The sequence below is a fragment of the Rissa tridactyla genome, chromosome 2, assembly GCF_028500815.1.
Source record: "Rissa tridactyla isolate bRisTri1 chromosome 2, bRisTri1.patW.cur.20221130, whole genome shotgun sequence".
Lineage (NCBI taxonomy): Eukaryota > Metazoa > Chordata > Aves > Charadriiformes > Laridae > Rissa > Rissa tridactyla.
The window spans coordinates 122422653-122711010 of NC_071467.1; the positions used below are offsets into that span (position 1 = coordinate 122422653).

A 288358-nucleotide genomic window follows, 5' to 3' on the forward strand; every position below is an offset into this window, starting at 1 on the left:
TGTCTTTTTTTTAATAGCACATTCAAAGACAGAAATATCCAGGTTATTTGTATATCTTGATTTGTATATCATTCAGTCTGTCTGTCCAGGTGAACTCTTTGGGTCTATCTTTCTGAATACAAGATAGAAAATGTCTTATTTTTAGGTTACCTATTTCAAAGAGAAATGTAGTGCGAGGTGTGGTCTGATGCGGAATGAATCTCTGAAATGTTCTAACAAAGGGGAGGAGGCCGTGTGAGAGCTGGAGCTCTGTCCTGCCGGAGGAGCAGCCCCGCCAGCGCGATGAAAGATATTCCACCGGGGGATTTCTGACACACGCTGCCCCTACATTTCTGGTATTTATTATAGAGGGAAGGGAAGACAAAAGCTCAAGGGAAAACAAAAATCTAGGTCTGCCTCAGGTTATTATAAACTGAGAATTGATAGGCAGTCTCAATTGCCTGTTGCTAAGCAGCCAAGAGAATTGGTTGACCAAACCCTGGGCCTTTAAAAAAAAAAAAAACAACAAAGCAGAAAGCTCCGTGTGTGTGTGTTGGGGTATATTAAATAACATGCAAATATTGTATTAGCATACAAAGCCTCAACATTTTTTTTTTGTGGAATGTGTTTGTGAGGCACTGCTGCGTGGGGGGTGTGGAACAAGTCAGGCCTTGGGTGGACAGGGTAATCTTTCTTTAAAATAAGAAGAGAAGGAGAAAGAGAAAGAGGGTGATTCTGCCATGTCAGCAAGGCCAAGCAGCACTTTCTTGGGTTTTGAAAGGTTCCTTTAGGGCATGATCTTGTGTCCCCCCAAAAAGCTGCGTGCTGATGGTCACGGGGACCAATTCCGAGGGGTCCAAGTCCCTCCTCTCCCAGCCACTGTCACCAAAGTGGCCTTCAGCGTTTTTTCAAAATGGCAACAGAAAGCACTGGGGATCCCCCATGACTAATTCCCACCAGTCCTGGTCCCAGATTACTTTTGGCCGGAGCCGTGGGAAAGGCAGGATGCAAAGCTCATACTGGGTGAAGTGACACCCCCCCACCAGGTGCCGGCAGCCCCCGCTGCTGCCCCTGGGGAGGGGAGGGAAGGGAGACCCCAGCCCTGCCTGGGGACCCCCCCACGCTGGCCCGTCCTGCTCAGCTCCTGGCTTTCCCCCTTTGCACTCCTGGCAGTCGGGTAGCGGGAGTGGGAGAAAACCAGTGTCTGCCTGGAAAAATAGTCTGCCAGAAGGTTATGGGGGTTTTTTTTGTTATTTTCATATTGCTCAGCTAAGCTAAAATGGTAAAGTAAAATAGACATTATGCTTGGTGAAGGGGGTGTTTTTCTTGGGAGTCAGCTTTCCTATCGCTACCCATGATTATTTCACCTCTTTTTCCTTGTTTCTGCAAGCGTCATTTTGCCTGTCTTAAATGGAAAAACCCAGCGCCTACATCGGTTTGCAATAATCAGTCTCTAAATCGATGATTTCTACGTTCTGCCTCTGCCATGCCCAAGTCCCTCCTCCGCTCCGGTACCTTCCCGGCAGTCCCTCGCTGACCAGCCGCGCACACGGGCTTCTCTCAATGCAGAGCAAACGCCTGGCAGCGCCCGCGCTCCTTCTCACCAAACCTCCTCCTTCCCCTCGTGAATCCCCAGAGCGAATCCCCTGGGAAGCTGCTCACAGCCGAGCACCACTCTCTGTCTGAACCAGGAGATTTGGGACGGTGAAAGCATCCCGGTACCAACACTGGCTCACTCGGGGTGCGCGGGGGTGCATGGGGCCATTGCTGCGGCACGGGCAGGGGAGGGACAGCAGCGGCGCTGGGCTATGGGGCAGGGTCAGGCCACCCCCGCCTCCCTCCTTCCCCAAGCACGGGCCTAAAAATAGAGGTAATCAGGTTTCAAAGAGGAAAAGAAATGAAAAGGTCGAGTGTCACGACCTTAGACATGCTCTGAGGCTGCTTTTCTCCCCACGTGGCTCGCCTTCCCTGGGCCTCCCCCCGGCGTTTCCGGACCAGAAGCGGCCGGGGCGCACGGCCATCAGCCGTGGCGTCTGGTCAGGGGGTTCTTCCTTTTTATCCCTCCCTGTCTGCCTTCCTGCCGCCTGCGACCAGCTCCTTCCTCGCCTGGGGAAAAGCACGGGAGGGTGCCCAGGGCTCCATGCTTGGTTCCTCGTGGGTTTGACCAGCTCTGCAGGGGATCCTGCCGGAGCCACACTGATTTTGGGTGCTTGAGCCCCGTGCCAGGTCGACCGGGGGGGGCACCCAGCCTTTTCCCTTGGCGAGCCCACAAGCATTGAGTTGCCATGGCCGGCCCATATGGCTGCACTGCTCTGTCTGACTTTGTTCAAATCATATTATAATAAAGTGGCACATTTCATGCTGGGAATGCAAGACTAGGGGCAGGGAAGGCAGAGGGTATGATGTCTTTGCAATTACAATCTCATTTTTCCCGGTTGGTGAGAAATCCCTCCATCCTCCTTTGCTTTTCCCCTGCTCAAATAATTTCTAAAAATGTTGGATCATTATTTTTAATACATATGTGTTCTGTGCAGGCATGACTCAGGACTCACAATTTGCCTTGTCTTTCCTTTTGGTGCAGTGAGGAGCACACAGTCCACCTTCCAGGTCCAACCAAAGAGCCAGGTAGACCATCCTCTGCCTCCGCCAGCAGCAGGTCTGCCCCAGCAGTCTGCATTTATGAAAGCGGTAGCAGAAGACACCATATTTCACCATTTATCAGTGTGTACCAGGCTGGCACAATAACAAAAACCCACTCTGTCTTCTCCATTTGCAGATCTCCGTGTTTCCTAATCGGGGATGGCTTGATTTTCTTGCAGCAGGAGAACGTAATAGCGCAGCAAACCCAACATTTGAGTGATTTCAGCTCCATGCATCCTGGGGGCAGATGAAATCTGCACCAAGCCCTGGCTGGTGCCTGCATATGCAGGAGCTGGTGGAGTGCGATCGCCGCAGGCAAAGCTCCCATAACACATTTCTTCTGCAGAGGGGAGAGAGTTGGGTCTGGGTTTCTGGGGATGCCATGCAACATCATCGTGGTAGGAGAGCCCCTCGCAAACCGCCCCTGCTCCCGCCTCTGCAGGGCTGGGGGCAAGAGGGACAAAAAATGACATATCAAATACACCTCAACATTTCTGAGGCACCGATGGTTATCCTAACCACTTGAGGGCTCTGGAGCCCTCAGCACAGGAAGGACATGGACCTGTTGGAGCAGGTCCAGAGGAGGGCCACGAAGATGATCAAAGGGCTGGAGCACCTCTCCTATGAAGACAGGCTGAGAGAGCTGGGGTTGTTCATCCTGGAGAGGAGAAGGCTCCGGGGAGACCTTACAGCAGCCTTGCAGTACCTGAAGGGGGCCTACAAGAAAGCTTTGGGGGGGCTGTTTGCAAGGGCATGTAGCAATAGGATGAGGGGCAATGGTTTTAAACTAGAGCAGGGGAGGGTTAGATTAGGCATTAGGAAGAAGTTCTTTACAATGAGGGTGATGAGACACTGGAACAGGTTGCCCAGAGAGGTGGTGGAGCCCCCATGCCTGGAGACATTCAAGGCCAGACTTGACGAGGCTCTGAGCAACCTGAACTAGTTGAAGATGTGCCTGCTTCCTGCAGGGGGGTTGGACTAGATGACCTTTAAAGGTCCCTTCCAACCCAACACATTCCATGATTCTATGATTCTGTGATTCTGTGATTCTACGAAATATGCAGCACTCTGTCTTTGGCACTTTGCTGTCCACTCGCTTTGTGCTTGGCCCCTGCTTTTATCCTAAAAAGCTCCAGCTGCCGCATTCCCGGCGCTTCCCTCTCGTTTGCCTGCGCCTCCTGCATCCTGCATACCTGCGATCCTTCCTTACAAAGCCAGGCGGAGGATTTCAAAGCCAGTCGTCTCCATACCAGTCCACCCATCCTTGCCCAAAATAACCGTGGCACACAGGGAGGTGGTAGCTGTCGTGCAGAAAATAACTGTTTTCCAGGAGCAGTGAGTAGCCATGAGCACAAGCCATCCTGCCAGCAGGTAGTGTCCCCGATGGACGCATAGGGTCTCACCAAATTTCCCCTTTTGCTTGCTCCTGCCAGGGCTCGGCTCCATTTTTGCATCCGCGGGTGGCCAATGCCATCCTACGCAGCCGCCCCCATCCTCTCCCGCCGTTGTGCTAAAGCTGAGTGAAGTTCTGCATAAGCTGACCATGAAAATATGTAAATAAAACCGTTATCACATATAAGAAGAGGCAGCAGAAAACAAGAATTAAAACCAGCGAAGAAGCTGGTAAGTTAGAACTGAATTTGTGGCTGATGATCACAGGATTGATGTGTTCTGCTTTGCAACTAAACGTTTTTATTTATATTGATACAACAGATCAACAGATCAATATACCAATATACAGATCATATATTATATATCAACAGTATAGGTGATAATTGCTTAAAATCAAAAATGTTAATACTAGAAACTCACTCCGAAAGGATATATTCAGAATAATACCACTTTTTTTTTACACAAGAAGAAATATCTACTAAACAAACATATTCTCTGCTTTAAAATGTTCATTACTTCTGCAATTTTTTTTCTGCTTCCGTACATTTTAAATCTATTCTGGGCACGTGCCTTCCTCCGTAATGATGTGTGGAAAACCTGGTGCATGTCATTTTACTGGTTATTTGCTTCATCTGCAAAACCAGGATCCGCCATCCGAGGCGGGATTTGCCTCGGGATACTTAAAAAACATTAGCTCAGCAAATAAATCAAAGAGCCGCTTTAAAAAAATTAAAACCAAGCCCTCAGAGCAGGAAGTTTCCCTGTCCCAGACGGGATCTGCCATGCAAAATGGTGTTTTCTGTAGGAGGCTGTCTCAGCCCGGCTGGTGGTACCAAGTGGTACCTGGAGACATGGAGTGTTGCATGAGCTTTTGGCAATCCTGATTAAGCACAAGGAAGCTGATGGCCATGGGCATCCTCAGACCTGTAAGGTGTCTCCAGGCTGTGAGTCCCCCTGCTCAGCATCAGGAAGGATGTGTGTGTGCCATCTTCTCCAAAACATGCTAAGTGACCTGGTGGAGGAAAGGCGAGGTCCTGTTATGAGACTGCAGGTTTAATGCACTCGCACCCTCTTGACCTGAGGTTTGTAAAATGTGATCCATTAATTATTATTTTTTTTTATTCTTCATACTGATCCATTCTTGCTAGAGCTATAGATGCCAATGCTCTTTTCCCTCGCTCCCCTAGATCCACCCCTGGGACGTCAGAAATAAAACCACTCGGTGCCAGACCATGTGCAGCTCCAGGGAAGGACGTGGGGACTTAGGGGGAGCCATTCCCACAGGGCTCCCACAGACCGTGCCTCAGCTGACGGAGACATTGTCAGCGAGACCCCTGCGGGCTCCCAGCCCCCTCCTCCGCCCAGGGACAGCAGCACCCAGAAGACTTCGACGACGACTGGCTTTATGGTCTTGAGCACCGCATGTGGTAGCTTAGCACACCCTGGCACAGTGCCCCACACAGCTGGTGAGCAGGGAATGCTATTTTGGGGATCAAAATCTTATTCTTACCGAGCTGGGGGTTGTCACAGGCTCACTTTTCCCACCAGAGTCGGCGGGGGTTGTGTCTGTGTGTCGTCCGCCAAACTGCGTCTTGTCAGCCACATGACTGCCAAAGTGCGTGGAGCTGTGTCAGCGCTGGGAGTCACAGGATTACCTCGTGTCTGGTCCCAAAAAATTCTATGGATTTTTATGAGCAGAGATCGCAACCTCTCCTGAAAGTTGATGAAAACATTTCCCACAAGTTGGCTTGCTCGTGCAAGGAGAGCTTCCCTCTATGCCTGTCTTAGCTGAGCATCTTGAGCAGCTTGAACACGGGCATCAAGGAGGCTGGACCCAAACCTCGTGGTGGGTGGTGGGACCTCTCCAGGCAGATGAAGAGCCGCACTGGTGACCTGAGCTCTGGATGTTTTTCTCAAGGTTTTTTTCCAGTGTTGCCTGACCTTGGCCAGATCCTTGGGCATTTACCCGCAAGCAGAAGCATTGCAGAACACATGGCAGGGGAACAAGAACGCGGCAGCACGCGGTGCAGGGGGTTCTGGTACATGGAGCACGTGCCGTGGCGTAGGACCAGTGTTAATCCAGTGTCAGGCCTTCTGACACATTCTACAGAAGCCCAACATGCTTGTGCCCCATCTGCTTCGAATTTCTGCTCCAACCGGCACAACTACACGCAGACAGGGTCTGTGGCCTGAGCTATGAAGTGACTTGGCGTACCCTGTAGTGCAGCCCAGGGCCTGTGCCATGAGATCGTCCTACCTCCTCTTACTCATCCTATGAAGAAAAATGTGTGCTGGAAATGAAAACTTCCTGAAAGAAGCCTGATTTAGACAAGACTGAACACACTGGGTAAAGGAGAATTGGGCTCACTTCAAAATATTTCTTGTGGAGAGCACCGATTCCTCATGCCATTTCCACATGACCTCCTTAAGCTCCACCAGCTTCCCAAGCTGTGAGTTTTGCATCATCCGTCCTTGAGAAACTTCATCTCCCGGCAGCCGAGTGGTGCTGCACAGAGCACAGCCGTGGCTGCGGCAGATGGAGTTCAATTAGTTGGTGCGTTGCCACCATGATTTGCAGGCTCCTGCTGCCTCGCACCTCGAGCAGGAGGGTCGGAAGCCCAGGTGCAGTTTCCCTACTGAACAGTTTGCACTTGTAGAACGGTAAATTAGAAGCAAACCTCTGGGGCCAGAGGTTTGTCTTCTGAGGTTGTGTCCACACAAAGAGCGGTCGCCAGTTGAATTCCTCCTGGCTTGTGAATCATGCTGCCGATCCCTCTGTGCCTTTTTACCCATAGTAAATATAAGGTATTGTTCTTCCCAGTCCCTGGCTGGATTGGTTTTCTCCCTGGGGGGAAGTTTGAGGCATGTCCCTGGGCAGTTACCAAGTGGTGATACCCAAGCAGGTAGTTTGGCCATCTTTTCATGCCCTCCCGAAGGTGATACAGCTTTCTCATGTATACAGACCCTTGCTCAGCAAATTAAAATGTGACTTGGTGTACATAGTTCCTCATGTTGGACCACCAGGCAGAGGCTGGAAAGGATCTGGTGTTGAACTGTCCTTAAGAGAGGAACCAGGGAGAAATATCCGTTTTGCATGGGTGACTCTTTCCCAAAGCTTGATGGGAGGAGTGTGATACCCCTGAAACATGGAGCTCACATTTCTTTCTGCTGCTTGGCCATTTGGCTTACAACAAGGGGACTTTTTTCCAGTCTGCAGAAGTGGGATTGTCTCTGCTAATGCCAGGCACCCTGAGGACAGCACTGGTTACCCCAGACTGTACAGTCAGTGGAGAGGTCTGCTCTTTCGAGGTATGATGCCTCAGGACCTGGCACCTTTGCTAAAACTGAGAGCCAAATCAGGGTCATCATGTTCTGGCTTTTTGACACAGACATGTTTGTAAGCCACAATGCAGCAAACTGATGCCTCCAAGGTGTGTTCAATCCAGCAAGATGGACCTGTCCTATTTTAACAGAAGCTTTTTAATTACACTTTGGGGAATGCTGATGAATTATCAGAAGGAAAACTTCTCAGCTGGGTGTCCTCAGAAAGTACAGAGCGGTGCCCAAGGAAGGTGACAGACAAGCCTTGCTGAGCTGTTCGAAGTGAACGGGGGTTAAAAAACGAACACTACATAGCAGAAAGTAAAGGAATGGCGACAGTGGGTCAGATCTGGTGTGTCTCCTCACCCCAACCTCCCTCTAGCAACAATAAGTAGCAGATGTTCAAGGAAAGATGAGGAACAGGGTAAATGCAAAGTGATCTTCTCCTTATACATCCTCCCAACTTTTGGCACACAGTGGTTTCAACAAATCCGTAAGTCCCAGGGAAAAATCATATACGAGGTCGTTTTTAATTGTTATTTCTGTGATGCATGACTATGGGACTTTTTTCCTGGGTGCACATGAGCTTGTTCAGCCACTGAACAGGCTTTTCAGAAAGACGGCATTATCGCAATAGCCAGATCTTCTGCGTGGCTTTCCACGTGACTGCTGTGGAAGGGCAGCCTGCCAGGCTATCTAAATCCAGCCAGGAAGTCTACCAAATACCACTCAACAAGTCACATCAACTCCAGTTTCCTAGTGGTTACGTTACTGGTTGCAACTCTGACCACAGGGGGAATGGTGCATACTCCTCTGTGGCATGAAAGCAAGGCCACAACATTGTGGTGCTCAGTCCTCCAGGGCTAAAGGGACAATGACGTCCACCAGGATGGCTGCAGGTTTCTCTGTGGCTTGGTGGAACATCGCAAAGGTTTTGAGGAGAAGGGAAATGCCTAAAAACACAGGGGAGAACATTTTGTCTGCGTGGGGAGCTCTACCCATGTTCTGGTGGACGGGTTTGAATAAGACCTGGGAGCCAGTTAATGTCCACCTCACACATGGAGCAAAATGCTCCGTTTGAGCCCTGGGCTTTGCACAGCAGAGGACGGGGCGGGTTGTGAGTCATAACCCCAAGAAGCTCCTGTCCCCATGCCCTCAGGGTGTCCTGGGATCCACCCCCAGGCATTGGCCACCTTGAGCCTGGAGAAGCTGCGGGTCAAGGAGAGGACATGGTCACCCCGAGAGGCAGTCCCAGGCTGTAACCCACACCGGAGACCGCCCGCTCGCTTCCACGGGCTGAGCGGTGGTAGGAGAGAAAAGGAAAGCTTGCAGCAGCCTAATCCAGCATTAAAGTCCTCACTAATTCTCTCCTTCCTGAGGACACCTGAGCCGTGGGGCTAGCGCATGGGGGCTGGTGGCCGCCAGAGCAGTTGCCTTGAGCAGCTGCCGCCATCTGCAGTACTCGTCTCCAGCAAGGTATGATTCCTGGGGGATGGATGGCCCAGGGTTGGATTTCTGCTCCTCAGGAGCCACTCCAAACCTGGGGAGGGAGGGATGCAGCTTTCTGATATGTCACACCAACATCTCTGGTGCCAGGTGGGAGGTGCTAAACCTCTGTGTCCCTCCCGTAGCATTTCTAGGGAGGAGGGAGAGTGGTTGTGGAGCTTTCCCCTTACCCGGGTAGTTTGACCTGCTGGGCGCTTGGAAAAACACAGATGCTGTATTGAAAACTCTGCAAAGGGCAGGCAGAAAGAAGGCAGGGAAGTCCTGTCCCACGGGGGGAACAGGGCAGGTCGTGTTGTAACCTGTCCATCTAGAGATTTTATCCCCAGTTGCTGTCAACAGCAAGGGGAAGTTTTGAGTCTGTCAAAAGGGTACAATGAGAAAAACTCAAAGTGGTTCTAAAATGTATGCTTATAAGGTAGAAATGATCTGTGAATTGTGGCTTTCCAGCTTTGGATCTTTATAACGTGGTGATGCACACACCCAGAGCCAAACTAACAGTAATATAAACTGACCTGAAAAAAATTCAGACTGATGCAAAACCTAAAAAGGAAAAATGGTATAAGAACAATGTGCTTCGCCTTTCCCTGTCCTTTTGGGTTGTTAGACCCACTGAGGCTGAAGCAACTTTCAAAGGGCATAAACAAATCAAAGACCTAAAAATAACACCAAACGATTAACTCGTCCAGCTGTATATTCACAAGTGACACTTACTTTTAAAATAAAAGGATCAAGATCAGATTTTTTAAATCCTTGCTATGTTAAAGTACACCACAGACTGTGGTGAGTATACATATCTGCATCCTTCATTGTCTTTGCTTCCTACCCTTCACACTGATTTTTTTTTTTTCTCCTTATCTATATTTTCTGCTGCTTGGAGAATGAAATCAGCCTGGCCGGAGAAGCCTCCTGGTTCTTCTACCTTGGCACAAAGTGGCTGGGCCAATCTCCACCAGGCCATGAACATCCATCTAGGGGCTCTCACCAGCCCGAGGGGCAGGGGGTGAGGTCCAGCCCAGAGGAGGCAGGAGAAGGACAAGTAAGGTGACCAGGGCACGGGAGTGACTCCCACGAGTCTCAGTACAGGCTCAACTGCAGGACTGCAGAGTGCCCTCGGGGAGGTCCTGGGCCAAGTCCTGGGCCACAGTCCCACATCTGTAAAATGGGGATAACGTTTTCAACGCTTAAGTGGCTTTCAGGGAGGTCGTGACTCTTAATGGTCATGAGAAGCTCCACCATGGCAGAGATGTGGACCTTAAAAGAGCTGACATTTCTCTCTTGAGAGAAAAGGCTTAATTCAAATCAGCTGTCTCCTCTGGTATTAAAATTGTTATCACTGTTTGTCTTTTGGCTGCCTTGGTGCAATCTTTCTCCTTTCAGAACTAAAACTGCATTTTAAAGCTTTAAATTGCAATTTGACCTCCACAGCTTGGCCAGATTCCTTGAAAATAGGGGTTGGAACTTGCTTTTGATTTTCTTCTCACACTCCTGGCCACGACTGCGCTTGAAAACATAAATACCCGCCATCAGCATTCAAATAAAAATGACTCTGGAGTCCAAGGAAAAATGGTACCATTATTTGGAAGCCGTACTGCAAACTGCCAGCTACCCTCCTTCCGAGCGATAAAACATGGATAGTTTTAGTGAAGAAGTAAAATTAGTTCCTGAGTTTCTGGCCCGAGTTTCCTACCCCTGACTGCTATTCCAGACTGCAGTTTAATTCAGCTGTTTATGTGAAGATGCCCTATTGGGATAAGGCAGTGAATCTAGCCAATGTTGCGGAGATGAATGCCTTTATTCTTCTTGAAATAAAAATGGTGTCATGGGATCTTTCATGCCTCCCCGCAGACAGAAGCTTGATTTAAAATGTCATCCGAGAGATCACATCGCTAGAAGCGCATATTACTTCCTAGCTCGGTGCTAGGGTGTTGACAGAAAGCAATAAAGTGTCCTCAGCCATGACGTGCAGTTAGACGTTGTGCTCCCAGGCGCGGCTCAGCACCCAGGCACCTGCGCCGCGGCGAGGGACAACCGGGCTCTTCGGCCCCTGGACTATGATGGCAGGATTGCACCCCTTCGCTGGAGATGTTTTTCTGTTCGATTGGGTATAAGCGTGGCTTTGTAAAGAGCTAATGAACTTGAAACTTCCCCGCTGCAGCATTTACTCAGCTCGGCTTTTGACAGTGTAATTTACTTCTCCCCATCCACACCGCTATTTTCAGATGTGGTTAGTACTAGCATTTCAAGTGTAAAGTGCTGAGCAGCAGCTTCTCTGTAGTTGATCTATTATTTAAACCACCCCTTGAAATATGTTTGCTTAATGGCGTCAGCGACCTCCAGCTGACACCACTGGACATCATGGACCCCCATCGCGCCCCTGATGCGGGCTGGAGTCCGGGGCACTGGGAAGCAAAGGTGGCTGCTCCTGGCATCAACCGGGAGAGGTGGGGCAGCAGGCACCACCACACCTTCATCCACCCACCGCTGCAGGACCATCTCTCAGTCCAAGCCTCCTGACCCGCCAAAGAGCTACAAAATCTCCAGGGGACATTTGGTTTTGCCGTGGTCCCCACAGAGTTTCTTGATGGGGGAAAGAAGGGAAGAGTTTCATGGTTAAGAAGGTAAAAGAGGGGACTGTGAGAAGGAGTGGGGCTTCACTGGCTGGAGTGGGATTGCCCCGGGCAGAGCAGGTCTGCGACGGGCATCCAGACTGTGCCCAGAGGTGGAGGGCAGCCCAGATGCGGCTGCTTGGAGAAGCACTTTGAGATGCAAAGTGCTGCTGTTGGCACTTTGTGACTCCCCAGGCTGTGGAAAACAGGCAGCCTGGGGGAATGGAGTGCATTGCGTGGCCAGGTACACTTGCAGAAGGAGTGAAATTTTCACTGAAGTTGCTAAAACATGATTTTTGAGCCTGGCTTGACATCCTGGCCCTCCTGTTGCCTGGTGCATTTAGGAAAGGCAGGCAGCAGGCAGCCAGGGCATTGCTTAACAAACACTTGGCCATGAGGAAAAAAAAGACTTTGTCCACAACATGGAAATCTTGACCGCACTGAGGTTACTACCAGGAATGGAGCCACCTCACCACCACCACCCCCCAGCATGCTTGGCTTTCTGCCCTAGGAGCCCATGTCCTCCGGAGCAAACCCATTCCCTGCTGCTGCATCTATCCCCGATCTCCTTGTGGGAATTTGCTGTATTGAACGCCAGCATGGGGCTAATTTTTTGGCATGGGGCCTCAGGGTCAGCTCTGCTCTGTGATGGCTTGTTCAGGTGTCCTCCAGAGATGTTTTCAAGACATTAAGTGAGCTGAATAGGTAAATTCTCCTGGGACAAAAAAAAGTGTTCTTCGGTGATTTTCTGTCTTTACAACAAAGGCAAGAAGTAAATAAAATAAGCAAATAGGCATATTTGTGAGGCCATTAATCTGAGAGGGAAGAAGTTGAGCTGATGGGGGAATGATGACTCCGCAAGCGTTTATCATGTGAGAGGATTTGATGGCAGGGGGCTGTCTCCTCAGCACGCGAAATCTGGTTCAGCTCCTGCACGGCTCAAATCACCGTGTTGGTAGGCACTGGCCTGCATCACTGCTGACCATTTCTGCGAGCGGGGAAAGCTGCTGAGCAACAAACTTGCATGTTTGTCTGCAGCCGGGCTAAGGGACGCATTTCGTGCCTCTGCGCAGCATCGCTTGCTTCGCAGGTGTGAAAGGGCAGCTTTTCCTCTGGGTCTGGTCCCAGGAACAGCTTCTGAGTCCGGTCCCAGAAAGAATTCCGTGCGAAGCGTGCCGGCAGAGGCCGAGGCGGCAGGATCCCCTCTTACACTCCTACCACTGCTGCTGCTGCTGAAACACAACCCTCGTTTTAAATCAGCTGCAGTGAAACGGAAGGCTTTGAGAAAACAAACTCCCTCCAAACATATCCTTAACTTCATTTCCTCTGGTGGCCCTCCTTCTTTCTGGGCTAGGTTTCATGGGTCACTTTATATTTTATTTTTTTTTCCTCCGTCTAATTTTAATTCTTGTCCCACCAGGGGTTGTTCTTTCATAGGATCCCAACCACGAATTCTCAGATGGCAATGAGAGCTGAGACAGGGGCTTCCCTGTGTTCTCCCTGGTTTTCTCTGTTCTCTTTTTTTCTGGGTTTTAAGTTGAGCCCTAACATATCCCATATTTTATTCATTTAGGGGGATTCTTTTACACCGCAAGAAAAGTAGATTGTCTGCCCGGTCTGTAATCATGCTAAAAAGATTAAAACCAATAATAAGTACAGGGTTTTTTCTTAAAATATTTTTCCACCAAACTCCACTTCTATTGAAATGCAGCCATTTGAGCACCATTTATTTATCACTTTCCCAAAACCACAGTTGGATCATCCTTATCAACAGTCTCTTCTTACAAAGCCAGCAATGTTCAATGCCCCAAACAGGGGTAGGGTTGAGATCTGCTCGCCCTAGGAGTTCAGCCGGAGTAAAACCATTTCTCTTGGAGCTGCCTTCTGGATCAGACCCGGAGGAGGAAGATGAGTGACAGGCTGCCTCCTGCTCTCCAGTTTGCTCTGCTGGCTGGGCTTGGTGGCCCGTGGGCTCCCGCAGCTGTATGGCTCTGGCTGCTTTGCCCACCTCCAGCTCTTACCCAGCAGACATCAACTGTGCTTTGCTGTGGGCTTCAGGGCTGCTTCACTCACCAGGAATGATTAATGTAGTCTTTGATATTCTAAGACAATGGATTAAATGATTTTTGCCAAAAATCTGTTCTTAAGTGTACTACTCCCAACCCAGGCACTCTGGCAGACTCGGCAACTCCACCAAAATGCCACTGACTGGGATTTGGGGTGTCTCACAGATTTTCATCTCCTCTTCCATTCCGTTTCTCCTGTTGGCAGAGAAAGTGGAGGTTTGTCCCGTGCAATCCAGCCCCGGAGCACCGCTCTCCCCACGCTGGGAGGACTCCCTCAGGACAAAACTGACGGGTGGAGAAGCCCAGCTCTCTGATACTTGTAATAATAGCAAGATAAAGGTCCCAAAGTGTGTAGCTCCTTTTCTCCCCTCTCAGCACAGCAGCAGCAAGCCCAGACCTTCCCACTGGCTTCCCCAGGCCTTTGCCACTCCCTCGTGTGTGGGTGTTTTATTTAAAAAAAAAAAAAAAAAAAAAAAAAAGCCAGTTTACAAGTCCTTCCCGAGGCTGGGAGCCTTGGGCTGGTGACCCACCTCCAGCCCGGCGGTGTCCCCGGCGGTGTCCCGCTCCCCGCGGAGCCCAGCGCTGGCCGCCGGCCCCTCTCCGCAGCCAGGGGGACCGGTGGCGAGGGGAGCATCCCTGTGATGGAGTCACCAGCCGCTGGGTGCCACTCTTGTCCTGCCAAACCCCGCCGAAACCGCCGCCGAGGCGTCAGACGCCGGCAGCCGGTGCCGGGGCCGCCCGGGCTGCGGGAGCTGGTCCCGCCCGCCGCCGTCTCCGCAAGAAAACCTGCGAAAACGGGCATAAAAGCGGCCCTTCTGTCCCAAAAGGCGGCTTGCGGTGCGGGTAGGGATTCCCGCTCGCCGTCCAGAGACACGGCGAGCACGGGCACACCGGCCAAGAGCATCGCTGGGTTCACACTTGGCGTTTTCTGCGTGCCACAGCATCAGTTTGTGTGTCTGATGTCTGCCTCCTCAGCAAGCCTGCGGCCACTGACCTGCACCGCCTTGGATGCCGTGATCTGGAACAGGTTGCCCAGGGTTATGCAGAATGAAAAGCTGGAGACCCTTAGACCAAGTTTTGTAATAGTATTTAGGTGCTTTACTCCCATTGGATTCAATGAGAGTTTGACATTCAAGTATCTTCGTGGATCTGAGTGTTAGATTACACTATAAAAAGGCAAAAGAGCAAGAGAAGTAGGCTAACATAGGCTTTTAATTTGGCAGCATCATTTCACAACATATTTTCATGATGTGAGTTCATTTTCTCCCTCTGGTAACACTAGCTACTGCATTTTTTCATGGCTTTTATTGAATGGAATTAACTTTTAGATGGAAAACACTGAATTGTGTAGCATCAGGATAATACTCTAAATTATCATCTTTTCGTGTTATTTGTGGATGTTTATTTTTAATCTGGCAAAGAGCAGATGGGCAACTATCAGCAAATACAGGGTAGTGGCAAGAGCAGCTGGACAATGCATTACCTCATCTCTAGTAAAAATATATAATTGGGACTTCAATATCAGAATTCACTCAAAAATAGGAAGCAAGTTCTTACTGCAAACATCAAACAAATTTTCCCGTGTTCATCATTGGTGAAGTTCAACAACCGACTGTACTCATGGACAATTCAGTCTGGTTAGAAAATTTACATCGACAGTTTCCAAAGAAAAGAAGAAACAGGACATGCGAGCGATGACTAAGTATGGATTTCAGATGTAACATCTACTGAAAAATTCATTAAGTACCTACCTATCTGTTTGACTCCATGCCCATTAATCCCAGAGTGAAAGCTCTGACAACTACCTCTTGGTGTGGGCTTTTGGAGACGTCTTTCTTCTTGGTCCACAAGGTCCGCCCACAAAGGAAGCCCCCATCCCACGTGTGCACAGCAGCAATGTCCCCGTGTGACTTTTATATCCACTGGAGATTGACAGACCCAGATCTCCACTGACTTCTGGCCATTAAGCTCTGAGATACCTTTCTGAGTGGCTACCAACTACACTCAGTCAGAGGAATTCCTCCTGGAAATGTGTATATTGAGGGAGCGTGGATGGTATGGGATTTTATATGCTGTAGGATTGACCTTTACTCAGCCCCTATACCGGGGAGGAGGGTTTTAAGTGATGTGCTGGAAAATGTCCCCTGAAGATATTAATCTTATTCCCTTCTTTCTTATTTCACATTAAGCCTTCTTCAGGAAATTGCCTGCAGTTTAAAGGTGAGATCTCTGATCTACCAGCAAATACATCTCCCAGGGGCCCAAATCTGCATTTCACACACAAAACCCACTTTAGCCAGCTCAGGTGTCTGTCAAAGCACTAGCGTTTAATCCAAGGCGAAGAAGGGATGCAGAGAATGGAGAAACGTGGTCCTGGGGCCACGGCAGGGGAAAGAGCCCATCTCCAGAACTCAGCAGGGAGCTCTGAAAACCGGGATACGGCACTAGCGAAACGGTTTGAACGGCCAAAGAAGTGATGATTTACCTGAATGAAAAATTGTTGAAGGTTAGGTATGCTTTTTCTTGAGCAAAACTGTATGTTGTCTTTTGGGTGGTTTGGATTTCTGAAGGCTGGATTTCCCATGTAGTCCAAATACAGCCTGAGTGGGAGTCTGGCCATTTATCACCCTGGGAATGTAAATCAGACCATGGACTGCCCCCAAACTGCCCGTTCTTGTAGGGTAATCATGAACGTGAAACAGGTTTACGTGCTTCAAACCTGAGTAGCCAGTACTTAGCACAGCAGGCCAAAGAGCATTTATTATCCCAAATCCTGCAATGAGCTGTAAAGATTTCAATTGCATCCAAAACATATTATTAAGCCTTCTCTTGATTTTTGGTAATCAGAATCTTCCCAAATATCTCTGAGCATTTTCATTACTTTGTAAATTTTCCCCAAATAGTTTAGACAAATTATTTTCAGCAGATGGCTTGTTATGAATAGCTTGTGAATTTTTCACTTTGGCATCTGCACTGTGTTTACTGGGTGGTTTAATCAGTTCCTGGGCTGAATGACTGAAATGTTTGCAAGGGAGGAAAAATGAACACAGGATACTAAGTAAGAAACAGTGCATTTCAAGGACAAACATATTCACAAACACTTTTGGAGATATCCAGTGATCGCTGACTGCCCTGTGGATGCTGGATGCCACCATGCACCTCTGCCCGCAAATAAAACTCATCTCGCTCAGTCAAAAGTGTAATTGTGAACCTCTTCTCATTTTTAGCAGCCACGTTAGGTAGTCAGAACTCATTAGTAGAATTTTTGCCCCAATGAGTTACATTTTAACCACATGGCCAATGCTGACTATCACAATGCTGATGTGGAGGTATTGTTAAGCAGAGCTGCATGTCCAAATGGGCTACTTTTATCTCCTTGCTTTGTCTTTCTCAAAATAACATTGGAAGATAAGGTACGCTCTTTCTTTGATCACTAATCTCCGACTCTTGAATGGTGACCACAAAGGATAAGTATGCATTGAACAGAAGTCCTAATGATCAGCACATGATTACAGTTTCAAGGAATGGGAAAATTAAAACAGAAAGCGAAAACCCCAAACATGGCGGAGGCTGGAAAGGAGGGAAAAAGGGCCGGTATAGAAAACTTCAAATATCTCCAACAGAGCAAAACCATGAAGGAAACATATGCATTTGCTGATGAGAATTAGCATATTCTTGCTTTAGTGGCATCCTCTCCTACCTAAAGATAGTTTCATTAATAAGAAAATCACATTAATAGGGAGCAAACCACTGGGACAAGGATTTTCTTTGCGGGATGTTCATAGCGCGCATGGTGCAAAGGCATCCTGGCTCCTGGAACTGCCATCACGCAAATCTTAAATAAAAAATAGCGCTGTGGGGGTGGGGGTAGCGGCAGGAGGTTGTGAGACGGCAGCACCAGTGGCAAAGCCATCTGCAGCGGCGCGGGCTGCAGCACGCCGCAGGCTCCAGCCGTGCCTTTTCTCACACCAGATGCTGCTGCGCCCACCACCTCGGCTCAGCCCCCAGTCCCCGGCACGTGTGGCAAGCCACGGCCGGCCTCGGCTTCCTTTGAAGGCTTGTGATTTTCTGTGCTGAGGAGTTGCCATCCAAATGGTAAGTAATAAATGCTTTAATAATTCATAACCAGTCGGTAGCATCTTAAATAATTTAACCAACAATTTGTCATCTTTCCTTGTGATAGAAGATGCTGGCCGAAGAGCGGCTGAGAAAGGTTTTGTGTCCACCTCACCCCGCCCCAGGAGCAGGCTTTGCCCCAGTAGAAGCTGATCCGGGTGGATGCAGCCTTCAGGGGAGCAATGAGAGCCCACCCTAACCTCGGGGGGTGCGAGCACAGACCTGCGGTCAGAGGAACAGGGGGACACACGTTCAGCAATCTTCTCCTGTAAATGTTGGGTGCGCTCAGAGATGTATTTCTGGAGCCCTTCTCCTGCCCACTGGCCTCGGTGACACTGAATTCTGGTCTCCTTTGTCCCTGCTTTCCTCCTGCAGAGCAGCACAGACCCTGGGAGCCACAGCTCCTGCTTCATCAGCCAAGCTGCGACAGGATCGCAGCGGGACTAAGGCAGGCTGGCGAGTCAAACGGCCCTTCGTTCCCATGCGGTTTAAGCAGCAAGTCCCGACAAGGTGGATGTTATCTTCCAAAGGCATGGAGAAGACCTTGGAGCAATGCTTAAGTTCAGAGAACCACCTCAGGAGATAAAAACCCAAGAGAAATAACAGACCAAACACGCTTGAGTCAAAAAGGGTAGTTTTACCTGGTTAGACTGTAGCATATATCTGCAGCATAACCCCGGCACCGCACTAAACACAAACAGGATCCAGTGAAGCCAGCCAAGCTCTCCAGGTGCTTAAAATCATACGAGCGTTTAAGATTGTAATTCAGCAAAGCACGTAAGGAGCACAAGTACTGTCAGCTTAGGCATAAGGAATATGTAATAAGTCATAGAGAAGCGGTCTTCTTAATATGTTTTAAAAGAAGTCTATGCTCTTATTGCCAAGTAGTTCCAACCCTGCTGATGGATTCAATCCCCTGCAAACAGGTTTTTTTAGGAGAAGGTGTTGCATTGGCTCCAGTGAAGTTACGCTGGCAGAAAATGTGGTTCCCTACATCTCAGCTGTTCCCCAAAAGTCCCTTTAGCTAAGGCATTTGCCATATCTAAATATGTATTGTCATTTAAAAGGTGTATTTTCATTTAATAGCGGCCACCCCCCTATTGAAAATGTTTTAAGATGACCCCAACCTTGCTGCGGGCACTGGGCTAGAGCAAACAGCCAGCCAGACCACTGGAGCACTGGGGAAGGCCATGAAGGATGGCAAGGGAAGCAGGACGGAGTATCAAAGAGCTGCACTGCCAAAAAACCCCATCAGAAAAGAAGCGTGGCCCGTTCCTGCCACCCATGCTGTGCTATGAGGGCGAGAGCTCGGGCGTTTTGCAGGGCTTGCTCCCAAGGAAATGTTCTAGCCCAGAAAAGCAGGGGAAGCTCAAGCAGCGTCGTTCTTACCCTGCAAACATGTTCTTACCCTCTGAACACATCTGCGTCTAATTGGCATGGCACAGCATTTTCAACAGCACCAAAGCAAGGCTTAGGAGCTTTACCCGTCCCCAAACAGGTGTAAACTTCTAAGCATTAGATCACTTGGAAAATTCCCTCTGGGCTTAAAAGTCACTTTGGTGACTCATGACAGGAGGCTGCTTTTTCTGGGCCTTTTTAATGGTAACCCCAGGAGAAAGGAGAGCAGATGGAGACAAGCCTTTTCTTGCACGGGAGAGTGCTGGTCCACAACCTGCGGGGAGTCCCCTCACATGGAGATGCTTTTGCCGAGACCCGGCTGGTCCCAGGGACCCCTGGTCTCCTAGGGACAGCCCCAGCCCCATGGGAAACAGCCAGAGGTGGCAGGCAGCTAGGCTGAAGCGGTCCTGGAGATTTCTTTCAATCAAAGGACTTGGACTTTACCCTGTAATGCTTTCTCCGTAACGAGTGACATCTAAATTATGTCTCATAGCAGCTAGTATGGGTGTCAGTGCTGGCTGGGGGCTGCCATTGGCCCATGAAAAGAGCTTCATTGGGAGTTTCTAAATGATCTCATAAATATATGCCCTTGCCCACAGACCTGCTCACCCACAAACAGCAACGCAACACTAATTAACTCCTCAGAAGCGTCCTCCTAGCCCTCAATTCCTGCTGTCTCTCTCCAGCCCTGATGATGTTTCTTTTTTGATAGATTTTATTGTGCTCGGGAGAATCCTAACATTGCAGGCACTGTGTGACGGCAGGGCTATCCCAAGGCTCACTCCCATTTGATGGCTGCAATAGTTTTGTACTTCTTTTTGAAGCGGTCCTTCCTCCGCCTCAGAGGTTTCTTCCCCTCAATAACCCCAGAACCATTTTTAAACAGATACAAGCTGACACAGTTGGTTGATGTCAGGAAAACTGTCAGCTACTATATGGGCAGAAATCAGCCTTCTGGGAGATGCAATACATTATTCATCATCTTCCGAAGATCATCTAAAGGTCAGGCTATTTTGGCCTGAAGGTGGATAAGATACGCATTCAGCCTTATGGGCTGGCTGCGGTTCCTGTACCTGGAAGCCTGAGGTGTTACGCAAGGCGCTTGCATCAGAAACCTGAAAAGCAGAGATGGCTTCATAGCTTTGCAGATCACTGTTGCTGGGATCAGATAGCTATTTACGGGTTTTTGGAGACACCCTCGGTGCTGGGGGAGAATCAGCACTTCAGGCTTTGCAAAAAGGTAGCGCTTTTCTGTTTCACTGCTGAGAAACTACAGTTTTTTCACGTTTTAATCCTACCTCTTGGATCTGTGCAGTCAGAGAATAAAAGCCCAACAATAATTCATCTTAAAAGACAAATATATGAATTCAATTCAGCGCAGCTACCTGCCAGGGCCACCGTGGCAAGGTGCCCAAGGACAGTCAGGGCAGGGCAGATGCTGCCTCAACTCTCAGCTCCTGCTGTTGGCGTTGGGTGTTTTAATTTTCCCAAGATGCCCAGTTTTCCAGGGCTGCTCCGTGCTCTGGGAGCTTTGTTTTGACAGTCATGTAGTGACAGTCATGTAGTCACTCATCCCCCAGCCATGCTTTTGGCCAATATTCAAAGTATCTTTGTATATTGGCCATTGGACATTACAGGGAGTTTAAAACATTTTCGTCTTAAAACCAAAATATAATTCCCCAGTTAGGTGGAAGCTTTTAGGGTGCTGTGTCAAGCAATATCAAAACAAAACACAAAATCAATTAAAAAAAATTTAAGTTTTCCATATCTGGGATTTAAAAAGACAATGACTGAAAGAAGATGGGTTCCAGTATAGCTGTTACCAAGTAGAAATACTGTTTGCATTCAGGAAATACAAAGCATTTCCTGGTACCTCCAGAAATATCACAGTATTCTCCATCTGCCTCTGCATTCACTCTGTCATACACATGCAATTAAAAGGACTAGCAAGTAGAAGCAGAAATAGAAACACATAAGGCTACTAACTGTAGCAGCGATGTAGGATAATGTGTCATTTTTCTTCCACTTGAGGAACACCTGTGAATGAAATACAGTGATTTTCTCAATTGTTTGAGAAACAGAATCTAACACTGTGGATTGGTCATTGGTCAAACTGCAAGAGTTCTGCAATTTTAATTGCAGTCATTAACTGTCATTGTCTTGTGTTGTCCACTATAAGCAATACTTGGGGCTTTGCAGGGTTGCTGTTCTCCAGGCTGCGCAATGCTCACTGTGACACCATGAGCGGTGGCTTCTGCAGTGGTAGCTATCACACTGCACAGGGAGCTCCACTTGCTGCTTTTATCTTACTGGAAGGCTGCTTTGTACATCCCTCAGCTTCAACCAAGAATGTGTTTGATCTGCCAATCGATACCCAATTCGAGGTCTGCCGTTAGCATCAGCCCATGTACTATCCTGTTTGGATTTGGTTGGTGAGACATAAAACATGATATTGTTTCGTCTCTCTGTTTGGGTAAGTGCAAAGCACACCTGGCCACGATGGAAAATGCAATACACGTGCACACACACTGCTGCTGGTGAAGGGCGTTATGTCCCAAATCCAGACTTAGGAACATGCTGAATAGCTTGGAGTTATGCTGGGGACCACTCTGCTGTCTCCCATCGTCAGGTGCAGACAGTAAGAGGGGGCTGGGTGCCAGCGGGAGACACAAGTAATGAATTACCTGGTGCAGAGTTCAGCTGCAAGAACTGTAATGAGCTGCTCTGTATTTTAAATGACATCTAATTTTCCAGCTTGCATATGGGGCAGGCACCAACCCCACCAAGCTGTGATGTGCCCTGGCACACAGCGTCCTACCTAGCTGACACTTGACAATGGAAAAGCCTCATGCAGTGCCTTCTTTGCCTTACTTTTACTGGAAAGGTCTCAGCCCAGTTCCATAGACCTGGGGAGAGAAGCACTCCCCATGCTACAGGAGGGACTACGGAGATAAGCTGCACACATGCAAGTCCATGCAACCAGAGAGGATGCACCTGGGGGTGCCGAGGTGATGGCCAATGTCACTGTGAGGCCATGATCTCTCATCTCTGGAGGGCCATAGGAACCAGGAGTGGTCCTGGATAACTGGAGAAAGATTCTTGCCTTCAAAAAATAAAAGGCAGAAAGGAGAATCTGGGGAAGGACCAGCTGGTCAGACTCAATCCAGTGCCTGGGAAAATTATGAAGGAAGTCCTGAGGGACTCTGTGTCCATGTCATGAAGGACAGGAGAGTGACCGGGAATAGCCAGCATGGGTTTCCAAGCACAAAATGTGCCTGACCGGCCTGCCTGCCCTCCTGGTGGAACAAATGACCTGCTCTGCAGGGGCAAGGAAGGCAGTGGATGTACTTTCCTCAGCTTTAGCAAGGCTTTCATCATGGTCTCCCATAAAATCCTTGTAGCTAAACTGAGGCGGTATGGGCTGCATGGATGGACTAGAAGGTAGGTGACAAACTGCCTGGATGCTTGGTCTCCAGAGGGAGTGGTTATGGATTCAGCATCCATCAGGCAGACAGCTGTAAGCAGTGAGCTTTGGGGTCAATACTGGGGCCAGAACTGATTCACACCAATATCACCAACAACTTGCACAACGAGAGATCCCATCCTCAGCAAGCCCACTGACAATATCCAACCAGGAGGAGGTCATTCCCCTGGAGGGCAGGGCTTCTGTTCAGAGGCACCTGGACAAGCTAGAGAAATGGGGCAACAGGGACCTCATGAAGTTCATCAAGGACAAATGTAAAGTCCTGCGCCTCGTCTGGAATAACTCCCTGCAACTGTGGGGACCTACTACCCGAGCACCAGCTCTGCAGAAATGGACCTGAGGGTCCCAGTGAGCAGCGGGATGAACACAAGCCAGCAGCGTGCTCCCACAGCGATAAAGGCTAACCCCAGACTGGATTGGATTGAACTGGAACGTGCATAACCAGCAGGTCAAGAGAAGTGGAAACTGGTGTTTTCAGCACTAGTGAGACAGGACCTGGGGTATTGTGTCCAGTTCGGGCTTCCTGGTGAAAGAAAGACATGAACATACTGAATCAAGTGCAGCAGAGAGTCGCTAAGAAGGTTAGAGGACTGGAGCGTGATGTGTGAAAAAAAGCTAAGGGAACTGGGTTTATTTAGCCCCAAAAGACTGCAAGGACAAAAGGCAGCAATCACGAGTTGCAGGAAGGGAAATCCTACCTGGATGTAAGGAAAAATCTCTTTGTTGTGAGAGGTGGGTCAGACAGGAGCACAGAGAGGCTGGGGAACCTCCATTCATGAAGATTTTCAAAACCACCCTGGTAGCCTTTTCTCTGCCTGCTGCCAATGCAACAGCCAGTCTTGCAGGGACTACAAGAAATAAACATTTTTACTTGGCTTATTCTTAAATGCCTAGCAGGAGCCAGAGCAACAAAAAGTATCATTTACCTACCGAGTGAAGACCTGAACACTTCTTAGGACCAGAGACACTGTGACTGGCCCAAGGGCATCGTAAGGGCAGGAAGGTGAGTGCCTGGGGCTGCGGCAACACTGGGTTTCATCACCTTGGTATGGGACTTCATGAAATGATTGAGAAAGCTGCTAGCGGCCACGGTTTAGTTGGAATTTGGCCCGGAGTGAAGTCAACAAGAAAGAAAAAAGCCTCTAACATCAAAGCTTCCCTTTCAGGGTCAATTTACACCCTCAAATTGTCTGTTGTCCAAGTCAATCTAACAGCTCGCTGCTGAGCAGGGAGGGTTTGCTTACCTCCAAGGACCCCAGCCCTCTCCTGCTCATCCAGCTCCCTGGTCCCACCACCTCCTCTGCTCGAGTACTCATCAGCCCCTGCTGTCAGCTGCCCGGGGTGTCTGGAGATGAGCAGCAAAGGGCAGGGGGAAGGAGCTAGAGGGAAGGAGCAGGACTTGCCCCTTTCTGAAGTGTTGAGCTGTTAGATTGGCTCAGCCACCTCCTATCACCTCCTGCCAAAGGGCTGGGTGGGAAGGAGGGAGAAGGGACTAACGGAGCTATCTAGCTGTAAAAGAAAATCCTGCCGTTGGAAATGCACAAGACCAAATTTCCCTAACCCTCACTTGAACAGGCTCAGCATGGAAGAGGTATGTGGTGGCCAGAGATGTAGCAGGGGTCCTCCCCGAACGCTCACCCTCTCATGCCACTGGCAGTGCCAAGGCAGGCACTGGCTGCTCTGCTTGGTCCCTGCAGAGCGGATTGCAGGGTGCATTCACCACCTGCAGAGGGGAGATCACTTACTCTGTCCCTTCGAGTGCCCAGAAGGGCAAAACCACAATTTCCAGATGGATGTTTTTCCTCCATCTACCTAGGGCCAAGGAAGTAGGATCTGCAGTTATTTAATCTTGCCCGACATAGAGACTGGAGAGGGGAGTTTATGGACTAACCATTTATTTTTAGGTAAAAGAAGCCAGCAACACGCGCGGGTCAAATTATGTTTCCACTTCATGCATCACAACCTAGGAGGCTGCTTTCCTACCACTGTTGCAAATCAATCCTTCAAAAGTTTCCCGGCTTGGTCTCCAAATCACTTATCTTTGATTATTTCTAGTTCTACTGTGTAGTCCGTCGTGTCTCAAGGCCACAGGACAAAAGCCAGGAGTCCTACAGTGCAACTGCTCACTTAATTCCTTGGGTGTCTTCCCTGCTGATACATAGCAGAGATTGGCAACTAATCTATATATAGTACAGCTCCACAGCCGAAACACAATGGCTGCATTCAGCGTGCATACATGATGATGTCAGCAATGGCTGTTTAATTGCATCATGGGAAGTGAGGGGAGAAAAGAATTGGAAGAGAAAAAAAAAAAAAAAAGAAAGGGGGCCCCTGGCCCCTCCACTTTACATAATTTCCTTCACCGCCAGATGGGAACGCATGGGAATGCCGGCCCTGCATCTCAAGAGCTCCCTCCCCAAAGCCTGGCACGGCCACATCTGTTTCCCTGATTTCCTACCCTTCTGATCTTCTTCACCTGCCCTGCACCCCACCACCTCGGGCGAGCTTCCTGAGATGCTGCTACCGCCATTTGATTTGGCTTCCTGAGGCTCGCTCCCTCCTTCCTTATTTTTACTTCTCCGGCTTGCAGTAGCATCCAAAGGCCGGTAGCCATGAAACACTGAGGAAGGGTAGGGTCTGCACTGCGGAGACCACACAAGCCCCTTGGCTGCTTTTATTTAAACAAATGAGCATCTGTACTGCCAGGCAGTGGTTCACAAAAGGGGCTGTCAGGCTCAACACAACTCCACTGCTCTGCGGCTCGCAAACAGAAGATATACAAACTTCTCTTCCCAGCAGCCATCCATCATCGTAAATGTACATGGGTTTTATTTGAAGGGAGAGACAACACCCTGCTTTAGTAAAGCGAAAAAGGGAAAAGATCCTCAGAGCGATGGTCCCCTCTTTGAGACCTACAGCATCAGCTAAATCAATCCTGGTCTTCTGGCTCAACAGATTTAAAATTTCCCCCAATCCCCGCCTTCTCTTTAAAGTTCCCGCTCCTGCAAACAGGACCTGTGGTGTCCTCCATTTTAAGAAAGCTTCCCTTTGTCTTATCCCCCAGTCTATTTATAGCTCCCGTGGCGGAGGTATACTGGGAAGGATTTACACCAGCAGGCGCACGGAGAGGAGGCACACTGCAAAGGGACATTGAGCAGCCTCCAAGACACACACGGCTCCTTGGGGCACATTTTCTGGGAGGAGGCTCTCACCCAAAGGGTTTCAGCCACGTGTTTTCCCAGCAGCACCTGAGAGGGGCTTTGGACTGTGATGTGAGTGATGGGCTGCTTTCATAAGTCCATTTTTAGGAAGGACAGCAGGGATGCCAGCAGGGTCCCACATAGGAGAAGAGACAGCCACCCACTCCCACTGCCAGGGAATGCTGCCCAAGCAAGAGATTCTTCCTCCTTGGCTCCCTCTTGCAGCAGCGAGGAGGGGAAAGGCCTCTTCATGGGTCACTTAATGTTCCCAGAGACTTTGCAGAGAAGCCAGGACCTGAGACTCCAACCTCTTGCACATCCCACAAGCGCACAACAGCCTGATCCTGTAACCTGAGTCTGGAGGAACCGCATGATGCAAGGTAGCAAAATCTTCCTCTGAGTCCATCTTACAGCTTTCCCTGCAGGAAACGCAATTATAACCACAAAAAATACTCAAATGAACCAGAAACTTTCATTATCACCCTGCACAGCTGCTGGCTTGTTCATTCGCTCTTGTAAAGGAGCGTATTCCCTTTGCATGTACCGACCCTGACCAGTGTTGGTTTCAACATATAGAACCCTAAACATTTCAGGTCCTGATTAGCTCAAAGACCTTCCTGCTAAGGACAGTACCTCCACCTTTCTCTCTCAGCGTTCAATTTATACTTCTGGAACTGACCTGCCTTGGTCAGAGCAGCTGTGGGAGGGAGCAGCACCTGAATGCGGGCCAGGATTAGTGCTACACACATTCACACGTGACACAAAATCATCTGAGGACACAAAATCATTCTGAGGGTCACGGTTTGCTGGCGCTCAGGGAATTACATTGCATGGTCCTGAGGGAGAAGCAGTCTGTCCAGGTCCCCCGGGGAATGACGAGGAGGCAGAAGGGGATGGGCAGCGCTTGGACACAGATAGCCTTAAGATGTAGATGGTGCCTCTTTGCAAACAGGTGAGGAGATGGAAGATACTAGTGTCCCTCTGAACAGGCTACACAAGCGCCTCACCCTTCCCAGCACAAGGTCAGCCATCACGGTGCTGCAGCGCGTTCGGGGATGCTCACACGTCCCAGCTTAGGGGCTGAACTGGGGGGGCTGGTAATGAATAGCTGAGGGTGCCAGGCTTCCCAGCTCCTGCAGCCAGATCTGGAGGGGAACAGCTGCCTGCGCCCAGAGTTTACACAGCTGTGGGGAAGCATTAGCAGCTGACAAGCCATTCTCCCTTCAGCGTAAGCGTATACCACCTCTCGCAGTTAAAAAGCACTCCCCCAGCCGAGTAAGAGGATCTTGGGGATGTGAACAGGAACGAAGGTAGGGTGGACTTTTGAGTTCCAGACAAGTTAACTGTGCGGAGAGGATAAATGCGAAGTGAGGTATCGGAGAAGCAGTAGCGTCAGGAAACGGGAGGGTAAGAACAAAACATTTGCAATTGTTAGCCCATAATGCCGGCACCTGCTTTCTACCTCCAGCTGCTCAGAGCTTGCATTTCTTGACCTGCAGAGCATGGTTACAAGACACGGCTATTCTGCCAAGCTTTTCCTGAAGGGAAAAGTGATCTGGTGGGAAATTTCATTGAAGGTGAGTTTGAAAGACTTTAATACTACTCCAGTATCAGTTTTTGCACTAGCCCAACATCCAGACAGTAAAGTCACTTCCTTGTGGGCCAGAGTCTGGATTTAGACCATTCTTAATGGCAGGCATCATGTTTGAAAGCTGTGACAGGGTACGGGTAGAGCCAGGGGGAGAACAGACATTTGCATCTTCTGGCCTTGAGCCCATCCTGGAGGGCAATAGTCTCACTGTCACCATCAGAGATTAAAGCCAACACAGGTACTTAGTCTAACAAGAAATCTGGTTGAACAGATGGTGAATAGAGAGAGATTTGAGAAGTCTGGAAGAAGAAACTAGTTTTAGAGATGCAGTCATCGGGAGGTAAAGGTGCTAAAAGTCCTTGTGATGCTGAATCCCACTACATGGTTAGAAATGGATGATTTTCAGCCAGAATTTCTGAACAGAAGAAGGAATGAATCAGGATGCACAGAGGAAGGGGAAAAAAAAAAAAGAAAGGTCATTTATTTTCCTCTCGGATGCATACCAAGTAGTAGATGAGCTACAGAGAGGCTTGAGCAGAAAAGATGCTCTGGGAGACTCTATCAATATAAGTGAAAAAAGCCCTTTCTTTAGCATATCCAAAAATGACACCTTTGCATCAGTTGCCTGCAGAGCTCTGTGCTGTAAGACAAGACAGGAGGTGTTTAGTTCTTTCTGGGAAGGGAGGGCAGAGGATCAATTCCTAAACCTGGTCATGTCTCCGGGGTTAAAAGTAATGCCAGCTGTTTGAATGCAAGATCCCTGCTTCCCAAAGCCAGCCCTTGAAGGGTGCAGAGATGCACACCAACAAGATCTATAGATTTGGCTTGCACATGTGTATAGGGGAGGCTATCTTTTCTCCCCTCTGGATCCCATCACATCCTAACAAGCACATCTTTAAACTCAAGGTGACCCTGCTGGAGGGGAGATGGATGGGAGGGGGTGTCAAGAACTTGAAATAATATGCTGAGCAAGCCAGTTCCCAATGATTTATACCATGGGGACAACACTTACTGCTTCTTTGCTCCCCAACCTTCCACCCTGCTCAAGATCCAGCATACCATACAGGAAGCTCAGCAACACATGCAGAAAGTTGAACTTACTACTGTACTTACTAATGGATCCAATGACAGATATACGGTTGAGCCAGAGTCACTACGCAAGAGCAGGCATGGCAAATTTGGAATCTGAGGCAAATTTAGAAGTTTGTGCTCGCAAGAGGAAAAATGAGGAAAGCAGGGCGGGGGGAAGCACAAATCAGCGCTAAAGTGGCTGGACTTAAGTGGCACAGTTGTCTGTGGAGTACAGTTGTAGTGAAAGCCAAAAAAAAGATGGATATTCCTCTGAGTGTAATGAATAAGTTGCTAGTAGCGAGCCAAAAAACAACAGCAAAACCTTCCTCTTTCATTTAACTGGGACTATATGACAAATGTGAAATCCCCAAAGGCTACACCAGCATCAAGGTCTTGCTTGAAGCCCTTCCCTGTGATAGACCTGTTGGAAGTGCTCCCTTTGCACGTTGATTTACTAGTCGAATTCTTGAGTGTGGGAGGCAAAGATTCAAGCAGGATGCAACGCTGTGTCTCTTGCCTCTTTGTAACTGTTGACAAATAAAGGAGGAAGGGGATTCTTGGGTGCACCAGGATAGGGAGAGTTTTAGGTCTTCACAATCTCTACAAAATATTATGCAGAACTTGAAGTGCTGAACCACTGCCTTGGCTTTTAATGTCTCAGGACCTCTTTAGTATAGCAATACTGGAGATGGAAATGTTTTCTGGGTCCTTAGGTGCAAAGCAGTAACAATGATAACATAAGTTCAGCCCTATACAGTTGTTGTTACCTGTGCACGTTTGGGGACTTGCACCATCTACTCTGCTGCTTCGGTTCGCGAGCCCTGCTGAGCTTTGAGCTCGCACGCTGCCTTAGCGCTCAACATAGCAGGGCAAACAGTATCTGGCTGCTGGACCGTTTCACGCAGGTGGTAGAGGGGAGAGCTCCTTCTGTGAATGTTTGCCTCTAAAATTACAGTAAAATATCCCCAAACCCACAATTACTGTACCTGGTTCTATTTAACAAAGCTTTTAACCTCCAGACCCCTGGCTTTTCCAGCTGTATTGCTTTTGGCAGGAACACCGTTCTGTTTGTCCTGTAGTGCTGCTGGCGGAAAGCAGATGCTTTCCTTCAAGCAAACGAAGCTTCCAAGTACGGACAGTGGAAAGCACATCCCAACATTGGAAGCAGATGCTACAGAATGACTCAGGTGCAGTCTTCTGCCCCAATGTCCTATTTTCCGCTGAAATAAATGGGGAAAAGGGAAAAAAAAATATGGATTTTTAACGCATAGTTTAGCTGTGGTGGCCGGGTAAGTTAGTCAAGGACAGACAAATGTTGCCAAATAGAGATTTTCTAACTAGGTGGAAGTTGGCCCATATCTTCAGAGCTATTTTGATGCTCGTTAGGTGTCTCTGAAGATCTGGCCAGTCACGCCCAGATTTTAGCATTGTTAGAATATTTTAACGGTTAATGTTTTAACACAGTTCTGATGTGATCTTGACACAGTTATGATTTCAACATGGTTTAAATGACGGGCTTGCCTTTAGTACAAACTACACCGTTTCAAATTCAGACCAGCAACAGCATATGAATGGAGGACAAAAGAAAGATGAGAGAAATGGGTATGAAAAATACTGGCGAGAAGGGAATAAATGCGAGAAACCTCAGCAGAACGACACAAAGGAGAATGAGCAGAATGCAGAGAAATGCCTGAGACGCTCACGTAAGCAGTGAGATTTCATTTATTTGGCACAGAGGGACAATAGCCCTGCTAACCAGGATAGCTATTGTTCTTTTGTTTTTAAGAAACAAAAAGGGTAAATGCAAAGCACTAGCTTCCCAGGGAAAAATCATAAAAATAAGTTCTCATCCTGCTGTCTACTGAGGAACCAGAAGCCTCTCGTACTTCACCTATCACCCTCACGCTGTTATTCACCCACGTGTTTGTCGGCTTAGAAAACAAATGAAATATATTGAGGCCTTGCTCTACCTGAGGAGAGCTGAGGGGCTTTTTATAGCAGAACAAGTTAATTGGATCGAAAACCATCGAGTCAATGCACTAAGCAGAAAAATGCACGGTGCTATCTGCTGTGTAGTTGAGCGCACGAGTGCTCCAGCAGCTAATGTTTCAGAACGGAGTATAATATTGGCGTATTCCCTTTAGTTTTATTTCAGCATTTTTCATAACGAAGAAGGAAAGCCACCCATAATCAGAGGAAGCCTCAAAATGTCGCATTCCTTCGGTGGTGGTGGAGGGAAAAGAAAAGGAGGACTTTGATTTAGAAGGACAGAGGTGCTCAAATACAAGGATGACAGCTGGGGAAGAAGGACCCCACTGTTCGGGGACAGTGAATTGCTTATAGCCTTTTACAAGCTGAGGGAGGGTATAAGCTGTAAACGAGGTTCGGGAGCTTTGGCACAAATACAGTGGATCCTGTCAGTGAAAAGGACCTTCTGCAGCGTATAGGTAGCCTCATGAACCCGTTAGAGCCATCTGAAGCACAGACGTGCAGAATTGCCCTCTTCAAGCCGGTTAGCTGGCAAGCAAACAGCTGTCACTGAGGAAGGCAGGGGTGTCAGATATGCCTGGAGACATGCATCTGGGAATTTCTGCCCAATTAAAATATTTCTGAATGCAAAAGATGACAGTTTCTACTGAGGGAGTTAGTGGAAAGCGTTATGTGGGAAACCCAAACAGATCAACCGCATATTTATTGTTCAGGGAGTTACCGTTCTTCACAATTAACTGGCTTCATCTGGAAAAGGACAAGCTCCGCAGCATCATAACCCTCTGCGGCAATCACAGGACAAACAAACAGAGCTGAGGCAAGGCTCGATGATTTTTTAACCTCTGCTAGTCAAAGCTGCGGTGGGTTTCACCTGCATGCTCAAATGTGAACATATGGATATGTAACATAAAGAACGCAGCCCCCGAGCCAAATCCTTTAGTGGTACATAAGGCAAGTTCCCAGCTGAATATACTACTGAGGGGCATAATAAATATTCATGCTTGTTTACATCTTAACGCACATTAGCTGCCCCGTGGACTTCATCAGCGATTCCCATTGCTTGGTCTTGCATAAGGGCGTTAGTGCTGATGAGTTTCTCAGTTCTCTGAAGGGCTTTTGGCAGGAGATCCTCACAGGCATGGCTCATCGCTGTGTTCAGTACCTGTCAGCAAAAGACATTTTCATTTTTAAGTAGACAATTTAAGTTGGTGTTATTTGTGTGTCTAAGGCCTAAAGAGAAGAGGAATATCATTCAATATATTTTAATAGCCAGTTTTCCTTTTCTGTGGTGTTTTTGAAAATTTGTTATCATTACTTAACAGTAACTTGTTTTGAGTTTATTTTGCTTATTTACAGATGCTTTCATCCACAAATCTGTCTGTATCTTCTGCTGGTTTTATTCCTTTTGGTATTATTTTTTTGGCTTTCCAATCCCTAAGTCCAGTTTTCGTGTTTTAAAACTTTTCAGCCTTTCCAGTTTCCTTGTTAAGGGCAAAATGCCATGTGTCCTCCCTGGCTAGGACAAGCCCCACTAAAATAGGAGGGTGGCCACTGAGCCGCGCCGCAGATGAAACTCGCCTTTTAGCAGTCGCTGGTCGCCAGGCGCTTTTCGTTAACGCAAAATAATTGTTGCGTTTTGATTTAAGTTCGGTCTCGCCGCAACGCAAATGGCATCGCCGCTAATTTTTGCTTAACTTCATCGCGTCAAGTTTAAAGGAGAAGGAAACGCCTGCCCCTGGCTACCAGCAAACCTCGGGCTCGCCCTCCCGGGGCACGGCAGACCCGGCAGCGACCGCAACGGCGCGGAAAGGAGCCAGAGATCGCCCCGAGACCGGGCGTCGGAAAACAATTAATCGAGCGACTTAACGTTTTAAAGCTGCGTTAATGCTTTCAAAGAACGGCCCCGGAGCCTCCAAACCGAAAATAAAGGGCGAGGAAATCGCCCGAGCCGCGGTCGAAGCGCGTCAAACCAAAGGGGGTTTGGGATGTGGGGGGTGGGTGGGGGGCGCCCCCCGTGCCGAAACCAGCGATATTAACAACGGGCGGGGGTGGGGTGGGGGGTGGCAGGGCTGGATGCTGGCGGATGGGGGGGGGTTGGGGGTGGGAGGGCAGGTCGGGCGGGCGAGCGAGCGGAGGGCGAATGTTTCCTGCCCGCCGCCACCGCCCCCCGGCCGCCCCCCGCAGCCGGGCGGAAGTCAGCCCGCGCCGTCGGAGCTTAAAAGGCTCCCGCACGCCGCGCCGCCCCAGTGCCGGCGGCCGCAGCGGGGCCGGAGCCAGCGCCGCCGCCAGCCCTGCCGGCCACGCCATGCGCTGCCCCGCGACCTGAGCTGTGTTCCCCCCCCCCTTATCCCCTCGCCGCCCGGCTCTGCCCCTCCGCACCCCGCCAAGCAAGGGGGGGGGAAACGGCTCCCGGTGCGATGGCTCTCCCCGGATCCCACGCCGCCCGGGACGGTGCTGCCGCATCAGTGAGTAATTCCTGCTAATTCACCCCCTGGGGTCGGTGGGCTCCGGCTCGGCAGATCGCGGGGGAGGCGGGCATTTTGGGGGTTTTTTTGCTGCTTTTTTTTTTTCCTCCTCCTCCCTCCCCCTCTCTTCGGGTTTTATATTATTTTTGTTTTCTCAATAAAACACCACGCGAAGAGGCGAGATGACAAAGGAAATGTGATCCTAGGCGCTGCAGGGGCTCAGAGCGAGCGAGAACCGGAGAGGAGGAGGAGGAGGGGGCGAGCGTAGCGCTCTCGGATAGCATTGCACAGCGGCTCCAATTTGTGCGAGCGAATATAATACACCCCCCATGAATAATTCAGGGCGGCCGGCGGGGACCTGCCGCTGCTCCTCTGCCCGGCCGCCGCCGCAGTGTGTGCGAGCCCCGCGTCGCTGACCGGGGGAGCCCACCGGAGCTCAGCCCGGCTCCGGGGGCTTGGTGCTGCCCTTTGCGGGGGGGGAGGGGGGAAGCCCTGCTTTAAGGAGGGCGTCCAGCGGGAGCCGGGGCTCTGAGAGGCGAGAGGGGATCGCGGCTCTTCCCAGCCGTCCCCGGAGCCCTTTTCTTCTTGCCTTCCCATCTCCTCCTCCTCCTCTGTGTCCCGCCAGCGTGAGGCTCTGCCGGTGGGGTGGGCACCAACGCCGCCCTCCATCCCCACCCCCCAGTCATGCGGTGGTGGAGCAGGCGTCGGCGGGGGAGGACTGGAGCCGGAGAAGTCTGCTTGGCCACTGTGTTTCAGTGCCTCTCTCTCTCCTAGAGCTGCTCTGGATTGCAAAAGTGGAGGGGGGAACTGAAACGAAATTTCCCCTTCCCCCCCGACAAGCACAGGTTTAAAGGAAAAGAGGAAAAAACCCAACGTCCCAAGAAGAAAGATCGAAACTTGAATTAAACCCCTGCTGCCCCCCTACCCGCGTCCTTCCCGCCCGGCCAAGAGGGACTTGCACTGTCGCCCCGGCGCCCCGACCCCGTCCTGCGGCCGTGGGAACCGGAGCCGAGCCCCGGCGGAGAGAGGTCCGGTCCCCGCTGGCTGCGGAGGGGACCGGGCGGTTGGCGCCCATGCACTTTCTGTTTAGGAAGAAGACGAGTAACCAAACCACGTTGTCAAACTGCTGACCCGAGGGGGAAATGAGAAGACTGTGTGAGGTATTGACCGATCTGGGAATCGATACAATTTGTCTAATGCGACGGGGGATCGGGGGTTAAGTACATGTGAGGGAAGAGAGAGGATCCATTTGCTGAGAGAGAACGGGACAGCTACACCTTGATACCAAAAATACGCCGCCCCCCCACCTCCGCAGCAGCGAGGTAGGAGGCGAGGATCCCGCTCCCTGCAGACCGCCGGATCGATGACACCGTATTTGCAAAACCGGCCAATCGATCCCACTTGGCAAAACGACTGATCGATGCCAGCTTGCCCGTAAGCCGTTTGCAGAACTACCTTCTCCCCACACCGCCCCAAACGCTTCCCGTGGCTTCCCCCCCCCACTCCACCCATACTTTTTTTTGTGAGGGAGGGGAGATACACTTTTACCCCCCCCTCCTCCCCCCGCATCGGGGAGTCAGGCCCCATCGCAAATGGCTTCGTTTCCCGAGTCCGACTTCCAGATCTGCCCGCTGTGCAAGGAGATGTGCGGCTCGCCGGCTCCCCTCTCCTCCAACTCCTCCACCTCCTCCTCCTCCTCGCAGACCTCCAGCTCCTCCGGGGGGGGCGGCGGCGGTGGCGGCGGCTCCTCCTGCGGGGGCCCGCCGCGGCGGCTCCACGTCCTGCCCTGCCTGCACGCCTTCTGCCGCCAGTGCCTGGAGGCGCAGCGGCACCCCGGCGCGGGGGACGCCCTCAAGCTGCGCTGCCCCATCTGCGACCAGAAGGTGGTGATCTCGGAGCCCTCGGGCATGGACGCGCTGCCCTCCTCCAACTTCCTCCTCAGCAACCTGCTGGACGTCGTCGTCGTGGCCGCCGCCGCCGAGGAGCAGAAGAACGGCCGAGCCGCCGGGGCCGGCCCCGCCGCCGGCTCCGCTGCGGGAGGAGGAGGCGGCGGTGGTAACAACCGCCACCACGGCCGCCCGCCGCCGCCTCACCGCGCCGCCGGCTCCTCGCCCGCCGCCGCCGCCTCGGCCGCGCCCTCCTCGACGACGTCGTCCTCCTCCTCCTCGGGCGGCGGCTCGGCGGCGCTCCTGCTGCGGCGGCCCCACAGCCGGCAGGGCGAGCCCCGCTGCAGCTCCTGCGACGAGGGCAACGCCGCCAGCTCCCGCTGCCTCGACTGCCAGGAGCACCTGTGCGACAACTGCGTGCGGGCGCACCAGCGCGTCCGCCTCACCAAGGACCACTTCATCGAGCGCTTCGCCGCCGCCGGACCCGGCCCGGCTGGCGGCCCCGCCGCGCCGCTCGCCCTCAGCCCGCCCTATACCACCGCCTCGCCCTACAACATCCTCTCCGTCTTCCCCGACCGGGCCAGCTACTGCCAGCACCACGACGACGAGGTGAGCGAGTGCGCGACGCGGGGAAAGGGGGTGGGGGACGGCCGCCCCTCACCGGCGCCAGAGGGCCCTCGCACCCTCAGCGGCGGGGCCCTGAGGGGCGGGCGGGGACCGGCCGCCGCGCTTCCTCCGCCCTCCGAGGCGCGGTGGGGTCTTGCCGCCCCCGCGGGGCTCGGGGCTGGGGGCAGAGGCCGCCCCCTCACACAGGGGGGCTGGGAGCCGTTAACGGTCCGGGGGAGGGCGTGAGGCGAGGCGGCGGCCCCCTCACACGGGGGGGCGGAAGCCGTTAACGGGCCGGGGGAGGGTGTAAGGCGAGGCGGCGGCCCCCGGCGCGCCGCTCCCTCTGCGCCGCCCGGGAGGAGGAGGTGAGCACGGGGGGGAGGGGACGGGCGGCCCGCTGCGAGGTGCTGGAGCCGGTGTCCCGGGAAGCGGCCGTCGGTGCTTCGGGAAGCCGCCAAGGCGGCGGGGGGCATCGGCCGGCGGCGGGCGCTGCCGTTCGGAGGGGGCCTGTGGGGCGCCTGCCGAGGGGGTGGCGAGACCCGGGAGAGGCGAGAGGGAGAAAGTCCGGAGTCCCTTCCCCCGAGTGTTTCTAATGCGAAGTTAAATTACTTCGTGGGGTCTGCTTTGTACCGTGCTCGGCGGGTCACCCACCAGAGAAAGAGAAAACGAATAAATAGGGAAGATAACCGTAAAACGAATAAATAGGGAAGGAGGACAACTGTAACGAGGGAAGGACTCCTTTTTCATTTTATTTATTTATTCTTTAATGGAAGGTAGTCAGAAAGCAAAGATGTTCACCACCCTTGCCTATACAATCTCCTGCTCCTGGGTGTCATTTTAGCTATCCCCGTGGTGCAAACGAGAACTTTGTGGAAGTAAAAAAAAAAAAAAATAATAAAAAAAAAGGAACTTGCTTAACGTGGTCTTCATTTAAAACGCTTTGCTGGCAAGTTTTGTTTCTGATGATCCCCGGTATTGTTTCACGGATCTAAAAGAGAGGCTGCGGCTTCTTCAAAATGCACTGAAAAGTGTCTCAAGTTTCATTGGGACATAGCTTCTTGCTGTGATAGTTTGAAACTTGATTTTCATCTGAAACTGGAAAATGGCCGTCTGCTGTCCCCCCCTTCTGCTCTGGGGGTCAACGCGGGGGATTTCGCTGGAATTTTCCAGTAACTTCAGTGTTGGAGGTAGTTTCCTCCCAGTATTAAATCGGACAGCACAACAAGCTGCTCCAGGGCAAAAACCTGCCTGAGGACGGGGTAGTACAAGAGTTTTCTGTGGGATGCTTGCCGAACTGATATATGAGGGCGTTTAGCCTGGTGAAATGTGGTGGGTGATGCCTTTGTCTTCCGTTTGCAAGGAGGCTTTTCCAATCTCTTCTAATGTACCTCTGGGATTTCTAGAAAGCTCTGGAAGAGCTTTTCTTGGTTCTTAAAAGTCGCTGGTGTCAGAGGACAGAAAGTATGAATTTGGTAGAAAAAGGAAAAACCCTAACGTGACATTTGGGGGGAGTGGTGGGGTATGCTTGAGGGCCAAGGAGGCTCTAAAAAAAACCAAACAAACAACAAAACACCTTACTGGCGGTTGGGCTGCTTACAGCTTTTAGTGGTGTCTAAGTATCTTTCTGCTAGTGGGCTTCCTAACGAACGTATGTAGTAACTGAATGGCAGAATTAAATGAAGCATGGTGCTCTTAATATATTAAAAAAAAAGCTATGTTTCTGCCTTCATTTTGGAGTATAACTTTTTTGGACTTGTGGTACGGGCTAAAAAGCGTCTAGTTCTTGTGTTTTCAGTATGAAAAAAACCTTATTGTTGAAGCCTGTAAAACGAAACAATGGAGGGCTGTTGGCTGTAGCATAGACTATCCGGCTTCTAAAGCAGATGTGTTCTCCGCCACTGGGTGAAGAGGAGCTGGGACAGGAGTTCCAAGGTATTTTGTAGACTTAAAAGCTTAAATTGCAAAAGGAAGAAAGATTCTATCTGTGCTTAAACTGTACAGCTTTTCTAGAAGTAAATTCTAAAAAAGCTAGTTAACTTATTTTACATAACAAATATTTTCTCAACAGTGTGCTTTGAAGAGTATGTGTCTCAGGATTGGTTTTGGGTGTCCTTGTGTCCTGTAGACCTAGAAATCGTTTTAAAACAAGTGGGCATTTTCAAGCCTTCAGCTCCTGTTGAGAAAGGCTTTTATTCTGCAAATTAATGATCTACTACTGTTCTTGATTAGTGGGTTTTGGTGGTTCCTTAATGTGGGTGTGCCTGATCAGTATTTGTGAGTATGTATTATTCACTCAAGGGGAAACTTTGCTCTTTCTGTTGGGAACAGTTTATACTGTAAATCTTTCTCACTTTCACTAAAAATGTGGGCGAGGTGTGCAACTTTTTTGAGAAAGGGTGGCTGCAAAACTGTGAGGGTTATTGCTTGTTTAATTCTAAGAATGCTATTTACAGCCTCATAAAAGGAACGATAATAGAAGGGCAGCCTTCCAAGAGAGTGCTTCAGTGATGCACTGAGTACTTTGTTTGGCTGTCTAATAGTGTAAAAACAAACCTAAAATCCAAGGCTGGAATGGTAGCTTGAAACCATAATATTAGTAGTTATAAACTCTGGTTCTGCTTAGTACATAAGTGGGAAAAGCTGGTGACAGAGCAGGATATTTCCTCAGACTAATATCATGCAGGTAAATTTGAGCACAGGCAGATCTCATCTGTAAGCTGCTAGAATAGTAGTTCTTTCGGATGCGGAATTCTCCTTCCCTGGGATGTATCCTCCTCATGCTGTCTGAGATCAGTTGTTACAAGGAGTTCGACTCTGACGCTGTCCCTGAGGCTTTCCTGGGCCAAAGCAGCTGTGTCCCTTACTTTTTACCTCCTCGCCTAAACATGATACTCCTGTCCTTCCAACATCACTAGTTCAACTGTTACCTTTGGTTCTGTTCCTCTCTGGTCTTTCCACCCCTCTTCCTGGGAAGCACTGTCCATTCCCCATAATTTTCCCTCCTCCCACCCCCACTTTGAGGCTCCCTCAAGTGAGGAGGGAAATCGCACTGTGGGTGGTTACTTACTGGGTGTTCCAAGTATCAAAACAAGACCACAGACACACATTTGCCAGACAAGATCGATGTAGTTGCTCGTCCTTTCAGTGCAGAGAAGTGCAGACTTCAGATCTTTACTGTGATGTCTGGAGTGGTCTCTCTTTAGTTGAGTTGGTTCTGCTCTCAGTGGAGGTGTTGACTCATGTAAACTAACAGTAACCTGTTTTGTGCTATGAGTATGCATGCAGTCACTGATAACAGAATATTGGCTGTTATTGTAGTGGCAAACATTGAAGAAAGTGGAACTCTAGTCACTGCTTTCAGGGTGGCTAGTGCCTGCAAATACTACAATGCATGAAAGGAAAGTAAGTAAACTATTCCTGGAAAACAAACAAACAAAAACCAAAACCAACAAAAGCCAATCTTTGTCATAGAGCTGCTGCTAACCCAGTCTGGTTGCTTACTGCTTGGAACTCCACTGTCTGAGGTAAAATGCTCTCAAGGGCAGCAAGGGAAATGCTTAATCTCAGGCAGAGTCTTCAAAGCATTCTACAAATGTAGCCATATTTGTGTTGCAACCCTGAAAACTTTCTTCTGTGTGACCATGTTTATTGTATGGACAGAATTGTCAACGTTACAGTAGTAACTAGATGTGATTGTCAGACTCTAAACTTGAAAAAGGATTTACCCTAGTCTTATCTGTGATTAAATCAAATATGATAACTGATATGTCAACGTGTGCTTGATTGTCTCACTCTCGGATTGAAAGGCACTTCCATTTCTCTTTTCATGGAATTCTCGATGACAGGCTGCAAACCAAACTGGATGCTTGGAAAATGTTGGAACAGCTGTAGGATACTTGTATAAATAAAATACCTGGATTCAAATGACTTTGCTGTCGCAGAAAGTGGAAAAGGCCACAAGTCTCAAGTTAACTAATGTGGGGTTTCCTTTATGCCAACTCTCAGCTGCTACATGCTTTAGTATCACCTGGTGATAACAGTGGCGGATGGTCAAAACACTTCAATAGCAGACTTCTAACACTTTCTAGGGAAAGTGTGGAGTTGCCAAATTCAGTCAACTTAATAGTCTGTGACCCCCTAGTTCTCATGTTGCTTCACAGATTCTGTTTAGAAGTGGATCACAGACTACAAGGGAAAACGCTGCTGCACCATGTCTCTCCCCCACTGCAAGAAAGGATTTTAAAGTTCTTTCTCTCCTTGCACTTAGCCACACTGTTCCTTCCTTTTGCTTGCATCAGTTCTGGCTTTGGTCAGTTTCTTCATGGATCAGATTAATTAACAAACTCTCAAGTTTCTTGCCAGATTGGTAAGATGAAATGGCTCATGGGGATATCAGTACATGTGGACAAGACAGGCTAAAATTAGATTGCTGTATTGAGTTCTGGAGTTGCATGTATTCACCTGTTTATTCTCTTTTTAGACTATAAAAATTACAGTTCTCTTTATTTTGTTGTACATAGTGTAAAAGATGAACTTTCGAAGGCTTGCATATGTATAGGGGAAGATGTTCAAACATGTAACTGTCAGCTGAGCTGAAAGCTACTTATCTGGTACCTTGGCTAAATTTGCTGATTGTAGGGTAAAGCTCTGGTTTCACAGTAGGGAGTGAGCCATCTCATGGCTACTCATAGGAGTTTCACTTCCCTCCTCAGTTCTTACTAGCCTTGGTTGTGTGCGCTTAGGAGATGCTTCTGTGAGCCAATTGAACTTGCTTATCATGCTAGAAAACTGTTTTCCCTTCCTCTTCTTTCTAGCATTGGTCTAAGTTTATTTGAATTGCAGAGGAATCTGGCCCAAACTGAACTGGTATGAGGGAAAACAAGGAGTAGGAAGGAAGGGGTAAGTTAGATATGATCCCTTTTGTGTAATGGCTTGCCACCCCTGCCAAACACTGAGCTTTACTCCATGGTGTTCTTAACACTGTGCACCCCCATATCTCACCAATACAGTTGGTTAACACAAAGGGAAGATACCTGTGTCCCCACTTCTGTGTCTCTTGCTCAAGGGCTATTTACATGAAGCTGCAGCACGTGATACAAATGGGATGTAGGCTCTTGATGTTCCTTTTTCTAGTGGTTAGGGTTTTTTGCTTCCTAACAAAATGATTAAAACGTTTAGGAGTGCATCCTGGAGGCACCGGTCTTAATATGTAATACTTTACTGTGTTGCAGCTGTTGTGGCTGCTATAGCTTCAGCTTTATAGGAGAATGTGCATATGAGCTAGAGAAATATATACTTCCAGTGTATGTAAAGAACTGTGCATATACTTCTTTGTACTGATGCACCCTTCATTTATTGTACTTAGTGTCTTTGCTCTTCTGGTAGCAAATGCACATACAGGTGCCCAATCTGAAGACAATATCTTTAGAATGATGAAGGGTTTTAATAATCCCTAATCTCACACTTTTTTGAATTACAAATAATGTTCTGATAGCTGATGCTAAACAGGTCACCTCTTGAATTACTCCACCTTACTTTACTTTCAGCTGCCTCTTCCCCAGCATACCTTTAGCTCCTGGTTCTCCTCTGTATGTAAAAGTATTTTTATTTATCTGCTTTGCTTTTGTTAGAGAATGAAAAGGTTGGGCTTGAAACAGCTTTAATGCCATACTGGACTGAATCAAAACCTCCCTTCCTTTTCCCTGCTCTGGTGTGACTGATGTTAAAATATTTTCAATGTTTTAGGGTAAATACAGCAAAGTTGTCTGTTTTGTTTTTTTTCCTTGGTGATAATCTGATATCATTACACTACTGGTCTAATTAAACATGACTTCAGATAGTTTCTAGTGAGTAAAAACTGGAACCAACAGAAATGCCTCATCTGTTCAGGCAACTTTCATGGACTGTTTTTACTTGGAGAATGTCTTTGAAAAACCAACAGTATCAATATAGTAGAAACATGCAGGCTGCAGCGTACGTAGACTTCTGAAGTTACAAGAACTTTCTTGAGAAAATAGGACTGGAAATGTGCATACAATAAATAGGCATGAAACTAGTGTATACCGAGAACTTAATTTTCTTTAACATCAGTTTTGCTAAAACTGATGTCTTGAAGTGTATCTCATGATGTGGAGAGAGGGCTTTGATTTTGCTTTGATTTAGAGAAGAAATCTTGCATCACGTGTAGGAGTTTCTCCTTTCAGCTAAATCTTCAGAGCATGTAAACATGCTTGCTAGACCTTGCTTCCTTAGAGGAAAACTACATAGTTCCTCTGTTTTAAAGTTAAGAAGGTATCATTCTTCTTTCAATACTGTCTTGACCCTGTCTCTTCCTAGTTCTCCTCCCATACTCCCTTCCTTCCTGCAAAGTTGTTGGTGTCTTTCCATCAGACAAAGAATCACGATGTGTTGAGAGCACAGATCTTAAGATGTACGAACAATGCACTGAATGCAAGACTAATGTTACCACAGATAAGATTTCACAGAAGGGGTTTATTGTCTTTAGCTGTAATCCACTTTCAGTAGAATGGCTACAAATATAATCTTGGATCATAATTATGTAGTACATAATTTTTAGTAATGCTTTTACCCTATCATTCTGAGTCTTAATTAGAGTGTGGAAATACTGGATGGGAATAGGACTACTGCTTGGCAATGTAAGTATTGGTTAATGTAATGAATGGATGTCCCCGATCCTGAAATATATTAGGCATATGTCTTTGTTTTAGCTGTTCTTGTCATGGGCTCAGCTGCAGCTCCTTCCATGGGACGTTTTCTACTTTCCCTGTCTGTGCTTGTTTAAGGGCTATGTGGGTGGGATGGGTTTGGTCCTCTTATCTAACAAATTAAGCTTGTGCATCCAAATCAATCTTGAAAGTCACAGGAAGAGAACAAAAACATGTTAAAGAATTGGTGCAATACTGTCTGCTAACTGTTTTCTAACTTTAGTTTAAAAGCTTCTTTACTATGCAGTAACACTTTGGACAACTTTATCTCTCCCTCTTCCCCTTCCCATCTTAAAGAAGAGAACTTGTGTGTGGCTAATGAGAGTAGTACTTCTTTCCTGAAGTTCTTTTGACTCTGAGCTACTTTTTTCTTCATCAACACGCAGCAAAATAACACAATTTTCAACTATAGAGTCTACAGCTAATAATCTTATTTAGGATCTAAAAATGCTGACCAGCTGTGAATGCTCTAGCTGTTAAATATGAAAAGCAGTAAAACTCAGTAACCACAGATGAGGCTCACAAATATATATTCTGTGTTGTCCTACTGTGCTGCCTCTTGGATATGTGTGCAATACTGACACTTCCTCACAAGAATTAATTCATAGTTACATGTTCAGCTGTAAGAAATAAGAGCTCCATTCCTGTTATTTCACTTGAGTGTATAACATGCATTTCTAAAACCTCAGATGGTGAGCTTGTTGGATAGAATGATGTCTGGTCAGCAATTTTCCTACATATGTAGGTGAAATATTTTTGAAGTGACTAAGACTTGTACTGGAAACTGTAAATGAGAAGCTTATTGTTTTATGATTCTGCATACTTTGTACTATGCACTGGTGCAGACTTGGAGAAAATGGCTTACCTTCCAGGAGTAGGTAGCTTGAGGCAATCTTAATGTCTCACTAGCAATGGGTGAAAGTAACTTCTTACAGCTGAACGTTTAAAATTTTGGGGCTGGTGAGGTGTCTTCAGTGCTGTAGTGGAAATGGTCTCTACTGAACAAAGAAATGTGAAATACCTTAAACTCGTTTCTGAAACAAATTAGTCCAATCAAAGGCTGCTGTCCTCCTGTTACCTCAGTAGTTATGTCTTACTTCTGTTGGTTATGAGGGTATGATCTTCACTAAGATCACACAAGTAATCACCAAGGCTGCTCTCAGTACCAGTACTTTCCAGGACTGTCAAAATAGTGACTGCCCTTGGATCTCAGTACTTTGGGGGGAGAAGGGTCCTTTAGTGAGCTAAAGGTAATGGCTAAACTTGTGTTGCATCATTTTCCCTTTAATGTTGGTCTCCATGCATAACCAAAATATTTAAGTTTCTTGTCGAGTTTGCTAAACCTTATCTTTTCTAGTTGTTTGCTTGTATTACATGCCCATCACATACATTTTGTGAATAGCCAATGCTGTTATAAAGTACCATCTACTGTAAATATTTCCTTTTTCTAGTTAAGGTATTGTAAATGTACAGAACTACCAAATGCTGTGTTTGGATGGATTAAAAGGCTGGCAGGGACCTGAGATTCAGAAATCAAACTTCAACAGGATTCTTGGATGATAATGTTAGAGCTTGTTGCTCTTCCCCCTTGTCCCACGTTGTCTTCAGTTTTGTGGGTTCTGTTTGCATATTTAGGTACTTGCCTGCCAGAGTGGCAGGCATATGCTAGAACACTAATGTTATACAGCCTTTTGTTCAGCTGCTCTTGGTTAACAAAAGGCAAACTATTATTTAGGGGGAAATGTCAGCTATCAAACTTCAAATCCTCCCCTTTTCCCTCCCCCTTCACTTCTGTGGTTCTTACTACTCACACCATTCACGCTGTCAGACAGTTAAGTGTACAATATAAAAATCCCTAGCCTTAAATCTTTGGTGCAAGCAAGGCTTGAAAGCTGTCTGCATTATGGATGCCTTTAAGCTTTGTAATCCAACTTAGCGCTAGAGAATGCTGCTCTCCTATGTAAGGGTTGGTAGCGTGGTCTGTGAATCCCTGCCAGCGAACTAGTCGGTACTGGTCCCTGTCGCCTGACAAGGCTATACTATTCCTGATCTTCCCTAACTTTGAGCAATGCTATGTCAGGTGATCGAGGGTGTAGGAGATAAAGATCAGGTAGCTTCTAGGGACTTGCTGTTGCTGTCTCTTTCTGTGGTTTGGAAGCCAACTATATGGTTCTGAACTGTGAAGTGCGTGTATATGGGAGGCAGAGCGAGTCTGTTACTCTGAGGATCTAAGGAAAAACTAGTTAGAGAATGGAAAGACTCATCATGCCTCCAAGCTTTCTTTTTCCTTTAAAAGCAACGCCGGTAAAGAGTTAAATTTCACCCCCCTGCAGCACACCCCGCCCCCACTGCTATATATGGTGTGCCCAAAGGCACTGGAGATTTAATACATTGAAGTTGGAGCGTGAAGGGGGTCTGCAGGCTGCTAGACAAAGTCACTCAAATTTCAAGAATACTTGATCCATACAAGGATGTTACTTGAGAAAGGCATGACTTCTCTGTAAGAAACTGTTTGCCAAGTGAGCTGGCTGAGTGTGTCCTAAACATGTTTTTTTGGGGCTAGATGAGCAAATTGGAAACCAGATTTTCTTTAATTGACTGGCTTGCTTACCAGTCATCAAAGTTGTTGTGTGAACCATCTCCCTTCAGAGAACAATGGTTATTTGTAGGGGGAAGTGAAAATTGTGATTCTCCCACTGAAGTGCTTGCAAGTTACAGAAACTATTTTGCAGATAATTTAGTTATCTATTGAATTCATATTGAATTGACTGAACAAATGGCAAGTATAACTTTGCCCCCCTATTTCTGTAATGTTGCAATGTTGTCCCAACACAATGCATTTGGTATCAACTTCTGTTAAAGGCTTTTAAATGGATGGGCAAATATTTTGGGAAGAAATAAAAACAAAAATTAAAAATTTAAATTAACTCAGAACTGGAAATGTCAGGCAGTGGTCAGGAGTGGATTCTACCCTGAAATAAACAACAACCAAACTAACAATAAAAAAACATTAGGGAATTAGAAAGGATGAAGTACAAAAGAATTACTGTAACACTGAGGTCCCAGTCTTCCCAGTGCTGCTCTTGTACTTAATTAAATGGTGATGGGGGAAGATGTAATACTCTTCCTGCTTCTTCCCCCCTTGTACTTAATACAGTTGTATTAAGTATGAGTAATAATCCCCACCCAAAATCATGGAAGCATTGGTAAGATTAGAATTAGGTTAGGGTTATAAATGATTGCTGTTGACAGTGTCCCAAAAGGTAACAGCATGCCCTTTCTTAGAGTGAAGCTATCATCTTTCTCCATTCTAGCCAATATGTATTTTAATTGACAGTACTGTTTCATGGTAGCTCTTGCTTTCTTACAGTGTTTCTTACTTTCTCAAGGACTCTGAGCCTCTTACTAGAGCAGAGATAACAGATGTATAATCCTTGAGCTTTCTGTTGCTGAAGCATGGCTCCCTTACTTGAGTTATGGGTGTTGGTGGGATGGTTAGTGGGCAGTCTAAGCTGGCTGGTGTGAGTGGAAGTAAGCCTGGAGAGTCTCGACTGGACTTCCTCCGCATAGCTGGCATGCTGCTGGAGGGCTGTCTACTCCAAACCTCAGGCCACGCTTCAGAGGTGCTCTTCCCAATGACAGACTGCATACAAATTTGATATACTTGACGGGATAAGTTTTAGACAATTGTGACTTGTCAAAACAAACAGGATTCTATCTTCATGTTACTGCCTTTCTGGCAAAGGTGATGTTATTCCATCTTTGCATCTTGTCAAAAAGTACTTCAGTAAGTATCTCTGGATCTGAACTGTAACTCTCTAAACAATAGCAGTTATGTCAAGCCAGTCTAACTTCTTCGGCTCTGTACCAAAGACAAGTGGAAAACCTCTCAGATAATGTTCATGTGAGCCTGAAGGGATGGGAGGGCTTCCATTCAGAGTGTCTTACTCCTGAAATGATATTTTCAGGAAGCCAAATAGTAGGCTTTGATTGCATGTGATGCTGCTAGTTATAATTAAAATTTCTTTGTGATCCAGGAAGATAGGCCTTCCAGAGAACCATTAGAGAGATGCTACTGGAAGTTCTGAAGCACTGATTGAAATTAATGTAATGTATACATTCATTTCCCTTTGCATGAGCCTTTGGCATTGACTGGGTATAGGTAAGGTCAGCATGCCTCTGCAAAGACTGGAGTAGTTTGGGTGGCTGGCCACTTGTAGTGGCATACTGTACGCTTGGACTTGGATTAGATCCAAAGGCTCTTCTTTCACCTGGATGCTTCCTTGTCAGTTCTTTCATTACTCATCTATGCCTCTGAGTCAGTGAAGTGAGTTCAAGTAGTATGTGCTTACTGACAGTATTTACTAGTGTTCCTGTCTTGGTCTCTTGGCAACAATGCCAAAAAAACTTTCTACATTGACAGTATAAAGGGGAGAACCTTAATTTAAAAGTATAAATGTTAAAATGAAGCTTACTCTTACAAACTGGAACAAAAAAATCACCTTGAACCATTCTTTCAGTTAATAGCTTCATTTTCATATCTCAGTCCTTAGATGCTGCAGCAATTAAACTGTATTTATCTACTGAAAAGACCATAATTTGTATAGTTATTGTAGAAGTAATTTAGGGTGTTGAACCCACTCAGCGTTATTTTCACTAAGTTTCCAATTGGCTTATGTAGCTACAAAAACTTTGCGTGGAAGACTTACTCAGCTGTCTCACTTGGCAACCAGTTTCTTACACAGAAGTCATGCCTTTCTCAAGTAACATCCTTGTAAATACAATTTAAGATTAGTATTTTCATTCTGTATATGATGTCACTTCTGAAACCTATTCTTAATGCAAGCCCATGCCATTTAGCAAAGAACAAGGCTGCTAAAGAGCTCAAGCTGATGAAACCTCTCAATGGTGTGGACTCATGCAGGGTCCAGGTGTGAAAAAGCTCCGTTCATTGTGGAGGGAGGGAAGTGATATAATGTTTGATATGCAGGCAAAGCAAGGTGGCTTAAGCAAAACCCAGCTAGTTGCCTTACTAGCCTTGGTACAAGTATCCCTTCTCATCTAAATCTGCGTTTCCTTTCAGCTTCAGCCTCCTTCAGACAGTCTGTGTTCTGTATCTGATCTCCTCACACATTGATTAGCAACAAGTAGCAGGTAAACTGGCTCAAATCTAAGAGGAAGGAAGCCAATGCTAGGCTGGCTGAAATCATCAGACAATGAAGGTAGCAAAACCCTGCAGCTGAAGATGCTGTAGGGAAGAAGGAGAAAAAGTACTGAAGTTCCCTTATTCTTGTCCAAACCTGTACATCTCTTCTCCTTCCCCAGCTGTGCCTTAAATCTAACAACCCAAACTATGAAAGGGAATTAATGCTTTGAATGAATTTTTGGTTAAAGCCATAGTTCTGCTTTTCATTGTAAAGCATTCTTGTGACTAAACATCTCACTCTTAAGTTGTCGTCTTTTTTTTTTTTTTGCTGCTGCAAGTCACTGTCTAAACATGGAACACGTGTTCATTCAGCTGTTTAGTAATATGCTTGTTCTGTTCCTGTTCATTTGTCTTCATTATGTGTTGTCATATACCTATATAAACATTTTTATATAGTATTTATGAGGGTTTGGCTAGCATAGAGGACCGACTTATTTTTTCCTAAATGAAAGATAAATCTTGACAGTTAATCAATCTAGGAATAATGTATTGAACCAGTATTCTGTCAGAACTGCTGTTTTGTCTTCACCAATGTTCAATACAGCTGTTTCAGAAAAAAATTTGGAACGCTATATAGTCTACAGTTCTAGAGTAACTGGTCCACACAGTGTCCTTCCATTTTAGTTTATACCTAAAATTATCATGGGGAAGCCTTGAAGATGTCCTGTCTTAAACTCTTTAACATTAGTTTTTTAATATGAGCAACAGAAGAAGTCTCAACTGAAAATATAATGCATGAAACTTGATATCATCATCAGTGTTTTTATTGTTTGAAGCTTAAACTAATTTTAGTGCCATCTGAGGAGGAAACATAAAAGGAAACACTTCCCATAAGCTAGGGGATAGATTAAAAAATGAAGTGTTGCATGTTAAAACAAACACCAAAACAAGAAATGAGAACAGTGATACTTTCCATCTGAGATTATGGTGTGCTATCCAAATACACTATCAGCAGGTGAGAGACTCATTGAAATGGTATGCTGTCTTGAAATCTTGTTTATTCTTCCAGGGTATTCCTCAGCATACAAGAGAACAGTGTTACCTTCTCGCAGAATTGAAGTGCTTTTGTATATAGCTTAACTTGGGATGGAGTTCTGAGAAACTACTCATGATGATGAGTATATTCTCATAACTATTGTAGTTGTCTCTTCTTGGGGAACTGTCAGAATTTGGTTTATTCCTTGCTTTGAGAACAATTATGTCATTCTATGTTGTGGCTTACAATTTTACTACAGAGCTTGCTGGGATGAATTTTCCTAAGGTGTCTGTAAAGAAATAGTTGCCACCTGTATTAGTGGATTCTCATTTTGGAAATAGATAGGCAATTTTCTGTTTGGCTCCTGTGGCACTGAGATACTTTGACAGACAGATATATAGTTCCTTGCCCTGAGGAGGGAAGTAGGGGGATATAATAATCCAAGGTGACTTCCACAGCTGTAAATCTAGTAACTTCGTTTGGATCCACATATTCTAATGAAGTAGGACATGTTTTTGAGCAATATGATGTGAAAAGATATAAAATACTATACTTCTGATCTAAGAAAGGAAACTCCTCTTCAGAGACCCCTGACTGACCCAGGCAAACTGCTGTCAGCAGTTAGCTAGGAGCAAATAGCTGTTGTTGAAAGTTACTCTCCTAGATCAGTGAGAGTCAGAATATCGTGGTGTGGGGGTTGTTTTCCCCCATTTCATGTATCTGTTTTTCTCCAAGCAGGGGAGACATTCCTGCCAAATATGTATACCATGGCTCTTTTTCCACTACAACTAGGTAGAAATGCTTTCAGAATGATAGATCTTTATAAATCCAAGTTTAAACAAACAAAAAAGAAACAAAACCAGCCAAACAAATTCTCAAAACACCCAGCTCTCATGTGGTCAAAGAAGCCACTTCTTGGAGTAAGCTGACTTGTTTCATGTTTGATCCCATATGGAGTTACAGAGGGAAACCATTCCTTGAGTGCTTTTGTTAAATAAAGCTGTTGCCATGAATTAAGCAACACTGCCCTGGAATGTTTCTGATCATGGTCTTGCAGAGCTTATGACCTTTGCACTGAACATGTGAACTGAAACTTCATCTTCCAGTGTTCAATAACCATGTTAAAAATTCAGAGGTGAGGCAGTCTTGGGATTTCCTTAGGCTAGCTTAAATGCCAAGTGTAATTTAAGTACTGATTTATACAGTTACTCATCCTTTTTTGTAAATCTAAGTCAAATTTAAAAACGCTAAAATCTGTAAGTATTCTAAGGCTTAGAATTCTTTGTCAAGTTAAACTGCGTATACAGTCTCTTAGAATGCTTTAATTTACTGGAGCTTACTAAACCACTAAATATTGCCACCTTCTTGTCTAGAAGCATCCAATTACTATTAATCTGGATGTTTGTAGTTGTATACTACTACTGCTACTTACAGCAATTGCTTTCATCATGAACTGGATGTAGCACACCTGAAGAGGCTCTTCAGTTTAACTGGGCTGCAGCTGAAAGGGAGAGAGTAGTTTAAAAATTGCCTCTTGCAATGTATCACTGTTTGATGCTACTGGACTTCTTACCCTACTAGAATGCTATAAAACAACTAGTATTTTTCTTGTTTACCAGATAGAAACACTGCCATCTCTTGGCTATTCATTGTCCTGACCTTTTTAAAAATACTTTTTCTGGGTTCTTGTGATGTCTTCTGATGCTGTGTTTCTGAATAATCAGGTGGTTGGGTAGTGATAATAAGTCTTAATATCACATACTGGAAACTTGAGATTTTATATGGAAATATTAATAATCTAGTGATCCTACCCTGGAAGAAACGTAAGAAGGGGTACTACTTGGTTGTAGTGACTCTCAACTCTTTCTGATCTGCCTTTGTGTATACCTCCCTTAAAAATATATTTGACTAAGATGAGCTTCTGTCCCTGGTAGATTAGCTGACCAGGCAATTTGGCAACAGTGCTGGCATCTGAAAGTAATGTCTGGCAGAATGGGATTTAGCCTTTATGCCCTAAAAAGGATTGACAAAACATTTCCCACTGATGTTAGTTTTGACCAAATTCAAATAAACGATGTTGATGAAATACTGAGTTCTGAATTCTGCAGAGTTGGGGAAGAAGGTAATGTTGAGTTCTGACCATGTTTCTGATAGCAGTTTTAGTGAAGCTGGCTTGAGGACTTGTTTAAAATATTGCAGCTTCGGTATTGCCTATACTGTGTGGGGTTATAATAACTATCCATTAATTCCAGAAGACTTCCCAATTGAGAGGGAAGTTATGCTTCTACCCAAATTCTTTTTCTTGCTGTAAGCAGCTTTGTCTCTTCCTGTAAACATCCAGTGTTGTGCTAACCCAAGTGTTTGTCTGGTTGCACAGTGAACCTTATTGAGAATGTTTAAAGAAGGGTGACTTCTTCAGCCCAGTCAACCTGCCAAATATGACACCAGTCTTGAGGAACACCCCTGATGCTGATTCTTACTCTAATAAGCCAATCCAATGGGCTGGAAAGACTTCCAGCTTTAAAACCTGCCCAAGTGCGAGAGAAGTCTGATTTGCCACTACTTGGAGGACTCTTCTCATAGAATAACTCCGGTGCAAAGCAGTGACACCCATGTTACTGGGCTGTAACACCAGTTAGTGCAATCCCTGCCCCAAGCAGCAAGTTTTAGTGGAATGCAGAAACTTGAGACAGAGACAAGGTGCTTATAGAACATGAGAGGACTTCAGTGGTTGAGTGGGATTGTCAGGATGCTAACAACATCCTGACTTCTATATTAGCAACTGGAATTAATTTCTTCATGTGTAACTTAATCTCCATGATGGGGATAGAGGATCTGGGTTTCCAGCATCTGTTCAGAAGTGGCAGCTCAAAACCCTTTCCCCAAAGGTAGTCTCCTTCTTACATGCCGTACCTCAGCCCCTTCAAGTGTGGAGGTAGGAGGTCATGGTGGAAAAGTGACTTTGCTGTGTTGTATGCACATCTCAAAGATGAGGCAGGTGTAAATCCAATTTCCTGTGAATGAACTTCTGGGATGGTGGTTTGGAGTCTCTTGTGGGAGCTGTTCAACTTTATAGAGCAGAAACTGAGTGACTGGCCCAAGAGAGAGCAAGGATGAGCCTGGCTTCCTCATCAGTAGGCTGGGATGTCTGTGGTGCCAGTCTGTGCTCCAGTGGCTCTTACTTCATATCACTAAATTCTTCATCCTGAGTTTAAAAAAAAAAAGACTCACTCTTGTATTACTGCAGTACAAACTTGAAAATAAGCTGGAGTTGCTTAAAGACATACTGTAGCTGTAGCAAGTAAGGTTTTACTGTGCAAGCTTATATGCTTCCTTTTTGCGGATTTTTAGAGTGAGGGAATAAAAAAGGATGAAAGATACTATACAAGCTTTACTAAGCCGTCTTTCACATCTTGACTTGTTGTAAGCACTATTAGTTGTCTAGCTTTGTGAATCATAAGGTTTAGAAGCACTCTGAAACTTCATTCTTGAATTTAAATGACAAGTAATATGACAGTTCCAGAGGTTCCTAAAATATTTTTGTTTAGCGGCAAAAAAAACCCTATGTTGTGTTTAGTTTTGATGATTAAAGGTATATTGTGTGTAGTGCTGATGCTGTGTCATTAATAAAACTGCTATTTAGTGTCTGTTTTCCAGCATCCTTATTATTGCGGAGTCAGTCATACTGTATAAGCAGTAGGGACCAATTTTTAAAATTTATATTATCTGACAGGAGGAAGGATTCACAAATAAGGTGCATCCAAAAATTACTGGAAAATAGTAATTTTCAGAAATGTTTTTGTAGTGGCGGATTCATTAGGATAAAATATTAACTGAATAGTTCTGGTTCACTTGTGATTAAAGTAAACAGATAATGGAAATTTCAGAATTGCTTGCAGCTATTATGACGGTGATGTATTTTGAAAGGAAGAACAAAAACCTACCTTAAGATTTTTTTCAGTCTTTCTGACAAAGCTTAAGAGTTTTTAACATCTCAAAACATGTTTGACCTCCCCACCCTTAAGCCATTTTGACACTCTTTACCATTGCATTTCAGCAGGAAAGAAAGATCCTTTTTATAGCCAAATGGCTTCCTCTTCTCTTCTCCCTCTTTTCCCTTCCATCCCCCACCCCAGAGAGCCTTTCTAACGCTCAGGCTTCAGCTGCTGCCTGGATACTGGCTACATCTGTCTTGTTTAGATGGTCCTAAGGAAAAACAGCACAGAATGTGACCGGAGGGGCCAACAAGATATGTTTCTTTTCAAATTTGAAAGGAAGCCCCGCACTTGCTTCTGCCTGTTTGCCTAAACTGTTTTTAAATCAATCATGACTAGGGCTGGTAAATGCCTTCTCTTCCCTCCCTCCCTGAAATGGTCAAACTCCAAAACATTTGAAAAGTCTAACGAGTTAAATATGGTGGTGTTCACAGGACTGTTTCCCCTTGTACAGCTTCCAGTTTGATGAAATAAACTCTTTTTATGGGCTCTTGCTTTGAGACAGCCATTGGGAAAAGTTTCAAAGAGAATAGTGTTGCTCTGGGTGGAATTTGGAGGTTTGCAACTCCATAAAATGCTTGCATTGACAGCAGACTGGGCTTTTGTACTTGCATTAAAAAGGACAGCATTAAAAGCTGATTTTGGGTCTGAGCAGTGCTTGATGTTTTGTGGGGATTGTGGTGTAAAAGATGGTGACTGTCAAGGAAAGTAATTATGCAGGGCAGATAGAGGACAGTGTAGTTCCTATTTTGGGGGAATTTTCTGATATTTTTGTAAGTGCAGGATGAAGGCTGGGACAATGATGATGACAGTCAAGAATGGTGTTAAAGTTTTGTGGGGGTGGTGGTTCTTGTTTTTAAAGGTTCATCAGCTGGGGGTGTGGGGGGAAGAGAAATGCGACTTGATCCTGTTCATAAAATTCAGCTATAGTTGAAATGGATTTGCCCTTGTGACAGTATCTTGTTACACACAAAATAGGAGGACTGTCTTAAAACATGAGCATGTTCTCATGCATTTCCATCACAACCTGTGTGTGTCTGGCTGTTCTGAGGGTGCTAGCTTTTGGCTAGCAGTCCCTTTACTACCCCCCACCCTGGATAATGTGTATTATAATAAACTGCAGGGAACAGAGGAGAAACAAATAGCAGCAGATCAAATAGCTCTTGTAAGAACTCTTACCCTGTGTTTTAATAATGGGTTACTACTACTTTTATCTGTTCATATAAGCACGTATTCGTCGTTTCATTTTTTAATAGGCTTATACCGCAGCAAATATCTATAGCTGTATGAGCTGTTCTTTATTTTCATTGTTATATTTTACAGTCATGGAATACGGACAAAATAAGCATGTAGGCTTAGGGGATGCAGCCTAAATAGTTTGCATGTTATTAGTGTGACAGAGGTGCTCAAGAACTTGGTCCTTTACATTTTGTGGAAATCTTGCTATTTCTCAGGGTTTAATTTCAGGATTTCCTCGGTAGTAACAGTGCTTGAACTTTGGAATCCACTTTCCTGGCTTTTGTGTGGGGAGGCAGAGCAAAATGGATGTTTGCACTAAACTCAGCACGTGCACTGAGCTTCAGATAACAATTATTTGGCTTTTTAACATCCTTGTATTTGGCATGTTGAACCAGCCACACAAGGTTCTCCCATGTATTGGTATGCAGAGTGCAGAAAGTAACCTGGCCAGCTCATGGGAGCTTTAGCTTTCATTAACCATGTGTTGCTGAAAACTGGCCTGTGATTCTGTGCAGAGTACATAACCTAACTTGCTTCAGCTTGTGTTGGGGAGCAAAGATGCTGAAGCCTGAAGTGTGTGTCTAGGATGTGCGTTATAAGGACAGTCTCTACCTCAGGGCAGTCTCTCTTAATATGTGTTGCAGAACTTGTAGAATGGGTAGCTTAGGCCTAAAACTAAAGGAATGCTTTTAAAATATGTTCCCTGTGAAAATGTGGATTAAATAGGGAAATGGATTTGCAAAAAGTGCGTTTAAGAACTCTGACTTGGTTTCCTCCAGACCTGAAGGGGTAAATTTCAAAAATCCACTAAAATCCACTGACTTAATAAAAATTAGTGGCCTAGCATCTGTTGATTTTTCAGGAGACCTGAAAAGTCACAAAATGGAATAAGCTGTGCCTGTTTAACTGTACCTATACTGGTGGGATTTAAGTGCTGGCACATACACTAGCTGGAATTTTGTCTTAACCAGAAGAGCTGTGGAGCCCACTGAGTCCAAACACCCTTGTAAATAAACTGTAGCTTTGTCTTCAGACTGCTCTTGAGAGGTGTGGATTTCCCTGGCTGAAATGACCTGCTAATGCCAAAGATCTCCTTATTTTGAAACCTGTGTACTGTGTTACAGGCTGTGCCTTTTCCCTGCAGAAAACTGGGTAATGGGAGAGAGGGATGCGGATTAATATATTAAAATGACTAGCCTTTGCTTTCATTTTCAGTTTAGTAAAAGCTGAGAGATTCCAAGTTTGTGACTTCCCAAGGCCATGCTGTGAGGACTGGTCTCGCTGTCAAAATCTCGCACTTGGCCCCTAGCTCTGTGTGGAGCCCTCTTCCTCTGGTGTGGGGTGGGAGAGGGGGCTCAATGCCCAGGTTACTGGGGAGGTGGACCTGAAGGATAAATAAATGTTCACTATACACAGAAGCAGCATATGACTGGGGGGAATGCTGCAGGCATTAAGGACAGCCTGTGTTGGAAAGCGCTAATAGGAATCTGCCATTTGTATTCCTAGTCATGGGAAGCTGATGTTTGGCCTCTCCAGAGTGCCCTGAAAGCTCCTCAAAATGGAGGCTGTTTGCCGATACAAAGGCGATCGGCAATGCTGCCGGAGGGCGTTCCCTCTCCACCACATCCCTTCTCCAGGCTGTGGTTCTGCTCTGGCCCCCGCCAGCGAAGCGCAGGCTGCTGTGGGGAGGAGGGGCAGGCTGGACGGCCCTGCTTACTCGTCCACTGCCTCTGCCCACCACTAGCCCTTACACCTGTAGTAGTATTGCTGTGACTCCCCGGCATCTGTACGCCAAGCTGTATTAGGCATCTGAGCTGACTTGTCTATAAAGAGTCAAGTTCAGGCTAGTCTTCAGCCAGATCAGTTCTCTGATGCACTACAAGGTGCTAACGTTCGCATGAGGGAGTTGTCTAAACTGGGGGGATGCTGGTGGGGTGGTTGTCCTTTAATAGGAGGGATTTCTTGGGTCAGTTGTGAAACCCCCACTTCATATTTGACCACACAAATCTGTGAGGTTGTGCTGCATCATGGAGTAGATAAATGCTTTATAAAAATTTGTAATCTCTGTAGAAGTAGAGCTGACTTCCCCTGACAGCTTCCACAGCGCAGCCCTGGGGACTTTCAATGCTGACTAAACTAGAGGGGAGAAAAGGTGTGGGACTGTGATAATTACCTGAAGCTGACAGTCTCTCAGGATTGCATCGCTTCTGTTTGATACCATGAAACCATAGTAGTAAACAGTTACCTCTTACAGTAAACCTTGAACCACATGCGCCTTCAAGTCCAAAGTATTGCCTGCAGTGCATTTGCCTGCTCCTTTTTCTTCAGCACATTAAACTACGCTGCTAACAGAAGAGCAGTCTTTATCAAGAAGAGGCATTGGTCCACTGCATGAGCTGAACACAGTGTTACAACTGAAATCTGTAATAGTGGGTTCTTCCCTCATTCCTCAATTTACTGAAGCCTTTTGCAAATACAGTCATGGAATGGAGCTCTTAACACTTTCAGAGTTGTTAAATTGTAATCCTTTGTCTTTCAGATTTGCTGCTTGTGTCTGGCACTACAACTTTTCACCTGTCTTCCAATTCAACACTTGTTTTTTGAATCTGGCTTTAATGAACAAATGTAACTTTGGGTTAAGGGAAGAATATTAATGTACAGTGTAACTGGGGCTTCTGTTCACTGTAAGGGTCTTTTGACCTGCTTATTAGTGGGGGCATTGTTCTGGTAAGCCATTCCAGGACCCATCCTGCCAGTCTTCTGCACAGGATTAATCATTTCCTCTTGACCTCCTGCTCTCTTTTCCTAACATGTTGCATTGATCAGAATCCTTAACTCACAAGTTTGCTCCTGTTTTTTAAAAATGGGAGGAAAAGGGGGGGAGGAGGAATGCAAAGAAATTAGATATAATGTCTGCTGTTAACATTCTTAGTAAGCATTTTTCCTTTTTTCCTTCTTGACTCCTCCTTTCTCCCAAGAAAAGAAATCCCTTCCTGGTATGTATTAGCTCCAGATCTCAAGCATCTTGAGTGCCTCTGTTTCACTGGAATTACTTTTTTTTGAGCATGCAACTTCCTGCAAGATCAGCTTTGCTTATAAAGGTCACATTTAAAGCTTTACCTAGTTGAGGCTTTCAGCTACTGATCTACCAGATTGGAGCACTCTAATCTTCTTGATCTGTAGTATTTTGATAATAGGTAAGGCAGTGTCAAGAATAATACATGTGGCTCTTAATTTTGCTCTATTTTTTTTATGCCAGCAGAGGAAGGTATTTATGAGATTATACAGGGTGTAATACTCCTAATAGAGAAAAAGAAAACTGTGTTTATCATTACTGACAACATCTTTGTTATGCCTTTAAGGGAGCTGTTGACTTTAAGGTACAAGGGTCTGCTGCCAGCCAGTCCCAGATTATATCAGTAAAAGAAAGGAATACTTGCTCTGTTCAAATCACCCACAGGTCCCTGTATTCCACTACTGCCTGTGGCTGGTAGCTGAACCAAACTTTGTGGGAGCTGGTCTCTAGACTTCAAATTTCACTTCTGCCTTGGAGCTGGTTGTTCTGACCCACTGTGTCCAGGCATGATCTGACTTTTGAGAAGGCTGCTGTAACTTGCGTGTCATTTTCTGAAGTGTTAATGGTAGCTCCAAGGGGGAGATATGAGCTGAAGAAAGCCAATGGCATAAACGCAAAGGTCTGTTTCCTCTTCTCATAGAACCTCTTCCAGTGAGGCTGCATGTCAGTGGTAGTCTTCCACTCTTGGTTTTCTCCAAGCAGGGAAGACACCAGCAGTAGGACTTACCTCCTGGAAATAAGTCATTTAGCCTGCCTTGTTATGTCTGAACAGAGTGATGCTAGCTCTTAAGCTGTTCTAGGTTCATGGTCTTGCTCAGATCAGATGAGTGCTAGATGCCTATGACTGTTCCCAGGAGTACTTCGTGCTACTCTGGGTTACCTGGGGATTCATCTTTGCACCCCAGTTTAGGCTTGGAATGGTTCCATAGCTCCATGACTGACAAAGTGCAGACCTTAACACACATTTCTGAATAGCAGAAACAAAAAAGCTGAAGTAGACCATGAGCTAGAAAGTAAAACTGGATATGGTTCTCCTAGGAAAAAGCAAACAGATTGGAAGCTCTGTCTCTAGTGAAACTCATTGTCCCATGGAGTGAGAGAGCTGACTAGAAAGCCCATCTGCTAAGCCCATGGAGTCTGAGATTGAGACACAATAGCCCTTTGTTCTTGAAGCTGTGGGGGTTATTAGCTTTTGTTAACTAATCGTTTTGGAAGAATCTCCAAATTCCATTTTGTTTCCTGCCCCGAGGTAGGGTTATGGGACCATCCTCCGTGTAAGAAAACTACGGTGGCTATTGATGTCTGCTCACTTCCCAGAGCAGCATGTTAGGACCAAGCAAAAAGACCACATCACAAAAAACACCTTTTTGTACCTTTGTATGCATCACAAAGGATTTAGAGGCAAGAGGGCCTTTCACAAGAACACCTCTGTGGAGATAGAAGTGGGCCTGTTGTCTGCTTGGTAATAGACAAAGTAAAACAAACCACCTGCGTTGAAGGAGGGTTCAGTCTGGTAGTTCTGGCACTATGCATAGGAGGTCTGGGGCTAGGTGAAGGGAGCCATATATCTTTTCTGCTTCTCTCAGAAGGTACTGTGAAGTGTGTGTGTGGGGTGGAGGTGCTTTCAGCCATGCCCAAGATTCTGCATTAAGTCGTTTTTAGCTGCTGTTGGCCACCACACCCGAACATCCAGTCTGTTGTCCCTGGCTTCTGCTGCTGGCTGTTGGGCTCTCCACCAGCTCCCCTAGCATCTGGCTCTACTGATAAGAGGCACAGTAGCAAAGATGAGGAGGAACATGCATGCAGTCACAGAACTGCCTCTTGGTTGCCTCTGGTCTAACCCCCAAAAGTTTGTCTTCCTTCTCCCCAACCTTCTTTCTAGAAGGCTACAAGGTTCCTTACTGTCATTAGGTGGTATCAAATGGGCCCCTTCAGTTGAGGTGTGGACGGGGATAGTTGTGTAGCACTCTACCCTTTTCATGTGTTACCTTGATGGACTGTATTGGCAGTTATTACCCTATTCAATAAAAAAAAAGGCCTGTTGGCTTATTTCTAAAACTTCAGCTGTGTGGGCATACATAGGATTGTTGTCATCATTGAGACTGGATGCCTGCAAAAATCATTACATTAGTGATTCTCTAGTCCATTTACAGAGATGAGAATGGAGGTCTCATATGAGCAGTTCCAAGCTTATACTCAGTTCCATGTGGCAGTAAGAATAGGGCTGAAGCAAGATCAGGGCTAGTCAGTCACCTGGATGGTTCGCATCTTGTTTCGCTCCCATTCCGTATTCTGCTTTAAGAGCAAATGACTACCTGTAATGTTGGTCCAGCATTTGGAACTATCTTTTTGGGAGAAAAGAGGGTATCCGAGTAGCTGTATTTCATAAGTTTTTGTGGTAGAAGCCACATCACAGCGTAGTAACCAATTCCGGAATACCAATTACAGAAATAGCCTTATCATCCACTCCTAAACCAACATTTGGTGATGGGCCTGCTTATGAGAATGAGCTTTTAAACAGAAATGTGGTGAATAGCTATTTGGTTTTTTTTTTTCAATAAGGCCTCTTTCTAGCTTTGCACATCTTGCACCTCTCTCAGGACCATGGAAGGTAGTGCAGCAACAACTGCAACTGTTAACTGAGTTAACTCAAGTTGTAGCTTGAAGACCTGATGCAAGCTTTAGTCTTTTCTCTCTTAGAGGGAAATTTGCAGTGGTAGAACCTATCCTCTACCTAGGAAAACAACAGTGGGCATGTGCAAGCTGTATGAAGTGGGGGTAACGCTTCCATGGTGTCTCAGTGAATGTGAGCTTGTGCTAATGTGATTAAGCCAGAATGCTAACCAAGCAAAAACTAGGTGTTGTGGTTTTTTTTTTTTTTTCTCTGAAAGGTCTTGATGAGGAACTATGTGTCTTCAGAGTCTCTGTAATAGAAGGTTTCTGGTGTCTTGTTTTGTTCCTTCAATGGTACCAGCAGAAAGGATTAAGACCAACTGCTCATCTCTTTATCTTAATTTGCTAACTGGGTGAACACTGAAGTTACTTCCTCTAAGAAATTACCAGTATGGTCTTTTAATGTTCTGTTTTGGTAGCATTTGTTACTAAAGCAGACTTAAATACTCTTCCACTGGTTTGAGCATTATAACACTAGGCTCTTTGGAGAGAGAAGTCTTGCTTCCTGTGGTTAGCTCTGTGATCTGTATATAACAGTCTGTACGTTCAGAATGTGTTATGTTTATATTGGCTATGTGATCTTGAACCTTTCCTAGAAAGAAAGGGTGTGGGAGGAGATGTTGTTCTGCCCATCCTTATTCACTTAGATATTTGCTAAGGGTGGTGTGCTTTTCACCTTGCCAGTGAAAATACTGATTGTATTTAAAGAAAAAACGCAACACACCTGGGTGGCTAGCAGCACAGGGATGTATTTTGACTCAAGCTGTTAATGCCTAACTGCAATTTTCTGAGAATGCTACTTCTCTCCCTTCTGCCATTAGGGGTTGTGGATATATGACTTGGTCTGTGCCTGAAGTTGCTGCTGTGACTCTTAGTTTCTCACTAAGGAACTGAGGAAGCTGGTAGTGACTAATCCTTGAACACTGGGGCATAAGATGGGGAGGGGGCTCTCTTATGTTCTGTTTGGACAACTTGCTGCTCCCTAAATCACAAAGGAAAGCAACAACTTTTAATTTTTTATAGCCCTTACAACAAAGTGTGGGCTGGGTGACCCTTTTAGACTAGCGAAATTGATTGAAATTGCTCAAAAAATACACATAGAAATTTCTTAGCAGCTGATTATATACCAACTGGTTTTGCATGTGTGTGCATGTGCTCACCTGCTAATGGAGGATCAAACGTCCTCTTCAAATGAACCTTGGCTGTGTCAGAAACCCCTTTGATACCTGTGCTGCTCTCTGCCAAGCTGCAGTAAAACCAATCCCTTTCTAGGAACTTGGAAGCAGCCAGACAAGAACTCTGCATGTACAATGCAGACATTCAGCGCGGGCAGTTTATAAGGACCAGTCAGGAGAAGTACTACCAGAGGGCAGTAGCAGATAAATTTAAGATCATGGAGGCTAGAGACAGGCAAAAGAAACTGGCCTTTGCTTTCTGTCTTTGCTACCTCAGCTATGTTAAAAACAAATAAACAAAACATTAATGGGGATACAAATAGATTAAATGCAGTGTTCTAGTTCCTCAGTCTGAAGAAGCATGATCTCTATCTCGGATGTATTGTTTTAAAAATAAGTAACTATGTAAATGGATTTCAACTGTAACTTCTGAAAACTTTAAATCATTCCAGGAAAGAAAGACAATATTCTAGTATTCTCTGAGGTGCATTCATTATGTTCTTAAAATCTACTTGTTCTCCCTGCTATAGATGACTAAAAGCTACTTGAATGATTCAAATGCTTGAGTCTTTGCTTTAAAGTTAGATAATTTTATATTTTTATTTGCACTTGCAGCTTCACAGTGCAAATTTGGTCTGGAGAGATTAAAGAGTTAGTTTAATCTTTGCCTGTAAGATCTTAAACTCCTCCTTCCCTCCCACCAACCCTTTTCAAGGATAATATTCCACTGTGCCAGATTGCCCATATTGCCACCAGAAAATTGCTTGGACCACTTCTTACAAAATCAAAGGTCAACTCCATGCCTTGGTGGCAGCTGGGAAACTAATGATTTAATGCTGCTTTGACCTTTGGCTTCCTAGTCCGTTTGAGTCTGACCCAATGTTTTAATTTTCCAATACTGCTGGGCAGTTGGCTTTTGTCTGTTTCCAGATGTAACTTGCATATTGAGGCCTGTTACTGAAGTGAGAACAAAACAACAAAACATCTCAGCCTACAAGGGGAAGGAAAAATAACAGCATCTACCTTTTTTTTATGCTGCAAAATACAGCTGTCCAGTGAGACTGACTCTTCTACAGCTAACAAGGTCAGGTTTAGAATAGCAAAATGTGAATATTTGTCTAGCATTTACATCTAGACTTTTTAAATGTATTTTAATGGCAGCCTTGCTGAAATGCTGTTCCTTTACAGACTTGTAAAAAGTAACAGAGTAAAAACAGTAGCTCTTTCTCCGTCTGCCCTCAACTTCTCCAAATCAGTATTTTTTTTTTATTGGAAGAAAAGTCACTGTTTGATCCGATGCTGGGAAACATAAATAACCAGTTGGCTCTTGAAAAATGAGTGTGCTTGCTGTTGTGGGGAAATAGAAGTGTAAAGTGAGATGGAAAGGTGTGGTGACTTAGCTTTTAGTGTGATTAGGAAGTTCCTTTTTTTTAGCACTGCAACTTTTAATCAGGAGTACTTTGTCATGTGTGTTTGATGTATATACAAGGTGAATACTGCATTAGACTTTTGCCATACTGGTAACTTTTGCAGTCATTGCCGGTACAGTTTGAATTTGCTATTAATGATGTGATAATGGTGGGGAAAGCACCCTAAAGTGGGTAGCCTTTTCTTAATGGAAAGACTGACGATTGTTTGGAAAGATTCCCCTTGAGTACTGATGCATATGGAAACTCCTCTTCGCCTGAAAGTGTAACTCTCTTGTTTTATCTGGTCTGTCTGCCCATCACAAGTACCAATCTTGATTCCTGCCTGAACTACCCTGCTGCTCTCAAAGGTCAGCTCATACCCGGGCTTGTGTGCGAGAGGTTAGTTTTTGCAGAACAGATGGGCTCCTAAAACTTTTATGGTCTTCAGTCAAATCACCTCAAGCTGTAATCTCATTAAATCTTAAGTGAATCAGTGGGTCTGGTTATTACTTAAAAGCAGAGTTACAGGAAGCGATGTTCCTGATGCAGTAGGTCTCTCTTGGTAGTAAGCTACCAGAGGTTCTTGCCTGTGTGTGGCTCTTAAAGCTGCTCCATTACTTTGATAGCAAAGGTGGTATGTGGGGTGCAGCGAGTTAACCTTTTGGTAGAGGACAAAGGTAAAGATGGCAGCTTTTCCTGAAATCCTTATTCTGTTAACCTACAGAGTTTTAAATCTTCCCTGCACTTTTGATCGCATGCATATTATGCTGTCCTGGTAAGCCATTTGTGTCTTAGAATAAATTAACCTACTGACTTAGTTGGAATGACAGCAGAGTGCTCAGCACTGAGCACACAGTTGCTGAAAGAATGGTGTAACAGCACTGTTCAAAAGCCTGGCCTTCCTCTTATTTAATTCAGCATATTGTCTTCAGGAGTTCCTGTGCTAGAAAACACCACATAGAAGAATATTCTGTAAGCCGGCTGGTAAAACACTTTCCTTGAAAGTTTAACCAAGCAGACTTGGCTCAATAGTTTAATTGTCTTGGGCTTGGAAATCTGGTTAAACATGTTTTGTTCTTTGCCTGGATTGCAGAAAGTCTTTTTCTTTTTTAGAGAGAATGAATCTAATCTATGACCTCTTCAGACTTTCTTCGTAGCAGGTAGGGGACATGTAGGACTAGTTTGGCAATACATAAAAAAATGATGATCATGGCTTAACATGTAAGACTTGTGTGTACACAAGAGTGTTCATAAAAACTTCCTGCTGATTGTGCAGAGATAATAAAATTTCTTCTGCCTTGCCTGCCAGCTTCCTCCCTTGGGGGCAGGGAGGGACGAATGGAGAGACCGTACTTTGTGTAAGCCCAGCCTTTTGGTGAATTGGTGTACCTAAACTGTAGTCAAACTCCTGTGAGTGCTTGTGAGAAATAGCATATTTCTAATATAGATGTTTGTGGTGCACTTGTCGTACGCTTTCACTGTAAGAGAATGGTCTCTTTCTTGGAATTGTATTGTATGTAACAAGACAGTATAGATTACATAGTAAAATAGCATTTTTTGCAGTAAGACTAGTGTCTGTTTTTCTCTGCAAGAATTGGGCAAGGATTTAACCTTCTTAGCCATCCCTTCTTCCTTTGAAGTGAGTCAGATCTGACTCTTTCCCCTCTAGTTCAGCCTGGATAGCTTTTCTTCCCTTCACTGATGATTGAGCAAGCCTTCTATATTTACATTTATCCTGATTTAAAGCTCAAACAAGGCTACCGTTAAATTTTAGGGTAAGACTAACTTTGCCTGCACGGTAGGGAAGCAATCCAAAAGCTAGTGTTACGTGGAATGGTTGATGCAGATACTGAAAAAAGGCTGGTGCTTTCAAGGAAGGATTCAGAGTATTTAAGCATTTTAAAAGTTCAAAATGCTTTCAAATTCTTAAAAGGTCCTTGAAATATATCACGGAACCATGACAAGGTGGCACCACCCCACTGTAGTTTGGTTAGACCAAAACTATAGTTGCCCTACAACAGAATTTATTTGGTGGCGGTATGAATACATACATTATATACTTGACCCATGGGACGCCCCTGGAATGGGTTAAACATAGAATGTGTGTATCAAACAGAACTTAAACCTTGACTGGGATGGAAGGTTGTCCTCACTCTCGCAAAACTGAACCTACTACTCAATAGTGGTGTCTAGGGCAAAATGACAAAGTGCAACACAAAGTATTTCTTATTCATTGTCAAAGCGCCTCAAATCTATCCTGCAGTTTGAAGCAGCAGTAATCTGCAATCTTAAATCCTCTCCATGAGCAAAAGGTCTGTTATAGTAGGACACTGTGCAGCACTTAAATCTGTGTCAGAAACACAGAAAGGTGTGTGTTTTCTTTTTTTGGGGGGTGTGTGTGGTTAAAAAGAAAAAAACAACCCACCACTTTGTCAGGGTGGGAGAGCATAGCCTTTAAACTTGCTTGTACCTGCATTTCACCAATTTGGAATTAAGTGTGGGGCAGGTAAGCAATTAATTTAGAGTTCAGATACTTCTGAAGTCTTGCCTTCTGCTCTGCCAGAGAGGCAGACAGCTAGAGATGTATGAAGATGTACTTAAATTGTCCATCAGAACTTGTCTTAAGTCTTTAGATAGAAATAAAAATGTCTCTAATTTTGTGTTAATGGCTTGTAGACAGGTTTATCTGTTGTTCTTGCTGTTCTGTAGTGATGGAGAAAAAATGATTCTGAGTAAACACTTTTGAATTCCCCAAACAGATCTGTTTCTTAGATATTTTTCTTTTATGATTTACAGCACCTTTTTGGCACTAACTGCAGAGCTGTGTCATTATATGATAGATGGACAAGAATTTACTCATTTACTCGCAAGAGATTAAAGAGTAACCTGCAGTAATGTTTGTTATATGATTATTGAAATGCCCTGAGGCTGTTAAGACAGCTAGGTCTTCCAAAACAAACATTAAATACTAGAGTTCAGTTGGAAGTAATAGTGCACTAGCACCCATAGGATAACACTTTCATGAGGAGTCTTTCATAAAACATGGTTGTGTAATCCTCCTTAAAATTAAGAGGAATTGTAAGAAGCGTATTAATCTGACAAATTTAGTCTGGCATTCTACTACAAGCAGCAAAGCTTTGATCCTCAAGAACAACATTGTTTCTTTGCATGAGATAGTCTGGTGTATGTGCTGAGTCCTATGCTGGGAGCAGATAATGATTATTTTTGACGTAATTGGTACAATTTGATAGTATTGGCTGAGGAACCCTGATACAGTGTATGTATAATACTCTTCTAGAAACTACTGCCTGGATCTGGAGCAAACAATTTTTTTTTCTTTCAATGCAATCCAAATTTGTTTTTGCTTAATTAAGATTCCTCATTTATGAGGGATCCTAACCGAAACCTCAACATGCTGTAATTTTTCTTCCTGCTCTGAAACATGTGTACTTAAGCTAGTAAAAATTTTACACTTGCATATTTTTAGTGGGTGAGCGTTTGAGAGGATGATGGTATATAGGGAGAGCTTGAATGGTTTTTGAGAAGATACCTTCCAAATGTTCATTTTGGTCATTTTTGGGTTTCAGTGAAGTTCCTTCTAAGACCTTATTCTATAAGACTTGGTATGTGGGTATATATTTGTTTTTAAAATAGTGTTTGGGATGGAGTATGTAAGGCAAGAGGAACAGGGAAGGCAACAGAGTGGGCCAATTCAGTGCTGCCTTTGTGCTTTTTACAAAACCTGTTCCACATAAGCAGTAACTAAAAACATTGCAGTATAAAACACTTGGAATGGATTTATATGTCAGTTTTCCCAGACAACCGTCTTGCCTGTATTTCCTAATAAAAGGCTATAGTTGGTCATATTCACTTTGTCCTGAGTTTGATGTGCATATGGCACTGGTGGTAACTGGACTTGTTTAATAGGCATGGATTGTTTCACAATTAAAGGAGGAAAAAGAATTAACAGCTCCTGCTGGGGGGCGGGTGTGTGTGTGTTCAGTACCATGGCTGTTCTTGTTACAGCTTTCCTCTGAAGAGAGGTGAAAGGCAGAAGTGGGAGGAACAGCAGAACTGCTGTTGCCATCAGATGTCCAGGCTACAGTAGCAGCCAGTGCCTAATGCTGGGGTGGTGGTGGGAGAAGGATGATGCTTTCTTTCTGCTCCCCTGTCTGCCTCACACACTTGGCTGACTGGGCAGTTTCCCACTGAGAAAATGTGTGAGGAAGGAGGAATTCTTTCCTGTAATATCCCAGGTGATCAGCATATGCCCTAATGCATAAATTTATATTACTGTTCTTTGTTTTTACTCCATGTAGTTTAAACTGCCATAGGATCACTATGGTTCTGTTTCTAAATTTAAACTGATAGTGGTATTTAATTTTTTCGCATATGCAAGAGTAAGTCTTACCACAAGGAGTCATTTCAAGTAGCTTAATCCCTTCAGTAATTGCTGTCTCTGTAGTGATACTAGCTTGCATAATACTAGGTAAATCTCTGTTGAGGTGCTGATATTGGAAATGGGGGAGGGGGTGTGATGGGGACAGTGTCTTGTACAAGTATGTGTACTGATTTGCCTACCAGGCTATTACACAAACTGGAGTTAGTCTAGTAGTGGTGGTTAGAAATCTGAATTGCTTCATGTATGTATGCTAAATGTATGTTAACAACCCTCTTTGTTAAAAGGGCTTTGAGATTTGCTAGTCTAAAAGTTGATATTTTTTCTTTCATCCTAACACAAATTTTCCGTTTTAAAAAGTATAGAGAGAGTTTTTTAATTCAGTAGAGATTATGTAATAATACTAAAATTATTTTAAACGAATAATCAGTACAGAGACAAACTTTGCACAAATAGAGTACGCGCTTGAAGATAGAAATTAAAAATGTTGAGCTACATCATACTTCTGACTTTATATCCATGGTACTTCCATATAAAAATGGCTTTATCTGAAACATTTCTTTTAAGCGCTGTTCTCCTTGTTGTTTTGACTCTGGGTTCTTGTGCTTTTCCCGTATTACTGGCAGGAAGGCCACACAAGCAAGGGGGAACAACCAGATAATAAAGCTGCAAAGTGGACTCCGAATTCACAATTGCTTAGTTTGCTAGTATTCTCTAGCTAACTGCTGTTTGACTTACGGGTTAAATTCACATGGTGGTTAAACTGTGGGAGTCTAAATGTGTGCTTTCAATCTTTTATTTTGCAACAAGTACGTACTAGATGACGTAATTGAAGCATTACTCTATGTGAAAGAATAAGCACAAACTCATGTTCCAAAGAATATTTTTTTTAACCAAGATTTCTAGTATTGCTTAAAACGAAGAAAAAGAAACCTACAAAAGCCCACTAACCCAAAAACTGCACACGAAACAAAAAACCGAGGTAGAACCTATCACAGAGTTAAATAGGTAAAGCCACAGTTTCTCTGGATAAATGTGTTCTTTCTCCTCCTACTCTGTTTTTCCCTAACAATTGGGTGCTATGAATGTAGGATGTCTAGCCTGATAGGCTTTCTGACCCCCCCAGAGGAGCCCTCTAAAAACATTAATGGGAATCTGTTGCACCAAAGTAAACTTTCTTAGGTAGTGGTGATTTGACTACAGACTGTCTCTATAAGAAAATGAATCCTACAAGAGACCTGTTTGTGCTGGGATCAGGATGTTGTTTCACAATTGGCTTGTCTTCGGCATGAGGGCTAGCTGGCCCTTGAGTGAAATCCGGGAACTTTAGCATTAGTTTCTCTTCCCATTCCCTTACCCCTATCAAATCAAACAGCATAAGGTTTGTTTCTGGTATACTAAGAGACAAAACCATTTTCTAGCTATTTGTTTGCAAGGCATATAATAGCATCCTTGCCATGAGCCTTCCACATGAAGGTCAACAGTTGCTAAGGACCTGAATGGAGGTAGTGTTCTCTGCAGTGCTGTAGGAACAGCACGGCGTTGAGGAATATAGATTTTGAGAGGCGAGGTCTATGCTGATGTTAGTCACAGAGCAGGAGCCTTGGGTGTACCCAGACTCCTATCCTAACCCTTCCTGTGCATAGAAAGAAAAAATTTCAAAAGCTTTAATGCTGAGCTGTGCAGGAAAAAGGAAAATGCATTATGTGAGGAGTTTGTAAAGATGTTGAAGTTTATTGGTTCTCTATGCCATGTGCAATAGAAAAGCAGTTGTCAACCCATTATGATTTACAGCATCAATGAAATCATGGCTAAGCTTTGGCTGAGAACTATAAGACACTTGAACTTTTCAGAGCTGAAGAGTTTGGGAGGCTTGGTGAAAGATTTTTAGGGACTTACAGCAGTGACTCGGACAGATGGGTTTGAAAGTGGAACTGGGTCCTGACCCAGTCTAACGTCTGCTTACACAGCAGGCTATTAGCTTGCTTACTTGAGCTGTTGAATATTTAGATCCTCCCACTGTCCCCTGTGCCAAGACCACCCTGCTGCTACTCGTGTCATGTAGATTTGGCACAGAAGCTGCATTTAAACAGCTAATGAGTTGCATGTTGAAGCACAGGCTGGTCTCCCCTATTGAAATCTGTAAAAGAGCTGACTTACCACTGGCTAAGTAATCTACTAGCTACTGATACTATTACATCTTTCTATATAGGCTGGCTATTTTACCTGCTTTAGTGCTGAAAGCAAATGCTGTGATTCTTAAAACAAAAGAAATGCAGATTTTCTTAAAACAAGCAATTTCTTTAAAAGAAAACGGCATAATGTAGATGTACTGTTATGCACTAATTAAATGATAGCCCACTGTGAGATAATTATACCTGTGCCACCGCAGTATTAACATTAGAAGACTATTAAGCCTGGCTTATCCCTATTTAGGAAGAATTGGAGTGGTGGGGTGGATGTGAGCTGTTCTTTCCAGCCCCTCAATAAGGGAAATCTCTGAGGTAGTACATTAGATCAGCTGGCCAAGTTATCTTGCACCCAAGAGCTTTTAGAAAGCTAGCTGCTGAGATGTTAATCTCCAAATGCTGGGCAAGTTCCAGGTGAGTGGTGTAGTGCTCCCTCCGTATTTAGAATGGATGAACAGGAGGGTGCTGCGGCTGCCAGAAGTGCTGCTGTGAGAAATGCTTGGGATTGCTGCAGTTCCGGGGCTTCAGGTGAGTGGCTGTAACCAGGAGCTGCAGTCATCAAATGTAGCTTTACTTTAAGATTTTTAACTCAAAACACGGAGGATGCAATTTTATAGTATGCTGGAGCCAACAGATCCTTAAACCAGCTTTGTCAAAGGTGTGACTTCCTGTCTCCTGGCCCCAGTTTGCAGTCTCTAGTGGCACCATTACAGTGGTGATGTGTCCTTCAGAGCGAAGTGGATCTTGATTGTCACTTCTAACCCAAGTCCTTTTAAATTTGCAAATGTTGTTTGTATTGACAAGGACAACTTAAAATGGTCTCTGCACCATTCCCAGTTGACTGTTAATACTCACTGGGTGTTCTAAACTTGGTTGTTAGAACTATGTGTCTTCCAAAAAACCTTTGTTTTTAACCTAGATGATTTTACTGACTCAATGTTTTCATGTCACTGCTCTAAAATACGTAGCTGTTCTTACTGGCTTCATGACATCACAGGAGAATTGAAGAAGATAAACATCAAGAATTTTAAGAGTATGGTATTCCGTTTGGTTTAACAGCCTGTTTAGCTTCTCAGACCCAACTCCAGTTAGATACTGTTCTTCCAGTTAGAACTTGAGTTGAATGCTACCGAGGAGATTTATACTGATTTCCAGCTGTGAGGTTGGCTAAGCACCAGAACTGAACCATGTGGCTTAGCACTGTAGCTCAGCTGATATTTAATAGATAGTTGTCATCAGATGTCTCCATGTCCTTAGTTGTGGGTTCTTCCCTGCTTGTGCTGGCCATGCTGCTATTCTGATCTCAGGGTCAGCTGATTGAATAAATTGTTTTCTAAAATTAATTTTTCTGTTTGTAAAGATCCCCAAATCTCTTCACTGAGACTGGAGGAGCAGTGAAGGGAGGAGGAAGGCAGGAGGTATAGGGCTTCCTCTTAGAGTGGCTGTCAGTTTAATTGTGGAGCGAAATGACAGCCTTGCACTGCATGTGGCTCACATTAGGAGCAGTGCTGGTTAAATTGGGGTTTTTATAAGTGAGCTTCCTTCCCCCTCATGTGCTGGGCCAAGAGATACCCGTGTGGCTGAGAAACTGGAGCAAGGAACAGAACCCACTGGAGCGTCTAGGGGAAGGAAGCGTATTAACATGAGTGCTAGGCAAAATGCATGTGGAATTACAGCTTTGTTTCCTACAAACAGACTTACATGTGTCTTAGTCATCTGTTAGCTGAGCTTTTATTATTCCATGTGGGGTAAGGAAATCAAGCTGAACTTAACAGAAGGGCTGAACAATCCTCTCGCACTTCGTGAACTTATAAATGGACCAAAACCCATCTCTGTTCATCCAAGTGGCAAAGGAAGGTAATAAATAGCAAACTGGTTTCATTAATCCCACTTGGTACAACTCTCTGTGCATACTGCATGCCCCGTGTAGTATGGGCTGTAGTGCTTCAAGGTGCCAATATTCTTGTAGAAATTTTATTATTAGAATATTGACTTGAATTTGAGAGTTAACTCTTGAACTTATGGAGACCTTCTGGAATTGGTGTACCATTTCCCATTACCACTGGATGCAGCGAGGAAAATTGGTGTTAACTCAGTCTCTTCTACACATTAAGTCAAAAATAGAGATTCTAAGAGTAATTTGATCATTAATTGGTACACAGAAACAAGAAGTTTTTAAGTATCTCTGAAAGTGAAATGTTTGAGGTATACCAGGAAATATCCCGTAGTTCTGATGTGTATCACATGGCTTGCTCATATCTTTAGTCTTTATATTTTGTATTTACATTTCAAGAGTTATATCAGTGCAGAAGTTAACTTCCTAAAACTCTGATTATGGTGTGAAGCAAGTTAATTGTTACAAATTGCTATTAAAATGGAAACCATGGACCAGCTTCCTACAGAGTAAAAATATTACATTTTTCCACTTAAACTTGCAACAATTATCTGCACCAAACTCTGAACCAGTCATCTTGGGTGGTTTGTTTATATGCTGTTTAAAAAAAAAATAAAAAAAAAATAATTGCTGCATGTGTGATGCAGGGAAGCAGCTGCTTCTCCAGTTCAGGGGGGAGGGAGGGGACCAAGCCAAAACACAGTGCTGAGGGAGGAGGACAAAATTCACTGGAAAATTAGTTTATACTAAAGTCATAGTCATCTAAGCTTTACACACTACCTAACAAAGCCACTGGTGTTTGGGTTATTGTCAAGGGAACTAGATAATAAAACAGCTTTAGTAATGGAAAACTTTAGACTGACTATGGTAAGTATGATTTTTTTGGTCATAAACTAAGTTAACTTAGAAATGCCATACTGAAACTTTTCCAAAAGCAGAAACCAAGAGCCTACTGTTTTGTCTGTAGATTATTTTTTTTTTTGTGTTGGTTAAGATTACAGGGTAGCTTTCAGAGCATCAGGCTTATATTTTAAAATAATGTGACCTTATGTGTTGCTGCCTTGTCCAAATTCTTAACACTATAGGCTTAAGTAAAATCATTGCAAGCCACTGAAATGTCACAACAGAAAACATGCTTAAACATGGTTAGATCCCACGTGCTTTGTTGACAACTGCATGCATATATGCTCTTAAATGTGCTCTGAAATGAGAAAAAATCAAGTGTTTGCAAGCTTGGGAGGAGAAGGGCACTGTGAGTATTGCTGAAGGAACGTTTATTTAAACACAGGTTAAGTGTAAGCCGCCTCAACTGCTGTTTCTGCTGAGTTTTCCCCTGTCGTGGTGCCTACTACATTCCATTGCTTTTGTCTGGGCTTGGTATTTGGGAAATTTTGGTGAGGGCTGGAAGGTGGGGGGGCATGCTGGAAGCTGGTCAGCAGTAAGGAGAGGAGTGCTGGTGTGGGAATTGTGGAGTGGGGTCAGGGTTTAACTTTAGTGGCCATTCATCAGATGATGATTGATTGCTGTGCAGTCCCAGGGGACGTTTAACAACATCTCCGCCCATCCCCCTGCCCCCTTTGAAAGCAGATGGACCAAAAAATGGGGAGAGCGACACCCAGGAATTCCTGCTGTTGTAAAATGTTTTTACGGTGCACTGTACAGCCTTTCCTGAAGCAATCACATTTATGGCCTTGCTGTTGTATTTCTTGGGCTGCTGTGGCTGTAAAAGATGAATAGCCCTGTAATATGGTTCACTGATTCTGTTTAAATTGAAGTAGGCTCCCTTTATTGTTTTGTGTCTAAAATTGTATGCCACCAATTCAGGAAATATTTCCTGTTTGGGAAATAATCAACCCATAGCTGATTTATTCTAAAATAAATCACTTCTAACTATCTCTAAAACTATTCCGCTCTTGCTTCTGACTTCTTCTTTCATTTAATTTTGGTGGAAATGCTAAAATACTAATTAAACTAATTAACGTAGTGAAGCAGTTCTTCGTTTTGAAAAAAACAATCTACTAAAAAAAGTATCTACTAAACTTGCTTATGAATCTTTTTTCCCTTACTAATTAGTTACCAAAATGGGTGTTGGAAGTGCACCAGTTTTTGTCTTCCAACACAAACAATTGTATTTTTAAATTACTTAACAATTATTACAGAAAGGAGCAATTCATTAAATGCAATTTACAGAATTCTGAATTTCTTTTAAAGGAGAAATCTGTCTCTGTTTTTCTCATTTCTCTCTTTCCTTGTTGCCAATCAGAACAGTGGTTTGTGGAAAAAACGGCATGCTTGAGGTTTTTACTTATAAAACAATTTTTCATACATTTGGGAAAATAGTGAAATTAACAGGACAATGATTTACAGCTTGCTGGATCTTTTTGACTGTATCATCTCTACCTCTTCAGATAAGGTGGAGGGGGGCAGTTCTAAGACTTTCCTCTTAAATACTGTGTTTTGGTTTTAGCTTTTTTATTTGTGTGGGTTTTTTTTTTTAAGCTGAGTATCATAAGGTGACCTCTTATGGAAGACATAATATTACTATTGCCTGCCTTCCTACTACCCCTGCCCATCGACATTTCAAGACCAGCCTTATTTGCTATATAATCATAGAAGGAGCAGTATGTTGCTATATTAACAGTGCAACTGAAATGTGAGGTGGCCTCTTCACACTGCTGAAATTGGAAGAAGGGAGGCTCTGCCAACCTTTTAGGTACGCAAGTACATCAAATCTGAATTGAGGACACACTTGTGTATTGTGCTACTCAGGTTGTTGGTATGAATTTTTTGCATTGGTGGATTTGGCTTATTTTTCCCCCCTTCTATTTAGAAACAGGCATAGAAACTTAATCCAGCAGTACGTGACCTTTGTGGCCGTGACCTTAGGGACTGGGATGTGAGCAGGCTTGAGTTTAACAATAAATGCCTGGTTGTGGTTGCAGGCAAGCTGGATTCAGTGCTCCAAGCTCCATTAGCCTGGCTGGCTCAACCCCTCACTGTTGCACCCTGTATGGCTGGGTACTTCCCAGTTTAACACTCTGGAAATGTGTCCCCACTGCTGGGTAGAGCTGATGGGCGCTCCTGTCAGTGAGTATGTGAGGTTGACCACACGATGAGAATGGCCATTCTTGTACCTCTTGCCAAGTTTGGGGTTTCTGTTACAGTCTTTTTGTCCAGAAAGGAGTTTATGGTGGGGGGTTCCTAGTTCATCTTGAAGCTGGCTGACTCTTCCAGTTCTCTTGTGGTGGCTAGCTGCCTTCCCCACTGAGAGCAGTAGGGTTATGCATTTGTGCTTTCTCCTCTGTGTATTTAAGGTAACTGTTTTAAATAAGTGTAATGGAGATCAGTCCATCACTGTGTGCTTCTTTTCTCCCAAGCCTGTTAAGTGTTTTGTCTCAGATTTAAATCAAGGTGGTTTTCACCATTTTGTTGACTAAGAAACAAATATGAGGCTTTATCAAGGGCTCTGTAGTATTTACCCAAGACTTTCCCCTGCCATGTCCTGCATATTTCTGAAATGAGATTATGGCTCTTGTCTCTCTTAATTCTAAGTTCAGGAGTGATGTTTTCCACCACGTTTTGGTGGGTGCCAAGAGGCAACCAAACAGCTTAAATTTTGCTTCTCTCTGCTTTGAATGGCTGGGTTACTCTTTACCACTAGGTGCTGTTACCTTGCAGCAGGGAGCACCTGTGGTGTTTTACTGAGCATTTGCTTCTGGTGTTGACTATCTTGGAGGACTAATAACAGATTTAACTTGCTTCTGGACTTCTGTTCATATGGTCACCATTTTCCTTTCAGCTGCTCTGCTTGATTGAGGCTCCAAATCCCTGCTGTATGTTTTTAAAGTATATCAGATTCATATGACTTAACTTGATACCCTGTCTTGGTTTTCATTCTCTCTCAACTTCTCAGTTGCTCAAGTGGAGTCATTCAGCAACATGTAATAAACATTCTCTGTAATTTCAACAGCAAAATTACAGAACTGCATGAGCAAGTGAACATTGTATACAGATTTAGACAACCGCAGTGTAAAGACAAGGAGAAGCCTCTAGTTGAGGAAGATGATGCATTTTGAGTAGTGCATTTTGGAGCCAAGGCAGCTTTTTACTTACAAAAGACAGAGGATTTGAGACACTACTTGAGGATTTAGTGTTTGAACAGAAGCAAAACAGTTTCCCTACAGCAAAACTTATTTTTTTAAAAAAGTGTTTTAGTAAAATCTGACATGTGTGCACACACATACCCCTTTGAGAAATTAATCCATATACCACTTCAGCTGTTGCGCTTCTAGGAGCTTAAAATGTCACTTTATGCAGCACAGGCAATCTGAGGGAATCACCTGTCCTGTCCTCCCCCTTCCTTTTGAGGAAGAAGGGAAAGGGGGATGTTATGCACCATATCACGAACTGTTAGCTGGAATCGGGAGTGGCTGGATGACAGCTGTGAGAAGACAGGCATATCAAACACTTGTCCAGTCTTTGTTTTGCTCTTGCTCCTTTCTGTGAAGTAGATTTCAAATAGCTGGTGATGAAAGAATTGTTTGTAGCATGAAACCCTGTTTGCCGTTGTATAGTGGATTTTTGACTCTTCCATGGTAATCTAGATTTTCTAACATTACACTCTAGCAAAAATCGTGTATGCAGTTAAGAGCAAGACTTAAAATGCAGAACTTTCATGTGTTGAAGTGTTGTACTTTTTCACTTGCATCTTTGAAAACAAAACAGCTGATTTCTGCTTGTGACTTAGAAAACACACTTCCATGAAAGATGCTATTTGTGTGCTGCTTCCCTCTACTGGATGGAATGGGAACAGTTATGGCTGATGAATAGGCCCACTTCCTAGGCTAACATCTTGGTGTAAGACTTTCATTGTGATTGGAATATAGAGCTTTTAAGTGCTTTGTGAATAGAATGGGGTTTTAGGAGTTACCCACAGTTCACCGTAGCATTCAAATGCTCTGATGGGCATGTTAATGTTCCAGTCTTGTTCTTGGACAACTCGAGCATCTCTCACTAGCTGTTAGGAGTGGCAGAAGGGAGTCTTGCCTAATGTTGTCACTACCCTGAACATAAGGGATTTGCATATTTTGAAAAACATAGAGGGTGGTTCTCTGGCATGCATACTTAATTTTCACCTTCTGGGAGGTGGGTGTGCTGGTGCTGCAGTTCTCTGGTGCAGTGATTATTAAATGACCCACTTAAGAGAATGTGGTGTTTGTGTATGCAGGAAAAGTCTTCACCTGAAACTTGCCATAGATGACATCTCCAATCTGCAAGTGTTGGCAGATGGCTTCCGCTCTTAAGAGGAGCTGATGTGGACACTCTTCCTAGTATTGTATTGCAAAGAAAACAATGACACTTCCATCTAACTGTTAGGAGTATGATTTGGAGCTTACTGGGAGAGATAGCTCTTCCTCTGTGGAGAAGCGATTGTGAAGTCTTTGCCTATTTCTGCTGCCTCTAACCATCTTCGTAGTTGAGCTGTTGTATTTTTTTTTATCCTGGCCCTGTTTTCTCTTTGATACTTCATTAGATAGTGATACAGATTTATTTTTTTTCTTCTAGGTACTGCATTTCTACTGTGATACCTGTTCTGTCCCCATATGTCGGGAATGTACCATGGGACGACATGTGGGTCACAGCTTTATCTACCTCCAAGATGCCCTCCAAGATTCCAGGACTCTCACCATTCAGCTCCTGGCAGATGCTCAGCAAGGACGACAGGCTATTCAAGTAAGATACTTCCAACTTGAGTACTTTATTTCCCCCTACTTTTCCCCCACAGCTTGTCTGTTACAGGGCAAGGTGTCAAGGCAAAAAGCTCTCTGCCTCTGCTGTCAGTCTTCTCACCCCTTCTGTTCTCTCAGATCCCTGACAGAAGTGACTGTGGAGCTGAAAACAAAGTGTTGTTATATGAATTTTGCATTCTTGAAGCATAATCCTGTCATGTAAATCACAATATATATATGAAGCTCTGTACAAACACACTTGAGCACGAAGCATTTTGCAAAAAGTTCTGATCTTGTATAGCAGTGCTAAGCCTGGTTTTTGTTTTTACAACTGAGACTTATTTTCAACTATCTTTTCTGCCTGTACAGCATCTAGCACTGTAACTACCTATGACTCCGGTTATGTCTTCAGTGTTGCTACCAAATATAAAATACTAATCAGCTGTTGGATTAGTGTGAAACTTGTAGCCTGCCTGTGTGAAGGATCTGGAGCTATCTCCGCACAAGGATTACTCTTGCTTACACACATGCCTACTATAACTGTCTGCTGTTGCTTTCTACCTCAGCTATGTTTTATATCAGGCAAGGACTGGAAGGAAGGTAGTACAGTGCTTCAAACTACAGAAGAAACTTGCATAGGAAATTAACCTAACCTAGTGTGTAGATAATTAGTTTTGCTGAACAATGTCTAGTAGTAAGTGTTACATGATACTAGTGGTAGTTTTGCCTGTATAAAGCAACTTTGGATGGGGAATGCATTTTGGGAAGCTACAGTACTATTGTCTTGTTTTGCTAGCCTCAAATGCTCTGGGTTTGAGCTGGATGTTCTGGAACTCAACACTTCTGTGTGATTTAACTAATAAAATTTTTTGAGTAAACATTGGTAGAATGCCATTTATAGGAAGTAAACTTACTTTCTGAATTGGGTGTGCTTTCTTGGCACACGTGGGACAACAATAATTAAAAAAACCAAACAAATTTGTTGTCTGCCCATCATCACTTGTTTCTAGTAGATGAGGATTTGAGTGGGTCTCTTAAACTTTCTTACTAACTAAAATCTGTTAAATCTCTTCTTCCGTTCCTTTTGGCAGTGACAACTCCTTCAGTATCTCCTAGCTCACTTTCCTGCAGCACCACAAAATTCCTGTGTACACTGGGCAGGTTACTAGATGTAGGGCTTGTGTGTCTTGGGGACTGGCTGTTTTGAAAATTGGATACCTTTCTGTGATGTGACAATTTTTCTGCCTTACTGGTTAGTGAGAATAAGCCATAGTTTTTAGCCTGTCAGATAGCTATAACTCTTTAGTAAGCTTCTTCAGTGGGACAGGAACAGCTAACTTTTCTCTCCTTAAGTCTTCACACCTGTGGAATGAAGTGATAAGTATTAGATAGTATAGATGTTAAACTGTTGTTGATGTCTCCCTTTAGCTTGCAATGTTAACCTGTTAAAACAGAACAGCAAACACCAAGATTTTGGAGGTGGATGGCTAGCTTAAAACTCCATCTTAAGACAGAATCCTGCAAACTGTAGCTTCTTCCAAGATTTGTTTTAAACTGGACCATAAGGCTCTTCATCAGTGTCCATACTGAAACATTTAACATGTCCCCAAAATGAGCAAGAAGAAAGAGATTATACTAGTTTTAAAGAACCTCACGGGTGCAGTGTCCTGAACTTCTCCAGGATGTCTTAGACAAGGGCTTGTTTGTTAGTAATTAAATTACTGCTCTGACCTCCAGGGCTCTTAATCATCTAACTGGTGTAGACAAATCATCTAAGAGAAGGGACTGACTCTTAGAGTAAAAACTAGTAGAACATCATTCAGTACCACTCTACTACTGAATTCTACAAAAAAAATTCTGCATGAATGCTTTTGTGCCTGCTTACTTCCTACTGGGTTTATTTTGCATATTCCTCCCCATTTTCTTCTGGCTTTTATGTTGGAGGTGCCTGCCATTGTGGTGAGATGACTATTTTATGACGGTACAGGTGAAGGGTGGGTTGTACTAGCTATGCTTGTGTAACTTGAACAAGCAGCTCAACTGAACTTAGTTTGTGCAGTTGTGCCCTGGTCTAGCTACAGCCCATCCAGGTTAAGAGCCTGTCTTGGAAGTGTTAACTGGGCAGCTTGTATAAAGATTCTGTAAAATAAACCATGCTTTTCAAGAACTGGGTTGTCTTATTAGTTTAGTGGGCTTTTTAATCTGGACTGCTCTACAGAAGGAGTGTAGTGAGCAAGCAGATCGGTGATAAAGCTGATGTGGTAATCTGTGAGTGCATATGCAGGAATGGGAAGATGGTACAATTCGAGACAGCTGCTTCCTAAGCAGCATCAGCAACAACTAGAAGAGCATGTGATGTGGTTAAAAGCAGAGGTGCCTGACTCAAAGGTTGGTACAGTGAGCCTGCTGCATAAGAAAGTTTCCATGGAGCAGAGCTTTCCTTGTTCTTGGGACGATAGGGCTGTGAAGCTATAAATCTGTCCTAGGGAGGCGACAGCATGTCAGCATGAATTTAAAACAAACTCTAAAGTAAAAGAAACTGGCTTGAGTGCTTTAAAGTTTGAAAACAGTCAACAGAGAATTAAATGCCAGTACAAGCTGCAATATGAGGAACATAGACTGGATCTCTATGGGGCTTGTAAAGTAATATGGTGTAGTAACACTTTTTAGTGAGACTGATCCATACTGTTGCACTAGTAACCCTTTCTTATAGGCTCTGAAAGTGATAGCTCTGACATGAGATGTTGAGGATGAATGAGGAAGGGTAGTGGAGAGTAAAGGGGAAAAGGTGGAATTTGAAGGGTGTTGCATGAGAGAGGAAATCAAGCCATGAGTCAACTGGCTGGAGAGTATCTGGTTAACCAAAGTTGAAGGCTTTTAGGAAGAAATGTTTATTTAAATTCTTCCTGCGGCTTTGGAGGAAAGACTGCTTTTCAGACTTAAAAAAAAAAAAAATGCTCTGGGTTGAGATACATTTCAGCCTCTTGATCCACTGAAGTGTGATCTAGTCTGTCACTCCTGAAAAGTCCCAACCTCACTTTTCAAAGGAGTTTAAGTCCTCTGTAAGAAATAGTAACCCTGGCAGCAAAGAGGCTTGTGTGTTTGTTTTTTTTTTTTTTTTTTTTTTTTTTCCTCAGTGAGGTCCTGCAGGAGTGGAAGGCTTCCCCTGCTTCCCTGTGCTGGTCCTGGCCTGGATCATGTGTTTCGAAGCTGGTCCCTAATGTGAACGCTTGTGTGCCTGAGCAGTGAGCTGATACAGCTGAAAGGGGAACCTTTCTGTGATACTACTTTTTGGCTGGGTCACTGCAGTGCTACAAGGACTGTCAACAGTGCCAGGGAACAGAGCAGAAAGACCCAATTCTCTTGCTTGTAGGACCTCTTTCTTCATGGAATCATGGAATCTAGAGATCATCTAGTTCAACTCCCCTGCTAAAGCAGGATTGCCTAGAGCACATTACTCAGGACTGCTTTCAGGTGGGTCTTGAAAGTCGCCAGAGAAGGGGACTCCACAGCCTCCCTGGGCAGCCTGTTCAGTGCTCTGTCACCCTCACCGTAAATAAGTTGGTTTTTTTTTTCCTCATATTTGATCAGAACTTCCTATGTTCCAGCTTGTGCCCATTACCCCTTGTCCTGTCACTGGGAACCACTGAGAAGAGTCTGGCTCCATCCTCCTTCAGCCCACCCTTTAGATACTTGTAAATGTTAGTAAGGTCTCCCCTCAGCCTTCTCTTCTCCAGGCTAAAGAGTCCCAGCTCTCTCAGCCTTTCCTCATAAGGGAGATGCTCCAATCCCTTAATCACCTTTGTTGCCCTGTGCTGGACTCTCTCCAGTAGTTACCTGTCTCTTGAACTGGGGAGCCCAGAACCAGACACAGTATTGCAGCTGTGGCCTCACCAGTGCAGAGTAGAGGGGGAGAATGACCTCCCTTGATGTGCTTGGCCACACTCTTCCCTATGCAGCCCAGAATTCCATTGGCCTTCTTGGCAACAAGGGCACATTGCTTGCTCATGGATAATTTACTGTCTACCAAGACCCCCAGATCCTTTTCTTCAGAACTGCTTTCCAGCAGGTCTACCCCTAACCTTCTTGTCTCAGTGGAAAGCTATTCTCCTTGCTGGGATACTTTTTTCTAGTTTTCAGAGGTTTGAATTGATTCACAGGATGATATGAAAGCCAAAGTTGGTGTTGGATTATTGGGGTGGGGGGAAGCAGGATGTGCTGCCTTTCTATATGGGGAGCTTGTCCTGCTGCCTTGTTTTACCTCACGAAAGTGCACACTTAGCTGTCTTCTTTCAGAATTTTTTCCAAGGACTGGGTCACAAACTGAACGTAAATCTGTTATGATGAAAGATAGATGGCTTTTTCAAAATGTCATGTTCTTAAAATACATCTATACATGTGTAATTGTATATATGTATGTATGTGTGTGTAATCTAATGCACTTGCGTAACAGTAAAGCACCGAGTGCTCATTCCCATTTAAGGTCAATTTCCAGGTGAACATGTTAAAATACAATTTGATCTGTTCATGTCAGTTGTTTTAAGTGGTTTTATTGGAAAATGAACAATTCTTTCCTAGCTGAGCCTATAGCTGTTTTTGCTGGCACGTTTGTCAGTGCATTCATTTAAATGTGGAAGCGTGCAGTGGGACCAGTCATGTGCAGAATATGGAGGGAGTGACTCTTATCTACCAGCATGAAAGGCTTAAAGAGTTGGTGGTAAGGCTGGTCAGACATTAAGGCAATGCCTCTTCTCTCCCAAATTGCGGGGGAGGTGGTATGAAGTAGATTAACACCTTTATTCTAGGCAAGGGTGGGGGGAGGGAGGTACTGTAAGAAACTTGGCCAGCCGGAGGAGGCTAATCCATTGCCTTGAGCCTCTGCCCTTGAGTGGAAGCTTCCCTGTGGGTTGCCATATGGATCTGTGCTGCCGGGAGGTCGATACCTGAGAAGGATGGCACCGCTGTGCTGCAAGGGATCGTTCTGGGGTTGTCACATCAAGTTAGCTCAGGCACCCTTCTGTGTGGCTTTGAAGTCAGGCTTGCCAGGTTTGAGATCTAAAATGAAGCTTTGTAAACAAAATGGAGTCAATTGTGCTTTTCTAAATCTAGGGTTTATATCAATGGAGGCTGAATTTCTTTGTACTTCTAGTTATTGTTTTGTGTTGTAGTGAGCTCCTTAGTGTAACATACGAGCAGATGGTTATTGGGAAAGATGGATTTGACATGTGTCACTGTTCAAACTACTGTTCTGCTTAAAACTCTAGGCAAAAAGTCTGTTCTTGCAGTACAAACCAAAGTGATGGTTTGGCTTCTGACATGAGTTAACCTGGCCTCTAGCCCTCCCTCCATCAAAGCTTTTTTAAAAATTCTTTATATGAGCGTTTTTCTTTTAAGTAGGAATTTTCTAGTGTTTTACAGTTTTTAGACTGAAACCTTTAAATTGATCCAACTACAGGGATTTGTGCTATAGCTGCACCAATATCACCGCAAAACCACTGCTCAGCCTGTTAATCCTAGTATCTTTACTGCAACTATACTTCTGTATAGCATCTTCCAATTATTTTTTCTAGTATAAGAACATTAGGAAGTTTATATCCAGTTCTTGATGCTGGAGAAAGCTGATTGTTTTATCCTGCTCTGAAACAGTAATAAGTAATTGGAAAAGTTCTTTGAAACAAGCTCTCCATATCCTTTTGTTACCATAAGGAGCTGAAAGCAAACTATGGATGGAACACCTTTAGTGCCTGGTGGAAAAGGGATAACATGAGATATACAGAAAGATTTCCTTAAGTGTTTTTTTTGTATTTAGTGTGTTTTTAAAATCTTAGAGAGTGTTTGCCAGAGAACATGCATCTCAAATCTTTTTCTTCTAAGTAGGATTAACTTCCTCTTAAATTCTTTAGTGTTTAAAATGTAAATCTTCCATATTGATGTAGGAAAGTTTGTATTTAAGGTTCTTTTAGCCATTACCTGTGGTCCATTCACCCCTGAAATACTGAAGGATTCCTCTGAAGAAAACAAAAGTTTTGCTTTCAAGTTTGAATTTTCTCTCAAGAGGTTTGCACCTTCATTGAAAAACTTAGACTAGGAAACTTAAATATTGGAATGAATACCTGAAAAAATATACCTCCCTCCCATCTTTGGATGGATGGAATTAAAACTCTAAGGACCTTTTAAAAAATACACATGCAAGCTAACTGTTACTGTACAGTTACAATAAGCAGCCTTTATATATTTCACGGTGTTCCCACTGTGGTGTGTTGTGCCACAGTTTGTTCAAATGGATATTTTTCTGAACTGATATAATCTAACACCATGGCTCAGCATCTGGACTAACAGGCTCTGCTGTTTGAGACCTAAGTTAGCCTCTTTAAATAACTCTGCTGTGTGGTCATAACTGCGGCCATACCGATTTAATTTGTGTATCGGGCTGTGGAAACCCTGCAGTGAGGGCATCAGCACCTTTACAGTAGTCCTGCAGTTCTTGTTTGTAGTCCATCAGAACACGTGCTTTGTAATGTTGGTGTTTTTTTTTTTTATTTCCTGGAGTGTTGTATGCTTCTGATCATTTTTTATTCTAAAAAAAGCAGCTCTAGTAAAAACTAGAAGTAGTGATATTTCTGGAACATTACATTTAAATATGCTGTGGGAATATTTAAGTTAAGATTAAATTGTAGAAAGCTTTTTGTTAACTTGAGCCTCCAGTACCTAATGTCCAATAGAAGACAGGAAATGTGAAAAATTGCCTGAAACTGCCATTCTACAAAATGGCAAATCCTGATTTGGGGCCCCTCTGTAGCCAGCTCAGATATCCAGAAGTGCAGCAAAGTTGTATGATACTACTATACTACTTCTGGCTCTTGCAGTCAGTTTCTTCATAGCTACGTGTTGTAGCATCAGTTGCCATGTCAGAGCTGCTGTAGCAAGCTCATTACCAGTTTTTTCCCCCAGGTAGTTAAATGTAGCTAAAGCCAAGCACACAGAGGTGCCCACCTAAAGGGGGCTTGTAAATGACACCTGGGGTCCAATACAACTTTTACTCTTCACCTTTTACTCAATACTGTCTGGATCTTATAAGAATTGCCATGTGTGCCTGGATCTGTTGTCCTCTCCTGGAAAGGAGTGTTTGGTTTTGCACCCTGCGTGCCAGTGGCACTTTACATAGGGGTGCGTTTATGCAGAGCTAGATCTAATAAGATGTAAGATGCTGTATGAATTATAGGAATAGCTTCCTTGAAGCGTTAACAAAGTAGGCTTTTCTGTTTGGTACAAAATGTCCAGAGAATAAAAACTAAGACCTGCACATTTAATAATCTTCATTAAATGCTTTGAAATCTGAAAGTACATGTAATACTGCATGCCATAGTTCTCTTCTGCTAAAGTATGTGTTTTGAATGTTGTTTGTTGCTATTTTTATAGAGTTTTATAGAGAAGAGCAAGAAATCCTGAAATGTGCTGGTAGCAATAGCAGTGACAGCCTCTGTATTGCTTTCCTTCATGAAAACATGCTTGTCTGAGCCACTCGAAGGTTTCCTTTGGCTGTAGCCCTCTGAGGTGGGCCATCATAGCAGGAGAGTATTAATTGCCTGTGGATGCTGTGATCTCTCATCTGTAGGAACCAGTTATGGTAGGGCAAGTAACTATACTCAGTAGCAAAGGTTGTCTACCAACAACTCCTGTCGTCATCTGGATTTATTTGCCTGAGTCTGAACAGATCAGCAAAGAATGCCTAAAACACTAAGGCTCTAACGCTGTCAAGGATATTGGTGAAGTTTTGGTAAAATTCATGTGATCCTGCACTCTGCCAAAACAGGTTAGAGCAGCGTAGGAAGGCTGACCAGCATGAAACACAGCAGCAGGCAGTGGTATGGTGGTGAGGGAACAGCAATAGGCAAGTTATCTATCTGAAGCAAAAGCCAAGAGTTTTAAGAACAACTTTTGGGAGCCTTCTTTACATGAAAATCCCTTGTTCTCTTAGATTACTTTATGATATCACAGCTCTGCCGTGATAACTCTATCCTGCTGTTCTACAGGCATTTCCTGTGCAGAACTTGTCTCAAAGAGGTCAACATTTTAGGAAACATGTTAAGCAGCAGCATTTCTTGTTCTGGTCAGACACCACACACTCTTTTTAACAACAAATCCTTTTAAAGAAAAGCAGCTTTTGTGATGCACTCTCCTCATGGTATGTCATAATTATTCCAGTGCTAGCGAATGAGATGATCAGCCAGTTCACGTGCTTGGGAAACAGAAGACAAGACCTGTATTTAGCAAAGAACCATGCTGGGTTACTGAATTTGAGATGAAGAACTGTTTTGTTTCCTCCTGTTGGCTTATACAGTACATAGCCTATCTGCAGCTGTACCTAGTCACTTGTGACTTCTGAGGGGTCCAAAGATGGCCAATATCACTCTCCATCCTATCAAGAGATGTCACCAGTGCCTTGTGCAATGTATCTTGGTAAACTTCAGGGTTGAACCTGGTACTTCCAATTCCTCAGGGTAAAACTTAAGTAACAACAGTGTTTGTGCAGGTGTCACTGAGCACCAAAGAAAATAGCCAGGCTCTGTCCTCTTTGCACACTCCCTTCAGGTATTTACATTGATAAAATCTCCTCTGAGTCTTCTGTTTTCTAGGCTAAATACCTCAATGTAACATAATTTAGTTCTATAATTTTCTAACTAATAAACTAGTATCTCCTTAACCTCTTAGAGGCTCACAACCTCATCTGCACATTCATGCTGGTTCACTGTACGATAAAGGTGTTGAAAAGATTCAGTTAACTGATTCTATTGAACCTTTTCCATTGGGAACTGTGATCCTTCAGTTTTTCCTGCTCTTGATCTTGTTTGCTTTTATACCCTTTTTTTGTAATATTTGTGAAACTGCGAGCAGTTTGAGAAGGATTTTTCAAGGAAGCAGTTTTTTCTTTGAGGGTAGAAGAGAGACATGTTCCTTCCAGATGCATTCTGCATATTTGGGGAATACTACTACAGTGCATTTTTAAAATATTAGTATTACAAAGTCCTATGTGAAAGGATTTGGTCTCTATGCAAGGTGTGAATAACTATGAATACTTTTTAATGATAAGCATCTAACCTTTGGTTTTTCTTTTAAAATTGATTAACTTCACATTCTGTTTGGGGTATTTCTGTGCAACTCAGATGCATAGATAGAACAGTCTGTTCCCTACAGTGTCATTTCTTACTAGAAGCAGAACCATCACAAGAGTCTGAAGCATTGTGATGGACAAGACAAACTGGGTTCTCTATATGTGGGAAAACATGAGTATGAATTTCTGTGTGAGTCTCTTGCTTGAGTTCATACTAGCTGATTGCTGGAATTGCACAGGGAATCTGGCCCTGCGGTGTTGGTGCATGGTACAATGAAGGCATAAACTCCATGTCACGGATGTATTAAAAAAAAATGTCAGCTTTTAGGCTCTGATGTATGAAATGGGTGAAGGCTTGGTAAAAAAACAGAGTTGTCGCTTTATGCCTTCACGTGTGAAGGTGTAGTTAAATGTAAGCAGCAGTCCTCTGATGCATTTCTAATTGGATTGATTGAGCCCTAAGTGTGTTTCTTTTTTTCTCTCCAGCTGAGTATTGAACAGGCCCAGGCTGTGGCAGAGCAGGTTGAGATGAAGGCGAAGGTGGTACAGTCTGAAGTTAAAGCAGTGACTACTAGACATAAGAAAGCCTTGGAGGAGCGGGAGTGTGAGCTGCTCTGGAAGGTATGTACCTTACATTGTGATTTGAGCTGCTTGACAAGTGCTTTTTCAAACTGAAAACATGTTTTTTAACTAGCACATGGTTAGATTCTGATATCTTCCCAAGGAACACTGAATCGAAACACAACGGTTTACTGTGAACTCATTTTTCTATAGAAAGCAGGATGCTGTATTATTCTGGCCCTGGTTGGTTTTGTGCTGAATGTCTCTCTTAGTCTGCAAAACTGGTTGGGTTTTTGTAGGGACTTAAGGTATCCTCATACAAGCTCAGCCCCACAAATAGGGTGGGTGCTCCCCCTGCTGGTTCAGCAGGTGTGCCTCACATCTCAGCACTGACCAGAGAAAAGATCGCCTTTAAATACATTGTTTAAAGAATGTCTTTAAAACCTCTTAAATATGTTGCTGTAGTAGGTATGTAGTATGTGGGTTTTCTTACATGATCCACTTTTCATAAACAACAGAAAGGAGCAAAGCTGTATATGCTGTGTCCTGAGAGGTTCTGTGTACTTCTTGGTCAAGGTAGTGTCCCATGGATTTTTTTTTTTAATTACTAGTAGAAGAAAAGAATACCCTCTAGCAAGAGTATCTGCACAATCCCAAATTCCAGCACTCACTGCAGCCACAATGTGTGTGTGGTATTTTGTGAAGAGGAAAGGAAGCAACAGCAAAGTTTCTTATTCCAGAAGGGTAACTTAGTGGTCGTGGCTCTTCTCTGCATGTTTAGGCACAGATTAATTTGGATTGGCCCTTTGGGTCCCATTTGTAGAACCAAATAGAAACCCACTCTCTGCTGTTGGATCAGGCCTTTTAGATCAGCGAATCAAACTGACCAGTCCTACGACCACGTTATTTCTAATACTGGTATAGGGGAGCAAAAATGTGTGGTCAAGGTGGGAAAAGTTTAGAAGCAAATTGGGAGTGCTCCTATAGTATGCAGTTTCACAAAAAAAAGTATGGCAGGAAACTGTGTGGCTGCTGCCATGACAGTATACTAGCAGAGCCAGGCAGGATGGCGTGTACCATGTGGTTGGTGAGGCGCATGCTGCCAAGAAGCAGTGTCATCCTGCTAAAGTACTTCTCTCCCGCCTCTCCTTCATCAACACTGGTTGGAACAGTAGTTTTCTGGCTTAATACCTGCTGCCAGCAAAGTGACCAGCTCTGGTAAGATTTTATTGTACAGAACTACTCTAGCTACAGTGAGATTAATCCCCTAAAAGAGAAGTTTGTATTTCTGTAGTTCTTTTATAAGTGTCAATGGAAAGATTAAAAACGTACTTTATCTAGTTACTGTATTTCTAATGCTGCTTTTTCTGAGGCATTTGGATTGAGGGGAGGCTAACACTTTCCACCCTTAGCCTTCCCCAAGAGGCTTGGCAGCTTTCTCTTTTGAGGTATTCCTAGTACAAGTGAAGTAAGAGCTGCTCCTAAGCTGTTTGTATCCCAAGAGGCTGTATAAATGCACTTTATTGGAGTGTCTGTGCTGAGAGCAAATTCTCTGCAGGTTATAAAACATTATTTTAAGAAGGAAACTTGGTGGTGGTGGTAAATCGTTCTAGAAAAAAAAAGCTGAGTGTAATAACCCCTCATGTGAAGTATGTTAGTGAATAATTCTGCGTACCAAAGTTGAGGCCAAGGATTAAGCTGAGACCTAAGATTAGCAATCTCTTCGAAATCTGCTGGAAGAAGCATCTCTGATTCTTTAACAGCCAGGTAAAACCTACATGCCTTAACTTTTAAATGAAATAGCATGCTTGTACATCTGTTATCTAGTCTGTGTATAACCAAGGAGTCCTCATACAGTGAGTTGTCCCTCATTAAAATACATTGCCGGTATTGTTCTGCAGCCAAGCAGGTATTTAGACATAAGGAAATGTATTTTTACAACAATAAAGCAATTACATGTTTCATTTGTTTTACAAGGCGGGTGTCTTTGCCAGATGGTATAAAGTGATTTTTCACATGTAAAGATAAACATAGGCTTAGATAAAATAGTCACAAACAAACCATTTTTGTTCGAGCTTCAGTCCCCTAAGCAGGGACTGGCAGCAACCTTCTGTGTCATTTGAAGTGACATTATAAAGCATCCTGTTGTAAAGCACTAGCTCAGCATAACTGCCAGTATTTGCAAGAAAATATTAAAATAATTGGACCCTAAAAGTCCCTGGAGATAGAGGCCTGGTATTATCCAGTCACATGAAAACAGTTCTGACAGGCAGGGGAATGACAAGAGCCCATGTGCGTTAGCAGATGCTGACTCCTAGCCTCAGCTTTGTGTGATAACAGCCTGCCTTCTGAAATTGGTCTCAATTCTGGTCAGAGAAGCCTCAGCCTCTGCTCTTTCTTGAGAGCCTGCAGTAACCTCTGTCCTCTCTGGAATCTAAATAACACATACCTACAGATTATTTGTCAAGTACCTTGCAACTAGAAAATAGAATAGCATTTGAGGAAGCAAATCACTATTAGTAAGCAAGTGTCTGTTCCTTTCAAATGTCACTCAGATGGAGCAGATCTGCAGAGTAAGAATGTATGATTTTGGCTGGAGGATGAGAGAATACTAATCCTGAATTTGGACAAATAATTGCTTTTCCTAATTCCTGCTTCTCTATAATCACGGCTCTTTGGAGGCTTGTTCTGCAGTTCAGTGTCAAAATGCTGCAACAACTGCACAACCAGTTTTTGTGTAAAAGAGCGACATTAGGAGATGTTTCTGTTTTACGGCTTGTCTTTCCTGATGTAAGTGTGCTTTTCTCTTTCCCCGCGGTGCCCCCCTCAAGGTGGAAAAGATTCGTCAAGTCAAGGCTAAGTCACTCTACTTGCAAGTTGAAAAGTTACGTCAGAACCTAAATAAGCTGGACAACACCATTAGTGCTGTTCAGCAGGTCCTGGAGGAGGGTCGTACCATGGATATTCTTCTGGCTCGGGACCGCATGCTGGCTCAGGTGCAGGAGCTGAAGAATGTGAGAGGCCTTCTCCAGCCACAGGAAGATGACAGGATCATGTTCACTCCCCCTGACCAGGCATTGTATATGGCCATTAAATCAATGGGCTTTGTCAGCAGTGGGGCTTTTGCTCCTCTGACCAAAGCCACTGGGGAAGGCCTCAAGCGTGCGCTGCAGGGCAAAGTGGCCTCTTTCACAGTCATAGGTTATGACCATGATGGTGAGCCTCGCCTTTCAGGTGGTGACATGATCTCTGCAGTGGTGATGGGCCCAGATGGAAACCTTTTTGGGGCAGACGTCAGTGATCAGCAGAATGGGACCTACCTGGTCAGCTACCGTCCACAACTAGAGGGAGAGCACCTGGTATCTGTGATGATGTGCAACCAACACATTGAGAACAGCCCCTTCAAAGTTGTGGTGAAATCTGGGCGCAGCTACATAGGCATTGGGCTGCCAGGACTCTCTTTTGGCAGCGAGGGAGACAGCGATGGCAAGCTCTGCCGCCCCTGGGGGGTTAGTGTAGACAAAGAAGGCTACATCATTGTTGCTGATCGCAGTAATAACCGCATCCAGGTGTTCAAACCGTGCGGGACCTTCCATCACAAGTTTGGCACACTGGGGTCCCGGCCTGGCCAGTTCGATCGCCCTGCTGGTGTGGCCTGTGACGTCTCGCGTAGGATCGTGGTGGCTGACAAGGACAATCATCGCATCCAGATCTTCACGTTTGAGGGGCAGTTCATCCTGAAGTTTGGGGAGAAAGGAACAAAGAACGGGCAATTCAATTACCCATGGGATGTGGCCGTCAATGCAGAGGGCAAGATCCTGGTCTCTGACACAAGGAACCATCGCGTTCAGCTGTTTGGGCCTGATGGTGTGTTTCTTAACAAGTATGGCTTTGAAGGGGCACTCTGGAAGCACTTTGATTCCCCCAGAGGTGTGACTTTCAATCATGAGGGCCACTTGGTCGTGACTGACTTCAACAACCATCGCCTTCTGGTCATCCATCCAGATTGCCAGTCAGCACGCTTTCTGGGCTCGGAAGGCACCGGGAATGGCCAGTTCCTGCGCCCGCAGGGAGTGGCGGTGGATCAAGAGGGGCGCATCATCGTGGCCGATTCCAGGAACCACCGGGTGCAGATATTTGAGTCAAATGGTAGCTTTTTATGCAAGTTCGGCACTCAGGGAAGCGGCTTTGGTCAGATGGACCGTCCTTCAGGTATAGCCGTCACCCCTGATGGCATGATTGTTGTGGTCGACTTTGGAAACAATCGAATTCTCGTCTTCTAATCTGTGTTTGAATTAGGAAGAAACTGTCTCAGGGAAATTCTTCTAAGAGAAAATGAAAAAAATACAACGTTAATTCAAACCTACCTCATCTTTAATTTTTTTACAGATGAATGTACTTATCTTTTCTGCAGGGAGTGAGCCTGTAAAGTTAAATTCTATCTACCTCATTGTCCTCCCTTCCCTCCCTGGTTTCTTGCCCCCTCCCCATCCCCACACACTCACAGTTCAGAACGTTTTACCTCTCCCCCCAATGGGGTTTCATGCACAAACAAGTGTTGCTGTGCACATTAGGTGGTTTGTGTGGTGAGTTCTGTAGACGAAGCCAAAAAAAGGCTCTATGTAACTTTTTTAATGGAGATAATGGTAGTAGTGTTTGTAGAGAATTTGTGTTCCTGACCATACTGCAGTTCTGTGGGTGGGGACATGGGAGGGGGGACTTTTGTGTTGCGTTTTTTTTTTTTTTGAATTGCTGCTGCAGCAGAGAACTTTTTCCTGTTCTCCTTTTTATACCTCAGTGCGTTTGATTTACTGGTGAGCACAGCGTCTTGTTCCCAGATGACTTTGAGCGTTCTGTGAAAGTGAGTGGGATTCACTTGCCGGGAAGAGCAAGTTTGCATCTTTTTGGCATTTCTGTGTATTTTTTTTCCTGAAACACAGTAATCCAACAGCACAAAGTGAAGCTGATGAAAATGCACAAAAATTCTTTTAAGTTTAAACCAAATTGTTCATTCTAGTGGCTTAGTGCAGTTGTTGTAAAGTTTAGATAAAAAGCCAGGCTTCCTTTAATGTACCTGTCCTTGAGTATTTCTTTTTACCTTTTCACCTGAAAACTAAATTAGTTTTAAGAAAGTTATTGTTTCTTTTATCAGTACACCTAATCTGAATAACAGAAGAGGTTACAAGGAGCATTGAAACAGGGAAAATCAAACCCTTTTGATTTACTTTCTTGTAAGATGACTAGCTTTTTTTGCCCCTCCCTATAGAGAGACTTTAAGGGAATAACGTTTGATGGATTTATTGGAACAGAAGTGGTACCTTTTTCCAAAAGCGAGGAATAAGCACAGCTTTGGAGATTCAGGGTGCGTTTTGGAGAAGTCAACAGCCTTTTTGTGTTTAAAAGGATCGCAATAATTCTATCAGTGGCAAAAATATTTTTTTTCTGGCTTCCCCAAAGAGCTGGATGGAAAAATTCAGGAATACCTGCTGTAGGTTTTAGGATGGGATGAGCCTGTAGCTCCATGTATCTCTTGCTACAGATCCAAGTGAAAAGTTACCAGTACCAGCATAAGGCAAACTGCATCAAAATATAACTTTGCTGCTTTTTTCAAGGGCAGTACCAAAGAATTCTGTGTAAAATAAATGTATATGATCCTTAAAAGCTTGGAGGCAGGGGGAAATTAGCCCTTTCAGGGACAAAAAAAAAAAGCTTTTTCTGAGAAGCAGAAACTTTTTAGGAGAACAGAGATCTCTTTAGCAAAATGTGACTTTGAGTCCGTGGAAGTATTTGATTTTATTCTTCAATTTCTTGCATACCAGTTTAGCTGTTACATGCAGATATGATCTCTGCAGAGCTGTTGCTTCACCCTCTGGATAAGGCCTTTGGTGGCAAACAAGAATGGTTAAAGCAGGGACCAGAGGGCTTTTCTGTCTCTCCACAATGGAAAAATTAACGTATCAGTACTCTGTCTTGGAAATGTCATGGGATTTACCTTACTGTTTGCAAGAGAAGATCTCTGAAACATAGACATGATCGTTATCAAAAAGCCTGAAGAGCCTTAGCCATCCTCCAAGGAAAGGGTTTATCTCTTTGCCAGCCACCATGCACAAAAGTGACCTGAGACTGAAAGGCTCTTCACAAGTTTGTGAGAAATCACAAGGTGCACTTTCCTTCTTGCTGCTTTTCCCCTCCAAGGAGTGTTAACTGTCTGGGTTTTGTAGAAATCCTGATGATGTGTGCAGACAGATAGCTGCCACTTAGAGGAGGCTTAAACTAAAGGACCAGAAAGAGACAGACGGATTCATGAGATAGCAAAACCTCTTTTGAAAGAAGGGTGAGGAAAAACACCTGAATTAAATAAGATAAAATAACTGTGCTGCCTTTTGGCCAAAGCCTCAAGGAAGCAAACTCTTCAAAGCAGTATGTTTCAGTTAGGCTTAATCTTAGGATAGCATGGTTTAAAAATAGTCTTTAAAGAATAATCTTTTATACAGATGTCTGTCATTAAATTTCTGTGGCCACTCAAAATATGGGTATGAGAGAAAGCTAGTTTACCTTCAACTCTTTCAAGTTCTGCTTGTGTACGTGCCTCCCTTCTTGGGGGTGGGCTACAGTTGTGACAGATGTCCATGTTTGTCTTGTATTACTCAGTCCAAGAATTATTTGCAACTTGGGCTGTGAAAACTAATAGCCTGCAAGATCTAGATACCAAAGAAAACTGGTTTAAAAAGCTTTAATGTTTAGTTTGCAGTGTCCTTGCATTTATCCTATCATGTCTTAATAAAAACGCCAGGTCTCTTAATACCTTGACCGGGGTGGCTGACAGTGTTGGAGTATGCTAGAAATGCTCCGGTGCTTTAATGCTTGTTGGGTTCCTCCCTTCTCTGGGACTAGAAGGGAGCTGTTTCCCAGGCATTAAAAAAAAATAAGTTAAGTGTGCATTCAGGATTGTGTTGAACTGCAGAAACCTTTTTGCCCCTCTCCAGCCTGCACCATGTAGAAGGTGACAGACACTGACGTGTCCCTTTGCTGTTCTGTATGGAGCCATTGCACAAACCCCCCAGTCCAGCTCTGTCAGGAAGAGGAATGACTTTAACTCTCTAAGTTGCTATTTAATTCAGTGGGATTTGCTTACAAACTAAACTTCAAGTGTTCGACCTCATGTGTTGGGGAGCTTTTTTGTTTTAAAAACACTACTATTTAGCTACCCCAAATAATTCCTTATCTTTGTCATAGATAGTGCTAAGCACATTTGGTCTCATTGAAGAGTGGTAGTGTAGCTTATAAAATGGAGTGTTTTATATGCAATGAAAATAAGTAGCGCTAATATACAATGCCAACATCAGATGCCCCATAGGGGCTTTTAGAAAGTAATACTTAAATGAGATTCAAACCTTGCTCTGTTTTTTTCCATGCATGTTCTCAGGCTATGCGTGCTTTCAGGTTAATGCCCCAGTGTCATAATATACATGGTGCAGAAAGAAAAAGCAAGGCTTTGGTGCTGGATTGCACTTGAACAAGTATTCAGAGTAATCTTCTGAACTAGTGGAAATGGCCTGGAGAAGGCTGAGGTGAGCTTGTACCTCTTTCTCTTAGCTCTGACGCTGGGGAACAACAGATGCGGGTGACAGACCTGTCTACGAGAACTCCCAAAGGAATTTCACTATGCCAGGTTAAAGCAGTGGCTCTCAGTAGACGTTTTGCGTGACAAAATGTTATCAGTGGCCAGTAGGGCTGTTTTGGGTTCAGCCTATAAAGCAATCTCGTCCTTTCTTAGAACTATTCAAGCAGGAACTTCAGTAGCAAACTGAAGCAGACTCAGTACTTGATAATGCAGGTCCTTCGAGATAATTCGCTCCTTTTTCTTTAGTACCTTTTAAATAGAACTTATCTAAGGAAGCCCGTAAACCTTTAAATTTGTAAAGAAAGCGAGGGAAGGATAACACCACCTGAAAATGAATGCATATTGTGGCCAGAGGTAACCAAGTGGGGGAGAAAAAAGAACAAGGCGCTTGGATCTAGCATTCCCTTGGAACTGCAGGAAAAATGGGCCCAGTCTGTTAAGTTGCAGTTAAACGAAAAGTAATTTCTGAAGAGAGCAGGTTTATAGGCTTATCTTGCCATAACTTTGACCATAAGATTTCTTTGTTCAGTTCTGGTTTAAAAAAAAAAGATATTGTGCCAAAGTGTTGTTTTTTGGTTTGTGTTGTTTTTTTGTAAGGAGTGTAAGCCAAATGGTGCCAAAAGGTAATAGGGTATTTAAAGATAGAGATATTTAGACAAACAGTTTGGAGCTGTATAAAAGATGAACACTGGTACTTGCGTTAGACAAATATTGTACCTTTGGTCTTTGAGTCCTTGGGAGTTTGAAGCCCAGTTTGCTGTGGTACAAAATGCACAACTAGAGATGCCACTATCTTTTTCTTGAAGTTCTACCTCACTTTGCAGAAGTAAATCATCTACCTCAATTTAGCATCAGACAGGTTTGAGAAATAATTGAGAATCTGCCTGGGGGAAGGATTCATCCTGCCTGTTGGACAAGCATTTTAATTGAAACAGAGATACTAAGTGTGTACAATGTGATGACTTCTTGCTTTTGTTTTTGCTACCTGCCCATGGAAATATTAAGCTGCCCTTGCTAGAGAATCTGTAAATAAAACCAAATGTTCAGGCAAACTGGACCGAGATACCTGAAACACTTTTGAGTTTGTTCTGTTTTCACTACGAAGTGTGGGAAATGTAAACTTTTTTCAGTATTACGACACTACTAGCTGACATGACATACTTCATGTTCATTTGCAGTGTTCTTATGTCCATAAGACCTTTAGGTCTTCTCTCTACAAGAGAAAAACTTTTATGCATGCCTACCAATATGCCCTGTTTGGAAAGACTAATGTTACGATTGCTGTAAACACAATGCTATACCAAATGCTTGAAGGGAATAAGATCCTGATTTTTTTTCTGACTTGGTGATTGTATTAGTAGCTTTCTTGACTCAATGGGATTTTTTCCACCATGACAAAGCAACCAAGTTCCTATTCCTGGAGGGCAGTTTAGGTTTCAGACATTCTCAGGAGAGGCAGTTTAAAACCAGTATGTTGGGGTTTTATGCAGCTTTCATAGTGACATGCAACGTGCCCCTTGTTTTACCTGTGGAGTAAAGTTGCAGAAGCACATTTTCAGATTACTATGTTGAAAAAAAAAACACCAACCTTTTTTCCTCCCTTGCTCATACAAGGGGGTGACAGAAGTGGGTACAGGAGACCCCTAATAGCGATAGGCTGTGTTGGGTTTGGTAAATGTTATGGTGGAAAATGTACATTGATGTCTCTAAGTGATCTTACGGGTTAACGAGCCAGACTGGCATCTTTTTCCATCATTGTTTAACCAATAATGGTTCTAAAAATGCTTTGTGTACCTGCATGGTCTTAGACCTTCTATTAATGATTGTATCAACTTACAAACTCAGGTAGATAATTTTTAAAGCTCTTTTCATAGAGCCTTACTGACTGAATGTTAAGTGTCTGTGTAGTGACGTAGTTAAGTAACTTCCTTTTGAACTACCAGACTAGTTTAAAAAAAAAAGTCCTTTTATAGGTTTGTAGAGTACTTTTCAGACAACGTAGTGTTTCCTTCAGAGGCAGAGATGTCTTTCTGAGTTTTTGTTTTTAGTTTCTTTTCTAAAATGACTAAAAAAGTTTTTTAACTAGTTTGTAAGGTGTGCTTAGTCACCTGAGTTGGTGGGGGTTTCTTACTGTATGTGACTCTTGTTTGTGCTGTGCATTACCTGTCATGCGCCCCTTGGTTCGTGCACAATTCCCTGGAGTAGCGAGGGTGCTGGACACATGCCTGCAACTGAAGTCCAATAGAAATTGGAAGCCTTGGACAAAGTGGAGGTCGTCCACATGAAACCAGTGTCACAAACACGCATTTTTCTCCCCTCGTTTAATTGACTGTAGATGTATAACCCCATCTTGTAAAACTTCATGACCGGTGTATAAGGAGCGTTGCCTCGGTGCAGGTTTGCATCGGGATCCAGAGTGATTTTGTCAGTCCTTGGATGTTGGGCATCTTGAGTTGATTGGGTTTGTAGTTTCCTCTTCTGTTGCAGTTGTTTCTTTTCTACTTTAGTGATTAATCATGCTGCTTTCCTAATAATAATAAAAATGTCTCAGCAGGACAGACAGTGCTCTGCTTCTAATGAGCTGCTCAGAGCTTTTATATCTAATTGATAATGACACAGGCTGTGACAAGAACTTCTATGCTCCAAAAAGGGTGTCACATTTCTACTTGGACAAAAAGTGACATAATTTTTAGATGTCGGATGTTGAGTACCATAGAGAAGAAAGCATGACAGGTTATGTGCAAACTTTTACATAGAATAAGTGAGCAAAATGTTAGAACCCTTGTATTAATGGAGGCTTCTGAATGTATCTTTGTGGTCCATAGGGAAGGCTGAAGGATGTAGCAAGGAGATGATGTATCAGCTACTGGCAGCCTTAAAACAAAGTCAGTGTCTCTCTGGACTTTAAAATGTTCCTATGCAGTTTATTTTATTTTTGTTTAATCAAATAAACGTGAGGAGGTTTTTTCATGGCAAATCTGTGTGTGTGTCTTTCTGTATTAGCCAGCCAAAGTTTTATCTTCTGTTGGGATGCAAAAAAGAAAAAGCTCTTGCCTGAATTTGGAAACTTGAACCTGGCTGCCTCCAGGGGATGACTGCGGAAAACTTTAACCAGAGGCACTGCCTTTGAAAAAAGAGAGGAGGAGAAATGTTGGGGTGCTGTGGAGAGAAGTATGTTTTTTAAAAAGAGTTTTGATGTAGCATCAAACTCTCAGTTGTCTGGTCTATTAAAAAAAACAGCCTTGCTGTAATGCCTAGAGGAAACGGCTTTGACACTGAACTCATCAGCTGTACTCCATGCGCTTTTTGCAGTATTTTGCCAGAAAGTTCCTGGTTTCATCTTTTTAGGTCCAGCTCTAGGTTTCCATTTCTTCACCTTTGCAACTGTAAAAGTAATGTTTTTTTTCTGAGTGGTAGTGCAAAGCAAAGCCACCAGAACATTTAACGGTGTATCTGGCACCTTGCCGAGCAGACTGCCACCATCAGTTGGGTAAGCAGAAAAGGTGCTCTTTTTCCTTACTGCTACTTTGGAAAAGGTTTGTAAAGAAAGGGTGAGTGTAGGAAGATGCTCTTTAAGTAAAGTTTGAGAATTAAGACCTCCCACTGAATTCCCAGCATGGGTCACAGTGGAGGTGGATTCCAGTTTCTGAAAGTGCTGACTGCATGAGCTCTTCAAAGCTGAGAAGCTTTCTAGCCCCAGCTGTGTGCAACTGTGGGGCTGCTCGGCACCATGCTGTGCTCTATCCATCAAAAGCCTTGACCAAACCATTGCTCTTTCCTCCTGCTGGAGCAGCTGCCAACATGTCAGCAGTACAGAGATCACTTGAAGTTGAGAGGAGGGACAAGACCCTGTGAAGGAGGGGGGAAAGGCTGCTCAGGTGAGTTTCAAGACTACCACCTTGTCCAGCTTTGTGTGGGACTCTTATTCTTTTGGCTTCTCTGTATTCTCTCCCTGAAGACAACCACAACCTGAAAGCTCACTGAGTACCATCAGATGGCGTGGGACACTGCTGAACAAGTTCCCGCACTGTGGCCATGGTCGCTCTTGTCCACTTTCTTGCCAAAACCTTTAGCTCTGAGCCCATGCCAGCATGTGGGCAGGGAGGCTGAGAGCAATGGGGGAAGGGGAGTGCAACCCCTCTCTCCTGCTGTGGGAGTAGGAGCCAGTGTGTGACTGCAGGGATGAGATCCTGGAGGCGAGGGGAGGGCAGGAAGTGCATTTCCTGCAGGAAGTGACCCAAGCCAAAATAATCATTTATTGACTTCTTTACTATCAGAGCCTAAAAGCAAGGGAGGAAAGAGGCAAAAGTTGACTGTGACTCTCTGCCAATGCCAAAGAGGAGACGGGTCCTTAATTGCTCCTTTCCTAGATGTGTTTTGGTATTTTTGTTTCCCACTCTGTTAATGATAAAACTATGAAACCCAACAGCTGAAAATCACCACCACTCACTCCTGCTGTGCCACAGGTAGTGGGGGGGGGAACGGCAGAGCTGCTCTGGTCAGGGCAGTCATTTGTGGGGGAGGGTGGGGGCTGCTGCAGTGCAAATGCGGCTGACATAAGATGCGGTGTCTGGGGAACAACCACTGCATCCTCCTCCCTCCTCCCCGGGAGGTGGGTGGCTGCGGGGGGAGCTGGGCGCTGCTGGAGGCGCCTTTTGCATGTGAATGTCCTGCATTCCTGGGGGGGCGGGGAAGGGCAGAGGAGAATCTCCTCTTTTCAGGGCCCGGGACCACACAGCGAGCATCTTTTAACCTTTTCTTGTGTTTAATCAGTCAATCTACTTTGACTTGAGGGATGTATCAGCTCCCTTTCTCCCTTCTTTCAGAAAGGTGATCCGTACCTACTTTTTCCTGATTATTTTTTTTTTTTAATTCCTTATATTTCTATCTAAACTGCTTGTCCCTACCTGAGGACAGGGTGCCACCTCCTACAGCAACAGAAAAGCTATTAAAGAAGTCAGCTATGTGGTCATTGCTCTGAAAGCCTTGGAAAGTAGCGAAGCCAGTTATCGAACAGAAGAGGGATAGTAGCAGGTCTCCAGCTTCCTGCTGCACTGCTTCATGGTGGTTACCTTCCTGCTGAAGGGACACACGCTTGTACTCATTCTACACCTTGCACATTGCTTAATAAAGTTACTTATCATCTTCTGTCAGCTGTGGCTTGTTTGTTTGAGATCTTGGGGGCAAACCCAGGCCTGTCCTGCAATACTGAATGCTCCAGTTACTGAGCGGAGAATGTGCAGGCCCTGCATCCCAGGCCACCACTTGGAAAAGTGACCTTCATGGTGGTGGCTGGAGGCAAAGTACAACAGCGGGAGATAAGGTGTTGTCGCAGCTCTGCCCTGGAGAGTATCTGGGCAACATCTTGGAATAGCTGAAATAGCACAAACCAGCCCTGGAGGGGAGCTGAGGAGAGATGCTGTGCTCCATGCTGGGCTCCATTATCTTATGCCTGGAGTAAGTGCCAAGGCAGAGTGGCTCATCTCATCTTGCTCACAATAAGTAACCAGAGGGTCCTTGCTTAGGCTGCTATCTTGCAGCCTCTTGGTTTGAGCAAAAGGCAGAAAAGTTTTTTGAAAGAGAGAGAGGGGTACTCCGCTAAAGTGGAAATTGCATTTCAAAAAACAAACAAACCAACCAAAAAAAAAAAAAAAAAAAAAAACCCCAAAAAAACCAAAACCAACAACCAAACAACACACCACACAAAACCCAAAAAACTTTTTTAGTCAGGCGTTCTTACACTGTTCCTGCATCATTACACCATCTTTTAGGCCAAAGGAAATCCAGGGAGAAGGAAAAAACAAAACAAAACAAAAAACACACCACAAAAAAAAAACCCCACACAAACAACGCGAACAATGCCATCCAGCTAAAGCAAGTGTGTTCCCCAGCACTGGTCCTGTCAGAGCACGCACCGCCTGCTGCAGCCACTGCCCTAACCGCCACCCGCCCTGGCTGCACTGACCCAGCTTCAGCAGCTCTAGCAGCTTTGTCCCTGCTGACTGCTCAGCTCCTGCACCTTCCCCCTTTTTGGCAACCTGCCTTTTGGCTCTTGCTCCCCATTGAGCCCATGAGGCAGACGCAGGCAGAGCCCCTCGAGCCTGTGGTGGCGCAGCGCTGCAGCCTGCAACCAGCAGCAGAAGGGGCCACTTATGGCCCCGCTCGGTCCCACCCACCGGTGCAGCATCTTACAAGTCAACAGCTGCACCTTGGCCACAAGACTCTGCCCCAGCCCCTGCTCCCTCGTGCTAAGACTCTGCCATCGTTCCTGCAGCAACAGGAAAGGGCCACAGACTGGGGTTTTTGTGTTGTTTTTTTTTTCCCCTCCTCTTCTCAAGGTTGGCTTGCACTAATTATATACAGACTAATAACAAGTCACCGCTGCTTGGCAGTGTACTGCAGTGCAATGTTGGGGGCTGGTAAGGGCCGTGGCTTGTCCTTACACCACAACCTCTTCGATCTGGTGGCCTGCTCACTCTTTGAGGCCAGCAGCGCTGCTGCCAGTTTTAAGGAGGACAGAAAGATTATTTGAAAGTGCTAAACGCTGCGCACTTGAGCAGTGCTAATGCTGGAGCTGTGCTATTTGCTCTTAAAATAAGCTTAATAAGGTAACCACAGGAGGCACACAGGGGCATCAGAAGGGGCATCAACCTCTGCCACCATCGGTCTACGACCTGCAGGAAAAAAAAGGCTCCTTTCCTTGCAGCTAAGACCACCCCCCACACACCCTGTCCCCACGCCCAAAGGAGTAGCTTCAACTACAGCAGTGACCACAAGCGCAGCTGCTGGAGGGCAGTGGACTGTAGCTACATCAACACTGTGAAGTTGGGCAAAAGCCTCTTCTTTGAGGAATACAAACCCACAGCTCATGTCAGAACACAGCAGCCAACGCAACAGCTCAATTGCTATTTCAGCCATTCTCCTCCCAGTCCCTTCCCTCCCCTCTATGCTCTTCAAAAAAGAGCTGAATTACCAAAAATAAGTGATTGACCAAGTGTGTAAATAAACTGCCACTCACGTTCAAAACAGATACCAGCCTCCTTTCCTTCATGAAATAACCTTTGTAAACACCTTCAAGCATGCCCTTTTGTTTACATGTTTTATTAAAAATTTACATAAATGAACACACTCCAGCAATTTGGGGTATGCAGGTGTCCTAGGTTAAAAAAATATACAAAATGCCAAGCTCTCCTGGGCCAGGCAGCAGCAGGTTGAAGCACCAGCTCACTTCCTTTGAACGGTGGTGAAAGCTGGCATCTGAATGGGCTGGATTGAGTGGACTGGTTGGAAAACGGGCTTCTTCCGCGTGTCGGAGAGTGTTTTCACTGAAGGGAGAAGCTGGTTTCTCTTGATGATCTGCAGTGCCAGCTGCGTGTTACCTACAAGACAACTTTCGATTAAAAATACCCCAAACTTGCGAATCACTGTTCTCAGAACAGAGCTGACAAGCCAGCCCTGAGCCCAGGCCACTTCGCCTAGCCGTCTTCCTACTCCATGCAATGCTGACATGGACATGAAAAGCATTAGATAAAACTAAATTTGAAAACACAGTAGTGCTTGATTCTACCTATTCTTAGCTGAAGACATCAAGCTTTTACCTCAGAGCTGGAAGACGTTACAGCGCCTTCTAAATTGCTGAAGGGCAGCTCTTCTCTCTCCCATCCGCGTAGTGAGACACTAGATCTCGCACAAAACACCCTCACAATGTGACATTGAGGACAGTAATGCAGATGTCAAGAGTGTATATAAAACATGTTTTTAAAAGAAGAAAGCTGATTTTCAAGTGTATGCACGGCCCATCAAATAGAAACCAATATAAACGGAAAATTTATTCTTGGTTAAAAATTAAACCTATAAAGTTGTAGGAGAAAAAACAAGTTCTGAAAAGAACATTTGTCCCTCTTCTCAAATACTTTTCTTTCACTAAAGTTTTAGTTTCAGAAGAGACGGACCGTTTTGTTGCCAGAACAAAAAAATGTCTTTAGCTCCTTTTGGTTATACACTTAGAAGGGGGTGAGAGATGTCAATCCCACTTTCTGCTCTCTTCTGCTCTGCACTACTTTCTTGCAGAAAGAAGGGTTTCCAAAATTCCAACTTAGAAACATCTTCATAAGAAAAGCTTTACAGAAGTCTCAATTCTGAATACAAATGCTCACGTCCTCTGCCTGCCTGCAGTGCAAGGCAACCAAAGGGGAAGAAGTGTGCTCAACATGTCACAGCACCAGGATATTAAGCCCCAAGGGGCACAGGTCCGCAACCATGACAGCTGCAATGGTGCAGCTGTACCAGTCTGCTCACACTGCAGAATTCAGGTGCAGTCCTTCCAGTTTCCAGTTATGTAGGGTTTTTCCCCATGTAAACACAGTGAGCCTTCAAAAGGAAAGATTTTGTAAGAAAGAGTTATCAATGATAGAATGGTTTGGGTTGGTTAGGAGGGACCTTAAAGATCATCTCGTTCCCACCCCCCTGCCCTGGGCAGGGACACCTCCCACTAGACCAGGCTGCTCAAAGCCCCATCCAGCCTGGCCTTGGACACTTCCAGGGATGGGGCATCCACAGCTTCTCTGGGCAACCTGTTCCAGTGCCTCACCACCCTCACAGGAAAGAATTTCTTCCTGATAACTAATCTAAATCTAACTTTTTTCCAGTTTAAAACTGTTACCTCTCATCCTATCACTACACTCCCTGATGAAGAATCCCTCCCCATCTCTCCTGTAGGCCCCCTTTAGGTACTGGAAGGCCACTATAAGGTCTCCCTGGAGCCTTCTCTTCTCCAGGCTGAAGAGCCCCAACTATTCAATATTACAAGCTTTGCTACAGTATTTGCTACGTAGCCCTTGACGTGGCTTCTTTGGGAAACCTGGATTGCAGTTGTCCTAATGAAAAGCCTTTCAAGCCTTCATCAGAGCAAACACCTCATCAAGGGTTTTACTGAGCCTATCCAAAACAGCCGATTTCTGCATAAAGTATAGAAAATTTCAGCTCAGAAGATGAATGTTTAAGAAATCGGGAATGTGCAAGAACAGGATGGCAACAAACTATGGAAACAAAGGTGTGGCTACACGGATCCACAGCAGTGTAAAATGGAGACAGGGCCTGACGGGTGTCATTCAAAATACTGGCACAACTCTGTAAAGACAAGAAGTAATGACTACCGCCCTCCTCCCCTTGTATCCCAAATCTAGGCTGACAGAACATCTCAAAACTTACCATTCTGTAATTCAAGATATACAGCCAGCAGAATAGCCTCTGGAGGGATCTCTTTGGGGTGGATCAGCGAAGCAGCCTTATTAGAAAAGAAGAGAGTGTGGGGAAAAAGTGCTTAAGAGAAACATCCAGTTCAACGGAAGTGACCCTTGACGAGGCTGTTACCGTCATCTTGGCTAACAAAACCAAATAATTCATAAACTAAGATAAGATTTCTTTCAAACTAATACACTCCATCAGGTTTATGCATGCAAGGAGAGACCGAAAGATTATCTGCATTGCAAGACGGTTTCACACTAATTAGCAGCACCATCTGCTGTATGCTTATGTTAATATGAGTCTGTAATTCTTGGTCCAACCTACTGTGGTTTCCTGGTGAGATGACAAGTGAAGAAGGAAAGCTCTGCTGCTCCAAAGTTCAGAATACAAAGTTAACAAGAATCGTTCATTAGCTTTCCATTTACAAATATTTTTCATAAATCACTGAATTTATTGTAGATGCAGAGACATACTATACTTTACATCCACAGATGGCCTTACACTCCTTTGGGCTTTACACATGTGCTACAGAGCCCAAGCACAGACACCTGCCCAATCCTAAGAGGCTTCACGAGGGGGGGAAAAAAAAAAAAAAAAGCAATACAAGGGCCTTAAGCACTTGAGAACTTCACAGAATTTGAACCTGTTCGCCTATACAACTACTCTGAAGTAATTCGGAAGACCGCTGTTCCAGTTTGCGGCTCAGCAATGCATTAGAGTAGTCTTCCTGACAGAAAGGAATGGCTGCAAAGAGACAAATTTATTGTCATTGAAAGGTGGGTCACAGCCTTAAGAAAGGCCGAATGACACAGGGTAAGCGAAGACAGAGAATTTCAAAAGCAGTACTTGAGAATTCTCGGAAAAAGAGGCAGGCAAGAAGCATACCTCCAGCAGAACTGCACTTTCTTCTCACAGCCCTAAAATTAATCGCTTAAATGGTGTTATTAACTGATTAGAGAGAAGTAAACTCAAGAACTTTCTCCTCTGAAGTTACTATATTACAATAACTATTGGACAATTAAAAAAACCCCTCAAACCTTAGAAAAAGTCAAATGGCTTCCTAGTTATATTCCACTGTTTTGATATGAGCTAAAAAAAAAAAAAGCTTCCCATAGTGATACAGAACTATCTACACAAGTAAGAAGTCTGGAATTCCTTTATTTTATGTTACTAATAAAGATTGGTTCATAAAGACAGAAGAGAGCCACCGTCTCAGCAAACTCAGTAAATAAACCTGAGCTATGAAATCACCAGGACTTGCTGTGATCTAAATGACACTTTAAAGGAAGTACATTTGTCCCTAAAAGCTGTCTTGAGGTTAGTTTTCCATACCTGATGAAGACACTTTCGAGCTTTGTCATATTCACTCCTCAAGCAGTAAGCGCTTCCAAGGTTAAACAACATCATTGTTCGCGCAGATGTGACCGAACTGGGGTAGCACTGCGGGGTCTGCTTGCCAGCTGCAATTAAAAAAAAAAAAAAAAAATATTCTTTTTTTCCCCCCCCCCTTACACTTTTCTTTTGAACTGGCCAAGTAAGTTCCTGTGCTCTGCTGATTACAGTGGCTGGTACTTACAAGATTCCATCGCCTCATTCTCTCCTTTGTCAGACCCTGCAAAGAAAAAAACCCCACAAAAACCATCATGTTCTGTATGCTTTTTAAAAGCTTATTACAGAAATAATACAAAGAGACAAATTTGCTTCTTTCTTCATGGTCTGACATTAAAGAGGGGAAAACATACCAGCTTGCTCAAGAGTTTATGCCACTTAAGACTTCCTATCTTTAAAATTTTGCTTCTCTAAGAGCTTTTAGATTTGCAGATGAGTACAGTGAAGTTTAAACTGCAGACATGTCACTGAAATCGGAGCTGCTGTAAACTTCACTATACAGATGGGCTCTGAAGCATTTTTCTGTTACAGAATACACACTCCCAGCTGGAAGCACTACAAGAAGATTAAGATACAGATTAACTAAGTTCTCCCTACTCCTGTCTCTCACTAAATGCAGTAAGTAGACCTCACTGATATTCCAAAGCCTGGTTTAGAGGCTAAAGAGCTGAAAGAGAGGGTATGAAGCCCAAACTTAACCATAATTGCATATTTAACAAAAGCAGCTTTCAAAAGTTACATTCAAACAAGGCAGAATGCTACAATACACAGTTCTATTTATGTTTCAGAATTACCCCCTTCAAAGGAAAGACAAACATGCAAAAGAAAAACCAAACACAAAGCAAGAACTACAGCCAGGAAAACAAGAACGCAACAACAAAAGCACAAGCACCCCCCCAGCAACCTATGGTCTTAAAACAAGATGTCTTAATCATCATTATATGCGTATACAGAAATGTACAGCAGGAAGGCAGCTGAAAGCATAGTCGGTTCTAATGAAGTGTGAATTCATTAACCTTGATCCTGCTCATTTGAAGAGATCCCGAGGGAAACATCAGTGACGTTCTCGGGGTTCAAGTGAGTGATGGCATCAGATATTCTGTCTAGAGAGATGAGAGCTTCTGCCGCATACAAATGCCCAAGAAACCTATAACAGCAAAAGGTTTGGTACAAATGTCAGCGTAACAACCCCCACGATTTGTTACACAAGACAAACTGAATGCAGTTTTTAATGCAAGCACATGAAAACTGTTACTTGGAGAACTTGCATGGAAGTTAGCTGGCTTGTAAAGTATTGTCATAACACCCCGTTCTGCTATTTACTGCTTTTAGGCATTAATGTGGTGGAAAAATCTGCACCTGAGTGTTGACAATTCATTCATGGACAGGAATTATCATTCCAGGAAGACAATAGCTTGGGTATGGCTTTATCTCAGAGGGAAAAAAAAACAGAACCCTCATAAAAACACCCCAGGATATGGATACATCTATAATTTGAGGTGGTAAGTGACTTTACATTCAATAGAAATCAAACTAATTGTGTAAGATAGCTGCATTTCTAAGGACAGCAACTATATAGGCCTGTCCATGGGGCACAAACATCTTTCCAACTGCAAGCTTTGCAAAAGAATTAAGCAAGTCTGGTGTTTGACACCTGTAGTTCAGCTCAGCTAATCAGCAGCTTTCCTTTTCAACTTTGGAACAGAAGGAATCCTGTCAATCAAGAGTGTAGTTAGTTTGCAATTATTTAAGCTGAAACAAAAGTTGAGCAAAACAGTCCATGCTTGTTCTATGTGGCTGTATACAGTACACTTCAAACTGGCCGTATAGCTGGTTGTAATGAATTACAAAACGTCAGGTAAAATATCAATCATCCAAAAATAATTTCTGCAATTTAGATCTGATACAGCAGATGTAGCTTTCTACATGCAATTTATTTCACTTAAGAAAATGGGAACAGTTCAATATTCCCAATCATCTGCACAAAAGCCTAGTTTCCTGGGATCAAGATATACGGTGCTCTGCCTTTGCAAAAAACCTGCCATCTGCATTACATAATGGTAACACCGCCTTCACAAAACTATGTGTTACCTTGCAAACTCCTCTAAAATCTTGCTTATACAATGACTGTGCAAAAAAGATGAGCTTCTGCAGCAGTCTGGGAGCACAGGAGCCAAAGTATTTAATTGGCATAGACGATTTTAGAGTATGCTGCCAGCATATAAAAATAAGCACGTTAGCTTGCTTTCCACAAGTACTTTACCAGTTTTGAAAAACACCATTACTACCATAAAAACCCTTGCTATATTTTATCCTGTGTATGACGTAGGAATTAAACACACAAACAAGGTCAGAAGGATGGGGCTAAAGCTGCCTTTTTTGAATTTGCACAGATGTACGAGAACTGGTAGGTAGAACCAGAATGAGCTTTGAACATCTTTCCAAAAAACTACAGTGCCAAATACGAACTGAAAAAGAGAAATGGAAGAATGGAACCGTTCTTCCGTTCGGAAGCAACGGCAGCAGGTAAAGTGACGGTCCTGCACACCCGAGACCTGGTACCCTCCTGACTGAGCAAACATTCCCCTCCAAGGCTGGGGTTTCATAAGTGAGCTTTCAGCAGGGCAATGGCTTGGGCCAATGTTGTCTACCCCCAGCTGCTCATTCCTGCCCCTTGTGCTGTGCCAACACCAGCATGTGCAGCCCCACAGTGAATCAGGACAGAGACCGGACGGTCCTGCCACTGCGTGGGACCCACGGCTGGAACTCAGCGAAGAGCAACAAAAGCAGCAATAGATTCCAAATTACATGGAACTCTCACACAAACAAGGGGGACTCACGTTCCTGCGTGTCAATGAACATTTAGTCAGGGCTTCAACACGAACAGGAGCAGGCCAAGCAATTCTTTGCATCAGATACAGAATGGGCAAGCAGCTACAGACATTGGAAGCTTCAACTCAGAACTCTCCAGCAAAAAGCAGGGCTGAGAAAGAAGAAATGACCACATCAGACTTACTTAAGAGACCCTGACAGCTTTGGTTGCTGAAGAAGTTTATCTGCGTGATTCAATGCCATAAGGTTATCACCCAAAGCCAGAGCCACGTAAGCACTACACGCAAGTATTGAGCACCTGGAGGGGAAAAAAAAAAGAAAAAAAAAAAGGAAAAAAAAAAGAAAAAAGGGGGGAGGGGGGGAAGCCAATATGTTAAATGGAGAATTTTGTGATTCCAAATGCAGCTGTAAGATGTATTTCTTGTTAAGTGCTGAAGAAATAAATCATAAACTTTCAATAACATCTTTAAGTCAAACTATGAAGTAAAGGAGATAGTGTTTTATTATCTACAGCCTCTACAGATACATTGCATTCTACCAGCATAAACCAAGGACCACCACTTTATGCTCAGTAAGATTTTGAAATTTTGACCATAAATAACGGATTACAAAAAGATGGACATCATTACACCTGTCATCTTTCCTACTGTGCAGCTTTTCCACCCTCTTTTCCCACGCTCTTTTTATTTGTTTTGCCTTGCACTGACTCGTGCTTCCCCGTCCTCCCCTTCTGCTGCAGCAAAGGGTAGCAGATTTGTAGGTTTTCTGTAGCATACAATCTACAAACGCATAGTAGCAATGAATGAAGATGTAACATATTTCACTCTTACACTGTACAATGTTTGCACACAGGGAGACAATAAGCGCTGGAGAATTTGGCGTTTCCAGTTTTGTGTTCCATTGAGAGCTGTAATCCGCTGCCAGGACTCTGATTGATATGTGGCATTTTGTTGCTGTCACAGGCTTTCTTATCTTTCCAAAACCACAAAATCTCCGACAGTTCCTATAATGAAATCTGAACTACTCACACTTTCCATCTTCAAACAATAACCCCATGTCAGGATGCCATCATTAGGCCAAGCTTCACACGTTGTAATAACTCCCCCCACCGTCCCCCAAACACAGCACTCGGGGCTATTTTCCACTCCGTAAGACATCATTCAGTGCAGGCTGCCTTGTCCACGGGGCACAAGCCTCGGCCTGCCGTGGGCCGCGACGCCTTGCTGTGAGCACGGACTTTGTCCTGCTCCAGGGAAGGAAGAGTGGATCCTCTTAGCGGGGTCTCGTGTCGGGAGCCTTGGAGATGGGAGAAGAGCCTTCGACTCTCCCGCCGGTAGATGGGCTATTACCGTGCAACCTTCTGGCAACTGTCAAGCCCACTTTTGGTCCAGCAGTAAGTCATGTAATTCATGGCAGGACCTGGGGTGCCTTTATTCCCCTTTCCCAGGAGGCATGCTCCTTAATTATGCACAAGCAGGATAAGAAACTTCTCCAGTGTTTCTCCCTACCCCCCACTTCCTCTCCACCGTGCCCAGATGTCACATCAAATCTGAACACATACAAAAGCTTGAGAGAGGGAGAGGAAAGCTTCCCCAGCTCAAGTCCCAAACCTAAAATATTTCTGAAAGGTGGTGACTGGGGAGGGGGGGGGAACAGGGGGAAAAAAAAAAAAAAAAAAAGAACAGGCTCTGTAATCGCAGCCTGCTTCTAACTAGCCTCTTTTTGTCTCTGCCTCAAGGAAGCACAGCTTTTAAACCAGCAGAGATGCGAAGTGTCATCAGCTAAATACCCTTAGACACAAGCCAAGGCCTGTAGAGTTGGTTACTACTACGCTTTACACCAATATCTGTCTTCTATTCCCCACAACTTTTTTTTTTAAAGCCTATATTTATTTCTGAAAGTGTAAATTCAAACACAAGACACACTCCAATCACACAATAGGTAAGTCCAGCAAAACTGAAATCTAATCCTCTGCTGTAAGGACTTGTCACTGTTTAAGCCATGTAAGAGTTGGCAAGATTCTTCAGGAACAGCCATCTAAAGAGGAGGACTATTCAGGTTTTCTTCCCTGCAGTACTGTTCTTGTGCACTTGGATCCATTGTTGAGCCAGCTAAACCAAACGCTCAGGAGACCTGACAGCTAACCGGAGCAGAAGAATTGCACCACAAGGGAAAAGACAAACTAGTTTTTCACCTCGGTCAGGATTCTGACAAAACTCCACAGGTCGCCTTTGAGCACGGCAGACTTCCAGCATCCCTGAGCCTCCGCATGCCCTAAATAAAACTGCCTTTGCACTAGGAAAAAGAAAAATGTTTTTTTAAACTGCCAGATTATGTCAAACAGCCTCTTGTGTGGGTTTAGGCAACACGATTTGTCAGCCCATACTGACTGCAAGTTTACAGAATCCGAATGCCACATCTGACTTGGCTCATTTCTCAGGCAAAGGGCGAGCCAGAGCAAATCCAATTCTTCAAAATTTACTATGAAGGCACCAAAATGACACTTCTGAATGCTTTAGAGAACATCACTGATCTGAAATAATTTCAAATAACTAACTAAGCACAACAGTGGATACAAACTATCTAGTTCGTACGTTTCAATGCAGGCAAAACAATCCAAAATATTAAGAAATACAGAATGCAGATGGTGCTTACTCAATGGGGAAATTCTGCACCAGCAAAAGGAGATGGGGGAGAACTAATGCAGTGTCTGAGAGTGAGGAAAAAGAGAGTGAAACAGGTACGAGTGATAATCATTGTAAGATTCCAGTATTGTGACAGGGACAAACAGACCACTGCAACCTTTAAGTGGGTAAGTGAGACAAAACTTGGCTGGTGTAGAGAAAAAACAAGGTATATTGGTAGGAAACAGTGGTCCTCACAGTATTACCTCTGAAATTATTACCAAAGTCGGGGATGTTCCTGGAATACCATACTAGGGTATGCGCACTTCAAAAATACGTAAGTAAATAAAATAAAGCATAATGATGGACTGGAGATAGCCAGTGGAAGAGTCAAAAGAAAGGAAAAAAGGGTAAAATTGGATCACATGTCTTAGAGCAAGGGCTTGCAGTCCAAATCTATTCAGAACAAAGCGGGTGATCAAACTATTCCTTTATGCCTAGCTACTTTGAAGGGGAAAATTAAGAGTCTCACACAAAGTTGGTCAATTGAGGAAGAAAAAGGCTGCAACAAGGTCTGTTGCTATCCATCTCAACTTCTACAATAAAATCCACAAAATTTTCCAAATGTAGCACTGTGGTCTACCAAAACTCCTTTACTCTTGGTGTATCCTAACAATGCTGGGTCATTCTGGTGTACTGAAACATGCCCCAGGCTGACAGCAGAGCAGGGGAATTGGCTTCTCGGAGGATGAGAAGAAGCGAAGAGCAGAATTGTTTAGAAGAAACTCAAAGAAAAAGCCAAAGTTTCCACTTCCTACACATAAATTCATAGCAACTTTTGGTATCCTCAGACTTCTGCTTGTTGCTTTTAAAATCTTGCAATTGAATTACTACTTATGATGAGAATCGTCTGCTCAGCTAATTCGTGCACAAGTACCAAACAACACATATGACACATCCCCTTCAAAGTAGCTAGACATAAAGGCATAAAGCATAAAGGCCATAGGCATAAGCCTTTTCTAGATGGTATTTTTAATTTTTAAGAATTACTTAGGGGCAAACTCAGTTGGTCATTTTAAACTCTTATTAGGATGTGCAACTATACAAAATCATGCAAAAAAAGCATTCAAGTTGCCCATCTCAGTTTTGAAGCAACAGAGGCTTTCAAATCCAGTGACTTAACAGTGGAAAAATTGAATTGAACAGACACCTATTCCTCAGGATAATCCTTGATAACATTCAGAATTTTTTTTCTTCATTTTCCCTGACTAGACAAGAATTTTAATTTTCTCACTTAGCTCCTTAGTGAGCAAGACTACAAGAATATAGTAACATCTGAGTGCAACATATTTTGTTTTTCCACGGCTATCTGCAGAAACTTAGAAATAGTTTTAGCAGAATCATTCTCTAGGGATACCTAGTCCTCTGGATTTAACCACCAAAGCAAGTATTGTAAAAAAAAAAAAATATAAATCAATGCTTTTCCTTTCCTTACATGATGTTCTTTACCAGAAGCAGTGTAATTCTTGCTAAACTGATAAGTTCTTCCTGACATGTTGTCAGGTTTCATCTGTAGACAACAACAGCTGATTGTGAAATAAAAGACTATGTGTTTTGTTTTTGGTTTTTTTTTTTCAAAAAAATCACAACGTGACATCATGTAATTTTGACATGTGGCAACCACATTTTTAACAGTCAGAAGGAGGAAAAAAAAAAAAAGAAACCACAACCAACCCACATCACTGTTTCTAATCCAGTGCTTTCTATTTCAAGTAGCAAACTCTTGTACCACTTCAGAATAAATAATCAAGGTCTCAGTAACGTCTCCTCGCAGATTCCTGCTAAATTGCTTTTAAACAAATACAAGTAGATTTGCTACTCATAGTGGAGCAAAGTAAAGGTTAAGCTGGTCGTTATAAAACACAGGTTACCTGGGTTAGGTTGGAACAGAGTGTTTACCCAAGAGTTTAAGTGGGAAATTACTGCATGTTTTGTCCATAATGGAAACTTAAAACAGATTTATTTTTTCTAAACAGGTGCAAGCTTTACAGTAAGACAGACTTTCAATGGGGTGGCAGCCATCTGAAATAATTAACATTGCCAGCAAATGATAATCTTGTTGGGGAAAAGTAAAGAGGTTCCAGATAACATGATACTTATTTAGACACATAGGAGTTATTCTGTTTGGAGACCACTCTGCTGAACAAGTAGTTTAAGGATCTTTGAGAACATGAAAAAGTCTACAGTCAAATTTTACCTATGTTCTCCCATGGTGAGGAAGTCAAATGCCTAGATAGAGGCAATTTTTCTTTCTATTACATGCAAAGTAAGGATTTACTCCTGCTGCAAGGAACACCGTTCTCATTTGAAAGCAGCATAGCTGCTTTTACCACTTTTGTGGGGTTTTTTTGTCACATCCAACAAGTACATAATGTTGTGGGGGCGGAACTCCAACCTTATCAAGGCTATAAAGGGAAAAGGTACTATACAGTAATTTCCACCCTTTCCACCAATCACAATAGCCATTGTCAGGTTTTTAGCTTTGTCATTTATGGGACTTGATTTTTTTTTTTTTAGTTTTGCCCAATATATAATGCCAAGCCAATAACAGTGGGATCAAACAAACTGATCTGCCTTCTGAATTGAAATCCTGGATGGCTTCTATTTGTTCAGACTCAAAGCCCAGAAGAAAGGAAGCACATGCATTTGAAAAAAGGCATCCTTAGATTAATTTACAATTCAACGTTGCAAGTACATAAAAAAAAAAAGCTAGCAACGACTCTAGAACCACAGCACAGCTTCATTTAGAGATGAATATTTCATATTATTTACTTGCCTTAAATTTTCTAATTCTTGTTTCTTCAAAGGAGAAGAAGGTGGAGCTGCAATGAACTTATCCCCTTCATGACTTTTATTGCTAGAATAAAAACAGTGTATTAATTACAGGGCGTGACTATAAATAATTAATTAAAAATTTCTCAGTGTGATAAGCACTGATATTTATTCACTCCATTTAAAAGGACAGCAAAAATTCTATGGCCTAAAAAGGAGGGATAGGAAGCTATGCAAAAATTGAGGCACATGCTCTTATCCTAACTGTTCTGTTTGAAAGGGAAGAAGGGGAACATTTGCTGGGAAGGATTTGACTTGACAGACCAAACAACCCACGCCATTCTCCACAGTCTCAAGCTATTTTTGAAGTTTGGTGTAGGACAAGAACTTTAAACTGGAGCGATGCAGAACTCACTGCATTTGTAGCCTCACTTCCTTTAGCCTCTAACAAAAGCAGTAAACTAGTTCTCTCCCTAGACATCTTAAAAACTAATTACATCAATATTCTCGAAAGATAATCCATGAAGTGCTACAGCTTCCTTTAGACTTCTAGCTGCCTTTATTTTTATTTCAAAATGTCTTTTAAAAAAATAAAATAATACAATTCTGCTTTCTTAAAGTTACGCTTGGCTTTTTTTGGGGAGCAAGTATTTGCTCTATTTAAAAAGTCTGCAACTTTGTTCTCCAATAAGCTGACAGACAACCTCCTCCTGGAATGAGAATTGCAGAGAAGGTTAACAGCTGCACCTTGGCAGAGACACACTCTGAGGGTCACAAACAACAGATCAACAAAATCCGTATTGAAACTGAGTCTGTCCACCTAACTAGAACTTTTTCATCGACGTAGTTTCATACCCGTTTGTTACAAACGGGTAAAATAACTCTAACTTAGACCTTCAAAACAGAGAGCAATAGACTCCAAGGAAACCTGTACTCAACACTGCTGTAGTGTATATAGCTCATGCCTTTGCCAAAAATTAGATTAAAAAAATACCCGTAACCACTGAAAGTATTCCCTGTTTTCTTGTGAATAACAGAATAATCTGTCTCAGAGTCAGCCTGCTCAATTAGTGGGATTTGCTTTAAAACCATCCTGTTCAATTAGTGTGATTTTCTTCAAATGCCGTATATCTTTTACTGTTCTCTTGCAGAGAGTCCTGCATCAGAAGGAACAAAACCTTATTGAACCTTTCAGAACGTGACACACAAATTCAAGAACAGCCTGCTTTGCTGCTGGACATTTTGAAATTGGCAGTGACCACAGAGATATAAGGGAGTCTTTTTTTAATATTTTTTTTTTAAGCAGAAAAAGAATCTGATTTCGAAAGCAGAAGGTAAAAAAGGATCTTCCTGTACAGGGTACATTTTCCTTTTCTCACTCCTACAAAAACAAACAAAAAACAAACCCCAAAACAAAACAAGAAAAGGAGGTCTTGTCTACGTAAGGGCCACCATTTTGTTTTAATCACTGCCACTCAGTGGGCTCTGTAAGCTTAAAATTGAAGTCTCTCTAAACCAGAAGAGTTTCACCTCAATGGGCTGCATACAGCTTGCCAGGGGAGCTTAGTTCACAACCTCCGACCTCAATAAGCAAAAAAGAAACACCCCTTCCCATCCCAAAGTTTATAAGTTATTTGGTCACTTGACAGGGAAGATCGTGATTGGGAAACAAGGGTTACAGAGAACAGCCTTCAAATATTGTTGTAGCAGTAGCAGCCACCAACACCCAGCCCGAGTCTCTCTGCAGGCAACCTCAGGATACACGGGGATGCACCTTGCACCTACGCAACATGGCATGTGTGCAGTAAATCTTGCCGTGTGACAAACGGATCTTATCTTCTTAAAAATTTATCTGTACTCGGGTCTGACAAAGACATTGTGTTTTTTCACTACTCTTAAGTAGTTCAAGTTCTAGCATAGGCACTTTTTCCAGGTTAGTTATTGTAACTCTTCCCTTCTCAAAATGGTCATTAATAAAAGCACAGGCTACAGCCAACAAAGTTACTCTTCAAAAGGAAGCTCAGAAGACATCAGGATCAACACAAAAAATTGAAACACCTTCCTGCTATTTAACATTTGACATACATTGTCTACAGGTTTTTCTGAAGCTTTAAGAAGAGAGATTTTTCTTAAACTCTTTTTTGTAACATGTAACTTATTAAGCAATAGCTCCGTGCTGCTTTCCTACTTATCTTCTAAATCTAATTTCCCATTTCTAGTCTAAAACAAACACAACAAAGCATGCTAGGGCTGAGGAACATCAAATCCGATCATGGGGAAATGTTTACAACTGAGTTGCTAGACATTTATATATTGAATCAAGTACCTGGTGCACGTGCACACCCACACAGAATCATTGTAACATGTGAAACTTCACTTACAATTAGAGAAATACCGATATGCACTGCAGGAGGGTGTGGGAAAACATAACGTTTGCAGGACAGAAAATAAGATGGCCAATGAAAAAGAGTTCCACTGTCTAATTTATTAAAGTTGTTAGGACTGGTAGGAATCAAGTCGGTGTTTTATTCTTAAATTAGCATACCAGCAATTAAAACAACGCGGAGCTAAACAATTTCCTTGGCTATCACAACGATGCTGAGAATTTACAAATAGGTTATTTTTTCTGCTGGCCAACGAGCACAGGTAGCAGACACAGACTGTCAGCAAAGAGTTACTTTGGACATAAAGAAAGGTTTTCGTGCAATTCTGTTTACCTGCATGCTTCACTGCTTTCACTGTTTTCTGTATTTCCCCCCAGCTGACTACTAGTTTTAGATCCATTTTCCTGCTTTGGCTCCTGCTGATCTTCTGGCAGCAGCAGCAAGGCATTTCTTAGACAAATTGCTGCAAATTCCATACTGGCTACAGGTATTGCTGAGGACTGCCCATCGCTGAAAGAGACACAGAAATTAACCAGTGAGTAGCAATCCTACTGAATTTAAAAAAATAAAAACAGAGCTCCAGAAAGATCTGATTGCAGAGAAAACTTTATCCTAAAAGAAGTTAAATCATGTTTTAATATAACGCATTTAATTTATGAAGACATATGTATCTTGATATTCTTATTTATGGAAAGTAGAACATGATGCCCAAATACAGTGCGCAGATTCAGCTATATAATTACGAGAAGTTTTTCTTTAGTTTGCTTCCTAAAGTTTTATGACAGATCAACTGTATTTTTCAGCATTTTTCTAGAGTGGATTACTGAAAATACGTATTTTTAAGAGAAAAAGAGGACAGATTTAGCTAACTGGAAATATAAATATCAGATAAATCAATTTAAAGCTTTAATGGCCTTCTTAGTCACAACGAATACACAGTTAAGCCCTCTGCTGGCCATCATAGAGGAGGCATCCAAATAACGTTCAAGGAAGACTCATTTTAGCATGTCTCTCTCTTCACCCCATTAATAATTCCAAAGTAAACAGTTATTCCATAATAGTTTTAAGAACTCCTGATAAACAGATACGTATCCTTAACAAAGCTATGATAACAAAATAAAGAGCCCATGGAAAACATACTTACTTATAAACGACATTCTGTATTGACTGGGATGCTAGGACTATCTTACGGTGGTAGCCTTGACCTACTATAGATTGCACAATTCCCTTTTTGCTGGGAAGACCTTTAGTCTCTTGTTCTGACGTCTAAAAGTAGGAAAAAAAAAAAAAAAAGGACTAAAATACCAAGGCTGTTGAACAAGAGTTTGATAAAATAAGTGAAAGCTGGAAGAACACTTTGAACCCTGCTAAAAATATAAGATTTAATCATTTTTATGGGTACGGTTTTAAATCTTAAGTACCATGAAGGATCAGGCACCTTCTATTGTCTTTATATTGCAGAGGGATTTTACTGCACACAGTGTAACCACAGATTAGTCCTGACAGCTTGTCTGATAGCCTACTGACCTAGTTTCTCCTCTGTTTTGAAAGCAAAAGAACAATGAACCAAGTCATATTAAAAGAACTGCTAAGATATCTAAAAAGAAATCATATGATCAGCCAAATAATATTAGGAATTGGCACTGCAACGCTTGCCGTCTTCTCTCCCTGCTTACACAGCATTCAAAATGCTCTCTGAAAAAGCTGCTCTCAAACCCTTCCACGGGGAGCATGACGCTGAACCACAACATATGCAAAGTTAATTTAATTTAACTTGTTTAACAGATTTCTGAGCATGCAGACATTCTGAGGGTCAAATGAACTTGAAGCACCCTAACTGTCAGTCCCAAGAACTATCTCTACACCATATTTCCTGGGGTTGGTTGGTTTGTTTTACCATGAGCCATCTTAACAATTTTGTTGGTAAGTAAAGTCAGTGATGAAGAGTTGCGCTTGGAAGGAAAAAACTTATCCTAAATCTGTATTTTAAATAGCTAACACTTTTCAGAGAAATTATCGGAATATATTGTGAAGGATATTGACATTATAATGTCATTTACCATCAAATTAAAAAATACATACCCATACAATGTGTTTGGATATGAAGCACATATTTCAGAAAAGGTGTTAAAAGAACTGCAGAAAGGGAATCATCTTCCATCTGTATTTTACAATGCATAACACTAAAGCGGGTGAAAATTAGGTTCGGTGAAATGACTTTTATGTATGGCGTTCAGAGCATAAATATGAATCCATACTTAGATATCAAGGAATATTATTGCAAATGGAGTTATAAGGTCAAATCAAACACGCTATTGATTTTAGGGCCTCACTTGTCATGTTGAAAATCTATCTTACAATTTAAAGGCACTTCCCCTTTGCCTTTAATATTGACAGTATCCAAAGTTTATTTTTTTCTTGTAAGTTTACAAATTTAGGAAACCACAAGTTGTTTTTATGACACGAATTCAAGCCCTCTGGTACACCACACAGCATCACAACGGTAGCAGGAAGAAAGCCAGGCTTAAGGAGACTAGCATAATCTACTACTTCGGCTAGGCTGCAGTAAATAAAGAAGTGCCCCATAAGGGTCTGTATTTCCCTTTTCCAGATTGCTAGACCCTGTACTTGTAAACAGAACCCAAACTTTGTTTTTTACTACAAAACCTACGCTAATCCAGGCCCTCATACCCAGCTTTCCACTAGAGATGATCAGCTGCGTCTTCTTTATCTATGTGTGACTTGTCCAGTAGGATCGACACAGAAAATTGCAAAATGAGTATGAAGAAAGCTGTTCTTCCTGCATTTGCTGTGCTTTGTAAAACTGAGTACTCAGAACTATCTGACAACAGCGAGCACATACACAATCAAAGTCAGTCCCTTTTTGACCCAACACTCTTGAAACTTCAATGCTCTGCCTGTGAAACGTGGATATAAGCAAACCTCTCCTATAAAGCTATGAATATCTTAAATTCTCTGAAATAGAGATACCAAAATAATGAGCACCATTGAAATTCCCAAGGGAAGAGTTGCAAATTTAGGATTTGGAAGGATTTGGATAGTGTGCAGTAAATAAAGGTGCAGAGGCCACTCAGAGAAGGAAAACAGAGAACTCGGGGATCACGTGTATTTCATAACTACAATCAAAATAAGGAATTTGCAAATCTACTTACCCCTTTATTGGCAGCAATGCAGCATTCTGCTATTCTCAGCCAAAGACGAGGGTTTGAATGGTAAACCTGGACTGCCTCAATCAGGCATTCAAAGGCAGCTAAGGGCCTCCCAATATGCAAGAGCTGAATTCCACAATTGTAGAGCAACTCATACCGTTTGTTAGTCAGTAGCGTACACATGGGTCTCCCTGAAAATTTTCTACCTGCAGAAAAGGATTACATCATATCAGATATACAGCTCAGAAGAGCCAAAAACATAACTCTGGGAGGAGGAAGGAAGCTGTGGGAAACTACTAATAACTACCAAAAAAACCTTTCATCACAGAAATGCACTAGCCTCCCTCTGTAAATAAATTCCTTCCACATCTAAGCTGATACCAAAGACAAATTAATTGTACTCTTAATAAAGGTTGAAGTACATTAAACGCTAACCACTTCTGTTCCTTGTCACACAGGCTAAATGATATAACATCTTTGTTATTCATACAGTAACAGAAGAAAACCGATTTGCTGCTAACAAGTATAAAACATTTTCTGTCTTCACACTGGTACCTAAGACTGCACTTAGGTACAGGGTCGGGGGGCAATAGGAAAAACAATAAAATGCATGATAGTAATTAGATTTTAAAGAAAACAAGAACTGAGAAAAATATTACTTCATCATGAAATCATTTACTTGGAAGAGACAGAAACCTTAAATATTACTAATCAAAGCAAGAAAACTTACTCTAATGTTTATTTTCTTATCTTTTAGATACATACAACAAAAGTAGATGGATAAAACTAACCATAAAACTAAACAATAGATGAACATTTCTCATACAAATATGGGAACTGTTCAGTAAGGAAGTTTAAAAAACAGTATCGCACTCCACATTTTCTGTATATTCCAAGTTAAAAGAAAAAAAAAAAAAACAGCAACCAACAAAAAAAAACCCACAAACAACAAGCCACATCCATCAAGTCCTGATGATTCTACTACTGTCGGCAGGACTATAAATAACATCTTTAATGATGCGTAATACTTCACAGAAAATATATTGTGTCATATCTCCCTGACTGATGGACAAAGACTACAAACAAGAGAGAAGTAATTGCCCTAGCCCCATGGCATGTCAAAGAAAACAGAAAAAAAAAAAAAGAATATATTTCTACGTGATCTGTCTGTGGCAACAGCAATCCTACTCTGAAATCAAGTTACAATCAAAATTCTCACCCTCCGTATCCTGTCCCCTACAAAGAGATGGAACAGGAATTTTGCTTATATAATTACCAAAAGCTTCTATCCTCTATTTTCTTGATTACCCCACCCCTCTTCCACCACCTGTTTTCATCTCTTGAAAGTCTTACCTGGATCTGAGCTGCCCGTTCCTAGCTGTGCACACGCATTATCGTTTTCTTGCAAGGCCTTTTTAAAGTAAAAAATTCCTAAATTGTGCTTTCCCATTGCAAAGTGGATGCAGCCAAGATTGTTCCAGAACATACACCTTAAGCATTCACCTGAGAGAACAGCAAAAGACCAAGAAAATTAAAAATGTCATTGACCCCATAAAATGCTCCCACCGCTCTCTCATGGGTCAGCATATTATGTCAGTCTATTAACCGTTCTTCAGTGAGACGTTCATGGATTATGCAGTTACGTCCCTGCCTCACAAGCATTTTAATAACCTACATTTCTGTACACCGTTCTAGTTCTCTCGGACAGTTGACCTGAAATGACCGATATATGTAAGCAGCCACAGATTTCCAGATCTTGTGCACCGTATTCTAGCACATATAAAGCCAATTTGACAGATTGCAAGGTGAAGTAAGTTCACCTGGAGGTTTTCATAGAAGTTAGCACGCAAGCAATTCAAGTTCTCTCTTGTAAAAAGGAAATTCTCAAATGATGTTACCTGCCTAAGTTTTATAAAACAAATATGTCAACCTAACCATACAAGCAGAAAATGCACTCTCCTTCCTAAATAAATCATGTTCAGGTAACAATATAAGTTCCTTCGAAATAGGAAAGAACAGAACATTAAACTTTTGATTTATCCACTGGCAACTGAAGTTTTACAGGGTTACCATTGATAAAAAAGAAAAAACAACACACCCTAAAAATCCAAACAACCAAGAAACAGGCCATTAACAAATTAACCAGACATTATTTTAATCATAACCTAGGAAGACTAGTAAGTGAACGTTCTACTTTGCAAAAAAGTTATATGAAAATAAAGCTTTCCAGAAAAGGGGCCAACTCTGCAACTTCTATCACCTAATTGCAATCTATGCAGCAATATCTACTAGATAAAAGATCTTACAGCATAAGAAATTCAGAAAAATCACAAAACCAACATTGAACAAAGTAGTAAAGAAATTCGGTAGTTTTACAGTACAAGTATTTTTTGAAATTCTAACTCTCTACTGACACAGCTTTCTCTCTGTATTTTTCAATTGATGTTTTAAACAGTCAACTAAAATCTCAAATACATTTAAATACCGTATACAGTGAGTGTATATATACACACAGCATATATATTTACAGTATATAAATAACTTTTCTATCTAAAAAGTTACACACATTTATGTGCTGTTATATTTCTGAGCATGTCTACACGTATATACTTTCTAGATATAAAAGTAACTTTAAATGGCATACAATAGAAGTCAAACCTTAACAATTCATGAAACATTTGCGTTTCCCCCACAATCATTATTACAACTGCTATGGTATCCTCTCTGAGTACAATCTGAAATCTCATTTCTAGATCTAGTACATTGCCTTTTGTTTCATGTCTTGATTTAGAGACCCAAATGCGAGCCTTGCAAATATTACATTTACACCTTCACAAACCCATTTTCATAGACAATGGCTTCATTGCCAAGAAGAACAGTCAAGGAAAAACAAAACAGTGTTACATGAAGGAGGACAACAACAAAGATGAAAACATATCCAGCATTATAAACCCATGACATTCAGGGCATACTCCTTTAAGTAATCATTAATATGCTTAAAATTAATATCAATGAGTAGTCTTGTTATACTACACATTTAAGTACTTGCAAAATGATGCTTATCTATTTTACCTGTTTTCATGAAGCCTGGATGTTCAGCAATGTTTGCACTGTTTAAAAGTTTGACCGCTTTACGATAATTGCCCCTCAAATATTCAAAATTGCTCTTAAGAAAGAGAGAAGGAGCTGACTGTGAAAGAGAAAACAATAGTTAATTATCTCTTGTTTTAGGATTTCTACTTCTAGTGTTAAATCACTCCACAAACAGCTTGCCTCTGCTGCCATTTTAAAAATACATAGGCTTAGGACCTAATACTTTCAAGAAGCAGCATTTCTTTGCTGAGCACATGATTAACATTCACCTCCTCTGAACTACAAACTCTGCATATTCTTTGTTACTGCTCTAAAACCCAACATTATTCTTGAGAACTCTGTCACAGCAATGGCTAAGTGCAGAGGATCTGCTGGCTAAGTGCTTTTTGTTTAAGAGGATCTTTCTCCAACCTGTCTTCTAGTACACTCCTCCCCACGCTTCCCTCCCTGCAGAGTTCAACAACTTCCTCCTGGGCTGTGATCTTCCTGGTCTGCCAACAGAGACCTCATGGTCCAGGAGGATTTCTGTCAAACTAACAGCTGTTGAGACTGGCAAGAAAGGGGAAGCGCTCTCCTCCCATTCCCTGCTCCTCAGTTAATGTAGAATTTATCCAGGATGGTGGATGTAATTCTGAGTTGAGAACTCCTATATAAAAAAAAAGAAACTGCTTTCTAGCAAGAGGTAAGCCTCCAAAAAATTTCAACAAAAAGAAAAAACCCAAAAAAACTGCATATCCCAGAATTAATCTTTCATGAACTGGTTTAAACCACCAATGACATCAGAAGTTTGTAATACCCATCACATGTCTAGTAAACTAAAACATGTTTTGTGCTTCTTAAACTATAAAGCAAACTGAACATGTTTATTATATAGTGATTCACTGTTATTTTGATCTCGTTAACAATGCAGCTTTCAGAGCAACTGGAAACAGAGCAAATAAGAAAACTCAACATTAATGACACTTGCAGAATCACAGATCACAAACCCAACTGACTACATAAAGCGTTATTTCACACTTCCATCCTCAATAAGACCCTTCTTTGTAAAGAAAGATAGCAAATTCAGTTTAAAAACAGAGAACAGAAGTAGATTAGAAAGACAACAGCCTTAAGAATACTTACATTCCCAGCTGTATTCATAACAGACTTGATCTCTCTTTTGCATGCTTTTAGTGACTTCATCTGGATATAGGCTCTCACCTTATACTGTTAAAAATTAAATTTGTTAAATAAAAAACAGTAACTTGTGCAGGTTTTGCAAGATGAACCATATCTAGAGATTCAATACAGAATATTTTGTATACATCTTAAAAATAGGTAGTAAAAAGCTGTTCAGAAAGCCTTCCTAAAAAAGAAATTCTATTCAGACTTTCAACAAGTTTATAGGCTTCATATTTACAGTAAGCAGATGCACATTTTGTTTGATGGTCAACAGCTACTCTATATTCAAACACAGATACTTGCACTTAAAATTACTAACTAATTAGATAATCTAACCTCTTAATTCCAGACATTTACCTACTAAAATGAAAATACCAATAAATGAATGCTGATAAAGAAGCATTTTGTTTCTTCACATATTTTTCCACGGAACAGTACAGTGAAATAAAACCTCAGCTGATTTAGACTGTTGGAGGTCTAACAGATACAAAGTCAGTGCAGCTAACTGCCATTTAAAAGAATTACGATAAACTGCAGGGACTGAAATTGATGGGGTTTTGCGTTAGGTCAGTTTTTCCTATACGTGGATCTTACAAAAAGGAAGAGTTAGATAAATTCACTCTTTTGTTTTCAAGGAGAGATGGAGTATCGTAATTCATGCTGAACTAGATTGGAGCAGATGGCACTCAGTTTTAAGAAAAAACTTGAACTGATGTTCTTGTATAAATAAGATGCAGACACTTACCTGATGTATCTTAGATTTAGCAACTTCTATTAAAGCTCCACTTTCAGCTTTTTGATTCGAGGAATCTTTATTTGTATTATTACCTGACTGAGTGTCAAACAAAAAAAGGAAGTGTTACTATTCATCACCTTTAAAATTCACTTTACAGAGTCTCCCATAAGCTATTTTTATCAATCTCACATGAAGAAGAAAAATATTTAATAGTCAAAAAATAAACATCCCACTAAATACTGTAACTTGAGCTTAAAAGTCAAAATCCACGAACAATCACACCAGCCTGGGAAGAGCAGAATTCTATATTAACATTAGTGTTACACTGTGCTCCTCTGCAGTTGAGGTATTTTAACAATTCGCTTACCCAGAAGGATGACATGCACATACTGGAGTCTGCCTTTAATATTTTCTTCAGTAGAATTACTATATACTCAAAGATAAAATGTTTTATCTTAAATGTGACATTCCGTCAATAGGAAAAGACTGAAGTGTCCTCTTTTCACTTCCAAGCCACCACTCATTCTACTGACTTTTCCAAAAGACACATAAAAAAGATTTCATTTGAAAGTACATCTCATACTTTTTTAGATACTATGTGAAAAAAAAGATGCTTGATTTGAATGTTTGAATATGGTACGCAATTGCAGTTCCTCTCTGACACTGACTTCCCTTTCAATGGTCATATGGTCACAATGGTCGTATGATCATAATCCAAGACAAGCAAGGAAAACTATGAATATATGACCCTGAAGACAGCTGTCTTTCCAATGCATGTCTCTGACTTCAGAAACACTTCTTAGCTGCCTGGGAGTAGGAGAAAAGGGTGAAAGAGAGGGAATAAACAGCTGCTGTATGCAATTAACTCAGTTACTAACATGTGTAAGTTGCTGTCTTAAGTTATGAGTGATCTAACGTAGTTTTATAATTCAAATGTATTTTAAAAGAGTAATTTTGGATTGAGCTAAAGCATACTTCTGGTAAAGACTCAGTAGCATTCATATGATTTTAAGCTTACCTCGTTTTTTCCATTCTTGCTGTTATTGTTGCCCTGTGAAATCATTTTTTCCAGAACAGCAAGCAGATGCAAGGCTTTCTCAGCTTGGTAAGTTAGCAGGTATAAGTCTACAAGCAAGAAGCACACAGCCTGGGCAAACTTCTCTTCTGTATAAAGCAAAGAAGTTAAAATTATTTTACAGCTCTAATACCAATCATTCCAAACATGACTGAAGAAAAAAAGTTACTATAAAGTACATCTATGCAACATTATGACAAAAATCAATATATTACATGAGAAAAAAAAATGCATACGCCTACACAATGTAGTATATATTCTGAAAAAAAGGTAATTCATTCAAACAGCATCAGTATTAAAGCATATACTAAAGACAGTTTAACAGGTATTTCACATTTATAGATTCTGAGCCTTAGTCTAAGCAGACCAGCGCAAAAGATCCAGTATCTAAATAGACAGATGGAGCCATATGCATATGTAGAATCCTGTAAAACTTGAAAGGATTCCATACAAATAGATCTCTACTTGGCTGGCTTCACAGCGCAAGTCCCAAATAGGCATACTGAAAACTGTGAGGAACTGAAGGAGAAACACATCAGCATTTTATTGAGACATACAGCAATTTATTGAGACACCTGCACATGCACCCTTCAAGTCTTGTCACTTCTAAAATTCAATGAGTATTATGAAGTTATTTCATACAAGTATGGCAATTCTACTACGCAGGGTGCCATAGCTCATAAAAGCAGGAGACACTATATTCAGATATGAGCACATATAATTATGTATGACCTAATGCAGCTATTTAAAAATGTGAGTGCCATGACAAATACACACCCACCCATGAAGTTGTATGATGACTCAAAATACTAGATTTTAAATCATTTAATTAGCCTGTACATATTATTTACATAAATACCTTTTAAAGCTGTCAAAAATTAATTTCAATTTCATTATACTCATCTGCTAAATGTCTCTGAAGTACCTTGCCCCTAAATTCAATTGTGTCCTTGATATAAATAAAACATATTCTCCATTTCAAAGCCTACCTTCTTTTTTAGAACCATATTAGGCAAATTACAGGTCACTTGTCTGATAGTGAGAAAGACGGAATGATCTTCCTGTAGTTATTGCATGAACAAAACTCTTCTTTCTGTCTACCTACCAAAAGGCTCTATAAACTGGTACAGCTTTTCCCCAACTGATATAGCTTCAGTATACTGGCGCAGATGATACAAAATAACAGCCTGATTGTAGTACAGCATACTATTTTCAACATCATCTAAACCATCCATTTCTTCAACAACAGAGTGAACCTGAAAAAACAACCAACCCATTCCGTTAAACTTTGAATACCTATGATTTTATAAAGTGTCAAATATTAAAAAAAAAAATAATAATCCAAATGTACTAATAATTAGTCTAAAGATAGGTCAGTAGGAGTTATAAGCTAATAAACGTTATTGTTGTTCCATATAAATCCAGCAAAAATTTACAATAAAATAGAAAGTTGTCAACTGAGTAGTAAAGTAACATTTTCACTTTTTTATTATTTCACAAACTATTTCAGGTTGAGGAACTTCCTATTGAAAGAACATAGCAGGTCTTGCTACAGTTATAATCTCTGAAATGTTCCAGCTTCAGATCAATTTCAACAATTACTAAAAGCAGAACTATAAAAACAGTGTCCCAAATGATTAAACTGACTCAGAGGTTTAAAAGTAACGTTACTTTCTTATTCCTTTATTAAATCCAGGGGACAAGGGGCAGAAGCTTTATTCCTATTTCACTGGAAGCTCTCACCACCATTAATACTACTCAAAATTAAGTACCATCTCAAAACGTTCACATTACCTGGTTCTTCAGCTGGTTAAGGGTTTGTCTCAAGTTGTCTGTTGTTGTCTGGTTACTTTTGCAGAACTCTGCAACAGCAGTATTCAAAGTTATTTTGTAGTCATCTTTGTTTATGTCTTGAAGGGTATTTAGGTGTTGTAAACAAGCATCATAGTTTCCAGCCTAGAAATTGCACAAATGCCAGAAACATGCATTAGAAGATACAAAGTTTAAACTAGCAGGCTACTAAGTTTTAATGAAAGTATCCTCTATAAGTTTAGAGAGCAAAATAGTGTTTTCCTTTAGCAACAGCAAGTGAAGAGAACTAAAGGTCTACGCAAATACTTCATTATTTATGGAGATTAACATGTATGAGAAGTAAGTCAAAAGTTGAGGTGATATCCAAACTTCAAAAAGAATTTTGTGGAGGAAGGACAAATGGAGTAATTAATTATTATAAACAGATGTTTCCACTAAAAGTGTTATTCTGATTTCTCTTCATTGTGTTATTTTGAGTTTGAAGATTCTTTATTTCCTCAGTTTTCATAATCTTTCTCCAATCACATGTACGCTGAGCAGCTGCAGTTGCTTACGGAAGTCCCAGCCCATCACTTTATGTTCATTCTTCACTTCACCTGGAGAGACTGTGAGTTACAATTCAGTCTGTGGAAATCAGCTTAAGACAGGCTGGAAAAAGAGTGTCACTTTCCCAGTACAGGTTTAAATAATATTTTTACAAGTTCTAGCTGTTGAATGAAGTATTCAATCATCTAGGCATGCCTAAATAGAAACAAGGACCCAAGCACAACGCTCCTCTGATGGGTGATTTAATCAAGACCTCAGGAATAAGCAAGGACTTCAGAATGGCTCACCTCTTTCTGCTTTTAGTTTTAGGCTTTTCTGTGTTTGTGTAGGAGGAATTTAGCAGCATTGAGGAATGAAAGAGAACTCCAGACTCTTTCAACTATGTTAAGCCTAAATGATCTTCCACTCTCTACTGTTCAATTCCCATACAGGAATAGTCACCTTCACCTCTTCTGTATCAGGGCTACTTCCAATCTGGTCACTCAGGTAAGCAGATTCGTTTCCATCTCTGTCAACGCTTCACAACCAAAAGCTATGCTCTTGAGTACTATGACCACTCTCCACTTCCTCCTCCTTTTTAAATGCTGTTCCATGGAGCTTCTCCTGGGTTCCTGCCTAACTTCCTCTATTAAGGGAAGAGTGACAATACAGAAAGGCTCTGTGGTCCTTCTGCTCTTCCCGAGGAAGTTGCCATTCTGCAGCTACTCTCAACAGAACCATCCCAGTTCCTCCAGTCTCCTGTAAAAGCACAGTTACACATTTTACAGAGAGATATTGCAGGACATTGACAGGCAGTATTTCCACAACTCTAATTATCAACAGTGACACTGTTGATGTTGCCTACTGATCATGTGCATAAACACAGGGACTGGCAACTCAACTGCTAGCATGCTCTTTAATTGACACAGTTCATCTCCCCGTGACTTTCTTCACGTGTTCACACTCAGAGCTTCTCTTCAACAGGAGCAGCTTTCAGATCACAGCAACAAGATTTCCAACCATGGCTGGACTAAAAATCTTGAACTCTTAAATGCTCAGTTTATTTTGTGATGTTTTTCCCCTCAGCTAACAGTTCTTTACTCCATTCTACTAGACAGGATTTAGAAGATAATACACAATTTTATAGTAATTCTATCAAGACTGAAATTGGAAGTGCAATATGATAAAGCAGCATGCAAAGCAGTTCACAAAGCTATTTACAGCGACTCAATAGCAAGCAAAATTGGCAAACAAGGCATGAGATTATTTCTGCTCACATCTGTCACCACCTCACAACTCCATGAACTTAGGGAGTTCTTAAAACAAGAAAAAATAATAATCATGAGATAAACAAGATACACTGGACTAATATAAAACTAAAGACGAAGTCAATCAGCATATGAAAAGCATCTTAGGCGTGTAGATCTGTGGACAAGGTGGAAAATGGACAACCCTTTCATGTGCCTTCATGTGTCAGGATCAAATGCCAACGAGCAAAAAGTTAATTAAAAACAGTAATTGAGCTAGAAAGCACTCAAGAGGACATTGGTGAACAACATCAGCCGTAGTCAGTTTAAGGACCAACTACATGCACTTCATGTAACAACATTCCAGACAAAATAAAAGTAATGAGTGAAACATACAAGCAGGAATCTCAAAAGACTGTACTTAAATTCTTCTCCCTGATCTATTTAACACATCCAAAACTGATTTATGCAGAGACAGACTGCAGAGATGGAGATACAGCAACTGAAAGGAAAATCAATTATACATTCCGTCACTTGCTACATGAGGTAAAATTAGGAGACAATGCAAAGAAAGAAGCAAACTGAAAGACCTGGTACCTGACTTTTAACACACACAGAAAAATCTTCCAAGAAACACAAAACAGGAAATACTGCCTGTAGGTGTTATGTGTTGAAGAATATGTTTTAATATAAAGTGACAGAACAGTATACAATGCTTTTTGTGAACGAATATAGCAATTTTGTTTACAGCAGGTTTGTTTGGTTGCTGTTTTTTTTAAATACATGTCATTCCTTTAAACCCTTTAGCACAACATTTTTAGCTTGAAGCAATTAATTCTTCAGAGAGATCATGCTGATACAGAATAGCAGCCTGCTTCTTCTAATTAACTCATCACTTGGCTTTTAAGACTACTGATTTTTGAGAATCAAGATTAAATGTGCTCTTGTGCACTTCATTCAAATATCCCTTTCAGTCTTCTCACATCACAGCAGACAGAAAATGCACATGCTGATTTGCAACACAACTAGTACTACTTCTGATATAATGTCCAGCTAATAAATTTGCAACTGTGCAAGAAATCAGGAAAAATAATTATGTAAGCCCATTTTAGTTACATGGTAAATTAAAAGCCTCAGAGTTTGGCTTTGTCTTACCAGAAAAGCTTGTAATGCACTGCTTGACAATTCCTTTTCCTGATCAGTAATCCCAGAAGTACCTGCTCCTTCATGTTTCTCAGTACCTTGATCTGTAAAGCGGACAGAAGATTACAAGAAAGTTTGCAAACACGATGACAGTTATTCAGCTTAAAAATTTTGTTTATTCCAGTTCTCAAGATCCTCCTGCCAGTACAAGTTACTTTCCAGATAACTGCAGCACTGTCTCCCTGCTACACTAAAAGATCTCAAGTTACCCTATACTCCTAGGGAATTCCTCTCCATAAAATGTAAATGTAATAATCCCAGACAAATTACTGCACTTAATAACTAAAGTCCTGCAAGTTAACTGTCAATGCATACATTTTAGATTTCTCTTTAAAGCTGCAATCATATACTAGGATTGTCTTTATTTGCGCAAAAATCACAAGTGAAGGCTACACATCATAAAATAAGTACCACACTGGATTAGATGAAAAACTCATGCATCCTGTACGCTGCTTCCTAAACAGCAAAGTATGCTTTAGGGAACAACATAAAAAACAGAGCAAACACTGGAACTTCCACCCAGGTCTCTGCTTTGGAAGATGGAAGAATAAGTCTCCCTAAACATAAGGCTGCAATTGAACCATCATTGTTAATCATCACTGACAGACCTGATATATTTTTTAAAAACCCTCTATACTTTTGTACTCTTCAATATATTCCATCAAATGCCATCTAGTGATTATACAGGGAGACATGAACGAATGCTGCATATTCACTTTTTCAGCCCCACTCTCAATCTTACAGATCTTTCTTTGAACCATCTCTCTTCCAAGGTGAGCAGGCACAGTTAATTCTGTATCACATGTTTTTCCCCATAATCTTCTCCAGTTCTACTATATCCTTTTCCAGATTAAGACAAGAATAACAACATGTAGCAATTATGATGGTGGACCCTTTGAGCATTTATATAGCAATATAATAACGTTTTAATTGTCTTCAATTTCTTTGACGTTGAATTCCTAATGTTTTTACCCTTCGGTCACTATTGAGCATATTTTTCAGAAAGGAGTCTACTGAACCATTTTGTCATTATTTAATTAATAATTCAGTGAAATTGCATTATAAACCACAGTACAGACATTCCATGTCAAAGCTGAAAAAACCCCCACCAAACCCTTCCCTGTACTGAACACATACTGGAGGAAAAAATCCCAACCCAAACACCACACAACCACCCCACCACACAGCTCATTTCTAGAAGCATTTACTCTTGTGCTAGAACACACAAAAATCATTTAATGTGTTTCAGACAAAGACTTTATAAACCAGCAATGGTTTCCACTTTTGCAGAAAATTATTTCTTGAATTTAACAGTGGAAGCTTTAATCTAACCTACCCTTTGCTATCTTAATAGGCTGGGTAGGCTTTGTAAATTCAATGTCTTCTTTCCTTCCCCTGGAATTCACAGGTGGAATGCAAACTCTGCTAATTTTGTTTTCACTTTGAACAAATGAAAACACTTATCTGTGAGCTCCACTGCAAAATCCATTCCCTGTCATTGTCAATATATCTGGATCATCTACTACTATGAAAATTCACAAATGTAAGACAAACAACAACAGTAAGGGGCAAGCAAATCCCAGAAGATTCATCAATTAATATCCACAGTAGGAATAAAACAGTAATCTGTTCATAGTTTGTGCTTGTGCACTGGAAGTTAGCAAGATCCCTTCCATTGCCCTATGCAATAACACATTTGAGCAAGAACTGTAAATATTTGGCTGTGACTTTCATCCTGCATCAAGATGCCAACCAAGTTGAGATTTTAAAACTCAACAATATTACACCCGCAAGTTACAAAGTAACCCACTGTGATTTAGATTAAATTCAGGATTTGGCAATTTCAATACCCTGGAGGGATGGATCCTCAGTGGGCTACAGAACCGCGTGCACCTGCGGTGCATAAGGCATTGATCAACAGCACTTGCACTGCCTTTCCTTGAAAGGGAAAGGCAGGAGAGAAAATTAAAACACAAAAAAAGCTCACAAAATTTTTGATGTGCCAAGGTTTTCCACAGCAAAGGAGGAGAGGAACAAGAAGCACCTCTCCTTCAAGCTAAATATAGAATAGATCCAATTCCTGCTCTAAATCTTGTGGTTGTACCGCTGAAGAGAAAGCTACCACCCTTCAAGGGCCTCTAGAAAAGCAGCAAATAAGTAAACACATCTTCCCTCAAACTTTCAAGCTAAAAGGTACGTTATCTGCTTTACTTGCTCAGCATGCCTTCCAGAGTATGCTAGTAACAGTAATCATAGTTTAGAGGCTGGGGACTCAAACGTTTCAAGCTGATTTTGCTCGGTCTGGTCTAGAGGTTCCTCACATACAGGTTTACCCAGCAGAGTGCCATCAATTACCGAGTGTATTACTGATTACTGCCATTGTATGCAAGCATAAAACAAGCATCTCAAATAAAGGTGGGCTTATGGAAGTCTGAATCCTGAAGGAAAATCAGTTAAGTGAAACATAAACCAAAGAGACTGTTGTCTAAGTTGTATAATAAAAGCACCACTTATATAGCTGTTTGGTGTACTTCCTAGGGAAAAATCAGGACAGGTCTACAGATTTCACTATATCTCTAAATCTGCTGGTACTTTAAGCAAAAACAGAGATGTCCCTTCTCCTGTAAAATCAGTTTTATGGCTGTAATCTGATCAGCTACACCTACTATGACTCAGTAAACAAAGGAGGTTTGCGAAACCTGAACTGGAAGCTTATCAAGAAAGAACAAAACTGAAGTCCAGCTGGTGTAGTTCACAGTATAGCTCTTTCCTTCCAAAAACCAAACTACAACACTTTGGCTACTCTCTACCCCTTTTGCCCAAACACACTTGAAACCTGTTCAAGAGCTACTGTAATCCTGCCACTTGCTTAGACCATTGCTTCAGTTGATCTTTATTATCGACAGATCTCACAGACGGGAGTCACCTAAAAGCCGGTTGGCGCATGAAAGTGAAAACAACCCTCTGATTCCACTTAAACGGGGGGAGAAAAAAGTAATCTCGCCCTCTTGGTTGCAAACAGCTATAAAGTGCTTGCAAATAAAACTATTACTTCCATACTTCTTGAGGCATTTGAAAACAACACAGGTAGGTGCACTGTTCCCTGGCAAAACATACAGCATGTCACTCTCTCTCTCAGATCTGGTCATCTTCGGCATTCTTGCAGAAGCATGTGGTGTGGGTAACACACGGCCCGCCAGTCACTACTGATGTGCTCCAATCCATACAGTAGCTACAATCAGCAGCTGAAATATCTGAAATGGTGCAGATTCTCTGCTTTACAAATTACAGGACTCAATTTACCTATGTACACTGTATTTCCACATGGACCTGTTTGTTTAACTTTTCATTTTGTCCAACTTTCACAAGTACAGAGCAGCTCTAAACCTAATACTTGTTAGGCTAGTGATGAGGAGCAAAAGGGGCAACCTGAAAAAGGATGTGAAGGAGGAAGCTGCTGCACTGAATCTGAAGTCAGGAGATTATCTTCCTAGTTATTAGTCCTGGGGCTGAGCAGCAGAAATACTATGTCATGGAGGCTTGTTTGCTTTGCACAAGCAGTCAGTTGTTTCTACTGGAGAATTTTATATTGTGGCAGACAGCAGAACTTTGGGAAAACTGGGTCTATGAGAGGAGAACAAGGAAAAGCATGAGGCTGCTACCTGAAAAGGGAGATTGCTCTCCTCAGCAGCTTGCTGCCACGACATCATATAAGCAAGAAGCAGCCACATCTCCCACCTACACGTACGCAAAGACATCTGGAGAGTAAGTGCAATCATCATCCTTCTCATACCTGTTCTCCCTGCGCTGTTGAATACCAGAGCATCTGTGGAATTATTGTTTTTATTTCCAAACTCTACAGGCAGGGGGATAATCTCTTCCTTGGAAAGGGAGGAATCTATCACATGGCTCTTGCTGCAAAAGCATTCTGAAGGGTATGAATTGCAGCCAGAGTGTTCAGCCTTTATAAGACAATGACAGTTTGTGGCACCAAGACTACCTTTTTCTAAGCAGCACTGCACTGCTAGTATAAATATAAAAGACTTCTTCAATGCTTTACAATAAAAAGCAAGCGCTTCCCAATAGAAAGTTATTTGTAACTCACTGCTATGAACAAGTACAGCGTGTAGAACATCTTGCCATAGCTCACGTCTTTGATTCATTTGGGCATGTATTTTTCTTTTAAGAAAGTATAACTGAAAAGTTCCTTCAATACTTCCAAGAACAACAACAAAAAATATGAAAAAGTTAATGAGAATTTTTTTTCTTGCAGTTTAGGAGATGCTTACAATGCTTATAAATAAACACAGGATAGTTTAGTACACATTACTCAGTACAGTACACTAATTTTTCCCAGAATCTTTTTCAGACACTAAGGAGCTTCTTATTTAGCATAGAGAAAAAAAAATGCTTGAGGCAATCTTAAATAATGCTCCCACTACGTAAAACCAACTGAAAGAAACGAACATAAGTAGATCACTTTGGCTTTCCTCCACATCGCCCTCTTCTCCATCCCCACTGAGCTGCCATTGAGGGAAGGAGCGTTCCTGCAAAGAGGACTTCTTGCACGAAGGGTATTCTTAGGGGAGATGGACGAGCAGTAGCGTATCAATGCTAATGAGCTACACAGCAACTGTACTCGAGATTTGTTTCGGGTGTTTACCAGGAGATGATTTTTTTTTTTTTTTTTAAATTTCGGCGATTTCTGTCTACAGTGTCATTTTAGGCCCGAGTTTAGGAAAGACCCACTCATCCCCGGCAACCAACGCGGCAACTCGGAGGGAACCTGACTGAACTCCAGAGAGTCGGTGGCAACACGAAGCTTTCAATTCTCCCCAGCACCTTCCGAACGCCTCAGTTTAACAAATTAACCCAGGAGCTCAACTTCTGTCGCGGTTACGAAGCTCCGGGAGACACTCAGCCCCGACAACAGGCCCCTAACCCCCTCCCCACCGAGCCCTTCCAGGCCAGGCGGCTACGACGGCTCAGTCCCCCTCGCCGACGGCACGGAAGGCCCTGGCTCCACACAGCCCAGCCGCTGACCCGCCCGGACGCAGGCCCACAGGCGGCGGGCCTCGCCGGCACCTGACACCGGCCACCCCGGCGGCCCGCAGCCCCGCGGACACTACTTCCTCGGCGGAAGGAAACAGCACAGAGCAGGACAGGCCGCTCTTTCTCCTTCCGCCCGGGATGTACCGGCACTCACCACCCCCCGCGCGGGAGCGTATCCCTCCGCACCCGGCGGCCCAGGCCCCGGGTGGACAGGGCGGCCCGAGGCGGCTCCCCCCGCACTCACCCGCAGCCTTGTCCGCCGCCATCTCTCCGGCTGCTCGGAGCGGCCGCGCAGTCCCGGCGCGCTGAACAGGCCCGAGGCTCCCCCCGCACTGCGCCGAGCGCTGACCGCACCACCGCCAACCGGCCGCTGGACCCCCCCCGCCGGACTACTTTGCCACCGCCCTCCGCGCGCCGAGCCCGCCCGCCAGCTGCGCCACTCCCTCCTATTCGCCCGCCGCTTCCGGGTTCCCGGCGGCCTCGGCGACGTCCGGCCGTTGCCGAGGGGACCGCGCACCTGACGTCAGGACGCCGCGGCGCCTCGCTGTGGGCGGGGGGGGTGGGAGCGGAGAGAAGGGGAAGGGAGGGGAGGGTGGTGAGGCGCATGCGCGGCACCGACGGGGGCCCGTCGGGGAGGGGCCGCCATGTTGCCGCGTGGGAGCGGCCAGGGCTATGGCTGGGCCGGCGCTCTCCGGTTCCTCCGCGGCACGGAATCGACCGGCGACTGTCGGCCGCTGCCCGTGACGTATTTTGTCTTTTCTGGCCGGTTCAGACGTGCCGGGACCCCCCGCCTCCGGAACAGCCAGTGCCCTGGGGGCTTCCTTCAGGTGTCACCAGCTGGTGGCGAGTAAAACCTTGAAAATACCCACGAGTTTATGTCCTTCTGTGTGGATTATTACCCTTTAAGCGTTGTTCAGGTGCTCACAGACATAGGAATGAGGGCCGATGGGGCAGCCTGGTGTGTGCATGCGGGATTCCTTCCTAAAGGGGTGTTGGAGCACCAGCGTTCCCCTTGGAGACCCGGGGGAGCCCCCACAAGTGCGGATTCGTTGCGTGAGGGGCAAAGTGACCCTCATTGGGCTGAAGGCTCCAATTAGCGCGGCTTATTGTTGTCATTGTCTTTGTCATAAAAGTACCAGACACAGGATAAGTTACACTGGCTGCATCATAAATATTAAAGATTCTTAAAAGTTTAGAATTGTAGAGTCATAGAATGAATGGTTTGCATTGGAAGGGACCTTAAAGATCATCCAGTTCCACCCCCCTGCCATGGGCAGGGACACCTCCCACTAGACCAGGCTGCTCAAAGCCCCATCCAGCCTGGCCTTGAACACTTCCAGGGATGGGGCAGCCACAGCTTCCCTGGGCAACCTGTTCCAGTGCATCACCACCCTCACAGGAAAGAATTTCCTCCTGATATCCAATCTAAATCTCCCCTCTTTCAGTTTAAAACTGTTACCCCTCGTCCTATCACTACACTCCCTGATAAAGAGTCCCTTCCCATCTACCCTGTAGGCCCCCTTCAGGTACTGGAAGGCCGCTATAAGGTCTCCCTGGAGCCTTCCCTTCTCCAGGCTGAACAACCCCAGCTCTCTCAGCCTGTCTCCATAGGAGAGGTTCTCCAGCCCCCTGGTCATCTTCGTGGCCCTCCTCTGGACCCGTTCAACAGGTCCATGTCATTCTTGTGCTGAGGACTCCAAAGCTGGATGCAGTACTCCGGGTGGGACCTCACCAGAGCGGAGTAGAGGGGCAGAATCACCTCCCCCACCTGCTGGCCACGCTCCCCTTGTCCTTGGGGAAGTCGATGGCAAAAGCCATTTAGTAGAAGTAGGATTTCTTCTTGGAGTAGGTCTCCAGCTACGATGTTTTCCCTGACTCTACTGTCAGGCACCTCAGAGAGGAAAGGTTTGTAAGGAAAGGTGATACTTTGTTTAACAGAGGGGTACAGTTGGAAAGAAACAGACATTTAGGCACATCAGCACTGAACACCTTTAAACCATTGCAGCTTTTAATGAGCCAGGCCCTGTAAAATGAAAGATTCTGAAAACATGATTTCAGGAATTTCAAGAGCAAGATGATTCTTTTTATTTTGTAATTGAAATTCTGAATACTCCAAATTATGTTTAATGACTTCTATTAATCAACACTTCTCCAATTCCTCTTCACTAAACACTCATCGTCAGACTTTCTTTTAGACAGATAGATATATGAGAGAATCCTGCAATCCTTATTCGTAAGTATCTTATTCCAAGTCTCTGAATTTGTTATATCTTTTGTGAGAAAGAGCTGCTGGCCCAGACCATTGGGCCATGTATGTATCTGAGAATATCTGCCAATAAAGTTGTAATAGCAAGCCCTCCTAATGTGTATATATTTACTGGTGTAATTATTTATTTATGCTGGCATTTTATTTATTTATTTATTTTTATGTGTATTTATATACCCATAGATACATAAATATATGTAAAAATCATGCTGTTTTGGTAAGCAATAGGACCTATAAAGGCAAAAGCACTGTACTACTGGTGTAACTTCATATTCTCTATGACTTTTATCAAAATAAGAAAGTCACCAGAAATCCACCCTGAGCGACAGAGCACGGATGTCTAATGTGGACCTGATGTGAATGTACGTCTGCCTCTCTCTCAGGCTTGGTACAGAGTTTATTGCCAGTATCTAAGCAGTAGTCTGCTTGTTCCGGAGTATTCCGCATCAACGTGGGCACCACAATGAATTTACTATTCCCTCCTGTCATTTTTCTTTAACAATTTTGTCAAAGCTCATTCAGCTTTAAGTACGGCAGCCCTGGTATCCAGCTCCTCATCTCTTCTACATCATGACATGTAGAGGACAGTCATAAGAGTTTGCTTTATCCGTCACACTACGATTTTACCGCAGGGCTTGTTTACCTGAGGGGTACTTACAGCACTCTTTGGTGTATCTTCCAGCGTTATTTTGCCATGTTTGTGGCTTGTAGTTCCAAGATGAATGATTTTTTTTTCCATTTCTAAGGGACAGACAAAGCAATTTTTGTTAGCTGGCCTTTTTTTTTTTTCAGTATGAATTATTTTAAAAAGGAACTTAAGACAAATAAAATCAGGTTTTCCCCTCCTTCTTATTAATAATCAAATCTTAATTGCCTGTGTGTGGAGGGTACTGAAGGAAGGGAAGAGAGATATGCCCTTCATTAGCATTACAGTTCAAGCATACAGTCATGCAATCAAAAATGTTATTGACATTTTTCCTTGAAAAATACCGTGATAGAATCACTACCTTCCTCTAAGGACAGGGGAGAGAGTTTCTTGACTACATGTATCTATAATTTGCATTCTGCCTGAGGTGGAACAGACCTTGCCAAGTGAGCAGATCACAGAAAGAATCTCTGGTCTCAGTGAGGCGGGTACGCCATCTGCTGTGGAAGATACAGAAAAAAATCAAATACCATTTGAAAGAATAAAAAAAGTGTGTGAAAAAAATCCTTCTAAAATACTACCTCTTCTGGAGTTTTGTTTTTTCAGGAAAGAACTGACCACAATTCAGGCTTTTAAACCAAAAGTCAGTTTGAAAAAAAAACAAACATGGTTCAGAGACGCACAGGTTTTTCTAGGTTTCTTTTGCCCATTTCTAAGCTAAATCAAAAGAAGCCAAAAGGAGCCAACTGGAATTTGTAATGTGCAAGGGAGAAGGGGGGAAGTTTCAGGAGGAATAAAGCATACCTGCTCACAGACAGAGAATAGTCACAGCATCTCATTCCTCCCTTGTATAGTACCTTCCTGTACTAGGCTAGATTAAGTAGAAGTAGGCCAGGGTTTCCTCTCTGCCTCACAAAGCAAACTTTTCAAGGCTCTATTTTAAGTTCTTGCAGACTCAAACCCAACAACACAGCAATCTCCTACCCGGCCTTGCAGCAGCAGATAACCTCTCCACTGATCATACCAGCAAGACCTGGCTAGTAGAGGAGAAAATCAGGATTTGCAACATCCCCAATCACTGCCAGACTATGAAAGAGAGAAAAGCGTGGCCAGCTCCAAAGGGAACTGTGGAAGTTACAATTCTTTTGCCATATACAACAGTATGGAAATCTCAGCAGCACTTTGTTTGCCCAGCAAATTTCAAAATACAAATGATTTAATGTAAGAAATACTTTCTCTGCTATTAAATAGGGCTTCCTAACCTTTGCCACTCTGAAGTTTAAAAGCTTTTAACCCCTAGGTGGCACTATACAATAAAGTAATGTGTGTTTAAGTGCTATTTTCCCCCGACAGATGGAGTTCTTACTTAAAATGTAAACTAGTGTAAATTTGAGTATGTTGAATGCAGCTATTAGTCTCAGCCTGGCAACCCTCTTTTTCTGAATCTGTCTCTCAAAGTCAATAAAACATACTGCTGTGAATCTCATTTAAATACAGTATTTTTGCTTTCAGAGTGCTATGGAATATATTTTCCTGGAAAATTATGGTGCATCACAAACTATTACAGTTTTTGTTCTGTCTGCAAGCAGTGAATAAACCAGCACAAGCTGTGTTTACTTTAGCAATTCACTTGGAGCAGCATGAGTAGACTGACAGCTGTAAACAGCTGGTGCTGGAGTTCCTCACATCTCCAGTATATTCTCACACGGACCTTATTTTGCATCAGATGTACCACATACCCAGGGCCACACATCTCCATTACACATTTTGAAACTCCCTGAAGTCAAGCTATCTCACAAAACTTCCTCAACCATGGGACTTCTAGGAAGCAGCAAGTTCCCCTTTCCACCTGGCTCACACAGATGTTTCACGCCAGCCTCCACTGTCTACATAAAAACTACACAAGTGGAAGGAAGCCCTCTAATTTTTCTCCTACAATTTTTGAGTGACGGTCTTATACTTTTTTTCTGATCCTGCTTTTCACTCTGATGCTGGAACATGCATTTCTTGGTGGTGCAGGGGAGGAACATTAGCCTTCACCCTGCAGCCTTCACAGTAGCAGCGTCAGGAAAATACCTTGAGTAAGTTCTTACACCTTGTTTTCCCAGACAAAAAAAAAGAGAGGCAGAATATTTTTCTTGCAATGCTTGCCACTGTGACAGCTTTGCTCATGGTCAAATAGAGATGCTGAGCCTGGGAGACAAGCTTAGACAGGCGGGACTTCATCATCATTGGGATGTGGAAAGAAAACAAGTAGGTGCAGGGGGGTACCACTGAGAAACATAGAGGACAATGGAGCATAAGGGATTTAGAGGAATGATGCCACAATATCCTCAATAAATTTCTGATTCCTCTTTTGAAAAGAAGTGCTCATCTCTTCTTTACATTAGAGTACCCGATATATAACTCCTTCATGGCATCGTGTACCTCTGCCTTCCCTCATTCTAGATCCACTCTGATTTTGCTTGTATATGGTATTCTTAGGTATTTTCTCTCAATTTGGCTCTCATGATAGGTCCTGATAGCTCCGTTATCTTTTTCTGTTCATGGGTTTAAGTCCAGGGATCATCCAAATTGTGCTATGTTTTAAGACTTTCCTAGGGTAAGAAACAAAAAAACTTGGTTTATATCATCTTTGTCATTTTTCCCTTCTGGTGTCATCTAGAAGAAATCTGCGCACCCCGCTACAGTTACACTGGAAATCAAGGTAGTTGTGGAAGGAAAACTATACACATATCACCATACATTTTGTGTTATTTACTTTTCTGTAGAGAAGGCTCGCCTACAGCTTATGGAACTTTGGTTTTCACTTAAACACTCAAATTGACAGAAGAGCCTTTATTTCAACAGAAGTCTACCAAGGCTCAAACCCTAATCTGCAGAGGAGCAAAATTCCCAGTGTTACACAGTTAAGAGCAAAAGGATCAGGTCTCTAAAACATTTTGTGATTACATCAGTGCCTTTTAGCACAAGTAGGAACTGATTTATTCCTAACAGTAGGATGTCTGCATGACATATGTGTTTATGTCCAATGTGTCAAGCACTACTTCATGTCCTTTTACATTGCAGAGCACTTTGACCCTTTCTGAGACGCAGAAATAGAAAGTGAATGTACCTGTGTCAAATCAGAGGCCTTGAGTAAACACTGGTTCTTTCAGCCCAGTCTTAAGAATTCTTCTTGTGCCGGCCTAAGTTGATACATACACTTTGTAAGGAAGTCTATCACTTGATGTCCTTGGTATTGCAACAGTCAGGAAGCTGGAGGTTACTGAGAAATTATTTTATGTCTCCAGGCAGGAATAATCTGTAAATGAGAAAAGGAAAGACACGTAACTTCTTTCTAATTACTTGTTGATGGTAGTTATTATTCTCAGCATTTCTCCAGACATTCAGGAAAAGATGGTTTCCCTCTTGACACACTTAAAGCAATTCTTTTTTCTCTAAAGATACAAACGAAGTATCTTGCTGATACAGAAGTTTGCTATATGAGATGTTGCAAAAGCAAAAGAATGTGTTCAGTTTTTCTACTTTCACACAGAGCAGTAAAATTTTTTTTAAAGTTCTTTTTTTAAAGTTCTTACAGGCATTTAAGCCAACATAAAGTATTTTTTCCTCTAAAGCTTTTAGGAACCTAAGAACATAAGATTGAGTGTATTTTGTGTCACACGGTTTGCTGAAAGAAGTTAAAACTATTCTGATGGAGATATTTTTTTAAGAGATAGAAGGTTTGTTTATCTATTATTTGCCTAAAATAGTAGGCCTCTGTAAAACTTGCATCTAAATGCTTTCATACCGCACATCTGAAGATCATATGAAGATATTAATTTTTGTTGTTGTTGTTGTTGTGAAAAACAAAAGGAAGTACCATGTTGGCAGCTACCATTGTTCACTGTGTGAGACCATAAGGTTCTGACTCAGGCAGTCTCCAGTTCAAGTCAAAACCTCAGAATTTAAAGATACATGATTAATTACAAGGTTTTATCTTTTTTTGGATTAAATTTTAACTTGCTGTGTTACATACCAGGAATGAAATATTGTATATGATCCAGAATGAATCCATGACAAAAATCCCAATCCATATTTCTTTATTTATAAAGATCAAGGTAGATTTTATTTTGTTTCAATAGTTCATATTGGCACTTCAAGTTCCAAATATATTTGGCTGTAGTAGTAATGTCTGAAAGCTGTTTTAGCTTCTTTCTACCAGTCCTTTCTGCCTAATCAAAGTCAGTTGTAAATCAATGTGGCTTCAAAGGAAGAAGAAAAAAAGCATAATGAAAATAGTCACGTGTTCCAAAATGTTAAAAAGATGGAAAGCTATTTAAAGAGCGAAACATGCCTCAGGAGCTAGAGAACCTCTATGAACTGACATATGGTAATCATATGTCAGCATATGCCTGTGCTGCATGTACGGCATAGATCCATTTCCTAAATTCTATTTGTGTCCAAAGCTGTATCAAGAAGATCAAGTTTCAATGCAGTTAGAAAAACGTAAAAGCATGAGGATATGTTCCATTTTAATTCTCTGCAGAAGCGATCTTGCACATTATTTATTCTTTCCTTGCTCCTTTCCTTGACCTCTGAGACCATCCTGACAGTTAAAATAAATTTACCCATCTGACTCCATGTTAAATTCTCAGTGGCAGGAAAGATGGGACCAACACTAAGATTAACTACAAAAGAGGCACTACAGACTTTCTGAAGTTTTTTTGACCTCTATGTGAGAATAAAATTCCAATCTCTTCAAGTTGCAGGGGGAAAAAGATTCAAAACATGCAGTGCATATAAACATGTGGAATTAGGAGAGGGGAAACAGTTTCAGATCTAATCATTTAATAACCTAACCACTGAAGTCATTGCATGTAGTTGTTTCTGGTTTTTAAACCAGAAATCCCATTCTAAACCTGAGAGATCTCCCTTTGGGAAATTTTGCTGAAGTTAATACAATTTTAGTTTCAATCAAATAGAAGCAGAAGAAAAGCGCTGGGAAATTTCCAACGGTCAGCTCCAAACTAGCTGTGAGACAGGAGCTAACCCCAAGTCTCATGTTTCCCAAAGAAATATTCCTTCCTCCATCCCAAGGTTGAGGATAGCTATTTGTTCCAGTTTTAGGGCCTGTATTGGAGCTGATAAACTGTATGTTTGACTACTCTGGCAACTAGAAAAGTACATCAACATCTAACAGTAATAACAGTAAATGTTGTGTAATACTTGATGGGTCTAAAATTTCTGCCATTATTCAAGTGGAAATGGAAAGTGAGTATTTTACTTGAGGGTACTGCATGATTGTGAAATAGGTCTGAGTGAGAAGAGAGACAAAGCTGTAGAACTTCCAAGTGCAACACAGTGCTGTTTGAGTTACACAGATAAAGTAAATGGAGTATGTCTTTCCTTTCCATGCGGAAACATTCAGTGAAGAATTTAGATTTCTAGTCAGAAGGTCAGGGAATGGATTCTCCTCTCAAAGACAAATCCAAAATAATTTTGTCAAAGGAGCGTCACTAGATTGACACTGCTATACTCAAGATAAGAAATTCACCCACATTTTTGAGTTTCAAGCTTGAATGAATGCAGCAGACTAGTGAAGCAATCATTTAATCATTTGGTTTCATTAAATGGGACACAGGATAACTACATGTATCAAGAGCTAGAAGAAGGAAAGCTACTTTTAACATGCATAGGTCCTGTGATTAGACAATCACCAGAATTTCTGCCTGAGGACTGTTGCACTGAAATCAATTGAATGTTATTATCATAACCAATCATGGTGGTGGTAGTTGAGGAGAGGCTGTGTGATGTTAACTGCAGTTTCTGCTTCACTGCATTACTTTGTAATGACATTAGCACATATTTTACATTCAGTGAGGGGAATGCTTCCCTCCTCCTCTCTGCTGCTTAGAAATGGTGAAGAGATGAGTTCTGACACCTGAAAATGCTATAGTGCTGTGACCTCGTCAGGGTATAAGATGGTCTTAGTGGATGCAGAAAATTCAGCTGCCCTGAGTATTTTTGCTTTGCCCAGCTGGTGTCCTACCATCTCCAATACGATCTAAAATACAAAGCTGCTTCCAGACAACATTGCTTTGTTATTCACTTGACTTTACTGGCCTTGTCAGAGTTAATTGGATTTGTGACATGGTCAGATGTTTATTTGTCGATTCTGTTGTCCCTTGCCTTTCAGGACACATATGCCAGGGAAAACTACAGTACATCTAGCAAATACTAAAAATATGAAGAGATACATGGACATGCTGTCAAAATCTTTAGGAACTAAAACTTAAGGAAATGTGTGGTTAAATTTTTTTTTTTAATTCTAGTCTATGCCAATATTGTCACTTAGCTCTTGATTTATCAGGATAATTAGAGCACTTAAAAATCTTTTTTATTTAAATATATCCAAAGTTCTCTAGACAGTCTAATATCACACTCCTTAGTTTGGCCAAGCATAAATGCCCAACTAAATCTTATTGTAGATGAATGCTATTTTGGGGAAGAATGCACATAAATCACAGAAATATGAGGTTACAGTTCTGGTAAAATCTCTTAGTTTATTGAGTATTAGAAAAACCTATATTGTTTATTAAAGCCACTGCCTACAGCCATAATTTTATTATACTTTCCTTTGTGTAATAACTTTTATGTTTTGTATATGAGATGACGGTCTCAGGCTATAAATCGGCCCTTGTACAACTCACTTTCTAAATCTTTGCTACTATTACTAATGTAATATTTGGCTGTAAACATTTTTAAATACAATGAAAAACAGGTGTCAATAACTGTGATAAACATTAAGTGATTTAGATCAAAAGCCACAAAGGAAGAGGACTTCATTTACATCTACCACAAAAAGCATGAGTTTGGGAGCAGATTCACTAGAAAGGTTGCGTTTCAGAATAAATTCTATTTGATTACAGAAGGTTTTATTAGATGAGAGGCCCATACATCGCCTTTGAGATTAGATACACACGCAGAGTGCTCACACACACCCCCCTCACGGAACATGCCACTATGGAAATCACAGTGGATACAGTCTTTTCTTTGGGCTTGGAACAAGAGTAAGTCAACCGTGGTTTTGGGTACAAAGACCATCTAGAAATAGCTGAACACTTATTCGTATGTTGGCATGAGCTAAATTTCATAGATTTTAAATGATATTAAGAGCAACGAGAGAGGGAGACAGAAACAGAATGACAAAGCAGTTAAGCATGGGCTTAACTTTAAGTTTGTATCTAAATCCTCATGAACTCAATAGCTATGCCATTGGAGCTATGCCAGTATGTAGCTGAAGATATGACCATCATAGTCTATTTTATACAAGCATGTTGTTATTAAGTTTGTAAGCAGAAATGGAGCTAGGCAACTACTTTTAATCTGTAAATGTTGTGAAAAACATGTTAGCAATTTTTTTATATTTACCAGTGCAAAAGAATAATAAAATCAGAGAGAAACTAATTATCATAATTTTGGCAAGAAACAGTGCATACGATTTATCTCTATTTCATTTTATTTTTTTTATTAGCATGGCTCCAATGCTTTCAATACACATAGAGCTGCAGTAGCACAGTGGCAAATCAGTTGAGCTTGCTTTCATTTTGGACAGCTCATTGGAAGCATCTGCTAAATGCACAAGGCCAACATTCTTCACCCCAACATATTGCATTAGCTGAGAAATAGGAGAATTTTTTTCAAAAAAAATTATAGTATTTCCATCCTTTGTACTGATTTTCATGAACCATTGGTCCAATCAAAGAGGCAATGTTTGGTTCTTCAGTTCTTGCACTAGTAGATAACACTGTATAAGCAAAAAGATTATCCACCTTGATTCTGAAACCAGTATTCTACCTGACTAGGAACTTCAGGAATGGATTTACTAACTTCAGTGGGACAAGGTATGAAGGAAAGTTACTACATAAAGTTGTTGAAAAAAGTTACTAAGATGGAGAAAATCTATCAGAATGTAATCTTTTATAGTATCATTGTTTCTATTTGACAAATTTATGATAAGAAGCATTAATTATCTTATGCTCTAGAGTACTATGTTAATTAAAACTTCTACTTTAAATTTCCTTCAGGGTAATTATAAAAAAATATATCATCTCCAGGCAACAGTCTATAAAATATTTGGTGTATCACAGTTGCTTCATTACATTAATATGTCTCTTTCAATATCACTATTTAACTTCAATAAAATAGAGATTTATTTATTTATATGGCATCTATTAGCAACTTACAAGCAATATCTGGAGCAGGAAAAAGAGTTCTTCTCCAACCATGCCTACTATAGTAGAAGTGATTTATTTTTGGTGTAGAGCTCTGTTAGGAAAGATAAGTTTTCTAACAAGCTATTTAAAATGCAGTGAACTATTAAAGAATAATCAGGGGAAAAAAGGAAAAATTGCTTTGTGTGATTTTATTATTTAGTAGCCTATTTGAGTAATGGCTAGTGCTTACTTTTACACAAACATGAAGAGTTACAATCGCCAAAATTTCACTAGCATTGCTTTGTGCTATTAAATTATACTGTTCTCAGCATTAAAAAGATAGGAGAAAAACTGTTAAGGTCAACAACCATGTGCACATCAAGATAAAGCTTAACAGCTTTTATTTATTATTACAGTCCTTCCACAATACATTATTAATACCAAGGGTGAATTAACTACCATGAATACCTAATTCATTAAAAAAACTGCATGTTAGTCCACAAGATATTGCTGAGGTCTGGTCAAATCTGAAATAAGATTAGATATTTGTAGGAGAAACAAGAACGTCTGTTAAGATAAAAGGAAATGCCAACAAAACCTAATACTCTGCCAGAAGCCAAATGCCACCTTAAAAAGCAACATTTCTCTAGACATGCTGTTGCATTTTGTGTCATTTCTATGTGAACCTTGGAAGTAGGACTGCTACAAAGAAACACATTAAATGCCTACATCCCTCTTTTCAGATACAAGGTCTTCCTTAGTGTCAGGAACAGGATGTCCACTTATAAAACAATTTCTTAGAAAAGTACTAAAAGCTGTCACAAGATAAGACATCTCCAGACCTGAAAGTTCCTTAATGTCCCACCGTGCCGGGAGGCTGTCTGCACAGCACATGACTCCACAACGATGGGGACCCTTTGGGTGGTACTTGAGAAGAGGTCCATCTGGCCACCCACTCTGGAGCCTGCGGCCCTGGAAGTGCTGCCATACTTGACACAGAGGCAGCTGTAGCTTTTGGAAGGGCTGGGCAACCTGCCAAGGTGATGGGTAGATGGGCTGGCAGGGAACCAACAAATTCCTGGCAAAAATCTGACAAGTTTGGGTTCCACAAGATTTCTTATTTAAAACATAAGAATACTAGTTTCTATTCATGCCAAAGTACTAAATAGTTTATATTAGGAAGTGCATTTTGTAAAAGTCCATTTTCTCCCTCCAAAATACATGTTGAGTAAAATTTAACTTGACAGTTTTTCATGAAGTTCAGATAAAAAACACACATTAAGCAATATATGCCTAATTAGACAAAATAGCATTGAAATAAGTAGAACCATATACTCTGCCTGGTAGATCTTGTCATCTATTACCTGCATATTGCAATACAGTGTGCAATAGTAGAAGTTCTGCAACTAGTTGAAAGACGCATTGCTGAAATATCACAAGCAATGTATCTGCTTAACCGTGGCACTTCCTCAGGTAAGCTAGGGCCATGCAAGGGCAGACGTTGACCATAAAAATGGTTTAAAATGTTATCACTCAGCCAAGTTTTTGTTGACTTCCCTTAGCTAGAACCAGTAAAAAGGATAATGTGATCTCCTGATTTAGCTCAGTATGTAGTTGTCTCAGCACAAACTTTAATCAGTCTCCAAACGTATTTTAGACATAAAGTGGCACATATTAATGTTAATGGAGTTATATTTGCTTATTGTATCCAAGCTAGATCCTTCAGCTTGGATTGCACAGAGTTTGCAATGTATATAATATTGCACATATTTAGAAGAGCACGAAAATCTATAGCCCTTCCATTGCCAAACAGCATAATAATTAAGTAATTAAGTAACAACTTAAGCTCTTGGGGTAGCTAAACTCTAAAGTTTACCAGCCTTTCTGTGTAAAACATTATTTTGGGACTGAAGGTTGAATCCACACTGATGAATCCAATTTTCCTTCTGCACTTGTGTCAATGCTTTACACCTGACCAGGTGGCTGGCAAGCCATAACCCCAGTACGTACTGCTTTACAGTCAGGAGTTCATTATAAGGAATGCTAACAAGGTCGCCCCTGTGAGTACCTGTATCTCGCTGCGTTTGGTTTTCAATATTCCTCCATCATCACCTCAGAACACGTACCCACCTAAGTATTACTTAGCCTGAGGTCTACCACATGGGAGCAAAGTAGTTTTATGCCACGTTATGTTCCTTCAGCTCTTAAAACTGATAGAACCAGATTCAGCTGTTATATACCCTCTAACTTCTGCTTTTTTTGCAGGAACCTAAAGAATCTGTTAAGGAAGGTAGGAATCACTGTAGCAGAAGGATCCACATCAGGTATTTCATCCTTTGCCAACAAGAAAATCCCAGCATGTATGATACCTTTTTGCAGCCTGGAATTTCTGTTGTACCAGTACAAGACATCAGAGATAAAATATCTGGCAAAAGATAATTGAAAGTAAAAAGCCTTGTCTCAAAGCTTCCACTTTATATATTCCAGAATTTAACTTCTTTCACCAAGGAAGAAGGTGAAGAGCAACTCTTCTTCCCTGATAGCCAGCAGAAATAATAGAACACAGAGGCAGTCAGTACACATTTTAACGTACTGCTGTGTCATGCACTCTCAAGCACCAAGAGAAACTGTGCATTCCTTGTAAAGCTTCCATGATAGTGAACTACATCTCTTTGGCTCCCTTCCTAGTAATATCCAGCAGCATCCAGCATACATGCTCATACTGTATCAGAATATAATAAATCTCTAAATGTGGAAAAGATCCACATTTTCTGAAGTCAATGACTGCAGCTAACAAAAGACATATGATACATAAAGTTCTGCACTGCAGGAACTGGTTAGACCACCTTGTGCAAGTCATGGCCTTTTCTACAGAGGATACCTTTATTTCATGCATTGGTTTAAGCTGAATTTCCTTTTCCACCTTCTATGTGCTTGGTCACTGGCATTTTTCATGAGGCAAGGCAAATGCTGATTCTCTATGGGCTGTAAGGGAAAAGAGCTGCTAGTTATAACGGGGGTTTCGAGAGCACTTGGTCAAGCTGAATCTTCATGGAAGGTTTAAGTACCTCCAGACTATATTACATCTGTCAAAGCAGCAGTATATACAACATAAAATGTAGAGTAAGTCCAATTTTTAGTGTGTCAGTAGAATCAGCCTGCAGTTATTTTTAACTGCCTTGGAAAGCTTAGCAGGCAGATACAGTTAATCCTTTAAAGGATTTGCAGGTATTCATAGCTTAATAAGTAAGCATAGTGGATTAAGCCAATAGAAGATTGTAGACAGCCAAAGACAACCTTTACATACTAACATTCAAAAAATAAAAAGAACAGTTCCTTTTACATGCTTTTCGTGACAATCACTCTCAGTTGTCAGTATGTGCCAGAATCCATGAAATAATAATCCAATGAAATAAAAGTGTTAACTAGAGCCATTAAACTCAACACGTGTGATAATTAAACCATCAAATAGCAGTGAATTTCTGTTGTCTTGTTTTCCCATTATCCTATGAATCTTTTGAAAAGCAGAACTACATCTTGAAAATGAATTAAAAATGCATCTACTTATGCAATAAATAAACAATGAAACTAAAATGGTAAAAATTCATTTTAGGAAGAAGAAAAAAAAGATGAGTGATTTTTATAGGTCAGATTTTATAGTCCTTGTATTCTTTTCTTCATAATGAAATATTCACATTAAGAAAGTATCATAATTCACTGACATAGGCTAACTGAGAGATCTGGGTCCTTAAATAAATTAATAAGTTATGTGAAAAAGTACATACATAATAAGACAAAGAAAAAAAGCAGATGACACAAAACTATTAGGCTGAGGAAATCTAAAGCTGGCTGTGAAAAGCTTCAGAGGATGGTTCAATACTGAATGGGTGATAAAATGCCAGAGGCTTTTCAGTGTCAGTAAGTGTAATACACATCAAGAGAGGAAAGGAAAATACATATATATGTATATACCTGGGGCGATAGTCAGTATCACCAGGAAAGAAATCTGAAAACAGATTGTGCTTAAAGAAACAAACAGAAACTTAGGAATTATTTAAAAATTATCAGAACAAATGCAAAAAGTCTGACCTGTATAGATTCAGGCCACAGACACATTATGAATACCATATGCAGTTTAAGTCATTCCATTATTAAAGAGGTTATGGTAGAATTAGAAAAATATCTGAAGAAGGATATGATAGAGATGTACTAAGGAATTAATTTTATAGAAAAGGTGAGCTGGGAACAGTTATTCACAGTTTTCCTAATACAGATATCGGAAGGCATGTACATTTTTTTTTGTAATAATAAACTAAACTCATTTTCATTAGATATTGCGAGGCCCAAACTGTACATGGATCAAAAAAATCATGACTTCATGAATTCAGCTGTTCTATTCAGTAGGTCAGAAGCAACTATTAACCAAAAGAGTCTCCTATCCACTGAAGGCTAGAAGAGCACAATGGGAAAAAAAAAAAAATCACTGTAAGCATGACTGCCTCTGTAGAGTTTTTCCCATAAGTATCTACTTACTAAGACAGAATACTGGGTTAGCTGGACTTTTCATCTGCCTGAATTCAACAGTTCTCAAGTCCTTGCAACTAGAATGACTGAAATCATGATATATATTGTCTGGCATATTTTTTACAAGAAACTTGACCAGGACCTCCCTGGTTCTCTCACTGTTATTTAAAAAGAATCAAGATTAAGCAAAATTGTTTCATTAACCGTACAACTGAAGAAGCCTAATTCACTACACATTTTCAAGGTTATATACTCCGTCTACCAGTGAACCCACTCCTTTCACCCCTCAACTCTGGTAACTGAAATATATACATATACATAATAGTTGAAATATAAGTACAAAGATAAGAGCAGATTATTACTCCACGAGGTTATAATTAGGACTCTGCTCTTCCCAGCTTATTCAATAGTGGAATTCATTGTTGACTCTGACACTTGAACAGAGTTGTGAGACATAGGAATATAGGACTAGAAGGGAACTCCTGAATCACTGCAAATTATGCACTCTCACACTTGCAGTCATATCACTTAATCCCTTCCAGAAACTGACCAAATCCCCTTTTATAACTACTTGATCAGATGGCAGTCCCAAAGCATCTTTGCGCTGGTTCTTTTTTATTTTTAGGCTCAATGTATTCCTAGTCAGTCAATGACTTATGCTCTTCTACTAACACGGTCCCTTAAACAGAGCTTTACCTCTCTGGTGGTACATTCAGAGAATGAAATCATATCTTCTGTTAATACTCATTTTGCCTGGCTAACCAAGTCAAACTCTTTTACAGCACATCTATCTTACAACACAGTATGCGATGTGAAGAGGTTCAAGCTGATTGGGACACCATGCCAGTCAGTGCAGCACACAGAGAAACCCACATGCCCCTGGTTCTAAGAGCTGTATAGATATGTTAGCACATTCCTTTCAAGCTGATGTGCCCTGTCACCAAAACAGCCAGTACTCAACATGTATTCAATGCCAAACTAATGTGGCTGGACTGATTAACTTCTGGAAACATTTTAGTGATGGTTAGATCAATCATTTCTATACCATACTTCACTGTGTAGTGTAATTACGCTCCTAATCTCACACTGTACACTTCTAATCCCATGCATCACCATACTCTCTTTCTCCTCACTGACTCTGTACTGATTTGCCTTTCTGGAATGAAGAATTTCCATGGAACAGACTGCAATTTTTTCATACATATCAAAGTCTATGATAATCTTTGACATGCAAACTGACAAGATTTTTGTGAGTTTGCACTGACAGCTTTGCTGGAGTGCTTCACCCTACAAGTCACCACAATGACTCTGAAGCTTAGTGACAACTCTATTATGAGAATGACATCACTTCTTATCATTTTGGAAGAAATGTCTCCTTAGTAGTGGTAGACAATTGGTATCATCAGTTCCTAAGAGATGCCTGAGAAGTAAAGCAATGCAGTTAAAACAGTAGGAAATGAAGACTGACAGAACACTTGAAAATGGTTCTGGTTTGTAGGGTTTTTTTGTTTTGTTTTTTAAGAAGAGTCTATTTTAATTCCTCACATATTCCTGTCTTCCCCCCATACAATCCAGTTTGCTTAGGTAGCCTGGACATCTCATTCTTCATGGCTTCTCTGGCTCTGTTCCACACTGCAGATTTGTCACTTCGAGTCATTCTTACTAACAGACACTACACAGAGAACACTTTCAGGAAATCTACCACTTATCTGACTGAATGCTTCACTGTCGTGTTAATTAGCACTTCTTTTGAATCGAGGAAGGGCAGCGAATGAAAGCAATTGCTTGGACAGTGGACTCTATCCTGACACAAGTATGAAGGGAAGACCAGCACAAAGATGAACATAAATCTTAAAAAAAGGATTTGATGGCAGAAAAGGGCTCCAAAACACAGGGATGTAGGAAGAGCAAAGCAAAAACATGAGAAGCTCCAGGATCCTAATGGCGCAGAGTGACTTAGTGGACGAGCAGATGAGGATCATTCATGTTTTATAGATGACTTAGAAATGGTGAGAGGAAAAGGGCTGTGAAAGACATAGTGGATTACGAGAAAGGACATACTGAAAAACATTTCAAATACGCATTTTTTTTTTTAAAGATGTGTGGCCTTCTGCACAAATTTAAATTTTGTTATTGAATATAACCACATAATAGCTGTATATGCATATTAATTCTCATGAAAGCAAGGCAAAATATTACTGAAGTCAAATATGCAGACTATATGTATTTACCACAATATGAAACCACAAAATGTTTAAGTAATTTACAATGGTTACAACTTGCACCCTTTAAGATCTATTTTGGAAATCTATAATACCTATCTGAAATCAGACTATGCAATTAGAGAGATATTTGTATTTGCTTAGCAGAGGATGCAGGGCAGTGGTACTCCCATGTTCTCTTTCTGCCATCATGACAGGTGTCCTATTGGCACTGTACCTGACTGCTGTGTTTCTCACGTGTTGAAGCAATGAATCAATAAGAGGAAATAGCCTGCAGAAAGTCTCTGTGCTTGACTGTCCTTTCACACTCATTTTGCGTTGCTGCAATACCTCTGGCTTAAGCGAGGTCTCACTTCATTTAGTTCAAGTCAAGAGAAAAATCAGCCCTGCAATGTGCCCCACCACCACCGAATCCCTATACCTACGCAACATGCCCTTAACGTTCCTGACTAGCATTTTGAATGTCTGTCCAAAGGCAAAACAAAGCAATCAGAGATTCCAGATACGATCTGGATGTAATGTGCTGTGAACCAGACAAATTCTTCAACTGAAGTGCCACTGTTAATATCTTTCCAAAACACAGAACATCACATTAACAAATATCAATACTCATTTCCAAACCTTCAGAGTACCTAGCTAAAGTACTTTTACTGTATGCCTACAGTCAAGGGTCAGCAAGTTTCCACCATAAATCATCTTCTTAAAGACAGATGCTACATTGGCAGTTTGCAAAGGATTTGGAGAAAAAAATTCCACCAAACCCAGCAACCCCCCAATGAGAAACAGAAGTCTGGACAGCTATCAATAAACACTTTTTTTTTTTTGACAAAGAAATCTGAATATCTTATAAAATATGTCACGTTGAATAAAACAAGAATTTTCCCTTGATTTTCTTTGATGCTTCTACTCACTCAAGTATTCTTGCTGTGAATCAGTTTCATAGCACAGTACTTCCCTGAAGTAAGATTTGATCCTTTTTCTTTATACTATCAAGATTATTAGCAAATCAATGAGAAATGTTTTTTACTAGCCATGAGGTGCAAGATTTATTCTTTTATTGTGAGTAAATAAATCTATAAAAATATTCTTGTTCGGGTTTTTTTAATTATTTTATTTTTATATAAAAGCCTGAATCACATACTTTTAAATGCAGATAAAATTAACATTATTTTAAAAGACTAGTTAATCCTCAACTACATCCATAGACCTGCTCCCTTCATATCGGGATTAAGAATTAAACAAAGGCTTTTCACTTGAGTGTAGCTTCACTGAGAGAAGGGCAGAGATAAGAATCTGGGAGGGTGCTGTGAAAGGGACAAGAGCGGAGCATCTGTTCCTGTGCGCATTTTTCTGTCCTCCCACACATTAAAGGAACAGATGCATACGAAGTGTGTACAGTGTTTATTTTTAGACAGTCAGGCAAAGGGCCATCACATGGACTTGTCCCATTACTCTGTTTATCTCAAGGACAGCTACAAACACGTGGTGCTGAGATCTGATTTTCTCCACTTATGACTTGAATTTTTTTCCTCCCTTACTTTTAAAATGTTGCCTTATATGTTAAAAGTGTGTCTGGACAATATATCTTCTTGGCACTCTGGGTGCAGTTCTGCTAATTGTTTCTGGGCATAACATCTGTTAATACAACATAAGGATAGATTTCTTCAGGACTTAAAAGCCAAAAAAAACCCCAAACAGCCAGGCCTCCTTTCACTCTAAATAATATTTATAATTCTGTTTACTGAATATATTATTTCTTTAAGGTTTGCTTTCAAGCGAGAACTCTTAGTGCCAGTATTTCCCCTCTCATAACCTTAATAATTTAAAAAAAAAAAAAAATCATCCTAAAACACTGTGAGGCTATTCTAAGGCAATTCTCTATTTTGACAATTTTTATTTATTTTCTATTTGAGGTACATTTTTCTGTCAATTCAGAGAGCAGAATACAGGTCAGTCTTACATTCATAACTTGATCATACCAAGCAAAGTCATTCATTTACGCAGTTCTAAGGATGAGGATGACTTTAACAGGCAGTTTTATTGAAAAAGACATCATCCTTACCAGAGATATTATTCTCGATTCACAGAGAGAGAAACATGGAAAAGAATTTCTTCCTTCAACATATGAAACAACATATCACTTAGTCAAAATAGCAATTTCTAACCCAGTAGTTTAAGGAAGAATGAGAGAGAGAGTGTGTGTGTTTGTTTCTGAACTCCGTAGACCTTCAATGACTAGACTTTTAAAGGGAAAAAGGGAGGGAACCACATTGGTTTATGTAAATAAACAAAACATATTCCAAAGTTTTTGCTTTTTAATGGATAGGAAACTGAAAATCAAGATGCCTTTTGGCAAGTAACAAAGCCTGTAACAAAACAAGTTAATCTCTCCAGAGGCAGGATAAAATTGGAGTAGGTCTCAAGATCATTAAACCACTGAGATGATGAAAACCTAAACTAAACATATTTAATACAATACTCACATCACTAGAATATTTCTTACTTTGCTTACTTAGGTGGCAGCTGAAAATGCTCAGTGTTTTCAAAGGAGGACTCCAAATTTTGAAACATTACCCCCTTTTAAGGTTTTTATAAATAGTTTTGGAAATACCACCCAAGGACTGGGCCAGAGGGAAACGACCTAGAAATCAAGTCCTGTAGATGAGAGATTCTTAGACCACACAACCAAGCAGTTAGGTGACAGTTTGGCAACCCCTGCTTAGAAGAATATGTTTACATAAATTATTGCAAGGTAGCCCAAGTACAGGTTGACACTTTTTCAGCTAGTCTGCAGCAATTGTCTCTATGAACTCTCTTATTTTGCAGTAAATGGAAGGTATCTTGCTTTATTCCTACTGAAGATGGAGCAAATACAAATTTCTTTACAGATACCTTGAGACAAGATGCATGAAGTAGTTACCACACCACAAACACACATCCTTCCTTGTTTTATGGTAACCTATACAAGTAGCCATGCCATCTTACAACCAAAAAGCCAGTATAAAGCAAACCAGCTACTTGAGAAGCAGTCACTTAGCTCCCCAAGGTGAAGAACTAACTAAAGGAGCAGAATTCTAAATAACGCACAAGGAAGTGCCTGCTGACAACTGTCTCGACAGTAAACAGAGAAATTATTCATTTGTATGTATTTTTTTCCTGAATAAACAGTATTGCATTAAAAAAATAAAATTAACTAAGATATTTCTCTCTTTGAAGAGATAAACCTGCTCAGACCAAATGAGCAATCATACTCACACCATGTGGCCCTGAAAGAGCTGAATGTGCATTGAGAGGGAATATACCTGGTCTCCCAATGGAAAGTAAGGGCATTCAGCTCTTAGCTTACCAGATCCTGCATAATTACCTTCTATAAATGCATAGTAAGTACATTTTTTCAATCAGCAGCCAGACATGTAAAGCGCATTTTAAATACTATTGATTCCAAGCAAATTTAAATGTGTACTTAAGCATATGTTTAAGGTGCTCTGCTGCATCTGTTGCAGAATGGCAACAAATTTAGGCTAAAGAAATAAAACATTGTGTCTGTGAAACAAAACGGTCCATCTCCTTTGCACCAGGCCATAATATTCTGCTTCATAAAATTAGTTAGCCCTGCACATTCTTAAAAATTTACAGTTCAGTATGTAGAAAATAAATTTAGAAATAAGTGCTACATTGCTGCATGGTCTGCAGAGCTTGTATTACCAACCAGCAAAAAACATTATTGGATGAACAGTAAGACTTATACTTGGTCAAATGAAAAACAGAAATGTGATACACAAAACTGCTCATAGTCTAATATTTCTTATAGATTCATCTCATTAAGTCTCCTGAGACATGTTTGTTATTCCTAAGTATTATCCATACAGTTTATATTAACAAATTTCAGCATACAGATTGAAATATTAATTCTGTGTTGAAGTTATCCATTTGCAATTTGTGCTGTTGTTAAGTATTCAGCTAAGCCATACAATATTTTTTCATTTCCTGACGGAATAACTTGAGCATGGTAAACAAGAAAATAATCAGTAATTCACTTTCAAGATTAAGTTTCAGATGACTAGCTGTTAATACTACAAAAAGGCACTTTCAAAAATCATTACCATCTTCATGAATGCTTTCTGAATAGTAATTGCAATAAATTCAGATCAACAAATAATGACAAATCACACTTGTCTTTCTCTTTTTAAGGTTTAGTTTTGTACTTTTTTATAAACTACAGCAAGAGGCAACAAAACATCCTGTTGGAAATTCTATGTATTCTGCTTCTTCATTGCTGCCTTTTCAAAGAGATGCTTTCTGCACAGTGAACTCCTAGTATGTATTGAGCACTGTGACCTTTATGATTTTGGTTTCAACAACCAGGTCAACATTGCTAAAGGCAAAATCTCTCTAACAACCCAAAATGTACCTTTTAAATGTAATTGAACTATAACAATTCATTTCCATAGGCTTATGAAAAAATGCCTTCTGAATTCGCAACCAATTTTATAGTATTTGGACACTGACAATACATGCAGACAGAGAAGCCTTCTACAGTTTTGGATTTCATACAATGCTAACTGCTAACAGACAAAAGTTTTTATGTTAAGAGAGGCAGCCAACAAGGAGCCCTATGTTAAGGACAAGCAGAGGGGTACAGAATAATCAAAGCACATCAGAAACCAAAAAGGCACAGAATATGGTAGAAACCAAAACTCCATTTCTGGGATCACTAACCAGCTCTGCACAGGAGGTGTCTTTCCCTGTTGGTCCCTCCTTGGTCAGCACACCATAGCCAGCTCACAGCTACACAACTGACTCCCTCCTCTCAGGGTCCGCACTTTGGCATCACCCGAAGGCAGCTCACAGATGCATGTAAATCACGCCTGCATTAGGAAATGATGTTATTTTGCCAACAAGATGTTGTCATAATTTGCCCTTGTGTATGCATGTAGTTAAGCCATTGGCAATGCTTTTTAAAGTTAAAACTGTTCCTAACAATCAATAGCTGAAACAATGCTATTTCTCATCATAGTTGATGGAACTAATCCTTCATTATCGTCTTTTGTCTTGCATAGTCATACCTACCTCTGCAAGTGTAACAGTGACTGGGTATAAGATACTATCAAATCAGAACGGTACTTTTAAGTAAGAAAACATACTTTAAACTTGTAACTTCAGAACTTACAATTTGATAGTTGGGGAAGACCTTATATTTAATGTGCCTGGGGGCTTTTCTGTTTGCTGGGCATTATTAACACCAGTTCCTGTTCACAGTTACCTTTCAGAAAAGGCTGCATGGAGCAGTTGTTCCTATATTTTTCACAAGATGATTTTACCAGACAGAAACTTATTTTACAGGGGAGGAAAGGAAATAAAGTCTTATTGATTTTTTTCCCCTTTTCTATGGTTGCTTCATTTTCATTACAGGTTTTTCCTAAATTTCCTCTTCCTATCATGCTGCACAGCTAACTATGAACAACTTCATTGAAATTCTGTATCAGTATACTGCACAGTTGACAAAGACTTCTCTCGACATTTTTGTTTCCATCTTGATTTTTTTTTTAACCTAACCTGAGAGTACGATGACCAAGCATCTCCATTTTCACCACGTTCTCCTCTGCAGCCCCTGAGAGAGAAATAAAATGGAGAGGAGGCAGAAGAGGAAGGAGGGATTGCTTCTGGTAAAGGTAGAAAATATACCACACAACCATCATCAGAACTGTCAGGTGTAACAACCTGGTAAGTGAATCCTCAGTGAATCTTGATTGTACACATCTCTTTCAAAGGCACACAGCAAAATCCAAAAAAATTTACAAGATGATGAGACAGTGAAAGCCACCTTAAAAAGACTCCAGAGTGAATGGATGTCAGGGGAAGGAGGAGGGGAGAAAGAAAAGAGGTGGTCTCTCTTTCACTGTGAATAATCTTTGGTAGATTTACAACCACCAGATATATTTTTTTCCAGCTAGGAACATTAGCCTCTGTAAAAGCAGAAGAGCAGGAAAATTACACCATCTTCTCTCAATATCAATGTCCCCTACACAGCACAAAGCAACATGCTCTTATTATCATTTTTCCATGCAGCCTTTTATTTTCTACTACTTTCAAATATTTAAATATTACTTGCTGTCATACACGTTTTGGTTTCAAAAAAGTCCTAGAGGAATATCATTCTTTCACTATTCTAGTAATCAGTTTTCTGCTGTTTTAGTGATTTAAATCAGTTGATCCAACAATGATGAAAAACAGAGATAAAAGAAGAAGGGAATTCATAGCAGGCCACATGGAGGGAGGTGAACAGATGGAAGCAGAAACTCCCTCTTTCAACTGTGGGAAGTTAATTCTGTTGTGCTGGGAAAACTTAGGGTCATGCAGCAAGTTTTTTTTTAGTGGCTTTTCAGCAGCATTCCTCTATTTAGCAGTCATATCTCTACCAAGACTTTGCCAGTTTGATGCATCTGCATTCTGTCCACAACAAAATACTTGTGACCAATAATTGTGTATCTGTTATGACAAGTACCTGTAAGTCAGTATATGGCTACCGCTGTTTCAGCTATTTTATACCTAAAGGACCTTACTGAAATTTACTTTCATGAATGGTGACCTACAAGGTCCAACAAGATTTTGCCTGATCTCTACTAAAAGAACACATGAAAGGAATGTCCACAGTTTGGGTTACAAAGCAATAGAAAGCCATTGAGAGAAACACATGGATAAAAAAATGGATCATTTTTTCCTGTTTTATAATGCTACTTAAAAAGCAGTCTTTACTGGGAAAAATAAAAATTAAACACAGCAGCCAGAAAAAACATAAGTACAAACTGCTGGCATACGTAAGTTGCTAATACTGCTGCTACCTTTCTCTATATCTAGAGGCTCCGGGAACATGCATGGTTTGTTTGAAAGAGAGGTACACAAGGAAACATCCCCTGTGTTAAATTTTCCCTGAATAGAAGGGACAAAACTCACCCATCAAGTTTTTATGAAATTTACAGCCATTCATGTGTTACCCTAGCAAACATGTTACCTCTGTAAATTGAGGGAAAAGAGCTGACATGCTTGATTGCTTCTTCTGTGACTTTTTGCAAGAGTTGAGCTGCGAAAAAGACGTGACTTGAGCCATCTTTTTCCAACTCTACAGCGATACTTGTGAGAGAAGAACAAGTAACGGGTGGGCGTCTTGGAGAAGATAAGACCACCCTGTCCCCCCCAAAAGGCACATCATACCCCTAAGCCGCACTTACTTTTCTTGGATGCAAGGTGTTTCCTTCGGGGCTGGGGCTACCCAGGGAGCAAATGGCAGTTCCTGGCGACAAGAACCGGCACGATAGCAGACGGCGGCCGCTTCCCCTCACCTCACCGGGGTGGCCCTGCCTGCGGGGCTGGTACCTCCACAGTCCGAAGGAAACGCTCTTGCTTCCCCGCTCACGGCCTCCCTTCTCCTCTCCCAGGGCGGGTGATAAAGACCCCAGGAGGGCAGCGGGAGCCTCGGTACCCCCCCATCCCTCCGCTGTGGGGAGAAGGCAGACCGCGACGCCCTCACCTCAGAAGGAGCGGCTGAGGGAGGGGGGAGAAGCGCGCGACCCTCAACGGCTGCCCCCGCCCCGGGCCCCGCCCCGCGACCTCCCCACATCCGGGTTCCTGTCAGCCGCCGCGGCGCCGCCGCCCGCTCCGCGTCTCGGGGAGGCGGTGGGGCAGGGAGGAGGCAGCAGCGAAGATGGCGGCGGCGGTGGGGAGAGCCGGTTCCTTCGGCTCCTCTTCGCCCGGGCTCGGCTCAGCTGCCGGTTTTTCTTCTTCTCCTCCGTCGTCCGCCGCTGCGGCCACGACCAACAACAACAACGCGGAGCTGCGGGCAGGCGGCGATGAGGACGATGGGCAGAACCTCTGGTAACCGCCCGCCCCGCCCCGCGGCCGGGGACCGGGGCGCGCGTTGGCCGTTAACGCCCTCGCAGCGACTCCTTGCCGTCAGGGGGAGGCCGGGGCGGGGGGGCTAAGGGTGGCTAATCCCCCCTCCTAGCCTTCGGCCCCTTTCAGTCAGCGACGGGGGGGGGGCTCCTTCCCTTGGCGGTGGCAACTCGTGCCCTGCCCCCGTTCCCCCATCTCTGCCCTCCCCGGAGGTGGTGAGGGTTGGGGGGCCGGGTGGGAAGCGGGACCCCTTCCCTTCCCCACTAAGCCTTGCCGTCTCTCCCCGCCAGGTCCTGCATCCTCAGCGAAGTGTCCACGCGGTCCCGCTCTAAGCTGCCATCGGGGAAGAACGTCCTCCTGCTGGGTGAGGAAAGCATCCTGATCCCTTCCTTAACCCTCTCTTGGACCTCTGGGGCTTCTCGTGTTTAGTGCCCGAAGGGAGCAGGGGGCTGGAGGGTTTCATGGTGGCAAGGTGCTGGCTTAACCCTCTCGCTTCTTCCTCTCGCATGTTTTTCCTTCATTTTGGATATCCAATATTCAGAGATGCTTTAGATGTCCCCCCTCATCGTAGGTACCTCGCCATAATACCCTTAACTGTCCTTCCTCCACCCTGATTCTTTAGGTGGAGGTGGCTGGGAAGGGTGGTTCTTATTGTCTTTCTCCCCCGATGAGTGTTGATTTCGGGGTGCGTGCGGACCCCTCAACCTTTTCTGAAACCTCCCTCCTTCGTGCAACCGGTGCCGGTCCTTATGGTGTGTCACACAAGCACGAAAATTGCTTCCGTGGCCCGTACGGTATCAATGACGGCTGCTCCCTGTTGGCCGGAGGGCGGGGAAGGCTGTATGGGCGTGTTGGCTGTGTCCTGCCCACATGCACCGAGCTTGTCAGCAGCAATACCATCAGCAGCAAGTTGTGCAGCAGCAGCATCGTTTACTGCTGCTGGTTTTCATTGTGTTCTGTTATCTCCACCCAGTGCATTAGTCCAACCTTGCGTTGGGCAAGGATTAGGAGTTACAGAATGGGACTTTGATTGGGCGATAATGAGAGACCCAGCTATTATTCAGTGTTGAGGGAAAGAAGAAAAATGATACGTCAAGCAAAATTAAAAGCTTCATGGGGGAAGGGGAGAAATGGATGCTCTCAAATGTGTGTGTGTGCATGTATACATATTATTGCTATTACTATAAGTGGAGTTTTTTTGGCTGAAAGACTATGAAGTGCTATTACCAGTAGACAACTTAATGAATCCGAGTGAATGTATTTGTTAATCAGTTGCTTCTTCCCTCCTTTGCCAACCTCCCTGTCCCCGGAAAGAACTGTGTGTTAGTATTTGGAAACATGGTTAAAACATAATGTAGATATTGATGTGGACTCTATGTGCACTATGATTCTTTGGAGTCTTGTAGTTTGTACTCTCTTGAGATTTTTCAAGTTACTTGTTTTCCAGTAATCCTAAAGCAATCACCGTGACACTTTTCTTCCTGTTTTGATAAGCTGAATGGTGGTTTAAAACTGATTATGAAGGAGAAAATTGTGCAAGGATGGTGGGATGGTCTAGTGAACCTGTTACAATACTTACTACCCTTTAATTTGTTGCTTTTTATGTTAAGTAATTAAGTAGGATATTGAGATTGGAAGTTCTATTGATATTAAAGAAAGGAAATATAATGATTGACAGCTTTTTATGTGATATTTTAAAACTAAATTGGATGATTGTTTGTCCTTGTTGAAGTTAGAAGATTATTCTTCAAGCTGTGATCCTTGTCAAGAAGATAACACTCCTGTTTTTCCTTTCTGTAGTGAGGCAATCCTTAGTACTCAATAACTGGAGACTGTGCTTCCTTCAGAACTAGAGAGGGCACTGTAGAATGTTTCCAAATGCTCATCATTAGTTTATGGTGTTTAATCTGTTCTGTAAAATTTTTCTTTTTACCTGCTTACATAGAGCTTATAGAATGACTTAATGTAACACTTTTTTTTTTTTTTCTTTTTTGACTGATGCATATTTTAAAAGATGTGCAGATTTGTAGCAGAAATTCTAGTTCTTTCTTAGGAATTGTGTTTTCCAGAAAGCCATGGTCCAAGGAGAAAAAAAAAGTTTGGCATGTATTTAGGAAAAAGAGCATCAAATCTGAGGACTGGCCAATGAGGATTGTGGCCATGTTCTTTATGAGAATACCTAATTCATGTATTACACTTTGCTGTTCACTTGCAAGTCATGATGCTGCTCCTGAAGCACACTGGCACAGGAAAAGGAGAGGTCTTATGTATTCTGTATTGGGCAGATTCAGTATGTGAAGTTCTGTCCCTTCTGATTCTTGAGCTGTGTGTTTGCAATTTCTCTGTTATCTCACGTTTCTTCTGTTTTTAAGCTTTGTTCCTTTAAATTGTGTTATACTAGCTTTTGTCGTTAATACAGATCACTTCTTGCCATGACTATTTTCAGTTTCATCATTCTTGTAATACTTTGAAGCAGGAGATGTAAAGCTGACCCAGGTCTTGATAGTTTTCACTCATTTTGTGGTAGACAAATATTTGCAGTATAAACAGTTGTATTGGTCAGAACTTCCCAGCTGATACATGATATATAGTGGCAAATGAATGCTTATTTTCAATACAAACTGCATTAAAAAAAAAAAAATCCCCTAAGCCTGCAACCCATTCCCTGCCTCCCCCAAAAAGAAAAACCACAGAAAAAAAAACCATCCAGAAAAACCCACCATTTAATATTCTTTTGTTTGCTAGGGCAAGTTTTCTAATTTGCCTACAGCATTTATATTTTTTTTTAAACACTGCATATACTTGTATGCCTAGTTTTTCTGGGAACCTGGCTATGTCTGGCATGCTAATTCTGCTATTTCAGTATTTAATTTTAGCTATGTTAACATCTCATTTTTAAGAACCTGGAAAGCCATTCAAGACATCACAGAAATAACTAAAAGGAAACTGGAATGCCAAATGTTAATCTCTAGATATGGCACATAGCTTTGTGAAAAGTGAAGGTTAACATATAATACTGGTAATTCTCTGCTCAAAATCATCCAAAAAAATTTATTTAACTTAGGTTTACTTCTCCAAAATTGTTTTATTTAACAGACATTTTCTCAATAACTATTTTTCTGTGGCAACTTTAAACTTTGATTTGCACTCCATGTAGCATAAAAGCATTTTTCTGTTCTTATATGAACAAATAATAAAAATGCAAGCTTTCCTAAACTTTTATGTAAGGGAAGTATGCTCTGATTCCTAGGCAGTTCTGTCATAGTGACTTTAGCTACCTCATTTAGCAAACGATATCAGCAGAAAATGTAACATGTCCATGCTTTCTTAAGGAAATTGGGTGCTCTCAGTGACATTTCTAGCTACTTTTTGCGGATAGCCAAAGGAATGTGAGGTTTTTTGTTGTTGCTGGGGTTTTCTTCTTTTTTCTTTTTTTTTTTTCTCCTGAACTGTCTCTTCTGATCAGCTACCTTTACTACAAAAGTGAGCAGGAGATGCTTTTTGTTGAGCGTGTTGAGAAAACTGATGCTCATAACTGGAAGCTCTCTTGTTCATTCCCTTCCTGATATATCTGAACCAGCAAGTGGAATAGAGAGAGCAGCTAAGAAGTCACCATTGCAGGCTACAGATGGAATCCATAGTGCTATAGAGTGTGTGAAGGGTTGGATTCAGAGACCTGAACTAATCATTTATCCAATAAACTGCAGCATGCATTCAAGCAGTAATGTTCAAAGTCATTCCAGGATGCACAAGAAAACAGGCTCCCAGCTTGCAAGTGAACTGAATATTGCTTTCTATCTGGCTTTATATTTCATACATTTCTCTGTCTCTGAAGCATCGTAGGTTCTTTGCCTGCAGTTTTAATGATGTCAAACCATCCAGTGACACATACACCTGACTCCAAGTGTCTTGTATTGCACACACATGCTGCTACTGAATCACTAGCGTTTCGGTTTTCTTTGTGCGTTTTACCCCACTTGGTGATAAAGGCTTTAAATTTAGTGGGCAATCAGTGTTCAACTGCCTTGTTGTCCACATTTTCTCTTTACCCCAGACATCTGACTTTGCAGGGCCAGGCCTGTTTGTTTGAATCTTTGAGCTCTGCTCCTGTCCAGTGGCTGTCAGGATGCTTGAGAAGTTTCCACAGTCTACAGCTAATTCACAGGTACACTTTTCTGTGTGTACACGTATTGGGAATGGCTGTTATTGCTGAAAATGGTACATCTTGAAGAGCAGTTTTAGCTTGCTACTTTCTTTTAGTGGACCCATGGAATGCAGTGAACTTCAAAATTAAGTTCTGATACAGCAAATTATGTCATAAGAGTATATAAAATCAATATAAAATCTGCTTACATCTAAGTAAGCATTTAGAGTTACATTTAAATAACATTGTATAGTGTTGTACTCGACACTATAAAAATTACTTTTCCACTTTATTTTTTCCTGTTCAACTAGTTAAAAGTTTTGCTGTGATCATTTTGTCTTTACAGCCAAGTTTTGCTTCAGTCAGCAGAGTTATACTTCTAAAGTGTCAATTGTTGTGATGGGGCATTGACCTAGATAAAATTCTAATTGCTTGTTTTGCAGCTACATTTTTTGAGAACTAAGTAGTACTCCTTTGTAGTGTCCTTCCTGCTATAGTACCTTTCCAAAAAGCCTGAATTACATGGACATTGTGTAGTAAAACTTACTTAGGACAGCACAGAAAGTTCTGAAATTCTTGAATTGTATTTATTTTAATTTGTCTCTGCTTTGCCAGAGGTGCTGCTAATTACTGGATCTATCTCTGAAATAGCTCCAAAGGTGAGGAATGGTGAAAAGAATTGTGCCTCTGTGTTCTCCAGGCAGGTTAGTGGCAGGAGTACTGATAAAGATGTCCCTTTGATAGTAACACGAGATTCTTCTATTTTGGTGGTGAACCTGGGTGAGATACACCAGATGACTTACTGCTGTGTTAAAGGAGAAGACTTGCATTAGAGAAGTATGGTCTTCATATTCACTACAGAATTTTCTGCAGTATTTGGCTTTCTTTGGCTGTGGGCTTCTCCAAGCATAAGTAACGCTGTTAGTGCCATATCTGTTTCCACAGTCAGTCTGTATATTCTTGTGGTGCAGGACTTGACAAAAGGCTTGCTGGAACAGTAGTCTACAGTCTACTTTTTGTCATGTTGTAAAGCAGAAGTGCAATTAAGGTGCTCCTTGGAGAAGTTATTTAATTTTTCAGTGCCACAAAGATGCCAAATTAATCATATGTGAGGGGAAAGACTTATCTGGTGGAGTAAAACAAACTTAGAGGAGGATAAGTTTGGTTGGGTTTTTTTGTCCAATGAGTAAGTCATAATTTAGTGGCAAGTTATTTGAAGACTTGATATGACCTACTTATTGTGAACTTCCATGTTGTTTAGAGGAATTCCAGGGAAGGATCTCGTCAGCGTAATTAATTTTGTTCTTAATTTCTCTGAAAGCAAACTAAATTTGGCCTACTCTGATTATTTTGGTCTTGTTCTGCAAAAGGCATAGTATAGTATGTGTGAACTAGTCTCTTTCAGTCATATGTGGCTGTGGAAAAGGCAGTTATTAGCTTGCGAGAAGTATTTTACTGTGAAAATAGCTATAGTACATATGCACTTGATTCTAGTAGGAAGACAACTCTTATGTCTCTGCTCCACTGTATTAGCATTGATAAATTCCATATGGTGTGGAATAGAGATCACTCTCTGATTCTGGGAAGGCCTCTTTGCCCTGTTTGATAACTCAAGATTTGACTTTGATGACTTTGTTCTATCGTATGTAAGTGAGGTGGATTTTTTCTATTAATAAAAACATTCAATGTTTCATGTTAGAAATATCAGATGTTGTGAATTGTTCTACCCAGAAGCTGGCTTTTGTTTTGTAAAAAGTATAAAGCTAACTCACAAAAATATGCCTTTTGGGGTGGGGCGGAGCAGAATGGGTTAATTGGGACCATTATCTCTAGTTTTGCTTGGCCTTGCTTGAACATATTTTTTTAGAGATGAGTTGTATAATTCCCATATCAAGCTGAATTTTAATAGATGGTTTTAAAAAGCAAACAAAGAAACTCCCTCAAGGAACCAGTAGGATTATAGATTACACGCAATTAAGTGCATCCAGGGCTTTTCAAAGAGCTGCTGAAAAAAAAAATAATCAGAGCCCTGGATAGAAGGGGGGCAGACCAACAATACTGATGACACAAAAGAAACCTTCTTTGCCTTGCCATATTTTAAACATGCTTTACAGTGGAGAAACAATTTAAATAAAAAGTCAAAACTTGTGTCTGTCCTGGAGATAACACATTGATTGCTCTTCCATTTACAGACATCTGCGAGAAGTAAGAAATGTCTTGTTTTGAGACAAATGAAAACCTACTTCTGTTTTCATCTTCTAAATTGAAAGAAATGTGGAAATAGCATGAGTAGTAAATATTCTTAATTTTAAAATGTTTCATTGAAAGTTTAGAGAAGGTCTGTAAGAGAACCTAAGTTCTCTCTAATGCAATAGTTTATGGTTGAATAGTTTAAGTAGCAGGTCATAGATAAGTGCCTGCTTGCCGGCATCCACCAAAGGCGATTCATTCACCTCATTGCCCAATCCTTCCCATCTATGGGTGACCGTTCTGCTAAATTCTGTATTGTAGCAAAACATTTAGTGATACTCCATTTCCTGCTCAGTAAAGGTACTTTTTTTTTGCCTGGAGTAGTGATAAGGGAGGAGGCTGGGCAGGGTTTTGTATTATGGCTTCCTGTATCTTTTGAGGGAAACAAGAAGGGTGTCAGCAAAGTGTGGTTTGTAGCCAGAGCAGCACCTTGGACAGAGAAGCTTTGATGAGCACAACCCCAAACTTGAGGAGCTGCTCATTAGAGCAGTGAAGTGACAGCAGTGTAGGGAGAAAAATGAAACAGCTTTTACATAGCGGAGTATAAGACTTTCCATTTTGTTAACAAGATGGTGAAACGCTGTGTATAAGCAGATTGGTTTGGCTTTGTTTCAACTGCTTCCTAGCCTGACTTTTCTGCAACATTAAATCTGTCCCTCTTTCATTGGCGTCAGCTTTGATGTATAGCACTGCTTGCTAGAAGCATCACTTCTGTTTCCTCACAGTAGTATTAAGTGTAAGTGCAGTTTGATATAATGGAGAATTTTAGTTCTTTAGGATTTACTCTGGAAAAGGAGGGCCTTTTGTATTACTTGCAAAAGAAGGATGCAAAATCTTAAACTTGCAATGATCTACTTGATCATATAGAATCATCTACAATGATTCTACTGTGCAATTCTGTATCAAGGATTGTGTGTCAGAAATGTTTTGCTCTGTGAGCTTATATATCAAAGTAAATTGTTAATTTGATTATCACACAGTTAGAAATGAAGCAAAAGGATTGTGGATCTGAAAATTTTGGAGGGAAGGCACACCTTTTTGAAGGTGCACGAGGCTCTATTTTATATATTGCTTCAGTAGCACTTTAAAAAAAGAATTCTGTTTCATAATATGCCATGATGTTTATGTCTGAGGAATATGAAATTTCCCTTTTGTCTGAAATTAAGCAGCATTAGTTTTTCACGTACTTTAGGGATATACAGAGACAACAAAGATAAATACGCTTAAATGTCTTGGGGTTTGTAATTTCAAATGCCATAGTGTATATATGTATTCTTATTGAGAATTATCCATTAAACCTCACATTGCTAATAGACTTTAATTTCCTCACAAATATTTCCCCCCTCCTCTGGTGGAAAGAAGCTTCTATACATATTAAAGGGACTACAATAAAGTGTTTGAGTTTTGAGAAGTCTTAAAAGCTAGCATTGCATGCACTTAGAATTAATTTGCTAATGAGATTTGTAATAACTGTTCAGGAGTTTTAGATAAGCACTGATTTAAGATAAATTTGTATTTTGATATTCTTGCTGAAGCAAGAATTATACTGCTGCTCTTTCCCAGCATAACTCAATATATTCAAAGTGTGTTGACTTTTGTGTTTTACGTTGAAGACTTTAGGTAAAAAGAAGTAAATTAATAACAAGGATACAAATACATTTGCAGCTGTCACAATTTTAAAAGGTATGTGCAACATACTAAAAATAGAAAGTAGAGGTAGATGGAATCTCAAGTTTTAGCATATTCTTTTGGCCAAGGCGGTCATCTTTTCCTTCCTTTTTATGATACATTATGTGGGCAAAAAGGAGGAAGTCCTTATGTCATAGATGATGGTCCTGTTTTCAGTTTGGCAACTTTTTCCATAATATTGGCTCTAATTTGTCTCAAGTCTGTTGAGAACTCTGGATGTCCTGTGGAATAGGGCACATTCAGATAGGCATCTATCTTGCACCCTTGCAAGTGAGTCGTCCTAGTTGTAGACTAGTAGGTTTATGCGTTACTAACTTGTTTTGGACCATTTGTCAGTATTGCTTCTCACCCTTTTCTCCAGATCTTTTGGTTTCTCGTATATCATCTGCAAATTGTACTATTCTCTTCATTTACCTGAGTAATTAATGAAAGTAGTACCAATCTCTTCAGACTTCACTGATGCATTATTCTGGCTTTCTAGTGAATGATGAGCACTGCTCTCTGCATGCAGTAACTTGTATGATATAGTTATGTATGTCAGTGATCCACCTACCTGATCTTGGTGTTTTGAAATGGGTGGATATTTGCTAAGGAGAAGGGAGTACAGAATCCTCTTCACAGAAGAGATTAAATTTAAGTAATTTTATGATGGAAGGCTGAAATGACGGCTCTGTGTGCATATGTGTCCAAAGGTACTAATTTTACATCATATCAACTTGTCTTATGCTGTATTGATAAAATTTCTTTCTGTAGATAAGTACTGGAAAGCTTGAGGAGGAAAAATAAAATTCCAGCACTTATTTTGGCATAAGATACTCGCTTCACAGTACTGGACTTCAGTTTACTGCAGGCATTTGGAAATACAGGGGTGCAGAGGAAATCATACAACACACAGCTAGAATAAATAAGGGGTTCGTGGGATGTATATTTCAAGTTTGCCTTTATTGTTTAGCATGAGCAATTTCAAACAATAAAATTGCATAGATGTTATCATTTGTCTAAATATGTTTCAGTTTAGACTGCTTAAGTCTATCTTTTGTCATGTTTAGAACTTTTCATAAGCACAGATGTTTCTTAGACTTTAATGGCAGCCGCTTTTGTTAAAAACTGGCAGATGTACTTTTGCAGAAGATACTAAACTTTCCCAGTGCAAACAAACTGTAATCTTTATTGCCACCTATGTGAAACAAACTAGCATGCAAGAGAACTTAGCTAGGGGTCAGTTGTTCTGAGAAACCAGGAAAGCTGTTAAGTGCAACCCCTCTTAAAAAGGAATAATAAATATTTTTTTTGTCTTACCTTTTGAGCCTTCTGCTGGCACATATTAATTGAAGCTGCCTGTTCAGAAAGGTAAAATAACAGAATGAATCACACAGAAATTGTTGGCAAAAGTAATAGCAACTTCAGCAGCATAACATGTCAGTGCAGCAGCTCTTAATAAAGTCTCCCCAGTTATTTGTAGATGACAAATTTAAGAAACTTGGTTAAGTACTTAGGTGAGGTCAGAGGACAAATTGTAATTTTATCTCAGGCGACAAAGCTTGAGTGCTTCACTTCTTGGGCAGATTTTTTATTTAAAACAATATTCTTACAAGAAAATTAAAAGCTTGGCATGTGAATAGAAAATAGCTGTTTTATCCAATATCTATTTAAAATTAGCTATAATTGTTTTCTTAAGTGCATCTTGATTTAATGTAGTTAAGTAACTAGCAAACAAACTCTTAAATGTTGAAAAAGTTAAGTGAAAAATTAAGTTGTATCAGTTTAACTTCTCTATACTTAACCATATATTAAACTTCAGTTCTGGTCCTATTTTTTTCTCTCTTTTTTGATCCTCACCCCCCACCCCCCAATGTCTTTTCATTCCATTGAGTAGAATCCCCCGGGCTACTTTGATTAAACAGTTTTAGGCTTTCTGGTAATTTCTAGACTATTTGTGAAATCTGAAAATAAAGCTGAACTCTAAATTGAAGACTTCATGTGGTAATCTTAGAAATGGTATGTTGAGTAAATTCAAAATCAGTCCATCAAATTATGATTTTTCTGCTCTTTTCTGTGGTTATATCTGTAGTCTTTTTAATGTAGCTGTAATGTTGTCTATAAAGTCATGGTCAGTTCCCTTCAAAGGGAAAACTTTATTATGTTTAGCAGTGAAAATTACTGTCCTTGAACTCTTCTTTGCTATGTAGTTAAAACAAGTGTTTATACTTTTCCTGTATAGGAGAGACTTGGGCAAAAAAAATCCTCTGTTTGGCATAAAACTGATAAGGTACTTTTTAGTAACCGGGTTTTAATCTTAATTTTATGACCTGTGAGTGAGTTCCAAGAATTTTTTAATGTCTTAACTGTTATGCGCCCATTGTACTGCCAAATTAAGAGTTGCAAAACCCTGCTTCATGCTCAAATTCAGCTTGGTTGCTCTTTCAAACTGGAAAAACTGCATGTGGAGTTTTCCAGCTCTGGGACATGTTTAGAAATAGAAGTTTTTCAAGAAGAGTCTCTGGCAATAGCTGAGGTGTTCACACTGTGCTTATGCTGTCAAGGTTGACTGGTTATCCCAGCTCCCTTTGGAGGGGGGGGAGAGAGAATAGGAAGGAGTGAATGGATCTGGATTGCAGGCCTGTCACTGCATGTGTACCCAAATACACATGTATTGTAAGGCAGCGGGCTTACTGTTTGTCATCCCTTTTTAAGGTTTCTTTAGACCTGTAACAGAGAAAAGATTCAGAGAGACCAACCCATAAAAGCTAAGGAAACAGATTTGCCTTACTGAGCCTGGTGGTGTGTGCTGTTGGATTATGAGGGTTCTAAATCATATTATTCTGATTCTAAGATGAGCTTACTGTGACTTTAGAAAGACTTTGTTACCACTTTGGTTGTAGTTGAAAGACTGAAATTGTTGAGGTGCTTAACTACCCCTTAAAGTATCTTTTTAAAGATATGTATAAGAGCCTATTTCAGATAGGATAGTTAGTGGCATAATTGCCATGTTTATTAATAATTAGAAATAAGATTGAAACTGAGGCATGCACTGTGAACAGATGGATGAGTTGGGCAAAGTCTGCTATATTTCAAAACTTTAATGAGCTCAGTCACCCTGTTAGTATATGGTTTCCTTCTTGCCCCAGGTGGTTTTTAATAGGTAACTGTGATTAAAGATTGAGTGGTATTTAACTTCTGTCTCTCCAGGTGAAGATGGAGCAGGTAAAACTAGCTTAATAGGAAAAATTCAAGGAATAGAGGAATACAAAAAAGGAAGAGGAATGGAGTATTTGTATTTAAATGTGCACGATGAAGATCGAGATGGTAAGTTTGTGTTTCTAATAATATCTTAAACCAGTTGGAAAGTAATGGCTCAGTAGAGTAATATTTGGAATGACAGTGGGATGTTTTGCTTTCTTTATAATTTGCAGGAGTCCTGCTTAGGCTATGAGTGATTTGTATCATGAGGAAGTTTCTCAGTGTAATTCCTTTAGGGGATACCATGAATGACTACTTAAGTGGTAGGGGAGGAGAGGAACTAGTCAAAAGAAAAGTCAGAAAAGACCAGGGAGGCAGTCTTAGCTGCAACATTCAGAATGGATGGTAGGCAAAAGTGTATTCCTCAGGCCTAGAGGAAGAGGTGCCCAGACTCTTGTCTTGCATCTCAATTATTGTAGCAAGTATTTATCTCTTGGAACATACAGAGAAACCTTTGTCTTGGTGGTATCAAAATCTGCAAGATTATCTAGAATCACAGAATGTGTTGGGTTGGAAGGGACCTTTAAAGGTCACCTAGTCCAACCCCCCTGCAGTAAGCAGGGAAGAGGAACATATATCATGTATTGATGGGTAGGAAAATGTGCACAATGCTAAAGGAGATTTTAAAAACAAACAACAACCACCACCAACAAACCAAAAATTTGAAGGAAGGAGAGAGTAAAGTAGACGCACGCTGTGTTTCAGCTGTCTTGAGTGTTGGCTTATGGCTAGAAGATAAAGAAGATGCTTAAGATCCAGACCTGCAGTTATGGAATGGATAATTGATGCTTATATATGGCAGAACAAGGGAAGGAGTTCGACCAGGCACTGTAGAAGTGCAATGAATTATCTAGAGGCAATACTTAGAGGGAGTGGGGTATGAATAAGGACATACTGGGAGCTGTAGGGAAAATGAGGGCTCTTGTCTATAGTACAAGAACAAATATAGAGAGGAGAACCAAAAGAAGTTGGCTCCTTTTTTTTCTGAAATCACCTGCTTCCTGACTTCCATGTCTGGCTATCAGTCTTAAAGATGCCTTGACCAGTGATAAGAGGATTGGGAGTTTGATCTAAATGTCTTCCTCAGAACTTCTGTAACGGGTAGTAAAAACTTATCTGAAGGCAAAATGTATTTATATTAAGCTATTTTACTTTGAATCGCCAGCTCTTCATTTACTACAGAAGTGTCTCTGAATATTGGAGTATGGTGGTTTTTGGGGAAAAAAAGCAGTGGGATGGTCTATTTGTATTGTGATTGTCCTCTTGCAAATCTGAAGAATACCTTTCTTGCCTGCTAAGTCCATCTAAATCATTAAAAACTTGCAGTTCTGCTCCAGTTTTCTGAAGGGCCAAGGTACATTCTGTTCTTTAAGAGTTATATAGGTATATCACATGGGAGTTTTGAAGGGGAGATGGCAGTCCTTGGGAGCTAAGCAGACCAAGGGCTGAGAAGGGATGGCTGAATTCACCCAGTTTTCCCCTTCTAAGTTGCATCTTGAAGAAAATGTTTTCCCTTTCTAAAACAGTGAACATTAATTTTGGAAATGTTGAGTGCTATCTCTGTATTCTCACTTTCAGGTAATGTATTTCAGATCTTCAATTACCAGCCATTAAACATCAGGGTTTGGAAGAGTGGGGGGGGCGGCCTCCATAAGCTGCAGTTTGCTGTGTTGTTACGTATGTTTGATAAAAAATGTCATCTGCTTTCTTCCTGGTATTTTACGTGTCTAAAGAAGACGTAATAGCCATTATGTAGTGGACTGTTTCAAGTAAGTCTCAAAATGTTTTTTCTTTTTTTTGTAGACCAAACAAGATGTAATGTATGGATTTTGGATGGTGACTTGTATCACAAAGGTCTTCTTAAATTTGCAATGGAGGCAAGCTCTCTAAAGGACACTCTAATTATGTTGGTAGTAGACATGTCTAGGCCTTGGACTGCACTGGATTCTTTACAAAAATGGGCAAGTGTTGTAAGAGAACACATTGACAAGTTAAAAATTCCTCCTGAAGAAATGAAAGAAATGGAACAAAAGCGTGAGTATTCTGCAAATACGTAGGAATCCATTTAAATCAAATATGCTTAATGCTTTCTGCACCATTTAATCTCTCCATTGCAGTCTTTCTCATTCTTTAAAAATGTTATTTAAAATTAGGAGTTGTCAAGCTTCATAAAAGTCTCAAGTAGCTATATGAAAAGTGCTAGTATTTCTTTCTAACAGAAGTACCTCAATTGGGGGGGGGTGGGCAGGCAGAGGGAGCTTTCAGAACAAACACAGCTGAGGTCAGTTTACAATCTTGCTTCTTACAGATTTTTCTAGATAAGAGTCTCCCAAGTGAAAAAGCGTATTGGCTTTCAGGTTCTTATTTGCTTTATGTTAAGGCAAGTCACTGCATCAGCATCTTAACAGTTCCTGTAATTAGCCAGTCTAAAGAATTTGGGACCTGTTCTCTGCCTACCAAAAGTGTAAATGTTGAACGGATTCATGATAGTGCGGTAATGTCTGGGCCCTTTCTACTTGAAGAGTTTTATCATTATTGACACTAATGCAGCTATGTGTTTGTTTTGGCATAGTTATGATATAGCTCTATCGGTGTCTTGTCTTTTTAGTTTTAAACGTGCAGAACCCAAAGATTTTGCAGGATTCCTTAAACTATCTGACTGAACTCACTAACATCGTAGCTCCACATTACTTTTGGGTAGCCTCTGTATTTCCCTTGAGGTACTAAAACATTAGTCTCACCTTCGTTTCTCAGTGAATTATTACAAGGAAGACCATCTGAGAGAGCTGTGTATTAAGATCAAATAGCATGATTAAACTTTGTTTGTAAGTCTGAAGTTGCTCTCTGGAACTGCTACGTTCTTAAGCAACTGACTGCCAGATTGCTGAAGAGCTTTTTCAGAAATGCAGGTTTTAGCCCTGCTGTGATAAAGTAGCCCATAAGGGTGACAGTTGTAGATACTCTGGAATGGGGGTGGTGGGTTGAGGAAGGTTGGTTGTTTTGTTTATTCTTTTGAGATTCTTCTAAGGGAAGCATCATCCTTGAGAACCGTATCTTCCACAACAACAACTTTGTTTAGGAGGGAGGAGCTGAGCTCTCTTGTGTGTGTTTTTTGGTTTGGTTTGTGGGGGTGCGTCTTAGTGTATGTGTATTAAACACTCCCCCAAACAGTTTCAGGATAGGATTTTACGGGATGAAAGTAGCAAGGACACAATATCTCCGTTATCAAAAATGTGTAGGCTGATAGTTTTGCTTCTTTACTGAGTGAGTGAACAGAACAGTGAAACTCTGTAAAATCCATAAAATTTAAGTGATGAAGTAAGTCAAGAAAAGCAGCTCCTCATTAAAAGTTTTGTCTGCTCTCTTGTTCTTTTATCATCGGATCTAATTCTTAGAGATATTGATGGTCTGCCTGTTGGGTATAATAGAAGCCCTGGACAGAATCCAGATATGACTGGAAGCTGGTTTTGTTTTGAACCTCCTGTGATGTGACTTCATGCATTGCTAGGCGGGCAGCAGCTTGACACTGCCAAAAGGAGGAGGGAGGAATCTTGCTTGCCTGACTTTTGGCTACGTGGTCCTACTTTATTCTAGTGTCAGGCTCAGTGCTCCTGAGATGCTCCTGTGAGCTGATTTAACTTGCTAACAGGACTGACATCTACTGAGGGTTTGTGTGTGTAGTTTTCTGGAGGTATGCTGCTGTGTTTGCCTTCCAGGTCTAGCAGGTTTACTCAAAGACAGATGCTGTGAGGACTAAAATTGGTATGGGAAGGCATTGGGGGATACATAGCAGCTGTGTGTGAAGGGCTGGAATAGCTGCTCTTGTCACTGAGTTCAGCTGTGTCTAATGAAGCCTCGTGGCCTGGTCACTCTAACTGTGTCTCTAAGGAAGACCCGAGATTGTATTCCACAGTCTTTGAGCTGTGATGTACTATGTCAGTCCTCCTTCTTACTGTTTTCTGTACTTGCATAAATATTAGTATGTCAAGATCCTACAATGGGAATTTTAGGAAACCACTGGAGGACTTCTAGCACTCAAATAGTGTGACTTTTATTTTAGCATGCAATTATCCCAGAATAGCCAGGATGCTGCGTAGAAAAGATTCCCCTGAGTGGCTGGCATATTTTAGTAAGAACTCTGGGTTTAAAACACGGTTAATTTGGGAGGCTCTCAGAAGCCCTCAGACCAGACTGAAGTAGCAACATTCCCTGAATAAGAGCCAAGAGTCTGCTGTTATAGTAGAGATGATAATCTGTGCATGTGCTGCTCTTTGTTACTGTGAACTCCAAGATCTGTAGAAAAGTTGAATAATCTTGGCCTAATACATCTTTTTTCTATAGGATGTTGAAATAAGTCTTGCTCTGTTAATTCAACTAATGCTTTCCTAGGTATAAACTCAGAGAGCTTCAATCAGTTTAGTGGAGGTAGGGGTGGATTAACATCAATCAGGACAAAGCAGTGAGAATGTACTGGAGTAGTTAGCTGCTCCTGTGCATGATTCAGCTAAATTGTCTTGCTGCCTGATTTTTTTTTTTTTTGGCTGAATCAGGATGTGTTACTCATGGAAAAGTAATCGGTGGGTTTTGGTAGAATCCTGTTTCTACTGTGTGAAACAGGACATGTGATGTGAAAGGTACAGACATTTTGTGACTAATATTGCATCCCTAACTGTAGGAATAGTAAATGACTGCGTAGACGCTTGGGTGTATGCATCAGAACCTGACAAGAGAGTTATACGTGTTAACTTAACCTTTTTTCTAATTCTTGATGTATTCTGACTTACCCTTCTTGCTAAATTTTAAAGTACTATCTGATGTATTGTAAAAGCATACCAAATATTTAATATGCTATTAACCATTATAAAGCTAGTTAATAACTAATGTTTGTGTATTCTATTCTTTTTGCTTATTACTACTGTAGATTCACTATACAGAGAGAGGGAAGTGTGGACAAAGGGGTTTTAGGTAAAACCTGGTATACAGTAGTAGCTGAGCAATATGTGTAAGGCTTAATTCTGTTTATTCTAACAAACTGTTCCATTTATTTTGCCAAGAAGAATGCAAGGAAACTTGTATCCTTTAAGAAACCTATCAAGCAATAATAGTTAATAGTAACTGCCTGGTGATTCCACAATGATAAAATAATAATGGTTTAACGTTGTCCTTATGGACAGTTTGATCTGGTCATGTTCTTCTGTCTGCTGTTCAAGCAGATGCCAAACTTACTAGTTTTCTCCTTGTGCTGCACAGAGCAAGCAAATAGTCAGCCCTCGGTGCATGCTCAATTTTTTTCAAAATAAAGCAGCAGAAGTACTATACAGTCAACAGTGCTAGAGATCAATGGCAGTGGAAATCATTGTTGAAATAATAAAGTAGCTGATCTTTTAATATAACTCTTTTTACTTTCAGTGGTAAGAGACTTCCAGGAATATATAGAACCAGGCGAGGATTTTCCAGCTTCTCCACAGAGAAGAAATACTTCATTACAGGAAGACAAAGATGACAGTGTGATATTACCCCTGGGTGCAGATACACTAACATGTAACTTAGGCATTCCAGTAGTAGTAGTTTGTACAAAGGTTTGTTTCATATTTTAGGTTTTTTATGTATTTTATTTAAGCAACTCTGTCAATTGTGGATTCGGGGTGGGGAAGCACATGGTTCTTAAGTCATTCTGAATACCTTGGATAAGAATTCTTTACAAATGTTTAAATGTGGGGTGTTGGTTATTTTCTGGAAGCCCTGTGACTGCATGTAATTTGGGAGTAGTTTTTTCTTTAGTTCTACCAGTTTTCAAGGAATTAAGGAATACCTCAGATCTGGTTTTGTTCATAGAAGTGAGCTAGTCAGTAAGCGACTAAAATTCCCCTTGATCTCCACAGTCATCCTTATTCTGCAAATAGTGTTTTGGTAGGGTTTGGGGTTTTTTTAATATTTCTGATTTTTTTACAAAGATGAATATATATTAAGGTTCTGGTTAGTAAAGTGCTGCTCTATCAACTTTCCTCAGTTCTTAGGGAGTTTCTGTGATCTGTTTTGCTTTCTGTTAGATGTGTAACCATATTATTAGTCTGAAGAAAAAGTGGTATGGTTCTCTTGTGGCTTGTTTGGGGTTTTTTTTGTTTTCTTCCCTCCGCCCTGCTGGCTCTTCAGTTCTCATTGGCATTAAGCATACTGCATTTGCAGCCTCTGCTGGCCCACAGTGAAAGAATAAACCTTTTGATGCATATGCTGTTCCTTCACTGGGAAGCTAATCCTCTCATTTGAAAAGCACCTTTTTTCTCACCTACTGGCTCTCCGTTTTTCCTCTTTCCCCCACTGTGCCACTCCCTCCCCCATTTTTGGTTTTTTTTTCCTGCTTCCACATTTCTTGCTTCTGCCTCCCTTTGCAAAGGACTAGTTAGTAATTGGATAAAAAAAAAACAAACAACAACCCACCACCATTTTGTTCAATTACACTTCTAAACTATCTCAGCAGGCTTTCATTTTTTCTCTGCACCACCCACCCCTTTCCATCCCCCTTGCCCAGTTGTGAACTGGACATGTAGCAGCACTGCTATTTCAACAGATAACTTAATTTTGTGTTTATCTTCACAGTGTGATGCCATCAGTGTTCTGGAAAAAGAGCATGACTACAGAGATGAACACTTTGACTTCATTCAGTCACATATCAGACGGTTTTGCTTACAATGTATCCTTTAACACATCATAAAGATGATAATGACTCAGTTAAATCTTTGCATTAATTATGACCAGTTTAAAAGAATATTTGCATCTGTAACAAAGTAGTATGCAAGTCCTTTAATGTAACTGGCAGTTTGCTTCAGCTACCCCCTCAGACAACGTTGAGTTAAACTTATTTATTTCTTTTTACGGAGCTGCAAGAGTCTAGCATGTCCCCTTACCATGACTTTCTTTACTTGCCTTTGTTTCCATATTTAGGAGTCTGTTTGCAAATCAGCAAATCTTGGCTACAAGATCCCTAAAATAACAACAACAAGATAATTCGTTTAAGTATGATCTTGCTTCAGGTGCACATAAGGCGTGTTATTCTTTTTGATGCAGTCTCTTTAGTCTTCATTAATTCCACAGGATGAGGTGATGAGGGAAGGAAAGAAGCGTGAATTGCTGTAGGGAAGATCCGCTGGCTTCTCTTGTGTTGGTACAGAGACAACACATATAAGATGTCGCTGGGCTATTATTATTTTTAAACTTCATTTTTTTTTAAAAATAAGTGTATAAAATACTCTTTAGTGTTGTTTAGTCAGCTAGACCTGCTGAGATCTGGATTTCAGATGCCAGTAACGCCATATTGTGTCATCATCACTCATGCTGTGGAAAAGGGAAGTTTAAATGCTACTGGAGAGACAGCAGTTAACAGATGGAAAAATTAGTTCAAGAACTTGAGACCTCAGTTGAGTACCAAGATGTCACTTCCTTCAAAAGGCTTCCAAGACCTAATTTTTCAAAATGGAATTGTGGGCAATTGTAATAAGTCTTGTGGATGGCGGAAGACTACGAAAGATTAGTAGGAATTACAATCTGTGATTGTATACGCCATGTACGACTTGGAATTCTATTCTGAACTTCACTGAATGGGAATTGTATCCCATTATAATAACCTTCTTTTAGAATTTGAATTGCATGCATGTAGAAATAAATAAGAGTGTTTGCATTTTTATAATCCCAAAGTAAAACTTACTCAAAACTTCTTCGGCTGTTTTTATTAGTCCTGTGGATAAGGTGTGTTAATTTGATACTGAACCACGCTAGAATACTAAGCATTGTCTTGGTCTTTCAGTAACTGATACACAGCACAATTCATTTGTCTTAATTTCGTTTGAAAGCAGATCGCTGTATAATGTAAGAACTTGCTCCCCTAATTTAAAAACCCAAGTGGGGAAGTGGAAGATCTTTGGCATTTTTGAAGCTACTAGTGTTAATGCTGTAGTGTCTGTGGTGCAGGATGGGATAATGACAAGATATAAGGATATGGCATGAAAACTTTTGTTCACTAAAAGCAGAAGACAGTTTTGAAGGTGTCAGAGTGAAACCATTGGTATTGTGGGTTTTGAAAGTGAGAAGAGCTTGTACTTTACTCTAAAAGCAATAGTTGAGTTGGTCTAAAGCATATGCAGAAAGACAGACTTAAATTACTAAAGAGCTTATTTAAAAAATTAAGTGTTGAAAGTTGTCTGACATATTTGATTTTGTATTCCCTCTCTAAATTCTACAAAGTAGATAACGTTTGAACTAACAAAAAAAGGTCATTTTAGTATCTCTTACTAGCTACTAAACTGAGTTTTCTTTAACAAGTTTATTCAGATGGGGCAGCGCTTATTTACACTTCAGTAAAGGAGAACAAAAACATTGATTTAGTGTATAAATATATAGTCCAGAAGTTGTATGGATTTCCTTTCAATGTTCCAGCTGTTGTTGTGGAAAAAGATGCAGTATTTATGTAAGTAATCTGCATTATTATGTGTATATAGCTACAAAATGTAGTTGTGCAAGACCCTAAACAACATTTAGAGCCTTTTTTTATGCTTTTTAAAGTTCCACTTAACATTCTCATGCGTTGGAGGTTGAGCGCCAGTGGATGAGATTACAAATACTCGTTGCCCCAAAGAGAAATGTTAAACCCAGAGATTTTGCTCTTCTCTGTTATGGTGAACCAATCTGTTAACCAGGTGTACTAATCAATGTACTTGCTTGTGCAGGAGAAAGGGAGCTGTGACAATTTTCCTGGCTTTGGGTTCTGTGCAGTTCAGGGTTGTGTACAAGAATAATCTGAAGTAACAATAGAATTTAAAGCCAAATAATCCTTTATCTAGTCCTGCAGGTTGGGATAATGACAAGAAGATAGGAATATTGCACGAGAACTTTCAGACACTAAAAGCAGAAGACAGTTTTGAAGATATCATAATAAAACCACCAGTCAGAAAGGTAAATTGAGATGTTCTGGCATTCAACTTCTTACCTATTCATTCACCTGTCAGTTTTTTGACTGTTTTTATCTTTGAGACTTTGCTTCCAGTTTATCATAAGAGTGTGGTAAACTGTGTGAGGCTTTCTTTTGTCTTTTTATTTTGCTCTTAAAGTTCATTAGTTATCAAAAAATCTTTTTTTTTTTTTTTTTTTTTTTTGCTCTATAGCTCTTCTTCAGCTTAGAGTGTGTTTTTTTTTTTTTTCTGCTGCTGTTACATTGTTCAGGACTACAAATATACCTGTCTTGCTTTTAATATGTATTTGGTATTGAAAAGCCTGTGTCATTTAACTGTTGGTCAGGTTGAGTTAGTATTTTTCAAGAACACCCCATTTTGCTCCAAGCTGCTCATAACTTTATAGTGCTTTCTGTTTCTGTTGGAGTATTTAAAACAAGAAAGCTTGAGACAGTATAAAATCCAAAATAAACATGTGAAAACGGGTTTTACATATATTCAGTGTATTTTCTCTCTCAGACTATTTAACAAAATACTTTGACAGAACTATCTGAAAACATATGTGAGGTGGTTGGACAAAATACCAGCAGCAGTGGACTGGGATCTGAGATGTCTCTGTCTGGGTCATATACCAGTCTAATGCAAGACAGGTGAAGAGTCACTTTTGCCATAGTGATATATAAAATAATACCAAGGTGGGGCCTTGATAAGTTAAGAGATGTGAGCGTGCTGCAGGGTGTGTGCATCTGCGAATGTTTCTTACTGATCCTGAGACCCCTGAATGTGCCTTGTAACTGTTTACTTCGTTCCTCTCTTACTGAACGCTTTAATAAGCTTTTTAATAGGTCTTTCTACAAGTACATATAGAGACTTATGCCTGCCAGGTCAAAGGAGTTAATGATACTTCTATTTCACTTCTAATTAACTTAGCTTAAATGGAATCATGAAGTGGCAGTCTTAAATATAGAAAATGCGGTCTGCAGTCAACATAGTATTTTACACGTTTACTTCGTTATTGAATGCCTTGGTCATATTCACCAGGAGGTATAAAAGGAAATATATATCTTTCTTCTGCCCAAAATGATGTTAATGTGTTTGTATTGCAGTTTGTTCATGAAAAAGAAATTGTAGCAGAAGATGACCAAGTGTTTCTTATGAAGCAGCAGGTAAATCTCTGTCTGTAAAACAAGCAGCCAGTGTTTCATTTAAGAACATTCTCCATGCAAATTTGGGGTTGTGTTCTTAGTCACTGTAATATCTAACACTACATGGGTTTGTCTGTTTTTTGCAGTCACAGTTGGCGAAACAACCACCTACTGCTGCAGGAAGGCCAGTGGTTAGTAATAAATATTTTAAATATCATCACGTGAAAATTATTAACTTTCACATATTTAAAGAGTTGTTTGTTTTATTGCACTATGAAATATTCTTTGATCTAATTTTCTTAAACTGCTTAGTATATACATCATATACTGCTCTAAAATGATGACTTCTTCGCAGCTAGTCGTGACAACTTTTATTGACAGCAAGGGTTAAATGCCATGGCTTTACTTTTCATATGTTAGAATGTATCTAAGCAGTTAATTGACTCCCTTTCTGTCCCAAGAGTGTGCCAGAGAGCCAACTATGTTGGCTGAATTGCCTTGGTGAGTTTTATATCCTAAATTTGGCACTATCTCTCTAGGAATATTACTCTGGCATAAAATTAAGGTCAAATGAAAACCACGACATCATCTACATTTAAAATACAAATAAAATAACTGAAAAATAACATAAGTTTAATGGGGAGCATGTGATCTTATAAAGGTAGCTTTACCTCTTTTTAAATGAACTGCAGACATGGCTTGTTATCCTTGAAGTAATGAATAATGCTTTTCCTCCTGGGCTGCATTTCGTCCTTTCCACAGTATTGGTGGTATGTGTTGTCTTTCCAAGAAATTTGGAGTAGTTGCTCTGTGATCCAATCAGTGCAGTTTTCGTTATGGTCAGAGGTGCTACAGAATAACAGATGGATTTTCAAGTTTCTCATTGGGATAAAATGAAAAGCTTCACTAGTGCTTTAGTTGCACTAAAGTTGATATTGTTAAGAATGTTATACAAGTGTGAAAAAGCTCGTACATAATCAGCAAAATCTAATCCTGTGTCATTTCAGTTGCATGGGATACTACATTATTTAAAAGAGTACTTGCCACTCTTATACAGCATGATTTTTTAATTATTTTTTTTTTTTGCATAGGATGCCTCTCCAAGAGTTCCTGGTGGATCTCCTAGGACACCAAATAGATCCGTAACATCAAATGTTGCCAGTGTTACACCTATCCCTACTGGGTCAAAAAAAATTGATCCCAATATGAAAGGTACCTTTTCTTATGACGGTACAAATGCAGTTGGGGAAGTAAAATAGCTGCGTTGCCTGCTTTCTTTAATATGCTTATTTAGATTGATTAACACACTAAATCAGTATTTACTTAGAAAATCTGTTTTGTTTCAATTTTGTGTTGTGGGATTTTTTTTCCCTCCCCTTGTAGCTGGAGCTACTAGTGAAGGAGTCCTGGCTAACTTCTTCAATAGTCTCCTGAGCAAGAAAACTGGTTCCCCTGGTGGCCCTGGCGGTGTGGGTGGTAGTCCAGGAGGAGGTGGCACTGGAGGTGCTGGCAGCAACTTACCACCATCAGCAAAAAAGTCAGGTATGATTAATGATAAAAGATCAACTCAATCTAAATTGAGAGTGGTGGATCATTCCTATTAGTATAGTTTATCAGAAGTATGAACACTACTATATTTAACCAAATGTTTTATTGGATATGGGTTTTGCTTTTGTTCTCACAGCAGTTTAGTATTGCCTTTTTATGGCTTTCAGAGGATTAAAGAAAAACTTCTCATGTAGCTGTCTAAGCATGAATTGTGTCCACGAGTTCTTCATTTTTTTCCTTTGCTCCCCACCATCCCAATAAAAAGTCTTATGCTATAAGCCACTTTTCATATTATTCAGATATATTAGGACTTTATTTCAAGTTGATTTTTTTTTTAACAATACCATGAGTGTTAAAATAATTATAAATTTTCTTTTGCTAGTGATCTAGCTCTGATGTGATGAAGGCTTTGTTTGAGTTTGGTCGCAGCTTGTAAAAATACTTATGTATTTTCTGTTGATAGCCTTTTTTGTATGATGTGATTAATAATTAGTATTACTCTAAAAATGTCTAATAGTGACTACTGTAAAGCTAGATGCAGGACTACTCTGGTGCTTCTCGCTATTCCAGATTAAAATGTTTCTGTATTACTTAAGAATGTACTTTACAGACTTCTTCCTGCCCCACTTCCACAGCGGTTAGTAATGCTGTGCTTACGTGAAAGTGCTGGTGTTTCATTGGTACTTGACATTAGTGTTTACTTTTATGTAGTAAGAGAAAGCAAAACACTTCCCACTAACATCTTATGTAGACAGATCCTGAATTATTTTTTTTTTTAACATGTGTGCACTTCCCTTTTTGAAATGCAAAGCTCATTTGGCTGAGCAAAGTTTACGAGTGCTTCCTGATCTGCTGCAGGCAAAGTCAGCAGCGCTGGTCTGAACGGCACATGGCAATTGTTCAAACAAATGCAGCTGACGCAATATGAGGTACAGAGAGCACCCACTGAAAAATCCCGTGGGGAGAGGCCAGCAGCGGGTTTGGGTGATGCCAGGCAGATGGAGGCAGCGCTACAGAAAAGTGTTGTGTCCGGGGCCATGGTGGCAGAAACTTCAAGAATAGAATTAAACTATTAAGGAGCAAAAATGTTCTCAGAAATTTCCTCATATGCAACAAATGAAGGGTTAGGGCGTAGCCAGTTTAACACTGCAAAGGATTAGGTTTTCAAGGAATTACCATAAATAGAAATAAGTTTGGCTTAGATGTGGCCTCTTCAACTTCCTCGGTATTTGCTGTCTAGTGTTATCTGTGATGCTCACTCTTCAAATCTGACAACTGGCTGCTAAGACAGTAGTTTGGGATTTGAGAATTACTTTTCCCCTCAGCAGCTATGGGAAATTCCTTGACTTATTAATTGGAATATTAGCTGCTTTGATTCTGATGCAGTATTAGTTCAATGATCTGAAGAGCAGCAGAGTTCATCTGGCAAAAATTAGCTTTGTTGATAGTTTCTGTTAATTTGCATCTTCAGAAAGGATGCTCGGATACTGCTAAAACTACATGCATGTCAGAATTTTCCTTTACAGCCCAAGATACTGCGCACACTTGTCATGGTGTTAGACTCTAATATTCTGCACTGCCTTTTTCCATTTTTGTCTTCTCCGTTCTTGTGATAGAACATGGCAGGATAGAAACTTCTAGACTGGGGAGTAAGAGTTAAGAGTAAAATGGTGGGGGGAAAAATGGTTTGTTTTAAGCTTGAATCAGGTCTAAGTGTGACTGCACAAATGTTTGCACCGTTCCAAGTTAGGGAGGCAGTAAGTGGGTGAGGAGAGAAGGGGATTTGCCATCTGCAGGTCTGTGTGCAGCCTTGAGCAGCGGCGTCAGGTTTATGCTGACCGAGTACCTAGAACTGACTTCACTGGTCTGCGGTGAAACCCCTGATTTACACTCAGAATTATTTAAAATAGTAGTATTCATAACTGCTAGCCTTGATACTTTTCTGTCTTTTATGCTTTACATTAACTCTTCATATACTGACAATTAAAATATAATTATGGAAGTTTCTTTGAGAAATTGGAAATACAGAAGGATGTGACTTTCTCTCTACCGTTTCCTTTGTGTTTCTTGTGGGGTTTGGCCTTATGCTTTTACTCCGCACCCAAAGTGCGCAGTAACACTTTTTAGGATTTGTCTGATTTGAGAATTAAAAATACTATGGGCTTTCCCAAAACTGTTCCATAAACATGACTGAATGATATGCACTTATTTTGTAGGTCAGAAGCCAGTTTTAACAGATGTTCAGGCAGAATTGGACAGAATTTCACGAAAACCTGAAATGGTCTCTCCTACAACACCTACATCTCCCACAGAAGGTGAAGCATCTTGAAGACACCAAATAAAACCAATTGTTCAGTTTTCTGGGATAATTCATACTTGCCTCTGCCTCTTCCTTCAGTGACTGGAACTAAAGAACTGAAATACCTTTCAGAACACAAACAGTCGATGTCTGTCTTTCTTTCATGTGTGTTGCCCAACTTTGCAAAAGGGAGCTGTACAGATGGAAAAGTTATCACATCTTGTAGGAGTACCGTTCACAGTGCAAGAATAGTAAATTAATTTTTTTCTGGGTTTTGTTGAAAAGTCAGTGTAATTCTGTAAAATTGCAGTATGTCCACTTAAGTGATAGGGGTTGCTTAGAGCAGCAAAACTGATACACACCACAGGCACTTAATTTATATTGATTTCCCAACCTGTTAGGCAAGCTTAATACTATCTTAAATAGATTAACCTCTACAGGAGAGAGTTTTTGGAAGAAGTAATTAATTGCACAAAGCTCTAACAACAACAACAAACTCCAGTTATACTTGAACACTTCATTTGGAGTATGGTTAAAAAAATCTGTTTGATCTCCACTGAGATTTACACTGCATTCAAAAACCCATGCAAAAATTCATTGTGGATATAAGACTAAATTAGTAGCCAGCTTTTTTGGTTTTTCTCTTTGATTAATTTCAGACACTGAATAAAAGATGTATAAAGAAAAAGCAGAGGTTAAATGTACAGATTATCAGTATCCAGATTTGTCTATATATATATGGCTCAGCCTTAATGTCCCCCACTATGTTTCCCACATTAGATATGGTTTAAAATTGGTCATCAAAACTGTAATCAGTTAATAAAGTATTCTCTGCATTCAAATTTAAATTAATTTGCTTTGAAGCCATGGTGTTCTTGTTTGTTTACAGTTAAATCTAAGGATGTGTAAAATGTCTTAAAACATGGTTTTATATTTTACTTCTCAGTGAATATCACTGGTAGATATTTAAACTTCCTTAAAACATTGTTTCTGGAAGGAAGTGATTAAGTTTGCAGTGTTTGTTCCTAGGAGTAAAACTAGTTTATCCGACTTGGGTGGTTTCTGCTGTAATGTGTTTTAAAAGCACTAGTTACATTAAGGATCCTGCTGATGGACTCCAGTATATTGTTTTAAGAAGTAGTTTGCCAAGGTCAGGACCTACTTAAGCTTTCAGTACACAAATGTTGAGCATCATTTTACTGTTCTGTGCGAAGTTTGTGGTCACTTTCTACTGACAGCCACAGAACAGGAAGTGTAAAAAGTGTATCCTGATCAAACAATTGCCAAGAGACTTCTTTAATGAGTTCAGGTTTTCTAATATTTTTAAATCAGGAAGTCTTATGTTAATTTCTCCCATTACTGAGAAAACTTCTGAAATGCTGGAGAGGAGGGGGATAAATCCTCTTTATTTTGAACATGGTCATACTCTTCTCCAATTCCTGCACTCTAGTGCTTCTAGTGAATTACCTCCATATTTTCAAAATACCTAAATTTGCTTAAGAACAACGTACATTTTGTTGCATGTTGAACTCCCTAAAGTTAAGCATACCTGTTAAAATTGACTCAGAATATTGAACGGTGGAGTGACAAGTTTCAGTAGAGATTCTCAACTATGGAGCAGTTGTCTAAACTGGAGTCCTTAAATTTTTGCTTATGGCAGTGAATTCAGTAAAGGTGGCATATCGGGAAATGTGTGACCTGCTGATGAACAACTGTATAGAATAAATGAAGAAAAAAAAAATTAAGCTTTTGGTCACAGATGCATGGCATGCATCAGTATCAGAGCAGTTCTCTAGATGCTGTACGTAAACTTCTTGAAACAGAATTTGAAATGTGCTTGAGACATGTGCTCCTGTCATCACCAATATGCGTCCTCCTCCAGCTGCAGTGGCATGTGTTGGTAGGGGGAAACTTTGGGCTTTAGGGAAGCATCTTTAACTAGTTGGTACTGTCCAAGATTTTGAAAGAAAACTATAGCTCCTGCAGTCTTTAATTTAGTTCATTTGAGCATCTGTCAAAGCACAATACCCTTCCCAAAGCTGGAAAACTAGACATGTAAAACATTGACTTACTGCACTAGGTGCCCTTTTTTTGTGGAGGCTGGGACGGGGGAAAACCTTACTAATGACTCATTATAATTTCACTTCTTAAAACAAAGTTGGCAAAATGTCACTTCTGCATTTTTAAAGCTTCTAAATGTACTTCTTCCCTAAACCCTGACAGCTCTTTGTTTTTTGGGGTTTTTTTAATTGTTACTTACAAATTATTATTTACAAAAAGGCTGTCTCCCTATCATGCCTTTTCATTCTATAAGACTAAAGTAGCCTGCTTCCCTCCTTAAGGTTCAGATTCTCTTAAGGCTCCTGTCACTGTCTATCTGCAGCCTGCTCATCCTGTTTGGGGCGGGGGGGGGGAAGACTTTAAGGTATCCTTATCACAGAAGGAAAATATGTGAGAACGTATTCCTGTGTAAGCTGGTGGCCTTGGCTTCTTGTTCCCCTCTGATGAGAGCAAGACTACTGGGCTGGTTGTTTTGTCCCCTTGAGTTGCGATTCCCTTGACTACTGCTTTGATTAGAGTACACAATTAAGGTGGGATTTACCAGAACTATCCTGCAAAATGAGTCTCTGTGACAGAAGGCCCTTTTCACGAAAGGCGGTTCCTGTGAATCCTTCTCCCTGTTCTCCTTTCTTCACCATCAATTCGGACACCAAAACTAAATCAGAAATAAATTGGATAAAACAATGAAGCTAATTTGGCAGCAATACATTTGCATAATCCTTTATTGTGCTTTCATGCTCTAAGCTGTAGATAGGTTAAGTTTGTGATGACCCCAATTTTAAAGAGAATAACAGCATTGATAACTAATTTTGCTTCTAATCACTCTTCTGTGCCTTTAGTATTTTAGTATCATTTGGTACAAAGTTCCAGTCTGGCACACAAGATGCAGAAAGCAAAGAGGTAATACAAGAACTACAGGGGATAATTTTTTGATAAAGAACAATTAATACTTTTTAAATGCTTTGCAGTATGAATACTGCAAAAACACTACAAAATAAATAAACCAAATAAATTCCTTTAGCTTTTCAGGGCTAGTTCTGTGTAGGCAAGGAGATGATTAGCTTCAAACTAAACTGTTCTGGGGGAATTTTACAAATCTCTTCTTCCTTTTCTCTGCCCCATTCCTGCATCAGTCCTTTGAGTATACTGGTTGTAATAAAGCTGTTCTGCAGATTTTAAGCTTGAAAATTTTGAGTAAGTGGCCACTTTATTTCCAGACAGTTCATATTTTTCAGCTGAAAATGTCAGTCTCTGAAATGTCCGTTACATGGACTAGCTACCATACTACACACTAACCTTAAATTTCTAGAGACGCATATGAAATGCAAGTACCAGGCTGTTGGGCTGCAGGCTCTTCTTAGGGAGCAAACTTGATTTGCAGTAGGATGTCTGCAGCTGCAGAACTGTTGCCTGTGGAATACCTCATGGCTTTATGCTTCTCTGTGCCACACAGACACATGCAGAAAACCACTGACAAGAGCTGGCCTAACCCTGCATTTGAGAAGTGTGGAGAGTTGGAGGTTGGTTTTTTTTTTCTCTTGTGACATAAGGGATACTCAGGAACAGCTGTTAAAAATGCTAATTCTTCATCTTCGGCTGTTTAAAAATCACACATTCTAGCATGTTAGCATGGTAATTGGGGTTTGTGGAGTTCAGTTGCAATACTGAGCCAAAAAATACAGCCTCAAGAGCTGAAGAAGCTTCAGCAGATGCAACGTGGTCAAGTCTTTTCTAAGCTCTTTGTCGCAGCCCTTGGAATATTCCATTTGCCAGCTAGTCATCCCGTATTTACTTCATGTATGAATACACAGGGCTCGAGTCCCAAACCAAAGCTGTTGAGATGCTGTATGGGAACACCAGAACTGAGACCAGGGTGACAGACATGCCGCTGTGACTTCAGTGGAACTCCCCAAATTGTGCAGTAGCAATAAACCTCATCACCCTTCAAACGAAACCAAGCCCAGCTCCTTCAGTGGTTTGGGCTTTTAAGCTGCTTTCCCATTCCTCTGCTTCCTTCTACCTCACCCTCCGAGAAGAAAAGCGAAAAAAAAACCCACCCTGCCCTCCAGAATATTTGTTCATGAGGTCAGTGAAGCCCTGCTGCCAGTTCTGAGTGCGAGGGACATGGGCTTTAGCGTCACGCTGTCACACAGCACAAAGCCAGTGCCAAAGAGCCACCGGGGCGCCACTATGAAACCCGTGATGGAGCCCCGGCCTGTATCCACCTTATTCCAGTGGCTGGCATTTACTCAACTGCTTCAAGAAGCTCCAGCCACACTTTTTTTTGGTAAATTATCTCAACATCGGTGGCAAGGAGTGGTAACTGCCATACAGCTATACTGTCTACACTGTAATCTCCCCTAATGAGGTGGGTTTCTCAACTTAATTGGTATTGCTTTTTGGTCACTATGGTGGGTATCTTTGGAGAAGACGTAATGAGGGAGAAAACTAGGTCGCTCATGACTAATCTGCTTCCACCGATCTCCCACTCTCCGCCTGGCTGACTGGAGATGTTTCCATAGCTCAGGATCTAACTCCCGGGCTGCTTCTCTGCCAGCGTGTCCTGCCTTTAGCTCTGGTCCTGCTATTCCGGCAGAGGCCACAGGGGGCTAAGGAAGACTTCTCTTTTTGGAAAACTCTGTCAGGTGTAGCACATAAACAGAAAGAAATGAATAGACGTACATCTGGAATGGGATTTCCATTACATCGTAGCCAGCTAATTACAGTTATTTGCATTAAACAGGCTTGTTATTTATCGTAACTGTTGTTTCGATTTGCATTCCCTCTTTAAAGGAAAGATACTGTACTTGAAAGACAGTGCTGATGAAAAGGCTGAAGAACACCTGCAGTTTGTGTGAACAGCAGCATTTGTATGTTTTAACATAATGCTCGGAAGTATTTTTAAGCTATCAGGTCCTATGCTGTTGTCCAGTTTCCATTCCTTCTCTGTCACATGATCTCACAGTTCCTGTGGCTTTGCTGTTGTTTTGCTTTTCCTGCACCTCCTTATAAATAAATAAATAAAGTGGCCTAAATAAGTTAGGCTTTAAATGGCAAGCTAGCCTTTATAATTCATGCATAATTGATATGTATTTCCTGGAGAAGCCCTGAACAGGAAAAACAACTCTCAAAGACAGCAGTAACTAGGAAAAGGTTGCCAAATATTTCATCTTCTGTAGGCTTGTTTTGTGTTTTTGTGACTCCTTGAAAAGCAGTCTCTCCTCAAGACAGTTATCTTCGATACCAACATCGGTGTTCATAATCTAGCAATGCTGCATTAAAACATTGGTAAAGAGTCAAAAGGGAACAACTACAAAATAGCCTTAAATGCTACTGAACACCTTAAAAGAACTGATAATTTCTTCTGTCTCCGTTAAGTCCTGTCTCCCTCAGACCACAGCATAGCCTAGTCACACACTTTGTGGCTTTGGAGTTATTCAGCCAGTTTTGAGATATTATCACGGAAGAAAACAAAACAAAGGAGAATTTCCTTCAGAAGAGAGATGCCAGCCTCTGTAATGTAATCTTATTTATAATGTACTAATGTAAAAAAAAAAGGTAATGGAGGCACTGTGGACTCATAAGTGGTAACAGTAGGTGCTACTGATTACACCTACCTGCTCAGTCCTGCAGTCTGGGATGCTGCCAGCAGAGCTACTCATCCCAACCCCAGGCAGAAGCAAGGGCACACCCATGGTGACACCTTACTTATTTTAGCGGAAACTCCCATGCCTTGGGAATTACGGGACTTGCCCTACACATTTGCCTCTCAAGCCAGCTCCTGCAGCCGAACACTGCTTATGGCACAGAGAAGCCTGTATCATCCTGCCTGGGGACCCGGCATGTTCCCCTGGCTTGTGGTGTCTTACCATGAGAGGTTGGCCTGCTGGTACGCATCCATCACGGAGCATGGCCCAACTGCTTTTATCTGTCCGGTACTACTCCGTCTGTCCAGCTAACGGTGGCCCTTGGTGGAGTTAAAAATAGCACCTACCTCACGGGTCACTGCAGCACACACCCTGCCACCTCACTGCAGGGGTCTGAGAGAGCGGCAGCGTCCCAACAGCCTGCTCTGTTCCCTAAGAACGTATAAAGCTAAGGTTAAGAAAGCAAATTGCCACCTTTTCTATCAGTAGACTGTATTCGACTGAATCTCACTAAGTCAAGTATATCTGAACTGGACTATCAAGGACCAGAATAGTTCTGTGGATAATACATTAATAGAATCATAGAATTCTCTAGGTTGGAGGGGACCTTTAAGATCGAGTCCAACCATTAATGTAACACTGACAAAACCCCACCACTAAACCATGTCCCTCAGCACCACGTGTACCCGTCTTTTAAATACCTCCAGGGACGGCGATTCCCTGTGCAGCCTGTTCCGACGCTTGATTAATAATATGAAAGTGAACGTAAAACACCTTTGCTTACATACAATGGGCTCGATCTACTCTTACACAGGTACCAAAAGCTGTAGCTTCTTTTAAAAGTTGATCTGGGTACGGAAGTATGTCAGTAGAGACTTGGCGATACTGGTGTTTTCTCTCATTGGCAACAAGGAATGTAAGCACGGAGAGCTTTGCCTTAAAAAATCCTTCTGCTACCGTCACCTCGTGTGACAACAGAAAAGTAAACGGTCTTGTATAAACTCTTCTTCACAAGCACCCCCTTACAAAACGGGCAACAGCCCCGGGCCTGAGGCGGCCACGGCCCAGCGCTCCCCGGCCCCGCGGCCCACCCGCCCCCTCAGGCCGCCGGGGGGAGCCTGGGCGATGGCTGCAGGAAGCGCCTTTGTCCCGCCGGGGCCGAGGCGGGCCTCCGCCTTCTCCTTCCCCTTCCCCGCCCCTGCCACCGCCCTTTTGCTTTCGCTTTGCCCCCGCTGGCAGCCGGCGGCGCGGCCATGGAGAACGGCGCTGTCTACAACGAGACCACCGAGCCTCAGGCCAAGTCGCCCCGCCGCCCCTTCGGCTGCACCCTGCGGCACCTCTGGGGATGGCGGCTGCCCGCCAAAGCGCTCCAAGCGGTGAGTCCCCTCCCTTCCCCTCCCCTCCTCGCTCCTCAGCCCGGCGGGGAGCGGGGCCGGGGCGGGCGGTTGCCGTATGACTGACTGACTGACGGACGGACGGACGGCCCGCCCGCCTCCGCAGGCAGCGGCCGGGTGGCCCTGTCGCCTTCCGCCCCGTGGCCGGGGACGTGGCGGGCCTGGCGCGGAGCGAGCACCCCCCGGCAGAATGGCTGCCTGGAGCCGGGGAGAGAAGAGGCCGAAAGCCTCACCGAGGCGGCGGCGGCGGTGCGATGGGGGTGAGGAGCCGGCGCCGCGCCGCCGGCCGGGCGCGCTGCCGCCCTGTCAGCCACCGCCGCCCGGTCTGCCGTACGGGTGTCCCCGCTTGCCCAAAGTGCGGGTTTGGCGACCTCTGGATTTAGGGCAGCCTCCCCCCGCGTCGCTTAAAAATAGAACTTTACACCAGCTGGGGGAGATGGCGGTGCAGAGGCTTCAGGGGAGGTACTGCCGTGGGTCAGGGAAGGGCCGGCTCCACCAGAAGGCCCGGCCTCGAAGTGCGGCAGAGTCGAAGCCCACCTTTGGTGGTGGTCACTGAAGGGGCACAGGCTCATACCTCGGCTGGAAAGCTGGCACAGTGTCCTACAACACCATTGCCCCTCCAGGTTCAGATTGTTTTACGGTGGGGGAGTGACCGGCTTGTCCCTTTCCCACCTTCTGGCTCCAGCAGCAGGTGCTGACGTGTGGTGGTCGGCTGCCACCAAGGTTCGGTGCTGTAGCTGGCACAGTTCAGCTGCCTGCTGTCGTTACGGCTTAAAATCAAGGGAAACTTAGTATTTTCTCCTGAGGATAGATGATAACAGGAGGTAGAAGCCGTTGGTGGAAGCTCAGGGTAGGGCAGTAGAACTGGGAAGGGCTTGCTGGTTCATCAGGTCTGGACCTCCCTCTCCTGCTGCACCTGCAGCCCGTTTGTAAGCTAAAATCAGGGCTCTCGTTTCTCCCATGACTCGTGGTAGAACGTTGCACCAGAAACATGCAGTGTTGATGGTGGCGTATTGTACGGGACATCACAGTGCTTCTCTTTGTGTTGGGCAGTCCTGTGCCCACCGGGAAATAAAAGGCTTATATTCTGCTGCTTTTTGCTATGTGTAACATTATTCCTGAACGCGCTCTGCAGCTGGGGGCACAATTCAGACTCCTGTCAGTTCTGCGCTCTTCCAAAATGTGCCATCACAACTGCTGATAAGCTCACGAAGAGAGCATCATTCTTAATTACTGGCAGGGCGGTAGTGAAACTGCCAGTGGGAAAGGGCAGCTGACTGTAAATGTGTGTCAGGGTAGATTTTCCAGCCAGCAAAGTGGCTTTTTAGTCAGATGTCTCGTGCTTACGGGAATTGTAGGTGATTTCCAACCCTTTCTCATTACTTCACCATTGCAGAAAAGAGGACATACGGTTTTTAAACTTTGTCTTACACACAGTCAAAACTCTCAACCAGAAACATAAGATTATTGAGTGCTGGCGATGACAACACTGCCAAAAATAATGTTTTCTAAGAGTGTTTAAAAAAATCACACCCAAGAATGCTTTACATAAATAAATATAATAGGACATAAACTTCTAATTCATCTACAGGAGATTAATAAAGTAAGACCGGCTGGCTGTTGCTCACAGACAAGCAGATCATTTATATAAGTAGTTTCACTGACTAAAATAAACTATTACGTATGCAAATTTACTGGTGTACCAAAGTCTTAAACTGTTTATCTGAAGAGAGGCATTATTTAAAAAGCTTTCTAAGTAGAAAAAAGAAAAGTTCGATTATCCTAAACAGGATGGATAGCTGCTTGATATGCTCCTAAAGAATTAGCGGTTTATGGCCTGTACCTGTCCTTCAACAAGAGGAAAAAGAAAATGGAAATATAGTCATTCACCCTCCTAATTTCCAACAGTTTCCCCCCCCTTTTTCTTTCTCTTTACTAAAATGCACAGATCTTGGAGTTCTTGGTCAAAACACTTTGAGCAAGTCCCAGAAATTACTGCAGGTGGAAGCGTCAGTATCTCCAGTAAGAGAAATATTCCTGTTTTGGGAAAGTGTTGATTTTTGGAAATGCCAATGATGGTGATGGTTGTTAACATCTATTAGCCTTGTATTACAATAGCGATTGTAAATTGCTACTGGGATTATGCAGTGATAATCACTGGTGTGGACTGCTCAACAGGTTATTACACTCAGAAAATCAGCTGTCTTCATTATAGAAGTGATTTTATAAACCACTGTGAAATCACCTGCAGAAAACCAGTTTCTAGACCTTAGAAATGCTTTTCTTCTGATTAATAATGGCATACATTGTAATCTTAGCCTGCCTTATTAAAGCTTTTTGGGCAAATGAAACAAGGAAAATGTAACTGCCCAAAAGATGCGGGGAGGCATGCTTATTGCAGGGCTTTCTAGATTTTTTAAATTATTTTATATATATATATATAGGTGGAATGTTTTTATTAGTCTGTGACTCATTCACATTTTGCACAAAGGTAAATGGCACAGCGCATGTTGTGCCAAGATTGAGGTAGGAACAAATTCTTATCTAAAGCAAAAACGATCGTCATCAACTATTGTTTGACTTTAACAAAAATGCCTTAACTGGCAGGGAAAATTGTGATTCAGTCTTAAACATCTGCTCTTTTTCTGAGCTGTTCGCTTCCTATAGCAGCCCTGATTGCGGAGACTTACAGAATTAATATGTGCATCCATCTCAACTAGAAGATTTTGTACTGGGAAAACCACTGCTGAGCATTTTCACGGGCCTGTTGGAAAGTTTGTTGATCTGCTTTATTTTTGCAGCATTCTTTTGTAGCCTTTCACTTATTAAATCTAGAAACTTGACACTTGTGTGGAAACTTGCAAGAGTAATGTCAGTATCAATGAATAACTTGCTGTTAAGGGACAGATTTCTGGCGTACATATGGACAGATAGGACTAATAATTAACAGGAAAAAAAAAAAAGGAGAAGTTAAAAACTGCATCTCCAACGCTGCTTTTCCCTTTACAGCACATGAGAAGGCAAGCAGTGCATGTGTATGGTGAGGTGTGGAATTTCCTGCAGGAACCAGCGAGCCTGGTGCCAGCCTCTCTGTGTCCCCGTGCGTGCTCTGAACCGTGCCCTGACCTACCTGCCGGGTCACCTCTGCCTGCCCGCCAGCGCTGGCACTGCAGCGGCGCAGGGCTCGGGGCGAGAGGGAAGGAAGGTGGTGGTGGCGGCTGCCTGCTTTTCTCTTCAGGTGTTACCCTGAGCTTCAGGGTGAAAGAAAATCTGCCCACAAGGTTAGCTCCCAAGAAAATGAGGAACTGCTGAGCTGCCCCTCTTCGCTCGTTATTGATGGCTCAAACAAAAGCAGTAGTGATATTCGGGGTATCGGCTGCTAGGGATTCTCCATGGGATTGGTGTGGAGAAGGCAGATATTAAAAAAAACAGAAGGAGCTTTGGCTGCTTCATATAAGGCTGTAGAGGCCTGCGCTCATCTCAGGGCTAACGCTGATGGATGAAGTTGGATCTCCAGCAGAACAGTTCTTGGGAAGCTGAATGAAATGTGGGAATCTCCTGGCTTGTTTAAAGCAGCTCATGTATTTGCACTGTATCTAATAGCGGGATATTACTAAAATGCAGATGAGTAAGAGAGAGGATAATCTTCTGGCTAATACTAGAAAAAACTTCTTGCTATGCTCTATAGCTGTAACTATATATAAACTAAAGTTAAGAACTACTCTTTTAGTGGTATTTAAATTTTTTTTTTTTTTTTGTAGCAGGACAACAGAATAATCCCTTTTGTTTCTCATAGTGATATCAAGAAGTAGGTTAAGAAACCCAAGCAGAACTCTCTGGCAGCTTATAAATGTGCTGTTGATACACTACTTTAATCAAAGTTCTTCAAACCAAAGATTTTTTAATGATGTACTCTATTTTGTTATTCAGTTTATTAATAAAAAATTGAATATTGACTCGGACAAGTCCCATGTAGGACTTTACTTTGTAAATCTAATTTATTTGACCCTGAACCCTTTATAGCTACTCTTTGAGTGGGATTTTTTTTTTCTACTTGTTTGTACACTCAGCAGAGAGGTTTTTTTCAGTTATTCAAATCATGTTATGGTGATCTGGGCTTATAAATTCTCTTAAGGGCAGGTTTATTTTCTTTCTGTTCTTTTTCATCCCAGGTGAATGTGATGGCATTCAGTTTTCAGTGCTGATAAAAAGAGCTAGAACTATACGTGAAAACATATCTCACACTTTAGCTGACCTCGTGAAAAATGTGAAACTGGAAGTCATTGGACACAGCTGTAAGCACATCTTTCGAAATGCAAAACAATACTTAAAAATTGGAAATTCAGAGTTCAAAACACTCCTTGGGCAGCCATTGTAGTCACTGGTTTAGGTGCGAGGGCTGCTGAGAGGTTTGCCTCGCCAGCCGCTGCGGGAGAGAAGGGAAGTATGTGGAGGCCTGATAGTAATATTGCAGTTTCCCAGCTCGGGTTCTTTCCCTTTCTGAGATCCTGTTTACTTTACATGATTGCAGTGTTTTCAAAACATGATACTTTGAAGTGCCCTTCTGAGCTCTGGCTTAGCAGGGGGGAATTTATAGTTCCCACGTGCTAAATTGTTGTTCTTATTTTTACTGTCTGAAAACTAAAACCAAAGTCTGGTGGTTATTTTCCAAGAACAATTCTGAATTTTAGAATTTGATTTTTTAATTATTTTTTTTTAAAAAAGAACTGTCGACCTCATTATTGCCCATATACTCTTATTAAAAATATGGTCATCGTCCTTAAATCAGCCTCAATTTCATGACCAAGTCTGATTCCTACTAATGGTTTTGTTTTAATTTGGTGAACTCCTTACTATAAGGATCTAGAACCCTGTGTCAACTTTATGGGAAGAAGGAAACTAGCAAGGAGTGGCCAAAATGAGAGAATGTTTAAATAAAGCAATATTCTTTCCTGTACAATAAAATAGTAGAAAATCTAGCAGCAGATGTGTGGTGACTGTATAGGAGTTAACTCTTGTTCTTTCCTCAAAATATGCTGTGGTAGGAAGGTGAACATAAGCTTCTGCCTAGATTAAACACTGTCCAATACGGCTTAAACGTAGTTTAAAGTTTTGGTTCCTATAAGTACAGCTGAGCTTCTGTCATTACTGGTTCATAAGCACATCAGCTATTAGCTACATGCGCTTTCTCTGAAGTTTTATCAAGGGAGGTAACGTCAGCTGTTAACTTTCAGGGAGGTTGTTGACTGTGTCAGTGCCATCCAGTTTCCCCCTCTGCCCTGAACCCAAATGCATTTCAAATTAAGTGCAGTTTAAGTAGTTAGCAATAGCGTTTTCGCTTGTTCTGAGTGGGATGTGTGCTCTCCACGCTGCCCGCCTCCTCTGCTTCCAACTGGCAATTGCACAAAACCACAGATCGGGAATCTTGACTGCCTAATCAATAAGCCTGTATTTGGCGGTGTGTGCTCAGCTTACCTGAGTGTAGTTTATCGACCAACTTTAATCGCAAGTGTACACCATGTCACTATATAATTATTTCTGCCTGTAAGAACATAGTGCAGAATTTTACCAGGTTCTTTGTAAATTGAAGGGTTTTTTTACAGCTGTCTTTATTAATGTTCGTATCGCAGACATCTATTTGCTGAAGATATTAGAGACTCGATCCAACTCAAGCATGTTATTGTTTGCAGATTCTCTCTCTTCTGGCTGTTATTTGTGAAGAAATTGTGGAGGATTGTATCAAGTGTGGAGGACTTTACTTCTTTGAATTCACAAGCTGCAGCGCCTTTCTTTTGAGCCTCCTCATCCTGTGTGTGTATTGCACTGATGTATACGAAACGTTTGGCGAAGAAAAAGTACAGAAAGTGGTAAGGAAATATTTAAAAAAAAACCAAAAAAACCCCCACAAACCACAAACCATTTCTTTCAAGTTTAAGACTACCGCAGAGTGAAAAGGTTATACAGAATGAATCTCCTTTTCTGCTCTATTTAAAAGGCAGATTAAGGTAGCTTATAGTTAAAAAATGAGTCAACTTTGAGAATCCCTTTTATATTGACAGCTTTCCTAAAATTGTCGTGCTGGTTACCTGCAGGATTTTAGGACTCGTGTGAAAGTCTTTCACGCAGACTAATGCGACTGCATAGTCATCACATGTACGTACGGAACACAGTTTACTGCAGGCATGATACTTGTAACTTGCCTGTTTACCCTGTCTGTTTTCCTACTGGGTGTAGCCAACCTCCCTTTTGGTAATAATCATACTCATTACAGTTTATGCTTTTATATTTCAGAAGACCCAACAGTGGTACAAAGTTGCTCTGTAAAGTCAGGAAGAATATTATACTGTCTTAAGAGTGTCCCTTCCTATTTTTCTTCAGAGCAAACGGGAGGTTTTTTTACGTGAAGATACAGATAAGGGAGTGTAGTAAGAGATTTGAATGAGCACGTTTACTTACAGGTTTCTGATTTCCCAAATGTTTTACATGGGGAATAATGCTAGCATGGTTGACTTAAGCTTGAATTTGATTGTGAAAAAATGTTAGATGAAATTAATGAAATACTTAAAGAAGACAAAAACAGGGAAGTATGTAACACAGACTCTTCTAAATAGTTGATAATGTTGAATGTTGTTTGGAATGTAGTTGTAAAATATATTTTCTGAAGCTTCCATTAGCATCAAAGTTTCAAAGCGTGAATTCACTGGCAGACTAACTCAGCTGCTACTGTGATGCTTGTTCTTTTTCAAGTAGTGTATCTACAATTCTGTAACATTGATTTTTTTTTTTTATATATTTGCAGAATTTTTGGGCCATGGTAGCCATAGGTGTCTGGTTTCTGTTAGCATCAATAGTGCTTGCTGCGACCAGCTCTGGGTCTGCTGTTGAAAAAGCTGCATGTGTAAGTCTTAAAATAGTGGGATTTACTTTGTATTTGTCTTATGTGTTAATTTCTCTGCCCTCTAAACTTCACTCAATTTGCAGGGAACAGAACTCAGTGCATTGTGATGTTTCAGGAGGAATTGGCTGTTTCAGATCTTCCAGAAATTTACTGTAGGAAATCCAAAGAGCAGGCATTCCTCGGGATTTCTAGAAAGCTCCGTGTGCACTTGCAGCTCCCTAGCATTTGCGGCTTGCCTCTGGGCTCCTCAGACTTCACTGCCTTGGCTTCATATTATTCCCTGTCATCTGTCACTGTTTTGACATTGCCATCTCTCACGCCTTCCCCAGTTCTCTGATATCCTCATCTCTGAAATGCTTATTTTTTTCCTTTCATTGTCCTTTCGTAATGCCACCCCCTCACAAAGTCAGCAAGAAACCATGGCTTTTGCCAGGCATTACATGGCATATGTGGAGAATGCTGACTTGCAAACACTGCAGTAGTTTCCTCAGTGACAGAAAAAGTTAGAAGAGCAATAGGGCACGGATCTCCCAGGGAGCACTGAAGAGGCTCAGGGCAAGGCACTGAAGATGCTTTGGGATGCTGTGAATGTTGTAATTCCTCACTCATTTGGCACTTCTTTAGAATAACCTTAGAATTGTGAATATGTGAGTTTAAAAGATCAAATTCTGATTTTATTATTGAATGAGAAAAAAATGAGTTAGAAAAGAAAGGAAAATAATTCTGTTCCACAGGCAGCATGAGCTGTTAGAGATACACAATTTTGTATTAGTCATCTTCCGTGATGTTGGTCTATTCAGACCTAATGATTTGTTTATAACGTCTTTCAGGTTTTTTTCTGGAGCTGGAAAAACAGAAACTATTGTGATTTAAGACTTACTAGTGTCGAATTGCTTTGGGACAAACCAGTCGTGTAAAATCTAGGTAGAAGTTAGAATAATGCATGTTTCTTTCCTTATTTGAAAGAAGCTGCTAAGAACAACCTTCTTACTGCTATCTTGCAATGACTAATAATGAAATGTCATTAACGAAATGTCATCAACAAAATGTCATTTCATTCCCCCTTGCTGACCAAGTAAGGACTTGCTTAGGGTCTGCAGATTTTATCTCCCTTCACATTCCATGTTTTACTCTCCTTCATTTATTCCCTTTAATCAGCAGCCATCTCTTGGATAAATACTCTGCTATACCACCAAAGCCATGCTTCTGTAATAACTAATTTTTGTAATAAAATTAATATATTTTACTATTAAGGTCTGTTTAGAACATATTGTAAAGTTCACACTTGATTAAGAGAAGGAGAACTGTAAAAATTTTTGCATTAAATATGCTAGAATTTATCTGATCTGTTTCTAATATAAATGGAACTACCGATTTGAGGAGGACTGTAATCTTAATATGTAAGTGTTACTAACTTATGTGAATAGTCCAGCAAATCTCTCCAAACAATGTTAGAATACTGTTAATGTTTGTACATTTTAAAATCATATATTTCTTTCGCTTTCACAGGCATTTGGATTTCTTGCAAGTGGTGCATTTTTAGCTGAAATTATTGTAGAGTATTTTCTCAGTCGGAAACAAAACGTCGACAGACACACTGAAAATCCTGGCAACACTCAGAATGCCACAGAAAATCAGCCACTGAATAAACAAAGCTAACTTTCTGGAATTATTTCTTTTTTTTTTTTTTTTTTTTTGAATGGAGCAAACTAAAACGAACTTTCGGTGCACTGTAGGTAACAACTTCTGTCTCTTCATTTTAATCAATTTTGTACGCACCGCTCATCACAAATTTTTATAGATCCTTAGGTCAAGTAATGGCATCTTAAGCATCATGTTCTAAGGTAACTGGTCCTGCTTAATAACTTGTCCTGCCGTCTGTCCAGGTGACGTACATTAAAAAAACTTGTGTCTAAGTAGAGTAACTTCAGGACAACAGTGTGCTGATTTGCTTTTGACAGAGATGACTAATAAAGGTTTATGCGTGATCCATAAATTCCAAGCTATACCCTAAAGGTATTTTCCATATAAATGGACCAGATGCTTCTCTTATGAGTTATAAATTAGTACAGTGGAATTCATTTTTGTACTTACTGGTCAAACTGTGAATGTGAAAGGGATACCTAATCAGAGCCTTACAGAAATGCTTATCCTTACATAAGGGTTTTTGGTTTTACTGTTCATGCGCCTCAGTTCTGTCTCTGTAGATCAGTTTAATGGAACAGCGAGTGTAGGGGGTTTATGGGGAGGGTAATGTAATGGTATATTAAGGAGACAGTTTTGCACCCCATGATTGTCAAAGTTTGGACTTGTATGCCAGAATCGTCTTTCAGACTGTTTCAAAACCTATAAAAGTTGCAGGAAGAAACTTGAAAAGCCAGCTCAGAGAGGAAAAAGATGAAGAATAAATATTTTCACGAAGTAACCCCAAAAGTGGCAATCTGAACATCAATGGGAAAAATGTTACAGCACGCTGGTACTATCCTGTTGAATAATACTTGCAGGGTTAATACCACGTGCAGCTTGTTTATGCCTAGTAAATGGTGAGTTTTACCAGAATGGTTATGAACCCCACCATTTTCTTTGTTTGTAAATATGGCTTTAGCTTGAGACTTCTTGCTACTGACTAAGTCAGTTGGTAAACAGGTAAATAAGCACTTGTACCCTTGATTTGTCTTAAAAGCGATGGCTGTTGGACTGCAAGAAACACTACTGATGCAACACGTATCAGACAAGTGACAGACGTATCAGGCCCGATGTTGATGGCTGTAAAAGAAATGAAGTGGTGAAAAGGTGTTTTTCAGATGTCTGAGGTAGAAGCATGACTGCTAGACCTCGCTTAAGAGATAAGCCTTCAAAAGTAGGGCAAATTGCTGTACGCCAGGAGATGTTCCAAAATACCAAAGCAAAGGAGAAAAAGCTGATTATGCAAAAACAGTTCTTGTTTGCGCGCTTGTGACATTTGCCGTGTCTTCCAGGCATTAACTCCATTTCATCAATACCCTAGTCTGATAAATGTATAGTCCTGTAACCTGTTGTGGCAGCATTGAGACTAAGCCCTCCAGAAATCAGCTGAGCAAGCTGTATTTGGAAAAGGACGAGGAAGCTGTTGTAAGGCAAAGGACTGTAAAAGAAGGTCAGAGTTTTTTTTCCAGTGCTGCCACTTTCTGATCAATGTGAGTTTGTGATGTTCTCTCTCTAAGCTCTGAGATTTAAGCCTAACACTACACTTTGCTTGCAGGGTGTAAAATCAAAACACCAAGTTTAAGCTGTAGCTTGGTTTCAGAGCCATGTATAAAAGGCATACTTTCCTTCATAGAATTTCCTGCTTTGTGAAGAAATGCTCTTTGGACTGCCTTTTTTTTTTTTTTCTTAACTGTATTTATTAGTGTCTGTTTGCATTAAAACCTGATCTCAGTCTAGGTGAACAGAGCTTGCTGTCTCTGAAAACTGGGTAGTTTAGAGATGTTTTGTTTACAAGCCATGCTACTGGTGATATGAAACTTGCCATAATAAGAAATATTTTTGCCATGATTTGCAGTGTCTTACTTTAGGGATTGTGTCCCTATCTATGATTAACTTTCTAAGGGAGTTTTTTATTGCCCAGGACTCTACTGAAATTGTTTTCACATCACAATATCTGTAGTCTCTAAATCTTGATCTATAATTAAAAGCTGTAAATATAGCGTAAGAGTAACACTGTGCTGCTGATATTTATTAAGCAATGCAGCATCGCAATGGGACTTTTATCTTGAGGTAATTTTTCTTGTAATTTTTCTTAGCTTGAAAATGTAAGAGTCCTGGGTTTTAGTTGCTTTGCTGTAGACTTTTCCCCACCCAAGTGCTTTGTTAGCAGTGTCCATTCCTGAATTGGAGGATAACTGGTACTGAAAAGGATCTGTAAAGTCATCTCTCTGCCTTGGCCTCCCTATCTATGATATCTACTGCTGATACTTCACAGAGAAGCTGAAATACAGAGCAAGTTATTTTTATGAAAAAGTGCCACAAGGAGTTGATGTCAGAAGAAGGTGACTCTGACTGAGATCTCCTGACTCCCATGATTTGACTATTAGGCCTTTTGAAGCAAATGCTGCCAGCCTTTGCAGAATGGTTTGATGGATTCTCCTACGAGATACATACTGGCATCCCTGGCTAGTTTTCCCATATGTCACAGGCATTTACTAATAGGAGAAGTCCTGCTATTCTTTAAACAATACATAGTACTCCATCCCAAATACTGTCTCGCTGATGTTAATCTGTCACATAGTAGTTAAATACTAGGAGCAGATGAGCCACATACTATTTATAGGTTTAAGGCAATTGCTAAATTGTTGCTTCCCAACCAGTTGTTGGCTAACAAAGCAGTTTCTGTACTGGTAATCCTAGGTTTCTAAGTATGAGGTGTTCTTTTTGTTCTGTTTTAAAATAGTTGAGAAGCAGGTTTGCTAGTGTGTGTGCTGTTTTCTGCTTCTGCAAGGTCATTCCTTGGCTGCTTTATCAGCTTCCTGAGATACGGGGGCAGGCGTGTGTCCCTCCTAGCTCTGCTGCCCTCCCAGGCTAGGGTGGGGAGAGACTTCCTTGCAGTCTTGACATGCCTCCTTTGATGCTTCTGGTGTTGGATCCAGGCTTTGAGTGTCTGCCTTTTAATGAGACCGATCCCAGAGAATGGCGCTGGAGGTGGATTAAACAGCTGGTTTTGCAGGAGCTCAGCGTGTGTGGCTGGATGCCTCTTACCCCTCCCGTGCTCCACCAGCAAAGCGGTCTGCTTCTTTCCCGGCCTGCTTCTGATGTAATCAGCTTGCTTTATTTAAACCGGCTATTTAAATTGCTTACATTAAGGTGTCTGATTTTGACTGAAGTGGATTTAGGGATTGTTCAGGAGAGCGGTGGGAGCTCTGGCAGAAGTGCTGTTACAAACAACTGTCTTAAATGTCTTCATCTGTTTGCAAAGTTATCGCTTCTGTACAATCTCAACTGGTAGTAAAACCTGTGGAAAGAAGCAACTGGCCCAGTGCGTCTTCTCCCTTCTTCACCACGGTGCTCGGCAGCGGTGTTGCGAGCCTGCCCAGACGCATTAAAAGCTTTTATCTTTTCCAGTTGAGCCCATCTGAAAATATTTAAAGGCTGTGCGCCCACTTTCAGGCTTTGTTTACAGTGCCTTGAGAATCATTGCAGAGGATTCTCCAGGACGTGTGAGGACTTGTTGTTAAGTGGCTGGACTGCGAGTTTCTGCTCTGAAAATCCGTGTGTGCATTGTGTAGATTGTGATTGTTAATTTTGTGTTTGGCATTTAGCCCACATTAAAATCACAATGGCACCAGTGCCCTTTGGGCTCGAAATATGTGAAGGAATTGTGCCTAACCGCTCGGGCTCTGTGCCTGAAAACAGCAGGGGAGGGTTGTGGTCTGTTACAGTTGAGTTTTACCTTTTTGCACCTTCCGACTCGAAAAAGCAGTGAGTTCTCTCACACAATTCTCACAGCTCTGCACGAGATGTCTTTGCATAATGGGCGTCATGGTGATCCTCGTTCAAATTTGTGCAATAAAAATAGCAAGCTTCTTACACTGAGGGAAATACTTTGTGAAATATTTGAAAGGTTATATAAAATTGTAACGAGTCGAGATGCTGGTAGTGCCTTTAAAATGGAAATTCACCTTTGTTTTAATCTATTGCTGTAAGCATAAGCAGATCTCTCGATCCTAAATTTTATGCTATTCAGATCTATCTATCATTTTTACTATCTTTGAGAATTTAAGTGACTTAATGATTATTAAATCAGGGTGATAATACAGTAGTTTTATATATATAAAATAAAAATTCTATACAGTTTTGTTGCCAATGTTGCCTTGAATTTCCATTGAAATAGTTTTGAAATGCTTAAATATTTTTCCATTCTAAACCTGTGGTCTTTTCTAATGTATTATGCTTTTTTGGTCTTAAGAACTTTCTAAAATATTTTGTAATAATTTTTTAAATAAAATTATTAGTAAATAACTTAAGCGTTTCTCATTTCTGCTGCTACGATTTGGTGTCGCTATGTAGTTCTCCCAGAGCAAACCATAGGAAATAACGTCATTCTTTGTTCCTGGCTTGGAGGAAAGAGCTTGCGTTGTGTTTGCCTGTTACTGGGGAAGAGGGTCCAACTTGCAAAGCTGGATATTCTCACTGCAAGTTTCCAGGAGGAAACGTCCGATAAGGTCAGTATTGCCTCTTACCACAGGGTCCAACCTCTTCTAAATAGCCTTTTACCCCTACCATGGTCTATAGGTTACTGTGACAAGCATAATTCAAGTGCTGCTTTCCCATTGTCTTGATTACTTTGAGCTGAAAAAAATAAAGGAAGGAGGACAAACTAGCTAAAAAGAGCAAGTAATTTCTTCTGGTATAGAAAAATGCAGGTGACCGAGTTACGTGGTTGAAGGGGAGCTGCTGGATCCTTTTTAAAAATGTTTGCCTGATTGTCAGTGGTAGGGGGAGAGGAAAAGGAAATAAACCCGCATGCTTTCTGGCAGAGGAGCTTTTTTATTTCATAATCCTACAGATTGCTTATCACCTGGTGGTCCTCTTGGAAACCAGAGGAGAATGGCACTTTCTTCATTGTCGGCACTGAAACTGGAATGCCATCGTATATTCTTTATATTGTAACATTAAAGGTGAAATTGTCTCTGTGATGAAGTTGCCAGAGACGAGTGCAACCATAAGGATTCATAAGGGAAAAAGGTCTCTAATGCTTTTAATTACATTTGAAAACTAGATGGAAGAAAACAATCGAGGCAAAATGTTGTATTAAAAGGGTATGTCAGTGGTGGATTTATACAGTGTGAGAAAATAACTCGGAAGTCCTAAGAAAGATTAATAAAGGTTTAATAATTCGGAGCATGACCACACAGTTTAAGTCATATTATCGCTAGAATCGTGACAACACCTTTCTCAGGAGCATAATCCAAGTCAGTTTACTGTAAATGATCAGAGTAGCGCGGCAGGGCAGAATATAGGCTGGTAGTCTGCGGCTTGCCTTTGTGAGTGCACAGGCACCACCTGGTCGCCGCTGTCTGTGCATCTGTTGTTGAAGGCACCTACGTGTTTCCTTGCTTTCGGGTGGGCTTTCTCCTTACGGTGAGGAGCACAGCCGACACCCCTCCTCCTTCGTGCTGTCCTGCAGGAACCCAGCAAGGTTAACTGCTTGGCTGGGGTTTGGGTTTGGCTTCTCTTTGCATTCAGGACAGCTATTCTTTGCCTGCTAAAGGAAGCACAAGCAAGGCCAGCAATGGGGGTTTTTTGCATTCTGTTTGTGCGGTCTGCACAGGGATCTGCTGAGGAGCTGCAGGAGAGGAGTTTGCCCACAAGAGGGCAAAGATGAGCCTGTGATTGAAATGATTTAGTCTGGAGGATTTCACCCTCTTCCCGCCTGTATTTTCAGTGGAGTTGAAGCCCCCCGGCCCTCTTTTGTCAATGTGGCTATAAAATTGAACTGTGCATTTTAGTGATACTGTTTCCAATCATGTGCTTATTTCTTAAAATGTAGCCTTGAAGGTTTTTTAATAGTATAATCAGATCAATATTGTCACAAGGAGATACTTTACCTGAGCAGTTTGAAAAGGCTTTACTTTCATGCCTTTTGTTTTGTAACCTGTCAAGAGATGCTTTTAACAATTCAAGTCAAGCCCCAGCTGCATGACTACACCTGCACCTATAACACCGTACTGCAGCTTGGAAGATTTCGGTAGTCAGTACTACGCCGCGGTTTTCAATGAAAGGTCTGTGGATCGTGGGTGGAAGAAGAAAGGAATGGGGAGTATCTGGGCATTTCCTGGACTCTCAGGAAGTTAAATGAGTGAAGCTTATTATCAAAAAAATGCAAATTATGCACGCTGGAAAAATGTCAGGGTCCGCGAACAGAAATGTTGGCGAACATGGCTGTAATGCATGCCAAACAGGGCTGCTTGCAATTCCAGTCCTCTCCAGCCACCCCAGCGAAACTTGCTTTGACCAGCCCGCGTGTCCTAATCACTCAGTCAGTTTGTTTCTTATGACCTATTATCTCTTGGCTGAATATTAGAACAGGACTGGGGAAAATAGCACAGACTTGGCTGTTTTGAAGTTGGCAAGTCCTGAGGTGAGAGTCAGGGCTTCACGAGGTGGCGACAGCATAAGCACATTCCTCTGTAGCGTGACTCATGTGCGGCCAGATGAGGACAGCAAATGCCCAGTCAGGTATCTGACGCTGGATGTGCTGCACGAAAGGATGTAGCATTCTGCAGTGCTAAGTCTGGGGTGTGTTTCAGAACTCTCTTTTTAGTCCTCACTTGGAATTACTGAAAGCATAATATTGTAAGAGAAAAGCATAACAATTTTTCTATTGCTATATGCCCTACTCTTGCTTAAAGAATGGTGGAATGTTGCTCAAAATAATGCAAGTCTGTCTGCACTACAGCCCTCCTTTTAACTACTTCCTTTGCACCAGCTGTCACTCTTCCAAAAATATCAGTGCAGACATGACTCTGAAATTCATGTTGTTCGTGTTGAACTGTAGGTAAGGAAAGAACAGTTACTTAATTGTTCTGTAGTCACTACGCACCACTAACCAAAGACATGAAGCTGCTACGCTGGTGCGAGCGACAAGGCATCCTCAGAAAGGAGGACGGACCCTCACCACCTCTATTTTTATTTTTCACACGACATCCATTTTATCTCTGCAGCCTGTTTCAAAGGCTGCAGGTCACTGGTTGTTAAAGCCCTACTTCCCATTCCTGTCCCTCAAATCTAAATTAAACCTCCCTATCAGCACAATTCACAGCAACAAGAGCTTCGGCTAAAACTCTGCCTGCTGGTTTCTCAAAACAGCTGAGATAAAGTGGCTACAGAGGTCTATCTGAGGGGGTACAATGCAGCTCTAGAAACAACTGTCTCATCAACGTAAGTCTGTCTGTTTTCTGCCTCATAGTCCTCTTGCTCAGAAAGGCTTGTTTTATGAATGAACAAATGTTGTCCTTGACTTGATACAGTTTTTTAATTGTAAACGCTTGTTTCTGGCAATTGTGCCTCTCATTTGAGGGTAACAAGGGCATAATTATTCAGCTCTCATGCATCACAAACTGCTGAGCATGAGGTATTAATGGAGTGCTTTGCTGCCACCATAGCTTAATAGCTACAGCTGCAGCATTGTGCTCTTGTTTGGCTGAGGTTCATGAAAAAGGGGGATGCAGATCATGAAGTTTTATGTTAAGAGTGATTTAGAGATGCAGAAATAACAGTAGACTGTGCTAGACGGACAAAGCACTTCTGATTTAGAAGGAGCTATTACACCAGCAGAGCTGTGATTTGTACTCATGGTAGTACGAAGCCACCAACACCGGTCCACTTCATACAACCCCCAATAATCCCAGTAAAATAAAGTTTTGTTGGTGTAATTGTGTGTGCTGGCAGGGCTGTACTGGGGGAGAGAGGGAAATCATACCCTACCATCACAGCTGGCTAGCAGATGTCATAAAAGGAAGCTGCAAATGGATGCTCTTGGCTAGCTACAGGTGATACACAACTCCCAGCCTGGTCTCTTCCCATCCACCCAGCTATCACATTAGCTCTGTTAAGTGCTGAGATGCAAGTGCTGGAATTAAGAGGTGGGTGTTGCCCCAGCTCCACATGGGAAAGTAAAAGGGGTATCTCCTCAGTCCTGCCCTGAGATGTTCCAGCTGGGAGGTTGAGCTCCCCTGGTAGCTGATGGAGAAAGAGGCACATCGAGAGGGTGAATCAGAGGGAAAGGGTAACTCGTGCACTCTGAGTCACTGCTGCTGTGATTCACTCTTGCCCTTCTCTTTCTTCATTGAATACTCAAGGGAGAATGGCTGGTTATTAAGGCTAGTCCCATGCAAATAGCCTCCAAGGCACACTGTGCTTTTCCCTGGGAGAATGGTATTTACTCTCTTTGGGCTGTAAAAACAGGTGCAGGATGAGTGCTGTCTCTAATTTCCTAGTCTGGTCTTGCATGCCTAAGTGTTAGGTGCCTCTAAGTCTACACCTGTGGGATTTTTTTTCCCCAAGGTTTCTAGATCCTTGCTACAATTCCTTCTATACCAAGAGGGTTGCTTCTGCTGTCGTTCTTCCTGCGCAACTGCAAACACGTAAGAAAAGAACAAGTGGTTCAGACCTACTTAATTTAGCAATGACTCTGCATTAGTGGCTTGGGGATATTCACCCCTGCGGGGAGAAATGCCCCACCACTCTGCTGGGCCTACCACGTCATGGAATCACGGAATCTTCAGAGTTGGAAGGGACCTCTAGAGATCATCTAGTCCAACTCCCCTGCTAGAGCAGGATTACCTAGAGCACATCCCTCAGGGCTGCATCCAGGCGGGTCTTGAAAATCTCCAGAGAAGGGGACTCCACAACCTCCCTGGGCAGCCTGTTCCAGTGCTCTGTCACCCTCACTGTAAAGAAGTTTTTCCGTGTATTTGAACGGAACTTCCTATGTTCTAGCTTGTGCCCATTGCCCCTTGTCCTGTCGCTGGGAACCATTGAAAAGAGCCTGGCTCCGTCCTCCTTAAACCCACCCTTTAGGTACTTGTAAACATTAATCAGGTCCCCCCTCAACCTTCTCTTCTCCAGGCTAAAGAGTCCCAGCTCTTTCAGCTTTTCCTCATAAGGGAGGTGCTCCAGTCCCATAATCATCTTGGTTGCCCTTCGCTGGACTCGCTCCAGTAGTTCCCTGTCCCTCTTGAACTGGGGAGCCCAAAACTGGACACAGTACTCCAGTTGTGGCCTCACCAGTGCAGAGTAGAGGGGGAGAATGACCTCCCTCGACCTACTGGCCACAGTCTTCCCTATGCAGCCCAGGATGCCATTGGCCTTCTTGGCAACAAGGGCACACTGCTGGCTCATGGATAATTTGCTGTCTACCAGGACCCCCAGGTCCTTCTCCTCAGAGCTGCTTCCCAGCATGTCCGCCCCTAACATATACTGGTGTTTGGCATTCTTCCTTCCCAGGTGCAGGACCCTACACTTGCTTTTGTTGAACCTCATTTGGTTCTTCTCTGCCCAGCTCTCCAGCCTGTCCAGGTCACGCTGGATGGCAGCACGGCCCTCTGGAGTGTCGGCCACCCCTCCCAGCTTGGTATCATCAGCAAACTTGCTGAGGATACACTCTGTCCCCTCATCTAGGTCATTAATGAATATATTGAACAAAATTGGACCAAGTATTGACCCCTGAGGGACACCACTGGTTACAGGCCTCCAACTGGACTCTGTCCACACACGTCATCCACACACCCATCAGCTCCGCTTCAAACGCTGGCATATTCTTCTTGTCTTTCTGGTAGCCCCTTCATCAGTCACAGAAACATGCAGGTGTTTCCTTTGCTACCACACATCACTTTATTTTTCTACACATACCCGCACATGCAAAGCACAGAGCGCTCGGTCTGTTCCTTTTCTTCTTGCTACTCCCTCTTTTCCCTAGGTGGTTTGCTGCGCACCTGCCTGTCTACCTTTGCACGGTGCCAGCCCGTGGGCACACCTCTCTGGAGACACAGGTGAGAGGGGCTCTGAAGGTGACGTTTGTGGCAGTACCTCTGGGCACCAGGCAGGGATTATATAATTTTAGGGCTGGTCAGAGTAGCCTGGGGGCTTTGTAGCACCGAGCGCTGGCAGCGGGACACCTGTGCCTTCCTGAGTTAGTTCACGCTGCTGGCTGAACTGCCTGTCACAGTGAGCAGGGCAGGACTGCTGCTCTTTTGCTAACGCTTTAGAGGTTGCAGTTTATTCCTTTCCAATGGTTGCTTTGTGCATTGCTGTTATTCTAGGTCTGTAAACATCTAAAGAGCAATATATGAAATCTACAACATCTTGGGCATTTTGAATTTAACTCAGTTCAAGCCAGAATCCACAGAAATGCATTTTAATGGAAGTAATTTTATCTATGTCCTAATCCTTTTTTCTGCTTCAAAAGCTCTGGCCTTCATGGCTGGCTAGTGCTCTGAAGGACATACTCTGCTTAAACGCAAGTCTCACCTGAGAGCCGGTTAGCACTTGCCCAGTGACAAAACTGCTTTTGAAAAATATTTATCTTATGTGCCTTTCTGTAAAGCTGTAGTTCAGCAATATGCAAAAAACAGGTGCTGCTGGAGGTCATATCATGTTCAGGAAGTGGTATGAAAACATGAACCCAAGGAACAGCACTGTTCTGAGCTGCTCGCTCAGGAAATGTTGGGTAACGTTGCTATTCTGCAGTGGCCCCTTAATTTTAGCTTCTTCATCTGCACTTTCTTTTCTAGCTCTGCTCTCTTTATTCCCCACCACCACCGCCCCAAAAGGCAAGGTCCCTCTCAGCCTCCTTGTTATGAACCCTCCCTATCATACAACTGTGCCCCCCAGCACTTAACAAGCAGCCACAATATCATGCCTTTGGCTACTCAACACTGGCTTCTTAAAGCCAAGCTTTCACAGCGCTAAGCCAGAATGATGCCAAAGATCATAGAATCACAGAATGTGTTGGGTTGGAAGGGACCTTTAAAGATCACCTAGTCCAACCCTCCTGCAGTAAGCAGGCACATCTTCAACTAGATCAGATTGCTTAGAGCCTCATCAAGCCTGGCCTTGAATGTACTCCAGATTTGGGTACCTAAATTCTGCCTCCATGGAAAACTGAAAGCTAGCCTTGGCAGCCACCCCACCCTTAAGGCAGGAAACTCCTGTGGTGCTGCAATGCCTTTTTTCTTTTCTTTTTCTTTTTCTTCTTTTTCTTTTTTTTTTTAACTTTCAAGCTTCCTACCTGCATGAAGTGTTGCTTCTGGGCACAGGCAGACACAGCTTCAATTTCACTGTCAGAGCAGCTCAGACAGAAGTTTGGCAGAGGGCAAAAAGCAGACGGATTTTTTTGCCAACTGCCCCAAGGCAGAGGGGCTGGTCCAGGCAGGTGATGAGAGTTTATTTGATACTTAATAAATTGGCAAGTCATTAACCCAGTAAATTAGTGCAGATATGTGATAATAAGAGGATAAAGCTACTTCATCAGTTGTTTATAAATATGGTGGCGGGGGAAGATTGTTTTTTGGGGTTTTTTTGATGCAAGCTCCTGGATGGTGTATACTGGTCAGTCCCTAATAATAAACAACGGCATGCACATAACCATCCTGGCCGTGACAAACCAGAGTGCTGACCCAGGGGACTAGCTGAGGCTGATGGACTCTGGGCTCAGCGAGAGGTAGAACAGAAACAAACTCTGGAGTAGGTCAGCTGTGGGTAAAGTGACCTCTAGAAGGGACAGGCATAGGAAGGAGCAGCCAACAGCACTTACTGCTCTTCCTGTTTTCCAGCTGCTGTTGTGCTGGAAAAAAGTAATCATCCTTCTCCAGGAGAGGAAGAGGACAAGTACCACTGCGACTTTCCGACCTGCTTCCATGTAGCAGGGTTAAACAAGCCCTTGGGACCAGGGACCGAAACCAAGAGCTGCCTGTTCCCAAGGGGATGGCCTCGCCAGTGTGCAGCCCTGTCCATCTGCAGAGGAGCGAGAGGTAAGCCACGGGCACGGGCATGGCACCTGACTCCAGTCTGAAAACTGAAACGGCCTTAACAGGAAGGTTGCTTAAGAATACCTAAGAGCTTTGTGGTGAGGGCTCTCTCCTCCCACCTGGGTGTAAATCTCTGCCGGCAGAAAGAACAGGACGTGAGCCTCCCACAGACCCTTCCTCTGGTACCCACTTTTCCCCATCTCACACAAGCAGCAGCACCTCCTGGATGCCAGCCCAGTGTCAAGCTCATCACTAGGGCCCAGCGATACGTAACTCCAGCTTTCCTTGGCTTTCAGGTGACGCTTAGTCTAAAAGCAGGTCTGTACTTTTGCCTCTAGCCAGAGGGCCACTGGCCAGCATGCAGGCTCTCACGCTCGCCACCAGTGTTTTGCTCCATGCTGTCTCTAAGAACAGTGGAGCCCTGAGCAATTTTAAGTTAAACAGGGCAGAACATGTGGCAACTTCATGCCATCTTGCGCAGCCTCTGGGTCAGGTTTAGTGCATCGTTCTGCAGCTTTAGCAGAACATGAAAATCCCAGACACGGGGTATGAAGTGTACACAGCAGGCAAGCAGAAAAGAGACTTTTCTATCACTCCAGGCATGTCTGCTCACACAGCCAGAAACTGTTGATATTTGCCAGCATTTCTATTAGTGCATAACGTGCTCACATTAGCTCCTCCTTTCATAAGCTTTCCACTAATGTTTGCCCTGCTCTTCCTTGTCTCCTGCTCCTTTTTGTCCTAATAAGCTCCTAGTCATCTTCCCTGGAGCATCACTCAATAACCTCCCCTTCCCTTCCTCCCCCCCCTTCATTAAAAGTTATCATTATCCTAGTGTCCTGCTATCCCCTCTATACCCCACATATGTTCCCAAAGCCTTTTAGGAGCAAAGAACCCATTTCTTTGTAGTTCACATAATGCAAAACACAACCATTTCAGAGCAACAGGAAAAGTGTGTAAGCTGTAACACAACCTGCAGAGTCTCCATCCAACACTGTGGTCCTCAAGCTTTAAAAAAAAAAGAGGAAGGATGGCTTTGAAAAGTTTCGTTTCCCCTTCTCATCTTCCCAGTTTGTACCCAACAAAAGCACTATTCACTCTCTAACTTATCTCAAGTCCCCAGAGCTCAAACATCAGGTGTTTGGTTTTTTTTTTTCAGTACGGAACAGTTTGCACTACCTAATTTCTTCTCCCAACATTTACATTTTAATTTTCAGCAAAACTGAACCCCAAACTCTACCTGTGTTGGCTCAAAGAACATACTACACTCATCTCGGAGCTGAAGAGGACAGACAAACTTTTGGGTGGGATAGTCAGAGACCAGCACATCCAACCATAACAGCAGGGGAACAGTTTTTTCTTTGGCTCCTACCTCTTGTCCTCCAGTTACAGGATGTATTCTGACACTCCCCAGAGAGAAAGTCACTGCTGTAGTGGAGGAAGGAAAAAAATGCACAAGACAACAATCTGAGTCTCAAAGCCGTTACACCATCCAAATAGCGCACAGTTTATTTCTAAAACAGCTGGAATCCCATATTTGACAAAGTTGCAGACAGATGGAGCTTTCAGAACCAGGCTGACACTGAAGGAAACTTAAAACACTTTTGCTGGCAGAGCTACAGTAGTAAGGTGCCAAAGTCCCTGGAGACAGAGCTGTCATTCAAAGACCCCTGGTAGAGCTGGTGATACCAGCAAAACCTGTGCTTTTCTTGGTAGGCATGTTTCACAAGGAGGATTTGGGGGAGGGGGAGGAAGCTTTGGCAGCAGAGATGTCTGTTTTCCAACCTGAAAGCACGCCACGTTAAGAGCATCTGGTGGGTCTATGGACCCAGCACTGTATGGAACAGCAAAAGCTGCAGGCATACCTTAGACCTGTCAATAGGCACAGAAACCAAAAGGGAACTTGTTTATACCGGATTGGGAGAAGCAAAATACAAGTGCACTTGCAGCAACATATTCTTTGGATGATCACAGAGCATAGGTCAGAAATTCTTTGGTTGTCAGACTACATGAAATTCACCCTAATTTTTTTTTCCCCACATGGTGACAAGTGACAGAGTGATGTGGGAGGCTGAAAAAAAGATACTAGCGTAGTGCCAGGAGAGGGGGCACGATTCCAGCAGAATGGAAACAGCCCTTTTTTCAGGGCAAACTCAGGCTCCAGCCCCAATCCTTAGCAGATGCTTCCCGCTGCCACCAGAACACTGAGGGCTCAGCTGCATTCACACTGCGTGCAGCAGAACATTGGTTTCCCACAGGATTGCCAAGAGGAGTTAAAGCTTGTAGGAAAGTGCCTACTATCTATCTGAGGTGATATCTTAGGAGGTGAAGGAGCAGTAGAGCACTTCCATTTCCTCTGGGGGGACGGAAGAGGTTGTATCCTTAAATATCTACCATGTTAGTCCAAATTAAAGTCAGAGTGCTGGTTTCCAAAAACTGTAGTTAAGTCAGTCTTTGCAGGACAACTGGTGGTCAAGCACCCCTCTGTGTGTGCGTGCACGCGCGTGTACGTACACATGTATGTCTGTGTGCCTCCTTCTGCAGGTATTTTCACTCAAAGTGCCCAGAATGAAGTCCCTTGTCATGTATGTCCTTTGGACTGGTCCTGTGCTGGCAGGGCAAGGAAACCTGAACCATCACTGACTCTTCTAGCTGAGAAGGATGTCTGTTCTCTTAAGCCCGAGAGCCTTTGAGGCATGCTCAATTCAGGTCATTAAGAAGAAAAAAGTGACCCATTTCTGAACAAACACAAAATATGTCATCTGAAGGTATGGGGCAGAAAAGCAGGTCAAAGTTGGCCATTGTAAAGAAATAAAAAATAGTTAATATGATATTAATAACATTATAACTGCCTGTTAAATAGTTTTATTTGAATAATCCTCTATATGAACGTCAAAGCAGTTTATCCTGGAGTGAATATATGTATTTTCATTCACAATCAGTGGACTTTTGTGCTTTCAAATTGTTTCCTGTTCTATGTTGCTGTAAATAGGGCACTTATGAAAAGGAACAGCAAGAAGAATCACAGAAACCGTGCACCATGGGGAGGGGGATTTCTGTCTTTCCAGGTTATCTGCTCAGTTATTGTCATTTACTTATACAAAATTTTTTACGCCTTAGCAGTTGGCCAATTTCTCTTGTAAAAGAGTAAAAAAAAAATCAAAGTAAAGACACTTATATTAGGATGAGAGAAAAAAAAAAGGTGCCAACAAATCGAGCCCATTGTACGTAAGCAAATGTGTGTTACATTCATTTTCATATTATTAATCAAGCATTGGAACAGGCTGCATAGGGAAGTGGTGGAATTGCCATCCCTGGAGGTATTTAAAAGACAGGCAGACGTGGTGCTCAGGGACATGGTTTAGTGGTGGTTTTGGCAGTGTTAGGTTGATGGTTGGACTCGATGATCTTAAAGGTTCCTTCCAACCTCGACAATTCCATGATTCAATGATTCTATGAAATTGCAATGTATGATAACCTGCTATGAGGCACAAAAAGAATTTTCTGAGAGGACCGCTAAATTACTTAGCAGTATTGACACAGAATTTCAGACAAATGGAAAAATGCATAGCAGGCCAGAAAATGCTTTTTTCCTCCAGATTGGACCTGGTAAACTGTATAGATTCTACTTTTTGCAGAAACCTGCTGCACCATCATGCAGCTGTCCTGACAAGAAAAGACCCAACTTATAAGTTCTACTTCACAGCTAGACATGAAAGGGGAAGAACCAAGGAGAAAGGGCCCGTGCTTCCCTTTTTCCTGCAAAGAATTTCCAGCTCACCAGAGATGGACTGCAAAAGGAAAGGAAGATAAAGGTGACAAGAAGGCATTATCTCAGCCTCAAAGTTACACAGAACTTCACGACAAGACTGAAAACTGAACTGTTCTGCCTGTCCAGGCCCTGAGCAGAGTTTCCAAAAGCATGGATCCCAGCAGAGATAGAGAAAGGGACAAAACACATGTAAGAGAGAGAAAGCAGCACATTGCTCGATTCACAATGGGCTTCCCATAAGCACTGTTAGACTCCAAAGAGAATAATTTATAGGAAACGCACAGAAATTTTTTACAGAACAGGTCTCACAAATACCAATTTCACAAACGAGTATTTGTGAAAAGGAAAAAAAAAAAGATCCCACAACACATTATACAGATATTCTTGGGTATGTATTTTCCTGTATTTGGCAAAGGGAAGTTTTTAAGAATAATCTTTGATTGTTAAAAACCTATTCATGAAGAAAAAAAGCCCGATTTCGTCATGTACTGTTGGGGCTAGGAGGCAGTGATTGCAGTGATATATTCAAGTTGCAGTTCATAATTTTTGATGCTGGCTGAGTTGATGGTAGAAAAAGTCCGCAGTTCTGACAGAAAGAGGTAACAAAGACTTAGGTCAGCTTATCCAGGCACAAACCAGTTTGTAACAGTTCCATTGTTAAACAAATCATCCTTGGAAGTTAAGAATCAGGTAGGAATTTGCAGGATTTCCCTTCTGTAAACACATGGAGGAAATCAGAAGCATTTTTTCCATCCCTCTGAAAGGCAAACCAAATGACTCTCCAAATGAGTTTTAAATTCACTTGTTGCAAATAGCTGGAAATGACCACTGCCCAGCTTGCAAATCAGAAGGTCTTTTTCTGTAAAGCTCATAAAAGGCATCTTCTCCATTATAAACTTCTTTGAGGGGGGGAGGGAAATGAGGGGAGCAAAAAAAATTTGGTTCACAACATTGTTTTGCATAGGCATTCAAGTAGATCTTCAAAAGCTACTGGCTGTCCAGGCTAGTAACAAAATACCCATGCTCTCTCCTCAGTAGTGGACGGTCCTCTTTGGTATCCTAGTTTGTAAGGCAGGTGTCTCGCAGAGATGAAGGAGTCATACGGATGCATCTTTGAAAAGAAAGATGGTGTCATTTGCGTTGCCACAAACAAATTAATCTACTTGATTAAGGAACACACAGGAAACCTTCTTTTGACAGTGGGTGGGGGAGGGAGAAAACACTGATGCATTCACTACTTGCTAGAAGCAATTTATTTTGCTCTTGTAGTTTGTTAACAGCTGTCAGTAGCTGTGATACGTCCGTGTTGACAGAAAATATGGAATTATTGCTTTGTGAGTAATTTTGAGTAACAAGGAACAGGACATTAATAAATCCTTCCAGGTAGACACAACCCTGTGGCAGAAAATATAAATATTCATTTTGGGAAGCATTCTGGCAGTCACTAAGCATGACACTTACTTGTTGACTGCGTGATGCATGAAACCTTGTAGGATGACCATATGCTTAAAACACAAAGGATCGTAGCTAGGAACCCGAAAGTCTGGATGAGAAAATAAACAAACCACAAACATTTACAGACCATTAGATGACACATATTCCATGAAGGTATGGACACTCTTGTATAACCAGCTACATATTTTATGATGTTAACAAAAACAAAAGGTGATGGTTTTTACTCCATTCTGGCAATATACTAAAAAAAAAAAGTTTCCGCAGTATAATAGCAGCTTATGTTTTGCCAAACAATGACTGAAAGATAGACTGAGAGTCATATACAAAGGGGGAGAAAAAACTGGACAGCAGCATAGAGCCTCACCTTCTAGACTTCTCACTAGGATTCTGCAGCAAAGAAAAGACTTTTTCTAACACGTTTGATTACTACTCTTTTACTGCCCCATTCAAACAAGTCTTTCCCTGCCATCTGCCAAATAAACAAGCCAGGTAAGTCTTCTAGTCCATTAGCATCATGAGGACTAAGTTTCTGAAAGTAATTCTTATTCTGGAGGAGTTGTATTTCAGGTCCTGCTGCTGTGAAAATACTGTTGCCCACACTCAGAAGTCATGTCTGTCTCTATAAGCCCTCCAGCAACAGAGGCAGAGAGTATCTTCCAGTAAGACAGCACAAGATCCCAGTGGGTTTTAGCTCAGGAGAAATTATCTTGAACTGGGCTCTGTTCAGGAGCAGGAGGCATCAAAAGCCAAAGACTGGGGTGAAATCCTTTAGGTTACTTCTAGCTGCCACAACAGCCATTTCAAAACTGAATTGTGTCAATTCTTCCCCTAAACACATTAGTTCCTATGAGTTAAAGCAGGAACCTTTGGTTTCAACTCTCTGCCAGGACAAATGCCCACTTCAGTAGTAAGTCTGAAGTCTCACAACAAAATATTTTTGTTGGCATGGTGTTACAGAACATTCACTGAAATAAGCTAGAAGGTAGCTCCCCCAACCAAGACATAAGCAATGCAAGCCTGTAAGAAAATAAAATTACAAGCAATAGATTTCCAATGCCCTACTTAATACATATTGCAATTTTAAAAGTGTCAAGACTAATAAACACAGTCTTACCGCCCCAGCCACAAGTCCAGTCAAATTGAAACTTTTCGATGCTGCTACAATCGATGCAATGAGAAGCAGAATTGTACCGATTAAATAATGAAGAAACTCCTGTAAAGACAAGCACAGCCTGCATCAGAAGGGAAACTTATCAAGAAAACATTTTGACATGTCTCAGAATGAAAACAAGTTGGCAGAGGACAAAACACCAGTCAAAATAAAAAAAAAGCAAAAAACCCCACCTCATGAGTGGATTTTGTAACATACCTGACTTTTTATTCAAAAGAAGAAAAAAAAAAAAAAAAAAAAGGAGAGAGAGCCAATCTTCAGGTCTACTAATGTCACCGGCATAAGGTCTACTTACTGGGTATGGAAGCAATCCTTTCAATTCAATATGGTACATTACTGAGGGTGAAACGTGTATCATTATTGCATCAAGTATGCACCTTACTTAAAGAGACAGTTTTGGAGGAAGAAGCCTTAAGAGCATATTTCTCTAGCCTATATGAAATGGCAATAAATGGCAGCAAATGGCTTAAGTAGAAAACCAAATGCTCCTGCTTCTAATAATCTTAGAAATTAGGCAGCAGACCTACCGCTGGATTTACTAACAACTTACATCAACCAAGACTGGAAGCAGGAGGGAAGCCACCAAACGCACAGCTATGCAGACACTTACAACCAACACCCAGGCTCCAAAGTCTGTAAGGGTGGCTGCAGCTGTCCCGCAGTAAAACATGATGCCACGGGGTTTTTCTGAGAGAGCACTGAGGCACCACATTTCAGCTCTTCTCTAGTGTGACGAGTATCGGTCCAGGAATCAATTTTACCTTGTTATAAGCAGGGGTTATCTGTGGGTTTAGATTCTGAATCCCCACGAAGCTTATGGCAACCAATAACGGGTGTTTGCAAACTGAACATGGGTTGTTTCTTTTGCATGGTGGGGTGAGCAGGAGGGTACCTGCTAACTTTATCTGCATTGCACTACCAGCATGAGCTAAGCAAATGCCACGTATAAGGGAGAGGAGAGATTCCATCTCAAACCACAGCAGAGAAAATATAGTCCCAAAAGGAAATTGTTCAAGCAAATCCCAGAAGAGAAACAGTCTATCATACCATACCACAGTTTCCCTCTGCTCAGGTGTTTATAAACAGCTGAGGAGGATCTTTGCCATAAAGTAGGCCCTGAGACTGCAATTTACTTTTCTCATTTGTAACCTTGATTCAGGTTACAAATCAGATCTCAGCCCTTGCTTTTGCTAGAATAAATTATTTCCATTAGGAGGCTTCTCTGGCTAGTCCACAGTGCAGCAGGCAAATAAGGCATGCCATTGCCTCCTTTGAGACACCAAATAAAGCAGTGCACACAGGCCACTACAAAGAATCATCAAAGGCTAAATTAGCTGGAGAACCAACCCCTGGCAGTGCCGGGAGGGTGTCCCTCTGGAGAAACACTTCCCAGCTTTAAAAGGTGTCAGTGCTGAACAACCTTTTGAACTACCGCAACTTTACTGACTGCAAATCACACCCCTGGTTGCAATGCAGAGATCCTGCCAGGAAACTCCACCAAACGCTATCTGTAGTTTCCCAAAGTCTCTTACAGGTCTTCCTAATCTCTTCTAAAGGTACTTAAATGTGCATTGAAAAGGAGGTTTGTTGTAAAAGAGCAGCAATGTTCAAGCATCACATCCCATAAAGCTATCTGAAGCTGAGCAGCCAGAAACTACAGCACCTTAAACTCACTAGTGACTCTGGAACATTTAGGAATGATTAAACGCAACAAAAAACAAAAACAGCCTATGCAGATGTCAAAATGGGATAGTCCTGTTACAGCAATGCACACATTAAATGCTGCTTTGCAAAACTGTCGTTTATTAGCTTATTTCAGTCCCTGCATCTGTATTATCTCTAGATAAAGAAGTACCTTCTAGAGAAAGACAGTGGTGGTACGCATCTAAAAAAAAGAAAAAGGGGCACAAGTCTAACCACATTCTTCAGCTAAAAAGGAAAACAAAATTAAATTTTTCTCTCTGGTTAGAAGTGATGGATGGACAAACCATTATCTTAGACCTGTAAACTACTTACATAGCTTCCATTAAACACCATCCAACTACTTCTTGGATTTTAAAAGTGAGACATGTTTTAAGAGGGTATTAAAATCCATCATACCACACTAGGACACAGGACTCTTCTGTTAGCTAACCTGATCCAAAGTTACTGAGGAAGTTCAGGTCTCACATTTTCTGTGCTGCTCTGCTAGGATATGAGAGATGGATGTGCAGGGGAAATGAGGGAATGAGGCAGGAACCTCCTGCAGGATATCCCAGAAATGGCCAGGTTATGGCAATCAGGCTGCGGCTCCTATTTCTTGCTATTGTTTAAGTTACCTAAAACCATACCAAAAAGAGACACATTTGACTTAAATAGCACTCGTAAACTTTATTTTGGGACAGGATGTAGTACATTCTAATGCTATGATTTGGTACTCTAGCAATCCCTTAGCTGCTATAAATGACTTGAGCTAGGACCCATCTGCTGAAGGCTTGATAATCAGTAGCTTCTTTTCAATTGTCTCAGAAGAATGCTACTGCCTTCCCTGGAGTAAACTGGGACTTAAATCTGTGTAAAGGAAGACAGATCAGATCCAAATCAGCTAAAAATCTTACAATTACAGCATCTGCTGAACTGAATACTAATAACAAAAGCAACAAAAGGATTTGTATACAAGGAAAAAATAATTGCATGAAAGACAGCCTATCGTTGTGTGATACCACAAGAAAATGGACTAAGTAATTGAGACATCAACCCACAAGAGAGGCGAGGAACCCAGACCATCTAACAGGCTTACCGCCAGTGGCCAGCTAACGCAAGTGAGCTTCCTGTAGATTCTGAAAATGTGGATAATGTAGAAGAACAAAATCATAACCAAGTCGCACATGGTGACAATCTGAAAGTAGCTGTATGCGCTGTAATCCGTCCACGTAGAATTATTTACACTGATGAAGCCAACCAGCAGTGAGATCTGAAAGACAAAAGGCACATTAAAGATCTTCACAATGGTGCTCAGAGGGCCGTGAAGATTATTTTAAACACAACAAAATTGCACTTAGAAACAGAAGACAAATATCTAATCTAAATTGGATGGTCCCAACAAAACGGAGGACAAAGTAACAAGCACGGTAATAATGTTTTAAAAATTGCTGTTAAATGAGCTAAAACAACCATTAAGAGTGGGGAAAGAGCTAACTGCTAGAAGAAATGCAGCAATTTTAGCCTGAAGAATCCAACCTGAAGAAGTCTGTATGTACAATAAAAGAGGTCTCAAATAGAGAAGAAGCATTGAATGCCTGGAGCTGCACCAGCAACTGAAGCATCTAAACCCCATGGACTTTCAGAAGGAAATCACTGACAGCCGTAAAACTTAAAGTGCCCTTGAACACATGCACCTTTACTTCCATTTAGTGAGAGGTCTCATATGCAAAATCGGAGGACCTGACTGCAACTGAGCTTACAGTTTTCTACCTTTTCTTCTTCCTTTTCTACCACTTACACAGCAGGAGTATGAGCAGACTACAAGGTAGTATCATAGCAAATAATATAAACATTTGGAGGAACTGATTAATTCACTCCACCCCAAATACAATAGTTATAAAACTTTAATATGTTACCATTGTCACATAAAACTATACAGCATTATTGTACAACTTTCAGTTGTAGGCTTGCAAAGGACAAAGGCCATTTTATTTTTTTAATCTAAAGCTACTAGTTTATTTTACTAATCTCACTGCTTCTACCAGCCTGGCTAGCCTAGGTGATAAAAATAAATCTACCGAGGATATACCTGAATATTTTCTTATTACAGACTTTGTCAGTGCATGCTTTCAGTCACTGTAATTTTTAGTTCATCCAAAGTCAGCCAGGAGCAGTAATGATTCACATTTTAAGTGTTTCTATAAGACATTAAAAAAACTATCTGAGGAAGCCAGCACTTCAAGATTGCAGCATCCTTTCCCGCACACTCATCTTCCAAACTTGTAACTGCATCCATTATCAGAATAATTTCCTTAAGCTTAAAAAGAGGAAAAAAAAAAAAGCAAACAACACCCCAACAACACAGCTTAGATTCTTGCTACTGTAGTTTTAACTGAGTTTGACCTGCTCAATTCTAAGTGGACAGGCTAAACATACACATCCGCAAAAGCAATCAAAAGCTCAAAACACACATAAGAATTTCACAAGAATTTCACAAAAACTTGTCACCTTGGCCAAGCTCCATATAAACAGCCACATCAACGTAGCAACAGCAAACCACCTCAAAAGGTGGCTGCAAAGAGAAAAGTCAGTGCTTCAGGATCCTTTCCCACACAAGTGGCTAAGCTACTGTTAGATTTAGATCTAGTCCGGCTCCATTATTTTTACTGTGGTAGTCCAAGTGGTTGATGCTAGCATTGTAAGTGATCCTCAGTCCGAGCCAGTGACAGGCTTCTGCACTATGGTAAGCCTACATCTCCTCCCACCTTTGAAATAGATACAGGGTAGGGAAGAGAGGACTTTGCAGTGCAGGGGGCTAGATCATGCTCAGGGCTTCTCAAGAATGGAGGTTACGTGTGCCTTTGAAAGTGCATGATATTGCTCAGTCCCTGTCTCCCCAAATATGTTCCTGCCCTCTGGTTTGGGAGTGTAGCATCATAGTAGCATCCTGCATGTTTAGTGCTTCTGTCTGTACCATGCTTGTTCTCTGGGTCTCACAGCGTAGCCACTGGGGAATCCTAAACGCACAAAGTCTTGCATCTTGTACATGGCAGAGCTTTCTGAGATGCTACATTTCTTAAAAGACAACAAAGCAATGCTCTCCACAATTCAGCATTTAAATAATTCTGGTCCAGTTCTTCAATTCTGAGATAATTTTAATGAAGTTTTGTCCAATCTCTGTCTACATACACTAGGTCTACATTAAGATGTGGTTTCATGAGGGGCCATGGCCTCTGTCATCGCCTTCCTACCCCGATTTCACTCCCTGTCGTGTACTGGCTGCTTCATTCATCTGTGCTCAGCCTCTTCAGTGTACTAAGCCAGCAGAAAAAATGAAATACTAAAAAAAGCAAGTAGCTTTCCTCTGACTCTGCCATTCACACAAGGCATGGTCAGGTGAGCAAGGGAGTGTGAGGAAGAAGCTAGGACTCCAAAGGAAAGCATAGAAAAGACTGAGCAGGCAGGATGGCAGTGGCTAGTAACCATGCTGGCTCAGGCTGCCGCAGACCATCCACCTTGGTTCCTTGAATCTTAATGTTGTCTGACTTAGCAGTTGAATAACTTGAACAATCAGAAGGAGATCAGCAGGTCATTTACCCTATAACCTAGGAGAACCTTGAAGTGATGCAAGACAAACAGGTATTATTTTCATGAGAAAATGGAAACTAAATTTAATGAAATTTCACCCTATAGGAAAACTCAACAAGAAGTCACAGCAAGCATTGAATCTTGCTTTTGGATAAAGGTGGATGAGGACAACACTTCTCTAACCATCAAAGGCTAAAAGGGGTCTCCTTTATTCAGGTGCCTTCACAGTCATCAGTTCTCAGTTTCAATTACACTGTACTTATCAAGAAGGAAGCGTTAAATCACAGAAATATTAAATCTGCCTATTGGCTCGTTTCATGCTTGAACCATTAACTTTATCAACTTTTTTACTGTACAAAGGATAAGAAGGACTGGATCCTTGAAGCACAACCACCATCAAAATGCATGGCAAGAGGTATTTCTTTCAAAGATTTCCTTTTCCAGCATAAATTTCACATGAGATTTACACGTAATTTCTAAAGAGGGTTCTCTGATCACACATAACACTATTTCACAGGACAAGTGCAAAGGGGACCATATCGACAACTCTATATAAAACTATACCATGTTTGCCACACTATATTGCCTGCACGGCCAGCAGGTACAGTCAGAGGTTAAAGCTCACCTGTTGAAAAAGAATGCTGAGAAATGTAGGAAATAGAGCCACATAATATTATTTGTCCTTTAAAAGTGACAAATACCAAAGTTCCTTCACCAGATAGCAGTTTATCACGATGTACTGAGTGATGACTGTGTTTTTTTCCTTCTGAAATTCCTGTTCGCAGAGAACTTGAAATTGAGCGATAAAATGATTAATATATAACTCTCTGGGATACAGTTCAACATATATCTTAGAAGTCAGTTTGTGGCACAGAGAGAGCGAAATGAATGGCAAAGCAATAAAATGATCAAATGTTACAAGTGTTCTTTATGCATCTGTGCTGAGCGGAGCAAGTTAATACACCTTGAAAATAAAAATTAGAGGCACAAAAAAATTAGGCCACTGCCATTTCCATTTCAATACAGTATTTCACAGATTCTGAGAGCTGCAGACACGTAACCCACAGCCAGCAAGCCAGTCAGACCAGAAGTACACGTCAAATGATGGTCAGTCTCATTAGAAGATTTCAATGTGCTCCACAAAATATATTCAGGCTTCAGAACTGCATTACAAAAAGGGGTGAGGGACACGTTGCAGGACACTACTATTTAAGTGCTCCGTGGTTTCTGAAAAGCAAAACAAAGAACTTATGCATCAATCAACTCCAAGGAGGGATTCTGGATTTAAATAAAGTTCTATGTTGACTCTGTTTCACAGAAGCTGCTCGGCTTAAACTAATCCACTTCTTGACTTTCCATTGGACCAGATATTTGAAGTGAGTCATGAAACATGTTTAGGAACACTGGTATATATCACAGGAACTATCTCGCCGTGAAGCCAACGAGAGCTAAAGGCAGTCAGCAATTGCCAGGAGGCACTCAACACCTTACCAGACAGAAGAGACATCATAAAAGAAAGATGGTAAGAGCCTGCATTCTCTTCTCTATTTTGAGCTGGAGACAAAGCAACCACATCCTTCACAACGTGCCTGTGCAAAATTTTGGCTATCAAATAGCACTGACATAAGCTCCCAAGCCTAAACGCCATTCTGATTTGAAGTGAGCACAGCTCTACCAAAAACAAAACACAATTTTCTCTTTCCTCATACGGTCTTCTTTCAAAAGTCCCTAAAAAAGGCCTATGGCCCCTAAAAAAGGATGAACAAGCACAGATCTTTCAAGAACATTAACAGCAGGTGGGACATGGACCGGGAGATCTGATCTTCGCAAAAAAGAAGGCCCAGGGGTAATGCTGCCGCGGCCTTTAAGTGACGGAGGCAGAGCTCAAGACCCTTTTTCCCTTGTGCTATGACACCACTTGCCCAATGTGCCAGGCATTGGCCAGGCCAACCAGCCACACCCAGGGCTCGAGGCTGAGAGATGGACTGCAGTAGCACACCGTGTGTGCCAGCCATGTGAGAAATTTAAGGTGTGATCCAGTCATGTGTCTTGTGCTCACAGCAAGGATCACAAAATCAGAGAATGGTTGAGGTTGGAAGGGGCCTCTGGAGTTCATCTTGTCCAACACCCCTACTCAAGCAGGGACACCTAAAGCCAGTTGCCCAGGACCGTATCCAGCTAGGTTTTGAATATCTCAAGGATGGAGACTCCACAACCTCTCTGGGCAACCCGTGCCAGTGTTTGATCATCCTCATGGTGAAAAGCATTTTCTGATGTCCAGATTGACTTCCATGTGCCCATTGCCTCTTGTCCTGTCACTGGGCACTATTGAGAAGACTCCATCTCCCTGTCCTTCACTCCTTCCCATCAGGTATTTTTGCCTTATTTTACACTACCAACTACACGTTGGTAGGCTCCCCTGAACTGTCTCTTCTCCAGGCTGAACAGTCCCAGCTCTCTCAGCTTCTCCTTGTGTGAAGGATGCTCCAGAAATTTTGTCATCTTTGTAGATCCATGCTGGACTTACTCCAGTAAGTCCACGTCTGTCTTGCACTGGGGAGCCCAGAACTGCATACAGCACCACAGATGTGGCCTCACCTCTGCCAAGCAGAGGGGAAAGATTCTGGTCTGCTGGCAACACTCTTCCTAAAGCAGCTCAAGATGCTATTGGCCACCTTTGCCACAAGAATGCATTGCTGGCTCATGGTCAATTTGTTGTCCACCAAGACCCCAAGGTCTTCTCTGCAAGTGTTGCTTTCCAGCCAGTTGGCCTCCAGCCTGTACTGGTGCAGGGGCTTACCCTCAGATATCCCCGGATGCAGGATTTTGCATTTCCCTGTGTTGAACTTGATGAGATTCCTCTCTGTCCAGCCTGCCAATGTCCTCTCAATGGCAGCACAACCCTCTGACTCATCAGCCACTCCTCCCAGCTTTTTATCATCTACAAACTTGCCAGAAGGTGCACGCTGCCCCATCATCCAGGTCACTAATGAAGATGTTGAACAGTACTGGCCCCATTACTAATCCCTGGGATACGCCACTACTGACTGGCCTCCAAGGATATTGTACAACAACCCTCTGGGCCTGGCCATTCAGACACTTTTTAATCCACCTCACTGCTCACTTATCTAAGCCATACTCAGCTTTTCTATGAGGATGTTATGGGAAACCAGAACCTTATTAAGATCAAGGTAAACAACATCAACTGCTCTCCCCTTGTCCACCAAGATAGTTACTTCATTGTAGAGGCCTATCACGTCAGTTAAGCACAATTTCCCCTTTGTAAATCCATGCTGACTACTCCTGATCACCTTCTTGTCCTTCATGTGTTTGGAAATGCTTTTCAGAAGGACTTTCTTCATTACCTTCCGAGGGATTGAGGTGAGGCTGACCAGCCTGTAGTTCCCTGGATCTTCCTTCCTGTCCACAGAGATGACATCAACCTATGCAAAATGGCACATTTTCCTTCTCTACCTCTCAGGCTAGAAAGGATAGGGAAGGACTGGACATGAGTGATAAATTCTGTTTCCCGGTGCTATAAAATGCTACTTGAAGCTACTGGAAATGTTGTTCCTTTTAAAAAAATCATCTTTTTTTCTCCCTGTTTCTTCTTGTCCCTGTCAAAGAATGAGCACCTAAAGTCTATTGATCACTGATTACACTCAATAAAAAACAGAGAGAATCTGTACCAAGACTTCAAGGAAGTCAATCTTTCACTGCACGAAAATTCAACACCTTCTTAAGGAAAGGAGAGGAATCATGTCTTTGTATTATGAAGATACTATATACAGGAGGAAGATCCAACTTCCAATTACTCCGAGGGCAAATGCATACTGGAGAAAAGGTGCTTGGCATTAGCCCCAGATGCCGTTGTATTCATGATTTCAGATGGTTTTAATTCCACTTAACTCCCTGCACTTGCTCTTGGCTGGCTGTAGCACTGCAGATGAAAAATCTCAGCTCCAAACATCCTAACTTCACAGGAGTGGACTCAGCATGATGTTGGGACAAGAGCAGGCCAGCAACACAATCCTCAGCCTCTCTAGTGGCTAGATCCTCCTGGGGTTTCCTGTCTTGCCAACAGTCACGTAAGCCACCGTAAAACTGCGCAAGAGCTGCCTGCATTTCAGGACTAATAGGCAACAACCCAAACATGCTGGAGTGTATCAGCAAGGATGAAAGAACCTGGACCAAGCTGGCAAGTTCAAAGCAGCTTATTAGAGAATCACCTGCTCCAAGGAAGAGGAAGGCAGAAATGCATGCCCACCAGTCAAGAGATTACAGATACATTTTTTCTTGCTAGTGCCCTGGGGGTAATGAAGGAGCTATAACCTAAGAAAGGACTTGTTTTGCCCTCTGTATACCCATATGTCAGCTGGCACCACTAAGCATTTTCTGGTCCTGTGGTAGAAGTCTGTAGTTTATCTGACCACAGAACAATTTTACAGCCCAGGAATCAATCTGTGCAAGTGCTTTGTATGATCTTTTTCTACTGTCCTGCTTTAATGGATGTCATAAATAAAGCTCTGACTTTATTACCGATACTTAATTCTTTTGTAACATTTGGAGAGAACTAAAATTTCCTCAGACACAGCTACCTGCACAAACATAAATCCAGCATGATCTCCAATATTGACAACTACCTACTCTCATGGAAAACCTAATGTTCTGAGCATTGGAGATACATTCCCACAGACAAACACTGACACAACAAGGGAGGAATTGAATGTCACCGGCTCTTGAATTCTGACTCCAGTTTTGTAACCATCTTACTATTTGAACTTCAGTAAATCATGTATTTCACTGCTTCAGCACACTTCACATGCATTGTGCTAAAGTTTTTCATCTTCAAAACACTTTCGATGTGTAAAATAAGGCAAAAATGTTGAGCATCACTAATAAACCTCTAGGTCAAGATGACTGTTTTCCTTTACAGTGTAAATGAGAATAGATGCCCACTAAAAAACCAAACAAACCCTGCCCACCCCCCCAAAAAAGCCCAAACCAGCAATCAACAGGTCACAGATGTAACAGACAAGCACGGGTGAAAACATGCATGGAAATGACCCTAAAGAATCCAAGGAGGAAGCCACAGAACAAGAAAAGCAGTAGGAAAAGGTTGGTCTTTTGGGGGTTGCTTTTTCGTTTTGATTTGTTGCCATTACACCACACAAGATTAAAAAAAAAGAAAAAAAAAAAAGCGAGCCCAAGCTCACCATGAAATGGGAATTTCCTGACTGTCACTTATTTACTTACAGTAGACTTTGATATCATGTGTTGAAAAAAAATCCACCATGCACAAGACGTTGCAAATCAACTCCTGTTTTCCAACTGGAAGCACAATCTTTAATGCTAAGGCTACTATGCATCCTCTTGACCATTGCTGACCGTTCCATACCGCACATTATCACTTGCCTGTATCCAGCTGTTCTTTCACAATTCTATTAATGACTGTGGAGTAAGGGTTATCCTTTCCCACTGTGCCTGTACAACACCCCGTACAGCGGTGATGCGGCCGGGATGGTGCTGCCTTCACAGCAGCTGGTATGGTGCTCTGCTTTGCATTTGTGGTTAAAACAGCGCTGGTAACACATCAACCTTTTGGCTGCTGCTGAACAGTGCTTGCACAGCTTGCTTTCTCTCTTCTCCCTCCCCTCACCCCAACGCAAGTAGTCTTGCAAGTGAGCAAGATGTTGGGATGGGACACAGCCAGGCTAGCCGGCTCCAGCTGACCAAAGGGATACTCCAGACCATATGATGTCATGTTCAGTGATAAAAGCTCAAGAAAAGAAGTTATAAGGGGAAACATTTGAGGTTACGGCATTTGTCTCCTCAAGCAACTATTACACATGCTGAGCTCCTGCTTTCCAGGAAGTGGCTAAACATCTGCCAGCCGATGGGGTGCAGTAAATGAATTCCCCTTTTTGCTTTACTTGCATGTGCAGCTTTTGCTTTCCTTATAAAACTGTCATTATCACGATCCATGGGTCTTTTTGCCTTCCTTCTATTTTCTCCCCATCCTGCAGGAGAGGGGAGCAAGTGAGAGGCTGGGTGGGTGTTTGGCTGCTGGCTGGCCACCCACTGCAGGTGGCTTACTCCTTGCCTGGGACTTCTAGCTGCTGCAGTAGTACAAAGAACGATATTAAAAATCTTCATTACAGAAAGGAACGGAACATGGTTTTTGCAAATCCCTAGATTGTATCCTGAACTGACAGGCTGAAACTGCCATCTTACTATGTAACTTTTAACTATGGATAATAATTTTCTTTTTGTATATACCAATAAGATATGAAATGCCAGCTAAACTGCAGGGAGTAAAGATGATGTTGATAAGAAGCAAAATTGCCTCAAGGTGCCCAGTTCTAGAGAAACACTATCACTCTTATCTCAAAGATTTACCATAATACTGTGACACACACAGAGCCATGTATTATCTTTTCATTTAAGTGTTTTGCCATGCAATGTACAACCATTTTCTTGCTTTTCTCAGAATATTTTCTTTTCTTTCTTGACTGTGCTCCCCTCTGCTACACTCTCCCATGAGAAGTTGTACTATGACTTTTTGTCTCCTGTGTTTCCTTTCCTTTTTTCCCCGCTCTTTATTCCCCTTTCCTCTTCTTTCCCTGTATTACTCTCTGTATTTTTTTCTCTGTTAGATCTCTCATTCTCTCCCATCCAAATTTCCCTCTATACATGAGAATGCACCATAATTCCCCTTTTAATGTTTCCTAGCTATCTTTCTCCACTCCCTTGCATCAGGACATGCATTGCAATTAGCTAACTAAAAATCAGCACCATTCAGGGGAAAAAGGGCAGGGGACAGGATTCAGCATGGTACTACACCTGTACAAGGACGGTAGGCAGCAGCTCTGCTTTACCAGTCTCCAGTTGGTAGTTGGCAATCCGTGACAGTTCTTTTCCTTTCCATCCTTCTCTGACAATTTAACCCTCTAGAAGACAGCAACAGCTTGCTTTCCCCCCCACCCCCACCCTGGATGCTGTAAAACAGCATTGAGAGGAAAGCTCCTCCATTGCACTTGCTGGAGCACTGATGAACCTTTGTACTGCTTTAATGTCCCTCCTCCAGAATCTGAAAAGAGGAGGACCCTGAGATTATTCATAAAATTGATAAAAACTGGTTGATTTCCACTCTCTTAAAAATTACCCAAGTTCTAGTGCAAGTAATTGTACAGAAACTCTGTCTACAGATCTGGAGCAAGGGACAGTACTGACTCATATCCAGTTTTATCACAGCCTTTTTTAAAAAACACAATATAATAAGAGCTAAGTGCTTTTTGTATCTGAACCAAAAAAAAGTCAAATTTTCCAGCTTGTGACACCAGCTAAGATAGTAAGTGGAATTTTCCATCCCTAAGTGAGCCAATCAGGATAACCATGCCCTGGAGAAATGTCACTGACTGCAGCCATACATTTCTGAATGTTACACCTCAATGCAGTGAAGCAACACCCGTATATTATTAAGTACATATTTCTGGACAGAATCAATTAATTTTTTTTAACAGCTTCCCAAAACAGAAAGACAAGTGAAGCGCAGGCCAAGGTTACAATTGTAGTTCATGCAAAACTGGTTCAGCTAATTTAAGCAACAATGTTGACTGCTGCTGTAATCGAGATTTCCCTCTTCCAGGGCAGTGCTGGAAATGTGAGCTGTAACAGACAAACCCCTACTAGAAAAAGATAAAAAACCCAGTCCATTTAAAACTTCACTAATGACAGATGAAATCAGCTGCCTTCAAGTGCACGGTTCTGTGAAGCAGTCAGTCTTCTGTTGCACAATAAATTCTCAGCCCCTGCGTCTGGGCAGATTTCCTTCTTGTCTGGCTGCTTTGCTAAAATAAGGAGGCTGCCTGGCCCCCGATAAGTGACTTCTCTTGTGCACCACCATCCACAGGCTATTTATTAAAGATAAAAATGGTGGGAGGGTGAGAAAAGGCAAAATAATCTTATTCAGACCCTCTACAACTCAGATTGTAGAAGAGGACAATCCTAAGTACAAGCAAGTGGTATTCTTTATCTAATAATAATGTTATCTATCTGCTCAGGCATAGGCCTCAGTGGTAGAAAAGGGTGTGGGGTAATCACAGAACCAGCATATGAGGGATGTTATTAAAGAGCCCTTGTTACAGGATGTTAGCCATGATCATTAAAAAGGCAATTCTTTGTAATGACTAGCTACAATTAAGTCCTGCCTACCACTGATCACAGTGTATGCAATACTTCAATCCCACCACTGCCAGTTTAACTATCTCCCTGTCTCCCTCCCCACAGCTGTGTGTACCACCACTGCACCACACTGAAAGACACCATACAATCCTGTACGCTACTAACTGAAAGCCGACTTTACAGTTATATGGCAAAGAATATGCTACATTTGCATCAAGCAGTGAATTAATATAAAAAAACAAACATGCCACAATACAAGTTTGTTATCTACAACCTCATAATTTTATTTCTTCTCTCTCCAATCTGATATTAACAGATTTGTTTTAAATACATTTCAACTGTAAAAGCATTACCAGTAAGTTTTTCCAACCTCCATAAAAGATGTACACAGAACACTCAAAATACTGCAGCAATGTAAGTGATATTTGAGTAACATTGCACAAGTGCCATATTCAAGTCACAAACAATTCCCAAAACATATAAAATTCACTGCAAAAGAGTATTAATGGGACAGATGATTTTTAGCATGTCTGCAAAGGACAAGAAAAGAATTTTAAATACAGCAAATGCCCTAGCAGGGCTTTAACTCTGGGAAACACAGCTGCTTTCCCTCTAACTCTCAAAGAGGTGCTTATGTCTTTCTAGGCACCTGCAATGACTAAAGGTACTACTCTGGACAAAGCCAGGAGACCCCTATATTTTGTGAGCACGTAGCTTGTCCATCTATTAACAAGAAATTACTTCTCTGTGTAGGCAACAGCCCCCATGTAGCAGGTAGCCTGCCACCCACTCCGGTGGTCTCACCTGTCTCAAATCAAGTCATAATCCCCAAATCATAGATAAACCTGCTGCTTCAGGTAAGAGCAGGAACAGGCTACTCAGGGAAGTGGTGGAATTGTCATCCCTGGAGGTATTTAAAAGATGGGCAGACGTGGTGCTTAGCAATATGGTTTTTGTCAGAGTTAGGTTGATGGTTGGACTCAGTGATCTGAAAGGTCCCTTCCACCCTAGACAGTTCTATGATTATATCCTCTATAGTTGGTTTTCTCTGCAGATGCACAGATACAATCACTGGCTCCACCTGCGCTCTCTGCCCTCCTCCCAGCTAAGGTATTGGTTGTAATGCTTGTTGGAAACCTGTGTCCCGCACCACCAAGCCAGTTGCCCATTTAGAAAAATACTACCTGATTGCTGCAAAAAGCATGCATGCACGTGGCTCCTGCTGTAACTGATTCCACTGTAGAAGACCATCTATCTTGCATAGCAGGGAGAATCCCTATATCACAACTCATTGGAAGCAAAAAACTTTGTAAGAGACTCGAATCTCCAGAGTCGTCTAGTAAAAAGTGGAGGATCTGGTGATGGCAACCAAAAATGTAGGCATTAGTATAATCAAATCTCTGCAGGCTCAGAAATTGCACAGCAAGCCGGGATTGTTACTTCTCTCCTCCGCAAGGCATGCACTTCCAACATTTAGATCTTCCAAGAGGGCCATGTTAACTGTCCTCTAGGCCTGGTAAACCCAAGAGTCAGACAGAAGGACAGGAGAAGACAGTCCACAGTGTGGGTAGGTTTGTGTAAAGACAAAAAGAATGCTTCAAGCACACAAGGTGCTTCTGAAGCAAGAAAAAGAAAAGGACCGTGAAGAGAAGGGAACCGTAGGCAAACAAAAGTGGGTTTGGTAGAATGTAAAAATTAAGAGGTTTGAGCTGTCTTAAGGAATGGCAGAAAAGTGACTCGATGGCAGAAAGGAATCCAACAATGATGAACAGGAATATAAATGCTCATGGAGGTACAAAGACACCTAAGGTGTTCGCTGGGGAACTTTGTCCTTTGAGGCTGTTGCTGCAAAAGCAGCAACAGAGTTCACCAACCCTGTGTCTTGAGAACGAAGCCTACTTGGGGGCAGGAGATTATGTACTTCACCTGCCATACTTCCTTTTAGTTGGCTGGGAGGAAGAGCTCCTTGTAGGAGCAAGGCACCTTTGAAACCACTACTCTGAAACCACTACTCTGAACCATTCTCAGGATATGTTGTTTGGGTTGTTTGTACTGTTTGCCCTTTAAATAGTCAATGAAGTCCCATATTGTCAGTAATATACAATATAGAAAGAGCTTAATCCTTACTTGTGAGCTATAGAGCTCTTGTACCTAAAGTTCACGGCTGTCTAAAAATGGATTTACCAACCATGCATGGCAATACCACCTACAGAGAAGAAGCCCATGTTGGCTGACCAGCCAAGCCTGGCTCAGACTGGCTGGCTGCTTGAAGCCCAGGGTAGACAGCATTTATTATTAACAAACACCCACAAACTCTGCACAGCAAGTTGCGAAGTTTTCCCCTTGACCTGAATATCCAATACACAGCTAACAGCAAACAGCTACTTAAAGCTCAAATAGGAATATATAACAAAAAAACAGTAATGCACAGCAAAGATCATTCTAGTAACCTATCAAACTAAATGCACAAAAAATAAAAAGCATATGCAATCTCATCTTCCTGAAAGTTGTTACTGAGATAAGGAGTACTTTGCGAACCGCCAGTGAAGTCTGAGTGCCTATGCTTGTTAAGCCTCAGCAAGCAATCTGTTCATCACTTGCCCTTACAGATGCTGCTCACAACACAACCCGTTCTCATTGTCTGAGGCATTTATTGCTTGACTGATTCAAATCTTCAGTTAACACCTGCCGTATCTCTCCCTGCCCCAGAGAACACCACACTGACATCTGGCAGTTGCACAGACAGCAGTTAAAAAGTTCATATCTGTCATCTCCAGCAAAGGCTTTGTTAGCCACGGCAACAGAGCCTTCAGCAAGGTCTTGTCGAATAAGAGGAGAACTTCTTTACACCGCTGAAGCCCATGTTGTTAGCTGTGCTTGCACATCATAATTTTTTATCAGGAAAAAACAAGTAAGAGTTCCCGAAAATGCTAACATCATGACAATTTCCAGACCAACTGGCATCAACACAACCTGGCGCCTGGAACAGACTGGGCCGTAGCACACAAAAGAACAACCTTTTCTAAGCGCAAACACTTGACGCTTGGCAAAGTGCCAGAGAAGTGAAGGGCGATGAATGAGGGGGAAAAATGAGAAGAGATGAGATTCCCCAGTGGCACTGTCATAGCTGACAACTTTTAGTGACCGCCTGGTGACTGGCAGGCCTCTCAAACACGCTAGGACAGCACTCCCGTGTCTACTAGGAAGCTTCACTCAAGCGATCTACAAAAGGCTCAATTAGCCAGCAGGTGACAAGCAGCAACTGGGGACCATGTTTTTCCCAAACAGATGAGAGAGCTTTTGAAGTGGCCTTCCTAGAGTGTTATTACAGACTTGTAGGAAAGTATGCTAAGTCTTTCTGCAGCTGCTGCTGGTCATCTCAGGTTAACAGCATACTTTCTCTCCCAGCAGTCAGTACTTGTTTCTTGAACTCACCAATGGCATTTTTAAAAAAAAAAAAAAGGAAAAAAAAAAAGACAAACCACCAAAAACATTTGAAGAAAATTCCTCCTTGAAGCAGCTTCTCAATCTTGTCACCGTAGCACTTCCATTTTCCTTGAGGGAAGCTGTGAGCAGGTGAGGAAGCCATAAGCATTGCAGCTGCTGCTATTGTTGCAAGAACAGCAGCCAGACTTGCTTTGGCTTTGAAAGCTGCAGGCACCTAGCTTTCACCAGGCAGACATACCTGTACTCGCCATTATATTCATCAAATTACCAGCGTCGCAGTGCAGGGAGTTGTTTCAGCTGTGATGATCCCTTAAGAATCTGAGTTATGCAAAAAAGAGGAAGCTCACAGGTGGGTGAAAGGAAATCACAGCAATTTTAGAGTTTGATCTCTGTGTACAGAAAGTATCAATTTCTGGCTGCTGCATACTTTACATCTCACCACAAAATAGGAGGACAAGGCCACAGCACGCACGATTTGACAATAGCGCAAAGGAGACAACTCAGCCACAGTACTGAGTGAATACCTCACAAGGGCTCCCCAGGGAAGGGAGCGGAGAAAACACTTACTCATAGTAAGCAAACACTGTCTGGCTTTGGGGGACGATACTCCATTACCCCAGTAATGCAGAGCAGGTACCTAACAGAGCCTTGTGGTTGGGCATACTGCCCTCACTGAGGCACAGCCACGGCTTTTACTGCATCATGATGAGACAAAACAAATTGTTCCATCATCTACAGCCCTGGAACCCAGTGAAGGATGCTTGGCAAGATGCTCTTCATCAGTTATAGGCTCCGAGCTGATGGAGACCACGCTTGGAAAGAACTGATCCCCTGGTTTCTGTTTCTCTGTAGCAGGAAAGAAGGATGTTCGAAGGAACACCATCTCCAAAGAGAGGGAATACACTGCACTTGCACATCTTAAAGGAAAGTCACAGAGCAGTAAGAATCTATTCTTTTCACCACATCTTATTATCCATGGACACCACATACACCTGATTAAGATTTTCAAATGGCATTTACAAGTCTAACTTCCTGTAAAACAAATGTGCTAGGAAACCACTGCCAATACTTCACTCTGCTCTTTCAAGCATACTAAACATGTCTCAGGTGATGTGGTAAATTTCTAGGCTTCATTTCCTTCTTTTCTTGTGTTTCAGAAACTGTATTTTCTAACCCTTGTTCAATCACCTCTACACAAAGAGCACTACATGCATTCAGGTTGCTAATGAATGTATTGCAACAAATCCTAATGGATGGGTCAAATGAGCAATGAAAGGTAGCCTAACTTTTTGCTTTTAGGAAGCCTCTTTTAGGATACAAATAAAACATTCACTGACACATTCAGAACAGAGATTCCCCAGTGCTTAACAATTACTATAATTGTCTTTTTACAAAACATACTGGAGTTGATTTTTCAGACGTGTAGAGCAGTTTCAACATGAGAAAAATTACTAGCTTCTATTTTGCTGAAAGAGATAAAAAATAAAACAGATGGCACAAAACCTTCCCCTGCCCAAGAGAAAAAGAAAAAGGACCACATTCTCAGCTTGTGGTTTGAAGCACGTGAAACCACTTTGGGCCTATGTAGTTCCTGCCCTCGTATGCCAGACACTTGCTCTTGCTGACAGTAGTCTCTATGGCTGCACTGTTCGCTAAAAACTCTTACAGAAAAAAGGAAAGCGAAGGAGAGCTGAAGTAAAGCTGCAGCAGTTGCCTGGTTTTGTTTACTGCGTAACCTTGTGAACAGCTGCATCACTGCGGCTGAGAACGGCTGCATGGAGGGGAGGCAGAAAGGGAAAATTCCTTGAACTGGTGTTGCTTGTTGAGAAGTTTTGTCTCATCAAATAAAACTGTGTCAGCCTACCACCAAGCACTCCTTGGTTAACACACAGAGAAGACACTGTTCGCTCCCAGCTCTTACGCAAATACCTGGGCAGAAACTGTAAAATGGCCACCCAGAGCAGGGGCATGGAAAAAATACAACTGGCCAAGCCAGCCTCTTTCAGTGATCTCAGAGTGGAAATAACAGGACTTCCCAGACCTATTGGTTTTAATTACTAGGCTTGGACATTCCTCACTCAAGTGCTCCTGCTTACTTTGGAGCCATCTAAGACTTAGATATTTTTTCTCTCTTTGCTCAGCATGCCAAGCAAGGTCCTTTTGCTGCAGCTTCTAGCAGAACAACAAAAATAATTAACAGTTACAACACATAGCTCTGACCTCGGCCCGAAAAGAAAAACTTTGCTGCTAAAAACCACGTCCCATTTCTTATTGCCTAGCCAGTAGTTTATCACGTAGTTGCAGACTGAAGACACCTGCCACATTCTTGGGGTGGTTCTCCTCAATTATTATTTTCTTTGCAAACATAAAATGCCTCCTGCATGCCTCAAAGCAAGTATAATGTGTCATGACATCACTGATAGCTATTACGGCATTATTTTTCATGTTTTCTGCTGTCAGATGGATGAAAAGTCAAGCAGAACACAGAACTGTTTGAATCTAAGCTTTGTAGGTTAGCATCTGGCAACTTTCACCAAGCTTGTTACTTTTGGCCATTATTTTCCTTTGGAAGAACTATAGACTGAGTGATAGCAGGGGAAAGCTGAAAATGCAGTCTACACAGGACCCAGAGACAGGCTTACCATTTCAGCATCTCTGCGTATCACCAGAATCCCTCTCTTCTGACTGAGAAGCATTATTACCATATAGGCAAAATCATACATCACTGACAAGCTGCTCCAAAGAACTATATGTTTTATTTCAATCATCTCTATGGACAGAAAGACACTTCAGGCTCCAAATCAAGTTAGAAGACTGAGTAGCTCTCAAATCATTCCAAGCATCATTTGCTTTTGTGAATTTCCTTTTCCTGTACCAACGGTTTCGATTAGGAATTGTTTTCTTCCGCTAACAGATTTTGCTTTCTTTTCATATTTTAACTTCTTCTGAATTTAGTCCCCCAGTAAATTTGTCTGATATCATCCAACACATTCAGAAATTGGCCTTGGCTCCAGCAACCTAACTACCAGCATTTTCTAGCTTTCAGTGTTACATGTGTTAATATTCTCTTGAACACTATTATTCAACTGCGTGTTAGTATATGAATAACCCAGAGAGGTTTGAGCACACTTCAAATTTACTCAGAATTACAGACTGTCTTGTTGGCCACTCACATGTCAAATATGTAATTGTTTTTGTCAAGACACACTTTGGAAATTAAATAGATACTCAGAAGAAAAGCTACAACTATTGCCTTAGCATTTTTAGCAAGTTAAAATGATGTTGTTAAGTCAACTTTTAGTGAGTTTATCCTTTTTTACCTTGTAATTGTAATTTTCCTCAGCCTTGAGAAGGTAATTTTGATTTTATTCTTTTCTATCAATCAGATGAAACTGCTTTTTCCTGGTCCAAACTGAGTTGAAAGAGTCAGCACTGTTGTTAGCTTAAAACACACTGAATACTGAAGCTGTGCTTACTGTGCCAGAAGTATTGTCCACTCGGTAACAACCGCATTATTGTGGGAACAGTCTGAACTGTGGTCAAAGTTAGCTTGGCCCAGCCTGAAGGAGAGGAAGGAGAAGCGAAAAAGACCACGGGCCACCTCTGCACTGCTCAGGGTCCAGAAACAAGGAACAGCCCAAGAACAGTTTGAGAAGCCTGAGAGACTGACACAAGCATGTGACGTGCCATGATGTCTCTCCTTCTACAGGTGAGCTCTCAACACTTCTTTTCTCTCTTCAGTCTGTATTGGTCACACTCTTGCAAATCTCTTCATCAGAGACTTTGGACAGGTGATACAGTCACCGCCATTCCTACAGCCAACTGTCTAAGATGGTGGGATACCTACATAGTCCAACATGGGCTCCACTGAAAGCAGGACCTAGTCCAATACAGGGTTTGTGGCATCCTCCAGACTTCTATTGTAAAAATATAAAAGGCACAGAAGGGGTCCACAAGAAATTCAGCTGAATCAGACTTGTTTCAATCTATGAACGCTACCACTTGAGCCACCTTGGTGACAATACAGATGGAAATTCATACCACTGTCTCTAATGGCCCAGCATGCCTCAAAAGGCTTCCAAGAACCCATCTACTGAGAACCTGCCAAGCTAAGTAACATAGATTTCCTAGAAGAAGTCTTGCCATAGAACAAGTCAGCAGTAGCATGGACACAGAGCAAACACACTTCAAACAAATCAGCACAGTTACTGTTGCATACTGACGATTGCCACGTGTGCCAATTTTGCCAAGCTGGCTAAAATTCAAATTATTTAGCTTCTCTGGTCTAAGTGTATTGTACACACTGATACACACCCACTGACACACTTACTTAGTACACTGCTGCTATAGAACCAAGGTGGCCACAACGGGATTCTGCATGTATCCCCGTGAATATAAGAGATCTTGACAAAACTGCAAATAGAAAAACAAAAAGGAAAAGAAAAAGAAAAGAAAAAGAAAAAGCACTATTAATCACCATCAAGTTAAACCTGTTGAAGTGGGTTAGATGTTGATGATACTTCGTAACTTCTGTTAAAACCAGAGCAGCAATTCAGACTGGATTTTGAAAATGGAGCCCTTACTAACATTAGTAATACTCACACATAAAAAACAGCTTTCAAACTGTCTTACTGCCATGTAAAACGCACAAGTCACAGAACTATGTTTTCTCCTCCATTTTATTTTCAAAATATTTACAGACCATTCCCTAAGCATTAGAAAGCCAGGAACTCAGTGCATAAAATGCATTATCTTTTCACAACTATAATCATTAAAGAAATTCTCTAGCAAAAAAAGTAAAGGAATCTGTGGTAAGAAACACATGCACTGCAAACAGCCCTTAACATTACAGTAAATGATATTTACAGTAGATGATCTTTAAGGTCCCTTCCAACCCTGACAATTCTATGATTCTATGAAATGATGAAATGTTTCTTGTTCTCTCTCATATCGTTTACTTCTTGGTAAAAGGGATTGAGGAAGAAAGAGAAAACAGAAACAGTCATGTTCCCTCTTCATAACCACAACCATTCAGAGGCACAGTACGCAATTTAGTACGATATATGTCAAAAGGTCAAAAGACCTTACCTTTGTCCTCTGCCAGCATAACGGTTCTCCTTCTTAGTAAGACCGCAGTCCCACCAGCCACATTAATGCTAACGCAGGAATGTTTATAGATTTAGCATAATGAATCCTTTTTAAAGAAGGATACTGCAAACGCTTACTAGAAGAAACGAATGCTAATACAAATAGATCCATGGAAATACTGTCTGAGAAGAGATAAAGGAGAGTTGAGAAAATACTTAGCTCTGTATTTTATTGGGTGCAGGAGTTAATCTAGAACTAACCTATCCTGGTTATTTCTACACACTGCAGCACGTTTAGTTTTCTTAGTGAATTATTTAAAATGACACTATTGTGATACCTGAGGTAACTTTTACTGATGTTATTTACAGGCGAGTTGGAAAGCAGAAAAATGTAAGAAGGTGAATCTGGAAGAGCTTCATTTACATTATTTTAACTTCTGCCAAAGTCACCGCAGAAAACCAGTAGCTTCCATTCTGATGAATTTGATACTGAACAGCACTGATAAATATTACTTTATGTAAACTATGTGAAGTATCACATAAAATTACATAGATTTACATACATTATAAAAAAATATGTAAAGTATGTAAGGTATGCATACAAACTATACATGTGCACCAAAACTGAAATTTCAGCACAAATGCTTGTGCTAGTCATAAGAGTCACACGTCATAGCTGTAGTGACACCACAGCAGGATGGAGAGCAGAGAGGACTAGGTATTTCTAGTCCACAAAAGGAATAGTTCTTTCTGCAGTGGTGAACTGTGCCTAGTCACATTCAGTTACATCTCTTGCTACCGAGGCTCATTTCTAAAGGCAGGTGATGGCTCTTAGTGAACTGGAAGAAACTGGGTGCCTTTTAAATAGAAACTTTAGGATCTGATATTACTCCACTGTAACCTAGAACAAAGTGATTCCTAACTGCTAATGTCAATTTAGGACTCTGTGGATGCTAATAAATTACACAGGTTAAAAAAAACAAACGTGTAGACACATAGATGCACAGGTGGGAAAAAAGACATTGAGGACTATCAGAAAGGAAGGCAACAACTCCAGCACAATATGTTGTCAACTGTTTTTGCAGGACGATACTGTGTGTGAGATGGTATCGCTACATGTTGTCTTCCATTCTCATTATTAGCCATCCGTTATTATTCACAGCCATTACTGGAATTAAGACGACAAATTATGTGCCAGAGAAATGAGAAAAAGCTTATCCGTTAAACCTCTCCGCATCTAGATGGAGCAAAATTTCCTGCCCTGAATCAAGTTAAGGCGTCAGCTCAAATCCTAGCAGTGCTCCGCTATCGATTTCTTCTGAATTTCTGCTTTTCAGCCATACATCTCCCAGATCCGTCCCTGGGTCACTGGGGCACTGCCTGGAGGTCTGCCTGGACAGACAGGGCACAGAGCCAGCTGGACTAGTGGTCACGGACATGTTGCCCACTCTTACCAGCCCACTGTTGGCGCTGGCACTTGGCCTTGCTTTCTCCCAAAAACTTACCCATGTTAAAAAAATGAGGTGTTCCACTGGGGCACGATATGCTTTTGCATCACGGGCTCGCCATTATTATTAATTGTAAAAAGCTGTTAATACTAAATATTACCATTAGCTACCATTATGAAGATGATACCACGCAGTCCTTCGAGCAAGGAGCATTTCTCTGGGCTCAGATGTGCCCGTCAGCAGAGAAGGGCACACGGCGGCCTTCGGGAAGCGCGAAGGCGGCCTCCGACGGACCTCGACGCCCCGCTTCGCCGGAGGAACCGGGGCTGGGCTCCTTCCCCGCGGGCTGCGAGAGCCGAGGAGCCAAATCGGCCAAAACCGGCAATGAGCCGCCGCCCCCCGACGACGACGACGCTGCTCTCCGGACCCGTCCCCAGACGGGACACTCGGCGGGGGTGAGCGCGACGCCCGCGCGGGCCGAGGGCCCCAACGGTCCCAACGGCCGCCTCCCGCCCCGCTCGCCCCTTACCATCTGGGCCACCTTCAGCATGCCGGCGCAGGAGCGGAAATAGGCGCCGTCCATGAGCTCGGCGTCCGAGCCCGCCGAAGAGGAGGCGGTGGTGGCGGCGGCCGGTGGGGCGGCGGGCCCCCCGCTGCTCACCCCGGTGCGGATCACTCGCGCCCCGTGAGACATGGCTCCCGCTCTCCCTTCGCCGTCGCCCGGCCCGGGACAGCGGTACGGGACGGGACGGGACGGGACGGGGCGGGGCGGGACGGGACGGCGAGGGGCGGGCGGCGGCGCCCCGGGGCTGCCAGGGGCCGGGCGGAGCCGCGGCGCCACCCCGCCCGCCCTCCGCTCCCCTCCCCGGCTGGGAGGAGAAGCCGCGGGGGTTTCCCGCGGGGGAGACGCCGCCGACGCCGCGCAGGGGGAAGCGGGGAGGGGGAGGGGAAGCCGGGAGCCCCGGCTGGGGCAGGCAAAGGGTGGCCGTGCCGCCGCTCCCATCGGGCGCTCCCCCCTGCACCTTCCCGGAGGGGCATCCGCAGCCCGGCCGGCCCCCCCTCCCCTTTTCCAGATGGGCTATATGGAAGCAGGGGCCGAAGCGAACCGTTCCCCAGGCGGGAGAGGGACGCCTCACCGTAGGTTGTGGGGTGCGGAAGGGGACCCCCGCGCTGAACCGGCCCCCGCAGCGCGCAGTAGTTTTACTCGAAGGGTAAAAGCCTCCCCTCGGCCTGTCAAAAGTTTGCCGGCGGTGTCCTTGGAGGGGAAAACTGCGGGGCTTCGCAGTGGAGGTGCGGCTGCAGACAGCGTCTTCCCCCACAACCTTTGTTCTCACCCAAAAAGACCGCCCAAACTTTCCGATTCACGATCTCCTAAAAGATAAAACGTTTGCATTAAGTGGGCAGCAACAGGCAACGCTGTAAATGACTGTCCAAACGTCTCAACCCCGTTGTTTGAATTAAATCATGCTGCAGAGATACTAACAAAACTCGGCAAAGGAAGCTATATATTTCCTCAAGTTTAAAAATAACTTGTTTTGCTTTCTGACAAGTGAGGTAATTGCAAGACTCCAAGCTGGGCAGATGCCGCTTTTATACTCATCAGAGGAATAACCCCATTTTCTGCTGTTCTGCAGTCAGGATGCACATTCTGTTCATATTTAGTATTTAATAGTTCCTTCAACAACTAGAATTATCTTAGGAGGGAAGACAGGTAAGATCAGATGATCTCCAACACAAATAAGGGGCTAGAATAAGTAATTTACATGAGCAAGACAGGGTTTGCTAGCGTAGGCAATGGTCCGTAATACACTAAGCAGTACATAGTTTTGGGCTTCTGGTAAGCAAGCTAGTAGTTGTGATAAAAGATAGTACCAGTCCCACCAAATTTTATCTGATGTCATTAGATATCAAAGCTACAACATTGCCAATCTACACAATTGTAAAATTCTAGGTGCTGAGAAAGCGTTTTGACTTTTTTTTGTTTGTTTGTTTGTTTTTTTCCCTCTTTTAAACAGCTGCTGCTTCTTTTCTGGCCTCTTCTCCTTACAGTTCAAGTTCAGAAGCAGGCACATTTCTAGGTTTCTTGCAAGGCCTGGAGAGGAAGGTTCCAGCAACTTCTGTATTTCCTATTAAGAAATGTATTTTTCTTACCCGCTGATTCAGCTTCTTTGGTTCTTAACTTCTTTTGAAAGTGTGTATATGAATGGGGTCCTGCTGATCTGAGTTCAGTCCAGTGAAATAGAAATACCTTTAAATTAATATGAGTAACAGTCATATTTTCTACTCAGAAATACAGGCATCTTCTGTAAATCCCTGACACAAAGTCAGTCTAAAACACTGCTGAAGTTGAAGTTTTTATTACCGTTCTCATGCTATTTACTGCATCTTAGGGGCATCCTGTATGATGATGATAAGAGGTACTGACAACTTCTTAATAAATGAAATTTGATGGCCGTAAGTTGACATAAAGTATCCTTATATATGTGGGTGACTTGGATTTTTCAGAGAGACTGTTTGTCTGAAACAAGTTTTTTATAATGTCAAATACCTTCATTTTGCAAGTTGATTAGCATTTTTTTTATTCTTCTAAATATCTGTACGAAGAATTTCACTAATGACTTCATCACTTACCAGTTGTTCTTTTAAATAAGGTTTCTTTCAATCTTATGAACGCTAAGCAATGCTTGCAGGCACAAATCTTATTTTAATTGTTATATGATAAACCAGAGTTAGCTTACCTACTTTATCAATATTAGAATATACAAAGGCATAAGTCATAGTTTGCAAGCCAGTATTTAAGGCTAATGCACTGGAGAAGCAGATAACCTTTCGGGTGCTTACGCCTTTCTTCAGGCCTGAAATAGGAGGAGCAAACTTCAGAAATAATTCCAAGCTTGTACTGATTCCACCAATTTTACCTAGATATTCAGAACACTTGAAAAAACAGACAGTTGGTATCTGGGGAACAGATGAGAAACGAGACAGATGAGAAAGAACATAGGAAGTAAGATAATTATCTTTCTAAATGGAAAGAACAAAGCAGATAAGGCTGGTGAAAAAAAACAAGGCCAAGCATAAAGCAAATTTCTGCCTAGTACGTGTTTTTTTAAGTTCAGAATTAAGGATTCAACTCACAGATTTGCCTTTGGAAGACATTCCGCACATCTTCCCTTGAGGATCAGCACTGAAGACTCAGAGAGATGGTAGATATTTTGCCAGAATCATTCCTTATCTGGTAATAGTGTGGTTTTGTCCTTCATTAATGGGTTATTCTGACGTGTAACATGGTTTCCATGACAGTTTTTGGTAAACTGGATGAAACATATTACTCCCTCGTAGCTTTACTCTGTCTTACTACCTCTATCCACAAATCTTCTCTGGGTTATGACTTTAGACCAGACCATTGCAGTTACCACAAAATCATGAAATATTTGTGCAAACGTAGTCACGTTCTTTGCACTTAAGATAGGTACCAACAAGTATCATTTAAGAAAGAATTTCTGTTACTACTAAAGTATTTTAACTGATGAGAAATCACTAACAAGACTGTAATTCTGGCTTTATTTCTAGTCACATTTTATCAGTTGACATTTGGATCATTTTTACGTCTTTGATTTTTTTCCAGCAATGGAAAAGAGCATTTGGGACTTTAATGACACATTTTATCTGTGTAGATAAAATGCATAGTTGGTAGCCCTTCTTCCTTCTCACAACTGGATAATTTTAGCAAGCAGTAGAGAACCTGACCTTTGTTGTGCAGACCAGATGCAACTTGCAGACAAATATAGGTTTTTAAATAGCATCTTGGCTTCCCTTCCACTGAAATCCTATGACTCCAACAGATAATCAAGAATAAAACAATGTGATTGAGAACAGAATGAGCTGGCTGCTGATAAATCTTCTTTGCTGCAGGGCGCCCATGTAAGTAAGCACACACCTTTTAGTTACAGGGAGAAATAAAGAAGTTTTTTGAAGCAGTAAGATTTCTCTACTACCACATATAACCTTCCAGCTAACCTTTTGACGGCTGGAAGAGAGTCCAAACCTTCTTAATCCAGTAATTAAAGGTTTAATAGTAGTTTTAGATGAGGAAAACTTTAAGTAATATTACAAAATAATCACAACATTACACTCTCCACCTAACTCCTGGAAAAAATTTCTTACGTAATTTGTATTGGAAAGTAATTTTCAAAGGTATCTGTTTTGAAATTCATCATCTTCTGTCCTACTTCTGGTTGACTCAGATATTTGAATATGAGCTTCAAATTAAAAACTTCATTTGTTAAACTAACAACTCACAGATGATGCCAGTAGACAGGGAAGGAGGGAGGAAATTCTTTGTTTCTAGCGCTGGCGTCTTGACAATTCTTCTATGGATTTAATCTTTATATCATTTAGTAGGATTGAGAAGCCTAGATTTTAATTAGGACAGATTAATGGCCTACTGTGAAGAGAAAAAAGAAAAACACAAGTCTCCCGAGAAACAAAATGTACTACCTTTAGTAGGTGCTTTGTGGTATTCTCAGTAGGTTAAACACTGAGCATTAAGGGACTTTTGTCTAGACTTATGCCTTGGAGCCTGCTGGATTTGAGAAACCTGTTAAGACAATGTGTTTCAAGTGCAACATTCCTTCAGACCTACAGTAACAGGTTCCAAAAGCAATCTCATGATTGTGAGAAGCTGTTAGAATACGCAAACTGCCAGGATAATCAGAATTCTTAGTAGTAGGTATTTTACTCTGAAAAAGAACTTAAAAAAGCAACCTTCTACTCCCAGTTTACAAAACATGCACAGTTGGGTCAATTATTTATTTATTTTTAAAGTTTTGGGGTTTTTTTTTCTGCACAATGTCACTTTTTATACATAATGAGACAGTATCAATCTTAGTTTTGATTTGTCGCATTCAGAAGTAAACCTGTAACATGTAAAAAGTTACATTTACAAAATTGGCACATTGAGTAAGATTTATTAAAGGTTTAGTAATAACATCTATACATGTCTAGAAAAATACAATGTTAATTTTAAAAGAAGCAGTATGAAATTTTATTATACAGTACAAAGCCGGTGTTAGATGTCTCTCAAGATGACATTGTCTTATAAATAATCATTTTAATCTCATCTTAAAATACACCATGTCCATTCTAACAGAAATGTTCAAAAAGACTTCATCCCTCTTCCAAGCTTTTTTCAAGAGAGTATAATCCTCAAGATATTTTATACTACAGAATTCATTTTAACAAAATATTTACTGCAAAGTTCGTGATTGCCAAGATATAAAGCTAAAATACGTATTTCCAGCGTAGCAGGAGGTAACCACGAAGGCAAAGAACTGTAGAGAGAGGGGAAAAAATATATTAGGAAAAAAAAAAATATATATATTTGAGAGTACTGTAATTTCTACAAAAAAATAGTTATGCTATTTGGAAAAAGGAGAAATAGTAGGCGAAAATGGCACTTTTTCACCTCCTTGTACTCGTGTGGCCATGCAGTCAACACTGTGTGAGTAAGCTTATATTATGCGTAGAAAATACAGGCCTACAAACAGACAAAACATGACATATTTCAACTCATACCTCCACATTATACTGCCTCAGTGTGGATCTTGCAGTATGGACTCCCACCAGTCCTGTACTCGCTGCTTTTAACATCAATTGCTGGCAAAGACTGAAGGATAGTCCATGTGTGTGAGCTCAAGCAAACACTCCCGTACTGCTGCTATGTTTCAGGAATTGCCTACAGCCCACCTGTACCTCACTATGGCACACTGCGCATTGAAATAGGTTTGTTTACAGAGAAAACTTGGATTCAAATGCAGACCCAGACATCTCAAACAGCAGTACTGATCAGGTTGCCAATTCCAGAGGTCCTCTACTGACAAATAAAGGTATTCCTCAGTGCAAATAACAGTGACAGTAATCATGTTGAGGTACTACTACTTACTTTCTCAGAAATTGATTACAGAATTAGACTTCCGTAGCAGGCTAGATTTATTTTATGTTTGAAGATAAAGATACTGTTAAAGATACCGTGTAAAACTACACAGTATCAGTGGTGTTGCTTCTGCAGTCCTTACGGCATACGCACACAGAAACAGCTGTGGACTATTTCAGTTGTACTGATAAAGTCCAATTCAGTGCCAGTGGTTAAATTCCTGGTAATCTCTGCATGCTGTTGAAAACAGACAACGTTCAAAGTGGTCTTACGATAAGACCAGAATGTTTTGTGCTGGTAACGGCACCAAATAAAGCTGACACTGCAAACAGGATTAATACTACCTTTCTTGGAGGTGAGCAGGGATAGGACAAGAGGGAACAAACGCAAGTTACAAGAAGGGAAATTTTAATTACATATTAGGGAAAAAAAAAGATAAATCACAATGAGAGTAATCAAACATGTCAGCAGAAGCCCAGAGGTGGTGGGGAATAGCCATCCTTGGAAATACTCAAAACTCAAGCAGACAAGGCCCTGGTGGCCTGATATGAGTTAGCCCTGCCTTGTTAAGAGAGGAGCGAACTGGACCAGATCACCTTCAGAGGTCCCTTCCAGCCTAAAAATATTTTATGATTCTACCAGTGTTTCTTGCTGTCGTGGTATATACTTGCCTATATACCATCATTGCCCTGGTGGGCACTTCAGCTCTGAGAGCAGGGCACTACCAAGCATGTGTACAGGCAGTAAATCTAAACCTTCCAACAGAGGGCTCTTGTTGAGTCTTGTCTAATGTAAATTTAATCTGTGGCACTGAAAACTGTAGATGATGTAAAATATTATTACAATAGAAAATTCTAACATTATTCTTCTCTAATAATTTTGTTTCTTAAGAAATAAAAGCTCCATCTAAAATCTTCCTAACAGAGAACAACTGTTAGGGAGAGATGAATTGCTAAATTTTCACAAACATCCATCCATGAAACCCTTAATGGGTTCAGAAAGCAAGAATCTACATTTAATAGTTTATTTAGACAGTGCATTACATTAGCACTATTAGAAGAGATTCCAAACATCCCATGAGACACTGACCATTCATGCATTTTGCATAAAACCTGAATCAGCATGGAAGCTTACCTAGCAGCAAGCAAGTTCCTGTCAATAGCAGTGGCTGAGTAACAGATCAAAAGTCACAAACTGCCAAGGGGAAAAGACCCTTAACGCCACTGAAGTGACAGGGACGTAGTTATCCAATTCCCAAGACATAAACAGAGCAAGTGTTTAAGTCTCTGTGTTCATGCCAGTAACAATAAGCTTCAGACAGAAGACAGGATTTGTGAATAGTCCAGAGAGGACAACCGCAGAAGCATGATCAGTCAGCAAAGTAGATGTAACGCAGAATTACTTTATACAACTAAATTTGACTACTGTTGCCACAACATGCAAAAAGTTCTTTTACAGCTCCCTTAACTTAGCTAGAGAATGCGTTCACCTGCTCAGAAACTGACAAGGCTCTTAAAAAAAGTTTTTCACCCACATCAACTGCTCTGGATTTCCAAATCTAAATAGTAAGACAGTAACGTTAGACTAATTAATGATTTGCATCCACTTTAAAACACTGGGAAGTTACATGATTTTTCAGGCATTGCCCACCCAACTCAGAAGAAAGATTATCAAAAAGTTGAGGCTGTAAGAGGAAGATCACTGTAGAAACAGCAATACTGCTTCAGGACCTTCCCAAAGGTGCTGTGTATATGGCTCAGCCCACAAAAAGCGGAACGCACCTAATCCACACACGTGCAAAGTTACCTGAGTTAGTTTAATCTGCTTTTGAAGTTGTCCCATTTCATTGAAGCAACTTGGTTTTCATCCAATCTGTTTTTTCCACTCTGATGTGCAGGCTATACCATCTGACAGACAGCTAGTAATAGATGGGGGCAGGGGAGGGGAAAAGCAGTATGATCTTAAAAACATTACAGCCTTTTCTGATGTGACTGTTGTCTCCTGGTGGAATGTCTAGTCACCTCCAAAAACTATGAGCGGAATCTACAGCTACCTATAGGTTTTGTGCAGGAGCTTCTGTATCAGTCTGCAGCTTTTCAAAATTCAACCCGCACTTCCAGCGAGCCTTCTTTTGATATAATTTTATTGGACATAGAACCAATTTAAACAAAAAATCAACTCACTGAAGAAGCTGCCCAGCTGTTGTAATTGTGACTGTCCAGTTCTTTGGTAACTGAAGATGCATCCACAATGGCAGCAATGAGGTACAAAATGAAGGCACTTCCATTAAAAAAAAGACCCTGTTGAAAAAACAAACAATGTAAGTAGTTAATATGCACTTGTATTTGTTCCCATTTTCTATTCCAACATTACAACACTCTCATCTGAAATATAATGTACACATGCAATGTACACAAGAAATGTGATTCTTAACTATTTTTATCTTCTTCCAAGTTTCTATCTGTAAGATCAAAGTTTAACTGCTTATTTTGAAGATCCATAAACATTAAAGCACATTTTGGACAAGCTGTTCTCTCCATCACACTAAATCCAGAAGTCCTAAAGCTGCTGTGCTGTGATTTTCCAAAATTGATAATAAGGACACAGTTTGGTTATCACAACCAAAGTATTAGGCAGTAAGAATATGACGCTACATGAAAAAAAAAAAAAAAAAGAAATAAAACAAAACAAAACTGCATTACATTTCTAATCTATACAAAGTTACACTGTAGGAATCAATGACTCCTGGGTATATGAAGAATATTTACAAAGCTTCCAAAACTCTGCTCTTCTCCACTTTTGGAGGAGATAAAGAGGGTGTAATTTTTTTCAGGCACATTCTTCTACCTTTCAGCACCTTTCCCTTCTGCCTGTTTTTGAGAGGAGAAAGAAGCAGATAAAATCAAGGAGGAGAACAGTCTGAACAGACTACATGGGTCATCAAGACCCATCCATGGTAGATGCTGCGTTTTCCAAGGAGCAGAGTTAATGTCTCAGGGTACCTATGTTCATTACTAAGAAAGAGGCAAAGCAGATAACATTGATCTCACCTAACTCTACAGAGAACAAACAAGAACAGTTTGGGTTTTGCATGTAAGAGAACAGGAAAGGAAGGGAAAACAGAAGTCTGAGAAGATGAAAGACAGATAAAAAAAGTATGTCGGGCTTTTTTTAAAGTAATTTTAATACTTTGTCCTTTACTTACTCACTACTTGGTCATGGCTATAGGAAGTTCATTCTTCTAAAAAAAAAAATAAATTCCTCAAAACTCCACCCTGCTACTTGTTTAAGGCATTTGAATTTGGCCATAAAACATGCTTTTAGTTCACTGGTACCACGTTTAAGTGGAATAACTGTTACATGCTTTGCACCTAGTTACAAGTGCAGGAATTAGTAACTCAGTTTAGACAAGGTCCTAATGTTGTATGTGATCTGCTTCCCTTCAGCTTCTGGCCCCATGTTTACACTCCAGAGTGTCACACAAATATCATAACCCTTAACTTTGTTGCCCCAGTTGTCTCTAAATGTTGTCATACTGGTGCAGCTCCAACTTGTTAATTTCCATGGTGTGGTACTAGGAATATATGTCAATTATTCACTATTGGCTTCACTAGTCACCAACTCTAGCAGCATCTAAAAAAAAGAGCTGCAGCCCAAGAAGAGAAGTTCAGAAAGCAGCGACAGCAGCTATATCCACATCAGCAATTCCCTCAGTGCACCAAAGAGTGGATCAACAGTGTGAAGTGGTTGGTACGGAAGCTCCTCACATCCATCTCCAGTACATTTGGTTCTGGCAGTTTACTTCAGACTTGGTGGAGTCTGGCCCACTGCCACACGCCCCCGTGACACACAGGGTTCGAAACTTTCTGAAGGGAAGCCATTCCCCAAAGGCGTGCTTTCTCAACTGCAGGCCCCTTCAGAGAGCAGCATGCTGTGCTGTCACCTGTCAGTCTTCAGGTCACCACTGCCTTTATGAGACTTCCCATGCAAAAAAGCCTTCCTACAGTTTTCAGAGCAGACTGAAGGGCAGGCACGTCCTCCTGTGGTTCCTAAGTCCTTGCAACTTCAGGGCGTTTGGAAAAGAGCCACTTACCCACCTTTCCGCAGGGAATCATGGGCAGTACCTCAGCATTCAGACGGAGTCCAAGACCTGGCACTTGCGGCTTGATCAATACACTTTTAAACAAGTATATCAGTTGAGCTAACAAAAGGTATTATCTCTATCTACAGATCTCACCTCTCTTGTTTTACCTGGGCATTACAATAATAAAATATCAAACTGTTAATTTGAGGATAAGAAGCCAACAATTGGCAGGTTCCGGTGAGCGTCTGTAAAGCACTGATTTTCAAACTCCAGATTTGATTGCCTAGAGTATTTTGTTGTTGTTATTTTTAGGTTTCCAGTTCCAAAAAGACTCAATTACCCTGGAAAGCTACAAATCCCTGCAATATCTTGTCACATAGAAAAGAAAAAAGCACATAATTTTTGAGAAGTGCTGCTCTGGGAAATAACACTGTTGGGGAAGATGGAATGCAATGCAAGCTGATTGGGCCTTTACTGCCAATATATTACTCAAACCAAATGGTTCATGCTAAATTACCATCTGCTTCTTAAATTCAAATTTACCAGATTTTAAAAGCTTCCATTGATTGTTTTAGCAAAGAACTTGCACTATTAAGGAGAGCCAGTTTTGAAGCACGTCCTTTGGATTAATTTGCAGTAAAAGTAACTGCATCTTAAGCAATTTCATAATGTGCTTAACCTGCAAAAAGTGAATTTATGACAGAGAAGTCCAGATGTCATTTCGGATAAAGCATACAATAGGCACAGTCTGAGCTAACTGTTGCCCTAAGGAGGCAGAGCAATAACTAGCAGAGAAATTCAGGATACTTCAGAGAACAGGGGGAAGGTGGGCGTAAACTCACTCAAAAAGGTGTGTGTTATACTGTCTTGAATGAAGACATTAACAACATCTCTCTGAAAAGAGACCAAACCTTCCTTTTGGCCAGCCAGGAGTGGCAGAGGTCCAATTCAAAGGCTGTTCCCAACTTCTCTTTTAATACCTTAAGGCAAAACAAGCTGGAATGCAAGCATCTTTTATTTATTTTGCATTTATTTTCTCTTCCTATTATTCTACTATAAAAGGAGACTACCTTTCAGACCTACCTTTACGTGATCTTATCTACAGTATGTTTGGAACACAGAGCAAGAAATACACTCAATATAAAGTAGAAACAAATCAAATACTCCAGCTTGTCTACCAGATAGATCAGGGGCAACTCATTTATGTGCAGCGGTTGCCTGATAATAATGTTAAACTGATGAAAGAAGGGTAATGAGTAAAGCTGTATCCAAATAGATACAAAGATGCTTTCCCTTTGAATGTACGTTACTTACATCTAACGCAATGGGGGAAAAAAAAACCAACCCCACACACCTTTAAATGTACCCAGACACATTACTGCTATAATTGAAATAATCCAACATTTCTATAGCAGCGTTATAGCCTTAATGGTAATTGCTGGTCATGAAACTTGAAAACAGAGAAGCTATCTGAACATTATCCTGGTTGTTCTTATTAGTAATTGCTATCGCTGGCTATTTATTACAGCAGCAAATGGGAAGATGAGAAGGGTATTGCAGTTTAGTCACATATGCAATACAGCTGATAACAAGCTGTTTGCAACACTGAAGCCAAATATATTTTGTCATAAAAATAACAGAATTCTAGTCAATAATCTTTAGCCACTAAAAAAATAAAAAGAGAACAGTATCTCACTGTATCAGACAAATGCAAAGCTAAAATTTATAATAATTCTTGGATGGATTACAAACAGCCAGTTGGCTGAGATGACAATGACTTTTAGGATCTATTGCCCTGAACACCAGCCTGTTATGAAAATCATGTAAAAATATACTGTTCAGAGGTACAGCTAGCCAGGTTTGTTCAAACCACAAAAACTGGATCTGAGTTTTAAGTGCCTGTGAAATTTTTCTGTAATTACATTAGCTGTTTATCTGATTTGCATTAAGTCTTGAGCTAAAGGCAAAGGGTTCCATGGCACGTATTTTACATATATATAACAGTAATTTTCAGCACCATTTTCACAGTAGGCCATATATGGATTGTCAGACTGTTGCTACCTCTGAACCACCTTTGCTTTTACTTTAGCAGAGGAATATTCATGTCCTTAAGAGCCAGGGTCCCACTTCCAATTCATGGTGTTGATTCAAGTAGGGACTTCTGCTGTTTAAGCCATATGGCCAGGTCTGTTAGCTCAGAGGCAGCAACAGACTCATTCTTCATGGGATGTAATCACTCCAGGGAGAAAAAAAAAGAGGCCACTGTGCATAAATATCAGTCACACACACATTATTAAAAATCAAGTCACTACATCAACCGCTGAACAAAATCGTGAAAACATCATAGGAAAAGTGTTTTAAAAGTGTCTGTGCAGTATGAAGGTTAAACACTGCAGGTACACAGCCACACAGTAATTAGGGAAAATTTTGCAAAAAGCACAAGTGCAATTGATTAATGACACCCATAGAATGCATCAATATTTTATTCTCTTCATAACCAAGAAAACCTGCAACAACAAAGAATGGGTGTATTTACCACTGTGGTCCATGGCACCTGGGGGATCCTGGTGTAGGTCATTGTCATGTAGATGATCAGAAAGAAGACAGTGAGAACCCAGTAAAACACAGCTACAAACATCACCCAGCCGAAGGCTGGATATAGAAAGTATTCTGTTCCAGCAATCAGGGTCCACACCAGCAGCCCCAATACCTGCAAAAGTTATGGAGAAGAAAGAGATCTGTTACATGGTCTTAGACCTCATACATTTGTTCTAGGTCAAGGAACAGCACCACTGCCATTCACATAACCATTCGATGAGCCGAGTTGTGATGCTACGCCAACAGAATACTAATCTAACAAATAAGAAAAACACATAAAACTAGTTTTGCTGTGGCAGGATGTCACAAAGGGAAAGGCAGAACAAGGTGTCTTGGTGTCAATTGTGCTCACCTTTAACTATCATGGAGCCACACTTGCAGTGGTTTTACAGTTAGCTCTCAAACGGATTGCTTATTATAGCCTACTAGCTTACGTGCATGAAGATAAATACTATTATTTTGTGTTCAGCTAAGTCACTTCAGAAACAGAAGCCTGTGAAGGACCACTGGGATCTTTGGGTCCCATCTGCCACAGTCACAGGTAACTGAGTAGTTGGGATCTAGTTCAAGAGGGTCCACACCTGCTCTGTGGACTGTCAGGCACCACAGACACAAAACAACTCCTAGGACCTTATTATAAAAGGTAGCAGTAAAATAACAACAGCCACCACCACTGTAACATGCTGCTGGACCACAGCAGGTCATGTTGGGATTGTCATTATATTCCACGGGTCTTAAAACATCTCCCAAGTGACCTGACCCTAAGTAGCAGATGAGAACTCACACTCAAGCAAAGTCCTCAAGCAAACCAGTCTGGGGAAAAACACTCCCTCCTGAATCTGGCAATCTGTTCACATCTAAGACATGAAGTAATACTTGAACCACAGATTTTAACATACTCTCTCCAGTCTTCTCTAGTGTTAGGTGACCTCCAATGCATTAAGAGGGATAAGAAGCAAACAAAACATAAGTCAAGTCATATGCCACAGGAAGAAGAGTTGTGTGTTTTGCAAGTTGTCCAGCAATCAGAAAAATCTTAATCATAAAAAGAAAGGGATATTTTATACCTTAAAAACAAACTAACAAAAAACCCCAAATCCCACCACACACACTTTACTGGAGTCAGATGTGGGAACTAAAATTCTTATATTTGAAACAAGGCTCATCTCTTTCTGCTGTCTGGACTATGGTGAAACTGCCTAGCAGTGAGAAATTGAAGGAAGACAAAACTAAAGCAAATAGCAACACACTTATTAAACAGACAACAGCCATAGCAATCTATGGACAATCTAAAGAACCTTCTACCCCATTATTCTGTCTCCAGCGGTGGTTAATAACAGATATATTAAAAATAGACCATGTAATGGTAATATTTCCTTGGACTACCTTCCTCAGCTCTCAGAAATGTGCAGTGGAGAGCCTTCCTGATGTGGTGGTATCTTTGTAATCAATAGCCGCTGACAGAAGATTTGCTACAGCTTCATGGGCACAAGAGCTAATCCTACTCCCATGCAAGTTGTTGGCCATGGTCCCATTTACTTTTCTATTCCAGAATTGAAACATGTAATCGTTAATTATAAATCTCTAAGCATTATATACAAGACAAAGCTATACTTTTAAACAAAAGATTATTATGATCGGTCCCGATAACTTTCATCAGCTACCTGGTATCTGTTTATTTTGTCTTCAATTTGTCTTCCAAACTGCCACCCAAACCTAATTCAATCCTCATTTTGTTGGCTTGTGTATTCACAATATATTCCAGTATATTATTTGTATATTCATCCATATCTGCACCATGCACACATAAAAGCACTGCACAAATGTCCATTCCACTATCTTTTTTTTTTTGGTCTTGTAATAGAGAAGGCACATAACAGTCTTTTTATCACCAATTCAGCAGATTGTCTTTCATAGGAAGCCCTAGAACTTGCTTGGACTGGGACAAAAATTTCCTTTTTTCTGCAGCCTACCAGGGGAGGGCAGCATTGCCTCACAAGAACAGCTCAAATAGCATCAACTAGGTAGTTTAAAATACACACTACTCTTTAATGCAAAGTTATCGGTTCATCAATGCTTCTCACAGTTCATTTTAATTCTATTTCCAACAACATTTTACTAATAGTAGCAATTCAGTTAATAATGCCTCAAATTGCACGAATGAAACATGATTAGATTAAAAACAAACTCAATTTTAGTGTAACAACTGCTTTAAGATTAAACAATCTTGATAAACTGTTTAGCTAATAAAATACCATTTTCTTAGGATACAAAGTTGCTTCTCATTGTGCCCATCCACTTTAATCCAAATGTAAAATAATCATCCAGAAATTATACTAATGAACAATTGGTCTCATGCTTGATAAATAACTATTAAAGACAGATTTATCCTAGATCTGAGTATCTACTAAAATACCACAAACAGAAGCTTGAAGAAGATGACACAAAGAAAACAAATAAGTTAAACATCATTAAACAACATCACCTGCTGACAACAGTGTTGGTTTTTAGAAAGCTTTTAAAAATAGACACAGATTTTTTCATAAAAAGCACAAGACTACGACAAATGCTTAATACTGAATCCAACACAAATAAGATTGATAAGGACACCTCTGCTGATATAATGGATTATTTATGGAAAGAGTAAAAACTCCACGTGCAGCAAATTATTAAAATGGAAAATTTTGAGGTTACAAGAGACCACTAATCTTACGTTACCACACAACAAAGGTAGTAAGACATTAACTAGAGCACTGGTATTCTCACTGCAAACTGTTTTTTCCAGTAATATTCTAACTTGGTGTTATCACCCCTCTTTCAAGATCATTTTAATATTTAAATGGCTGTACATCTCACACGTCTTCCAAAGCATTGCTTTTAATGCACGTTTTTAGCTAGCCTGTATCAATGGCTGAACAATTTATCTAAGCAATTGAGATGCACCACGGATGTTACAGATTTATATTCTTAACCAGTTCTTGGTTCATACGCATCGTAACTTTGATGGGTTGCATATTAGAGTGTGTCTGACATTTTCAGTTAGATCGAGATACTGCATATTCCTGGAGCTGACAGGCTGAAATAATATTTCAGATTTCTTGATTAGACCTGAAAAGGTCAGATCAGCTCATGGTCAACAATTCACTCTGTGTGTAGTTAAATGATATGGCAAATGGTTTTATTGCATATGTAAACATATGCAATAAATTGATTTAAAGTTCACACTGGCCATCAGCATCTGCAAAATACCTAAGGAGTCAAAGGAACAAAGACGTCCAGACAAGTCTTCCGTGATTAGCCTGTCTTCTCAGCATGTTAAATACTGAGATAGCTTCTGTGGTGTTAAAAGCCTGTCTCGTAATATCCTGACTGTCCCTTACATTACACGTTTGCTGTTCAACAGATCAGTACAAACTGGATGACACTTGTGCATCATCTGGAGCTGAGAATGACGCTTTCCTGCTGATTTGATAACAAACCTCCCCACCGGGAATAACTGGACTATATTCAAATGCCATCCCAATGAGCATCTAGTGCATGGAATCTGGCAAGTGAGCGATAGGTACGCGATACCGTAAAGCAAAGACCAGCAACTGCAATACCTGGGGAGTGCCCACAGTAATTCAGTGTGCACAGACAGTACACGGCTACCTTCACTGCTTCAGATCAGCTGAAAGACAAGGGAGAAAGCTCCACTCAGTAACTGGCAAAGGCCTGCATCACATTATAACCAGGTATGCTGGAGTGTATTAGTAATAGCTAGGTATTTGATTTTAATTTATGAGCAAGTCAGAATATGCTTATTTAGAACTACAGGAGCATACTACAATCCTGTCAAAAAAGACTCCGAGAAAGGGAGGAAAAACATAGAGACGACCGAAGAAAATAATGCATGTGGCCATCAATGAGAAGGGATGCTGGGTCCTAAGACTATATATAAAGCCTCCTCCAACTGGGTCCAGTTTTTCAAGTCAGATGGGAGACAGGGATTTCACTCGTCAGTACATGACAAAGGCAAGCACTTTTCCGTTGTTCATTGCAGCCTCTGATTTCACCTCAGACACCTATTTTGCGATCATTTGGCTGCTGCTTGATCAGGTACCTCCATTACTAGACTGCATTAACATGTCAATTGTACTAATGCATACTTCAGCAGTTGGCAGATACCATAAAAAGGAAATAACTTTGTAGCAAAGTCCGATATTATTGAGTGTGCAGGTTTAAAATTAGATGCTTAACTGCATATTCAAACCCTCAAATAAGTGCCATAATTTTTCCGCACTGCCAAGAACTTCAGAAGTATTGGACTATTTAGTCACCTTAAAAAAAAAAAAAAAAAAAAAAGGCTTTGTTGCCTAGTAGATGAGACACAGAGACACATCTTGTGCCTCAAAATGCTAGTACAAGTCAGCACGTATGAAAGCAGGTGTGAGCTTGAATCTGCGTATCTGGTTTTGCTTTTTGAAGCAGCTTAAAAACTGCAGAACTGAATTCATACTTGCAAACTGTATTTAAAGAGCCTGTGGCAGGGTGACTCCTGCCAGTGATGCTAGCGTTACAAATTCTGCAGCATCCACCTCGACTGGTTAACTCAGCAACACATTTTAAAAAGTTTATGCAGCCCTTTCAAAGGAAAAAGGAGTCTCATGGTGGCAGAACTGACAGGGAGAAAAACCCAAGGCTCATCTAGTTTAATGAAATAAAAAAAAACAAACAAAAACCACCAAACCAACAAACCCAAACCAAAACTATTTGGCATGTTTGCCTGAAGCTTTTCCTATTCTTTATCCTAGAGATGCTTCCTAGGCTCGTTTCAGTTCTCTATAAGCATAAGACAGAATCCAGCAAGTAGAAAGCAAGACATCTTGCCTCTCATTCCCAAGAAAGGAGATTTATGACTAGAAGAAAGAGAGACCATTCTAAATTATTGCACATCTTTATTTCACTACTAAATCACAAGTTAGGAGCTACCTCAGCGGCAGCACAAGCAGCCTACGAGTGTCTCAAGCTCCATCTTCCCCCCCCGCCTTGGCTACTTTCTGCATGCAAAAAAAAAAACCAAAAACCCCAGGGAGTCTGCCATGGGCAGGGAGAGCACGAACATTTCTCATGCCTGATCCCTAGTTTCTTATCTCGTGGCCCTTGGGAAGACAAGGTCTGAGATGCGTCTCATCAGGCACTAAAAGGGTCAGCAAGGATCCCTAAGGGCAGCCAGACCAGCAGTTCAGCGCTATAGGGGCTCCCCTTATTTGATACTGACCTGTCAACCACCCCTTGGGTGTTTGTAAGCATGTGGTGAGATTAACAAACATTCTTCCAAACCTGTCGTGTCACAGATCCCACACCAAAACGCAGGATTTTATACTGTGAACCAAAATATCTGGGAGGTAGGGGTGGGAGGAGGGGTGGTGGTGTGGAGGTACTTAAAGAGAAAAAAAAGGGGGGGGGCGGGAAATAGGGCAGTCCTCTTCTATTGTTCCTGTAAGACATGCCCAAGACAGTCAGTCATAACAGCAGGCGGATTTAATTGTCTTACATTTGACAGATACAGAATGATTTTTAGGGTTTTTTTTTTCAGCTATGGCTAAATGGAGTAAATGTTTGCGCTGCATTGAAATCATGTCTTAAAATCGGATCTATGAAGGGACACACAACAATTCCGCTTTCGGCCACTAGAGAGAGCACAATCATTGCTTTTTTTAGAAAAATGCTTTAATAGCGGGCTTCAGCCGCCCACCAGAAATATCAAAGGGCCAATTTGCATACAGTGCCAAACCCCTGCAGATTGAAAGGGAACACTCGAAATAAGCTATATATAAGTACAGAAATCTTTCACAAGGGTTATGCTGAGTTAGAGTGTGTGCACAAAGCAACATTGATAGGTTTACCCACAACCATGCAGGTTTACCCACAAACTACTCCAAAAAAGGATTATTTATTTGTTTTACTTAAAAACCCTAACCAAACAAAAAACCCCAACAAAACAAATCGACCAAAAGCAAACAAAAACAGAACAAAAAACCCAAACCCACAAAACTCCTCCCCACTATTTAGAATAATGTATTTTAATGTCCACAGAGGAAAAAAGCCTAAAAATAAAACTACGGTGAAAGCCTACAAGTACTGCATAAATCAATCGAATATCATTCCAAACTAAAATACAAAAGTCTTGTTTGCGTTACAGTCAGAAAAAAGGTGATAAACATGTTTTAAAACTTCGCTTTTAAAACTGAAAGGATTCAAACTTAAATAAGAATTCTATTAACAGTGAGTAAAGATGCTAAGACAAGCAAATTCAAAGAGATCTTTCAGCTACATTTCTTAGAGATATAAGATCCTTGCTTAAGCACCTTCGAAGTTTCAAGAACCGTGCTAATGTACACTGTAATAATCTAATCGATACATTACCTTAGCCTACTATTTTTCTTTCCCAGTTTCAAACATTAACAGAAAACATTATAATGACTTGACATTAGCCAATCACTACCATTGCCTTTCCTCTTTACAAACAACATTGAATACCTGTTTTCATCCGTAAACATTCAGTGTCAACAGTAGTTGGAAGCATTTGCTAAGAGCTCCTTGGTGGAGGAGAGCTTTGTGACTCACCCAGACTGTCTTCTGGTGAAACAGTGTCACAGGAGAGAACTCGGGCACTAAATACACACAGGAAAGAAATTCCTTTGAATTCTGTGTGAAGCCTGGTGGTTTTGCTGAGATTTTTCAGGGCTTTGCCTGCCTAAAAAAATCCAAAAACCCAGCGTGCACATGCCAGTAGTCATAATGGACATACCAATGAAGTATTTTATCATTTATACAGAAGAAGTCTTAGTGTCAAACTGAGTAGCAGCTACAGAACTCGAGTCTCTCCTACCTTTGAAAACATTTCTCCTTGTCATAAAACTGTGCAAAATTCAGTCTCTTCTACTTTCACAGAATTTCTAAAAATTGTTTGAATACCTTTTAAATTATTTTCATGCAACCAGTTTCAGCACTGAATCTTCCTGCAAGTCTTCAAACTTTCTGTCACGCTTTTGGCTCTATGGCAGCACCAGCAAGCACCCCTCATAACAAACCAAACACAAGGGCTTGAAACACTGGCAATACTAACCATCACTTAAGAGAAGTCCCCCACAGAGTTGTTTTTTAGGATAGATTTCCGAAGAAAGAAAACTACTGGAAGTAGCAAGTGCCAAAATATGCTCCAGATGTATGTCTTCACTAAAGAGTGAGCTCTCTTACTCAAGAGTTTAGTCCAAATCCTATTACAAGCCACACAGAAAAACCTCCTGACCCATGCTTGAAATGGGTCAATGCCTGCTGGCAGAGATTTCATTCAATAGAGAGCACACCTATTCCAGAGCAAGAATTCAGACCAAGCCCTTCAACAGCTGACGGACCTCCAGTGCCTTTCCCACAGCTCCACAGAGCAGGGAAGTCCTCTCACACAATACCCCAATAGCCCGGGACAGAGTCCAAGAGTGCACTGGCCTAAAGAACCAGGGACAGACCCTCCCCACACCCAGGCCAGTAAAGAAGAGCTAGTCCTGATGTTCAGACCGTGACACTCATTATCCAGATCAGCCATGCAGTGAGGATGTGCTGAACTGGCCATGGCATGCATAAATAAGGGTATCAGCTTGCACTTAACAAAAGGATTCACACCAAGAGGCAAAGCCAGCTTGCAAGAGCACCCAAGAAATTATGAAGTTGTACTGGGAAGTGCAGAGAGAGGGAGGCAGTTAGTGACTGGCCTGCAAGAGGGAAACGTATTTTTCTGATCAGAATGGGTATTGCAATACTGCAGTGCTGCCTAGGCATAAAGACAACAGGCATAAAGACATAAAAGCAAAACGATGTAGCTCACCCCAATTTCATGTTACCTTAATGAGTCTACCACCTACTGAAATGAATAAATCACAAAAGGTACTCCTCTAGCCTCCACTGTTGACTCCACTGACTCTACTGCAACTCATGTGTGAGGAGTCTTCTGTGATATGGTGCTCTGGCTCACTGCAACTGAGTGCTGAGAAAAATAACTCCAAGGTGGGAGTAAGGAAACTGTACTGTCCATCCCAGCAGCATATTACAATGCTCAAACGTTGCTTCACCTGAGAAATATGCACAGAATGTGCAAGACCGGAGCTAACACCAATAAAACAGACCAAAATGAGGTACCTTAAATTAAGAAAGCAAGAGATGCTTCCTAGAAAACACAGCCTATCCCATCCTCTCCACCAAAATTGTGAAATCACTACAGAAGAGTTTGTTTCTCAGGAAGTTTTGCCTGAAAAAATAACTAGAGGTAGGGTAATTGATATTCAGAAGGTAGACAAGAAATAAGACACTGCTTGCGTTGTAAATTTTGTTCCATATGATCAATAACGTCACAACAGAAGATTAGAAACTGTTAGGAAAGGAATAAAATAATAAAAAACTCCACTAAACAGAACATATCACAGTGCTGTATAAATCAATGGTGTACCGCCGCATTGAGCATGTTCTGTTCACTCCTCTCTCCTATTTCTAAAATGAGTCAGTTGGATTACACAAGGCACAGAGAATGGCTCCTGCAAGAAAAGAAAGTTAAGGTTGGAAAAAAGATGAGTTCAATTTTCTGTTGAAGACTGAAGGAGCACATGACAGAAGTCTGCAGAGTGGCAGGTGGCAAAAAGAAGGGAATGAGATTAGCACTCACAACACAAGAAGCATCCACCTAAATCATCAGGCAGAAAGTTGAAAAACAAACAGAAGGAAGTGGTATTTAAAAAATAAAAAGAAAAGATAAAGAAGAAGAAAAAAAACCAACACAATCAAATTACAGAATTCATTGCCACAGGAAATATCATACACACCTCTGGAAGACAAGTCAGCCCCGTCTGTATATATTACCTATATACGTGATAGTCAAGATGCAATCTTCAGCTCTGGAAATTCCCAAATGTGCAGTTTGCTAGAAGCTAGAAAACTATAGCAGAGAAGGATCTTGCCATATGTGCTGTTTCTTACATTCTTCCCTAAATTTTCAGTATCAGTCATTATCAGAGACTGAATACTGGACTAAACAGGCCACCGTCCAGATCCAATACAACCACCATTACTAACTTCTGGTTTTAATTTGCCTTACTTTCCTGCATGAGAGCCTGGCAAGCGAGTACTGAAAGCTGCAAAAGTGTTAATAGAATAGAATGGGATGACTGCACGCCACATCAATATACTGCTTGTTTCTAAATAGAATTACAAGGAATAATCTCAAGCAATGGTGAAGAAACTGGCTTGAATTATATCATCATAAAAACTGTCTTCTCGACAGAGCAGTGGTTGATCATTAACAGGTCATTAAAGTGTGTACAAAGCATAAAGATTGGTCCTTGTCCCAGGGCACTTTCCACATTAAATGCTGTAAGGTTTTTGAGGGCTGCATTCAGGAGCACACTACTGTTTACTGATGCCTGTAAATTCTAACCTAAGGCTCATGTTTTGCCCGAGGATCTGCACACACAGAGACTTTTATATATAGGTTACTGCGCACTATGCATACATTAACTTATGCACCCTGGCTAACACAGTGCTAGCCATCATTTTACCCACATAGCCACAGCAGAAGACACTGCCACTATTTGCCCATAATACAGTATTATCTGATTAAAGTACCTTTATGCAGAATACACCGCAATGGGCCCGCCCCACGTCAGTCAGGAGAAAGACCTGCAACCAGCCTCAGACCTGCTGCAGCTGACCGGGAACGCACTGGTTACTGCTATCAGCAGCTCCATCGGGGCCGGAGTTTAATGTAAAAATAAAGAGGGGTGGTGCAAAACACCACCGAAGACAAACAGCCTGTCCTAAAAAGCACTTATTCACCTCTCCGGAAGGGCACCCGGTGAAACAGTTGGAAGGCAATGACCTCCACTGTGCTTAATCTCTAGTCACGACCTCAATGCAAGGAGACCGCCCGGCCTCTTATCTAGCAATCATGAGGGATGCAAATAAAAGTAGTGCTGCTGCTCCCTTTTCCTTCCACTTCAGCAAGGCCTGGCCATGGCAGGCATTACTCCCCACCACCTAGCATTTCCCAAAAAGAAACACCTTGCTGTTGTGCAGCAAGGCTCTTGATTTCAAACTCACTGTCTCCACAGTTTCCTGACGGAGTTGGGAGAAGTGGTACTGTACAGCAAACACCATGGTATCATGGAGTTGGGAATTACTCACTGGAATTCCTGCTATGCTTTGCTCTTCAGCAGCGCAGAAAGGAAAGTGTAAAGTAATAGAAGATTAGATCCAAACACAAAATAATCTGAGGAAGTTTTCACTCAATGCTGCTTTCAAGTATGAACTTTAAAGCAGACAATTACAAAGCAAAATAGTGACACAGAGACACATGTGGCACAGAATACATATTTCCTTGTTTCCTAGCGGTTGCTTTTGTGCAGCCTCTAGAGGCAAGGTTTTTTTTGGAAAAACTTGAAGGTTCAGTACAAACACCTTCAGTTTTAAAAATAGCACATAAATTCCATACTCTGATAATTTTTTCTTTTTAAAATTCCAGTTATAAATCATCACGATAGATGAAACTACAAGGTTAAATGTTTCTGCATTTAACGTTCAAATATTAATGCGTTTTGGAGCTCTGAGTAAAAGTTGTAACTGAGCAGTAACATTTACAAGTTTGTCCTTTAAACAGGGCCATACAGGCAGTACATATGACTCACGTGAGACGCAGTGGTAATTCATATAATTGATTTGCAGTAAGTCCTATTATCAAATTCATACAACGCCATATGATTTAATCGATTTCAATTTTAAAAGACGTGCATACTACAAAACTACGTGCAGATTTGAGAGCTCTTAGTAGCAAGGAACTCAGCTAATTGGTGGAAGGACTTAAAAGAGCTTGCAGTGCTGCTTTGCTGCAATTTAAAAAAAAAAAAGAAAGAAAAGCATACTGGCAAGCTTTTGGAATTCTTATTTTTAGATCTGAAGCCGAGATTTGGACAAAAGAAGAAATCTCCTCTCCTCACATTTAACAAGAATTTCTATGGATGATGAATTTTGTATCTCTTCAAGACAGGAAGGGTTTCAGGAGTGCAGGTGCGGTTTAACTGCAGGTTATGGTCTGCTCCCTCCCAGTTTTTTGGTTTAGTGTTTTGGGGGGGGGCGTTTCTTGAGTACGGTAGATGACAAGCTTAACATGCTACCTTTTGTTTGTGCAAATGTAGTGACTGGTTCACAACTAGATGAACGTTTTCCTGAGAAGGGCTGCAGGCTTTCAAGTCAAGTAGTAGAGACATATTCCTGGAGGTAAAGACCATGGTATAGCTCTTGTGCTCTGAAAACGATTTCTCCTTTATAAAGCACACATACAAACTGTGAGTGAGCAGGTTTAACCTGCTGTGTACACTGAATACATGGTGGACTGATATTTTTGGAAGTGCATTGTGAGGAAATTATTCCCCTTGCACAGAAAAATTAGAAAAAAATACTATTAGCTTTAGTAACCTCTAACTGTCAGTAATCTCTTTTTACTTTTCCTTTTATTTTTTAAATTGGAAAAGCTCAGAAGTGGATTCTCAGCTGAAAAGATACAGGGTCATATGCATCTGGCTTGAATGTGTCTTCCCCAGCGTGGCTATTTTTTTTTATTACTACAACTACCATTGTTTCTTAATGGAATATGATGGCAAGAAGGGTTTGCTCTTTTGTTCTAATAAATTCATATAAGTGAAAAGAGTTTTGAGTTACCTACGTTTTCTTCTACCTTAATCTTCCCTCTTCTACCTGCATACAAACTTTTCCTTCAGAATAAGTTTTATAGCACTCTGTCTTACTTTCTCCCCTCTTCCCTGAAGGGATACAGTTCCTGAAGGTAGAAAAATACCAGCTTCTCAATAAACAGCAATGATTTGTGTAAGTGACTTTTAACATTCGGTGCATGTAAAGTACACACACCCACAAAGAAAGTCATTCTGCCATCATTTGTACATTAATAAGGTGAACTATTTTTAAAAGAATTCTTAACAATGCTTACTTATGAATTATGACTGATTATTTATGTAGTCCACTTTGTTTAAATGGTGTCTATGTTCTTCAAGAGAACAATACTGTATACAGCTGCTTTATTAATAATGTCACTGGCTCTTTGTTGCTATTTTTACATCTCCATCTTCCTGTTAGGCCATGTAAACAGAGGTGCCTATAATTAGCGGACACACAGCATTGTTTCACAAGTCTTAGCTGTTACATTAAAATAGAAAGCTTATTACTTCTTTGGGAATAAGTTTTATTTTGCCCTACGGTTAGGATACACAGTCATAATGCCAGGTATGATGCAATGGAAAAATAAAATACAGTATCTGCTAAGAAAGATTATTGCTGCATTCTACATCAATTTAAACACGAAGAAAACATTAACTACTCATTAAAAAAATTTTTAAAAAATTTTTAGAATGAAAGTATCTTTTAATTTCCAGCTGAACACCACAGAAAGTGGTCTTATACAATAAAGAAACTTTGCTTGCTGTGAGACAAAATCCTCTAGTCACCAAAAGTTGTAACAGTTCCCCTTGCCTGACAAACAGAAGACACAAGAAAATAAGTCAACATCCAGATCTGTTGTTATCTGCCTATTTATAAGCTTATTGTACATCTTGACCATTTCTATATCAAGTACCAAATATAAAGTTCAACCCCAGGAACCATTACCCATGTTTCTAGGCAAAGATTAAATATTTTACAAAGACCGATCCACATGCTGTAGAAATACCTCATTGAAAAATCTTTTTCCTTCTCTGGCAAAATAGTTTTATTTCCTGAATACATTTTGCATTAACAACATAGAACAGCATGCCTATAAATATTTAACATTTGCATATGCTTTTCTGGAGTCATTTGTGTTCACAGACTTTGCAGTCAGAAAGAACCATTTTGGCCATGTGGGCAATGATATAAAGACTTCAACCTACAACATGCTTTTTGGAAAGAGATGACGTCTTGGCATAGACATTGCAATGGTAAGATTCATCTTGTCTCTAAATGAGCTGCCATAATGTCTATTACTCTCATTGTTAAAAAAACCTCAGCCCCACTTCCCATCTGAATTTTTCTGAAGTCAGTTTCCAGACATGTCCTTTTCCGAAATCTCCATCTGTCACCGATATATGAAAGATAACTTTGTACTGAGCCACATTTAAAATCGTTGACAAGACACAACTGAATAAGAGATAATCACAAATACTAACATTGCTTTTGACAACAAGCTATGCTTCCCCCCCCCCTTTTTTCTTTCTCTTTTTTCTTTTCATGGTAGCAGTAGAAAGAGTTTACTTTGAAAGAATCGGAAACAGGGCAAATCCAGAATTAAGTTTTCAATAGAGAGCTAGTTAAGAGTTATCACCACTGTCCCAAAATTAACGTTTGCAGAGAAGTTAAGGGTAGAAAAGCAACTTTAAGATGAATAATTCTATGCAAGTGAAGATATTAATGCCAAAGGAAGAAAATTAGTCAGATAAACACATAAAGAGACACTGTGGATCAGTCATGCTTTTAAAGAAGTCCTTGTTACCGTTCCCCAGAACTTTATTTCCGAGGTTCTGAAGAAAAAAAGTCCACAAGCCTGAAGGACTTCCCACAGCCTGTCTGCTCTACATAATAAGTACTCAAGTGGTGCGTGCAGCATAAGAGAACAAAGTAAAAAGCTCTGTGGGATACCTGACACTTGAAATTCAAACCACCAAAGTCATAAATTAAGTATATACGCCTGTGTGTGAGGCAGGGTATAATGTTCTCCAACTGCTTCAATGGGTCTTGTGTAAACAAAGAACACAGCAACTGGCTACAACTGTCAGCTTTCTAATGCAAGGGTGAGGGGGGGAGCGGGGGGAAAAGTCTCCAATCAAGAAAAAAGATTTCAGGGCCTGAAGACATTGGCTTATTCAGATTTAAAAAAGTAAGCAGAAATGATTTCATGTCCCGCAGATGTCTGCCTTGCTTTTCTGCCAGAGGTTGCTGCACTGCAAGTGTGACTGCATACAAAAGCTGCTCCTGAATTACTGCACTCTACTGCCCATTGTATCAGAGGTAAACAAATCACTGGTTCGGGTTATCACAGCATGTTGAACTGCAGCAAAGAGCAAGGCATGGAGACCTTTTCAGCTGTCTGCATTTAAGAGCTACCAGCCTGAAATCAGAACTTCTGTATTTGCCTCCTGGAATACATAAACACAGAGAAGTCAAGAAACAAGGACGAACAAGTCCTTCTTAGCTGCTGCTCTCACTGCATGCACTTATGCTTCGCTGTCCCCACAATACAGCTAATAGATTTTGTGTTTTCAAGCATAGTCAATTCCATTTCTCTCTCTAAATCTGATTTTCCAATACAGTTCACAGATGTCAGAACTGTTGCGAACTACAGGGATTACAATGGATTAGTGGATCTCCCATGCCTGACAGAAGCTTTTAGAGCAATTACAGGTGTTTACAGCAATTAGTGGAAAGGCATTCTCCATACATTCTCCTTGTAGCTCCCTCTGCAGGCAAAGCACTTTCCTCTGGGAGCTAGCATGTTGTTAGCCTGAAAACCGGTACAACCCCCAAGCATATCATAGAATCATAGAATAGTTTGAGTTGGAAGGGACCTTTAAAGGTCATCTAGTCCAACCCCCCCTGCAATAAGCAGGGACATCTTAAACTAGATCAGGTTGCTCAGAGCCCCATCCAGCCTGACCTTGAATGTTTCCAGGGATAGTGCATCTACCACCTCTCTGGGCAATCTGTGACAGTGTGTCACTACTGTCCTCTGTGGGTAAAAAATTTCCCTCCTGTAAAAAATTTCCTCCTTATATCTAGTCTAGATCTATCCTCTTTTAGTTTAAAACCATCACCCTTTGTCCTATCGCAACAGGCCCCTTATCTAGCAAGCTGTGCCCACAGTCCTAGCCCAGGCTAGAATTTTGTCCTAAAATTCAGGCAAATCTCAGCATGAGATCAAAATATTGGTCTAAACCAAAATCACCGCTTGCTCTCCATCCCATCCAACCTCCCCCCATCCCCTGCATTACAGAAGTTGAGTCAGCAGATCAGGACACTGGCTCTGTCTCAGGGCATGGCCTCACGCATTGGCACAGGCTAAATTGTGAAAAGAGAGGACAAGGCTACTGCACCATCAACTGCTGGCAGATGAGTGAGGCAGATAACTAGAGGGCAATCACCTTGTCAGCCTTCAGCACCAAATGCACAACTGCTTACCTGTCAACTGCCTCCGCAGCACTTGGGTCACCATTCATCATGGTTTAAGGCAACAGGAACTGGGACCGTGTCAGCTGCTGGTTCAGGGGAGGTGGCCATGACCTGACCCAGCAGGCAGCACCATTATCCAAAAAAACGCAGCAACCGGCTTTGTCAAAGGCTATCTGCATCTGACCTGCAATTTATTAGCAGCAAGTGATGTAGCACACATGCCAAAGTTATAAGGAGGAGAGCTCTAGGTAAAGCACCAAAAGCCAAGGAGCCTGAGGGCTTATAGGCTGAGGGTAAACTCTGCCCTGGCAGCAGGCTCCCTTCCCACCCAAGTGGTTCTTCTGAAAAACCCAAGCCTTTTCCTGCAGTTCTGTTTATATTACACCATCCCCAATATACACAAGCAACTAAATTATATTTACTTAGCCAACTTCCACACCTTTTCCCCTTTCTCTTTCCACAGATTTGGATCACAGCTTTCTTCTGCCCAGTATTTTCTTCCCTAGAATGACAATAGTGCAGATACAATAAAGAGGTGTTACCAGTCTTTGTTCAAATACTCTTTGTTGAGTATTTCAGCTAGTTACCTCCCACTCAGAAGTTCCTGTTTTCCCACTGAGGGGGGCAGGGAAAGCCATAAGCCTCTATAGTTATATGGCGGCTCTTTGTTTTAAAAGTCTGTGTGAAGTCAGAGATATTTAGTATGTTTTCCCCCCAAAGCACGATGTTACTAGTTTCAAATCAAAGAGGGAAAACTCTTTGGAGAACTAAAAAAAAAAAAAAAAAAAAAAAAAATTTGTTGACAAAAGTAGTATTTTGCAGCTATCCCTTTCTTCAAGCTACCAACTAACCAACTATTGCTGTATCAAAATGCTCAAATCCACACACACTGAAAACTCAGCCCACTATCATGAACTGCACACAAACACAGAAGCACGTAATGTAATTTCCTACCGCTGACAATACTACAGGTCTTAACAAATAAAACCAAGAAAGCAGAAAGACATTAGGCCACTGGAAGACATCATTAGCCAGGAGCTTTGCTAGTCAACACAAAGGGAAAAGGAAGAACACAGCATGCACAGAGATTTGCCTTTGATACAGGAGAAAGCATATATCATATGATAATCCAGCGATAAGGCAGGAAAGCTATGGGACACACTCATTTGTTGGTCTGAGGAAGCATGTTTAGATTGACATTTATGATGTTGAGCTGTTTTGACACCTAGGATTTAGTAGTATCATGAGGTTACAGGGATGTGGATGTAACAAAATAACCAATCCTTCATCAGGAAATAAGGTATCTCCTTGTACTGTTCAATTTGTGACTACAGGGAGCTTTAAAGAAATATGTAAATTAGACATTTGGGTTATAAAAGGGCATGTCCAAGCCATGGATCTGCATAGCTTCCTGTTTAATCATCTATCAGTTGCTCTGTTCAAACCAAAGAAACTGCACATATGCAACAGGTAAACAAACTGGTAGCATGGCAGTGCTCTATAGGAATTTGGGGGGGAATCTTGGTAACAAGTGGGTTAACTGTGCCTTACATTTTCCCAAAGTCAGTTTTAGCACAGAGGTTAATTAGGCTCCTCCTAATCTCAATCTAATTTGACAGCAGGTACTTCGTACCGGGGTATTGGAGAGGAAAGGTTTTAAGGGAGGTGGTCTCTTTTATTAGACTAATCCATGGAGTTGGCAAAAGAAACAAGTGGGGAAAGTTCCTGGGCATACACTTTTCTTCGGTGCTGAACGGAAGGAACAACAGAGCCGCCCCTTTACCAAATGCTAACAAGTGGATAGGAAATGACTGTCGGAAAGGAGCTGCTGGTCTTTAAGAGCCCGACAAACAATATAAGCGCTGATTAGCATGTACAGCCTTCACAGTAGGTAGGCTTTCAAGTTCTTTTCATTTCATGTGCGGATATGTCGGAATGACTGAAGTCAATGGGAAATCTGCAACAGGTTTTAACAGCATCAAGAACTGATTCATTATAATCTTCTCTTCACAACAATATTGTTTGTGTACATTAGATCTTAATCTGATTTCGTTCCCATCAATTTGTTTTGACTCTATTTGCACCTCTTCCTAAGGTCATCTTCTTGTCTGTGTACATTGTCTACATAATCTTTCAGAAACACCAACCACCACAAGTCAAAATTAAGCATTCTTTTGAAATGCATTTCACCTTTTTTTTAAAAAATAAGACCTAAATTGAAGAGGCATTTTGAAATAAAGTTCGTGTTTTTTACGTGAAAATTACTTCAGACATAATTTGGAGTCAGTTGGTTTGGGGTTTTTTTGTTTTTTTCCTGAGGCTAGCATTCTACTGTTCAGCTTAACAAGAAAGTGAAAATTAGATGTAACCAAGCTTAGAGAATCCCATCTTATTTATTGCTGTGTAGTCAGTTTAATTTTAACTTGACCTAGGTAAAACACTTTCTAAGAGACCCCATCTCACCTTTAACACATTATCTTGACTTGCTTACTTCAGGCAAACATTTGCTAGATAGTTCTCTGTTACTGCATAAAGAGCATGTCAACTTCTTTGTACAAGTGTCTGGTAATGTTTCACGACTGCAAAGTCTAGAAAGAAATCCCAAGTTTGAACAAAATGTTTGGAAACCTTATTCTCCTGGCTAAGATTCCTATCCTTTTGCTGATAAGATAAACATTGAAAATTCTTTAAATATACCGAACGGAACAATGAATATGTAATTAGTAACATAAGAAGTTGTTTATCATTATTCCACTCTTGGTAAGTCTCATCATTCAATTATAGTTCTGTAGGCCTGTGACATATGTTCAAAACTGGTTTTATACAACTTCAGATGGAGGTCATAATTCAAACAGAAAGCACACCACAAGAGAAGCCATCTCTTCAAGTAAGTCATTACTTTCTTCTTGCACCCTGCCTTTTAAAGTTAAGTCCGAGTAATGCAAGAATCTACTCAAAAGAATAAAATAAGGATTGTGGATTTCCAAAATTAAATAGACAGCTGTCATTGGGAAACTACTGTTTCTGTCCAGTACAATTTTACTTGGCATCCAGACTCTGCCATTAGCCAAATTCCTGTGCATTAGGAGATGGAAAAAAGAACACTAATAATGTATTCGTTTGTACTGTGCTATATCTTAGTAACACCACCGGGAAGGAGAAATATTTTCATCTTGGAGGTCAACTGTCAATCCACAACAGCAAATAACTGTTGTAACTGTATTGCACAGTCCAATGAACATGGCTTATGCACACAGCAAGGCTTCGAAATATCAATCAGAAATCCTGCTTTTCCATGCATCCCAAATTTATTATACTGAAGAACTTTTCAGCCTTTTTCTAAAAATCTTTCATTGAGATCATCACAAGATTGTGGTAGGTCTGACAAAACCCAGGTTTGTGCAGCCTGCTCTATGCCTATGACTCAGCCAAAAGCATTAAAAGAAAGCACCTTCCGCAATGCAAGAACAAAACACGTCACCATATTCACCAATAACCTCCTAAATCACTGTATCACTATCAGTGATTCTAATACTGTTCTAAAATACTACATAATTTTTCATAGTTTTCTCCACCTACACTTTTATGAAACCACTAAAGATGGATGTCTCATATCGAGCAGAGCCTGGTCCTTCAGTGGCCTCACACCTCTCCCAATACCCTAACTGTAAGAATTTGGCAAAATGGGAGCTGCATCTTCTATATTGATTACCTGTGTCAAGTTTGAAGAAGAGCAGACTGGATGAAGATCATGCAAAGCAGGCCTTCAGCAAGTTGCCCTGAGCTGCTGGGCAAGAAGGCTTGAAGGAATGAAGGGACAAAAAACCCAAACCAAACCAAAAAAAAAAAAACCAACCATAACTGAAAGAGTTGGAAAATTAACACTTGGGACAGGGGCAGAAGAATGGACAAGAGAGACAGGCACAAACACATGTTGAAATACTTTCAGTTAAGTATGCAACACCGCCGGAATAAATTCTTCACACATCTGAATTCTACCATTAGTTAAGTATACATTATGGTATAGTCTGTAATTACATGACTACATACTTTCCCCCTTCTCCACAACACCTGTTGCATGCAGCAACAGAAGGGAGAGCCTTCTTCAGAAATAACACCTTCCACTATTTTGCTTTCTCCTTTTTTACTTCTGTGGCCTGCAGACTCATTCCCTGCGTGCAACTCAAAGCTTTGTATCTGCTTGGGCTCTTTAAAAGTACTTTGCTACCTGAATTATCTCACACTTCATTAGTAAACTATTAAACGCACCTCTGTGAGATAAATAAGTATTTTACAGACAGTGCTCTTTTTTTCCCCACAGCACTTAATATGGCACTGCATTTTGCCTCTTCAGAACATAGCTCCTACTGACTTCAGCTACAACTGTGAACAATCATTTATTTTGCGTCTCAGAGCCGAAATTGGGGATCCAGAAAACAAGAAGGAAAGCGAGTACACTGAAATGTAAGGCTTACTTGCCTTACCTAGTATCCCATAGGAATACTGTGGTGCAAGCAGAAGATAAAAATCAAATTTTCCAAGGAAGCAATTAGCCAGGAGGCCATCCTTCTCTTTGAATATTCCTTTTCCTTACTCATGACATGCCTTCCTCCAATGCAGTATGCACAATATCCCAGTCATTCCCAGAAAAACTCTCCTGCGCGGTGACTGTGACAGAAGTTTCTTGATAAAAATAACATGATCATGTAAGTTTTGACTGGATTCCAGTGTCTGCATACAATCCAGAAGCAAATCAACATTGCCACTGTGAACACCAGTTCTTGTGCTTCTTAATTTCCAAAGCCTTCGGCTATAACAGTTTTTTTAATCGTTTTGTATGCACCTATCTATACATACACCAGCTCTTTGAAACAGCATATGATGTTACTGGTAGCAAAGTACGCCATGGTTTAGAAATTAAACTAAAACCAAATCAATGCAGATGCTGTCATTTCTGGGTGGTTTTTTTCAACCTCTAAGGACTGAACAAAACTACCCTCCCCAGCACATATCACAGTTGTGCTCAGAGCCTGTAGAGGACAACTGTGCATTTGTTTATGCTTTACAATCTACAGTAGTAGTAACAGGCATCCAACCACAGAGTCACCCTCTCCTCACCTGATCCTTGTCAGAGTCTGCCCTACAGCATCTGTCTCCAGTTGGAGACAACCAAGGCTGACTTTATCAGCTGAAGTGTCACTTTAAAGACACATTGCAGAGGCTTTCCTTCTGTTGGAGGTGGGGGTTTTTTTGCCTGTTCCCTTGTCCCCCAATGCTTAATTCCTGCCTGCAACACTCTCCATATCTCCATTTAAGTTTCTCCTATGGTTCCTCATACTTCTCTCAAAGCTGCTGGCCACGTTTGGCTACTACCTGCTGCAGGAGCTCCAGCTTTGGCAATAGCGCTACTGTTGAACAAAGAGAGCAAATGCTGCTAAAATACATATTAAAGGGACTCTTTCATGTAATCACTATACACACATACAAAGGAAAAAAAAAGAAGAAAAAAAAAAAAAGGACCCTATTAGTAGCCGTAAAGTTTCCAGGCTTAATACATGGATTCTGTGTGAAACTGTGTCACCTTGAATATATTTAAATACAAGCCTGGACACAGCAGTCACACTTGAAGCTGATGACACAAACCAGTCTTATTTTCAGGCATGAGCCAGAGGTTCTTGACAGGTTTCTTCTCAAGTTGTGCACATCAGGCCATCAGCTAAACACAAACAGCAATTACCTAAGTATGGTCCCAGAGGCTGCTTTCCCCACATGGCCTCCTTCCAGCCCTACGCAGGATTTTTCAATGTATTTATTTTTTGTAACTAGATTATGATATATCCAAAGACTGACAACATCTGGCTCATTATTACCATGCTCACTTCACCTCAGTTCTAAATCTGATTTTAGTGCATCTCATTGCACCAGGAACATTGTGGCTGCCCAGAACAAACTGCTGGGACAGCATCCCCCTAATGATACCAATTTGTTTTGCTTTGAAGATTTTTGTCTCAGCAAACCTGTGGTTGCATCAGCGTCATCTGCGCACCCATACCTTGGAAAACGAAGAGTGTAAACACTCGATATTGTGCTCTAACTTGGCAAAAATGCAGTCACGCCCAGGACTGATTCAAGTCTGTGTCACGAAGTCATCTGGTAAAGCCTGAACCCAGTACTAGTGAATGTGGAACCAAGACCCAGGCCTCTTTCAGGTCACTAACTTAAGCTTAACCCAAAGCCTTCCTCAGACCAGATCCAGCTCCCACTGAAAGCAGTGACTTGATTCTTTCCTTGCTCAGTCCCTCCTTCACTGGAATTTTACCAGTCTTACAGGGGAGCTGCTCCTTTCAGAGGCAGGTGAAATCAGTGCCAGCAGCTTCCACAGGAACTGGCTCAGGCCACGTGAACAGAACTACTTTGCCAAAGGTCTGATGGATGCTAAAAATCTATTTGCTATTTGACCCCAGAAAAAGAGGGCTTGGTCCCCTCTGCAACGACACACTTTCTACTGCTTTTGTGGCATTGAAACAGGAACAAGAGCAGAAGTATCACACTGTTCCAATATGTACTTTATCCAAAGGAAAAACTAGGCTAAAAAATAAATACATACATATAAAAGAGAACAAAGCTGATAGTCAAGTATGTCTTTAAAGCATTCTTCTCATGAAGAGGCAATGACACTTCATACGTATTCCACCTTAACCTTGAGGTATTGAAAATATTTTGCATTTTTGACCTTCTGTAAAATATCTGCATTCAATTTGAGAGGCATTTTCACCTACATACCACATCAGTTCTAATACTGTTTCTATCTGCACTTGGCACACACTCCTGACAACAGTTTCCAAAGCTCCTGTTTTCTTGCATCCCCCAAACAGTTCTCTCTTCCCAAGGAAACACCCTGATCTTGCCCAGGAAATCAAAGATCTTTAAGGAAACAGAACTTTAAACAACGATATGATCCTAGAGGAAGATGGAAATCATAGATGTGTGTATCCACTACACTAAGGACAGTTACACTAAGGGTTTGCAGTGGAACAGCAGCACCTAAAAGAAAAGAGAACTGAAACCTGACTTCAGTGAGAGTTTTCTCTGATCAAGAGCAAAGGAGAGCGCGTAGATTTTATATTGTATGTTGTCTTATGCCTGGACAGGAAGATGAAGCTACTGGATGATATGACTGATTAGTACAGGATACTTCTTTTTCATTCAGGAATTCAAAGTGAATCATTTTAAGACCGTGCTTACGCATATCTCCTCTAGGCAAAGCACTCGTTCAACATATCAGAAGGTGCCTCAGTGTTGTCAACTACATGCCAGCAGAGACACTGTGACTGGAATAAAAATTGCATTATAAGAAGAAAACAAAAAGAAAAAAAAAATATCTCTACTGTTCCTGATAGAAGAGAAAGTCTTGCTGTTACGCAGGTGAGGAAAGCGGCTTTATGGAGTTCCCTCTGTGTTTCTGAGGGCTATTCCAAGAACTGGGGGTGCAGGAGGAACACGGGATCTATACACAAAACTCTGACGCACAGTCAGAGAGGGCACAAGACTAAAGATAAACGCAAGGAGAGCTTTAAAAAAAATTTAGTATAATTTTTATCTTTTAGCTTTTTCACAGTAGATGATCCCACTGTATTACTTTTGTTTTTCTTCACATTTATATGATTTTATCGCTAACTTAATTCAAAAGTTGAGTATCTGTAGAAGATTTTGATGCATCTCTTAGGAAAAGAAGGGGGGAAAATCCTATTGAACAAACATTTGGACATGTCCAGTTGTCCTGGTTTGAGGTAAAACAGAAGCAACTTTCTGTTCAGTAATTTTATTTGTTAGCTAGGCCTCTTCTAACTCTCTGAAATTAACAGCATATTGTGTCTAAAGTGGTTTGTTCAGAGTGACAAGACAGTTTGTGCCAAGGAATGGTACGCAGAGAAGCTCTTGATTATACTTATTGCTATAACAACCAAGGTCAGCGAATTTCTTTATTTGCCCTATTAGAGGGTCGGAAGCAGAAAAGCATAGGGGGGTCCCACATGCAGGGAGAAGTGGACAGGACAAGTGACCCAAAATTGACCAACAGAGGTATTCCATCCCATCTTCCCCATGCTCAGTATAAAAGCTGAGGGATCGAAGGGTCAAGGCTCTTCCTTCAGTGGCCGACGTCCAAGGAGGACCCTGTCTGTTCATCTGCCTTTGATCCCAATCGGTGTGTTCCTGACTCCAACTCTGGAACCCAGTTCCCACCCGTCACTGCGTCTAGCCTGGGACTTCCCCAGTGCCTGCCAGTGACATCATCCTGGGAGCTTAATATGGTTTTGTATCTACTGTATCTATTTCATTATTTTCCTTTTTATTTTATTATTAATATTTCATTAAAGTAGTTTAGTTTCTTCTAAACTCATAGTAAATCTCTCTTTATCTCTCCTCCTCCTCCTCTCCCTGCATGAGAGGTTGGGGGGGAGCATCTGTCGCTGGCCATTGGCCGATTTGGCCAAAACCACGACACCAGTTGTTCTGGTTTTGGTAACCTCGATATCTTAAATCTGACATAACTTTCAATATTTAATATTCTGAGGCTCACCACTGTACAACAAAATTTCTTTTCCAAATTAAGCCTTCAAAGGTCTTAGATTTGAAGAATAATGAAACAGTGATCAAAATTATTTTTATTATACATAAATGTAAATTCAAACCACAATTTTATGTGGTGCCGATAATGTAAATAACCTCCTATCAGCCTTCTATTTGAAGTATTTATCTTATTCTGGGCATTTCACTCAAAGAATAATCTGTGTAAAACAGCATGAAGAAATGCAACTGTAATTACAATTTACTAAAATTTACACCATCATAAGATCTCACTTGCAGCACCAGCGTAACAACCTTCCAAACCTTTCCAAGCTATGTAGTATTTGTTTTTATTAAAGATAAATAGACATCACAAGCCTTAAAATTAGTAGGGCAACTTTTACAAGAAACTGTATCTAGCAACACACTGGTGTGATGCAACAATCTGGAGGAATCAATGTCATCATGCTAGAAAGTAAATATTTTTGTAACTACATCCATAGCAACCACAAAACTCTCCACTTCTCCAAAGTGATCCATAATGCTTGACTCGAGAAGCTGATTTAAAGCTCTGAGAAGGTATCGCCAGTCATCATTTATCTTGGCCATAAAACTCCCAGGAAGACAAATATCTTTCTGGGCCATCATTATACAGAAAAGAAACACACAGAAGACATCGCTGGAAAATGCTATATTTGCTTATTTTGAAACTATAAATCCTGCGGTGGGGGGAGTTTACATCCTACAGAAGATAATTGATACTGATTCCTATAGTGTATTTTACTGCAGCATCAACTCAGGTGACCGACATCTGAATTAAAGACTTTATGTAACACCGCTTACATCTTATATATTACTCTTCACCAACAGATCTCAGTGCGCCTTACAAAGATTTGTATCCATATTCCATGAATGGAAAAGTCATTCAGAGAAGTGAGAGAGATGCAGATAAATTCATTGTCAGTGGTCACTGGCCAACGAAGGCCAGGGAATCCAAGCCTCTGAAGTCAGAAGCCCCTGCCCTATTCAGCAAGCATCATTACTTCTGTATATAAGAAATTTGGACAAGCTTCCACACATCAAAGCTGTTTTATGCCAGTTTCCAAAGGCCCCTCTCAGAAATCCTGTGGCATTTTCTATTGCTCTTTGAAATAAACTGACCCCAGTTCTTTCCCAGTGAGTGGCAGGAAACCTTGCATGCTCTCTGGTCACAGGGGAAGATGTAGAAGGCAATGGAAATCTGTCAGCACTGGGTAATTTAGCCTACACTTCAGGCTGCAGTTCTCTGTTCATTCATACTAGGGCGTGTGCAGTGCTCGACCAAACGGCATTACAAAATTAACCTGAACCAGGTTTGGGCACATGACTCCATTACTGCTGAACATGCACAGTCAACCTCATCCCAGACTTATACCGGCTTTAAAGCAGCTAGGTAAAGGACAGGTAATACCCAATCCATCATAAAACATGTCTTTATAAAGCTAACTCATTTTGAACAAATTGGAAACAGCAGACTGAGTTAATAGCAGACCAGTGTTTTGTGGCATTGCAAAGAATCTCTTAGCAGGAGCCGTTAAGCTGAATTTACTGTGCCATTAAACCACAGCCTCAGTGCAGAAGTAGGCTGGTTACCAGCACACATGGAAATCCACGCAGCAGTTAATTCATCTTCACAGCACCCAAATTAGGGAGGCAGGAGCAAAACGCGATCAAGATCCTTCATTTAAGGCACTGGAAGATTTAATTTATGTGGTAACTTTGTGCTTTTTCATTCTCTTTGGTTGAAGAATAACACAGATTTGCGCTTTGCCTATACAGAGAAGAGAGCTCCAGTTTCAGAGTGAGGAGCCACAGACTTGCACTCCTCTTGCACATCGCTGACTGACAGGGGCAATAATCAAATATTTATGCAGCCCCACAGTGCAAACCCTCAGAACATTCAGCACTGTTGTTTAAACACCCCTAGCTTAGCTTTCACATAGTATACTAATGAACACAGGGTCTGGCAGATGAGTAGCTGCAGTGATAACAGAAATTACTAAAAACAGTCCTCTTCCCTGTCTGTCTCACAGGTGTCTCCAGAGCAGGGGTAGCAGAATCAAAGGCATGCCCTTACCACAGCTGCTGCACTTCAGATCTTGGTGCTTAGACTGGAAATGACCTGCGAGGCTGCAAAGTCCTGAGACTGAAATACAGACACACGCAAGAGTTTTTCCCCACTTACAGGTTTGCAAATTCTTAGCAGAAGGATCGTGCTGTGAGCTGGGGCATCAGTACTGAGGGTCAGATATGTCCTGAAGAGCCAATCTATGCAGGCAAGCCACAACTTTTAGATATATAGGATGATCAGAACAGGCAGGAACTGACTGATTTAGGGTACACAACTCCATTACTGCTGAATACGCCAGCCAATTTTGAAATAGAGATCTTGTGTAAAGCTAGTCACGTTCTCTTAAAGCACATTTTCTCTCAGAAAAAAAAAAAACAACCAACATACTGAACTGGTGGAAAAGATTTGACCAAAAACCAATGCCAAAAGTATACATACACACATAAAGTCACTTATTTGATTTTAATAACTGGTTTTATTTCAGTTCCATACCAAGGTATTCAGTTGTTTGTCTTTTCCTTTAATTTCACAGAAGAACAGCTAGTGCTTTAAAATAAGTGGCGTTAAGAACCAGAAGTACTTCCTCAAAGGCAATATCTAACAATACTCTACTTCTGTAGGATCTGTGTTATTGCTTTTAACTTTATATTAAAAAACTGTCCCCTATTCTCTCAAACACATCATCACAAAACAGTCTAAGTTCACCTGCATTAGAGACTTCTGTCAGCTCCTTTGAAGTGGGCAGGAACTGCACATCTTCACACTGTTGTTCACACACAATAAAAATACATACGTGTAAGCCTGTAGTACAGACACAACTCTACACCAGTCTACAAAGTCAGGTAGCATTGAGGTTCTTTCTGAAGCTGGTAAATGCATTCTCACATAAGTACTTATGAAACCTAAACTAAAGCTGGCTCTAAATGTCAACAGTAATGGACTCGAGTATCTCAAAATGGTGGCTGAAGAATCATCTCGTAATTATTTCAGGAGTCAGAAATGGCTGATAGGACACAAAGTCCACCTAAAAACCATCATCACTCTGCTCAGAAAGGAAAGCTACACAAATATTACTGTCGGTCAACACAAACTAGAAAGCACACTTTCAACAAAGTATAAGCAAGAGCCTGTCCGTGCCCTGTGGCCATGTAGCTCAATGTAAGCACAGCTGATGGGGTATTCTGCAGCCAGGCTGAATATGAGACATTCCAGCAGGGGTTGGGAAAAGCCTCGGGCATCCCTCTAATAATCTACAGTGGGATCACTCTTCAGATAAAGTACAAGAAAGTTCATAATTCTGTTCTAATTAGTAACTAAAAATAATGGAAAAGAAAGCAGCTTTTCTTTCAAAAGACTAAGACTACTTTATTCACAGATCTACCACACCCCCAATAAGGAAGCATCCCCTGTATTTAACAACTGAAACAAGCCTACAGTCACCTACCTACTAAAGATTGCCAGAATTCCCAACAGTGCCAGCATCCAAGGTACCAGCTGGTAGCAGGCTCTGACTTCACACCCTCACCACAGCTTGCCTGCACAGCAGCCATCCTCTCTCCGATGGCACTGATCCTGCCAGAGGTCCTACACTGCACGTCTGCCCAAAGCTTCACTTGGTTATTTTAACTTTGAAGCCAGCAAAAACAACAGTCATTCCACTGCTCTGGTGAAGCACAATGTTTTCAAGGCTTGAAAATGAATCTGGTCAAATAAGTTAATCCTTCCAGCATCATCAAAGCAAAAACATCACACAGGAAATTCAAAAAATTAGTTGGGGCAACGAGCTCTTTAAGTTCATTAACTATTAGTAGCATAGATGAGCAGACTTAAAAGAAATGTACTTTTTTTTTTTTAAGCAGAGTTTACGCGCACCCATCGCTTAACACACTGAGCATGCAGTCCTGCCAAGGGATCCCAACATTGTGTTGTTCACTGCCTACCACTGAAACAAGCGGCTAAATCCCAAACTGCCTGCCCTCTGTTTGCACCTGATAAAGTACCTGCAAAAAAAAAAAATTGCTACCAAAAGCAAAAAAAGGTTCATATGCCACTCTTCACAGCTGTATCCAATCACTAAAAGCACAAGGAAACGGATTTTTATTGACCTACAGCATGGAGATAAGTTGCCTAATTAACTCTCACGTCACGGTTATCAGTGCGCTATAAAGTATGAAGTGCATACAACCAGTGCAGTTAAAGAAATGCCTCCAAAAATCAGTTACACTCTGCCAAAACTCTTTTTTTTTTTTTCCTGCTACGAGAGGCGATGATACACTGCGGGCGACTACATACTGTGTGTGCCCTATATTACTTTTGCATTTATCAATAGTTGTCGTGTGGTCGTGTCTGTGTCCCCCCCCTCCGGCTTTCCAAGCCGCCCCTTCCCGCCGCTCCACCTGTCGCTCCGGACTCCACCAAGCCCCTTCCCGAGGCTTCCCAAACACTTCAGCTGAGGAACCGGGAGGGAAAAATCAGCCCAACCTCTAAACCGCAGCGGCAACTTTCCACAGAGGAGACCTGAAAACCTGCGGAGCGCCCTGGGCCCCCCTCACGCCTCCCCATCCCGGCCCCGGCTCCTTCAGGGCCGCCGCCCGCCCGGGGTCACTCACGATCTCGGTCACCATGAGGAGCCCGGGGAGAGTCCGCAGGAACTCCCTGTCGTAGGCGAGGGTGCTGGAGCTGGCCGACAGGTTGGCGGTGAAGGAGCTGCTGGTGGTGGTGACCGTGTGGGAGCGAGAGCGCGGCGGCGGCGGCTGCTGCTGCTCCTGAGGTGGCGGCGACGGCACCGGCGGCTCCATCGTCGGGCTGCCCCGGCGCCTGCCGGCCCGGTGGGGCGGAGACGGGGGCGGCTGCCGCCTGAGGGGCGGCGGGAAAGGTGCCGGTGCCGCCGCTTTGTGTGGCTGCCCGCAGTCCCTCGCCTCAGCGCGGGAGGGGGGGAGGAGGGTGCTCGGCGCCCGGCCCCGGGCGGAGAGGCGGGTCCGGCGGGGGAGCCGCCCGCCCCAGCCCTCCCGTGGGCTGCCCCCGAGGCGGGAGGGGGCCGCTGGGCACCGACTGATAGGGCTGGTGTCCTATCCCCGGGGACCGCAGCCCGGGGTTGGTGGTGCAGGGGATCCCCGGCCCTCGGGAAGGGTCCTCTGAGGGGGCAATGTGGGGCCCCTCTAAAACTGCTTCCTGACCTCCGGGACTTTTATACGCGCAGAGGCCTTGGGACCATGTCGGTGTCCAGCCAAGGAGTCGGGCCGAGACAGCCACGCTTTGGAAAAACACCCCACGGGAAGCCGTGAGCATGGTTTGGGGGGGGTCCGACCCCAGCCCCTGGCCATCGTCGTCCATCTGGGATGGCTCCCCTGTCTCCAAACGTTGATGGGAGACCTGCTATCGCTGCGAGTTGTCGTCCCAGCTGGCTGCCATGGCTCCTCAGCGTCGTGCTGTTGGGAGAGGGACGACTGCGAAGCACCGGGGGCAAGGAACGAGAGGCCAGGAGGTACCACAGACCCCTACTGAGCTGAAAACGGGGATTTAGCTAGCATCTTCTAAACAACCAAGAGTCTCCCTGGTGGGAAAGACTTTTTAAGAGCCATGAAAGTCACTGGAAATGGAAAGTATGAGGCCATTATTGGCCTACTACCTGACAGTGTCAAGCTGTTCCCTAGCCTGTATTTTTTAGTATTTCTCCAGTCTAGTCTTAAGTGTCGCCTTTAAAAAAAAAATTAAAAAATCCTGTGCCATTTAAGAGCTTCTAAAGTGATCTTCCGTTCCACAAAAAGTATGGTGTTTCAACGAGCAAGCACATTATAGCTTTTTTTCAACGTTCAGGAATTCTCATTAGCAAAACATTTGCATGTGGCAGCTCAGTAAAAATGAAGTGTTTTCCATATGTCTGGTGGCTATTGTCCTCAAATTGTTTACTGCTGCTCTCCTGCTGGCTAACAAAGGATGGATTTTGCAGTATTACCTTTCAGCAAGGGATTCAGTCAGCTGGGGAAGGAGGAGGAGGATGGCAGCATTTCTCTCAGAAATGTGGGAAACCTGAATTACCCAAAGGAACATGCTTCTCGTACATGATTGTGCCTCCACTCACAGGGTGTGTCACAACACGAGAGTTATTGGAGGGTTTGTCTTGGCTCAGGGCTCTGCGGAACCTCCGCACACTCGTAGGCACTGGTGACTTTTTGGTTTAAGATGGCAGAAAAATTGTGGCAGATTTTTGCAAACATGAGCTGTGTGTCATCAGAATGAGATGCCAGTCACTGAGCATGATATGATTTAGAGATGCCCTTTTTTGTGAGGAAAAAAAGAAGAGACCATTAGCAAACCACACGCACAAACCATTTAACACAACATCTCGATCACAAACAAGGAATTTTACACTTTCTGTCAAAACCATATTTTTTTGTGGAGTTATTAGCATTTCTGTATTAGTTGCGTTCCTCTTTTATCCCTTTTTTTTCAATAAGAGCTGAGATTTTAAAGGAAAAGAGCACACCTGTGCACTGGTCCGTTTAAAGACCTGCTTCAACTGGCTTGCAAATAAAAAGTGCTTTATCTGATTGTTCAGCACTGCCAAGCTTCCTTCCAATGCCAGAGCTGCTTTGAGATGCCCCTGTTGCTGTTCGTGAGGATCCACTGTAACAGCATTGATTTTCTCCTCTGAAAGACTCTCGTCTTTTCAGTTTCCCACCTATAAGATCAGTAAGTAAAAGTGGGTAAGTGTGGGGCTAAAATTCATGCCAATAGCAAAATTAACACAAACTTCAAAACGGTTTGAGTCATTCACATCACTTTCCATTACACTGGATGTATTTTGCTCCCTAAAGTTCTGGAGGTCAGTGTTGTTTCTCTTTCCACCATCACACATGAGACCAATAAATTTCATTGCTTTTGGTCTGCACATCTATCATTTGGGCATCCCAGGTCCTCTGGAAGAAAAAAAAAAAAGTAAAACAAAAACACAGGGAAACATTTCTTTTTTGTTTCAACTATATTAAATCTATTAATAGATTATTATTAGCGTAAGTTTTCAATGTCTGTTGTAGAGGTCTAGTATCATGACTAATTCAACAAGAACTGGACGGCTTCATTTCTGGGCAACTTCTCTGGACACTGGCTGCCACTTTGTCTTCCTTCATTAGCACATTTTTTTCTCCAGCAAACATATTTGAAGAATGAGTTTCACTAAAAAACGGGCAAGCACTCCAGAAAGATTTTCTGTATCACTGATATTCCAGGAAGCAAATTTCATTTTTTAACTAGACAGCATACTATTTTACATTTCGAATGTTAAGTGAGGCTCTAACTTTTTGTCTTGCATCCTTGCACTGAAGGCTAGAGCTGGAAAGCCTGCAGGGACCATCTGAGCTCAGACAGATTTTTTTACATGTAGATAGCATCAGAAGCAAAATAATTGAATGCTGCTGCTTGAACAATCAACCTTTTATTACAGAACTGCCAAGAGAGAAGAAGGTGGCCCATTTTCTGTATTTTAAATTAACCTTTCAAGGGAAGGATTGGTGAGGCTGTTAAACACCAGTCAAGATTGTTACCTCTGTAAGCTGCTGTGTCTCACTAAGAAGTAAACTGTTATTAGAAAAAAATATTTAATGTGGTGAAGTCTTTCAATGTAAACGTTTTAGTAAAAGCAAAATAGCTGATATAAGTATTATCATGTTTCTAAGTAAAGGGCTTACTTCTTGAACGTCCTGCTATCTAATTAACAGATTCTTCCGTTTAAGCTGGTTTGGTTCTCAAATCCTGAGGTATCAACATTTTTGAGCTTACTGACTGAGCTCTCTAGAGCGACCTTATTAGCAACAATCTGGCCAACTGGAAGTGCTAATTAAAGTAGACTCACAGGCCCAAGGAGCGGACCTGACTGGAATTTCCTGAACTGTTTTTCTGTTTTTGAAATACTACTTCCCTTCCTCTCTCCTAAATCCTAGAATTTTCAAACATTGAAGTTATTCAGACTTTTTTTTAGGTAAGTGAAACAAGTAAACATATGAAAGGAAAGGTGACTGAGATTTCTCACTGGTCATCATCAGATTTCAGTCAACAACAAAACCTTACTGTTTTTAAACCACCTAGGAGTGATCTAAGAAAGATAAAGGAGCTTATTCTGAAGAGGGCAAGAAAGGAATTGAACTTTCCATGGAACCCGGGTCATGTGTAGGGAACGTGGATTCGTGTCAGATGTCCAGGACAAATATTCTCACCCTTGACATCCCACTGTGCTAATCTGACGATGAGGTATTTTTGGTTAGCATTAAATCAAGAAACGTTTGGAATATTTCCTAATGACTTTCTCGGAATAAGCAAAGTGTAGGCTTTGAGCTACAAACATATTTAAGCAAATAATTGATAACAGATATTACTGTTTGGTGGCTTATGACGGTATGGAAAAGCTGATTTATACTAACCCGAACCAGAAATAATTGATTTGTACTTTGGTAGTGATATGTGCTATAGGCAGGCCTAATGATCAGTCAAGGTAAATGACTCTGTGTATTGACTGGTATTTTGCAAAGTAAAGATGTTTTTCATGATTCAGATAGTTGGATCTTCTAATGTTGCTGCAACAGAGAGAGAATAGACGAGACGCCCATTTTTTCAAAATGGCTATTATTCTGCAAACCTGTGGATTTGTATGTGTGGGTCTGTGTTTGTATGTGGGGTTACTGAGCATGAGACTTGTTTGCTTTTGCAGCTTGGGCACCCCAAAATTAACAAACATAAAATCAATACCAATTGAAACTACAGTCTGAGTAATGTTAGTGTGTGGGATTTGATCATCAGATACATAAGTTACTACCCTATGCTGAAAAATGCAAAAACTAGCTATTTATGTTCCGTACTCCTTTTCTCGCAAATATTTCTTTCTTTACATGAAGTTTATTTGAATTATAGGGACAGAAGCTTGACTGTGGACTCACAGACATTTTACCTGGCAAAAAAGCTGTCTTAGAACATATGCACTGCCATACTGAGAATTAACTCCATACTGAGCAGTAACATACTGACTTTAAGAATTTTTTTTATTATTATTATTTTTCACTTTTGAAACCCATTATCATCACACTAAGTAAACTGTTCGGTGATAGAGACTGTGCTAAGAAAAGAAATGACAAAGTACATAAGCTGTGTATTTTCTGTGCATTAGCCTTTCACCAGCTGTTTTATCTGCTCTGGGAATCTAAAAATCCCTCCCAGCCCTGAAACACAACCGTGTCTTAGATACTGTGCCGAGGAAAAGTTGCTTACTTCCTGCAGAGCAGATTTGTACTTAGAACACCGTCCCTGCACGCTGCACACACATGCTTTAGGACAGAGACCGCATCTACTCGAATTAAGGGAAGAGTTCGTAGTGAGAAGCATGAAGTCTGTGTACAACTCTTCTCAGAATGGGAATTGTGGTTTTATGTATTTTGGGGTCAGGGACCTCAAATCTGTAATGCACCTGCAAGAGTGTGCCCATATTGTATTTCACAGGCTGCTTCTCAGCTGTCCTTCTCTACGGGGAGCCTGTGAGCACAGCTCCCAGCGCAGCTGGTGGCCATGCCTTCTCACACCTGCAAATCACTAGCCACCTGAATACTCAAGAGTGTCCGGTGTCATGTTATGTGAGGAAGGAGCTTATTCTGCACCTGAGCACGTCCAGACAGGCTGTCCCTGAGGCACACTCATAAATACTTTCACTGGGGTCACCAGCCCTGTGTAGACCTTTAGTTATTACTATGGTACAAACACATACCAGTGATAACAGGACTTGAGAATGCAATTGTTTCCACTGAAGACATGTGTGTTTTCTACT

The 288358-nt window shown here is 41.9% G+C and overlaps 6 protein-coding genes and 2 long non-coding RNA genes across 13 annotated transcripts; 4 read left to right on the forward strand and 4 right to left on the reverse strand.

Moving 5' to 3' along the window:
* The first annotated feature begins 34410 nt into the window (after positions 1-34410).
* On the forward strand, positions 34411-96275 carry TRIM71 (tripartite motif containing 71). The gene is made up of 4 exons (XM_054190025.1): positions 34411-35319; positions 75838-76005; positions 85600-85734; positions 88506-96275. The coding sequence occupies exons 1-4, from the start codon at positions 34417-34419 to the stop codon at positions 89955-89957; spliced, it is 2658 nt and encodes an 885-aa protein (XP_054046000.1). The 5' UTR covers positions 34411-34416; the 3' UTR covers positions 89958-96275.
* A 4108-nt stretch (positions 96276-100383) lies between these two features.
* On the reverse strand, positions 100384-134132 carry CNOT10 (CCR4-NOT transcription complex subunit 10). 3 transcript variants are annotated; one of them, XM_054190026.1, is made up of 19 exons: positions 133924-134129; positions 128580-128671; positions 125635-125796; positions 124946-125096; positions 123784-123929; positions 122775-122861; positions 121991-122074; positions 120848-120965; positions 119129-119278; positions 117779-117981; positions 115750-115871; positions 114939-115115; positions 112226-112306; positions 106950-107063; positions 104950-105080; positions 104121-104156; positions 103877-104004; positions 102509-102584; positions 100384-100677 (listed from the first exon to the last, which is right to left on the reverse strand). In XM_054190026.1, the coding sequence occupies exons 1-19, from the start codon at positions 133943-133945 to the stop codon at positions 100523-100525; spliced, it is 2235 nt and encodes a 744-aa protein (XP_054046001.1). In that variant the 5' UTR covers positions 133946-134129; the 3' UTR covers positions 100384-100522. The 3 variants fall into 3 exon arrangements, with proteins under 3 accessions (XP_054046001.1, XP_054046003.1, XP_054046002.1); XM_054190028.1 differs by lacking the exon at positions 133924-134129 and adding an exon at positions 126486-126936 and having other exon boundaries at positions 128580-128661; XM_054190027.1 differs by lacking the exon at positions 104121-104156 and having other exon boundaries at positions 133924-134132.
* Positions 134133-135574: 1442 nt separating this feature from the next.
* Positions 135575-159097, reverse strand: LOC128906044 (uncharacterized). Its single transcript, XR_008465055.1, has 3 exons — positions 158768-159097; positions 139707-139895; positions 135575-139188 (listed from the first exon to the last, which is right to left on the reverse strand). It is a non-coding gene; the product is annotated as an uncharacterized LOC128906044 (long non-coding RNA).
* Positions 159098-159171: 74 nt separating this feature from the next.
* Positions 159172-186991, forward strand: DYNC1LI1 (dynein cytoplasmic 1 light intermediate chain 1). Its single transcript, XM_054192285.1, has 13 exons — positions 159172-159410; positions 159719-159792; positions 170701-170817; positions 172555-172785; positions 176161-176330; positions 177349-177442; positions 179077-179212; positions 179586-179697; positions 180800-180859; positions 180985-181029; positions 181930-182050; positions 182222-182380; positions 184603-186991. The coding sequence occupies exons 1-13, from the start codon at positions 159241-159243 to the stop codon at positions 184713-184715; spliced, it is 1602 nt and encodes a 533-aa protein (XP_054048260.1). The 5' UTR covers positions 159172-159240; the 3' UTR covers positions 184716-186991.
* Positions 186992-191586: 4595 nt separating this feature from the next.
* Positions 191587-200354, forward strand: CMTM6 (CKLF like MARVEL transmembrane domain containing 6). Its single transcript, XM_054192393.1, has 4 exons — positions 191587-191769; positions 197478-197654; positions 198587-198685; positions 200195-200354. The coding sequence occupies exons 1-4, from the start codon at positions 191647-191649 to the stop codon at positions 200342-200344; spliced, it is 549 nt and encodes a 182-aa protein (XP_054048368.1). The 5' UTR covers positions 191587-191646; the 3' UTR covers positions 200345-200354.
* A 4422-nt stretch (positions 200355-204776) lies between these two features.
* Positions 204777-214872, forward strand: LOC128905298 (uncharacterized). 3 transcript variants are annotated; one of them, XR_008464826.1, is made up of 4 exons: positions 204777-204882; positions 210141-210213; positions 211996-212193; positions 214735-214872. It is a non-coding gene; the product is annotated as an uncharacterized LOC128905298 (long non-coding RNA). The 3 variants fall into 3 exon arrangements; XR_008464827.1 differs by lacking the exon at positions 210141-210213 and having other exon boundaries at positions 204787-204882; XR_008464825.1 differs by lacking the exons at positions 204777-204882; positions 210141-210213 and adding an exon at positions 206890-207601.
* CMTM7 (CKLF like MARVEL transmembrane domain containing 7) lies at positions 212199-243043 on the reverse strand. The gene is made up of 5 exons (XM_054191196.1): positions 242555-243043; positions 221368-221541; positions 218532-218630; positions 217424-217505; positions 212199-217073 (listed from the first exon to the last, which is right to left on the reverse strand). The coding sequence occupies exons 1-5, from the start codon at positions 243026-243028 to the stop codon at positions 217060-217062; spliced, it is 843 nt and encodes a 280-aa protein (XP_054047171.1). The 5' UTR covers positions 243029-243043; the 3' UTR covers positions 212199-217059.
* A 3929-nt stretch (positions 243044-246972) lies between these two features.
* CMTM8 (CKLF like MARVEL transmembrane domain containing 8) lies at positions 246973-283489 on the reverse strand. 2 transcript variants are annotated; one of them, XM_054191197.1, is made up of 4 exons: positions 283161-283486; positions 254578-254751; positions 250141-250257; positions 246973-247355 (listed from the first exon to the last, which is right to left on the reverse strand). In XM_054191197.1, exons 1-4 carry the CDS (start codon positions 283347-283349, stop codon positions 247272-247274), a joined length of 564 nt encoding a protein of 187 aa, XP_054047172.1. In that variant the 5' UTR covers positions 283350-283486; the 3' UTR covers positions 246973-247271. The 2 variants fall into 2 exon arrangements, with proteins under 2 accessions (XP_054047172.1, XP_054047173.1); XM_054191198.1 differs by lacking the exon at positions 254578-254751 and having other exon boundaries at positions 283161-283489.
* Between the last annotated feature and the right edge of the window lie 4869 nt (positions 283490-288358).

Excerpts from the sequence above, each read along its gene's own strand:
- TRIM71 (XM_054190025.1), top strand. The coding sequence starts at position 34,417 with ATGGCTTCGTTTCCCGAGTCCGACTTCCAGATCTGCCCGCTGTGCAAG. Across the intron at positions 35,320-75,837 it reads GCCAGCACCACGACGACGAG|GTACTGCATTTCTACTGTGA; the intron begins GTGAGCGAGTGC and ends TTTTTCTTCTAG. Across the intron at positions 76,006-85,599 it reads AAGGACGACAGGCTATTCAA|CTGAGTATTGAACAGGCCCA; the intron begins GTAAGATACTTC and ends TTTTCTCTCCAG.
- CNOT10 (XM_054190026.1), bottom strand. The coding sequence starts at position 133,945 with ATGGCGGCGGACAAGGCTGCGG. Across the intron at positions 128,672-133,923 it reads GGCGGCGGACAAGGCTGCGG|ATCAAGGTACTGAGAAACAT; the intron begins GTGAGTGCGGGG and ends TCCGCTTTACAG. Across the intron at positions 120,966-121,990 it reads TTATGAATACAGCTGGGAAT|TCAGCTCCTTCTCTCTTTCT; the intron begins GTAAGTATTCTT and ends TCTCTTTCACAG.
- DYNC1LI1 (XM_054192285.1), top strand. The coding sequence starts at position 159,241 with ATGGCGGCGGCGGTGGGGAGAGCCGGTTCCTTCGGCTCCTCTTCGCCC. Across the intron at positions 181,030-181,929 it reads CTGCTGCAGGAAGGCCAGTG|GATGCCTCTCCAAGAGTTCC; the intron begins GTTAGTAATAAA and ends TTTTTTGCATAG. Across the intron at positions 182,051-182,221 it reads AATTGATCCCAATATGAAAG|CTGGAGCTACTAGTGAAGGA; the intron begins GTACCTTTTCTT and ends CTCCCCTTGTAG.
- CMTM6 (XM_054192393.1), top strand. The coding sequence starts at position 191,647 with ATGGAGAACGGCGCTGTCTACAACGAGACCACCGAGCCTCAGGCCAAG. Across the intron at positions 197,655-198,586 it reads AAGAAAAAGTACAGAAAGTG|AATTTTTGGGCCATGGTAGC; the intron begins GTAAGGAAATAT and ends ATATATTTGCAG. Across the intron at positions 198,686-200,194 it reads CTGTTGAAAAAGCTGCATGT|GCATTTGGATTTCTTGCAAG; the intron begins GTAAGTCTTAAA and ends TCGCTTTCACAG.
- CMTM7 (XM_054191196.1), bottom strand. The coding sequence starts at position 243,028 with ATGGGAGCGGCGGCACGGCCACCCTTTGCCTGCCCCAGCCGGGGCTCC. Across the intron at positions 221,542-242,554 it reads TGCTGAAGGTGGCCCAGATG|ATCTCACTGCTGGTTGGCTT; the intron begins GTAAGGGGCGAG and ends TTTGTCTTTCAG. Across the intron at positions 218,631-221,367 it reads GCGTTAGCTGGCCACTGGCG|GAGTTTCTTCATTATTTAAT; the intron begins GTAAGCCTGTTA and ends TTGTCTTTACAG.
- CMTM8 (XM_054191197.1), bottom strand. The coding sequence starts at position 283,349 with ATGGAGCCGCCGGTGCCGTCGCCGCCACCTCAGGAGCAGCAGCAGCCG. Across the intron at positions 254,752-283,160 it reads TCCTCATGGTGACCGAGATC|GTATTGGGGCTGCTGGTGTG; the intron begins GTGAGTGACCCC and ends TAACTTTTGCAG. Across the intron at positions 247,356-250,140 it reads ACAGCTGGGCAGCTTCTTCA|TTCTTTGCCTTCGTGGTTAC; the intron begins GTGAGTTGATTT and ends CTCTCTCTACAG.